This window comes from Plodia interpunctella, chromosome 13, assembly GCF_027563975.2.
Source record: "Plodia interpunctella isolate USDA-ARS_2022_Savannah chromosome 13, ilPloInte3.2, whole genome shotgun sequence".
NCBI classification, from domain to species: Eukaryota; Metazoa; Arthropoda; class Insecta; order Lepidoptera; family Pyralidae; genus Plodia; species Plodia interpunctella.
Window position 1 is genome coordinate 5,061,719 of NC_071306.1, and position 288,358 is coordinate 5,350,076.

Consider the following 288,358-nt stretch of genomic DNA (forward strand, 5'->3'; position numbering starts at 1 on the left):
CTGTCGAAGCGTACGAATGAAACATTATTTATTTAAATATCGCGCCAAACCAAAAAATTCCAAGTGGAATTCTCAAAAAGTATACAAGTGTGGCTACCATACAAATAATGTAGTAAGGCTTCACGCTAAACGGTTTGCATCACCTTGTCTGCATCACCTTGTCTAAGTATATCTGATAGTTATCTAACAGGCTAAGCTCATAAATCCGGTGACAACAATAACTTACAGATAAACTTGCTAACTACTAAGAAAATTTCTATTAAAGCTTTTACGATATTTTCAAAATAGCATCCTGAGAACATAAAAATTGAGGAAAATGATAAAGTAGGTATATATCAAAGTGGTATACAAACTCATGTGGCACGAGTAGGATTTGAATTGGGGGCTTTAGGTTCACAGGCTTTCATTAGACCACGACCGCTCCAAAATCGTAATACATAGGTATACGAATATGATTTTTTTAACTTTATGGCTGAGAAATAATGACAGTTAAAGAAAATCATGAGATTTGAATTCTGACTTACTTGGCTGAAAACGCAGAAACTTATTGAATAATTAAAACTTATTTATTCTATTTGTTCGCTATTTATTCCCAAAGACGGTAAAATGTCGTGTTATACTCTCGAAATCATGTCATCATTTAAACCAATTAATTCAAGAAATGAGCACAGAATGACTCAATGGTGTCGTTCACAGTTCGTGGAAAGATTTCCGCGCTCATAATGACACGGATATAGAATTACAGCAAATTGAACAAAACACTGGATGCTTACTGCGGAAATCTTAATAGGAATTTACGGATCATCAACGAGAATTTTCCAGAATCGGTATATATAGATAAATTGATGCCTAGATTATAACGAGTAAGCTTGGTAACAGATTATATAATACTTCGTATGGTAGAATGCAATTAATGTCATATAATCACTTACCTATAAATGTTAAAATATGAGAAACAATCCCATAAAGTTTATTATATATTGTTATATATTGTTTTAGATTTCCACCAAGGCTGGAAACAATGGTTCCGTATCTCATAGAAATAATATACCTGTTATATCTTCGTCGTGCTTTCAGTTCGCTACAAAAGCTTTATCTAAACTTGAGCTTTTTCTTTGTTCGCTCTCGGATAATGAGATAGAAGAGATGAGCTTTAATTTAATTAAAACCGTGTCAAACGGTTATTATAAAATTAATTAATTAATTTTTCGTCAAAGCAGGACGTAGCTAGTTGGTTTAAATTAGGTAATTAATCTGATGATAGAAATTTGTTATTCTAGGTTCTAAGTATTAATTGTGTGATGTTCATATCTACTTAGATTTGATGTAGATACTTTAAGTAGCTTGATTGTATTTTGTACGTTCTACTCATAAAACTTCATGACTAACTTAAGTTCGTAGGGACAAAAAATACACCAATGGAAAAGATGGAAGGAATAGTAGTACGGGATATGGCTTGATATGAACGAAAAAGATATATTATCATTCGAAGGTCATTTATTATGCTTAGGTACGTCTACTTTCACATCTTATTATATGTGTTTTGTTTTATATTACTTAAGTATATATTTACGAAAAAAATAAGAGACTTTAACTAAAAAGAAACCTAAATATACTATTTTTAATTTGAATTTTAAGGTTTTGAAGTTTTTTTCTATGATGGTCAGTCTGCTGATTTCAAACAACTAGATTTATGGGTGCAATGAATTGTCGCTAAAAGCTTTGAACATTATGCTCTCTGTTCGAGTCTTGGAGTCGGGAAGAAAGCGCGTGGGCGGCTGTGCTCCCTTATAAACGGCTGGATTATTGTCTATCTAGACATTACGCATAACGCCTGCCTCAGCTCAACATCTGAGAAATAGCTAAGGAAGAAAGGAGTCAGTGCTATCAGAAAATGAAACGATTCGTGTGCACGTTCGCGTTGTTCGCGATTTTCCTGTGTTTACTTTCAACTGCTGAAGCTAAACCTTTTCGAGCAGGAAACATAGATTATGTGAGTTGTGTTTTAGTTTTTTTTTGGCAGAAGCTGGACGTTAATGAATGTAGGTAGTACATACTAATAGGTTGATGAAATTATTCCTTCTTAGTTCATCAAAAACTATCCAGTATTTGATATGAAATATTTGTTAAGGTGGTATAAATATAGCAAATATTTTTTTTATTCTTGTACGAGACTACGAGTGAATTAAATGTTTTTTATTTCTTAGTCAAGGTATATGATTATCGGGATTGGGACCTTTGTCTCAGTCATCATTTAGATGAATCTTATTATGTATTTTAATCATTTTAAATTATACAAAAAAAAATATTCTCCCCAATTTTGGTCGAGTTATGGACTCGACGGTTAACTATAGACTATTTCAAACCAGATTTGAAATGCGTTCTTCCACAGCTGGAAGCATTGCGGCAGATGCAGCAGATCCCTCAATGGCACTGCATGCGCTACCGCCGGTTCCAGCTCCACGGGCCCTGCAACCGCTGGCTGATGAGGAGAACCTGATATGGGTGAACGTCATGATCGAAGCGGAAGAACAGTTCTTTAAAAAACGAATGACACTTCGTGCTAGTGAATTATGGAAGAACCTTTATGTTTTTTCAGTTTCGTGCAGATATATCGATACAATTAAGAAGGTGTATAATAACTATATATCGAAACATGCACAAGTGTTTGTTTGTTGAAATGTTGTATCACTTGTAACCACTCCATGATACATAAAAAATGTTCTTTTTTTCGAAATATGACAAAAGTTACATTATTTTCGAATAAAAAAAATGTTTCAATAATTATTTTAAAAAATATTAACCTGAGTGTTTAAAAATTACATTGGACTGAATAAAAATAGAACCTAAGATTGAAAATAAGAACTGTAGAGTACTTATAATAAGGTATTGTCAGTATTATCATGCATTTTATGTAGTGTCAGTATATATTTCCATGTAGTATATTATCCAGTAAGGATATAGGTAATTAAGTAGTCGTAGCAGTCGATAGCATGTGGTGAAAATGACGTATTATTATGATATTAATTAATAAATAAAGGTTTTGTTGACTTGACACAAAAACTTTTTCACTATGAAAATTTACGAGAACTTGTTCTACATACGTGTATTTAGAGCAAAGATCATATAAATTGTGAACATGTTTCCCTATAGATTTATTTAATTTTCATCATAGTAGAAAATGATTAAATATCCGCAGATTTAGCGAGGACAAATGATACAGAATGTGGTGAAATTAGTTGTTTTATGTCAAAGAGTGAGTTGTTTTGTGTCACATAGTACAAGAGTCCGTGTAATGGATCCTTGCTTGCATCATTTAAGTGCAGTCTTCCTGTAACCTAAAACTGGCCCACTTCCAGAACACACCGGGAAGGGTCCGGCCGGTGTCTGGCCTCTTGTGTCTTGTTCCTACTCGTGATGTAAACGACCCACGGTAATCGAATTATGTCATGAAAATGATGTACCAGTCCTAATGAGGTTACACGGTCAGATAATTTCCCTTTTCTTTCATAACTTTTTCAATGTATTAAAATTTGTAGACCTTCATTTATATAGTAATGGTGGCTATAAAGAGGGTCTACATTATGTATTCAATTTTTTTTAGGCTTAGATACCTCATAGTGTAAGTACTTAACTAATGTTCGATATAAAGAAAAGTCTGTGGGGACAGCTAAAAATTAAGAGTTTTGAAAATTTTAATATTCTTCTTGTTACAAATAAACAAAATTATTGGAGCAAGTATCCACGATTCTTAACGTTATCACAAGCAACCAGTTTTGTATGAAACACGCCGCTACTTGCATATGGACCTTGAATTTGAGGATCTTTTATGACTTTAAGTTTAACTGCGCTGGCATTGACACGTTTACGCTTGACTATAATTTTTACATTCTTCTTCTTTTCAAAACCTCTGCGGTACATCAAGATATTGTTAACAAAACGAACTGTGAAATAAAATAACAGTTCGACGAAGCTGAGTATGCTGGCACCGACAAAGAGACCCGTCGTTCCTCCCACGGACACTGAAAACATGAAAAAAATCCGTAAAGTGTTGTACACACATACACTATCAATTGAAGCAGTTATTGTCGTAAGTCTGTATGGAAACTAACAAACAATGAGCGATGTTCACTGCGCAACGTATAGTTAGGTAGGGTCTATAGTCTACTCTCTTTAGTAATAGACAAAACAACTGACTGTCGTCCAGCGTATCCGAACAATCGCATAGTTTCTAACTTCTATTGAAAATTGAAGTTTTTTTTCATAATTGTTTTTTGACAAAAATTACTGACTTTCGGAAAAGATAGGAGACAAATTATTGACATGTATTTTTTTATTACCTATATTTTTTGGAATCAAGTTGAAAGCTATAAATTAAGAAGATAAATCAAAATTTACCCACTAAATCCAAGTGACTTCTTACAACTCTACGTTTGAATCGTTCCGTGGGTAAATACTCCAGTACAATTTCCACTTCCGCTCTTTTCTTCAGAGTACGATTCCTGAAAGTATTTGCAAATGTTTATTTATTACCTATGTTTGTATTTTTATTAACTTACTTTTTTAACTATTTAGTTGTAGTCGGTGATGATATAATATGAAGTTACTAAATTATTATTTAGTTTTGTTTAAATAAATCTTTACATTAATAAAAAAAATTGATTCCTTCATTGAAAGCAAGAAGTGGTCTATGAAATATGCTAAAAATGAGTCAGATTGTGCCACCAACATGAATACCTATAAACTCATGTGGCACAAGTAGGATTAGACCTTTCGATCTCAGGCCATATTGTCCACTGAATTGCCACTTCAATAGATGATACGGAAAAATAATAATAGAACACAATTATACGGGAACTAAACGTTTAGTTCTGAAATAATGTTGAACCCACGTTCGAACAATATCGTTGATGACAGTAATTTCGGTTTCCCGACACGACGGCAGGCAGTTGCAGGCTAAGCCGGGGCGCGTGGCCCACTTGGGCTTCAGGGTGGTGAGCTGAGTTGCGTGCGAGTGCAGACACGCCATCCCTGTTAGGTTGCACAGCTGGTCTTCTGCTAAAATGGGGATAGATAAAACGAGTCAATAAAGTAAATTATTTATTTGTCGAAATAATATAGGTAATCTCATGCAAATTACAGTGATATCACATGACAGACTAGGTTATAGGGCTATACGAATATCGTAGGCGACAAACAAAATGCTATTTAGTAACAGTAAATTTATATATATATATATATATATATATATATATATATATATATATATATATATACGACTTATTGATTGATGATTTGAAATTGATGGGACCTTTGGAGATCTCAAATCGGTCCTAAAATAATGTCCATAAGAGTGTATTTGAGCTCAGTGGATCACGTTTCAAAGTTTTGATGCTTATCTATTAAATTATGTGTAATCATGTCTACTAACAGTACGACATGGTCATTACACCATCTGCATTTGCGTTAACTTGCGACAACTGCTGTCCTAGTAGTGAGGGTACAAGCCATCATTGTTCTCATCATTTTTGTAGCACGCTCGATGCTCTATGGACTTCTCTGACGTCACCAAATGGTCGTTTCCGATGTTGCGGATTGTTATTCTTATCTGCAAGCGATTTATTTAATATCTACTTACTAGTGCTGATCATAAAATGGTCATTACATCCGCAGGCCTTCATCTGCTCCAGCTTGCGACACCTGATTGTGCACGCGCTGTAAGAGTAGTGAGGGTACAGGCCATCATCATTCTCGTCATTGGTGCGGCACGCTCGCTGCTCTATGGACGTCTCTGACGTCACTAGACGGTCGTTTTCGATGTTGCGGACTGTTATTCTTCGACTAAAAGTGATTTTATAAATATATATTGTACTTAATATCTTTGATAGGCTTCAGGATAGTTCTTGGATAGTGGCTTAATTTTGAAGAAAAGATCCGATCAAATGATAGTTGAACTCTCGTTACGTACAATTTATAGAAATCTTATAGGATGTCTTGTCCAATAACATCTTTAGTAGGTCTGTAGGCACCTAATTGGTCGAAATTGTTTTGAAAATAATATAACGGTAATTGTACCTGTACGTATGCTTCATTTGTATTTTCAAAGTAGATGATTGCAATGTTGTAATTGTCGGCACTTCATCTTCGCTTATAGTGTAAACCTAAAACATGCAGGTATTTGTACTCAACATCCAAGTTAGTTACATTGTTTGTAATACAGTTATTTAAAATACCGATAATACCATCGCTGTGAGTAATATTTCAAACTTGATAATTCCACTTTTATGTGTTCTATTACAAACCATTTCATACGGCTTCGGATCCCTAAAACAATAAAAAATGTGAAAGTGTGTTTGTCATTCTTCACTCTAAAACTATGGAATGAAATAATATGATTGTTGTGTAGAAGCTTTATTGTAAACTTTGTTGCATTGAAACGTAGAATATGACATACTACTACCACTTTTCGCGCGGCAATAGGGGATGGGGTTACATTTGTACCTTTTGAGAACTCTAAAAACTATTTATTTAATATACAACTTTTTTTAATAATATTAATTAACTATTTATATAAACTTTTTGTTTGATATCTCCAACATCGTTAACTCACTTGGTTTGGATAGAGTTGAGTATAAAGCATTGTCCAAGATCAGTGTCTATGGCCTGAAAATATTCACAGCAGTCAAACTTGTTTCCATTGTAAGAGCAGTTCCTCATTATCTTCGGACAGTCGCTGCGGACCAAGTTGGCGTAATAACTATAGTTTGACTTGGGACACAAAACGTTTGGGTTCTTGGCGGTATGGCACGTTTCCACCAAGGTGTAGCTGACACCTCGGAAATAGGCGATCTCTTTGAGGGCGTCTTCTAATTCCAGCAAGTGATCTGGTGGCCAGATTCTAGGGAAAATTGTCATTGTTATGATATTTGTAATGATAAAATCTTATGTATTAATTTGAATACTTTATCTAAAATGTGCACCAATATTGTCAAGATTTAACAAAAAACTATCAGCCTTGTGTAGCGAGAAGTCCAACATTTATACTTTGATGAAATAAGTGGAATCATAAGCAACTAACTATATACGGTTTATTCCACTTTGTGCACCTTGATGATATCACTATCATATCGAGTATCATTATTTTCACCTCGAATTCACATCACCCATGTGATTCACTTAAGTTAATTCAATTTCAGGAATTAAAATTATTTTTATTGAAACAGAGTAACGAAGGTAGCCAAATGATTTAGTAAAAATCAGTATCACAAACGTGTCAGCGACTTCGTAGACTTTATCGATATTGGCTAGCTCGCACACAGCCACCGCAGGGAGCTTGGTCTCCCAGTCAAGGTACGTGGTCTCCACGCCGAAACTGATGGGGTTCTCCTGGAAGGAGTCCCAGGCGGCGATGATCAGCAGCGACACGCCATACCACGCCAGGAACACTAGGATTGCCCACACCACTCTGCCGGGAAATGTTATCAAACACTTTGTATGTTATGCATGAAAATTGTGACAGGAACATTATCGTCTAGAAATTCTGTCTGTACATTTTTGTTATCCAGAATTAGTTGCTACAGAACAGGCGCGTTGCCTAACTCCGAAAGGAGATTAAACATCGGTAATGTTTTGTGCCTTTGATAAAAACATCTACCTATAAAATTATATTCTTTTATGTACTACATTCATTAAGTACATAACATTAATTTTACAAATATAGTATATAGGTAGGTAGGAATACATATATGAATAAAAAATAGCGATAGCGGTCATCTTTTCAGTTTTTTTTAAATCGAAGGTTGACTGAGAGACAATGCTTAACTTTTACCAATTCAGTATTGTTAAAGAGAACAAATTTACATATTCCAAAAAACATACCTTTCCAACCAATGTTTGGTGTCATCAGCAATGTAATGTATGCCAGCGAAAGAGCAATGGGCGCAATAATCCTTTATCAAGGAACGACAAGTATGCGTCATTTTGACCTCTGCATTCAAAGTGGAGTAATGTAACCTCGCCGCAAAATTAAAACCGTTTTAATTTCCAATGTGCAAGGTTTAATGAATATTTAATATAATAATTATAAACAATTGTGCAATGTCGTGTAATGCGGTGCCGCGGACTCTTGACGATCAAGGTTACATAAACACAAATTGTTTGTTTTGTTATTAACTAGTTTATTAATTTTGTACTGTTCAAACAGTGAGGTTCTAGTTACAACAACGAGGAACATTACAAAATTTATTATCTTTCATGACTTACTAGTAAGTAATATTTTATTTTGCATGAAATGCAAAACAATTTGTTTATAATATAATTATAACAGTCATATCGATTGTTACATAATAAAGTATACAATATTTATTCACAAATATTCAGTAAATAGATTTAACTAGTCTATAGAATCCAATTCGATAGAGAAATAGAAAACGATATTGCACTTTATTTATGTACAGTCAGCGGAGGCCTATACTATGGCATGGGCCTCTGTGTTGATAATAGCGACTACTTTACAATGAATTTGCATAGGTTATATGCGATGGACTGTACAAGCCTTCTATTTATAACATATCAAATATTTCAAATTCAAAATATTTGTTATAATAAGAATTAAAATAAAATTTAATTACAAAACTGTCAGACTTCATATTCACGAAGAAAATACTTATACTAGATTTCACATTTAATTCTAAGTGTCCTTAGGGCCTGAGCTAAGTATTCCTATACCTAATGAGAGCTGGAAGCTCATCAACTAAGTACCTACTTAGAATTACTAAATATAATACGTAAATATTTACATAATTTCCATGGTAATCGCAAAGAAGCATGTAACATGTCAATGTATTTTTCACATCCTTTGAGACCAGTATTGAGAAGTAATTAGTTATCACAAACGATAATTAACCTACAAATGCTGTAATATCTCTGGACTGGTCAAGGCGGGTGGGTCGAAGAAATTCTGGTGTTGATAATTCGGAGCGTAATGCTGCAGCGAGGGCTGGTGGAACAGTCTCCGTGGAATCAACCCAGCGTGGGTCAGCAGGTTGTATATCTGACGGCGGCCCACGTCATCTGCTTCTCTGTGGTGGACCTGCAACCACAACAACATTAGACGTAGTCGTCCGTTGTTTTGATGGCCTTCGACGGACAACGCAGAAATTCTATAGAGATTCGACGTACGTCGATGCACGCCAATATCAAAACCTATGGAAAACAACAGAGCACAACGGAGTGGTAACGCGCTACTACTACGATACTAAACTACGTCGACACAACAACGGAGCAATGGAGCCGGGCACATAGTCATTCCAATTACCTACTCCGCACGTCCGTACTTAACTTATACCTATAAGAAAGGATCCACAAGCATTATAATTTCCAGAGCACGATTCCTAGCGAAGTCAAGACTTTTTCCAAGATCGATTTTCAATGAGTAAATTTGATCCTTGGTATGTGGGATTCGTCTATTCCCAATGGGTACACAATGGATTATTACCAATTTTATCTCCATTATAATAATATGAGTATGCTAACATAACATAAAGTTCATACATAAAAAGGTCATAATTATACCTTTAATAATTATAATTATTATGACTTTGGCTTTAAAGAAAGAACATCATACGTTAAAAAGGTCAAAACCGTTCACACCACGTGGGACGAACGAGTTTCGCTTACAACTTACAGCAGCATCAGTCTAATGAGTACTATTCGTCTTACAAAGATTAGTCTGATTTTAAAACGAGGTCTTGGTCACTTTTTAACAACACATTATTATCATCGTAAAATAAAAGCAGCCTTAAAACATTTTTTGAAAGGTTTTGTATAAACTGAATGTATGTATGAACCGTGTATCTAGAAAATATATTCAAGTTCTAATGTTAAATGGAATAAATATTCGTAAGTATTTAATTTTCCTTTTTTGTTATTTTGCTATACGTAAAATTTTGTTATATTACTAGCGACCGGTACCGGCTTCCCTCGGGTAAAAACATAATAAATTATGCACCTAAACGTGAAAATCGTATAAAAATCCGTGCAGTACCTTTTGAGTTTATCGCGAACACGCAGATTTCTTATCATAGAGATCTTTTTGCAGAGATCACAGATCTTTTTGCATTCAACGCGTGACAAAAAAAGCAATATCGGCTGGAGGATCTGATCGGATTATGTGATGACTGCTCGTTGGGAGCCGCTCCTTGATGTACCATTAGGTCATGCTTATTACAAAAATCATGTAAACTGAAACGACGTGGGAAATTTCAAGTGGATTTATGTGAAATTTAACTTGCAAAATTTGATGACAGTAAAAGCATCCGGTTAGGTGGAACTAAACAAAAGCCTGTGAAAACTCAAATTACCAATTTTTCCCCTTGATGCAGCAGACTGGCCAATGGCAGCACTTCCCGGAGATGCGGGTTATGTAGCGCGGGGCTCCTCAGATGGCTCGGGAGCTGGTTCTCCTCATGGCGCACTTGCAGCACTGCGGGGTGCGGGGGAGGCATGCAGCTGGCCACGTAGCAAGTCGACAGCAATAGCAATAGGCGCTTCATCTTCAATCTGAAAGTGAGTGGTTTTTTCACTTATGTACCCTTCTCGATATAGTATTTTAGACGTGTGGTTTCGGACCTAGAATAGGATCACACCATATCCTTCCGTGAATGTCGTACGAGGCGACTAAAGGATAAGTGCTTCAATAACTGATATTATTATGAAATAATCACATTCTTAAAGTGGGCCAGCTGCCTGACGTCAAACCTTGGTGTCAAGCAGGCGGCCGGTCGTTGAATCACAGGACACTTCGAAATTTGAAGATTCTATTTTTGCGCGGTCTCTAGGCCTCCGGTTATCACAGTCGGTAATGAAAGCAGAAACGTGAGGTGAAATATTTAAATGCCATCAAAAACATGCTGTAAAAAAAAATCAAGTCTCGCAGCTCAGTTTTTCTAAGACGTCAGTCGTGTTTGGAAATTGTATTTAACCGTATTTCATAATAAGCGTAATTCAAATCGTAATAAGCATATTATAGACCTGTAATTAGCTTTTTGTAATCTATTGTAATCTATAGTATTAAGGTTGTATGCTGTTGGTTGTCCTTGAAAACATATATATAAATAAATAATGTTTCCCTCAAATAAAAGTTGAACCAGAGATCAGAGACACCATCACGAATGTGAGATCTAAATTACGCAATTCAAGAGAAAGGCTTATATGCATATAACATGCATAATATGCATCCGTGCGAAGCCGTGGCGGATCGTTAGTTAATCATAAATGCAATAATTACGTTAAATATAGAGTTGTCATATTTTAAACAAAATTTTAATTTGAATAATTTGAATTCAATACAAATTTATAAAAATCTATTTCATGTAATATACAAAAATCTGTATGTAGGTATATCCAAAAATCTAAAATAATTATGTGGTACGTCAGAAGATATCACAATTTTCTAACGTACCAATTCTTTTAGGTTTTTGATGATTAACATAATAGTTATGAAAATCGAATGACGAAATTCCTAAGTTAAAACTTAGAAGACACGTTACGATAAAATGTCTGTCGTGACGACTAAAATTATCCACTTTACTTCAACTGGACGTTAATAAATAGTACTGCCTGTGCCTGTGACCCAGTTTTGACGCCATTATTAGAAAATGTCTCTATGTCGGACAATGTCCATATTGAAGTACAGCCACGCACCTCACCTACTTTGTAGAGACAGAAAAAAATATGATCAATTCATACAAAAAAGTTTTTTACAAAAATGATCTTTTGACACAGATTTTATTGTCGTCAGAGAGATCTTACTGCATTCAATGCGTGATAAAACAATCATGTCTAATCAGTTAACCGTTGACGAGTTCCCTCGTCGGGAGCCGTTCCTGTTCCATCAGGTCATGCTTATTATATAATGCATTGTCATCCAAACTAAAATATCTGCTTCAAAATCAAGTTACAAGATTCCACCCGAACATATATATAATAACATGTTACTGCAATGGCACTATACTTCTTCTATTTATTCTAAAACTATCGATAAATTTAAAACCTATGTTTGTATGTGACTCATAATGGAATTCGTGCAATAATGTCATGGCGTCAGACGAGCATTGCATAATTAATTATGTCAACTCATATTATCATGTTCTTTTTTACCTTGAATGCGACCATATTTATTTGCCGATCTATGTTATATGAACAATTTTGTATAGTTCGATTAAATCTATATACATAATTCTGTTTAAAATAAAAATACATATGTTTGTTGCTGCAGACCACACAGCACAGTTCTAATTTGTGGAAAAGTACTTCGTTTCCGAATAGATACGATCATATATGGATGTGATCCATTGTGACACAATGCGGAGGAGAGGCCGCCAGATGGAGGTTGCCGCTAGCTCGGACAATTGCCCCAAGACGCCAAGGTCGTGATGCGACCCAAACAAATTTCACTTTCAAATAAGTACTGACAATATTACGACGTAGATGGTTTATATTTAGGTGCGAAGGACGCTTTATTCTTAGACTATAGAAATAACTGTGTAGTAGCTGACTAGCTGTTCTCCGTGGCTTTGCTAATGAGGGAATTTCGTGAATTTGGATTTGATTGTGGCTGTAAATTGTTATTGAAATATTTTTTAAGTAGATACAGATATTACTGCGTTCATACAAACACATTTTCAGCCTTAATTTATTAGTCGATAAAATTGATTTAAGATTCTATAGTTCTTTTGTAGATTATAAGGTATTGTTACTAACACTTATATGGATCAATGGTCTAAAATATACGTCTAAAATATTTTATTATTGTTAACTAAGTACATATTTAGAGCCATGCCCCATTGGTCAGTCGCGCTCCGTCATTTTGACGTCCGTCGACTGACAACGCAGAACAAGTAGAAATTGTATGAAGTTTCGACGTACGTCAACGGACGTCAGTGTCAAACCTATAGAAAACAACGGAGCACGTCGAAGCTGTATACATACAAAGCGCTGCTTCGTCGTAATTGAGCACAAATGAGCAAGGGGACGTGGCTTTTATTAGGATCATTTCGTTATCACAAATGCTTATCAACAATATGTATTTATCAATACATTCTGTTTTTCATCCAATTGATTACACGACGATAGCATCAGTAACCACGATCAGACCTTTGGATATTAGAGAACTGACAGTGGCCGTGTGAATTGGGTCGACTCTGACTGCATGGAGTGTGATCGTGATTATCTAGATTTTGCCATTACGAAATTTGATTCGTGGTGGGATCACGTGGGACTCCCAACAGCATCCATTAATTAACATCCTAAGCACCGTAGCACTAACTGTGACCAATATCTATTTTTAAAATGAATGTTACGAAGTCTACATCGTATGACATGTTGTGTTGTAATTTGTTTAAGTTACAATCTCTCAAAATCGGTATTGCAGGTGTTATTACATTGAGAATCAGGACAGGTCATTGCACTCATTAGCTAATCTAATTAAAGTTAATGGTTGCAATAGCTATCATTTAATTAGCCTCAGGGTATTTTCAGCGGCGTAACACAACCATTATTGCTACCGCAGCAACAATGGCGCATCTCACATAGGTTCTTTTATTTTATAGTAGAAAAAAATGTTTCACTAGTTACAAAATTTATAAACATATTTTATTAGTCCAAAACTGTAGGCGCGGGCGCCGACGGAAGACAATGTTAGGGATTAACGCTGTTATTAATTAACTATATATATAATTATTATATTTATCAACAGCAAAAACCACAGGCATTTTCGGGATTAATAGGTTATATTGACAGAAAAACTTTAATGAGTGCAATATAGATATTTTGCCTATATTTTAAATCACAACGAAATTGTTAGAGTCCCTTTCTAAAACGCCACATTCTGAAACTCAGGCCTCATTCAAACGGTTTTCCCAGCTAATAAAATGTACATAAAAACTTACATAAAAAAATATTAGGTACCAGAGCAATCCAAAGTTTGTCACAAAATCACATTCGCTTCACATAACTACTACGAGAAACAAACAAATCAAAGATGCAGCGTGCACTGGCGTGTTTGTCGGTGATTGCCGATGGTGAGCGGCCACCAGCCACCACCACGCTGTTGAAATCGACCATCATCCGCACCTTTACTTATTTTCGACATTCCGTACATAGCCTTTCTCTTACCCCTCAATTAATTAAATGTTACTTACATTTACCTATTTAACACAAAATAAAATGTAAATAAATGTCAATTTTATATTTCAGGTTGTAATTTACTAGCAGCCCGTCCCGGCTTCGCTCGGATAAAACCGTAATAAATTACACACGCAAAACTTGAGGATAAATAAAGACGAAAGGGTAAGGTCTTCTGGTACATTGTAAAAAAAATACGTTATTATTTAGATCTTGGTAAATTCATACTCTTTATTAAGACTCCTTTTATCACATTTTATCTCTGTTATTGAAATTATTATTATATTGAATAATAGCCTACTACGCCCCGGCGCTTCGCTCCTGTGGAAATTTTGGGATAAAAAGTACCCTATGTGTATCATATTCTACCCGTGTATCATATTCTACCCGTGTACCAAATTTCATAACAATCGGTCCAGTAGATTTTGCGTGAAAGAGTAACAAACATTCACACACATCATCAGACACTTTTTGATTCCACAGATTGATGAAAGATTTTTTAAATCGGTGCAGCACATACAAACATATAAACACTTCCCCTTTATGATATTAGTATGGAAGTATAGATAATAAGACAGGTCATAATGTACCCGTTATGTGTATGTGTATAATCAATATATTTTACAAAAGTAATCACACACATCCAAACTTTTGAATTTACAATGCTAGTAGAACACATAGAAGCTAGACGAAGTTATGGAGAGCACAACTATTTGTAGGCAAGTATTGTCTGTATGTACGTGTTCATGTCGAGCTGGTGTAGTACATAATATTTTATCATTTAGATTTTATTAAATCACACAATTAAATTTCAACTTCAAGTTACATTCGTAACTCCAGCCATTTCACTGAATCGTGAACCTAATGGATGCATTGGCACGTGGAAAATATTACACAATTATTAATACTTACTAAGAACGTATTCGAATTTTTAATGTTATGTTTTAGTCAAGTCCGTTTAAAAACAATGAAACTGATATTAAATGCTGAAAAATTATATGTAAATACAAATTTGTAGTTATCTCGTAACAAATTATTGTTACCAAAACGTAGAAAAGTATCTACATACTTTTCTACTACTACTACTTGATAGTTGATGATTGACGAGATGCTGTATTTAAAAGGAAGGATTTCAAAATATTAAGTAGGATATAACTTGAATTAGAAATGTAGCAATTCAATATCGTAAATATTTACATAATCAGTTAATAAACAGCGCAGATGAGATTTTTAGTATTTTATTGTCTTAAATTGTAGATTAGTTGCAAAACCGCAGTCGGTCAGAGCACGTGACTTGGAGAAAGGAACATGATGTAGCTATTGACCGGTAAAGCTCAGGGTTCATGGACCCCAAAATTGTTAAATATTATTGACAACTGTCATTTAAGTTTGCAATTCTTACTAACTACTAAGGGTGAGTTTCGTTGTCAAATTTCAAATTTATTTTAACCGGTGCGCAGCTGACGTTTAGACAAAGGCGTACTTTGCTTTTTTCTGCGTACATTAAAGTTAACGTCAAAGTTCATGGTGCGTGCAACCAACACAGACGTTAGACCAGAAAAGTAAATTGTTAGACAAGGTTCGAAAGAATCAATTCCCTGAGGTATTTATTTAAAAGCCAACTAACCAATGAATCTATTTTTAAAATGTTCTTCCCGTCCTAGATTGGAAATAAATTAATTACTCTATGAGTTTTCCGTTCTCGTTCGCCGATTTCGCATCTCTCACCTGATATTTATATTAAACTAGGTACTTTTATATATATACCAGTAGATGTTGCCCGGGTCTTCACTCCCGTGGAAATTTTGAGATAAAATATACCCTATAGCAATCTTGGATAATGTAGCTTTCTAATGGTGAAATAATTTTTGAAATCGGTTCGGTAGTTTCGGAGATTACCCGCCTCAAATATACAATAACTCACAAACTCTTTATAATAATAGTATACAGATTGGATAACGTAATGTATTTTTTGAGATGGAGAAAAATTTCAAATCGTTTTTCCAAGATTCTTAAATTTATTTAAATGTAAAATTTAATTTAATATATATAAGTAGTTTGCTTGTTTGTAAACTCTTTATTACACATATAAACTTACAGAAAAAACAATTCACAAAAGAAATACGTACAAAGGCAGAACAGTCAAGTTTCGTTAAAAACTTTCTTTTTCTGGTCATCATGTTATATTTAAGTTAACCAGGTCGAGCTGTCCACAACATAATCCAGTTAGTGTTTTACCGATGACTTAACAACGTATAACTTGAAAGCTCAGATTACGAGAGTTGTAAGTTAAGCAATTTGCATCTGATTTTAACCTGGAGTAAAAGGATTGTGTATTCGCACTAAGCATATCTCATATCTTTAAGATTATGTAACAGAAAGGTAATGTAACGAGTTGGTATGAAGACATGTGGTCAAGCCGGTCGATCTGTCAAATGCCGTGAGCTATGGACTATGATATGAAAACGGGTGTCTTGTTATTGTTTATCTATATATTCGGACATAGCCCAATATTTAATCATACAGTCGTTGAATACAGTCGATTAAGGCACGTTTCAAACAAACAACAAAAACACTAGATCGAAATTGATTTAATGATTTGGGAGGTCCAATTTGTTTCATATTTTCCATTTTTAAATCTTTTATTTAATGGCATGCTAAAAAAGATGTGGTAAACAATAGTAATGATCAGCATTTAATAATAAATTCAGACTATCATTAGTACGCATATTTTATAGCAATCTTCGTGATCATGGATTGTGATGGATGGATGGATTTTGGATACGTTTGTGTTTATGATACTTACGATATCTAGAATCGGCAAATGTAGGTATGTCTGTCTGATCATATGACTATCTACTGTAGGCTAGTAGGTAATCCACTGACTTTCTTATTATCTAATAAAGATACAAAACATACTCCTAGATTTTATATAACGTACAATTTATTAGTCATATCGGGTTGATAATATTCTAATGTATCTGGGTTATGTTACTTAATAGGTAGATTCATAACAAGATATTCGCTTGTTATAGCACGTATTTTGGATACACTGCAAAATCCTTCAAATATTCGTTTACGTATATGCACGTTATCATCAATGTCATTACCAACTTCACAAACTATGAGTTATTAAGTCCAAATAGGGTTATGGCGAAATACCTTTGTTTTTTATAAACGTACTAACTAGATATCAGCTACAAAACGTTGTTGTAAGGAACTGTGGAAAATCGTGGTGCAAAACTAGTAAATTTACCAAGTTGAAGCGTCATGAATTATTCAAATAGAAAATAGAACAATACACGAGAAGAGACAATCAATCACTGGTGTTTGATCTTATCACACAAAATGGAATAGTTAAAAAGTAATTTACGCGCACATTTTGAGCATTCTTTAGCAGTAGCTTAGGACCTTTCCGCATTTTACTAAAATATGGATAGGAAATTTGTCAGGTCAATTTACAAAAGCCGGCGCTTACAAAGCAAATCTTCAAAGCCAGTTAAACCTAGAACATTGAAGGAGAGCCTTAAGTCTGTTACTAAGGAATATTGTAGGGAATCATCTATATGTGGTTTGAAACACCTCGTCGATGAAGAAACTCCAAGTTTGGAGAGGTACGTTGACTTCTCGGACGTTTCAATGGACTAATGCTTCAATTGCACTTTTGAGGAACTGTTTATCGCTTTAGATGGCTCGGAGCTATGTGTCGCAAGTAGTTATAGGTTCTAGTAATCTAGTTACATAACTATTCTTGTCGTAAGGTGTAAAAAGATTCTCGTTCACACAAATTATCAAGTAGGAAATGTTACGCTCAACTATAATTTTTTGCAGATTTGTGTGGAAGATAACATTGATTGGAGCCCTAGTATGTTCCGTATCCCTGGTTTGGATAACCTTTGATAAATATAACGAAGCACCTTTAGTGACCACACAAATGACTGAAGGAGTAGCCGTAAGCAAGATAATATTCCCAGCAGTGGGTATCTGTACCAACAACCGCATCAGCAAACGTGCTGCTACTGAACTTGCGAAGAAATTGTAAGTATAACATTCTACTTGTCTATTATGTATTTAGGTCAGCATTAGTATGCAAAGAAGCACAACTAAACATGTAGTCAAGATTTGTCAAGAAAAAACTTTATGATTTATACACTTTCTTGAAAATTAGTAATATAATGTTAAAAATGTTTAATTCCATAAAATTAGCTTCTATATTGATAATAATGCCCCTGGAAACTTTTAATTATATTCATATTATTCATAGAATATTACACATGTATTTAATGAAATAAAACCTACTATGTACCTAACACCCTTATTTTTCTTATCGTTTTGTTAAATGCAGACTTGAAGAAGAGCGTAACAAGAAATACAGTGAATCAGAGATGCTGGACCTGATCCGTGGATTAGGTCACTTGTACAACCTGGAGCCGTCCAGCCAGAACACAGTCTCCTTTGTGCGTCTCCACGAAGCGCTGGGAGTTTATGATGTCAATGTACTTATGAAAAGTGTATGTAACGAAAATATACCTAGTTATACTAGAGTTAAGAAATAGGAAATGTGTCTGAGAGCAATAAAGTGTGAAGTAAAATATTTCAAGATAAAAACTTATTTATATAGTGAAGTTACATCTACTTGTATCAAATTTGCTATGCCCTTGCAAAGTGCCAAAAAACCACTTGTAACTTAAATAAAATCTGAATTTTCTTATTTATTATCATGAAAGTACAACCCATATGTACCTACATACAATATAGTTATTCATAAATAAGATGTAGGTACTTACTATTATTTCTCTTGATTCTTTAGTAAAGCTTCAATAGAAATAAAAATGAATATTCTATAAATACTAAAATGAGGAAAACACTTCCAAAACTCCTTATATATGATCATCTTCCATCAGTTGACTCCTCGCTGCGACGAGCTGCTGCTGGCCTGCGCCTGGAACGAACAAGCGAAGAACTGTTCGCAGCTATTCGACTTCCGGCTCAGTCAGGACGGCTATTGTTGTACTTTCAATTATTTGAGACACTCAGACAGCAAGTTTGAAGAGTTTGTATCCAGTTTTAATTTTATACTTTTTTTATGTACATTACAATTTGTGAAAATTTTCGTGACTCTGGTTGGATGCGAACGAAACCCACCTCCAGCGCTTCTCTCACAGAGCTATCGAGGTCCGTACCGACTCTGCCTAATTAATTAATGTCTTTCGTTTTAGGCTGACGAACAGTTATTTTTTTTCAGACATTTATGTTTTCTCATGTTTTTCCAGCAACAGCGGTGGATCACGAAGTATAAACATGTACAATTACGGCAATAAATCATCATTTGATTTTGACCAAGGCCTAAAAGTGTTGCTTCGAATAAATACTGATGACGATTTCTATTACAACGTACCTTTGGAAGGAGCTAAAGTATGTACTATACCTATTAACTTATTTTTAAACAATGCGTGTGTATGCTTTTTGAGAACTACTTAAAGGCAAATTTTAAAATATTTGGTTGTACCTATTCCAGTTGCAATTTTCTGACGCCTACGATTTTCCTGATGCTCCGAGCGGTAGTTTTGCAATGCAGATGATTAGCCATGGAGTTCAGGTAACTATAGTTACTATTTTAATTCGGGATCAGTTTGAAAAAAATACTTTTTCAAAATAAGGGATCTGGAATGATTAAATACCTTTAGGAAAGATAATACCTGCCTTCATAAAAATATTTTTGACACATCTCGATGTCCTCACCCTAAAATCGTTTAATGAAACGTGAAAACGCATTAGGTAGGTACGCTTGAGTGGAATCCCTTTATAAGTATCCGGTTTTAGCGTAAATTCCTTTTTGTTATTTTAGGAAGTGTGGTGTGCTTGTGTATAGCTTACGAAGCTTAATCGATTCGCATATTGTGATAATTAAATTTATGTATGTACCCTACCTACCAAAATAAGACTGGATGGATGTTTCAACTGTTTCGTCTTTCCGTAGCATTCGCGGAAGTTAATGAAGTTATTAAGTATATTGTTCTGTGTAATGATAATAAGGTAGCCGAATAAACTACCATTTATTTCTTTAAATTGTTTGTCTCTACGGGGAAAGTTAAGCTCTGGAAGCTGGAATGATTCGTATCGAATATAACAGGAATTAATTTTTTGTCCTATTTAATTTAACGTAATATTTTTCCATTCAAATTCACACATAATCCGGTCCTGTTAGAAGCTTGCATGCTCATATAGATCAGAGCAGAACACGTGGAGGCCCTTAATATTATTAAGAGTGTTATTAATTTAATAGTCCGAAAGGACATTGTCTGTCTTCTCTGTGCAGATGACGGTGGATGTGGCAGCGACGTTCACAGAGGCGTCTCGTGACATCCAACACGTTGCGGTGAAGCTGCGCAGGTGTCTGTTCTATGACGAGTCTCCTTACTTGCAGTTCTACACCAGCAGCGACTGCATGCTCAAGTGTCGCATGCTTTTCCTGCTGGACCACTGTGGATGTACCCCGTTCAACATGCTGAAGATGGACCATGCCAGGACGTGTGATATGAGAGATGTCGAATGTTTGAGAAAGTATTATGGTACATTATTTGTATACTAGCTGTTGCCCGCAACTACTTCATTACGCTACTTCATTTAATATGTTATAACGAGGTTAAATTTTACTTATTACAAATTAACAGTGCTTAGTTATTCTAAATTATTTATGTATCAACTTAAACATTGTCAGGTGGTAATAGACTGAACAGAACTTTTAATGTTTTAGTTCAGTCGATTACAATTCGTCCGGACATCGAACCCATAGCACCTGAGCTGGAGATGGACTTGGCAGGCGGAGGTTTGCCATGCCCCATGTGTTTCCCCACATGCTCCAAGACGGCATATAGCTACGATTTCTATAATGTCAACTTTTATCCAGAACAATTGAACAAGGTCCCTGACTCCGAAAGAGGCGATTGGCTGTAAGTTAATTTATAGATAATTAATTTATATAGGTAATACTGATATGTATCAGATGTTAAACAATAATAATTCTTATCATCTCACGGCTGGCTAATCTTCACTGGAAAAGGTGTTAAATTTATAATTTTATCAACATTTAATAAGTCGTATAATTTAAAAATTTAATTAAATTATTGGTTAATATTAAAATTCATTTACGATTAATACAAATTTTGGTCCATTGAGCGAATCAATAATGGGGCATACAAAATGTGAGAATGAATTCATATTTATCGACGTATTTCAAAAGTTCTAAACGCTGGCGTGGTTATTGGTCCCTCGTTACGAAACGCCGCCTTTTCAATTATACACTTGGGGCTGCCAGTTTTTTGCAGCCATGTTTTCATAATATCTATTACGTTTTTTGGTCCTTGTAGTTGGCCAATAACAGTGCCTTGTGCTGTATTCATCACCCAACCTTTTAGTCCAAGTTCCACCGCTTTCTTTTGAGTATGTTTCCTGAAGTACACTCCTTGGACTTTTCCAAAAACCTCAAAGTCAGCTGTTGCTAGCCCCGTTGTTTTCTTATTTACATTCGCCATATCGTGATACCTTTATAAACAATGAAATATTTTTGAATAAACTTTTACAGAATAAAGTCAGTTTACATTTTGACACTCATTTGATTTCGTTGTTTAGGAAACATAAGAGTGTGCCGGGTCGCGAAGGTTGCTATCGAACTAACAGACTGGCTGAACCTTATCAGCTACAAAGGTGCAAAGAATACCTTTTTTAAACAAATACATTATAAGATATAAACGAAACACATGTAATTCTTACCTTTTAATGTGTAAAATTAACAAAATTAAAAGAGGAAAATAAATATGTTACTTCAAGCTTTATTTCCATGTAGAACAGCAAGTAGAGCAAGCTTTATACCTATTTCCGAGAATATTGTACAACAGAATTTCAAGTTACTCATTCTTCACTATTCACCTCTATACGTTTTAGCAATAAATGTTGATGAGCGCTTGTGTGTATTCACAGGCGCGGTGCAAATTTCACCGGAACATCGATACTGCACGTCAAGTACGCGAGGGAAGTCGCCGATTGCTACGGCCAAAATGTTATCATGAAATGGTTTGATTTGTTTAGTAAGTATACCATGCGGCAAATAAATACACATAAATCTAGATAAAAAAGCAAGTTAGGCTTCTCGTAGATATCTTGTTTCAGTATGGACTAAATTGGACTGTATTGTCCGAATCAAAATCCTAAATACATGTAAAGAATAAATAATGTATCCTGCATGAAGCCTGGTCCGCATTTTGATTAGTGTATATCTGCAAGTATTAAGTGCAGGTTATAAGTAGAAATTCTTTGGATTCTTACTAACAGGGCCTGTGCGGATTGTGTAGTACATGTGTATGTACTACAATCCGCACAGAGTGTTCTGGCTGTATGTATGTAATCAATGAACTTTTTTTTCCGTGGACCACGGACGACGATGAAAGTTAACTTTCGTTCATAACGGTTCCAGGTAATATTGGATCTACCTGCGGTTTCGTCACAGGTTTCAGCTTCGTGTCTGTTCTGGAGTTCGTCTACTTCTACACGGTAAAACTAATCCGAGACATCACCAGCCGGCGTCGACGGGACCCTATAATAGTCAGTATCGAGGAGACTTCCCAAGTTCAGACCGTGGGCCGCTACCGACCGATATATTGGAATGAACTGACCGGGGCCACTCGATATGGATTCCAAGTACCTCCGGCTAGTTAATTTTAAGTACCTTGTGAAACATAAATGCAGGTCATTTATACATTTCAAACTAATTATCGTCCATGACACGACAGATCGCGGATTCCCGAATTTTCAATTCTGTAAGCTACGAGCCCTGTGATGCTACGAGCTTGCTACGAACAACGGCTACGACACAGAAAGCTTAAATTGAGATCGAAACAATATCAGAAAACAACATTTGTGCATTACATTTCTATTTAGAAAAATTGTCTAGATGTTATAAGAGCATAACATCTATATACATATGTGTGGAAATCTTTTTTTTGTACTAATAAATGCTATACAATAAACACACAAATATTCAATACAGTGTATCATTTGTACACCTGTGTAATCCCACGCCGATTATGATCTTTATTAATGGTAAATTGGATGTTTATCTGTTGTCTAAATCTGAGTTCTGTTCGATTGCCTATTATCCAACTCGACTTGCTTATACAAGTTTAATAACCATTGCCTAACAAAAAGTGATGGTGCTTATCGCCATGCAATAGTTTTCGGCTGACTGTGTATAGGGAAAAGATGATGGGATCTAAAGAAGCTCCTAAAAAATACTTCGACATTTGGTGGGCAGGGATTAAAAGGTTGCCTGAAACGACTTCAATTCATGGATTTAGATTTATTGCAGATTCGAAACGTCACTGGACAGAACGGTTAGTATTATAAATACCGCGCGCGGGGCCCTCCTAAATCTACGATAAATACCTATCATTGACAGAGAGACTTTTAAAATAGACATATAAAAAATAAATCATCCATCCTGCATTTTCTTCGAATCACGAAATTGTTTACTTGTTGAACTTATATAAAGTCATCTTTTTTTTCACACAATAAATGGACGAGCTTTCAATTTGGCTAGTTCAAACGGTACTATTTTTTTATCTACATTTAATTTACTGCTGACTTCCGCTTTTTGCCCAATTCATCTATATCATTATCTACTACTATTTGATAGAAAAGACTTATATAAAGGCAACGGCAAACTTATCCCATTGTATTATTATTTAATCAAGAATCAGTTATTGATAAATTATTTCCAGAATATTCTGGCTAGCGTTCGTGGCGCTGTCTTGGTACGGGTCGTCGCTGCTGATCCAGGCTCAGTACAAGGCTTACCAGAACTACCCGATATCGTTCGTGGTGGAGACCACGTACAAGGACTGGAATACAGACTTCCCATCTGTGGCGGTTTGCGAGAACGATAACACGAAGCGTATTGAAGAAATTTCTGACAAGTGACTGATATAAATAAAAATAGATAGTATAAGTAAAAAATATTCCGCCCCGGCTTCGCACGGGTGCAATATTATGCATGTTATATACATATAAACCTTCCTCTCGAATAACTATTTAAAGCACTCGCATCAAAATCCATTGCGTAGTTAAAAAGATGTAAGCATACATAGGACAGATAGACAGGGGGACGCAAGTTTGTTTTCTTCTTATTATTTTTTTATGACTACTGACGTAACAGTTTACACTGTTATTAGATTTCCGATAAACTTTACACGCGGAGCACAATTTGAGAACCCTTTTATAGATTAATTCACATAATTAGTTTTTATATGATTACAGGTTGTGGGGAGAAGATCATGATTTCAATATGGAAGAAGTGCTAAAAGAAATAGCATTTTTTAAGGGTATTACATACTATACTTCCGAATTTTGTGGCTTGGAAAACCCTCTATCTGATTGTGTCAAGGGAAATCTCAGTCAATATGCAAATATGGTAGGAAAAATTACTTGATTTACTTTTTGTGACTAAAGACCCTGTGAAGTAGAGCGAATCAATAGGAAAGCGAACCCTGGGCGTAAATAAAAATATAAGAAAAATATGGAACAATGTCAAAGCATTTATGCATTTGTTGCAAAATGTGTGTTAGTCACATCGATCTGTGTTTGTCTTTTGTATGTAGCAAAGGATGGTAAATAATTATGAATTTCAACATATTGCCTTTTCAGGCATGCGATATTTTTCCAAAATTATAATATTTTAATAAAATACATTTACGAAAATAGTTACGTAAATGTGTTTAATTAAAATTAAGACTATGAATGAATGAAGTGATTTATGTTCAGGTTCGCAGCAGCTGTGAGGACACATTTGCCAATTGTTCGTGGAACGGGGAAAGTTTTCCGTGCTGCAAGTACTTTAGGCCCATGGAAACTGAACTGGGTACTTGTTTCGTTATCAATAGCATTCAAGGGAGGTACGTTCTGGTAATAATATATATAAATATTCCATTTCCTAGCTGTTTGAATATATATTTTTTTATATTTTGTAGTGTCTTGAGCAGTAATATACTAAAAACGTAATAATTATAACTCTACTAAATATCCAATAAATATATAATAACAGTTTACTAGTTGAATATTTCATTTTAGGGATAAACACGTACCAAAATTGCCTATGGTCAGCAACAAAACCACAGGTCCGGGCGCCATAAACTTTCTCGTTTTGGTCACTGCTAATGTCTATATCCTGAATGAGGAAGAAGTGCCTTCTTTGACTACTTTGGGATCCGATGTTTTGACTGTTGGTCCGGAAGTTACACATAAGTAAGTTCCCCTTTAAAATAAACTGCATGGTAAAGAAATAATATAGTTACCTACTAACAACTTTACAAGACAGATGTGTAATATTGATTTAGGTTTTAAATTCGACAACATTGTATAGAGACAGATCGACAGAACTTTGAAAAGCACTAGTAGATTGCTTGGCAGTAATTTTAAAACAATTTCAGGCGATACATAACTATAAGGAACATTGAAAACGACAGAGAAGCGCGGATGATCTCGCCAGCCAAAAGAAAGTGCCGGTACACGGATGAGAATTTTCTAGACGTGTATCGACATTATTCGTACACTGCATGCACCGTGCAATGCAGGAAGGATGCACAACTACGCCTATGCAACTGTACCAACTACTTCATGCCAAATGTACCTGATCATCTCAAGTGTGATGTCAGCGGCATCATATGTTTGAATGACCACGTCAATGTGCTTTCTGTGAGTAGGTATACGAAACTACCCTTCACTTAAATCCAATACATTCTTTTTATGTATATAAAATACATTAATAAACCCCAGGAATAATAGAAAGTCGACAGAATATTTTCTCAGGTTTTACGCGGTTTCTCAGCAGTTTATTTTCCCAGGTTTTACGCGCTGAATGGTCATCGAGGACTGGCTTATATTGTAATTGCTTGCCGTCTTGCACTGAAGCAGAAATATCTATCGTGAAGGATTTTAAGGCAACCACTTCGGAGCCCTATGCAAACGTCCAAATTGCGCTGGCCATGTTACCAAGCGAGAAGTACAGGAGGAATGTAGTGAGAGGGGTTTTAGACTTAGTAGGTAAGGGTAAAAGTAAACTTATAAGAAATTAGTTAATTCTTTGATTCGTGAAATATTTTTTTTGGTATCAAGTTTTGTACTTTACACAATTATTATTGAATAACTGCCTATCTTTTAGTATCTACTGGAGGTACTGGGGGTCTCTTCCTTGGAGCAAGTATACTGAGTTTCGTGGAGTTGCTGTATATTCTTCTCATCCGCCCCTTCTGTGACATATATAGCAAAAGAGATGACGATCCCTGGTACAGAAAATATGGGACGCGAAAGCTAGAAGACAACAAATTCATTCCTAACCCAGTTTGGAGCTACGAAACTGTAAAGAACGATAAAGATATAAAACGTCGTATTCAAGACATGCAGCAAACTGCTGAAAATCCTAATTGAATAAAATGGCAGTAGGTTTCTGTCAGTTGAATAAAATATACCTAACACATTTATTAGATCATGTTCTTTTTAAATTTTTAACAATGTTTTGTTCTGAGTAACGAAATTTGCAGTATTGTACATTTTACTCTTGACCGCACTGTAGGTGCGGTTAACTGATTGAACCATAGGAAAACTACACAAAGTCTGGTTATTGTGAACTTATCTCATTGTTAATACAATATCTCTCAATAATTTCGTCAAAGACTTCTATTACTTTATCTTTATAATTCGGATTCATTAGCATCATCGTCTTTATAAACTTTCCTTTATTTTTTGCCATTATATCATTGAACTGTTCGGTGTCAGAAAAGATTTTCGTTGTGAATTCATCGTCTATCCAAATCTGCGGTGTTAAACAAGCGCGAACAATAAGACCCCACTTCTTCAATTCTTCAGCTGAATTTAAGAAATCTTCTTTGCTTAAAACGTCATTTATAACAATGCCATGATTTTCGAGATTTGTTGATAATTCTTTGTAATAGTAATTTAAGAATAAGTTTGAATTTTCTTCACGAACTTTTGTATCTAAATTACAATACAATAGAATAATGACATCACCAGCAGGAGGCTGAAAATGCACAGCTTGGAAATCGACAAATATACAATCGTCTGGTTCCATACCGTCTTCAACTTTCTTATAACGAAACATAATGTTGTTGTTCCATAAATCTCGATGACATATAACATTTCTATATTTCGTTGAGTAGTTACATATGTCTAAGGCGGAGAACCAAATATTTTTCCAATCCTCACCTACTTTTATTAACAGTTTTTCATTATCCTTGTATTTAGAAAATTCTCGTACAGCTTCTAATGCTCCATTCATACACTGTATAAACCAAGTATTCGTTTTAGCGTATCCTCTTTCTTCAAGAAATTGATGACTGAATTCATCATATAAGCGATATGTTCGCCGTAGATGCTTGCTATTATTTTCTTCATATATAATAGAAGTAGCATGAAATCTAGCTAAAGTGTTCAATGCTTGTAGAGTGTGCGCCATGTCAAATCTTTCAAATTTATTACGCGACTTGTATTGCGATACCGCTAAATCTTCAAATACCATTGTATCTTCGTTTATGATTGTTATCATTTCTGGACTCCATGGTTTCAAATCTAGAAAATACCATTAAATACATAAATAGGTATATTATTATATAGAATTCAACGTACATATTGTTGAAATAAAAAATATTTTCGTTGTTTCTTTTTCTTTTTACTCACCATTTAATTCGAGCTTCTTTTTGATAACTGAATAAAATAATACTTCTTTTTGGAACAGGTTAAACTCTGTTGCCATAGAAGCCTTCGCTTCATTAGATCTAGAAATAGCTTTGACGAAAAAGGGCAGCACTTTTCTTGACTCCGATTGGTCATTTGTTATATGAATTTGAAGTCTCCAATAATCAGCTAAAAATCCTAACATTTTATCACTAGCATTTTCTATATAATATACAAACGTTACGTCTTTATGTGCATAACCACATTTCTTTACTATATCCTTTATATCTTCTTCCGTTATATATTTAACGATTTCTTGATCAAGTGATTCCATAGCTGATTCTTCGTGTGTCACAACTTCAAGTGAGCTAGAGAATGCAATATTATATATTTTGTATTCGTTTTAAATCATTAATTTTCATATCTTGGAGTAATAAACCTCTATTTATCAGAATAAATACGTTCATTATTTGGTTATGTACGATATCAAAGAGCTGCTTGTCTACTATAAATATTTTATTTTGAAATAGCTAACAACAAAAACACGTTACTAAAGAACATTAAGCAGATAACGATTTATTTGATTAGTGATATGACATTTGTATCTCTAGCGTTATCTAAAACAAACTTATGTCGTTTTCTTGTCTGTTTGTTTCAAACTATCGAGCAGAGACTGGAGCAACAGCTAATGTTATCATTAGAGCAAATGTATCTTTCCACTCTTTCATCAAATAGTTCAAGTACTCTATATATTTTCTTACGATAAAGTTTCAGGGTTGTTATACTCTAGTTTTTTCTCACGAGTCATGACCGTTATATACACTATTAAGGATGCCTGCGTAATACCAAACATAATACTATCTTCATACAAAATATGTAGTGATATTTTATCAAAGAAATTGCATATATCCAATACAGCAGATTTTAACCCTTCCGACATGGTTTCATAATAAATTTAATTAGTTCAGTTGTATATTCCTTCCTGAATGGTTTGGTAGTATTGAAGTATATAAACGAGGATGAGTCAAGCATTGGTGAACTGTACACCAACTGTCTGAAAATCTACTATTAGAGCACGGCAAACCTCTGTAACCTTTCAGAAATGTTGTTTGTCCATATATCTCTATGGACTATAACATTTCTATTTGCAAAGCTTGGTGTCATAAGGATAAACGCACAACAAAAATTTATATGAATTGCAAAATGTGAAAAACGTTTTGAACTCTCGCACCACTTCCCTCGAAACGGAACAAAAATGGTTGATATAAATAACTTTGATTGATATACTTACCCATTCTATTCGGGGACTCCTTGAAAAGCTCGCTCGACTTATAAACTCTTTTTGGAAAAAAAAATATTCCTCAAGATATTCTGCTTTCCACTTATCGAACCATTTGCTGCATTTCACAAATAAATTAAGGTCCAACTTTTCATTGCCATCATTTGACTGACTATACAATATTCAGTTTTAGATGATCTCCAAGATATCCACTCACTTCATCGGAAATATCTATAAGGACCAGCTGAGAAACCAATCATATTCACATCGTTTTGTTATTGACGCGATTTCATCCTTACTTAATAAATCCATGTCAGTGTGAAAAACGTTTACCTAGTTCGAAGATACAAAGTTCTATAACTACACTCTTATGAGTTCACAACTAGTTGGTAAACAATATACGAGTATAATAAATTTAATACTGACATAATAATACACGTGTTATGTAAATACAAACTTTATATTTACAAGCCACAGATTGTAGATGTCATGTGTAAGTCTAAGAACGGCTCTTTCAATATTTTGTTGAGTTTCTTTTCTTTTACTTGTTCGTAGCTGGGCGTCCAGAACTGGGCTATTGGAGGGGCGTCATCTTTGGGGGTGTGTTCGTCGTCGCTGGACTCAGCGTCCACCTCTAAGGGTTCTTCCTTATCTTCCTGTGGTTCATCTTCTTGTTTCTGGCCGCACATTTGTTGCAAAAGCGAGGTGCAGAGCAGGCTCACCGGAGGTACCATGTGTGGCGATGCTGATAGGAACTGGAATGAAAAATAGTGGTAGTAAACATGTTAATCTATTCCTAAGGTCAGAAAAAAACTGACATAAAAACCAGCCTTAAGATTATGAAAATAATATTCATTTTCAAGTGATACAATTCCGCGAGGAAATTGAAATAGAAATGGTAGATGTCCCACTAATTAACTCCACTTCTAATAAAGAAGAGTAGAGGAGGAGACATAAGGGCTCAGTCTAATAATCAATCGGGATATAACACGCTCTTGTTCGCATATAGCGTTAAGATTTTAATTTTAACGTGCTTGTTCTTTAAACTATTACTCATAAAATCATGTCAAAATTACACTATTTTTTTCCTCTTATTACCACTTAAGAAACTCTTTAGAGATTCTCTGTGAGGTGGTTTCACTATTTTATCTTTACTCACAGCGTGTCACGTGGGTAAGTTCCGCCGAGATATCGCTTCAAGACTACCCTCTTCAGTGTTACTATTTGAGCGTCACTCACTTGCAACACAGAAGCATTGTCCGCGTTATCCGTCTCAGTAACGGCCGCCGCCGGCCGCCGCACGCCCGACCGTTGCGTCTCAGCCAGCAACGCGCCGAAGTTAGACGTCGGTAGGTTGCGCCGAGATATCACTTCTAGACTACCCTCTTCTGTGTTTTCTGGCTCTAAACTGTATACCTCCTGGAAATATTCAATTGAAATTTAATTGTTTAATAACGGGCAATTTTTTGGAGGAAAGCACGCACTTAATTGGCCCTCTGCCTATAAAAAGTTGAAAGAAACGAACTACATATTTTTTCATAGCAACACCAACGGTTTGGATTATAAACATTCTTTGTTGTCAACCAAGAGGACACAGCTCCTATTTATTTTCTACTCTTCATAGACAGACTAAGTTAAAGAGAACTACCAGCCAAAATAGCTAAAAATAAAATAAACAAATATTGTAAATAGCAGATAGATTTATAAGGGTTTGAGAAAAAATCTTGCAATCTCGAAAACATAAAAAAGGATCTTATATAATGAATCCTTTAAATTGTAATTAATATTAGGTATTTTTATATTGCAGCAAGAAAAACTTCATCAGGGCTAAACTTACGGAGTCATTCCTAATAAGGTACAGCCTGATGTCATCGCCTGAAGATGCTCCAAAAGTACACAAAGTAAAGACACCAGATTTGGGATCCACCAAAGATTTTCGCGTTAAGATCGGATCGGAGTTATGAGGCGTGAATACGTAAACTGAAATAAATAACAAAATAAACAACAAGTAGATATTTATAAAAATAATCGATTATTAGACTATGTAGCCGTATATATCACAAGCATAATGAGTGTAACACAGTTAACGACAACAAGACTTCAAAATAGAGAAAAACATTTCCATAAATTTTACAAATCACTCAAAAAATATCAGTAAAAATTGGACCCAATATTATAAATGTGAAAGTGTACAGGGAGTAATGGAGGAGACTGACACGTTGTACCAACCGTACGATGAAGAATATTACTGATAAATAGAAATAAAGTTAAACTGCAGAAAATATATATTACCGTCATTAGATTTAGTAGTGATCGCCATTCTGTTTGAGAAACGATCTGCAGTTAGGCAGGTGGGATACGTCTGCACCAGCCACTTGATAGACAGAGACAGCAAACTCCACACGGCCAAGACAGAGTCTGTAGTGCACACCAACTGCAGGAGATAATTTTATTTTGTATAAATTATTTATGTATCACTGGGAAAACATTTTATAGCAGTCATTTTATAATATATATATATATATATATATTATATATTATTGTAACATGTATCAAAATCCAAACTAATATTATAAATTAATTTTCTTGAAATTTCCCTCGCATACAGTTAAGAGTATGGATAACTACCGTCCATATCCTTATCCATACTCTTAGCTATAGCCTATAACTATTAACAATACGGGAACATTACGGAATAAGTAATGATCCCGTAGGCCGCGGTGAAAAACTAGTAAACTATAAATTGTGAAGTGTTGTAAAATTCAATAAGTAACTCACATAATGGGCAGCGTCCATTCCCCCGAACTGGAGCTGGCGCCCCCGGGGGCGCAGCGCCGGGTGCGCCAGCACCGTGCGCAGTGCGCACAGCCGCGAGTCCCACAGCGTCAGCTTGCTGCCGAACCACGCCGCGATCAGCGACGCATCCTGCGATATCGCCACCCCGCCCATATCCATACTCCTGTCGTTACTCTTCGTCTCCACGTCGACACTCTTAACATTCAACCTATTCTTGTGAGCCTTGAATATCTTCACCACGATATCATTGTCGTTAGACAACATGTACGGATGTGTTTCGAGAGAATGTATCGAGCCGTCGTTTCCCACTTTGAATTTATTCAACGCGTCGCTCGACGTGAACTGCGCGATGCCGGACGAATAGTAACACGCCGTTAGACAACTCCAAGCGATTTTCTTCCCTTCTGTAGTTTTATGCGTCTCCCTTTGCCATATTCTAAATTTTTGATCTAAGCCGGCGGACACGCAAAATTCGCCTCTGTTGTCTAAAGCCAAAGATACGACATTGAAGCCGCCGTGGGAAAGATTGACGCATGTGTTGAGTTTGAAGGAGGGCCCGTGCTTGCCTCTGAAGGCCCAGAATTTCAGCTTCTCTTCGGGATACATCAATCCGTCATTTCTGTATTCGGAAGTGACCAGCCAACTGCCATCGCGGTTCACCGCTGCACATGTAACCTCAGTCTCTAAAGGCATAAGATTCGCTCTCTGGGCGGAAATTTTGTTCACTTCTGTTACATCAATCTGAAAATTCAAATAACAGTATTTGGGTGTTAGTGACACCGAACAAATAATTAATTAATTATTTACTAACTTTATTATTATTTATTAACTTTATTATTATTTATTAATTTGATCTATTATTATTCGTAATGACTCATCCATATTAATTTTATAAATGTGAAAATGTGTTTCTTACTTTGTCCATCTTTATGTGATTTTTGGGTGGACATAGTTGGAAGGGTGGAGTGACATACAATTAGACAAAAATAATAATAAAATTGATGTTAATTAATATATCCATTCACGTGAGTAGACAAGATTATAATATAAAAAAAATATTTGTCTATCATTAGTTTTTGTCAGAGGGTAAACAATGGCACGGGTAAATAATAATTCCCTACAATCGAATGAATATCCTATTATTATTATAAATGGGAAAGTATCTAAGTATCGGATGTATGCGTGTACGTTCGTTACTCTTTCACGCTTGTTACGAAATGTGAAACTGGAATAATAATAATAATTCCGACACGAGCGAGGGGCGCAGCTAGTAGAAAACATACATTATAAACGACTTTGTCGGTGGCGGGCGAGTAGAGCTGCAGATGGCCGGCGCGGCCGCCCATGAGCAGCGCGGCGCTGGGCGCGTGCAGCTGCAGCGCGGGGCCCGCCGTCCACAGCCCGCCGCACTCCGCTATTGTGGACAGCACTCGCATGCGGGTCGACGCTATCACTATAGCTGAAACCGTGACAACTTATAGCATGATGGCCAGTGGTTTGTAACTTTTTCAGAATTGAAATAATTCCCTTACAAATAGTCAATAAAAATGAACTTCCTGTGTATTTCTATTAGTTTCATGTCAGTCAACGAACATTGAATAAATTGGTATTAATCACAATTTGGTGGTAAGTACTCACAGTTATTTGATAATGTAATGGCCACATGAGTATTATTGACTGTGATATATCTGATAATCCCAGGAAGGCGTGGAATAAAATCTTTTTCGTTTGATTTGTTTGACAGATTGCCTAGTGTCCACTTTATTAAAACTTCTTCTATGCCTCCAGAATAGAGGTAACTTCCTGAAAAATGTCAAGATAAATAGATAAATATAATATATTCTTAAAGAGAAGTAGGAAAATGGTAAAACCACTCCATTACTACCTATTTTACCAAAGTCAGGCAATAATATATCCCATTATTGAAACTGATAAGAGCAAAGCTCTTAAATGACAAGAAGAATATAGAAACATAAAACAAAGAGGCATAAAAATAAGGTTATTTTTTGGTCTTTAGGTATGTAACCCCAAAGAGGAATGGTATGTATCTAAATGGTTTCAAGTATGTTCTTAATAATAAATTTGTACTAAATTAAGTCCTCCTCTAAAACACTTTACCTTGTTGCGAAAAACAAACTGCAAAAGTAGGCAGGAAATGCCAGTGAAGTTGTTCTTTTGCAACCTGAGTATAGTCAAACAAGTTGCCTCTCAAGATTGTCACTCTGCCCAATGCATCTGTGAATGCTATCATGTTATCTGTATGGTGAGCTGCAACTGCAATTATGCGAATCTGGTTGGAGTTTGTGAGACTGAAATCACCAAGAATAATCTTTTAAAAATTCTTTTGAGAAAACTGTTTGAGCAAAAACCTGGTCAACATTGTCTTCCTCACACAAAGACAACCCATAGCAAGTCCCACAGGATAGGAAAGATTTTTAGGGCAATGGTTTTAATTTTAGTTATTTTGTATATTCTTAAATATACAAACATGTACATTTTGAGAAGACTAGCAATAAATTAAAGAACATATAATAAGAGTCAATAAATAATTGTAACATATACCCTTTAGATAAAACTGATATTGAAAATATATTTCAAATATTACACTTACTAGGTCACAACATGTGGCTGTTCAAGGTTTTGGATGGTGAGAATTTTTGTGCCATTTGATATGGCCGCAAATCGGAAACCATAACACCATCCTAGGGCTACTCGCACCAACTCTGTGCAATTGACTTCTCTGTGAGTGTAATGTATTAAGAGATCTCCAGTTTTCAAACAGTATGTGGCTTGGTGAAGTTTTTTTGAATTATTGTATATTTTTGCTGTTACAAAGCATTTAGTGTTATCAATCAAGTCAAATGTAACTATTCTAGCTTGAGGAGGCAGCTTGAGATTCTGTAAGTCAAATTAACATATTGCATTTCTAAAAATCAAGTTTTATATTCTAGTACCAGAAAATAGAAATAACCTATTGTACAAAAATAAAATTATATGACTTGAGCAGTCTCTCTTTATAACTGTACATTCAAGTAAACTTACTTTCACAAAATTTATATATATACATGTATGGTTAAACATACAAGTCACCTTTCATTTTGAGTATTTTATTAACCTACTTGATTACATTGTGCAAAATATATTCTAGTAAAGAATATGTATCATTATTAAATGTTTTAACCCTTAGATGATGGAGATATTTCCTAGACATATAACTATTTTCAACTTACAATTTCTCTTAAGACAGCCCCATTTTCCCATGTCCAAATGGTAACACATCCCATATCTGAACATCCATACAAATTGTAATCTTCATTCTCCGGAAATTCAATGCTGACAATTTCATTGACTTTAGTTTCAGTTTCTAGTGTTCTAACACAGTCAGATGTTTGAATATTATACACTCTAACCACTTCCTCCACAATAACAAGCACTGATCTGAAATAGACAAGTCATGGTATTAAAATTCACATACAAATTGAATACAAAAATGACATGGTTATGTAGATGTTTCAAGTTGTAATAGAAGCAAGAGCAACCTATTTTTCATAAAAAGTCAAAATATCTTAGATAAGGACAAACCTCATCATCATCATCTTTAACTTTTTATTCTTCTTGACCTAGGTACCTATATATTATATCTAGATCCTAGACTGATATTTATTTTTTAATGTATTATGGTGTGTTAAGTTTTACTATAAGGGCATTATAAAGGGTTTATAATGTAGAAAGACAAAGATTAAGCTGTTGATGTCCTTAGATTTATGGAATGGATTAGTACTTGGGGGATTTATAATAAATAAATATATAAATTGTAGGATTCGTGAATATTTTACTTACTCTCCGTCTGGAGAAAATACAGGCCGCTTTTCTATAATACTTCTGCCTGATTTCCTTTGAAAACTATATTTTGTTTCCGTCATATTACTATTGTATGTTTTGATACCCATTTTTCAGAATAATAAAATAACACAACATAACCTAAATCCACGGTACATAGGTATGTTATAGGTACCTATTACGAGTATGACATAAACATAACCTCAAAATATAGAGGGCATATTAGCAAGCGCAAAGCTCAGCACAGATGGCGCTACTAGTACAACTAAGGTACACAAACATTGCCAATGGAGGCAAAACGCGCCAATTTTTAATATTGTTGCAGATTTGCGACCAAAAATACCTTCTACGCAAACGTGGTGCGAGTTTAAAGGAAAAAGGAAGGATTTAGTGGATTATCCTGAAAATAATATTACTATTTTAGGTTATGTTTTGCATTATTTGGTCAACTGTCATAAACTGACATAACTTGATTTTGAGTGAAGATCTTACCTGTATGAAGTCCATATTTTAATAAGTCTTCACGACGTGTGAAGTGTTCCGAGCTTCTTTCCGACCGTTTACTGTGTGAGGCGTTCGAAGTGCTTTTATGTTATGAAAAACTATTTTTCCCAATATTTCGTTACCCGAATATGCTACATTGTTGTATATTTTCACAAACGAATGCTTACTCTAAAATAAAACTTTTAATCGACATAGCAAAAGGCGGCAAAGCTTTTGTGTACCTAACATACAGTGCTGTACTCTGGCGGTATAAATGTGCAGTAGCACTCCCTATTAGTAGGTAGGAAGTACGTACTAAATCCATGCAAAAATGTATAATGTCATCACAGACCATTATTGTCATTTTCAGTTTTGACATTGAGTGACCACATTGACGACTTGACGTTAATTTTTATGCATGCGATGCGTGCGACACACGTACCTACGTAGGGACTTCGCTTCGCGTCGGGTCTAGTGAATTTATGTTATATCCTCATTGCGTAGGGTATGATAGCGTTCATTTGGAAATGTGAATTATTTTAAAACAGAAATTAATAAACACTAACACAATTTTGCGTGTGTAAAACTTAAATATGGCGCCAGATAATGCTGAAGCTCAGCTTCAAGTGCGATTTGTTACCAAACAAGAACAGTAAGTCATATCTTCACTGGTTTACCGGCGTGGTGGTTTACACCATGTTTATTATTTTAGGTTACTATTATATTTCTGATGCTTATTTCAGATATGCCGTTTCGGATATACCCTATGCAATCCAAAGCAATGTTCAATCGTCAGACCTCAACACGTTATTAAATGCTTTATTGAAAGAAACAAACAGTTCCCTCGAGAACACGATTGATTTTGATTTCTTAGTATGCGGCGAGTTGCTTTGTTCCTCGCTTGCAGAACATCTGCAGGAGAAGGAAGCCTCTACAGAGGAAACCATTGAGGTTGAATACCTTGAAAGGTTTCCTGCACCATCTCCTCAAGACTGTTTGATGCATGATGACTGGGTGTCAGCAGTACAAGCACATGGTAACTGGTAAGTATTTACCTTTCAAATTTATCAAACAAGTTCTTGGTTTCTAATGATGTTGACTGACGGTGTGATGAAGACTTTCTCATTGACTTTATTTCATTTTCAAATTTTACATCATTAAAATGCAATTTTTACAAGTATGCTAGTTTAAAAGAATGGCCTTTTAATTTATTTTTTCAAAAGCATTTAAACAGATATTTTTGGATATGTAAGTACTACATAATAATATCCTGTTAATATTTTGTAGTCACCTTAGTAAGAGAAACAAGACTAGTCTCCTTAACTAAATCATTTACAATACATTTTGATATGTTCACAGGATCCTGTCGGGTAGTTATGATAATAGCATCCACATTTGGAGTACTAAAGGACAACACAAGTTGGCCATACCTGGCCACACATCACCAGTCAAAGCTGTGTCATGGGTCTCCTTTGTAAACAATCAGGGTATATTTGTCAGGTAATTTAAAATTTTAACATAGTATGAAATAGTGCCAGCAAATTATTATCCTACCTAATGTAAAGAAGTAAGGATCTAGACAGCCTATTTTTTTGTTTCCAGTGGCTCACATGACCAGTCAGCAATGCTATGGGTTTGGAATGTTAACAATAACTCTGTGGACTGTGTGGTGACATGCCGCGGCCATGAGAAAGGCATAGAATGCATTGCAGTATCAGCAGATGGACACAAGTTTGCTACTGGCGGTTGGGATAATAATATATGTTTATGGAGTGCTAGTAAGTCTCAAAAAACTTTTTTTAATGGTTTGCCAGAATGTATGTAAACTTCCTTTATATATGTCAGACAGAGAGAGACCTAAATGAAGTAACACCAGTGTTCTCTCATAGGCTACACAGCCAGTTCACTTATAATAATAATAAAGAAATAAGAACAACAGATGTCACTTAAATACAATATGGTAGCTAGCTACATTACCAAAATACAATTCTTATCTTCATCACTAATCCCTAAATAATTTTAAATTTCCAGGTATATCTGAGGATGACAATGCACCTGCTAAAAAGAAGAGTAAACCAGAACATGTAAATACTAGAGTAAGTTCAAAAAGAATATTATTGTTACATTCCCAAAGATAGTTGACGTCAGTTTGTAAAAATATAGTCGAATTTTGATAATTTTACGAGTTTATTTTTTGCGTTGACTTCCCAGCCTGACGAAGGTGACACTTAGTCGTTTAATAAAGTACACATTGAGTTTTGGTAGTAGTCATAAGAATGTTTATTTAGGATATAAATAAAATCTTCAACCCATTATCAACCAATGCTGAATGTAGGTCTCTAGCAATGCATGCCATTTCGGTCTTTTGGCTCAATATGTAATAAAATATAGTCTACATTAGCTAAAATTGCAGGACGCATTAACAACACTGAAAGGTCATAGAGAAGCGGTGTCCGGAGTAAAATGGATGGATTTCAACACAGTGCTGTCTAGTGGCTGGGATCACCTGCTCAAGATATGGGACTGCGAACTTGGCGGCATCAAACAGGAGATTGCTGGTTTGTTTGATTGTAAACTTTTTATTGCACAAAGTAACAAAAAAGTGATACATACAGAAAAAGTGATATAATAATAGACGCATACATAGGCGGACTTATCTATCCCAAACTATCTATATTTATTAAATACTTTTAAAAAGTATATTAATTTAATTATCTAATTCAATTTGAATTTTCTTTGGTGTGTTCCAGCTTGCCCTGCGTGGCAGCGTTCGAAATTTTACTATAGAAAAAATCAAGTATATAGGTCGGTCGGTCGGCTGTGTTGCCCTTTGTATTGAATGTAGTCAGAAAACTGGTATAAATACTGGGCTAAATATTTTTTCAGGTAACAAGGCATTTTTTGATGTGGACTGGTCACCTCTCAACAACAGCATAATCACAGCATCCGCTGACAGACATCTACGATTGTTTGATCCTAGATCGACAGGTAAGCATGTTTGAAACATCTCTTCACATGCCCGGCCCAACCTGCCACTTTGTATGAGACTAACCAGATTGGGCCAGGAATTCCTCTATCTCATTTGGTTGCACTCGTCCCTCATCTAAATAGTCTTATTTGTGTTTATGTATAACATAATCCATAAATTTTAACATATATTTGGTTGACAGAGAGTATCGTAAAGACCACATTTACGTCTCACAACGGGTGGGTGCAGTCGGTGCGCTGGTCGAACACGCGCGACACGCTGTTCCTGTCCGCTGGCTACGACGGCCAGGTCAAGTTGTGGGAGACTAGAAGGTTTATTCATCTCTCTCTCTCTCTCTCTCTCTCTCTCTCTCTCTCTCTCTCTAACACACACATACACACATGTTCGCGTATTCTCGGTATATTAGGTCTATATTAGGAATCAATTCCAAAATAAGTCATTCATAAAATTGGCATTACCACAATACAGATTAATTCTTTTAAAGTCAGATAGTAAGACTAGATTCTTGTCTTTGTTAAAATTAGAAAAAATGTAATGACAGCGCAGCCGCAGCGTCCGAAACGCTCTGAGAAACACCCAATAAGAGCTGTGACGTTGCAAAGCGATTTCTCTCTTATCTAGCCTGCAACACCAGGGGTGTCACACGCGTTTTACCGTTTTACCGATTTTGTGACTTAAGGCCTTTTGCCACAGTACTCTGTAATTACACTGCCAATCTCACCCCTCAAACCGGAGCGCGACAATGCAAGCATTGATGTTTGGAGGCAGACTTTACTTTTAAAAAATCTAAAGTAATAAACCTATGCTACCATAATACTGGTTGTGTTAAATATTAATGATAAAGTTTGTAAGGAATGCATGGCATGCGAACCACAACCGCATGCACAATCTAAAATGCATCTCTGAAATTTTAAAATCCAGAATTCAAAATCGTGATGTAATATACAATTGTGATATAATGTAAATTTTGTAATTATTATTTTCTTGCTTTCAGCCCAAGAACTCCTTTATACGATTTGAGCGGTCACGAAGACAAAGTGCTGTGCTGCGATTGGTCGAACCCCTCCTTGCTCATAAGCGGCTCGTGTGACAACACCCTAAGAATATTTAAGGCAAAGACCGCGGTTGGTAGCGCGTAACGTAAGGGACAATGTTTTATTTTTATGGTTATTTAAATGTATGAAACAGTTCTTATACTTTATGTATTTATAACAAGTTTCATTGTACATAGTTTATCTGTGGTTTGGTTTGGTAAAAAAGAATAAGAACTGTTCCATATGAGTGAATATATGTATTAGTTGATAAATATAGGCTATTGTGTTATGTTTATGTTTCATTTCATGATTATAATATATTCAACTAGTGTTACTTCAATAATGGAGTGTATGGTATTTAGTTCTATACATATTGGTGCTACATGGATGTTCTCTGATTTGTGTAAAATATTTTGTATTTTTACTAAAGTAATTTTGCATACACTTATACCAAGCTTAACTAATGGAAAAACCTGCACTTTGGTTGACAGTTATAAGTTCACTAGTTGTAAAGACATGTCAGATCACTTTAGTTGTCTTGAATAAAATCTGACACCAATGTTAGAAAAAATAACACACTCGAACAGAATAGTAGAAAAATCGGAAAATTTATCCCATAACATGAAACCATGACTCGAGTAGATTTACATCCTTGACGAGATTATTTTAAATATAAAACAAAATATTTTCATAATATTCATCTGTGTAAATGAGTTATTTCTCATTATGAAGTACATTAAGGGTACAGCGGTGGTTGTTTGAAATATCATTAAAATAATGAACTAGATTTGGTTTCGCTTGTTTTATTCAATCATTTGCTCTTACAAAATATGTTCAATGCAAAGGAACATGACTCGTCACAATAAAACATGCTTCTTAGTACCATTTTTATTTATATATTATTTTAGTTTCCATTCAGCATAACTATTAATAATGCGGGTCACATAAAATGCTCATAGCACAATATAGAAACTTGCAAACACTTTGTAACAAAATAGATACATAACTTTCTTCTGTGTTTCTCTGCGAGAAATGCTTTACACTATTATCATAGTTATGCCAAACCTCACACCATAACACAACGAATCGAAGCAACATGTCCCTTAAAAATATTCTTTCTTACCAACAATTTCATTTCATTTTTTTTTTACATTTTATCAAGTTTTATTTTTGCATTTTATATTTCTAGACTACCTAACTAAATTTTTATCTAAACTATTCTACTACTAGACTAGTCTGATCGGTAGAACACCACACTATAATAATACACATTGGACAAGTACATTCGTATCAATACCTCCGACAGATTTTTTTCATTTAGTTTTCTTTCTTTACACTTAGTCACTACATAACAAAAGAAGTGAAAGCAAACTTGTTCAACTGAAACTTATCTCCTGAATGTGTTCACTAATTCCCTTAGCCTGGTCTTACGCTAGAGCGGAGGCGCGTGCGCACCGGTCGCCTTCAGTCCATTCAAATTAAATTATTTAATAAACTAATAAAGGAAACTACCCTAGAGGCGAGCGGAGCGCGCGCGCCACGCACATTGGAAATATATTAATCTAGGGTTCTATTCTATCTATCTTAGCGTCGAAACATTTTTTTCTATTCTATCCTATCTATAAGTTAAGCCTAGTCTACAAACTAGCCATCGTTCGTCGTCGTCCCTAGAGCTTCACTATTCACTTTTTCAAAACGAGTCGAGCGTTCTCTTATATTTAACGACTTAATTTTAAAACATTTACTTAACACTTCAATTCTATCGACATGATTTAGATGAATCATAGTTTTGGTTTTTAAGTATTGGTTCCCGACATGCAACGTTTGTGCAATCTGTCACAGGCGCCGGAGCCTAGGTGATGCTTCTCGTATCACATGCCAACAATGTCGAAGCGAGTAACTAGGAACATCTACTATTTTACTTTCCGAGTTAATTTTTACATCATGTGTGAAAAATGCAACGATTAGACAGCCACATTATTTGTTTTTTAGTTGTTACAAAATATTTTTTTAATCATAGTCTTTACATTATCGCTACGTTTATGAATACGGTAAGTTCTCTATTACCTGTAAAAATATTGTGTAAAGCACATGCAACTGCTACTGTATCATCTGATCCATTATTTTAAAGGAAGCTGAAGGCACTACCATCAAATTAATTTTATTGCTTAAATGGAAGGAAAGCATTAAGAAAAATAATTTCGTGCTAAATTATCACTCTCGACGGTGCTACTCTAACACGGTCCGTGCCACTCTATGATACAAGTCACTTACATTATCTTGTGTGATTACTCTAATTATTTGCATTACTTAGGGAACAACAATTTGCATTGTGGAATGAATTATATCGTAAACTTGAGAACGGGACTCGAAAAGGATTTACACGGTACGGGAAAACAAAAGAGGAATAGGGAGTACTGTACACATTACACAAGTAAAATGTTTTAATACATCGACATCAATTTAAATGCAAAGTTAGCGGAAACATCTATCGGAAGACTGCTTTCACAGGAAGCCACAGTGTACGTCGAACACTAAACGATCAAATTACTTAACTAAGTACCACGCAACACTCGGTACTACATTGCACTTCATGGTTATTATATTTCACAAGAAGTAAAGGCGGTTTCTTAGTCAGTTCAATAAATTTGGCTTGATCAGAAATTATGCGAGAATAATACTGATCTACGGAGTATTATGGGTCAGTACGTCTGATACGTTACACTAATAAAAATCTCACTTTAGATTAGCCTTTGTGACGTGAGTCGGGTTAGTGTCGGTTCAGGCAGTCAGCGGGGCTTAGAGCTCGTGCCGTCCGTATAGCGGTGCCTCTACGTTAATCATAGCGGTGTTATTATACATTCGCAAACAAGTGACAAATCACCAGCTAATTTATGTACATTCTAAAAAATAACTCATTACGGAACAACAGTACAATTCAGCCTTTTCCTGAATAAAAATAAACAGAAAACAAACACAGATCTACTTATTCCTTCAAAATCTACTTTATTCATTCAAAACCTGCCGTCATAGTCTCAGTTCCTGTAATGTTTATTGAATTCCAGTTTACAGGTTTTGAACAAAGTCGTGAGATTATCGCTTAATCGTCAGTTAAAATACAGTTAATATATCAAACATTTAACTAGTCTTCAGTCCCTGAGTTGTATAAATATTTTCCTACTTCTTACTCGACTTTAATGATTTGTATACTTTGGTTCTGATGAAACTCTTGACGTGCCAAAATAGAATTAAACAGTTGCGATATAGTAGGCTTTTACTCGTACCCATCAACAATGTATATACATGTATACATATCCATGTATAATTTATATATATTCAATATAAAAATATCAAATTTCATATAAAGTCATAAAGTGTACCCAAAACCTACGTGATGGTACAAAAAGTGCTTATTTACACCAAAAGGTGTCATACACTTTGGATTTCAAATCCATTTATAATGTGGAAATCAATCGTGGAATTTTTGTTTGAAGTTTTCTAGTGGAATGTGCCGACCGCCTACAAAATAACGACTACAGTTGACTCAGTACATGATTCTCAAAAAAGGATCACTTCGTTAATCACGTATTCAAACATGAGTTTTTAACGTACAAAAATTTGTATACACTCGTAAAATGTATAAATAGACTTTACATACAACTGCTTATTGCTAAATGTTACCGTGCCGTTTGAGTAGGGCACGCCCGAAGTGCCTAAAGCGATGCGTGACCACGTGACGTCACGTGACGTGACGCCGACCACTACTGTGGTCACCACTACGTTACAGGGACTAGGTAGGTGAGAAACACGGATCAACAAATGTGGGAAGTTACAGTATACATAAATTCAGTCTGTTCTTGGGTTTGGCAACGACGTTTTTAGTAGTGAAAACCTATTGCATCATATACAAAATATACAGCGAGAAGTTAGAACGCTAGCTGTGATGTTAAGTTTATTATTTCTACGGAACAAAATAACCGTAACGGCTTCTTTCTATTCAAATGGCGTCATATAGATGTTAATATTAAGTGACTCGAGCGGTCATGCTGTTCAGGCACAGGGTAAAATAAATTTCTAATATATGATTTGTGATCCATGGAAGACTGCGCCGGTAAAACTATGTATTATGTATTTTAGATAATACTGTATAGGTTGAAATCAAATGATTAAAGCACCACGCCCAACCGAACTCTTTAACTTTACACATATAAAACCACGCGAGCGCAAGCGTTGAGCAGGGCCCGCGCGCTTGCGCGAAGGCAGTCTATCAAATATTTGATACGTGTTCAATAAAGCAGTTTGCGTCTCCGGTTCCTACACATAACAAGCAATAAGAGTAACTCTTTCGAATGTATTTTAAAAATACTTTTTTTTTCAAGGAAGATTCTATCTTCACCATAATATCCATAGTAGGTACACAACAAAGTGTACAATTCACCTCTAGTCCTACACGCCTAAGTCATCTCATTTTATTTTAGTTAGTATAAATCTTTGATTCCACATGATATGACCATTTCCACTTATCCCTCTATCCAACTCCTTTCTTCATAGATATTGCTTTCTTCTAAAACCGATGTAGATAGGAAAATAAATTTAAAGAAAATAATATAAATATTTTTGATAAATATCTATACCTACAAGATTCTTTATGTCTGGATTGCACGCATTTTGTTGACTTCATTGTTCAATTTATCTGATGCACGTTTTTAGATTTCTTATCATATTAATTATGACACTGATTTAGGTTGATTAGAAAGTAAAAATTTCACGAATATCTCTCGTCCGAAGGACGAGTAACTTTGAAATTTCAATTATAAAATTATATACTATGCTAAAATAAATACCTAACTATCTTAAATAATCTTTTCAACGTTCGGAACCTGGGCCTAAAATCTTAAATTTATTCTTTCATAAAACAATAATAAAATTATAATGTAATAAAAACGCTTTAAAATTGCAGCTATATCTATACATCAAATCCTCTCCTCGAACCGTCACAAGACCTCATCAAAACATCACAGCGAATCAACGTCCAGGCAAGCCAGAGGACTCGAGGCGAGCCCTTACGATCACGAGGCGAACACGTAGGCTATAAACTAGAGGCGCCGCGCGAGCGGAATTTTCGATGAAGTCTATAACGGCCGCAAATTAAAACTAAAACAAATTAACATTGTAAAAAGTCACAGTGCTTTGATTTTTGGCTCGTGTACAGCTCGGATTGTCGTAGCGTGGCTTATGATCTACTTGGGAGGCGGGTACGTCTGGTAGGCCTCGTCCGGGGACGCCGCCGTCGACGCGTGTTCGCTCTCCATGGGCAGCTGGATGATGGGCTGAGTCGGACCCGGGAAGTACTGGTACGGATGCGACGCGAAGTACTGAAACGTTACACAGCACATCTCGTCAGCGGAACTACAACACAACACACACCCAATACACATGAAAGGAGTACCAGATGAACCACCTGATTCATAAAAAAGTTAAAGCTTAATTTAAGCTAAAATATGTTTTATCTCGTCTTTTCAACTTTTTTATGAATAAGAGGTGAAATATAGTTATGCTATGCATATCGGACTAAACATTTTTTTGTTATTGCTACACATTTAATTTAGTAGCTGAAATCCATCTGAATCTGATGAAATCTGCTATTCCTTTTTACACCTTTCAAGCAATGGGCCGATGGATACAAACTCACAGTATTTTGAATATTAGGATCGACAGTAGGTTTTAGCCATTAATATGTTTATTTTGCTTTACATGAGCAGAGGGTGAGACGAAAGCAAGGGACTAGTGAGTGGCGGACCGTAAGCAATGGGACTCAGAAGGTTAGAGCTGTTTTCTTCGAGTAGAAAATACTATCACTCACGTATAATTCACTTTCCGGCCTTATGCTGTCCCAGTTTACCTGGAAAACAGAACACACCAGTCATTTATACTTTGGTTTACTATTTGACTGAATGTATGTATGATGGATGTCTGTTAACTGTATATTTTTAAATATAGTGGTTGTAATTTTTCTACTTTTTATAATGCAGTAGCATGGCCGGTTTTCATTCATATATGTTTGTTTTATCTTGTAATTATACTGTGAGTATGGTGCGTAATGTTTCAACTATTGTCATATTTTAATTGGCACTTTGCCTCGGACAAATAAAGATGCGGGCGTGGGGAATACAAACAATAAATTATTAGCCTGTATAAAACATATTAATCTATTGCTCAAAAAGTTTTGACATGGTTTCTTGCTATTCATTCATTGACGCATATTACCTTGCTTATTAATACCATTCTACATTTGGGTTTTCCTCTGATCTGACTGTTGTATCGTGGTAAGTTGAATAGGAATAAGCTTATAATTATATCGGGTATGGCGGATATAGCTTGCACACTTGCATGCCAGCTGCAGGCGCCTATACACATCTCAAGTAAAAATAAGTAACATCTCCACCCATTTTGAGGCCCCTAGGCTTATTGGCTTTTTGTATCTATGTATTTATTAAAGACTTACGTATTGGCTAGGCACAGAGTCGATGGGTATGTGTGTGGGATGCGCAGGATGTGCCGCGTGGTGGGCGGGGTGGGTCGAGGGGATGAGCGCGGGGTAGGGGGCCAGCCAGGCGGTCGGGTGAGCGGCGTGGTGGTGGTGGTGGAGTTGCGCGTGAGGGTGGAACGCCGTCACGCTATACACGCTTGCACCGCCACGGTACACGCCTGCGCACTCGCCGCCTGCGCCCGCTGCGCCTACGCCGCCTGCGTAAACGCCGCCGGCGCTCATGGCCTGGAAAACACATTTTGTAATTTTCATTATTTTTTCATATCCTTGGATTAACATAGGCAAACTTTACGAAATTTCAGTCCTGGCTGGGATTACATATTATGTGATAAATAAATTATTAAATAAACCCTCAAATCAAAAGTCCGTGCTTCTTCTTGTGCAAAACTATTTTGAATTATGTTAGTGGCTGTATTTCCACTTTATTTATGTTATTGCTGTCTTTTAAAAGTTTTTTAACCCTTTACGTCAATGACAACATTGACGTACATTATATTATATAATTTCCTTCACGATTAACAATAATCGTGAAGGAAATCATATAATATAATGTATAATTTTAAGTTACCTGCGTAATGGAATCATTGGTGTCCCGCCACGCTCTTCCATTGTTGTCGTTTTGCTTGTTATAAAGCGCTTTCTTCTTGTTGCCTCCGTCGGCGAATTTTACTAATAGGGGCTCCTTTGCACCAGGGATTGCGTTCCCGTTAAACATCTGAAATAAGTACGTAATGATGAATAAATCCACTCCGGTCAAAGCTGATGAATAAAAATTATTTTACAGAAATGCAGCAAAAATATATGAAAAGATTACTCAACAACTTACTTGGATAATTTGCTCGCATTTCTCCCTAGACTCCATCCGCGCAAAGCCAACACCTTTGCTGTGGCCGTGGGTATCGCGCAGGATCCTTGTTGACACCACTTGTCCAAACTTGGCTAAGAGCTGGTCCACATCATTTTCCTTAAAGTGGGGCGGCAGGTTCGCCATGTACAGGTTGGTTGGGTCCTGCTCTTGTTGCTGCAAAAGCACCGAAGAAAAAGGTGAAGTGACAACTCTCAGGCTCACTATTTTAAATCCTAACTTGTGAATTTACTGATGGACCTCAAATAATACAAATGTTATGCGTCTCTTATGTTGTGAATTTTCGTTTCCTGTATGCTAATATTAATGCCGGCCAGATATAACAAAATACAATAAAAATAGCAGAAAACTGAACGCATGAGAGGTCCACCATTTCAAATGGAGAAAGATCTTTCATATTTACAGGAATCCACAATTACGTATCTATTACAGTCGACAGTAGATTATGTTTTGCGTGGATATATACAGTGCGTGACTGAATCATTACGATTTCAAACTGAAAACCATTTGAATTATGCAATATCTCACAACTTTCCCATTTTCATTGCTTTAGATTCAAATGTTAGTATTGTTTTGCCTCTAATTCATATTTCAAAGCGTTTATTAGGAACGTGAAGTTAAAGATTATTCTGAGAGGAGTAAAATTAGCTTGAAGCCCGCATAGATTATCTAGACACTGAAGCCAGCTTTGACGTAAATCAGCAGATCGATCTAATATACTAAATAATATTAGGTAGGTGTTATCAACGAGATGGGCATATACATCAGCATATAGAGGTTATGAAGCTATAAGTCGCATACACACTAATTGAATATCGAAAGCATAGAATACCCGAGCCCAGTAGCGGTAATACAATTATTGTTATAACGCTGAAGCAAACGGCAATATTACAGAATCAACAAGATGAAACAACGTTCGAAGTATTATGTAAGCGTTATAATTGCGTTAAATTTGCACCACTGAAGGGATCAAATACTTACAACACAAAAGTGTTAGAATGATCTGCTCGAAATATTGGTGACATACCGAATGACTTGTTGGTTTCCAAAAAATACTGAGAAATGAATGATTAGACTTCATGGAACGGTTTCCACCGTGGTTGATCAAACGCTATCCATTACGTCGACGATCTAAACACAGCCTACTTCATCTAAACATTGTCACACATCTATTGAAAACAAATGCATTATGGAAGAATGTTAGACACAGTTTTACTAAAGTTATCACCTAGAACAATATGGGACAGGATGTTGATGCTATGAATGTTTAAATATGTCAAAATCTAGCAAATTTTGATAAGATAGAGAACACTGATCTTGTTATAAAATGCTTTAAAGTTAGGTATTGCAGCATTTGTCAAGTATAATATTAATACAATAGGGTAAATGCTAAAGCTATAATTAAGGGTAGGAGGAACGTGGGATGGGAATAAAGGAAAGGATGTAACCCATGAATTAGATTAGTTCGAAGAAGTCACAAGTACTGCAAACTTATCATTTTGAAAGGTTTATTTACTCTAGTCATTAAAAGTAACCTAATTGACTGTACATAATATGGTTATTATACAAGCTGAGTTGTCAAAAATAGTTTTTTTTCTTCGTCATTAGGGTGCAATATACATCTAGGATGGACTTGTGCGTGATTGTCTAATAAATCCACCTGTGTATCAATTAACTATATTTCCAAACAACTATTTGATTTTTAGTGTTAAAACATTATTTTGTTTTTGTACGAATTACAAGATATAAATTAAATTATGGCATAACAGCCCATGGGATTTCAAGCCGTAAGATATACACGGGAGTGTATAGGTATTGTAGGAAATAGGATAAAACAGAGGCCATCGACGGTAAGTAGAAGATAGGTTTAGTGACAGCGGATCAGATTAGGAGCAGGCGGTTAGTCATAATAGTATTACTTGCATGCACAACGTACACGGTTCAGTCTACGCAGGAACCAGATACCCACTTTAGCCATCTGGGCCTGAACACCTTTGGCTTGTAATCCTTTAACAGCTGCCTCCGCCGACGCGATTGTTTCAAAATCTACAAAACCGTAACCTGCGGGAACAAAAGTGAGTTTCGTATAGTCATGGGTCACGCAACATACAGATGCGACTGAAGGAATACAATTGATGATTCATGCATCTCATTCAGGGCTACTATTATCTCAAACGTAACAAACAACTATTATAATATAATACATTTGAATAATCATGTAACTAATGAGATGACCACTTTGTCTACACGAAGTAGCGTGAAATGTGACGTCAATAAAATATTGTTGGTGATTGATCACGAGGATAGTGCACCATCCGATAAATAATATTTATTTAATATCGAAAATTATAATCATCTGTGCTTTAGTGCAAAATATAGTGAGGATGATCAATATCTACGTAAAAATAAATAATATATCGAAGATAATTAATAATAATAAGAAAAAACACTCGTAAATATGAATCAAATTATATATGTAGCTAATGTCGTGCATATATTGGAAAAAAGTCTCACCATAGATGGATTAGTTTAATGAAGGTATATGGTATTCTAGAAAATATTAATACTATATTAAATAATTCAGTTACAAATAGATTTACTGATGCAAATTCTATTTCATTATACATAGTTGTAATATTGAGGATAATAGTTTATATACATACGTGAATATCTATGCACAGATTAATAGAAGTAATATAATTTAGGTCGCTATGATAGGGTTTTAGTTAGAATGCAGCAGTGAATGTTGTTTACCTTTACATTTATTCGTATTTTTATCCAATATTGCTTTTGTTGAAATAATGTTGCCATACCTAGAAGATAAAACAAGTGATTAGCTGGAATAGGAACACATTATTTGAAATAGTGTGAATGATAAACGTGTAGATAACTTACATCTGGCACATTTGGACGAGGTCCTTATCGGTGGTGTTTTGGCTAAGGCCGCGTATGTATAGGTTGGTGCGGCTGAGCTGTTCGCCGACCTGTCCGCCGGCGGTGGAGGCCGTGGAGGCGGGGGGCGGGGGCGCAGTGCTCAGGCTAGTGGAGCGCGTGCCGCCCGCCGAGCCCGTGTTGGACGAGGACGATGACGCCGTGTTGGCCGGCGACGCCGCCGTCGGCACCCGCGCGCCTCCCGTTCCGCAGCCGCCTCCCATCGTCGCGCCGCTGTACTGTAACAAGCCCTGCATTATGCTCACGTCATATTATAGATCAAATGTATTCAACAAGTATTAAACGCGCGTGTGCCTTTTTATATCTCGGACGTTTTGGATCGAGTTACATACAACGTGGTCACCGAACGACTTCATGAGCGGGCTACGCATTATATTACATACATATACGTTATTTATTTTTATTAAGGTCTAAAATTAGTTCAGTCAGTCCTTGTCCAATGTCTAAATTTTGCAAACTTCCATGACTTTCATAGAGATACTTAATTCAACAATTATTTCTGAGGGTACTATATCACGTCATGAAGGATAGATGAGTGTCACCATCAAAAAGGATATAAAACTCCGCTAAGATTACGATGGCTTAGAACGATGTCACATAGGGACTTTATTGAAACGAACTGTTCTTCGTGAGACATGTTAAGACGCCGTCCATTAGTTATTTAGCTGGATAATGAATAGGGAGGAGTAATGAGCACATGGCGATTCCGAGCACGCAGCCCTAATCGAGCCGTGTGAAGCGTACGCAGTGACGTGCCCGTATCGCTTATATGTAGGTGGGAAATCCTTATCATTTTACGTCCTTATATTACAAAAAGATATTCGTGAGTGCGTTTTAGAACTTACGTAACACTTATACATACGTACATATTTTTTACATTGTATATAGATTCAAGTCAACGGATTTTAACTAAAGAAGCTTACAGTATATTATAAAACTATTTTTTTGTAAACTGACAGATTCTCTACTATAAATAGAAGAGACAAACAAGTTGATAGAAAATTCGTACCAATTGATAAAAAAAAACTACTATTTGAAAAGACTACTTAATAATTAACATTATTGTACCTATGAAAAAAAAAAATGTTCAAAATTCAAGATCATGAATTCTAAACATAATTTTATAGTGTTTAAGGATATAGTGTCGAATTTTAAATCAATAGTAAAATAAGGCAAGTTTCCATGTGTTGTGAAACAATGGCTGTTTCCAGGAACACGGGTGTGATCTTGCCATTATATTAGCTGTTGGATTAGTACCTACTAGATTAACGATGTGCCGGGATCTAGGGCAATTTGAATTGAATTTCCATTTACAGTGTAATGATTAGAAGCTAAATAAATAAGTATATACATTCTCAGTACAATCTCAAACGGTGATTGATGATGAGATTTAGAATTGATTACAGGAACATATTGTGCTTAGGATACTTTGTCCGTGCTTAAAATATGTTTATGAATGGATTAAGGTATCTTTAAACCACATCCGACTAGACGTACTAAGAAAAAATATCTATGTAGATACGTGGGCGATGCGACAATTGCAAAAATCATAGGTTCCAGAAATTGAGTGACGTCACCTCGTAGAGAAAAACCAAGGAAGAAAAGGCGCGATCGATGACCTCCAGCCATAGACAGGTTTTCGTCCAGAATTTTCCCACTTTATTCCCAAAAAGTCGGACTTAGTTGGACTTTTTGGGAAATAGAAAGGGATATCTGAAAGAAATTGGCGGAGACATTTACCCAATCGTTGGACAATACATAGATAAAAAAGATATGACAAATTCCATACTGTAGTGTGGAATTTGTTCAGTTTTAAAACACTCGTTTTGATTCGCGTCGCAATATTAGTTTTTAAAATTGCTAAGTTTTATTTATAAAATTTAAATATTCCGTTTTCGAACAAATGAATTAGTTTTAAACATTCCATTTGTCATTCTACTTGATCTACACGTGTAAAGCCTGCCTGTAATATGTTGGTATAGGCAGGTAAATTATGCCTTTATGTGAAGTTATTCGCGCTATCACTGTCGACTCCGTACAATATGGGTTTAACATGTGTTGTTATTTACATATTAAAGCCATAAACTGCGAGTGTCGTTGACACGGAAACTCATCACACTATTTGTTAGTATGTTGTTGATGTTATTTAGGGAGGCATATTATGAATATTTGAACATGTCGTTAAAATTAGAACAAGTAGAATATAAATAGATAGGTATTGTTAAGATGGAATTCGACATTTCTGCTCTCCTATACACATAGAAGATGTGCACATAGAAGGAAGCGGTGGTGGTGTAATTGTTAAGACATGACCGCCTGTGGATCGATAGGTCCCAGGTTCGAATCCTACTCGTGCCACATGAATTTGTATACCAATCTGACTCATGTATAGTCGTTTTCATATCGACCACCACTTGCTTCCGGTGAAGGAAAACATCGTGAAGAAACCTGCACACTGGTTGATTATTAACTTGTGTGTGAAATGAAGAAGGCAATGGCAAACCACTCCATTACTAATGCCAAGAAAGTTGTTGTGTGTGTTTAATTCCACTTAATCAGCCTCAGCCATGAGAAATAGGACTATGAAGAAGATACACATCGAATATGTGATAGAGCAAAAAAGTACGAAAAAACCTGTGTCCCGTGAAAATGGAGACAGAATTTTCCGTACTATATCTAAATGTTGTAGGAACACACAGATGCATGTATAAATCTACGCAATGCACATGTCTAAGAAGCTTCATAAAGTAAATATTTTAACTTGAAATTGGGAAATGTTTATCTTTGAAAAGCAAATAAGATGCATCAAAAACATTTTCACAAATTATGTCTGTATTAATAAAACGTGTCTAGACAAGGCTATCCAAAATGACTCAAAAGAAAAACGTTTGAAATTGAGAATCTTAATTTATTCAAGAAGTTACTTGAGAAGTTACCGACCGTCTTGGTCGGGAAGTATTCTTGACTTGAGGCGTTCGTAATATGCTATTTAATTTTTATGCGAACTTGATTTGAAAATAGCGTTTATTCCGAAAGGTTTTTCAGTATATGTATATTGTTTTAACAATATTATCCGATTTTTTAAATTCTGGTTACGTAGATTTTGTAAATTAAAAGTAATAAAAATATTAGCATGTGCATTTATTTTAAGTAATATGTCTTTATGACAATTTATATTATTTTAAGATTCTTATCCAAGGAATCTGATGTGCCTTCATAGTATCTAGTATCCACGCTTGCAAACTGGATGACAACAATTTGTGGGATTAGCTGCAGCGTTTTTGTGAATGGAATTCGATTCGTAATCCAATTGCAACACGGAACGGGCCAGACGTTGCCAATTGTACCAATTTGAGTTAATGCGACCACTGCCCGACGGTCTGGGAAGCCACAGAAAACTGAAGAGAATGAGGAAAATGTTAAACTAATTGCGGATTCATTGCACGGAAACATTTTTTGAAAGAGCCATCTTTGCAACTTAGCTAACTTTGCAATCTATGCGTTCATCGAAAGGTGTTTTGAAAAAAAGATTATGAAAAATGTGGTTACGAATGAACGACTTCAAATGAGAGCTGTTTTCTTAATCAATTTCCCACATATGAAAATAATATATACTCATGTAATTGACCATAAAACTTTATGGTTTTGATGACAACGTTAAGTAAGTGTTAAAACTCTTAAATGATGATCAGAGCCATTAAATTTGTGTGGCGGGTTCAGGTTATGGCGGCCACCTGTGCAATTTACTCAATTTAACTTTATTATCTGTCCGGAATTTGGACGTTAATGAAGTGACTCAGCCGCGTCCCGACGGGAGCGGACCCAAGTTTTGTTACACTTTCAATGTTAGTTCGCTGACCAACTCTGTGATTTATTGCCGTGTAATTTTGGCTTTATTGGAAACTTGCACTTAAGATTCTTGGCCTGTCCGCACTAATATAAGGGTACTGTCTAAGTCCGATTATTTGGTATTGTGCCTTAATAATTCTTTCATTGTTCTGAAGTATTAGAAAATTTCCTTAGTATGAAAATTATGGAATAAAGTATGTATGTTTTTACATTTAGTTTAATGCCTTTTCCGCAAGTTGTGTAATTCGCTGGAGGCTCCAATCAGTAAGGCTCAGCGCAGGTTCGACAGGTGTCAACCTCCACTGACGAGACGAATGAGGGGGGATGGAACGGGCGTTAAGGGACGAGGGGGGTAGACACTTGACATTTCTTGACGAGTAATCATTACGTCGCAAACACGCCCCAACTTTGCCTCAACTCTGGAAACTTTCGGTTTACGGATTTGCGGATAAGCGAGCTTTTTTGTACTTATTTCATCAGAGCCGAAGCGCTAAGCCCTAGAGAAATATTTGAGCTCAAGATTCGTTCAACTTGTTAAGACTTTTACTTAAATTTAATTAGACTCTTATTTAAGTACCAAAGTAGTTCTATTTGACTATTTAGTTTATGGTCTCGCAAGCTACGAGAAATCAGTAAAAGGATTTTTAACGTTCAATACCTAGTTACGTAGTGAAACCTGTTTGCAATATTTATTAATTACAATATTGATGAGCCGATTTTTACAAAGCAGACTGAAGTTGCGGGATTTGATCGTAAATTATAATATGCAACTTTATCTGCATATAACGATATAAAGCTTACGATTATACACGTATTGTTCAAATTGGCTAATTATATCGACCGATAAAAATTATTTGTATGGTAACATATATTTGATTCGCGGATATTGTCGTTTGTTCAATTGAATTTTATTTTTATCCTGCGAATTGGAAGCAATGTGCGGTAAAAATATTTTTATATGATATTTTTTGGGAGAAAAATTGCAATGTACTCAATTAAGAATGCATTGTATTATTATACAAGAGGCTAGATTATTTGAATCGTTGTGATTGATGTACGCATTTCCTATGTCAATACGCGTCTTGTATTTGGAATATGCATCCTTTATTTGAATAAACGGTTGGTCGTTTACCCAGTTTTCGCTTTAGTAATAAAAGTATAAGGAAGAAAAGGGTCAATACACTTTGTGTTATATGGTAATGTATAGATGGTTCTATATTGGAGCGAGTATCAGACCAGACAAGGGCTCTTAGACCGTGCCGAGGGCTTTCATCATCGTTTATTGTGCAGGGGTGGCTAGTAAATTAATAGGGCTTAAATTTTATTTATTCTCTCAGACATTTTGATTAATCCATACTTCCATATTATTATTATAAATGCGAAAGTCTGTCAAGGATAACACAGCTAAACTGTTGGGCCGATTTTGATGAAATATAAACTATAAAAATATTGTTGATATATGTGTATGATATATTGTTTGTATGATTCTATAATAGAATATATCGTGTGGCATTGCGTGCCACTAATCGGCTCTACGTTTTTTTCTAAAAACTATAAGTAATAATGAATAAATCTTGATTGTCATAAAAAATTACATGTAATAATACAAAGATGTTTATTACATATATACACCTAAATGAAATTAAATGAGAAGTAAAACATGTTAAAAAAAACAAAAAAATACGAGAATAAATAGTATTTAACTAGTCTATTCTCGTATTTTTTTAAATTTGGTTATAAGTACAATGAAAGCTAGCGCGGACTGAAAAATGAGCAGAATTTTGTTTAATAATGAGCATAGGTACCACCTGAATCCACCACAATGCTAAAAATATACCCACGTCTAAAAAGCAAGGGTTAATTTATTGTAGATAATTACTACAGTTCCACTTCCAATACCAAAAAATATCAGTGATGAATCGTGCTTATCAACTTTTCTATTTTTAATACAAATTTCAACTCACGATTACACACCGGAGTGTTCCGTAGAGAGATTCCGTATTAATTTGTGCCAACAAAAGTAAAGAGTTCGAGGCGCAAAATCAACACGGTTGTAGTATATTGACGTGTGCGAGAGATTATTTCAAAGCAATTTCGAAGTTCATCAACATTCGAATGATATGTAGGAGGTATAATGGCACGCACACATCGCAGTTGTGACGGTCGCAGATGACGTCACGCGTAGGAAGTAACTGGAGGGGAACCAGGAAAGCATGATGGGGTGGGAGAGGAGAGGATTCAACAGTTGGTCTTGGAGGCGGCTCGATAGAGCAGCGCGTGCGTGCAGCGCCCTACGTCACATGGGATGGCCGACCACATGCACCCGCCTGCGGACCAAATGCATCGTGAAACAAATTAAATTTTGTGTAAACTCCGAAATAATGACAGTGATAAATATGATCCCGCTTTCGCTATATCACGTTATCATCGACCCTACAGATCCATAGGATCGCTGACAGAGCTCACGAAATTAAACATAAATCCCATTCAATCTATTTAAATTGAACACTCCATTTGTTTTATCGCCGTTCCAATCAGAGTATCGACGAAATTCATTCAGTATTTACTTACGGAAGCGAGATAGTATTAAAATCTATTTATAGTCCAGATATTGTCACCATATTGATTAATTATACATTTGCGTTAGCAAATCGTTTGTGAAACTTTGTATACATTTTCATTTACTATTACCGTATCCTCTTCCAAATCACTTTTTCAAAAAAAAAGGTACATACCTATCTGTTTCTAAATATTTTATCAATATTACTTTACGGAGTTGATTAAATTGCTTAAATCTAACAATACTAATAATCTGCAACTGACAGTAACTGAATAACTGTCATAAAGTTAAGACACTAAAGAAAATGTCGAAAGATCGCAACAGCAGCAGTACAAGGGCATTAATTTGATTGATACGAGATAATTGGGAAAATTCCGGAGTGAGGGCGGCTCCAGATGGACGCCAAAATTAATTACCCATCGCATTCAGTTTTCTATTATTTCCACTGATTGCTAATTGTTACTATAAAAGGCTCTACAATTACGAGAACGTCGGCTATTCATTTAGCAATCCACTTTACAACCGAAATAATATTAGCTTTATATCGCTATTATATCGGCCGTATATACATCAAGTAAAATATTTTATAATGTTAGTAGGTATACATGAATGCATACGATAAAACAAGAATTACATAACATTACGGGATAAAATATTGTCCTCTTGATTTTCGTTTTCTTATAGCAGGGTCAAACGCGCCCGAAAAAATTCGTTCACCATTCCTTGAGCGAATTTAAATATCGGTAGCTGCCCTAGTCCGCGTCACTCCGACATTAACATAATTCACAAAAAAAATACCGCCCATACTACGAAAAAAGCTTCTTTTTTCTGCGCGATCTGACCCGACCCCAGTTCACAATATTGGACAAGTTTTGGGGACAAAATTGTGTTATACGAGTATGTTTGTTTTATATCATGGTGATGTTCGTTTTGATGTGATTCTCGAAATGAAAGGATTCAAGCACACATAAAGACAATACCGCACTGATGAGTCTGAGAGGAGTGAAATATCCTCTCAAACATTAGCCGTGGCATGTTTCCTCAGTTGCGGTTCACGAGGGGCTAGGGTCCTTCACCTTCCGCTAGAGCCGAAATAAATCTAATTCTTTGGATGACAGATATCAGCAAGCCTTGTTTATTTATACTTACTTTCACCCCGAGATAGGAGGGTCGCACATGTGGGACGTGCCCCGTTTCATTCTACAAAAATAAACTATTATGTTCACTAAAATCAACAACCGCGCTCAAGGTGATCGTATAATACGGCTCGATTTTCGATACGAGTGAGTCGTGTAAATGATGAACTGGACGGTCAGCAATGAAATGACGGCGGAGCCACGGGATAGGATCCCACATTACTCTCTCCGACATTGAAAAAGGATCTCCTAAATAATATGACCGAGGCGAAAGCTTCCAAAATAAATGTGGTAATTTCATTTACAAAAATTTTTCCTCGTAACGCATACATTTCAATATATCAGCATAATCTTTGAGTGTATACAGCGTGCGTGTGAAAATGAACTGGTAGGAGGTTTAAGTGGGTAGGTAGGTATGTCGCCGGAGCCTTGATGATTCTAATGGGCGAAGGGGTGGAAGGAGTGGAATGAAATGAACGTAACTACTGATTTATGCCTCATATCAGAGACTAAGCATGATTGCGTGTAAGGACGTTAAAAGCATTTTTTCTGGTCGCTAAAAGATCGGATTAGACGGTTACGGAATTTTGGACATAATGTACTTGAGAATTAGAGACGGCCACTTATGTCACCCGTAGCGATAAAAAGCATCGAGCCCTTCACCAAAAAAGTAACCTCTATTTAGGGCTGGCACATCCGGGAGAGGGCGCGATGAATGTAACAAGCTGCGGAGTTGTGACAGCCCTGACAGCTGACATATTTCGATCATTAATCAAGCGGTCATAGATATATGTTACTACTACAAACTGGGGATTGTGATGCCCAATCATACGGTGAAAAAGTGAGACAAACTTACCGAGCCCGCTCGACCTTAAAACGAGTTTTATTTATAAAATGCTAACCTATTTAATTTATTTGAAATTTAAATTTTATGACTATAATATATTTAAGTAGATACATAATCTACTTTATTTTATTTAGAACAAGAGTTTGACAACCATGCAGTTTCGAGAGGGTGTGAAAATCATGTTGACGTAGTAGCAACCATACTAGGATTCAATTCATAACACTACTGCACTGTGAAAATGAAGAATAAACTTTCGAAAGTGAATTACACTACTTATGCTTTTTTAGGGTTCCGTATATGTCCGGTTGTCTGTCGGTCCGTCCGTCCATCCACGGTCTAACTCAAAAACTATTAGTACTATAATAATGTAATTTGGTACGGGTATTGGTACACATTAATCACACCGACAAAGTGGTGAAATAAAATCTTTAATAAAACAATTTTTAGGGTGAAATTTCTACACGTGAAATGAGGATGATATTTTTTTAAATCTTTCCTATAGTGTGTGATAGATATTCTTTCAAAAATATGGGAGGTGAGGTAAGACCGTTTTTGGATTTAGTAAACCTTTCATAAATTATTAAGCTTAAAGTGCCAATTTTCGTATTTTCGTTATAGTCAAGTGCAAACGAAACGGTTGTTAGGACAAATACCCTACACATTGCGTGGCCCGTCACGCACTTGGCCGATTGACTCTACTAACCATAAACTTATCATAAACAACAAACGATATAAAATTTAATTATTTTGTTTATTTTTCAACAAATCTTAAAGAACGGATGACGGTAGGCGCCCGTCTACAACTAAATAAAATAAACATTTAATACTGTTAGCAGCCCTTCCGTGGCCTATTATTACGATAGCTAGGAATTATCCAACTGCTTTAATGACGTATAAACATATGAGTTATTTTATTAGAATTTTTTATCTATCCAACCAAAGTTATTTTTATGTTTATAGCAGACCTGTTAGCGTTTTTGTTCTGGTTTAATTTAATAGTTATGGAGTGGTTCGGCTATTTTCTATTTCACAAAAATTTTTCGCTTAAATTTCTTATTTATTATATTTTTCTATTATAACTAGCCATTGTTTCATACATGTATGTGTTAAAATGTCTTTAGATTTAGAATTATTATGTGTTTTAGAAAATGGCATAAACCATCCAACAACGTATCGATTGGAATATAGTATTAAAAATAACAAGGTACCTAACCCGTGCTGAATATTCAAAACACATCGTAAGAAAAATAAGCGGAAAATAACGAAACAAGAGAGCAAAGCAAATCGCATAAGCGAAATTCTTTCTCAAATGTTTCCCGATGTAAAAAAAAGTGTTCAGCATCGGCGAGGCAGCTCTGAGATAAATCCTGAAGGCGACGCGTTGTAATAAAACACGTACGACGCTGGCGCTACATTTTATTTCAAAAAGCGATAAGGGCGCGAGAAATTCCTTTTACGAGATTTCTGTGGAGGGTGGAGGTAGGTGCATGAACACGCTCTCTGTGCGACATCTGGTTTGTGTTGGGTGCGCGATGTGATGTCGTAAACGCAGCTTGTGTAGTGCGGCCCCGGTCGCACTTCACTTACCACAATAGCGATTGGGTACACAGATTCGCTTAAATATTTCGATAACATTGAACTCTCAATGCATTGCTTAAATTGAGTTCCACCACTTTATAAAAATATTTACGCTTTATAGAAAGAATAGGTAGATGTTGTTGTTACCTTGTTCATAAACATATCAATTCAATTTTTACATTTTATTTTATTGGTATACACATAGTGCCAGCTACTGGTATATGTACCACATTTATTGATATAAGCAATATGAACGTGGGGGATTAGGAAACGAACGTTATTGTATGAGACGGGGATCGCTAATGCAAGTTTTGGTCGCCAATACACAGGTGCCGTGCTACAGGCATACCTGTAGCTGGCAAGCGTGTTAGAAAGCTAATGGCATATGTGTACAAGATATTCCGACAAACGACAACGATTTTAAATGTTAAAATATATTTTACTTTGGTATATTCCTCGCACTCTGGGTGCTGGAGCGAGGCTTGAGCACTCTACAATCCTGCGTTCGGATTTCATTAAATAACATTCTCAATTTAAAAATGCTTTTGTGTAAAGCTTTGTTACTTAAAATTTTCGCAGATGATGATTTGAATAGCTAATATAGAACTATTCTAATCCTAACTATTATTATAAGAAAGATTATAAATACGAAAGTAAGTTTATTTGTTTGTTACAATTTTCTTGTTGAATTAGGTACATGTAAACGGAAAAAAGATCTGTTCCTGTGGCATCGTGGGCGGTATGTGGAGTCACTGGCAAAAGCTATTCGAGTATAAATTAAGGGAAACATGATATTTAATTTAAGACGTCTATTGTCAAGACTGTTAATAAAACTTTCATTTACGGAATAAACCAGAACAATGATCCTAAGTTAATTTCGTGAGAAACCCAGAATCAATTTATCATTATTTATGAAATGTTTTCAAAGTGATCGGATTACATTTATTAATTTATTCGTGACAAGCGTCTTCGGAGTAGCTACAGTACTATCCGGTTTCTAAAAGCATCGAGTGTTCGAGGTCCACATTACGGTTTATTGGCGATTGCCAGACGCTGCCAACAGCGCCCTAAAATAAAGGAGCCAGTGGGGCAATAACGTTTGTTGCCTGTTTGGCTTCACTCAACCCGGCTCTCCGTTACTTTCTTTCCCATATTTACTGAATGCTTTTCCTATAGCCGCACCGTTACTGAGTATGTTGTGTACTATGCTGATTTGTTTGTAGAGGAACTTGTGTATTTTAGTTATAATGCAAATCACGATCTAGGGGCAGTTAAGTGGGAAAGCATTAATCACATAATATTGTTTGTGTAATGCATAACGAAGTCGTGTCGCCTCGAGTTGCGCGGAAATTGATGGAGCGATGTCATCGCGCTGACTTCGCGGTTAATTACCAGTGCAGTGTTGCCAGCCTGACGGAATTATTGCCAGCTTCGACCACTAACTACTATAAAACAATGGTATAAATCTGACAGAGGTGTTAATGAAAAAAAAATAAACATGTTCTAGATACCGCAGTGTAATTTATCAGAAATCGATGATGATGTTCATGATGAATTTTGATAAATATGTTACGTTTATCAATATGTCACAAATTTCCAACAATTTTCCAAATAAGCAAAATTTAATTATATTCGATCCAATATTAAGGCATGACAGCGTATCAAACAATCACTTTCGCTTTTGCACTTATATAGTTAGTTACTAATACACTAGCATGCAGGCACACAATCAAGAATTACATGAAATGTCTGGAGAAAAATGATGATTTCATGAAAATCTAGATATGCTCAAGATGCAACTATATTTCTTTTAGGAAGCGACCATGGTCGACGAGACAGCGGGCGAGAGTTGATCGTAAATCAGGTCGTAAACTGATCTCATTACACCACAAAGATGGCGCCGTTCTTACATTCAACCTTTATTGTGTTACAAATCAGTGATATAGGGAAACGTAAACAAATGTTCGTAGTAATAATCTTCAGTATGTGCAAAACTTAACTCAATATGAAACAAAATCTTTTTTTTTGTCATAAAAAATAATCTTTTCGTACGCATTTGCCAAACTGTAGTGATGAACTATATTACAAATAGATAATTTACCCTTTTCATCTTGAATTGGTCAAATTCGACTTTGAAAAGCATGGCTAGTACGTACTAGCTAAGTCGCAGGCATCAGCTGCGACTTCGTTCGCGTGGACTCTGTGGTTCCAGTGAATTATAAATAGTTCCGTTCAGCGGTTCCGGAGATTAGAGTGTACAAACAGACATACATTTTTTAATTCTTACTAAATATCTTACTCATCGTCCTAAATATTTTTTCTTTAACTGTTTTATAACTTTTACTTTTTTATTAATGTATTGATAAGAAATGTTATATACGAATACATCATGATACAGACATATAATGGGACTTTTCCTTTACTAATGCTACACTAGATCCAAAATCATAAATTACGCGTCACAAGGGAGTTCGGATTTCATTCCTAAGTTGCTAAATTGCCGGTTTCGGATTAATTGCGGGATGAAGTATGGTTATTAGATGACGACGAATATCTGGGACATAAATTGGCATAAACTTCTCACTTTTGTGGGACAATAGTTGAATTATCAAGATGTTGTGTCTGCTAACTTTATAATTTAGTCTCTGTCTGTTGACTAAGCGAGAATTGTATCCTGAGTTCTCTCTAAAGCAGAATCTTCTATTTAGTTTGTTACCTTTGTCTTTTTATTGGCACGTTTCTACTTCTTATTTGTTAAGTTGCTATAAACAACGATTAAAATAAAAAAAAATATTTTTTATTTTGTTGGCAAATTTCATTGTGGCATCGAAAAATGTAGCCGGTAATTCAAAGGAGCTGAAAATGAAATCTTTGCTACATCCAGCCAGGCACTGAACCTCGTGAAAGTTATAGACCCTAAAGATACATTGAGGCATTGGTTAATTATTTACTACTAGCTATTGCCCGCGACTATCAATATCTCGGGTTAAGTAACGTATCGCGATTAAACCTATACCACATTTTAAGTTAGATCATCTGCAACACGGCTGTGAAAACCACGTTAAATTCCAAAAAGTAGTTTTTACGTTTTGCGCGAACAAATATAGCCGACTTACGGTTTTATTGTACGTATGGATATGGATTTGGTGTAAGTAATGTTCTTTTCAATATGCATTTTCTAAGTATTATGTTGAAGGTTTATTTAACCGGCAACTTCTTGAGTAATTAATATAACGATAAAGTCAGGATGCGTCACAAGCTGAATGTCCTCTGTCGGGTACGGGAAGCCTGGAACTTCGCCGTAGAGGATTGACCTAAATAGTATTTGCAGAACATATGCGTGAGAGTTTTAAGCTTAACAAATAAACGAACATTATAATTTTAAAATGGAGTACCTAAACCGAAACATGTTTAGAATAGGTACTAAAAGTCCCTTGTTAAAAGTTTTGTTTCTTTTTTTTGCATTGTTATTTTTTCTCTGCTTCACCTATTGAACTGACTTGGTTGATTGGTAGAAAAAGCGTCCGAATTTAATTCCGCCTTCTATATGTTTTTGTAAATAAAGTTAAATCAATGAATAAAAGTATTATGAATGTTTCGCCCAAAAATTATAATATAATAACAACAGCAAATAAAACTATGCTAACTTCACTTCAACATTTTTAATTTGTAAATGTTTAGTGTGTCAGCTTATCATCACCGCTTCCCCCACTCGTCGGCCTCTGCCCCGTCTATCGTCAAACAACTTGGTTTTATGTAACGAAAGTTGCGTTTCCTTTTTGTTTTTGCTTCTTGGGAAGATTATAAGAAAATTTGTTGGAAATTACTTGGTGCGGCGTGTAAGGGCTAGGCGCTGCTGCGTAGGGCTGCGGCGGCGGCGGGTAGCGGCAGGGCTGCGGCGTGTAGGCCGCCGGCCACTGCTGCGCGCCGCCGCGGTACTGCGCGCCTGCGCTCGCCATGCGCGCCGCGCACGCCCCCGCGCCGCCCGCGCCTGCGTTCGCGACCGTCACCGCGCCCGCGCCCGCTCCGCTTGCTGAACGACAACCGCCGCTGCTCTGGAAATAAAATAAAAAAAACGACATTGTCTCTGAAATTGTATGAAAAAAAAAACTAATGTTGTAATAACTTTGGTTTCAAGTAAATGAAAATGTTCGATGAAAATGTGTCTTATATGTAAGAGCATTTTTGACAAATTCATTAATCCTATAGTTGTTATAATTTTTACACTACAAAACTTTTTCTCTTTGCTCTACCTAGAGGTACATACTTATACGACACTATATAGTTTCATAACGTTATGACATAACTGATATAGTTGCTAAAAATAAATAATCAAAGTCCTTGGAACAACCTCGATAAGAATCTGAATATTTGGACTAAAGTAGCATGTTTAAGTAAAAGCGTAAATTCTAACACAACGCTGATTAGAAATCAGGCAATAGTGTTATGTATTACCATTAATTTACCCAAAGCCGTCCCTTCAAGTGTTTGACAAATTAAACTTTTGTGCCGCTCACACAGCGCGTGTAACTTTCACCAAACTCATTTATTTAAATAGGCAGATACGTGACAGGCTACTATTGGTTTAGGTATTTACATTGAAGATGAGCTATCAGGTTACACGCCATCAATTTTCTCTGCTTTTATTACCTTCTAGAGAGAAGTTAGGCACGTGACAAAGGAAAAATAAATATCTTTTATGTGCAATTACCTCGGTGATTTATAGTAGTAAGTTATTTTTCATTCATCGGTTTCTATGAAACGATGACTAAACTTAAGGTCATAATTATACTGATACTTAGTTATTATATAGAGACCTAGTTGTGATAAGTACTTTGTTCGTCATTCGTTTGGAAGCGCAGTGAGACAATTAAGTATTAGCGCTAAAGCATCTGAAGACTTTAGCTTTAGCTTTAGCATCATATTTTTAAAGGATTATGCAAAAATAAGCCAAAAAAGTTATTTAAAAAAAAACTGCAAACAACAATTTACTGTTGATTATGGGCCACAATTTACGAGATTTGTCCAAACAAACACGTCTTTAGACTTTGTTTGTATATTATATGTTTGTCGTAGTGATGGCGTCGCCATCGTACATGACTGCGAAGTTCGTTTCATCACGACACGACTGACGTAGACATATGACTACAACAGATTGGCATCTTGCGCCGAGAGCCGTGACGAAGCGTGTCTGCTGACTTTCGCAAACGTCTAGTCTAGTCTAGAGTCTAGCTAAGCAAAGCTAATTATCACAGGTTTTCGTATATGTAGGATAAGTGCATCACATCGCAACCTATCATACACATGAGAAGGAAAAGTGAGTCGAAAATAATGTGTCATATTGCGTAATAACTCTAAAATTGCGTACAATAATACTATGTACGATATAAGCATCAATTGACAGAATAAAATTTTCAGTAGACTCCTTTGATATATATAAAGAAATTATATTTAATATAATATCTTTATAGTTCTTATAGTTGTTAATTTAGGTCACTTTATACCTAGGTGGTACCGTAGCACTAGGTTAGTAAAAATTTGGTAGATGGAATTTGTATTGTTATAGTTATATAATATTTATAAATGTTATGTGAATTTATTTTATATATTATTTTGCGTTCCGTTTTGTAATTCGTGTTTGGATGCTTTATCAATACGCCTCTATTACATAACTTAGCTAACCAAGCGTAGGACGCATGCAAAGTAGTTTTTTTTTTATAATACCTATATCGTAGACATGACTAAAGCATTATGAGGACGTCCGGCTGTAGTTGGGTTATGAAATTGTTTAGTGTTACATATTTGTTATTCTAGGCGGGTGCGTTCACAGAAAATGAGATTTATAGTGGCAATAACAATGTATAATTTCGCCCGACGACCCCCATCTTGGGACTTAATTATTTGAGTCACGGAATTCGAAAAACCGTCCAGATAAGCCTGAGGGATCAAGTCTTTGTTGTCGTTTTTTCTCGGTAAGCAATATTTTTTTCTTTTATAACTAAGTGTATGTATTTTTTCGCTATTGTAAAAAATAGGTGAGTATGGTTGTAAGGCGATAAGCGAGCAATCCGCTTATAGCGGTGCGTGGGAGTGTGGGGCACGGAATTAGGGTAAAATATAGATTCCTAATGATGACGGTGTCTTGTTGGGTATCAAGTGCGGCGGACCGCTAATAACTGGTTATTATGATTTCGACGTTTTAACACTGGAATTCGAGAACCGCTACTTACACACACGGATTATGAATTAAGCCAATAAAAAATTTTACGTACGTTTACAGTTTTATTTATTTTTATCTTGCTGTTGATGAAGTACCTATAAGTACGAGGTAAAAAGAAAAAATGAATCGAAGGAGAGAAAAAAGATTTACCGAGACAGTCTATCTGTGGGTTCGACGAACTCGCCCATAAGTTCAAGTAATGCTACGTAGGGTTACAAGTAACATTTGCACGAGCAGCCTAGGCATTTTGTGTAGGTAGTTATTTATTGCAAGTCATTTTAAGGTTTATACAGGCAATACATATCAAGCCATCCAAGTCTTCCAATTTAGCCGCTTTTGCCCTGGCATAGAGCTCTCGAGTTATTTGATGAGAAAATGTGAACGAAGCGAATGTTCATTATACAAATACCTAGGCTCAATTAAAGCAAATTGTAAAGGCTTTATTATTGGACTTGAGCATTGCATTATCCATTCTATAATTGTATAATTTAGACATTTTACTCCACTGTATGTGAATTAACATACCTAATCGTAAAAATACCAATGTTAATTTAGCGGAGGTTGATTTATCATGCTATTTTAAAGATAAAAACAATCAGTTTTGATAAAAACTAAAATGAACGGAAAACAGAATTGGCACAGCTTTCTAACTCGTTTTCGCTATTGTTAAGAGCCATCGTCTTGTTGGAGATTTAGTTTTATGTTAAGTGGGATCACTGGCGTCGGTGGGACGCCGGTTCCGTCTCGACGGGCGCTTGTTGCTGTCCCCACACTGCCCCCTCCAGTGCCTCTCCCACTCCCACCGAGGAGTCCGAGGCCCTAAACCAGAGGCCCAATCAAATTAATCTAGCTAGAAGAGATTACCTACCGAAAGACAAAGCACTTAGTTTTTATTTGAAATTCAAATACTCCAATGTAAATAGCGGAATATAATACATGGATGATAACTGTCGCATTATACTGTTTGTAGATATTATTACTCCTTCTATATTTTATCCACAACCGTATGGATATCAGACTGAAAAGTGTAGTGTGAGAAGTGTATGTTTTCAGAGTGAGAAGAGAAGCTTGTTAGAATATGATAAATGTATTGAAAATTACTTGATATCAACCTAGATATCAAACCAGAATACCAGAAATTAAGTAGAACCTGAGTTCGACGGACGTAAATTCGACACCAATACGATTCGAACTCGATTTGTGGAACGACAAAGTGTCTTATTACGTTCGATGTCATATCGAGTTTTATTCCAGTTTGACTATAGTGCAGACATTTCTATGCAAAAAGAGTTAATGTTGACACTAAACGTTGTCCAATAAGATGCATAAAAATAGGTCTCGATGGACCATTTTGCGAATCATAGTAATAGCAAAATATGGAGAGTGTGGATTAAATAAACTGTACAGTTCATTCAAAGTAACCTATGGCAAGGAAATATTCAATGATAATATTTATAAATATATGCATGTAAATGCTGCTGGTTAGGTAATGTACAGAGATCAAAATATATTTTTTTAATAACTAAAAATATGTATTTGAGGCTATTTTATTTTAATAATTATATAAGGGTTCCTTTTGAGATACGGAACAGACATTAAAACTAAAACCGTTTAACATAAAAAAGTTTCATATAATACTTCATGAAGCGTTGCTTCTTCATTCTCCTTTATATGATCTTGAGGAACGAACAAACTTGTACAGAATGAGGATTTACAGAGAAATCCAGCGGCTACGTTTTACACTCGTGTGCTTCAGCTTTATCGCATGCTGTGTCCGATGTTTATTATTGCTATTGAGAATGATGGCACAACATAAATTTAGTTAAGTTACGTTCTATTCGAGGCATAATCTGATTTAGCGGTTTAAGCTTTCTAATTTAAAGTTTTCCGTTATTCATATTGTGTTTATTTCTTATTTATATTGTAGAAAAGACAGATATAAAAGGAAACATTGCAAACGCTGCTTATAAAAAGGCAAATGGAAACAGTAAGTAGGTGGACGATCCAGACGGGGTCAATCCTTTGTAGCGACAGCTCCGCAAATTAGAAGCCGACTCAGGCATTTCAACTACTCGCAGACATTCCCCCCGAACACTCCCCCTCGTCTGATTGCCACCAGCTATTGCAAACAAAGCCAGATGACGAGCGTAGTTGTCAATCCGGAATTCGAAATGTTAGCCCCAAATTGTTACTCCATCAACGATTTAAGTAATTTGTACTGTGTAATGTCTATCAATATTTGGATAGATACAGGAAAGGATTTTCACGAAATTCTGAGGCTATTGAACTTCTTAACCAAATCTAAGGGGCTCTCCAAGAGCTGTCTTTGAAGTTACATCCTGATTATTTGAATAAACATTGTCTAGACGGCTATTACCGTGTACTCGTGACAGTACAACTAATGTAACAATATCTCAGTCAATTTTTCTATAGTATCTTGTAATCAGTAATAATGTTTTAATTTGGTAACGACATTGTCTCAGCTAAATTCGATGTTATATTTTCCATGGATAATCTTTTCTTCATTATAGTAGCTAAAATGGTAAAACAAAACAATACCTACTACAACTACACGACGTGGTCGTGTGTATCTCTATTAAGCGTATCGTAATCAGAAATTACTAAGGCTGCGATCTGTTCTGCAAGATGTAATAGTGCGATCTCACTACGATATTAAATTATCCGTCCAATGTAATCGTTATAGTCCTAAATAGCTGCTATACATATTAAATATCCAGTCTCCAATGGTGACTAGTTTTGAAGCACGTTTCATTTAGCCGTGTAATAACACGACATAATATGTCACCTGATCCGTAGAGGTGTCGCAGTTGGCATATGCCAGATATGAACCGAAATATATATATATGGATATATGGATGGCCATACTATGTTTGTACGACATATGGCGGCAATTTAAGATTCGATCATGCCTTTATAAATGGAGCTTTTCGAAAGTCATGCACTGAGATTGTAAAATACAGCAGTGTGAAGTGCGTCATTATGGATACAATGTATGAAGCTTACCTACTGCGAGTGCTAGACTAGCGAGGGATATTATTCAGCAGTTTTTGCTTCGGCCGCCAGCACATTTGTATTCGATTCGCTTCGGTGGATGCTGCCCGCAAGATTAGTGTTTGCCACAATTCGCTGCGTATCAAACTGTTTCAATTTCAGTAGGTAGTGTGTTTATCCAACTCTTGTTTCCCATCTGCGACATATGTAAAACTTTTACTATGATGTACCATCTGGGTGTCAAAGCCTTCTTATTTAACGGCACAAGACCACAAGCATCGAACTAAATTGGCGTTTTCTCAGCAATTCAGTGATAGCGACTCGTTGCATCGTAATAAGGAATTCCACAATGGCTATAGAGAATAACGGGCTAGCGTTAGCATAGTGCAAAAGTGCCTTATGTACTTGGACATTAATGTATTTCCCACTCACACTTGGGCAGCGCGCGCCGGTATGTGTGTCATCTCGGGTGTAGTGGTGCGGTGCGGAATGCGGCCGCGTCCTTCGGCGTACGCCGCGCCGCGCCGGTTCATTTGCACACAGGCGCGCCGCGCACTTCTATCCAGACAGACATTTTATTGCTTCCCAATTACAATTCCGATATCAACATCATTGGTTTTATTACTGCTGTCAGATCAGTCGGAAGTCAATTTGGAACCAACTGTGCCGTTTTCTGTTCGCAAAGGATAGAAACGTTTCAATGATTTTTGGTCATGCAGATTTTTTAGCATGTCCTTTGATTTTAGCTCCTGCAAATTAGGATATCATAGAAAAACATCATACAGACAATGAAAATGTAAATATAGTAAAGTATAATAAGGCAACACAATAACAGAAGCAATAACAGAATCAGTTTAGCCAATAGAATCTCGCTATTCGGTGGACAACGCAGATCCTAAGCAAACTTTGCACTCATGTCTTTGAGCGTCTACATAGTTACTAGCGAGTTATAATTGGCGCTGGTCCTAGAAGCGCAACCCGCAGTACATTGCGGGGCTAGAAAGAGATTTATTGTGCGTTCGTGTGCAGAATGCCGTAATGGCCAACTGGCAAGAACGTCGCCCCTGCGGCCCATATGAATGTTACGCCTTTGCATAAAGCTATAAAAATTCTTTGTCTGCGCTCTATGTTTCATATTCGAAGTAATAAATTTTATGTATGCACCTAGAAATTAAGTATGCAATTCCGAATTATTCTAAAATTAATTATGTTAAAATACTTATTCGATTTGATAATATTTTGTAATATTATATGAATTTGTCTGCGTGAATTTTCTGACTCCCTTATGTTCTTCTATACCTATGTACTTACGCTAAATTTGAAGAAGATTGGATGTTTACAAAAAGCGTGAAGAGATGACAAACGTTTTGAAACCTTACTTTCGCATTTATAATACACTTGAGTATTATATATACATAGGCTGCTATTTATGTATCCGGAACTGGCCAATAATTCTAGAATATTTAAAAAGTAATTACAACATTTGAAAATAGAACTCTTCGGCTAGAGAATAAATATTTTTCATGTCCCTGTCATTTGTTTTTTTCAATTGGCGCCAATTTTGAAAATAGCTTGTCTTCATTGCCATGGATTTAACTCGTGAACATTTTCGCGCGATGACTTATTATGATTTTCGGCGTGGATTAACTCAAAAACAGTGCATCGAACAACTGATTTTAACTTTTGGAGATGAAGCACCATCGAAAACCACTGTGTATTATTGGTTTAAGGAATTTCAACGTGGACGGTCTATGCTCACGGATGAAATTAAGGAGGGTCGTCCTAAATCGGTAGTGGTACAACAAAATATTGATGCTGTGCGACAATTAGTAATGCAAGATCGTCATGTTACATACCGCGAGATAGAGGCGTCTCTGGGCATTAGTATGACGAGTATACACGCGATATTACACGAACATTTAATTGTTAAAAAAATTTGTTCGCGTTGGATTCCGCACAACTTGAGCGTAGATCAAAAACAGGCTCGTGTCGACTGGTGTAAGAAAATGATAAAAAAATACAACCGTGGCACGTCAAAAGCTGTTTATAATATCTACACAGGTGACGAAACCTGGATCTATGCTTATGACCCTGAAACTAAACAGCAGTCAACGGTGTGGGTCTTTCAAGATGAACCGAATCCAACAAAAGTTGTTCGTGCGAGAAGCACTTTAAAGCAAATGGTCGCTTGTTTTTTTGGTATCAACGGACATGTAGCTACAGTGCCACTAGAGAATAGTAGGACGGTTAATTCTGAATGGTACACCACCATTTGTTTGCCAGAAGTCTTTGAAAAAATACGAAAGAACAACCCACAACGCAGAATCATACTTCATCACGACAATGCTAGCTGCCACAAGTCGGCTGAAACAAATAATTTTTTGGAGGGTCAAAAGATTGAATTGACGGGTCATCCGCCGTACAGCCCCGACCTGGCACCTAATGATTTTTATTTATTTCCAAACATTAAAAATAAATTACGTGGTCAACGTTTTTCGAGCCGCGAAGAGGCCGTTGATGCGTTCAAAACACACGTTTTGGACATACCTCAATCAGAATGGAAAAAGTGCTTTGAAAATTGGTTTCATCGTATGCAGAAGTGCATAGATCATCGCGGAGAATACTTCGAGAAACAATAAAACCATATGTAATAATATATGTTTGTTTAATTTTGTTATTCCGGATACATAAATAGCAGCCCTCGTATACGATACAAGATAGAAAACTATTTAGTATGTTGACATATTCGTATTTTTTGTTTTAATTAAATGTATATAAGTAAAAAATAAAGCTCAGTAATAATTTTTAGAAGATGTTAATTTCTAAAATCTTCAAATGATTTGTTCTATGAGCTTGCGTGCTACGATAATAACCTTGTGTTGATATAGTTTCAAATACAATCAACATTTCTTCCCCAAGCATGCGAAGGAAACTCCGATTGAAATCAGTTATCACTAATGGAATCATGCATAAGCAGTCAAATAACCAAATTATTTTTATAATAATGCAATTTAAAACATTGTCAAAAGTTTTTTACAAAAAGTTTTCAAAAGTTTTTGTCGTTAAAGAGATCTTGTTTCATTCCACGCGTGAAAAAATAATAATTTCCGTGCAGAAATTCCCTCATTGGGAGCCGATCCTGGGTATATCAGGTCATGTTTTACATAATAATGCATTGTCATAAAAACTAAAGCGACGTGGAAAATTTCAAGTCTGTACGACAAGCGAAAGTAGTTGAAATTTAACTTGCAAGATTTGATTACAGACAAACATCGGGAAAGGTGAAACGAAATAAAAGCTTGTAAAATACTTAATCGTTACTCATATTTTGTTTTGAAATTCTAGATTTTCGGTAGCACGTAAAATAAACATAGCGTTCATTACATCCATTGTTTACAAATACACATGCGTCTGCCATACAAAGAAAACCCAGTGCATCGCACATTTATTTGTCTGGTGCATTAAATAAGGCGTTACGAAAATGATTGACTCTTTGTTTAGTTGGAAGATGTAGTATTTTATGATTCAAACACTATTAACAATATGTAAGGAATTGCACGACTCAGTTGTGACTTATGGTTATGGGTTATACTATTAGGGAGAGTTTCAACGTCAACTTTGACGTTGATTTTAACATTTTAACCTGCGCGCCGTTGACGTTTAGTCAAATTTGCGTACTTTGCGTTTTTCTGGCGCATGTTAAAGTTAATGCCACACTTGACAGGGCAATCCAACCATAAGACACGAGGAATTGGACATGGGTTTTTCATATTTATGTCAACCGAAGATTTTCAAGCACGTTTCATGGACTCCAGTTAATATAAAAACTAACTTTAACCACTAACTATCGGTAGTTGACTGGAAGAGATGCCTTTATGGGATAAGTCCGCTACTGTCGATTCACTTTCTTGTATGTACTTTTAATGTGTTATTAGTACAATATAGATATTATAAACTTTATTATGTCGTGTCATGTTAGTGAATAACCCATATTTTTTTATGTATTTCATACAAGCGTGGCAAGTTCCGCATACGCTTCCGTCGTGATTCATTCCGACGTAAACTGTTAGTCAGTTTGTTTACTAAAACTTTTAATGGGCGATTAAGTTCTTTGTAAACATTTGAAATATTGACTATTGAACTGCAGTCTGCAGCGTAATGACGATTTAGCGATAATTTTAATGATCATTTTAAAAGGCTTCAAATATTCTATCATTATATTCATGGAAATTTAAATTTTGTATGACTAAGATAAGCCGCTGATGTACAGAGACAACGATAACAGATAGCCAAGGCACGTGGTATATTTTCATTGAAATTTTACATTTTCAATGACAAAAGCCGTATTAATTACTTAAAATCACATTCCAAACTTTGTCGTAATTTGCCAGCCTCTGTTTCAACAAAGGAACTATTTCAAAAGTCCAACACAAAATGGTTATTTATTAAAAGCCATTGTTGTTGGGAGCAAAAAATGTCCCTTTGAGACTGTGGGCAGAAAGGAACCGGTAATCCTCGCCAATTGGGATTATGGCAAACTAAAAGCGATACAATACTTACAATAGATAACACATGGCCGCATGACAATGGTCGAACAATGATATAAGAGCTGGGCGAAACGTGACGCATTTGTTATCGATTTCTAATCACACGCCCGCGCCGAGCCGTCATGTGTTGTGCTCATATTAATTGATAGTTTGAGTTTTATCTCTAACTTTGCGAGGGTTAAAACTACATTTATGATCACAATTTCAAATATTTTTACGAATATAATTTAAACTATTTTGACATAGTAGAATGCTCTAGATTCAGAGGTCGTTTATGGGTCGCTGAGCCATAAACAAAAAGAAGCACAAGGATACTTAAGCATTGTCATAAACATATGAATAATATCCATAAGATACACATTATAAATAAATAATAAATAAATCATTTTTATTATGATATATTATTCCTTTTTACAGTTCCTGGTTACAACCTCATTTATTTGGGACTTGACATAAATCAACAAAAAAGAAAAATTATGTTTTGCCAATATTTGAATTATGATTATGCTGTGCTACAATTCTATTTTATATTTGTGCATGCTACGCGCATATCCTCTACGAGACTACGACCTACGGAACATTTTTTACTACGCTACGAAGCTACGACGCGACTTACGAATGAAATACCAATAAAATTGCTTTCTGTGTCACTTTTGTCCTATTTTTTGTAACAAATATAATAAAAAATGTAATTAATATTTTTATCTTTTAAATTGCAACGCTCAACAGGATTTACAATGTATTACTTAGATTATAGTAATGACAGGTTTACCTATAATACTGTCCAAAATGAATTTAATTAATTATTAGATAAAAAATCCCAGTTACTCGCAAAAAGTTCAATCTACTTCATTATCCCAAATATCGATACCTCACTGATGAATGTTAAATCGTTCAAACATTGTAGATTGCTAGCTATTGTGGGGTGGGGGCATTTGCAGTTTTACCACATTTGGGTAGCAAACGATGGAAATCGATTATGTCGAGTCGTTTTGCCCCGGGCGCGATCATTCGTCGCCGCTGTCAACCGCCGATTAGTTGTCCATTGTACTGATTCCATCATATCGATATAAGAAGTATCGATAACATCGGATTATGCGAATAAAACAATATTTCTGAACAGTGCTTCGATATCGTTAATTAAATTGTATGACTATATGTTCTATATCCGGATTGTAAAATATGTTGCTATGAAATATATCCTTTGCTTTTCGAGTTTATTCTAATCGCATAAAGGTATATAATATGACTTTTACGACTACCTACCTAGACTACCGACATCTTGTGGCAATTTGCATATACACATGTGAATTTACACTGAATTCAAAGGATGCAGATTTCCTCACAATGTTTTCCTTCACCAAGCAAGTGGTGGTCAATGAAAACTACTACACATCGAATCAGATTGGTATACACTCATATGGCACGAGTAGGATTCGAACCTAATTGCCAATGTGGCGACGTTTACATATTTTGAAGTAACCTAAGTTTTAATGCCATACAAGTTAAAAAACGTAATGACAAATATATAGCCCCTAATGTAAAAACATAATATACTACTATACTATTACAAAACAGTATTCGGTTAAACATTAAACAAATTATCCTCTACAACAACACATAAACAAATTTTAAGTTGTCAACATGTATGTAATGGCATTTTGTAGCCAGTAACTTCTTCTGGGTCGTTAATGTGTTAGCAAATGTCTTAACTGTAGTAGTCTTAATACGAAACAATATCTTATGATTTTCCAAACATGAACTTGGTGCTTGGTGAACATTAAAAAGGCCAATGAAAATAAATATCAATTTGAATTTAATCTTGGAGTTTTATTATGGTAGGGAGGGAGTCACGCGATCAACCCCAGTTGTTTGGACATCAGCTAGTAATGGAAAAGAACCTTTGATATAATGTACAGATAGTATCGCTTAGTGCCGTAACACTCCTAATTGCGCCTTTTAATCAAGTGGTGGAAACGATTCATGTTTCGTTCCATTTCAGTTAGACTTTGATATAAAATTTTAGAGTATCCTTGTACATATATAGATACATAGATTAGATATAATTAAATCGTTTTTCGCTAGGAGATGGTAGTGGTGGTCATTTCGTATCTATCGTATTGATTTGCAATTAATATACTTATAATCTAATCTGATCACAAAATCGTTCTGCATAACGTATGCAAAAGAGCACTCGCTTCAAGCGCTCTGGGCTATAACGAATTCTAACTTTGGTAACTTTGGAACACCTGGGAAGTGAACTTAAAGGTTTCAGTCCATATGTTCAATATTCCATGTTAGTCTGACTGATTTCCTAAAGTAACCAATCATATAGTGATATTTTTTTGTAAAGTTAGATATATAGACGGAGTATTTATGACGAGGCCAACTACAGAGACATTAGTGTGGTTACATACTGCTCGAATACCATTTAATAGGCATTCTGACTCGATGAGAAAAGTATAACGATCTCATTTCAATCGCAATACCAAGCGTCGTGTGGAATAAAGGAAATGAGCAGCGCAGTCGGCCCACGATATTAAATGTGTATTTGTGTGTACACTAGCAACCAGCTACCTATTGTCGCTGACAGTAACCTCGCGGGACGCCGGCTGTCAGAGTTTCAATCATTTGGCAGCGCATTGTCTCCGATGTTACATTGTTGCGGTCTATCTGGAATTGTAAATTTCACTGTTCCTCACTTAATTCTAATTTAGTCCCCTATTTGAATAACAGGCCCGACATCTGAGAGTATGGCATTTGCCGCAATATAATTTCGCCCGAGCGACCTCTTAGCAAATAACAAAATAAATGCAACTTCAACGTTGCTAATATTGTCTCAATCAAAATTATTTTTGCCAACGGATATGATGGGGTTAAGTTGTATTTGTGTAGACGTTACCTGTAATGTAAGGGTAAATCAGCTTGCTGAGGGTGCGAGGGTGGAGGGTGCCAGTGGAAGGGAGGGGGCTTTGATTGATGACTGTAGGGCCGCATTGTGCGTACGCTTGCCCATTGTCCGAGCAACGTGAATCGAAACAACTGGACGAGCAACGTAAATGAGGTCTTTTATTACTGACGATTATCCCACGCGGGATTCGTACGCTTTCATTCCGAGGAATCGAGCTTGATTAAATTTGCTTAAAATGTATTTGTCTTGCTCATTAAATTGATGGTCGAGTTCAACTGCGGCAAAAATGCCATAAAATATGATGTATCCGTCAAACAAAAAGTCCCTCACTCGAAAACAGTAGCAGAACACTGATTAGTCTAAATATTTTCACAGTTCATAAAAAATAAATGTATGTCAAACATGAGTGTTAGGGAGGGAAACAACGGTCTCCAAACAAATAAATGAACTGGAAGAAATTTCTCGAGGGTACAAACAACACGGGCGGCAGTGCACGGCTGTGGGCTGACGATCGTTGCGACGGCTTCAAATAGCTCGGAAAATAACTCCATTCCCGCGGGCACGACTGCGATTCAATCAAGTCTGATTCAGAATTTTGGAGTTCGTTTACCGAGAGACGGGCACCGATGCGAAGATTGAGAGAGAAAGGATTCCGCGTAATCGTTTTACCGGTGTACGTCGTCAGCCAAAACGTCGAGCCGGAAAACTCACGTTTATTTAACCGGCTGGCGGCTTGACAGCGGGGGGCTTATTACAATCATGATATCAGTTAATCTTATTCATATATACAATTAGCGTAGATAGAGCTTAAAACGTCTGGGATACTAATTGACAGCAGCCCTATTTCCATAACTGTATTGTGTTTGTAATAACTTCATTGTAAGAAAATTAAGTACATAAATTGAAATTAATATAGGAAAGATACATATCACACATTCGTGGCATTATTATTTGTGCTATTACAATTTTCACTATTTATATTTTATTGAAATTATCATGCTAGGTTAGGCTGATACCTTCTATAGCTATAGGTTTATAATTTTGAAAATAGGTCTTTAAATAACTTACCAAAGAAAAGATAAATGAAAGAAATCTGATGAAGTGAGAGTAACTCAATAACTATATAGTGCAAGTTTTATTCTTTGAAATCTTCTTACATCCCGCAAATAATCTTAACCTAAATATTTATTAATCATTTGTATCTTATGCAAGGTTTACGAAATTTATACTGCTTATAGCGAATCGAATTGCAAATAGCGATTATCCGAAATGGAAAGCCGCTCCAATCACACGACCGTTTAGACCGCAATACGGCTCCTCCAAACCGTTGACATCGTCCCAATTAAGTCTCTTAATAACGATTATTGAATCTGTAAACCAATTTCACAGACCAGGTTAATCTTAAGACCTTGTGGTAGTTATTTTGTGTAATTCCCTATCTATTAATTTTAATTAATTTTATCCGTTAAGACCGCATAATCCTACTTTCCTTTGCTTTCAGACATTCTACACAGCTGTATTACTAGCTTACAAAATCTTTTGCATAGACATATTTGTAAATGAATCTATTGATATGATTACGATAAAAGATAAGACACAGCTTAACAAAATCACCATCCGTTTTCAAAGAAAAAAAAAGAAAGTTGAGGTACGTAATAGAATAGTTATTACTTTTATCCTACGCATTTTTGATTGTAGGTTGTAACTTTGTACACCAAAATAACGTCTACCCTGGTGACGTCATGCGGGTACATAACAATCCATTTACTTTCCTGGATTGCCGTGAGGTGTGTGTACACTAATCTCGCGGTTTAATCGGAACAGATGTTATCTGACTCCTCGGAGATGGGGCTTGCTGATTTATTTGCCGGAACATTCTAGAAATTTATGCGAGAAGAGAATTTGCACTGAAATTATCCACAACAACTTAGCGATATTTATAGGGCTTCGACTTCGTCACTAATTAGATAAAGTTAAGGCTTGCCTCGACGTGGTTTGATAAAACAATAATACCGTGACAAAAAGGGACCGAATTCTTCCTCTCCTTGGCCTAACTTTTTGTACAGATGTACAAAAAGTTTCAGTCGAGAATAAATTAATGTTTCATTTATTTATATGATCCAGAACGATGTTGATTATAATCTAATGGTTCTAAATATGTGATAGATCTAACTTTTTGTTAACTTACTCGTATTCCTCATGGGTGAGCGTGGTCATTATGTGGAATGTAACCCATATATACAGTGACTTCTTGAGTAATAGGTATTATTGAAGTGATTTTAAATTGCATAAGCAGGATTTTTCACGATGTTTCCATCATCGGATCTAATATTTTTCTTCTGTTAATATTTCAGAAACATTCATTACAAAAACATATTATTTATCTTCTTGTATAAGTAATAAGCAGTTCATGAAATGTCCGGGACAATGGCGCGGGCAGTTTAAATACTCGAATGTCTCAGCCCGAATTGCTAATTCCCTGTTATAACAGCTAATCGTACAATAAAACCCTCTCTTAAAGGACATGTTACTACTAATGACATCCAATTTGCAGATTTCATGGCGCTTTCAGAAACTAAGAGGCATTTTGTTGTATTTTCTTTTCATCTAATTGGAATTCATAAAGATATAAATTGATGCCATGTAAGCCTGTTTGTTTGCTCAGTATTCAAAATGAAAAAAAAATTGATTGTTCTCATAACAAGGAAAATCTTCATTATCTTCTCTGTTTCAGGAGATGAGTAACTGAATGAAAGCCTCATATTTCGCCTCACCACTTTTACATTTTTAAAGAACAGAACGACAATAAAGGTATCCATTATTCAAAATGTCTATAAGAGTCTTTAACAAAATGTCCATTTATCCTTTTATCCGAGTATCTTCAGAAATCGTGATCCAAATTAAATTTTTAAATTGCGTATCTTGTATATTTTTATTCAACGATTTATTATTATTCAATACAAAACGAACTTGATAGCTAATGAATTTTAATATTCCCTTTGAATATTTTTTTCAGTCTACAAAGTCAAATTTGGATTGAACTTTCATTGACCTTTCGGTTACGTCGGCCATTCAATGAATCACTGCATAATTTTTGTATTTACTTAGCTATTTTGTTGCTGAAAATATTATTCCTAACATTTTCTTTGTTGTTGCCTTATTTTGACTTTCATGTTATTTTCATAGTCACTAATGAATTTTCAACCACATAAAGGCAATAAGGAAGGCGAAGAGAACTTTCATCTTAAGGAGCGGGTGAATCACATAGTACGGAGAATTTCACACCTCCGCGTCATTATGAGACTAAAAAGCATAAAACTGCGTTTCAGACAAAGTGCAAGCATTGTCTGAGATTTATTTATAGGGGCGAGGGCGGGGGCGTCGACCGACGCAAGGCCACAAAATAAAAAACATACTGAAGGATAACTCATATTCTTTAAATGTAGTCACTTTATGTGGATTGTAAATTAAGCAAGACAGTGGATCTATATGATAGGACCACGTGTGTTTGTTTTGATCGCATAGAGATGTACAAATACCCGAAACAAGTTAAAGGGTTTGCAAGGGACAACAACAAATTAAAAACTTAGGTAAATTCTCTGATGTGTGATTGCTCACATATACATATATATATTTGAAATAACTACTAGTTTAATATATCAGGTATGTTGAGTTAGTTATTTTAAGGCTGTTGTTCCATTGTTCCATCCAAAGTAATGAGCGAGTTAATCGAAGAACATTACGTGTTCAACATAGGGTGACTCTGTCTATTGGCCATGTTTAATTGCACTCTGTTTTATGGTTGACTTGCAGATAATGTCATAAATGTACATATTTTTTGTAATTTTGTGCAATAAAGTTTGAAATAAGTAAATTTCTAAAAAAGTTGTATTCTTTCCATGCATTGTATCGCAAGGCCGAGACAAGTCGCCCGCCGAGTTGGCCGCGCTGCCCATAGCGCCATATTGAACGAATTTATTGCCGCGCGCATATGTTGCGAACAAGTGGACGTCGGAACGTAATAGCAGCATTACGTTCCGACGTCCAATTATTTCTATTTCATCATAGAAAAACAAATAATGTGAATAACCATTTTGTAGATTTTACATACAATTTCAGAGAGTTATGTCTGAAAACTAATAACTAAAATATTTAAAAAGACCAATCAAGTGAGTCGGACACCCGAGAGTTCCGTAAATTTTACAAACTTTATTTGAAGTGCGGAACCCAAAAATAAGAGTAATGATAAGAAATGTTAGATTGGGGAAAAAATATTTACAATAATAGTTAATGGCTTGTAAATTTGGAATAAGACTTTATAGACCAATTGTTTTAATTAAGGAAAAAAAATATTAAGGTATGTGTTTTTTAAATAAATTCATGCCATCGTTGGAAAATAACTTAAAGTTATTTTCCAACGATGGCATGTCAATAAAAATCTGTGCTAGTGTTAAATGAGTTCATTAGATCATACATCCGGAAAAGTATCTAAGATAAAAGGAAAACAATTAATTAACTCATTTCCCGCTATTAACAAGGGACGGACACGAATTACTTAAGTATCTGGGGTAATCAGCGCGCTTTGAGCGGAAACCAAGCTTTCCCCGCGCTCACTGGGCCGCCTGTTGTCGTCAAACAATAAAATGATTTGGAATAAACGTCCGAATCCTAACAAAAGGATCACCTTTTAACTGTTTTTGTTTCTCGTTTATGTCTATCCTGCTACATTCTAGCATCACCCAATGTTTTTCTTCGATATTGCTGTTATTTTGGACGAATTTTGTTTTGTTGCCAAATGATAGCGCTAAATTGCAGTCGTCAACGCTCGTTAACACTGATTTAAATGAAATGCCTTTAATGAAATGACATTAATCCTTTTCCAATTTGCATTTTCACACCACATTTTCACGCTCAAACAAAACGGATTTATGAAAGTAGCCAAAGGAAACCTCATATTTTAAAGGCAAGGGGTCGATATCACGGGCTTGACACCGTACCTGTGCGTTCAAAGGAGTCGTTCGATTTCAAAGAACGCAGGCGACATAGGCAGGGCACGAAGGGGGAGGAGGGAAGGCGCGTTTCGTGAAAATTATCGCGTTACTGTTCTTGGTGTCAGTCGTGTTTACAAACAAGCATTTAATTGACGCTGGAATTCAAAACAACGGTGTTAAAGGAAACGACCGTCTCCCTCGCACGTTCGGGGTAAAATGTAGCACAGTTTTAGCGCCGTTTTAGAGATTAATTAAAGCTACGAGATATGATATGTGAATCTCACATGACGCGTGCAGATGATGCAGGCATACTATGGAGTAAACATCGCTAATGAACATGCCGCGAAGATGAATGTTGCACGCTATTGCAAATGAATCGCCAACTGAATTTCAAGTTTAAAATAATTAATATATTTCACTGTAAAAACAGACCCCTTTTGAGAATGTTACCAGTTACCTCCCACAGCGGATAAATAGGTGGCCCCTTTATTGTTAATGAAACGTGCATTGTTCGATTAATTGTGAAAACTTTTATGTTTGTAATAAATAATATGAAATACCGAGAAAAGTCTAAGACGTCAGTACCTCATTAAGAAAGATTATCATGTTTATTCAAAAATCACTGTTTGACTTTACTTTGACATTTAAAAAAAACAAGTGGCACATTCGTCTTGTAACCTTTTTATACAACTGGTAAAATAGCTGTACAATTAACTATGTATATAGTTCAATTCATAAATTTTCACATAAAACAATAGAAAGTGACGGTGCAAACGGCCAAAAGGAAGGGATTTGTGTGGTAACAATGAGCTCGCTTTAGTATACCGTCTGCTATGTACATAAGGAATACCGAACTGTTAATCTCATTAGTTTGTTTGCCCGCGCGCTCTCCATGGTTTTTTTATTACTACATGTTGCGCTCAATTCTTAACACAGTTGGAGTTATTATAGTGTATGCAACTTATTTTTATCTGTAAAATTTATCTAGGAATACGAATATGTACCACTGATTACTGATAATGATAATACTTGAATATGCAATAAATAATAAGAGTTTTCTTAAGACAATATTATATTATATTCTTAAATAAATTTTTCAGGCATATTCAGACATGCAACATGATATAGCATTTTATTGAATATTAAATCCGATTATATAAATATCCTTTTTATTTTTGTACGTAAATAGGTATTTTGCCTTAGAATTACGAGTATCATTTTGATACTGAAAGATTTATGGTTGTCAGATGTTGGGGATTATTTCTTGCGAATCCAAGACAACCGGTGTCATTTCCCGTGAATATTCATCAGGCGGCGAGTTAGGGAGTTAATACCGCATCCGATTAATGTTGATGTTTTCCCGCATTTAGCTTCCAGGGCGAAATGAGGGGCCCCAGTCTATTTGGAATAAAAGTATGAGGTACAAAATGTATTAGGTTTGCGGAAGTTAGGTACGATACAGATGAAAAAAAAAAACTTTGATTTTTTCTTTCTTATTATACGCCTACACACAGATTCGCTGTAATAAGAATACCCAATTATTATTATCGTACGGCTAGAAATGGTTTTGAGCATTATCTTGATTGAACATTTTACTTCATTTGAAATAGCAGAAGCCACTGGGACTTGACTTGAAGGCAGGCATGACTTACCAATTTGTTTTTCTCTCTATTTTCCTTTGTATTGTACATGGCAGAAATACGTGAGGCCGCTAAAATTAATTTGAGCACAAATTTACGCGGCAATAAAACTGAGATATTTCCCTGCGTTTCGTGCGTAAGAATGCTTATAATTAACGCTCGAGCCGTTAAGCATACTAACATGAACTAAAATTTAGCTTAAACAGTTAATAAAAGGCATAACATCAAGTATTAACAGGGGGATGATCTCGCAGGAGCTAGCCTCAGCACTAAACAAAACTTGAATCGAAGCAAAGCCGCAAGAAAACTCTGCCGGCGGAAACCGCAGACCGTTTTAAGTAAAATATTAAATGCGCTGTAGGATTTGTTCGTGTGCCGAGTGCCTGCTGCAGGCTCGGTTGAATATTTGATGAAACGCTCTGCCACTCGACGACATTGTGTCTGGCTCTTAATCGCGGAGTGATCTCGCGGACTGTTGGGACTTGCAACTCAAATGGTCGTCAAGAGAAAATATCATGAAATGTCCCATGGCCCTCCCGCCGCTTGCTCAGCGGAATAACTGTTTATTGCGGCCTACAGACGTTAACGCCTATAAATTTTATGTATGTTCACAATGCCGCCGTAAAATGTTGCAATACCGCTAAATCCCATTGTTTTTCTTTTGGATCTAAAAGTAATATTTTATTTCAGCCGCAAACTGTCTTAGGGTAGTCTCAAATTGCGTTTTCTGTGTTCCGTGGCAAAAAAGTAACGACATCATGTACTCGTAAGCCGTTGATACTAATTTCCGCTCGGCTACGTGAACGATAAATGACGAAATAAATTATATCCGGATACGACTAATTCTATTATACACAGTTGTGAATCAGAGAATATTAATTAATGAGTTAACTGCTACAGAAATAGATATTACTTATTCACAATATTCGCGTCACGATAATTGATAATAAACTGAGCTATAAAGTTGTCCTCAAAAAAGCATTATAGAATAATCGGAGATGACATAGGTGCTGAAGAATTTACGAGCAAATTTTATTTTTAATTTACTTCTCGATTTGTGATAGCAAACAACGTAATAGCTACTATATTCTAAATTGGCTTGTTACTCATCTCGGTTTCAGCAAGCCATCAAAAGGTAATGTAAATGATATCGGCGCAACGGCGTGGCACAGCTTTACGGTAATCTAAGTTAACATAACAGCTAGTTTGATGAGAAAAGAAACAAACAGGACACGCGCCGGTGGCTTCAATTACGCGCGTGCGATATACGGCCTCATAAAGACTTCGTTACAGAATGGTGACAGAACAGATGGGTAACTTTTCAATCTGACGATGTAGTAAATTAATGAATTTATTTATTTCAAACAAAAGAGAATCCAGTAAAGAAAACTACTGTTTATAGTCTATGCCTGAAGACGAAATCGAAAACTCCCATATGGTTTTTAGAAGGGTAACTTTTAAAATAAATCAGACGTGTCGCCTTGCACGGATTTTTGGGTGATGGCTACTTAGCAATTTAAGAATGTTGCAGATATAAACACCCAGGTCAAGACAACACATTTTTGCTAAGAACGACTCTTTGTCCGTTATAAAATGACAAGTGTAAACAAAATAATTACAGATTAAATTTTGACACAGCTGACAGGTGAAAAATAAAGAGAGATCAGAACTGAAAATAGTTTTGGGAGTGGACCGTTTTAATGGAACCAAGTTAGATTAGACCTTCTAGTTCTAGAGTATAGTGACATCCTTTTGTTTGATGTGGACGACGTCGCGGGGGACTGTTAGTTTATATGCACGTGCAAAGTCTGTGCCGTGTGACGTTACGCCACTCACGCCCGCCGCTGCACTCAGGTGCAGGTAAATTCTCAGCTTAGCATTTTAATGCAACGAGATCCGACCAGCCGCATTCCGGCTCATTTGCTTTCTGTGACTAATTAATGCAACTTGTTGATGAGTAAGACGTTCATTGACTCCTGCGTACGTGCGGTTCGTAACGTGATATCGAAAACACCGCTGTATGAAAATGACTAAGGTATTAAAAAATATCAGAAAATTCAAGCGTGTCACGGTTATTAATTACAACTATATATATAATAGTATAAAATTAAGTCGCATCCTGCTGTCTGTCTGTCCCTATGCATGCTTAGATCTAAAACTACGCAACGGATTTTGATGTAGGTTTTTTAAAAGATATAGAGTGATTTAAGAAGAACAATCCTTATACCTACGGGCACGTATACAGCAAAAACAAAATCAATTATTCTTCATATGTATACTATTATATATAGTCCGCCACAGGTGTCAAGCATGAAATATAAAGTTAGTTATTTAAATAAAGAACACCAAAAATTCTGTTTAAAATTTGACAAATTATGTCGTAGAGCGTCAATATTTTGTGTTTGTTATCCTGCTGTCCGCTGGGAAATTCATCTGATGGAACTTTCGTCAATAACATTAAAATTTATATGTTTTTGACTCACCAATACGGATTTATCTGATTGCTTGCTTTGGTCTTGAAAGGCTCTAATTTTATATGTTGTACTCGTACATACCTGGAAACAAAATAATTTATTAATTTAAATATTCTATGTTAACGACCATAGCTTGTTAATTAATTTTCTAACTTCCATTCTGGTCTATCTACTAAAAATTGCAAATTGTAAAATTCAGTCAAGGGAAAGAGCTATCTATGAACTAGAGATTCTTACCAATAAGCTAATGCACCAAACGCAGCCTTTGGCTCTGTCTACCCCGTAAGGCATAAAATCTGACATACTGTAATTTTCTTTTTTACAACAATACTAGTTTCGGCCCCGAGCTCGGTAAAGGTACTTAAGGTAAATAAGGTGTTATTCCAGGTTAAATTCTACACGTGTATTAAATTTCATAACAATCCGTCCAGTAGATTTTGGGTGAAAGATTAACAAACAAACATACATATGTGTGTATCCTCACAAACTTTCACATTTATGATATTAGTAGGATATCCACGAAATATATTACATTGTTACTTGCAGAACCTGATTAATGTATGCAAACAACAAATTGTTTACTTGTAACGATACAAAGACGGCAATCTTGTAAATTACATGGATTACGGATATGGCCTGAACCGTTATCGCAATAAAACGCTTCTGTAGACTAACTAATGTGAAATAACTACAATTAATCTTTTACATTTAAATATTTGGGTAAAACAAAATGTGAGAAAGATACGCACTGCATGCATTGCGTGCATTGTATGGTCATAACATTATACGAAAATATAAGTTATGTGCCTATTTATTTTTATTGTATTACACGAAGATAACATGCGGACTAGGTTTATACAATACATACTACCATTGTAATTACAAAGAAGCATAGTAAATTCCCAAAACGAGAAGTTTAATTGATTCGTCGAATTTGTTTTAAAGTGACATTTGCTATGTCTCATCATATAAAGGTAAAAAATAATACCTAAATAGTTTTATATTATTTCGTTTTTAGTGACCAGTTTCCAGCGTTAAAAGTAAACAAACTATAGCAGAGTCAAAACTGCTGAGCGTAAAAATCATTATTGAAAATTCCACCCCTATTTCTTAAATGGCATGCAATTTGTATGAAAAACACGTAATTTTTTTCCACGGATAATCCGTGTGTAACAGCTACTTCATATAACATCTGGTATACATAGAACTCGGGACAATATTGTAATTATGTCTCCGAAGAAGCCATGTCTAACTGTGAAATACAATAGACGTAAAGCAGCATAAATATTATACTAACCGTAGATAAAATAAATTGAAACAGTTAGTCGTGCCAACATTAAATAAAATTTTAATTAAGTAGTTACAATTTTTAATTTTAATTAAGCCCGCATAGGTTCCGTGTAATACACAAATTACATCCCCTTGAGGATTTCCTGAGCATATCTAGTCCAAATGAGGCGTTTTAAGGGTTAAAAACATGCCGTAAGTACGAGTAGAGTGGTGACCAATCTGATGAATAAATAAAATAGGAAAATCGTGCAAAAACAAAAAAGGTATTTAAATGACCGTGACCAAGAGGTATTTGAAAACTAAGTAAAATTCCCATAGAAAAATCATCAAAGGTTGAAATCAAAAATAAATCTGAATTTAGTATTTTTTTTTTACCTGGACTCATAAAACGTGTTCAGAAATTGGGTGCAAACCAATTACATTTCACACACAGTTACTAATTATAATTTCCTCCACTCTGCCATTCGGAAAACTATGTTTATGTGTTCCATTTATTAATTAGCTGCTAAATACGCTGCAGTGAGCACAATTATACCACTTTACGGTGGTAGTTACATCTACACGTTTGAATTATGGTCAATTGAGTCCGATTTCGACGGTCACGTGAGTACATATTTTTTTGTGTTTTTGTATAATATTATCTAATAAAGGTTTTATTTATCACGGTTCCCTTCACAAAATCGGAGTTGAATCATTTCAACTTTTCGTCTCCCTTTCTCACGATTCGGCTTTTTTTATTTGTCAGACTTGACTTATAAAGCCAGTTAAGTATTTTAGCTACGTACATACTTTAGAATATAGCAAAAATATTTTACAACGTCTTCGTGTACTGGTATGGTTGCAATAACGTTCATTGCTGTTAATGGTATTAATTACAATATGTTGTCTACAGTTTTATGTCCTTATGTTTTTTCCATGATTTAATGAACAATGAGCTAGGTCACAACAAATGTACAACTATTGTTGTATTTATTGTTGTATTTTTTACCCGACCGCTGGGTGTAGTTTGCACTGTCTGGAAATGAATATAATAACAAGGTTTCTATGAGTGAAAATATGATCGGTAGGCTAGCTGAATTAATTCTTGACCAAAAGTGATATATATCTTGACCAAAAGTGGAGCCTGTGACTAAGTGCCTGTCCTAACATGTAATATATATTTTAGGCTTTACAAAGGTTAATTTCGTGCTTAGGATAGCTTGGAACATAACATATTGTTATTCTCTATGTCTCTCAAGTGAGCGTTTTCCGATTTCTTCCTCAGGCGTAGTGTCGTTTTCGTACTTTATTTAGTCCACTTCGCATCGTCTGTGTAACCCGTAATTACTCAAGATCATGATTCAGTATATCAAGGATAACAATTTGAAACATTTGCTAACAACGATGACAGTCATGTCATCAGTTTATATACTGGAAGGCTGTAAGCAGCCTTGTACCGTTCGAGAACTCACAAAGCGCATATGCTAATAGGAAATTTGCAATTAAGATCGTGTCATAAAATATTGAGGATATGCAAAGGTACATGTTATTTTCTAAGAACGGATTTAAATACGTTAATGCATTAAATAGACGTCTATCCAAATTTTAACACTATATTGTAAAGAAAATAAAATATTTTCCGAATTTTCACCAAGCTCCTATACGCCACTTGGATACTTAGTTCAAAGGAATATAACTGTGGTATATACTAACCTAAGATACTAACTTAACTCTGATATATCTATAGCCATTCTGTATTCTAGTTGTTTTGTGATCGCACCCACCAGGGGACTCTATTGTTTCATATAAGTACCGCTGAGAATAGCCTCTGATCAGTTTTATATTAATGAAACAAATTGTCATACATACTTCATGAGTATGTTACAACAAATATTTTATATTATTACACATAATACACAGCATTCCTTCAACGTATTTTAATGTGAAGTACTTAATACATTTTGTGGTAAGCGATTAAAGTTTATATTTTCTTTATCCTTACATATTATAAAAAGAAGGCCGTGTCGCGTTTTTCTATTTGTAATGAACTCAAAAACTACCAGACGGATTTTAGGATAGATAGTGTGATTCCTGAGGAAGCCTTAGATGTGTAATTTTTTGGGGTTTTGTGGCACGGGCCGCTTAGTATTTTCTATAAAAGATCAACATCAATTAACAAACAACGAACCACAATATAAAAACATAATGTCTGGATTATAGAAACATTCAACAAAACCATCCATTCCACGGCTGATACTAATTGATCGAATTTTCTAAGTAAAAGTTGAACAACAAGCAATCCTGGCATGGAAAGTTGGCAAATTTCAGAGAGAGGCGAGCGGAGCGCATCACCAAAAGAATGTAATAAGGCACAGGTGGTGAAGTTCTTTATTGGATTTCGCACGTTCCCCACCGACGTGTTTGATGGCTGGAAGATTCTTGCCAAACTCTTTGCTGGATATTAATTCTCGCTAGAACTTGTTACTTGCGTTTTATTGTAGACCTTAGTTTAAAAATGGACGAAGCAACGTAGCGGATATTATATATATATAACGCATGGATTCATTCTATGTATTCTATTCATGTTTTTATACGACTGAAATTGTTGTTTAGAAACATAATAGCATATGTATGTTACGTAATATGTATAATAAATCAAAAAGTCAAAATTTAAAATAGTATCTAATATTCAAACAACGAAATGTCAAACAACAACACCAGATTCATCCTAAAGCGAGAGATCATCGCAGTAAAAGCGGAAGGTCACTGATTTCACTTGCAGTGTAAAATATGGAGTAACGAGCCGGCTGTGTCACGAGGTCGCTCGAACTGTTCTGCGCGAGCCACGACGGCACTGAAAGGAAAAGTATAGGCTGAGGCGCGGCATGCTGCAGACCGTGTCATTGACACATGCAAATTTGTACCACGTTTCGGTGTCGGGTCATCGAACCTTCCATTCAATGACTGTCGAAAGTTGTCCGTGAATACACCACACCGTGTAGCCTACAAAGAGCCCAACACGCCAATGTAGTTTTTAAACACATCTATAAATAAAGCGAATTCACCTTGTGATCATTCAACTACCTAAAGAACACAGAATTACATGTCAGTCTAGCTCCTCGTTTCAGTATTGAAATCGGAGCTCGAGGTAAATACAAACATAAGGTATAGGAATAAGGTCGTTTGTTTGAAGTTTAGCACGCTGCATCCGACAGATGCGATTCTCCGCGAGGTGCGTCTGGCTATTGTATTATTAGCATTGCGGATTTCGACAAGCGCTCAGAGCTAGACGTCATTCGCAAATACAAACGGATGATATGCAAATCTTTCCAGTCTGGGTGATTGCGATGCCGTTTATATGGTTAGGTGTGGCATTTTGAGTAGCCCAGACCTGTTATGTTTCGAAAATATATATTTTTGACGGCAAAAATACTGTTGTTTTACTGTATGTTTTTGAGGCAGTGAGCGAAGTAAGCAGTGCTGGTTATATATTCTAAGAAAGACAAAAAGCTATCGACGGTCGACCTAGATTGCAGGATGGAAATACTACCAAGTGCCGTCTATCATCGCTGCTGGTCATGTTGACATTATCTATCAGCTGTGATGTCACGCCTGCAGCCGCCGAGGCCAGACTAAATGCAAACTCTAGAATTAGGTTATTGCCAAACATGTATTATTAACATTGGTCTTCAAGGAAGGAAAACTTGTATCTTGAAATTACGCATTGTACGATTTGATATGAATCAAAATGTTCAAGTAATAGTTTACTTGAACATTTTGATTATAATTTACGTTAAAACAATATGTGGGACTCCTAACCCGAGTAATAATAAATATCCGCCTGTCAGATGTCTTTCACAAAATAAATACATGATTTATCGGCCGATAGACAAATGTTTACAAACCGAGCCCTGAGGCGTCGTATATGTCTATGTCATTTATTCTTTATACATATAAAATATTCGTGTACTATTTGATTTTACGTTCTTACGGCAAATTTAGACTATATATGGTATTTGATTTATGAATATTGATTTATGATCTTCTAAAATCCGTCCTCTACCAACAAAGTTTAGGGTTGGATTAGGCGCCCTTTTCTTAGTTTAAAGAAAAATCCATTCATGTTTTTGTAACAAATATTGAATGGAAAAACTGAATAGGAAATGATAAGAGTGCTTGTGTAGATAGTTGCGCAGACGCAAGAGAGCTTGTAGTAAGTGGCCGCATTCTTCGTAGTTGAAAGTAACACAGTATCCGGCAAAAATTACGTTTCGCTCGACCGGTCAGGCAATTCTCATACTTGTTGTACTGAGAATTCATCTACATACTAAACAAATAAGTAGCAAAGCAAAGAAAAGGTGAACCATTTAGTTCATCAAGGTATTTTAAAGATATGTGCTGGCTTCAATCTACTGTTTTGAATGAGGAGTCCCGATACTTATTTATATCTTTATTAAAAGGTACGAGTACTTTACCAAAACCCAGATAAAGTTATGGATATCGAATTAAAATAAAAACGTTCATAATAAACACTGCAATAATAAATGAACAAGTCCTCAGAAGTAAGTAATTTATTTTATAAGTACTTAATTGAAAATAATGAAACCTAAAAAACAATAAGTATGGTTTGTGGTGTCAAAATAATTTGTCATAATTTTATGTTATAGCTGGGTTTAACTAGTGATTCAATTCCTGTTTGCAATCTTGGATAAAACCACTGAATACGCGCGAACGGGATATTAATGGCTTTCAAATCATGATCTTTGTATGGCGCGGAACAACGGAGCAGGTGTGTTCCATTCATTGTGCATAATATTCAACAAAAGCGATCAAACAATAATAGCACAGCATAATGTCACGCTTAAATATCGCTTTTGATTCATTGTTTATTTATAATTATAAAATAAGCTGGACCAAACAAAATACGAAAGTTATTGATATATCTTCTGGTGTTATCACCTCTTGTATTTGGTTATAATCACATTTCATTAAAGGTAGAAAACGTGCACCAAACTCTCTCTCATCTGAGTGTGTTCCAGGTTTCTTCTTCAGCCGTTGAGCGTCGGAGACCTCGGAATATGCACTTAGAACAATAAAGTAGATAACGTACTAACAATGTTAAAGATAGTGTTGTAGCTTTCTGAAATTAAAATCTTTTCCTGTTCAAATTCTTGCCTCCGCTGACGCTGTTTCGCGAGAAACCCATGCCGCATGATTATTTTGCGCGAATTTTTTGCCCGTCTGGCTGCGCAGGTGTGTTGTCATAAAGGCGATCTCATTTTATTTTTTTATATTTTACAATGAAGCTTCAATCTGTTATTTACTATGTTTGTATCTATTCCTTCCCGATTGAAAATCCTATATTCCTTGCTCGAACAAGAACCTAAAATTGACATATACTTATTTTTGCGAAATCAATTTGAATTTCAAAGGTTTTGTGTTATAGTATAAATTCGGAGCTGGGATTTGCCTTATCTGTCGGCGTATGTATCACGTATTCTCAAGAGGTTTGCGTGATAAAACATTAATATTTCAAGTGGGTTCATAATGAGCTCTAAGATGGCATTTATTTAACGGTGCTTGTTTACGTAACACGTGGTATTATTGCTAAAAGAAATGACCGGCAAGGTTCCCAAGGCGGCGGTGTGCGCAGTGCAGGACGGGCCTCTCTAGTGGAATAGCGTTCCGTTATCTTGCGGTCATCAGTCTCTCGGAACGGGTTGCGGGCCCCGGGGCCCAGCGGCCACCGGAACTGTCGCCGTGAATGCGGCGCACGCGTCAGCCACACGTCTCGATCGCTCGCACGTCACATCACACTCCACGTACTGCTAAGCACCATACACGAGATCCTATACTGCATTTGAGTGCACTTGCGAAGGATTACGCGTCAAGCGCGCATGGAATGTCGTTCGAGTACTACGATTCCGTAAAATCTGATTTCAAATGCTGATAAATCTCTCACATATCTACTTCTGTAATTGCACATAATTTGTGAAATATTCAACAAACGCAATTGTAATTAAACACAAATTAATATTGATAAATTTCTTGACCTTTATAGCTCCGTGACGTAAGCCGCAAGATTTGAGAAGTCATCGGCCTTTTAAAAGTATAATGTGTGTATCATCAATTGTCAACTATCTACTTAAACATATTCGGCTTTAAGCGAGTCTATATAATCAATCAATATAAAACTGATTGGCCGTATTCACAGCCGAGAATGTTATAAATCTCTTTGTGGCATCGTGATCACGTATACATAAGTCGAGTATTATTACAATGTAGTCATAAAAACGTAGGCGATAAAGATAGAAATGTTGACAATAGATCAATTAGATTAGTCGATTAAATCAGTGTTATTAATTGTTACATTTCTTATATTGTCGTGCCCGTATGCGCGGCATACGGGTGGGGTAGGATCTATAAATAATTGATGAGAAAGATACTGTGCTGGTAGCGCGTGCGCATGGCAAATATGTGTTAGCGCCGGGGAGGGGAATCAATACACAGCAATAAATATTCATTTTCAAACTTTTTGTGCAGTTGCGTAAATAGATGAAGTCAAGTCAAGAGTCATAAATGCAGTCATAGTGCAACGAAGTTTGCAGCGACATCATAAAACACAGTAATGACACATTGAAAAATACTAAACTTTCAAATGTAAGTTTGATATAAAGTTCTTATCATATTTGTACTGTTATGAAGATAAAAATCTCTAGGCAAGCAAAAAAACGTATTTATCTATTGAACTGTGTTATTCGCAGCCTCATCCTGACACCGTTATAAAAAACGAAAGTCATTAAGTATATTTTTTTCTTTTCAAAACTCTTCCCCTTTTCAAGTTAAATTCAAAGAACCGATGGTGTCTAGCTCAAATTGATTTCATTAATTTAAGGAGTTTGTTTTTCGAGTTCGAGATTACTCCCTTCTAAATTACAAGTCATTATTTTTAGTATTTTATCGACATGACAAAGAATTTGAACTTTGTACGCTTTCATTATGATATCTTCATTTTCCAAGGCAAAAAGTAGATGTTGTTTATCTTTGTGAGGTTTCGTTTAATAAATAGTTGAAAATATTTTTTAAGTAAAAAGGCCAAAATAGTAAAAATGATAATTGTGATAAAGATCAATATCAAATGTTCAAATTATAATCTCACTAGATGTTGCCCGGGGCAATTTTGAAATAAAATATAGCCTATAGCAATCTTGGATAATGTACCTTTCTAATGGGGAAAGAATTTTTGAAATCAGTTCGGTAGTTTCGGATATTACCCGCCGCAAACATACAAAGTCATAAACGCTCTACCTCTTTATAATATTAGATTATATTTTATGATTAGAAATTATCATTTAAAAAATATTATTAATATTTTTTAAATAATAATCTCTTTATTCAGATAACTAAGATCCGTGTTTAATTTTTTTTTTCCATTACTACAGAAGTTGTATTCAGCAATATTTGTACCAAGAATGGCGTAGACATTTGATAGCGCGCCGAGGCCGTATCAGATAACACAATGCCAACAGAACCCCGTAATTGGCCTGCTTTGTGGTGGTCTAACATCTTCTTAGAACTCCCTTTGATCGTCTGCGGCTGTATCGATGATCTAATTCCCATTTTGTGATTACCTATCAGCCGTGGTGTAGCTAGGTAGCGTGCGTGTATGTACTCAAATTTCAATGATTTATATGAAATGGATAGATAAGTGTTTATATAACAAATTCTGTTTATAGTACTTATATAATTTTGGAAGCCTTGAAGCTACGAGTAATAAATACATTGTTACACGTAGCTTCTGTTTTGTGAGTGTCGAAAAAAAAGCATTGTGGTATAAATGGAAATAACTATTGAATACTATTGAATAGTGCTGCTAAAACCGGTAAGTTTCCAGTAGATATGTAAACAAGCAGTAATTTCCCTAATGAAGTACGCGAGGCGTGTGTTTCGGTCGATTGTTTGCAGCGCGACGATGCGACGCGATGCGATGCGAATACGAGTAGCGATTGCGATGCGGTGTAAAATACAAGTTGCGTCGGCTAATGAGCAACCTCTCGGCTCCTCTGGCGCGAAGCTAGGTGCAACACTATTTCACGCTATTACAACAGTGCTACAGTGCTTTTGGATGCACTTACATGCACTGGTAAGAGACAATAATTGCTTTCTCATGAACTAAAATTATTTAACTCTCATAATATAAATATGAAATAATATTAATAATAATTTCTAAGGTTATATTTTATTCATAACATGAATAAAAGAAATATTACCGTTATAATGAAGTAAATACCTGCATGTGTGCATTTTTTAGCCATAACGTCATCTTCCGTCACAATTTCGTCATTCCATGCATTAGGTATGCAAACTTTATCAATTTCTATGAATAATAATCACAATCACGATGGATTCATGCATATTCTGCATCAGTAAATAAATTAAACATGATGTCTTGAGACAAAGACATAATATATCAAAATTAATGACCAAGAAATAATTATAAGTGAAGAAGTTGATTGCTTCCACAAATGTCTTTAATTGTGACAAAGGAGAAGTTAATATTAATTATGTAAATATTAAAATACGGCCATGATTAAAAAAAATGTTAATACCAAAGATCATGGGATTTGTAGCTATACGTAGTACAGCAAATTTGTTACAGAAATATATATAATAGGTATAATCCCTTTTGGTATATATGAGCTAATATTACATGTGTTGGCAGATTTTAAAAGTCAATGAGGTTAATTTGTCTAGTGACGTAAACAATTTTTTTTGTTGTCTTGATAGATTTATGACCTCAATGACTGTACTGGCTGTACCAATACTAATTTCCAATAGTGAGCATTACTCATGAGTTAGGGCTGTCAAAATTCTGAGTGTTCAAGATTATCTTATACTCATTTATCTATTTCTCAACTTCGTGCGAGGGAAGGGCAAACAAAAAATATAAAATGATAAAAATATAATAAAATATTGATAAGTACCCATCCTTTAAAAAAAATTAGGCATATCGAGTACATACTACACAAGTTTTGCAGAAAAGTTTAAATGTAAGTTTAATATATTTTTACTAACTACAATAACAATAAAAATTCTAAAGCTAGTGAAAATAAAAAAATGGTAATGACCGAAGAATAAATGTTTATTCAATGCGACATGCGATTTAATAACTTGGTTGTGTGCACGAGTGCATTAAAATAGCAACATAGAAGTGCAATGTTGTGTTGCAGAGAAGCGTGGACGCACGCGCGCGCGGCCCTGACGCAAGGTCAATGGCACGCGCCTCTCCCACTCGCACACCGGAATTCCATATTTAAATCTCGTCCGCAGAAAAATGGCGGTCGGCTCCATTCCACAGCCGCGTCGTGTGTACGGAGAATTAATAAAACAAGCCTCCCGCTTTTTCTTATCGTTTTTTCCGAGTATCGTTAACAAGTTAGTAACAGTGCGATGCCAGTTTGCAGTTACGTACCAGTCTCCACCGCTCCATGTATGAGAAAATTAATCGTAACATTTTATCGAGAGATGCCGTTGAAAATTCAGGCGGCACTAATTTCACCCTTGTTTATGTATAACTGTAAATTTTAAGAAGCCAAATTATATTAAGTGCATATTCAAGCTGATACACCGACTCTTGGGTATAAAAATGTAACGGTGTTATTTGAAGTCAAAGCAAAGCGTAGCTTGTAGCGAGACTTCCATTAGCAGTTTTCGGCAAGTTTAAAGTTCGTAGACATAGTGCTACGAAGGAGCGGCTTCGTAGAGGGGCGGCGGCGGACACAATTAACTTGCTACGACAAACTGCAAGTCATCGGCAATCGGCAGACGATCGGATTTCAGCACAAAAGCGTGGGGCGAAGCGACGGGGATACGAGACTAGGAACTAATAGGTAACACAATAGAGGGTTATTAGTAAACATTCCTGAGGTACATGCTATGTAGTAAGTTCTTTATATTATAATATTATGATTAATTGCATGTGGAGTCAATTTTATTTATAATGGTTATGGTTATGATATTAATAAACAATCACGCTCATCATACTCAAATATCTACTATATTTATATAAATGACTACGGCAACGAATGTCTATTAGATTAAAAAAAAATTACATAATTTAGGCGGGAGGCACAAAAAGTGTAAACCTATTAAAACATAATTCTGTAAATGCTGCATTAAAGATTTCAATTATAAATCTATTTACCCACATGTAACTACAAAAGTCAAGAGGTAATTTCAGGTAACAACTTTCAGCAATGAATTGAGGATTTGGCCGGAAAGTCCGCGCGAATATTTCGCACTTAACAAAAAGCAGAGTGAACTCGGCTTCGCGCCTCACAAAAAATCCTAAAGAACAGTCACACTCAAATTGAACACGAGCAATGCGGCGAAATTAATTAGAAGCCCCTTCAGAGGCGGGAGGGAATTTAAAAGCGGTCCTTCGAGGGCCCGGAGTGCAAGTCATCGTGTGACCGAGACTGCGGATTGAGCGCAGTAAATATAGCTTGGATATTCACGACCTATTTCATATCAGCTCTAATTAACTGCGTCTATTTAGTAGATATGAAATATAAAATACGAAAAAATAAAATATTCACTTGAACAAAGTTTGTGTCTGTGATTCCAAAGTTTGCACTGTTACAAATCTGAATACAAGCCAACGTTTTCATTTAGATATATTTTACCAAAATTCCCGTTATAATATCGATACAGTACCAATATGAAGCAGGAACAAGATAAAATGAACAGAAATCGATCGAAACATTTGGCGAATGCAGCACTTAGCTACCGTAGCCTTTGACGGCACTAAGAGACTCGTCGAAGATTTAGTAGTAGTGTAAATTTAACGGGCGAGACTGCAGTTACAGAGTTATAAACGGGATTGGAGGCAATGGAAGCGACGACGCTAAATATTTATGTCTTTTCTGTGTTACTTCGACTGTAATTAGCAGATAGAATCGATTATAATATTCTCATTCTTATAGTCACGTCAATATTATGAGATGAACAGCCAGAACAGATTCCATTAGGGTCTATCGATTGCTTTTCAATTGCATGGGAAGTAATATACAAGATAAAATATTCATGTCGGTTCTAGTCACGTCCGCCAGTTTACGCATTTTATAATTCCGTTTTGTCCTACATTTTATTCCTTATTCCTAATAGAATTTACATTATGAATATCTTTCAAGGAAACCACTTGTATAACTCTCGAACTGCTAGAATTATTTATATACATTATACATAATGCAATATACAAACTTGAAAGAACCGCAGTTATAATATTTTGTATTTACAGATAAATTTAATATAAGTACTTATACCATGTATACCACGCGGTCATTACTTTTTTCAGGATTAACCTAACTAAGTAGCTATATTTATATGAAATTTAAAGAAAATTTATTCAGTAAATTACGCATTTATAATATTAAGTAGTTGCGATTTTTTATTTATTATCTCGATGAGTCGCTGACCGTACTTAAGCAAGTTTAGTGAAGTATATTAGTAATTAACTTCTTTCTCATAAGAACAATAAAATGCATTGCGCACTCTATTTACGCTTGTAATAAGGTTTGGGAACTCGTTAATATGAGAAGCTAATGATGCATAATGATGGTTGAGAGGCGTCACCTCCATGTGGGGTATTCAGGCTTGTCCGGGAGCTGGTTAAATATTATGACTATTAAGTATTACGAAAAAATTATTAAATTGTAATAATAAGTAAGACGCATGTGACGTTCTTTGGAATCGTCAAATTCAAGGGGCGCCATTTTGACTGCCCCAATGGGCAGATTTGTCGGTACTAGAACTGCAAAATCATAATATTTCAACAAGATCGGCTTTTATCTGATTATACCCATATGTATTACATATTTCCCTAAAAACTAATTCAGTATATTTTTTACACCTTAAGTTTTTGACTTGATAATAAATTATTTTGACACATGTGGGGTACATGTGTCAAAATAATTTATATCCAGGATCTGGACAGAGTGGAGTTTTGAAAGTGGCGGTGTATGGATGACATCATTTCCGTAAGCCGCTTCCTGTAAGGTATTGAAGCTCGTCCGCTTTCTAGAGGCGCCGGCAGCCTGCAACGTCATTCGCGTTAAGAGCACACCGGAGATGAGACGACGCCATCACATTGGCACCCACCACTCATCTCATCCGCTTGCGTCGACGGAATCCAGTCGAATTATTTGTAAATAGGTGTCTGCTTGGCTGGCAATTGGTAATTTCCCTTGCTGTATAGCATAAAAAGTGACCGACTTTTATCACGTGATCCGAATAATATTTTTATAGAGTTCATTCATATTCTGCTTATATTTAGGCTGTGTTATTTTTATAAATTCGTTATGCAGTAATAAAAATCTTTTAAATAAATGTTCACATATAATATTCTAGCTCGATATATCGTAAATTTATTTTGGTTAGTTTCCATTTTAGCGTTGAGAATAAATGTAGAAGTTACTTCAAATAAATGAAGTTTAGGGTCTCATTTATTTGAACTGAGATAAGACGAGAGTTTTTGGTTGTCGGTGACGGGATGTTATCTGTTCGGGGTTTCAGGCCCCGAAGGCTTTCGTATTCAACCCTCGACGAAGCAACAGAGTAACGTACTGGCTACAACGATCACAGCGATAACATTTGAAATCGATCTTTAGTTACTTGTGTGTATAAGTAAAATAATCTTAGAATAAATAAAGGTACTTGTCCTACTAAAATATATAAACTGTATTTATTTTACTGACGATGTACATACTTCATTTTGATTTACGATATATATGAAAAATCGAACAATGTGCTTTATTTTATTGGTAATCAATTTTGTAATACATTTTTTCTTGAATCGATACTCGTGTTTTTAAATAAAATATATATGGACAAATCACACAGATTGAGCCAGCCCCAAAATAAGTTCGAGACTTGTGTTATGGGATACTAACTCAACGATACTATATTTTATAACAAATACATATAGATAAACATCCAAGATTCGGGCCAATCAGAAAAAGATCATTTTCCAACATGACCCGACCGGGGATCGAACCCGGGACCTTTCGGTTCTTAGGCAAACACTTTACCGCTGCGCCACCGAGGTCGTTAAAACGAATTTTCGTGTGTAACGAATTAGTTTGAAATCTTTAATGCACTCAACAATAAAGTAGCGGTTCAGTCTTAATGAGTCGACCGCCTAACTAACCCATATATTTCTCTAGTGAATACTCCGATTGCTGTAGTTCCGAACACGGACTGGCGCTTCTAGTTGGGGAATTTAGATTCTAATTGTAATTTACTATGCAATAACTACAACCACTAGTCTCATATGTGAGTATTTCAGTCCCAGTCCCAGTTGAACATCTCGACATGGGAAAGTGTTTCATGTATAAAAAGTTTTACAATCAAATGTTAGTAGACAGTCTGCACAAACTTTCATATATAATAGTTTAGTTATATCAGATTGTTAGTAACGTGGACGCAAGTCATAAAGCTGACAATTATAGCCATGTCACAAATAGGCAATCATTTCAACAATAAGATCTATACGATTTCACTCGACTCTGTGTACTATAATATCAAAGTTTGCCGAGTTCATTATTGCCATTCTTACCGAGGTATTACTATGATTACAATGCCAACGTAACGTTTCAACAGTACGGTACGCGGCATAAAATAAACATTAGGGGGTTGACAACCATTTGTTTAGTTTCCTGTCAGCGAAGTCGTAAAACGGAATTATTGAATTACTTAGAGATTCAGCTAAATGAGAGCAGAAACTGCACGCTGAGGAAGTATTTATTGTATTCGAAAATTAAAAGGAAGATAGGAAATCCCTGGGGGTGGGAGAAGGGGCGCAATCAGAGGCGCCGCCGGTGGATGGCAACCTTAAATACCAGACTTAATTGAACTGCTTCCGGCTGCTCGCTGGGGTACATAAATATACTTTGCGGAAGTATTCCCGCCGAGGAATTCCTTTAACACCATCTAAACACCTACGTGTGCAATGCAACACTAACTGAAGTATACATTGGTGACTTAGCCTTATATTCTTGCATTGAATGTCGTTCTAGGAATTTAGACGATTGTGAAATAAATTAAAAGTTTGAAAGTAATGCATTATTTTACTTATAATGGTTAATTAAAACCGAAACTTCCAGGTAAAGAACGTTGAAAGAGAAATGAATACTTGAGTTCAAACCAAACAACAGAGGGATCGTCGAAGAATTCATCTTACTTTGCATCACTGACGGAGCTTTAACGGAAACGCAGTCTGGAGTGCACATCGTATTTTTAAAACGAGAATTGCATTTTAAAGAAGCCGCGACACAAAAGAAGGTGATCAAACTAAATCGTACTTTCATGTTTTTGGCTCAAGATATTCCGAGGCACGCATACGGAAGCCGAAACCGGGCTATAATTCTTCAGTTCGTTTTGATGTTAAATGTATGTGGCGGCTCGCTTTACTAGTTTCCACAAGTAAGTTATGGGCCTTAAAGTAAATGCGCCTGATTTTCTTTATAGCAAACGTTCAGGGATACAGAGGCCCCAAATGCTCTTAAAACGTCCTAACACAAACGAGCGGCGTAAAGTTGAAACATAATTTTCAGCGTGAAAATAAAATCTCCACGTTCCATTTCGCAGTATTTTGTGGAATGAAAATTTGAGTGAAGATAAAGCTCGAGCGGGTGTCATGCGTTGAGAGATGTTCGCGGAAGCTCGAAATAATATTTAGGAGTCGAGAATGTACGTCGTCGGCGAGCTTTTGGGGGCTTTTGGCTCGTGAACACTCAGGAAATGAGGCACCGTCCCGCCGGGAAATTGTACGTACACCCAATCATAACGCTGACTATAATCTTCCTACTTTGAAGACTTTAAAAACTTGATCCGAATCCTTATTATCATATAGGAAAATCATCTTGTGCCAGCATGGTATGTGATGTCTGGAAACGAACTTGCCTCAAAATATTGAGCAGTTAGAGCACTCAATATGTTTTATATCATTAGTACACATAACTAATAAATTATGGTAAATTATGATAAATGGAGCCGTCAATAATTATACTACTTACTTATTTTTTTATGAAATTGAATAAATGTTAATTAATGTACTTAATAAGTGGACTACAAAACTAACATAAAAAGCTTGTCCGATTTCGATTCGCTTAAATATCCGACTACAAACTCAACTCTATTCGAAATACAACTAGCCACTACAACCGTAAAACAAAATCAAAATCGAAAACTCGATTACAAAGTCGCCATAAATTATGGCAGAAGGGAAAACCACTTGGCATATTCACAGTTAAGCTTTGGCGAATCAAAGCAGCTGATCAGAGTATTTTCTGATCCCGGTGTATCCGCAGAGTATCCGATTGAATTAATCACGGAAAGCGGTGCGGTGCGGTGCGATAAACATTTACATGTGTTCGGTTATCGATTCCCAGCTGGCGGCTTTACACTACACGATATTAACAGTGAAACAGATTATTGTGGACTTAATAATATAATCGAGTGACGATGGCCATGGTATTGTGACAGAAGAGTAGGTGTTGTAGCAGATTGGAATTGATAAAGAAAGTACAGTCTTAAACTGAAGTGCAAATAAATCTCAATGTTAATGAGTATTTAAATTAATTTAGTTATAACTTAAAAAATAAACCATAAAACATATTACACAGGCATTATAGAAGCAATTGAAGCTTGATCGATCAATTTGAACGAGTGACAGCTATTTATAGTCCTTCAATGATTGTAGGAAGACATGAGGCGAGTCGGGTTGGTCCCGGCGGAGGTCCTTTACAAAGGACCAATTGACTTAATCCAATAGCAAGCAGCGAACAAACCGCGCGGGCATCGCACCGTGCATGATATTAACGTATTGTTTTGCTTTAGATCAAATTTCAAAATCAGTCATCAGATTCAAAATAGTAGAACTTATCTAAAGTAGTAATACTTCAGATAAGCTGTAGCTTATTAAAGTGTACTTTATTATCAAATATTTAGACCTTTATTTTCTTCGCTATATTCAAACAGGACAACGAAAAATAAAAAATATTGTTGGAGCTAATTTTAATTCTGATCTAATTGTTGTTATTAGATTGTAATAGTCATTGCACCAGTATATTTTGTATTCGATTTAAAGATGCTCTTCTTGATGTTTGATACTCTTACAGTTGACCTTTTACATAAATTGTATGAGAAAGGCATCAAATGCGATTGATATCATAACCAGATGGCCAACGAGGAGTGAGCCGTTAACGAGCTGTTTCTGTACTGACTCAGCATGTATAGCGGTCCGTTTGTATCATTTGATTTTTATAGTCGTACAAAATATGACCTTAAAAGCATTTTTAAGGTTTTCTACATTATTCCCATTTCACCTGATGAATCGTAGCAAAACATGTATGTATTAAGACATCGAAAAGGACTTATCAGTGTTAAAAAATAGGTGAACCCAACTAAGTGCTAGGACAAATAATTGAATCACAAAATAGTACACATAAAAGCAGTGCGGGCGGAAATACCATATTGATTTACGTTGCACCAAATCTGGTTTGCCCAAACGAAGTCCCATCAGATATGCGGCGCGTAGGACGGATAGCGATTTCGTCGAACAACCGGGATGCGCCCAATTCTCGCCAATAAACCCCCCCGAGAAGTATCAGCCTCAACATAGGGCTGTATATTCACGCTATCAACACCTCTATGTTTATAACCGTAAAGAACAAATTTGAAACAAATATTTTGATAGTTGTTGCTTTAAGAGATGTATAGGTTTTGAATTGACCGGCGTATTCTGTGTCAGTACATTCCACTCATACTCTTACGCAGTCGATTAGCTGATGGTAGAACCATTAAATATGGATGTTCGATTCAGATGCTCAAGTCGATCGACCTCTAAAAATTCACGGTTTACCCGTGATGGCGTATGTTTATTTATTCATTGGCAATTCCGTTAAGGATAGTGTCATGACCTGCACTTTTAATCAAGCTGTTTTAGTCCATTTGGTAGTAATATCATACTCACAGTAAAAAACAGGTACTTTAAAATAAGAATAAGATGCAATTTGAGAGCTGTAAAGTTGGTAGTGAGTACAACATCATTGTTGTACTTGCTCGCCTTGCGGCCACGTGACCTCAGAAGCACGCCGCAGCATGATTCACCAGGCGCCCGCCTCGCATTCCTTCCCCGCCGCATAGGTAATAGGAAATGCCACATCGCAATAAATTCACTAAGGCTATGCTAATAATTCACAGCATTTCCTTTTCTCCGATTTTAAGCTATAAGATAACCTACATTTCAACCATCGTCTGAGCGGATTGATGTCCATGTTCACGGCGAAGTATACTGTACCATGAATAAAATGCTAATTTCGGAGTCTGTTCTTTGTGACTCACGCGAGACAGACTTTGTGTGATAAATGTGTAAGAATCAAAGGGATAATGCGTAAAAGGACCTCACAGGCCTCCTTTCATGATACGTTTCAATAAAGAATGTTTGCCAAATCAAGTTAGGCTTTCTTATTGTTGGTACATAAAACAAAGTCATGAGCTGGAACGATGAAACTGATGTATTTTCGCAAACGTCTCTTTTCAATGCTATATTGCTGCAATTTAAAGTAGTGGGATTCCGTCGTTAACAGTCAGCATGCGCAGGCGAGGCCCGGCTTTCGCGGTGCATACCTACCCAGAGATAGCTTTACGGCCGGGCGTATATCGGACGTTATCGTTTTTGCCCGACGTAAATCCGTCTATGAACCTACCTCATTGGAATCGATCATGGACCATTTAGCTACAACAGTAAACCTTGTGTGATTCATACTTAGCGGAGTTTACGCTTCAAAGACGATGGAGAAAAAACGTGCACGGCACGGGTATATAATGATTATGAAACCATAATTTCTTGGAAATTTTATTCTTTCTATTAGTGGACGATATGCTTATTTTTTCACACATCTATTTATACATGCTTATATATAAATAGATATGTGAAAAAATAAGCTAAAAAAAATAAAAATAAGTTAAAAAGTGTTCTCCGCCACATTTTATTAATTCTTGATTTTGCTAGAAAAAGTTTTCTATCATACACATTTAAACTAAAATTGCAACGGTCTTTAAAGCACAAAAATATTATGTTTTATGATGATAAATGAACTTTAAATTCTAGTTCAAATCATATATCTTTGGGTCCTAGAAATTTAAAGTAAATAGACCTACTTTTTATTCAGTCGGTCATTCTAATTAAGGCGCATCAAGCAAGTTGTTAATTAGCGGGAAGCGGGGAGGCCACCGCATGCGACGCTGTTTTTGTACCATTTTCCGGGCTGATATTGTCTGCTCGTGTATTCATTTATTTTTCTTCGAATTGTAATAGGTAAATCATGCGGAAACTTCATCATCGGTGATATTCTGTGAATTCACCCTACTTTTACTAGCTTAATACCAAATGTATAAACAGTTTTTGCACTCTGAATAAAATACAAAATGTTAAGACATATAATATTACCTATAAATTAAATACGAATATATAAAATCTTATCAACTATAAGCATTTCAGAAAATTAATTGCCCTTATCTTCGATATTTGCGATAACATTGTTAATTACAAAAGAAATAATATTGGATCGTATGTAAGCCTGCTGAATAAATTTATTATTTGGAAGCTAATCTGTAAAATAAATTGGTATTTACCGTATGATTATATTGGTTTTGCGAACATTTAAATTCAAAAAACTTTTAAATTCATCTTATTACAAAAACCACTATAGTGAGTATATGATTAATTTGAATTTAAATGATTAAAATTTGAAATTTAATAGAAAAAGAAGTAGAGGATAAAGAAGAGATGGATAGAGTACGTTAGGCAAGACATAGCTATAAAGAAAGTAACAGATTAGTTAACAAAGAGAAAAGTGCAGGAGACTGACATGTTGCACTGACCCTACATAAAGTAGGATGGCCGTTATTAGTGGTAACATAATGTAACAATACCATGTGACATGTTGATCTAGGAAGAAATTAGGCATAACATTAATGTGACAGTGAAGAAAAAAAATATTCTGTTTCACACTAGTGTGAAATAATAGTGAAACACAGAGTCCCTGTACCCTATAAAATCTATTGCGTTTAGTGAAGCGAAGCTATTGAGCATCAACAACAATGACGTACGCGACACCAACATAATATAATTAAAAACAGACTATGCACAAGGACTATGAGTGCACATTTATTTATAAGGAGCAATAATAAAAGCATAACGTGACAGATATAAGCCGGCGCCAATGGCGTCGTCGGCCGGCGATATCGTGTTTGCGTTGACCGCAACATGCTCGCCACTCCATCTTGTGGCGTAAATATTTGCCAAGTAACCGATCGCCAACCTTATTGAGTGCCATACGATAGCCTTTGCAAAACATCCACACTTCCCGGAGAGCATAGGCCCGAGTGTACTACAAGTATTTTTATCATTTGATGACTGGTGCCAATGAAACTTTTCTTAAGATGATGGACCACTTTTTGAGTAAGAGGGCTAGTATTACCTACTTCATTAACCAACCACCGTTTAAGTTATATTCGTTTTCGATTTCAGAACTTACACTTTCATATCAATAAACCTCGTTAGTGCTACCAATCATAAAATATGTATGCTAGTATGTAGCGCTTAATAAATTGTATAGGTTAATTTAAAAAATATATAAGTAGAAATAACAGACACCCGTGTTATATCTACAAAAGATTTGACTTCGTATATAATATACATAGGTACTCATAATCTGAACGAGTGTCCCAAAGATGGCTTCATCAGGCAATCTCGACGTACATGTGTGAGGCCGAAATTCGTTTATGCTGTACGTCGGCCGCCCTAAGCCACTCGTGATTGGCTCCACTGTCAAATAATGCGGGCTCTGACTCTGACAGAGGTTATGAACCCTCCGATTTAATTGAAGATTCCTCGTCCAGACTCCTGATACAAAGCATTCTGAGTACAGAAGATTAACTTAATTTGTTTTCACTGATCAAAGTATTATTTTTATTTACAAACTCCATCGACACGCAAAGAAAAAGTCTAGACAGGGTTGCGGACAATTTTGATGTTTGACTAAACGATGGGGCAGCGCGCAGTTAACTGACTGGTTGACTGATGCAATATAAGCGTAACGATACATCCTTGGGTTTCTGTATATTTCATGAGCAATGTTGGACGTTTTTAATGAAGCACGGAGGTTAGTAGTAATGAGGACGTAATGCTCACACGGTAAAGACAACCTATTCTGTGCTGTTTTTATTTTGTTGTTTTGACACTAACAGATCATTGCATTGTGTTTCGGTGGGAATTTACGATGACGATTTAAATCAATAAAATATATTCATTTTTGGGCCGCCAATGAATCAACCTTTATAAATTTATAAATTTAACGCGTCGGAGCATACAGTTACATTAATGTTATCGATTTTTGATATATATTCGACGTCTAGGCAACAGTATTTTAATGATTTATTTTGTATGATATCATAGGTACTTACTAAAAACTGATGGTAAATTTGTGAAATGTACAGACATACCTGTAACGATAAAGAATATAATTAACTCATGTATATAACATAATTCCAACTTGCATGGATTAAGTTTAGATTTGCTAAGTAGTGTTCTTTAAAACCAGGGAATAACAAAGGTAACAATGTCCGAGCTACCTTATCAGGATGCAAATTCATGTAACTAATTCAAAGGAAAGATTTTAATATTCATAACGGTAATAAGCAGAATTCCTCTCGGTGCATTACGCGAAAGGTGGCAGTGGCGAACTTTGATAGTCGCCATGGAAAATATCGTCAGAGAATTCTATCAGGCTGTCTCACAGCTTCTAAATAATTTGACGGTTCAAAAATAATGATGCTGCAGAAGTAAACTATTGAAAAGTAAGACACAGCAAAAGTTTTACTGAAAAATAAGTTTTGTGTCAATTAAAATCTGTATAAATATCTTAAACCGATTGAAACTTAAGTTTTCATCCATCTCACCTGTTAATAACTTTTTAATATAATAATTTATTTTGGAATTTTTCCTAAAAGAAGTGTAGAGATTAATTTGATTGTAGGTTTAAACCCAATATTACCACTAAATTAAGATTATCAATGAACCATTTAAAAATTCGCATTGATCAAACAATATGTCTATTTGCCTGCTGAGTATAAAAAAAACATTAATCGAGTAACGAGTAGAGTATCGTTTTGTTGTATTTTAGGTTGTAGGTGAAAGCCATTGACATTATATGTATTATTTATTCTGCATTCTCCTTATTTTGGCCTGAAGGCACCTGCAGGCGCCAGCTAATGGTCCCAATTATCGGAGACTTGGCCGCACACCGAGGGCCCATTACCCCTCCTCTTCGCCACTTCATGAAAAGAGTCCAAGAGCTCGCGCCGCGAAAGGATGTCGAGACGGCGCGCTAGGTCGCAAACTATAGGGCTTGCCCATTTTTAATGCGACAGGGAATATTTCGCTGCAAGGCCTGCAAGCCATTTGTCAAACATTAACAACTCCAAGGATGCGGTCGTAGCCCCCAATTTAAGTATATTCCCTACACTCTTACGCAATCATTAAAAACTAAACGCTTTTGATCAAAATTTAAAAAAATACACATATAGTATATAAAAACGAATGTGAGAGACTCGCATTTCCATAAATATAGATACGAACTAGATATTTGCATTCAAATTTCGTAGCTACAACGAGACACAAAATATAAAATGGAGTTTATGTTGTGTGTCTATGAAGAAAAGTTAGACTGTAGCACGAACTACCTAAAATAAATTGCAGTTCTGCTCGATGTGAATTTTTTGTTACGTGACTTAATTTACAGTTGAACAGAGTTATAAATAAAAATAATCTCTCTCATTTTAACATAATTTTATAAATTCATTTGGCTTTCTTGTTTTAGACAATGATATTAAGATATGATTATACCTTTAGGCATAAATACATTTTAATTTTTTATTATTCGAGAGCAATTTTACTAGTTATTTTTAACTGTAATTATATTTTTCGTGTGGAATCTTGCAACTCAATTTTGTAACGGATACCTTTAACGATCGAGCTGATATTTTTATACACGTTTAGTTTGGATGACAATATCCAGCTGTATGGTCCTCATTTATCTATCGTCATGACCTCATACAAGTAATGCAAAGAAATAATGAACACTTCAACAGTTTACTGCAATGATATCTTTTGTCACGTAATGCAAGAAAATCTCTCTGAAGACAATAAAAGCATTGTAAAAAATTTATTTGAATCGAAGGTTGTCTCTCAGCCAACGAAATGAATTACGAATCTGAATTTTTTGTTCATTAAAAAGGTAGAAATGTAGAGACAATTTAAAATTTTGCCAAGGAAATAGCTTTTACCAATCTTTGGCTTCCCCGACGAATTCCCGAGTTTAATATAAAATACCACGGTGTCAATTCCTTCGACACAAATCACCAAACTTTCTTCGAATGCCAAATTGTAGAGAACTTTAAGATTACTTCCTAAAACCATTGATTTACGAGTGTTACCATATTGCAATAAAAAAAAATTACAACGCTAATCCATTGATCTTTTTGCCATACATTGAATTTCATTAATCTAATTTTCCGATTACTACACCCCAAAAAGTTTTAAATGATTAATAATTAAGAATTTATATATATTTATTGATGTACAATATGTACATACTCAATACTCAATATTTTTATTGCATACCATAAAATTGTCATGGTGTTATAAATTATATAAAAAAGCACATATTTATGGACCCTGGCACAGGGCACAGCAACATGAATAGATAAAGGAAGCTTATGGTATGCAACAAAATAAATGTTTATAAGTAAATATTAAAAATTACGGACTCAATTCAATTTAAATTCGGAAAATAGATCAATGAGTTTAAAAATTACTATATCAATTATTTTTCTTTAAAATATCTGTTTAATGTATATACTTACATAATTATAATTTATCAATAATAATTTAACTTTCATACAATGATGATATTGTTACAGTACGAATAAATTTTTGATTATATTTAAATAGGAAATTTAACCGATCACTTTTTCTGAATTATCTATTATATAGGTTTATTCATTCCAGACCTAAATTTTATTTAAAATTAAAACTTAACAACAACCAACAACTTAAGAATTTCAAACAAGATTCTATCTGTGGAACGATCGAGTTGGCTAATGCACTTGAACTAATGAAAATCATTTTAATGCATAATTTTACGATAGAATTGACGTGAGTCATTGTAAATTTGAGTATTGAGTATAATCTGAAAAGACATTGTACAATTTAACTTAATAGGTACTTAATTTCCGTCAAAAGCTATAAGTGAAATCTTAGTTCATTAGTGAAATTTACTTCATTTCTAAATAAGGTTGTTAGGCTTCTTACTCACTCACTTCTTAATAAAGTGATTTTACAGGCCTTAAAATTAAAAAGAACACTAACCTATACATATAATAAAACTGAAATAGAGCTTTGTCTGTACATTGGAAATGTTAAAGAAAAATAATTATGGTGGGTCTATATAGGACTAATGGATGGCAAAAATTTTTGGAAGTGAAAACTTCTTTGCGTTGTTGTGCACTTTTTGTGATGGGTAAAAAATGTTAAACTCGCGTCAGGACACGTGACCCTGATCGAAAATTCGTAAGATGTGAAAAATGCACAACGTTAATATTCAAGTTTTCACATCTGCCGGCACTCCCGTAGTGCAACCCGGACTTTTTTAAGAATTAGTGTCAGTTCGCACATTACGCAAAAACTATATATACGAAATTTGATGCGTTTTTCACAATAGTATAGCGGATAGTCTAACTTAAAATGTGGTATAGGCTTCATCGCGTTACGTCGTTTAGATCCCGCGATATTAAAAAAAAGAATAAGCGGTTGAAGCCACAAAGTTACGCGGGCAAAAGCTAGTAATATATAAAGTATTTTCGTGGAATGAAGATAAATAATAAAGTCCAGTTAGAACTTTCAAGAAGCCTTATAAAGCTCTGTAAGCTTGATAGGAACATTAATTACAGTTTTCATGACTAGATACATTCTGCCATAAAGTATTGTAAAATTTAACAAGTATGCCACTAGATGTGGGGAATGAACAGAACTTTTCCGGATTCCATATTTGCTCGGAAAATCAATCACATAACTAAAATACCTGTTATGTAGATAAATATTAAATATCATAATGTACCTACTAATATTTCGATGATTAATTTAAATTATTTTCAAAACACGTGATGCTTTCATCAGAACGAGGCTAAATGATGGTTGTAAATGTTTATGTAGCTTTCCAAATAGGAAATTTTGATCTAATAGTGTAACTGTAGTTACTTTCAATTTATCCTCATTTTCTGATATTTGCAATTCCTTTGTAAATATAATCATAACTAATAGTAAATAAAATCATAAATATCCGAATAAATGTCCTGTCAGTAGAACTTATCATCTTTACGGCAAGGGCGCTTAGATACACACACACACGTCTGTCGCCATGATTGTTTATCAAATAGTACTTGAGTTAGGTAACAGGGGCATGCATTGTCACATGTAGCAGCCCTGTTATCAGATTGGCGACATCCGCAGGCTGCGTGATGAGGGCGAAATGGTTACTTTTACGTGATAACGGCCAACCTTCACTAAAATAACAATTTATGGTTATGTGTTTATATTAAGTTATATTTTGCAAAAAAAATGTAAATAAATATCTTTTGGAAAGTTTATGTGATTGATCACCAAGATTCACTCTCACTGGCTGATGATGAAAAAAACCCAACTGTGCTCGGTCTAGTAGATTGTTAAGAAAATTTCTCGAAATATAAAATGGTTTAGATGTTTTGTGTTTTAATATTATGACTACGACACCTGCGTTAAAAGAATTTTAAATACAAAGATAATTTTAAATCTTTACAAATCGCTGCCTTTTGTCGCCACGCATGATTATGATTAACGACGTCATTGCAATTATCATTAGATAATTTATATTGGCAAAGCCTTGTCAGACAAGCCATTGAGACAAAAATTAACAACTCATCATTAAAATCGATGAAATGAAATAGAAATCTTACACCAATATCAATAGTTTACGTAACTAGAACGTAGGACTTCCATCCAATATCTTGATGCAATTTGCAGTGGGCGGCTCTTCTTCCATGAACCCTCCAACTTTAAATTGCGTTAGTAATTCCAACTAAAAATAAAAATAGTAACAGATGCAGAGACTACACGTTTTGTAAGGAATCTCCGACAACATTTATTGCTTGTTATAAAAAACTTTTGAACTTAATATGAGTTTAAGAATATTTTGCCAGCCATCGGAGACATACTTGGCAATTTTAGATCATATTCTGAAGAAAAATAATTCTGACACGAGCTGCCCGCTATTATCAGTCAAATACAAAGTTTGTTCAGATAGTTAGACTTTCACTTCACAGGCAAAATCCGTAATTTAAGTAAACAGATTGTATGATCCGAATACAACTTCAATAATAAAATATTGAATGTAATATTATATTGTAAAAATATAGGAGAATATGTTTTTGTTCGACATATTTATAGTAGATTTATAGTGAATTTAGGTACTTCACAAATATAAGTATTTGTGCAGTACCTAAATTCAAGCTCGTAAATTATCCATTGTTTTACGGCACATTATTTTAACGTAAGTAAAAATTCAAAATTTTAACATAATCCCAATAATAATAGAACGGATGTGGATTTAGATGGATTTCATTAAAAAATACCGGCCAATAAAACATGACCGTTATGGGATTCCATAAAAACTTTTCTAACGCCACTGCGGTAGTGCAGCAAGTTCACAGACTGAATAATAATAGAAATCGATATTCCCACATCATAATATTATTATTCGAAATTGCAAGTGTATTTATGGAAAAAAACGTTTAAGAAAAATATTACAATTATATATTTAAAATATTATCGCAAATAAATACATAAATGCATTGATAAAATAAACTATATATTGTATATAAATATACGTTCAGTCCAGTTTAAAAATATTGAATGCTTGTTTATTTTCTGTTTAACTTTAGTTTTAGAAATACCGTTTCTATTTTAGTAAAATAGAACCACAGAAACAAATAGCAACGCTAATTGTTACAATATACATAATTTTGTTATATGTTTGAGTTCCTGTATACAATTTATTAGGATTATAATTTAATATAGGTATAAATTAATAAGTAAACTTGTTGAAAATAAACAAAAAATAGAAAGATGTGGTTATAGTCATGTCTCTATACAAGTGAAGGTATTATCTTATCAGTTTTCAATTTAATTCCATCTAAAACGACCTCACGAACCGGTGCAAATGCGCCGGTCAAAAAATTGTTTATCTATTGTGGCTCGATTCTCCGCGATCAACGGGTAAAATATTCTAAATTGTTTCTGAATGTATTCGTTAAAAATATCCAAAAATATTTATTCTTTATAATATTAATACAGTTCAGGTAAAGATTTCAATATAGTTGAGCAATGTTCCAAGTTCCGATAACCCCAGGGCACCTCTCACTTTATCAATGATTGTAGCGAATATCAGCGATAAGAGTTAATAAAAGCCTGTTCAATTTGTGGCGTCACTGCCTCGGCGTACATTTCGTGTTTGTTCTTTGTTTATTTAAAAATAATCCAAATATCACTTTATTTCTATGTATGTATGTATAGTCAAGATTTTCTCAAAGTTCATTTGAAACAGAATTTACTATTGCTATATGGAAATTGTATGTAAAATAAGGAATAATATCTGCTGTATGTAAACGTTTTTTGTCTTCAAGACGACAGCAATGACGCATTCGAGGACTCTTCACTTGTAACACTGTCACAGAACAAATGCGAAATTCAAGTAGTACGATGCGATTTTACTGCAAAAGAGGTGATCTCAAAGAACCGACCTAGACTCTTTCGTACTCAGGAAATAAAATAAGACGCAGTATTATGGAGCCCGATCAATCTGCGGCTGGATGGCGGTGTCTGACCCAGCCGGCGCCGCCGTCCTGACGCGCACCCCGCACTCCACACAAACTACCTAACACTCAGCACTTATGTATCCGACATATATTTTATTATATGTCGAATACATAAGTATTAGTATAGCCTAACACATAAAGCAATCCATTATGCTAATATTTCTCCAGAATCCCAGACAGTCATGTTGAATAATTGGAGAAAGCGCTATATCCTAAATAAAGGGTCTCACATCTCTTTTATTTAAGCATACCAACTTATAACTCATCATTACATTGTATTAAATTTTTGATATCATATTCCGTATATATGATTTTCTTGACTATTACCGATTTTTCCTGAATCTCTATCACTATAATAACTCAAAATATTTTGTGAAACTGTAAAAAGTTTGCCGAGTTCAGTTCCAAATATTTTAACAAAAGAATATTTATAATCAACGCTGCGATTCCTTCGCGAAATGTAGAGCATCATTTTATTTCATGGCAAGCTCATCGTAAATCCTTTACAGGCTGCTTCTCGATAGGGACTAATTCTGCTGCAGCCGAGCTTCATAAGGGCTTCATAGGTATCAATGTCAATAAAACTTCTCGAGTGCATAACGGATCCGAGACGGAAGCGGCACTATACGTGCCGGCACGTGTCCTCGTCGCGTGCTGTACCTTGCCGGTGGCACAGTCAAATGCACGTCAAGTTACCCTATACGGACCTCTATGCTGTCGTAATAGCGACGAATTTTTGGACTACTAATAGGTTAAGTACCTAGTGGGCAATTGTTTTTGGATTTATTGTTTTTTCACCACATACAACTTGAAGACTACTTTTATTGTTTTGCAAGCATTCTTACAACCTTTGTTGTAGCATAAAAAATTTAAGAAACATAGCAAGCTATATTTCTTCTTTCTTTTTACCATCAAGCCCTCAAGAATTACCAAGGTAATTCTTGAAAGGCTTGATGGTAAAATATCTGCAAGATCGAGAATAAAATGCAGCATGCACTTTCAATCCAAAGACGTGACAGCGGAAATGTATCCATAAACCACTTCTTAGTAACTTGCAGTTACTTTGCAAAGATAAAGATCTTTCTGCAAAGTAACTGCGAGTCTGAGGATATTACCCCGTAATTCCCCCAAATTTACGATTATACTCCACTAAAATGTAAGAAGGCACCACACCTTAAAGAGGCTACTCTTATCCAAAACTGCACCATGTTGGTAAAAGCTTGGTGTTTAGGAAGAAATTTTAACGAAAGACTTCCAATCTGCCATTACCTCCCGATAAAACGTGAGAACAGCCTAAAGGCCTGGACCTGTTAGAGGCTGTGCGTGTCCGAAACTGTGACAGCGGTGTTGCGGTAGGTCAGCGACGGGACTGCATTCCGCACCGCACTCTCTGACACTAAATATAGCCAAGTGAACGAACGCGAACCGCCTGCGAGCCCCAGCAGCTAAGCAACATTTTATGCCCATTCGATTATTGCGATTATATGAATAAGGTTCGGTTGCATCAGTCAATTTTGATCTGCTCAGAAAAACGCAAAGTACGCCATCTTATCTGTACTACTGCGGCGCTCAGGTTAAAGTTGACTCGTATAAGGATGAATTTCACAAGCGTTTGAACGCGGCGTGTAGCGTTTCATTAGTGTCCGAATCTTTTTTTCATTACACATTTTTTTTGGTTACTTTCAGATTTTTCGCATTCATTAGTAGGTCATATTTATGTCCATTTTAAATATGATAGTAGTCCTTATGTGAGTCTAGTAATATGCAGTACAAAAATATCACACGTTTTGTACGAAGATTGACGTTAGTAATTTAAAAAATAAATGGTTTATTTAAGTATCAGTTAAACAGAAATACAATGGAAAAATACCTAGTTTATTTTAAATAAATAAAGAATATAAGGTCTCACTCACTCATTATTGGTATTATCAAAAGAACATAAAACCGTAATAACAATAGTGCATAAAAAGTAATAATATTTTATTGTTTAATTTGGCGAAATAAAATGTTTAAAACATGGCATTTCATGAAAACTTGAATGGCACATAATGACCAGTAAACTCCGCGAGCTTAACATGAACACAATCAACCAACATTGTTACCACAGTACTGCAGTCTTATGAATTACAATGTAGCGTATAAGGCCAAGCGCATAACCTCCGCGGAGCGCGTCATACATAAAAGATCTTTTTATGAGATCCGAAAAAGTCTTTGGACGTCGTGGAGGACGCAGTGACGACCGCATAACAGCATTTATTTGCTTATCGGACACATAATGCAGCAACCGCACGTGATAACGGAACAATGAGTGTAAACCCGTCGCAGATACCTACATTAGTACTGATACGCTTATCTCCCTGTGTCAATACTCTTTTGTACCGAAGATACGGCAGTCTATTTGCTTTTAATGCGACCAGCGCATTCCTACGTGTTGAATAACCTCTGACAATGGTCCGAGCCATTAGTGAACGATTTGGCTAGTTATGTACAAGTTATCTTTGTGTAGGGATGCGCTGGACATTATCTGGACTCTGGACAGACATGTGTCACAAAATAATCAGGGCGTAGAAGTGGGTATTGCCTACGCTGCTGTTGAGTGTACAGACGTCAAAAACCAATTAAATTTAGGTACAGTTGAGCACATAAATGCAATAGAGTTATTCTGGTAATGTATTTCTTCGCCATGTCTAACCGTGATGATAATATTGGATAATATATTTACAGTAAATCAACATCGTCCGTGGCCGGTGTCATTGACCAAAGCTATCAATTGCAATGTCATGCAAATAGAACCATATTTTTCCATTTATATATACGTATGTTTATTTTGCTTCGCTGCCGTGGAAATTCCAGGATTTCCAGGAAATTCGTTTCAGTGGATGTTTATTTTGCAAAATAAACCAATGTTCATTTTAGCATTGTACCGATATTTAAACTAGTACTTGTAAATCGTTTCTAAAAATAATTGGAATAATCTAGATCTTCCGAGAATCCATATACAGCCCCTCCTGACTACGTGAGTGATGTTATATCTGCAACTACAAAGGGTCACATTTCTATTTCTTTATTTTGTAAACGCGCGGTTTGCTATCGCACATTACATAAATTACCATGCCTTCATTATCGCTTCGCCACAGGAAAAGTTGTTTTAGAAACGTTTATAAACATATCACAATCAGACGTGACGGCGGTGTTCGGTATTACAAAAATATTTAGTGAGATAATGGCATATTATTAGACTACTCTGCTGAATTAACAGTAGATAGTTATAGAAATCATAAAATTATTGTTTTGCTCTACATAGTTGGCTTGTTTGAGTTAAATTTTGGATTAATTGTTAAATTTATTAATAAAATGTACATGTATAAGTTACGTATAGCTTCTATATTTTTTCCAAGCAACAGCAAACACATATTTTCTATACATATTAATATTTATCAGAAAATATGTGACGTATCTACCTAAGTACAAGATAAAAGCTATCTTTTTTTCTTTATTTTATTTGAGAAATGAAATTCTATTAAACTGTTACAAATCTACATGTTTGTGTCGTAAATAAATAAGTTATTTACCTATCTAAATATTACAAAAATATGTGTCAATATATATATATATATATACAAGCGTAAGTTTTCCTGTTTGTCACATTCACAGTACATCATTTTATTGTCAAAAAGTTTTTTTATGTATAGATAAAATTTATGTAATAGCATGACATTAATGTTGGTAATTCCATTAATAAAATAATACTGTGCTATTTTATCCGTTGCTGACGAATTGAGCTCTATGTAGAAACATAAGAATACCTTATTGGAGGAAATGCTATGGTTAATTTAACTGTGACTTATAAAATTACATATTCCAGGTCTTAGAATTAGGAAATGCAACGAACTCGGGGTAGAAAGTAATGTGACGCATGGCAACCGCCGGAGTTATCGCGCGACCTTCGCAAGAGTAGATTGATAAGAGATAACTAGTTTCGTGGCGATACACTTATGCTTAGTGCACGAATGTTTTATTTTGTTCTGCATACATTGACGATGGTCCGGGGAAAAATAAATGCATATCACTAGCAAAGTTGATAATTACTTTCAATGGACAAATAATTTATATTTTTTTAATATACAATCATTTCACGATAATTTTCTGATATGTAAACTAGGTAGAGTCGGGGGCAGATAAACAAACAAAACATTGGAAGAGATAATTGACGACCAAATTGTCGATACTCGCTATGCTATATTAAGAAATAATGTTGAGAATAAGAAAGTAATTTAAGTTATGTCAAAAAACAGGATTTATACTTTGCAATAAAGTAACGCGTTGGGGCCGGCGGGGCGGCAACGGCGGGCGGCGCGCGCGGGGCGGGGGCGGCCAGACGTGCATTTTGCGCAAGAGTGCGGCCCGACGGAAGTCAGCTGGCACTGCTGCACTCACTTTTGCACAACTTATACCTCTATTTTAACACATGATGCTTACACCGACTTATGTTTTCATTACTCGAAGCCATTTACATTCATTCTCGAATGCGGTCTTACAAATCATAACATTAATTTTCCATGGACGTTCAATGCGCGGCTCTGTAACCCATCTTCGCAGTAAACCGACACTGTTTATCAACACGTTCCATGCCGTCGCGACGACACATGAAAAGTCGACGCCATTCCATCGCGAAATCGTCAACCTTTGGCAGCCGGAGGGGTGCTACGCAGCGCGCTACGATCCATCGGGAGCTGTTTCGCGCGACTCGAAATAGACTTTTAGTGATGTGTAGCGCGTGCATGCAGACATCGATCGCACTCACCGTGCGGACGTAGGCAGTGGTCGCGCCGGTCAGCTGAGCCGTCGGCCCCGGTGACAGGAGGCTGAAGGCGCTGCTGCAGGGTCCGTCCCTGGCGGCTGGTCGCGCACTAGCTGCTGATGCACTGCTGCGGCTCGCACGAACTCCGATCTCGGATCACGGAGGGCACACACACATGGACCGCGACTGAATGCGTCAAGCGTAGGCGACGTGCATCGCGGCTCTCGCGTACTAGCGGCGAGAGTGTCGGCGAGCGACTGAGACCGCGCGGGGGGCACCGCCGGCACCCGCGCCGCCCCTCGCCGCCCACTTCCTCCGATGAATGACAATAATGGAAGACGTTCAACTCGGCCGCAAACTGAATAATATGAATCATTGCATTAGGGTGCAGCCCCGCCCGAGTCCGGCCCGCGAAACCCCGGTTCGCAGCACCTCGCCGCAATAAATATTCATGAAGAGCTAAGGTACGTTCCTGTAATATCTAAGCTGAACGCTGACGGACTCGTGGAACGCTCCTTGCATTTTTACGAGGCCATCATAGCTATTTTAATAAGGGTTATAGGTGTAATGTAGAGCCGGTAGTGCTGAGAGTGTCAGCTGTCGCCCAGGGTCCCAGCCGCCAGTCGCCCGCGGCTGTGACGCCACTAATCTTATCCACGCTAATCTAATCCATCGCGACGCCCTCTCTTGTGTTTTCTTCCAATTGTGTCCACTCGAGGTAAATTAGAGGTTTTCTCGTGGGGTTCACAATGGACCCTGACGGAGTTCATTGCGCTTTTAGAAAAATCTCTTCGAGTTCTATTAAGCTCTACATATCCTCTACGAACTTAAGATTAATTAATTAATCACACTTGCATCAGTGTATCAGTGGCTACTCATATTCTAGAGCTTAAAAAGTTATAGAGCGTATAACTACGCACATCTACAGGAACAAATGCACACATAGAGTTTGCTACGAGCTACGAGTTTTAGTACGTACTTATCTCAGCTGAAACTAATTTTGCCACTACATTTAAGTCAAACTAAATAGGCATCTGTTTGAGTAAATAAATTTCTAGCTTTTGTAGCAATACATAAAATATTAAAATATGTCATCAATTAAATATATATTTACAGCATTCGAGCAAGTGTGTAGCGTTTTAAGCATACTTAAGATTTATTTACTTAAGACTAAGTAAAAAAAATGACAGCAAGTTATGTTAGATAACTAAATAGAACTTATGTATCCGAGATCCTTATCTATGCATATTTGAACAAATGGGAACGCGATAAACTCAAGAACTACCGGACGGATTTATATACGGTTTTCATCAATAGATAGTGTGATTCCTGAGGAAGGTGACGATGTATTTTATTATGGTTTTACCCGAGCAAAGCCGAGATGGGCTTATAATAATATATATATGTATATTAAAAATTATCATTAATTAGCTAAGTAAATAAGATATTTCACATATTGTTCTTGAAATGGTAAGTCGATTATTTTATTTATTTCACTATATATTTTTTCCAAGTTTTATTTTATAAAAGAAACACCATCTCAGGCCATTTATCTATAAGCGGTATAGTAAAATCAAATATACGTAAGTGGAGTCGCGGGTCAGTGTCGCGATACGGCTGTGTTTTATTTCTTTTTGTCGGTTTTAAAGTTCATCTCGTCTAGACCGGTTCACCCACCCGCACAGATTTCTGCATCGTGCAACCGGCCCGCCATACAACTTGCTTTATTTCCTTTTTTATCCTTTTGCAATACCGTACGAATAAAAATAAAATTGAATAGAAGACAATCTTCATAGACTAGCATACAATATTAAATATACAATAAGATATCTTGTTTTATTTTTCTTCGGGAAAATGTTAAATAAATATCTTTTAATAGGTAAAATAATGTGTATGATTTGAAATAAAATAATAGACTATAGTTATATTAAAGTTTAACAAAAAACAGATCTCTTAGATTGTTTGTTGTCATCCCGCGGTAGCGTAGCAAGAAGGCTGGCAGCACGAACAAAATGTTTTATTTATATATCCACGTGCTTTTTCTTTTCAGTTAATAAGCAGTAACTTTAATAATGCGGTGTGCAGGTAAAAATTCCTAGAAAAGGTTAAACAACCCGAAATCCCCGTGACCAATAGTTTCAAGAATTAGTTTGTACCAAACAGGCGGTCCTACCTGTGTGACATCATCCTTATAGTATGTGTCTATATTTTATTACTACTTTGTATCTTCCAATAATTTCGTGTAACATACAAAAGTAATAATACCTACAGTGATAATTTTAGGGCCGAAATATTACTTCATCCAATACAATCTCGCTTTATAGCTTCACTTTACAACTGCGAAGACATTTAATGGAATTGCGTTTAAGCGCAATAAAAGTTTACACACAATTTGATGTAATTGCATAATATAGGACTGCTGTATTCTCACTTCACAATACTTGGATTGAACGAAGAAACTATAAAATAACTGGTCAAAAGCGAGTCGGTATGTACAATAACGCATAAATGTAATTACTTCCAGATTTATATAACTGCTTACTATGATTAAGTACTATAGTTACCATCATATCGAATGGAATTCGATCCTGATTATAATATTGATTACGTAAGATTATTTCCCATTGCTCGTTTACGTGTGAAGCCTACAAGATACAGGTAGTTATTTTAAGGAATCATATACATTTTAGGAAAGTGTACACACAGTACTTTAGTATCGTATTAATTATACGTGGCCTTAGGCCTACAGAGTGGCAAGCCAGTGGCGTGACAATAGGGTTGCTCCCAGCTTGGTCCCTGTTAATAATGCGAAGTGATGTGATAATATGGGGGAAAGAACTTTATAAACGGGCCCTAGGATAGGAAATGAATATTTTTTTTTGGTTTTGAAGGATATAATTAATTACGCCACTGACATACTCGATATATAACCACAATGAGTAACTAAATATAACATACCACTGTTGCAATAATACCTAACTTACATACTTTACCTTACTTACATACGAAGCTTAAACTTCAAAGATCAGCCGATCTCCAATATCTGCTACATTTTAAAACAGCATATTTTTCCTCGGAACGAGATTAGTGAGGCATAATACTACAACAATTCCCCGGGGGATAGCAACCCAGTCAACAGAGAAAGCAGCCTTTGGCAGAGCATGTAGTTCAGCGACAAAGTAACTCATTTTAATCCGCATAAGAATGGCTGCTTTGTAAGCCTAAAACGAATGAGGCTGAGTTAAATAATTCTTTTATATTTACTAGTTCACGTGCATTATATTCGACAGGGGTATATTTATTGTTGGGATTCGTAATCCGTGTGTCGTGTAATAATAAATTTGTTAATTTAAACAATTTAAAATATTTCAGTTTATCATCTGATCCTAGTAAAATTGATTTGATGGTGTGTAAGTAAATTTGATGTGTATTACTCGATTATAGTGTCACAAATCAAAACGTACCTTGAAGAATTGTGTATAAAGTGAAATTTTCATCTCGGCTACAAAAAGCTGGAAAAGTATCCAAACATGAAAAAAATATTTTGGGCTAATATGTCTGAATAGAAATATTGGTTGCGATCGATTTTCTTTGGAATAACGAGGGACGACCCATTTTTCTACAAAATCATCCTCTTAATTCCGACAGTAAAGAGAGGTTTCCTCTATCGGCACGCGGACGTCGATTTGTTTTGTTCATTCCTTCATTATTTTACCAAGTTTTTTTATTTTACCAAATTTATGATTCGTTGCATTACGTTGGCTCATTTATCTTGCCCTAAAGCCGGGTAGCATGTCGTTGACATACCGTTCATTTCTCAAATCTTATTACAAACTCGTAGAAATTTAGCCTGTAATAAATCCGGATATTCTTTATAAGGATCGCAATGAACAAAATAACATTACTCAGGATAGAAATCAAAGAAGCGCAAGACTTAAAAATGATAACTAAGTTTTTGTTCAACTAACCTTCTTCAAGTATCTAATTAACAACTAATGTAATAACATTATGTCACAATGTATGGGGATCTCTTTGTTTCGGATGAAAATGACACAATTAGGCACATTATGAGATTTTATTTGAAACTTAAGTATCATCCAGCACGAGACGTCCACAGATTACGAAGAATAATCTTCTAAATTTGGCGAGCGATAACAAAACTACGAAATTGGTTTTCGCGATACAATCTGAACTGTTAGTGACAGCAACATGGTGGCCGTGGACGTCTGCGACGAGGCTTTTCTGCTAGCCGGAGCTCCAACGGGCCAGTCACTGGCTGGGGACTATTTATTTAAGATTCTATTTAAATATTTATTTAACGTTGCATTAAAAATACATAGCGTTGTCTGCCAGTTTACCTTTAGTAGCACTTGAAGAAGGTGATACACCTACTAGATTCTACTAGTTTAATATGTTAAAAATAGATACATTTGTACGAGCTGTTTGCACTTCATCTAGAATCATTATAGCACTACAAAAAGCTGAGAACTGTGTGAAGTGGAGAAGAAAAGGTGGGAAAGTAGATCCTGGTTTCCGATGCTTTATATTTTTTAGATTATATTGATTAGATGCGCTCAGATGAGAAAAAAGAGTTGTGCATTCATGAATAATCGTATTTTCATTAAGAATAATTAATGTGCATTAAGTAAGGCAAACGTTATTTTAGTTAAAGTTTTATCTCGTTCCTTCCATGTGAAACACCTGGAATAGATATGTAGCCAATATGAAAAAATGCATTATTATATTTTCTTATCTGTTGTTGTCTGCTGAGTCAAGCGATTTGTTAATAGAATATGTATATTTTAAATCAAAAAACCAAGTAACTAGTTATAATTTTATATTAATTAAGAAAAGAAAGCCATATTGTTTTATTTCTACTTGTGACTTTGCATAACTGTGTTTATTTTGCGAAGAACATAACATTTATCACAGATATGATTAAAAATAACTATAAGTAGTTTTTAATTTACTACCAAACCATTAAAACTGTATACAAAACCGGTCAGTAACTTTCAGAGAAAAAATCCTGTCATAAACAAAATGTGCTTTACCTACAGGCTTCACTTCACCGACACGACGCACCACTTCTCGGAAAATGTCGGTTGCCCCAGTCATTAAGATGATAAAATGAGATAATAATAATGACTTCAGTTTATCATTATCAAGTTCGTCGACTTCTTCGATTTCACATTATCTTGATTACCGACGGGAATGTTACAATCAACGATTTATACTGATATCATTCCATTTTCCGAAAGCAGAAGGCTGATTGATAATCAAATGTTTTGTAAAATTACTTTGATTAAATGTAATGAACAATGCTCTTATTTTTAGGTGATTCCCCACAACTAATGAAAAACGTTATAATATCGTATACGATTGAATAAATTTACTCTTACATATATGGCACTTAAAAATATTAGTAGATTTTTCATGAGAAAACATGCAATGGCGTAATTTTCTATTTCGCTATAATTTTCCAGCCTTTTTTCAACCAATAAGATGGCAGTAATGTTTGTTTTCTTTAATTTAGTAACCAGTTGCTTTTCTTCAAATATGTTTAATAATCTTGACGAGAAAGTGTCGAAATAGTACTTATTTGTTAACGACTGTTTAAGAAACTGGGAATTCGTTCAGAAGAGAGAGAAAAGAGAGAGAGATCCTAAAATTACGTTAACGTTTATAATATTAGAAGATCAAACTAGAAGAAAGTATCCTAGGATGTGACAAGCGCATATCACATGTTTGAAGAAACCCCGGTACTAGTAGTCAAACACTGAAATTCTTAAGTACGGCACATACCTATAATAACTCCAGCGTTCCGTCTCTTCATCCCAGGGAAATAGTTTGCAGTCTTCAAAGTTTGCAACTAGGATGATATTAAATTTAACGTTATAGTAGAGTGTATACTCCTTCAATAAACAAGTAAGTACATGTATATTTTATGTTTTAGCAGATTTTATTATTCCGTTAGAGAACCTCGGCTATGAAATAGACTATATATTATTTCTATAATGAAAATTACCTGAAAAATCTATTTAGATTGAATTTATAATACATACACATATAAATATACTTACTGTATCTATTATTAAACGAGCCGTACTTGCATATGTATATTTCTACTCGCGTTTTTTAAAACAACTTTAACGATTTCGTTCTAATTGGAAATATAGGTGCTTACGGGGGCAAAAAATAGATCTAGACAGGTCCCATGTCGGTGATTCTTTTTCCTTTTTTTACAAAAATACCGAGCGGTGATCGGTCGCCCAGCTACTTTTTTCTTATTGTTCGGTTTTCACTAACATCACAAAGATGATTTTAAAGTTTGTATGTCCTCTAATAGCATATTTAATATTGCAAAAATATGTTGTAATAAATACAATCATCTAACTAATTAGTCAGCTGATCATACACCACATCATAAACCGTACTTATTTAATATTGATTACACATTTGTATCAATTCATGCGTAAACGAACTAAATGATCAAGCAAATGCACTGATCGTTCTGGAGTGTAGAATAATTAAACAATGCTAATATCTGGCCGGCTATATGCATATACGATTATAGAATACAAACGAGCTTGCGTTTATGGCGAGTGGATGCAGCGGCCAAGTCCGCAAGTAAGTACCGCTAACGCAGCCTTCAGGCGAGTCGAGTTCATATTGAGACAGTTCAGTCTTTATTCTCAGCCATTTTAACGTCCCCACTGCTGGGCACTGGCCTTCCTTATGTATGGATAAAGAGTACTGAAACTGAAACTGTCTTGTATCGATTTATATGAATGTATTTTAAAGTTGTTGTAGCCAGCAATAATTATTTACATTCAATAGACACTGAATCATTTTATAGTTTTCACAAAATTATATTATATGCGAAAGTTTGGGTATAAGTGAATAGGGAGAAATATACCCTATACAGAAGCGTAGCCACAGGGCGCAGCGCTGTCGGTTAATTTATAAAATTATTATGACACCCCCGACAGACTCGCCGAATCAATGGACGAATGTGAAAGATACAATATGTTGACCGGCTTCTAGGAAAAATGCGGGTATTCGCTCATTTAGGCCGTCACTACCTCGGCTCGGATGAACTTAGGAATGCCACTTAGAACTGTAATCAAGATCGGGATAAACGGTCGGTCTCGAATGACGGGCAAATTTTATCAGCAGTAACTATTTTCTTTGTTTGCGTTATTCTTAAGGTTGATCTTTTTTCTTTTCATTTATTTTGGCACATAACAATCATTATAACCATTATTATTCATTATTTTTTAAAGAAATTAACATATTTAAGATCAAGAATCTTAATTAAGTAGGTATGTTAATGGAACAATTTTGAACGTTTCTCTGGTAATGATAAAATAAATAATTTAATAGAGTATTATGTAAATAGTGTAATTAACAATTTAATTGTATAATAGTGTAAATAAATATACATGATCAAAAATTAATGGACATATTCTTATTTATTTACTATCGACTTATAACATAAATGAATGTAAAATTATTCTTATTTGCTTGATATCAATGTTTATGATGATATTATTAGAATGATTTTTGTCATTTCCTTTGTCTCATGGCGATAATGGTTTGACTAAAAGATTGGCCGTATGGTAAGCATATGGTAAGCCGACTTTAGTGCATTTTTATGTGTACAAGAAGTTAACAATAGCATACCATAGCCATTTAAGTCGAAAATAAGTAAGTCCATTATTTATTTTCAACAATATTATTAACATGACACAAAGTTCCATAAATTGTTTTGTCGATATCAGAAATTACGTTAAATATTTTTTTCAAAAACAATTAATTAAATACTACAAAGACACGGATGTGGTATTTCGCATTATTTATGTCATTTTTACAAAAACCCTATTTTATTTCTGAATAATCATGCGGTTATTCATTTTGGTCGGTTGTGTTGCCTTTTATTGAGCGTTAAGTGCGCTGATAGTTGCATTAGTGTCCTGTAACCTCATTAGCATTAGCTCCCGGCTCTACCCGCATTGGCGACAGCAAGCGACCGCAAAATCGAATCAGGAAATATCTAGATTACACCGGCTAAATGTTTTACTGGCTGAGACTTCTAGTCAGTTCAACATCATTATAATTTTTTCAATTTTTTTCCCTGCTGAGTAAGTCTCTTTTTTATAATATGCCATCTTTCCTCGCTATGCTATGCTCCTATACTTCTATCATCCACGTGCATGCCCTGCGACTTTGGTTATGTCGTCCGACCTTCTCATTATATGTCGTCCGGACCATTCAGTGCAGTCAATTGCTTATTATCATTTTTTGAACCACCATTTATGATGTGTCTTAAATTTAGTTTATTTTTGAATATAGAATATTGGAGTGCCTATTACCTCTTAAGATAGCGACACAGTATTCGAATTTTATCCCATTATCTACAGTAAACTTACATACGTCCTACGTTCCTATCCAAACAGTGTACAACATCAGTAATTATTTACAAACTAATTAAGTAATTGCAATGTCAACGATGGTTAATCTAATTAACTTTAATAAGGAAGACAAGATACCAGTACGGTTGATAAAAGTATTCAGATCAATGAAGTAATTTTCTTGTATTCATATTGACTTAGATGTGTTTTCATAGCAAAAGCACGCAACATTTACATTTTAAATGATGTGCCGATATTTATTCACGATTCTTTGAAATTGCGCCGAGCCTCGCCGATGCATTCTGTGCATTACGTGCAATCTATGTGTGGAGTGTGGAGAGAACTGCAATATTACCAGCTAACGACTGGCTAGGTACGCTTGAATAGATATTACTTACCGTGTCCTTCAATAAAAAATGCAAACGTTGACTGCATTTTATTGATATGATTCATCACCATTTTTAAACTTTGGTTTAGTTTTAGTATATTCCCGTACATTTAAATGACATTTTATACTATCATTAGGAAGCATGAACCGGTAATTGATGTTGATTGATAGTTTGTGGTTATAAGTATATGACTACGTCTAGATAATAAAATAATTTCTTAGACGAAACACTAAATTACTAATAGACAAGCGAACCCAATTGCAAGGTCGTACTAATCAAATTGTACGCCCAATTCGGACGCATGTCAAGGTTAATTTAGATGTAATGTAGCATCTATTTGAAACTTCGCATTCTATTTCTGTGCCTCGTAGTGGTCAAGTAATCCGGTGTTACGTTGCAAAATTAAGAGGGTTGCCTTGACGGATCACCGGTAATAGAAATGGGAGCGATTTAGTTCGTCCGGGATGCCGTTTGCGATGAAGTATGTGAAGCGGTCAGTCAACCGCTCGAGCCCGTTACGTCAGCGGCCACAGGCCACAATTAGATCACATACGAGACTGCAATGCCTAGACCAGCACCGGTCGTCGATATTTATCATAACCACTAACATCAATTTACTCGATCTTGAATACCAAAGGCCGGTAGAGGAATGTTTTGAATCTCTTCTCTTATAACGTGGGCTGCGAAGTCTATGAAACTGTCATTTATCTTGGTAAATATCAAAGATTCAAAATAGTATAACTGCGTATGACAATTTATGGTTTATGTATAAATTTGCAGGAGGTTATAAAGTGGAAGGGTTTTGTAATACTGGACGAATAAATATTCCTAAGGTCAGATCAAATGATACAGATTGAAACCAAAGTTAAATACTTCTCAAATTATGTCTTACTCATTCTTAAAGTATGTACCACACCACACCTGTCGGATTAGATCCTATAACATATGAATAGACATGACTGCATTGCGTAGGTCATTCTGTTTTAATAATTTTTGCGTACCTATATCGATATAAAAAATGTTTCCTTCATTAAACTTTATCATTCACCTTAAAAATCTAGTTTCAGGGTATATTTGTGTGTTATTGTTCGTAAAGTTTTTATAATCATGTGAAACCGTAAGAGTGATGATACTGGCCGCAAGATCAATTTTTTACCTAACTTTAAATTAGAAAACTTCTCCAGCAATCTTTTATTGTTAAAAAGACTTTTTACAATAATTCCTTAGGAAATCTAAGAGCTAACTGGTCGTTAATAAATTTATATAAAGAACTTATTTGAATGAGTGTGACATTAACGAGCAAAATTTAAAATGCAATTTAAAGTTCTTCTGCAAACAAGTTGCTTTACATTCCCTTTGCCAAGTTAGAATCTTCGTAAGTATAGTTCTGTGGTCCATTTTAAGTAGGGTTGGTACACGTCCGGAAATGCTCGCGACACGTCCTAGTGTAAGATGTGCTATAAATTCTAATGCGGTTAAATTTATTGCAAAGACGCCATTTTTATTATTTTTAATTTAATCCAGTTCCGTTATATAAGAAATAGACATAACAAAGTTGTCACTCTAGATGCTGTTATGCGTACCTAATAAGTAATATCAATGCTTAATTAAACGGAATACATTTTTTGACTTAGTAGTAGTCTTTGTCATGGAAACATCCTAATATATTTACTTCTTCTTTATTCCATTTATAGAAAAATAATGTTAAATTGGTAACCCTTATTCTAACTTGTTCCGTCTTTGTATTACTGATTAGCTAATTGGGTGGCCATTCGGAATGTTAACAAATAATAGTATATGGGTGCATTCAACATCATCTATTATGATATTCACAGCTCATGTAAGTTCTGATTGTGCTCTTGTCCTCAAATAATCATAATGATATATTTAAGCAAATGTTTTGTTAACCAATAAATGAATTTAATGAGTAAATTGTCCTGTTACATTTATGGTAACTCCGAAATGTTGCGTTCGCATTAAAATATCCTGAAAATATTTTAAACTTGACGTGATGATATCCTGTCATCATATTCATTAGTTGTTTGCGATGTTCAAATTTATCATGGGGCGAATATTTTCATTATAGAAATAATTAAATTTGAAATATTTTACGTCAATGTTTTAATTTTATTACTTTATCATTATATTATCTCATTTCGTAAAACTGTTACTGCGTAACCTAGTGCTACCATCAGACAATAATAATTACTGTGACATGGAATATATATTTTGCAATCATGTTATCCTGCACGAATCCTGCTGTATGCGGCGAGATTTCAATAAATTTGGTTTGGGTGAGGCGTGTTGAAGATACTTATAGAGGTGTGTACCATGCGAGTGGAGTTTGAAGAGGAATTCCCTCTCATCATCTAGAGAGGAATTATTTTGGTGTAATAGTTTGAAAAAATATTTTATGAAAACATAGGCCTCCACAATAAGTGAAATATCAAAAAATTCGACAGCATCGAGTATCCTTAGGGATCATTATAATATCGAGCGTTTTATTATTTATTAACAATAGGGAATCTTCAAAGGTGGGTAAGGCGGGAATGATTATTACAAAGCGCTAGCTGTATTGGGCGCTGCTTCAGAGTGCTTGTCTGGAGGGCTAATACTCGATCGACCCTTAGGACCGACCTATGTATGCTGCCCACGCCATAAACCTGTGTATACGGATTTGTATAACTGTCATTTACCGATGAACTTTGTTAATGAAAGCGGTGGACAGTTAACTGCAATAGTTTATGAAAAGAAAATCTAATGTAAAATCATATGACAAATTTCTACATATTTATGTCAATTTTTACAATTTCAGGTATAGCTGCTAGCTATTCATGCCAGCTGTGTTATTGCTTTATACATTTCGGTTTTGAAAAATTATGTGATTAATTACAAAATCCTGATAGTAACTTTTTGCCTAAAGGCTTCATCTGTAGGATATCCAGACATCTTATATAAGCAGGGAAAATTTTAAGAGACATTTTACTATTGGTTGTAACATAACATTTTAAGTATGAATATATCATGTGAATAGTAACCGTAGTTATTTTCAGATGAGTCACACTGATGATAGTGGAATCATGGCCCATTACCTAACTAAATGATGTCATAATTTGTTCAATTTAATTTCAGCAGAAATCAGTCATGTAGGTAATCTAATACTATTTCTATTTTCCGTTAGTAGAACTCTGTGTACTTTGCGTTTGACCCTATTAAAATGTTGTTGTAAAAATAAACTCTATCTGTTGTTTGTTCGAGATTAAAGGTCTTTATGCTCATTATCGTACATATTTAGCATGCCTCCACGCACTGGCCTATCGCACGGCTAAGTTGTGAGGAATATATCAGGAAAATATATCTAAACGAGAGAAATATAATTCACAAGACAGTAGCAAGATTCGATTAACTGTTTTTTGAAGACATTAGTAAATTTATTCACGACTTTCTGCTTCACTGGGGTAAAGAAACCTCGGCCTGTTAAATTGAGATATATTTTTTTAGCTAGTGTGTCCAATATACCAAATTCGAAATTTGTCGAACCTCACCAATTCACCATCATTGAGCCAGCATATGTCTTTCATTTACTTTCAGCTTTTATGATTTATTTGTAACATATTATGTAACTAGCTTTTACTCGTGGGTATTTTCCACGGGATCATCACTTTTTGGGATGAGAGGTACCCCTAACTATAACGAACGAAACGAAAGAACAAAATCACTTTCGCATTTATAACGTTCGAGTTAATAAAAATATTATAGTAAGTATCCTAAAAATATACACATACCATAAACATAGCAAATTGCGCAGATTTATATTTGAGCCACAATAAGAAAGAAGAGACGTGAATGTGAAATGCATTCGCCGACTCGTGCGAAAGAAAGATGGGCTACTAGACTAGGCACTCATGACAAATATCCTTGACGCCAGTAGCGGCGTATGGGGTGGGCGAGTGTAGGCAACCGCCCAGGGCACTGAATACCAAAGGGCACCTCAGATTTGCGAAAAGGGCTCGCAATGGTCGGCACCTGTGTTAGGTTGTGTAACGAGATTTTTTTAGGTTACGCCCTGGAATTTCAGATAGACTAGATACTGTCGGGTAAGTTTCTGTGAAATTTCGCCCAGGGCGCTTGTTGTTAAATCCAGCACTGCTTGATGCTATGAGCTGGCCATTCTACCCTGCACATGCAGGCCATTGTCTGCGAACAATGCGACCCGTGCTGCTATGTGGACTCGAGAAACTTCGAGAAACTTAAAAAACTTGAATGGCGTCCGCATTTTCTTCGTGGGTACTGATGTAAGAACACGTATATTGCAACCCAAGTTTCACGCTTTTGTACCTAAGATACGTGTTTAGTGCATATGAACTGTGACTGATGAAACATATACGCTGTGTCTATTGTGCAAAAAAATAATAATAGAGCATTAATTTTATTCTAGTACGAAAAGTTGCATGTGCAAAAATATAAACTGAAATCCACGACACAGTTTTTGCAATAGTCCAACAGAAGCCTATTTCCCGAAGTGATTTTCTTGTGGCTAAGATTATGATGATATCCATATCCGTTATTATGATTAAAATACTTGATAGTTACCATAATGGAACAGCTTGCTTTGGTAGTAAGAATAAATCATTTATTTGTGCTTTAGATGCTTTTTACTAATATGGTAAGGTACGTGTATCTCCTTATTAAAGTTACGTTGACTTAAGCCATGTTTGAATCGGAAACAACAGTCTATATCCGGTAAAGCGAGTGTCGGGATTACTAACGGACCTTGCGGTCATTACAGAATAGTAATTAGAAGAACCTTGTCTATAAATAAAATGAATTCAAAGTTCAAAGTTTATCAATGTATTGTTGACGTCAGGTGTCCAGGTTTTATATTAGATACACTGGCCACCGATAAAAGATTAAATAATGATGTGTTCTAATTTTAAATATTCTTCACATGACAGATATCTATCACAATACTTTTACTTAGTAGTTTTACTATGAACTACACGATTTCGATGGATATGAAGATATACTTCACACAAAAAATACTAAGAAATTACTTCGACAGTATATGTAACAATACATCATATGAGTTAGTGTATTGAAGCAAGATCACTGTATGCACACATATCATAGAAATGAGTACGTCATGTATATTGAATATCGGGAAATACGTCAAAGTAATTTATTTTAGTCACGAATCGTTCTCAGCATATAAAATATAGATACGAATCACTACTATGTTTTCATTTATAGCAGATTTCCTTCGGCCACTGGCATTAAATGTAAGCACTTTCGCTTATGAAATAACTTGAATAGATAGTGGCTTTTTTGTACATGATGAGAATGTGACTGCTAATTTTCTAAAATATTCCTATATTTAAAAGTCTATATTTTTTCTTTTATTTGCGTGTCGATGGCAAAACCAGACGTTAGAGAAATTTATAATTTTTTTTCTTGCCCGAAATGGTATGGTCATGGGTACATCAGCTACATCATCAGCCTTGCTACACTCATGTAGCAAAGCCCTCAGGCTTTGCCACGAAAAAGTAATAGAAATAGTTAAATACACTAAAAACATAACTACGAGCGCATGTCATTGACCGAATATTAAATGTCATACCAGTATTGCCGCGCCAGATCACTTTACTTGTGGGAAAACTAGGAGGGGAGTCGTGTCTCAAGGCGCCACCACTTACGCCTTCGCCTCGAATATTACTTCATCAAACAAACAAGAGATGTTTCGATTTATCTGGCAATTGAGCTTTCGATGTTTTAGTTCGTATTTCATTGGATTTTTTTACACTACCAAGTAGGCAAACGGATATGCGGCGCACCTAAAGGCAAGTGGCCACCGCAGCCTATGGATGTCTGCAACACCAGGGATGTCACACGCATGTAGCTGACTTTATGGTCTAGTGTCCTTTGGCACACAGTAACCTGTAATCACACTGCCTCACTTCAAACCGGAATAACAATGCAATCACTCCTGTCTGGCTACATGAGAGTGAGGTTGATCCTCTAATTCTATGATTTAATTAACGCTTCGCTTTTCGTTAGCACAAGAATTCTGTTGCACATTTTAGCGCTGTAGTATTCCGTTCGACCGCATACATCTTCAAGCTATTGCGTGCTACTGTCGGCTATTAATCTAGCCTGTACAAAACAGTTCAGGCGTGAAGCAAATAATTATCTCAACGCAACTGAAACACGCCGAAACGTTCACAATTTCCCTCTGTTTGGGCGTATCGTACTATAACGGAATTGATGGACTAGACGATGCCAAGGAACGGGGCCTCACAATTCCGGGGACCCTCTGATCTGGTCCAAGGACTTTTTTAAGAGTTCTGTAATTCAAACGAAAAAATGGAACCGTTATAAAATCATTCGTGTTTCTTTCAGTCCGATCCGACCTTCACAGATACTTTGCTTCGAAACTATACTGAACCTAATTAATGTGAATTAAGTTTAAAAAACACTACTGGACCAATTGAATTGAAAAGTAAACATAATATAAAAATCTATAACCCAAAAGTGGATAAGTGACTTAAAAAAATGAATTTTTATTAGACAATACAAAGTCAAATATAAAGTTTCGCAAACACATCATGTAGGGAAATATATATTTAACTCGCACTTGACCGATTATTTTCTGTTAAAACAGGCCTCAGATCTTTTTTGCACCAAAGACCATTGTATGGGCGTAATTTCGTTGTTAAGAGCTCCGTTTTCGTCAGGATCGATTATCTAATGAGTCAGTGTCGACATGGGACTGCACTTGGCGTCCCTACTCCCTGTTGATGGATGACGAATCGCTTTTACATCCGCGCTACCGCAGTTCCGTACGACTGAATAGCGCGATTAAATGTTCTTTTCTTTTTATTCGATCTTGTCTTTCCTATTGGAGCCTGGCAAAGGTCGGGATAAGATTAGTTTTATATATCTTCCGAGTTTGAAATAAATGTCGATTTTGTGTCGAATCAATATATATATACTTATTGAATAAGTAACCATATTCATTTTAGCAACAATGTGCTCAGTTAATTTATTGACATCTAAATTACAGTTATGCACTCGATGCCCTACAAACGACTTCTCTGCACCTAACGTAATATTACAAAAATAATATTAGTATTGGATAGATTATATTAATCTTTATTAGAAGCTCACACTCCCATTAAAATCCCAAAAATAGAACTGTATAAAGACGTCCTTTCATTAAAGCTGATTAAAATAAAACGTTGAATGTGAAAAGAAAGTTCCTTTCCTTATTTATAAATAAAAATCTTTATAGATAAAGAATTGAAAAAATATGAGGGATGAAAAAATATTGTATATATTCGAGTATGATTCGAGTAACTAGTGATACCTAGTCGTATCATTATGAGTTCATTAAATTACCACATTTCTCAGATTAAGGTATATATTTTACCAAATTTATATAAAATATTACTCGAAATCAGAGCATAGAATAAATCACCGATGACACAATTATGCAAAAACAACTATCAATAAATAAATACATTTTATAATATTATTATTGTAAATATATTTGAGTAGTTTCGTTTTTAGTGTCATCCGCGTTTCAAAGCATAATCGTAAAATGGTTTTGAATTTAAACCATTATATTTATAAAATCCATCTTCATCGTTATGATATGTAGGTAGATACAAATTATTCGTTATTATGTTTTTATTGCAATAATTTGGATTTGAACCGAAGACAAGGGTTTTTCGGTATAAAAACTCATTAATTTTGTTTTTGGGTGATTATATGTTTTCCAGGTAGACACTGATCATGACGTCACAGTGATATAAAATATGCAGTTTTATATCACTAGTCTAATGTAGTTATATCTTCAAGATTCATGTCATCCACAATAGTCAATTTAAAATAACATAAGGTTTATGCATTAAAGTCTAGAAGAATTTCCACTTAACTTTTTTTACTTTTTTTTGTTTACCTAATTCAATTTTAATTATTCTATTGTACTCGTACGTACATAAATAACATAATATTTATATTATATTTATGTATTCAGATTGTTTCATGTGAAGATTTCGGCTGGAACAATGCATTTAAGAAGATCCTTGAAGTCTGCTTTGTTTTAATTGTTTTGTATTTGCCGTTGGAGGAGACTGCAATAGGGACGTGTTAGCCAGATACCGTTTCGAACAGTCTAAGTTAAGAGGTTAAGTACACATTTATCATTATAATTTATTATATGTTATATCAATATAGCCAGAATACAGATCAGGCTAAATTACAAAAGTAAGTATGGCTACTTAAAGTAGTATTTCTCATGGCTGTCAGTCACTCGTGGCCATTACGTGGAATGAAACACTCACAACTTTCTTGGCAATTTTAAAGGTATAGTTTTCTGGCCTTCTCCACTCCACACTTTAGCTGTAAAATCATCAACTGGAGGTTTGCTCACGATTTTATATATTGCTCACGATTTTAATTATATATTTAAAGTCATTACTATAACAAACTGTAATCTTCTTTTTGGTGTGTTGTACTTAGTACGTACAACCTTGTATTTACAAGGTAAAAATATATTTTTTTATAAACAGATTAAAATGCTATTGTTAATTAACGAAATTACATTCCATATTTTGGAGAGGAATTATAGGAATAGCGAAATATCTCTCGACAAAAAGAAATTTAGAAAAATAGACTAGACATCATGTCATTCGTCGATTTCAAAAGAGCCCTTTTATGCCTTGCACCACACGCATGTACGTCAGTGCGCTCGTGCTGAGCTAACAATGCACCCACGTTGCAATGCCACTAGCAAGGACTTTCTTTCCTAGGTTAACACGGATATAACAAAGAAAACGTCATTTGCAACACACAGTTTCACTCGTACTGCATGACTCTAAATGAGAATGAAGCCGCATGAGACAAATTTATTTCAATAGAAATGTAATGTGAATTTTGATCACGTATTTTGATGTCGTTTTATATCATATGGTTATTTCTGTACAGTTTGATGGATCAAGAGCAACGTTTTGTTAATTCGAAATTTGTATTTTTCTATAATAAAATAATATATTTTATTATAGAAAAACACAAATTTCGAATTACCAGCACATCGAAAATGATACATTTTGTAACGGTGAACGTAGGAAAAAGCATGTTTTCCGTTTCATATCAACAGGCTAGGAATTTAAAGAATTTAGTTAGGGCACTACAAACTTCCTTCAGGCACTGAGGAATTCAATAAAAGGGTCGGATCGGCGCGGGTTTTCTATCCGGTAAAGTGAGAATGATACGTTCCGAAAAATAAAGAAAAAACTAAAGCGTTGTGTAAAGTAGGGATCCCTCTGCAGTAACTTTTCTTCGTCGGAGGGAATTACTTACGACCGACAAGGGGCAAACAAACTACAAAAACAACATACCGTGTTGTGTTAGATGCTAGACCTTTTTGATATGTACGCTCAGCGGGATCAATCCTCATCATAACTTTATGCCGCAATGGTTATGCTATGCAAACTGTTGTCTGACAGATTGGAACACTATGGGATTGGAAGATGTTTCATAAAAATAATGGAATACGTTTGATTTGTATTTTATATTTAAAATTTAAAATATTATACTCGAGTAAACATCAAATTATTGGTCGAGAAAAATATTTTTTCCCAGAGGTGAACTGCGAATCGCTTAAATTTATTATAAAAACCGGGATTGCGCCTGAAACACCGGATTAAAGAAAGAAAAACCTAGCAAAAACGGGACGCAAATTCGAATTAAATAGTCGTATCTCTGGTGACAGTGGGAATTCATCAGCGGTCTCGATCAGAACGATAACTGCGTCCCCCGCGCCCCACACTCTGAAAAATAAATCGTAATTTGATAGCGCCCTCTAGTGGCGCGTACTCCACAGTCGGCCAAAGATAAAATGTTTATGGATGTGATATTTTTTACGTGGCTCCCAAAAGTACCTGAAAAGTACACAATCGTCTCTCTCTCTGTAATACGAATTGAATTATCTTCATGGACGCAAAACATATAAGTAGATTTTTACAAGGAAATACACGGAAAATAGTACATTAGTTAATAAAGAACAACTGCGAAGGCTTCTTTTGTTTACTGCGACGTATTGACAGTTCTCATTATGAAGTTGGAAATGAAAATGTAGGCTTCTTTTGTACTCTAAAAATAGCTGTAATGGTAATGAAACCGTGTATTTTCACTTTGTTACTCTTAGATTACAGAATTTATTAATTCTGTGGTTTATATTTTAAACTTTTAGAAAACTAACGCACTCGCTGCTTTGAATGTATGTTGTGAATTAAATGGAAGGGTTCAAATGGATTGAACTGGATGCGCAAAGGGAATAGGCGATGAGAGTTTACATAACAGATAAAAAAGCGGAGTGCCAACGCTTGAAAAAGAAAACCGATGTGCTCATGTCAGATAAAATTGAAGAAATATATTGTACTTTTCGAGTATAAACCAGTATCTACCGAACGTTGTTAGTTTGTATCGATTTTGCTTACCATGAAGTTCCCATACTTATGATATTATTTCCAGGTAACAATCCTACGCAAACATTGCGACCAAGTTATAATAAGATCTTGGCATTCCACGACTTTGATAATTTCAAGGCGAAAAATTGTTTCACTAATGGACAACATGAAAACACTGCATATATGGCTATGTTCACACACAAGAAAAAAGTTTTAATAAAAGCAAAATAAAAATATATATAATGCCTGATAGATGACGACACAGATAATGTTGTGAACTGACGACACGCTAAGAAGAAGAAGGATATATAAAATAGAGATCGAGCTACTCCGAGATCGTAATCATCACTCATTTTTAGCTCACAAATTATGTATAGCAGATGAAAATAAATAAATTGAGAAGCGTGGGTGTCCTGGAGCTAGCGTGGGCGAAGGGCGGCGCTCAATCCACTGAACTGAAAATAAAGAGTGTGCAGAGAGGAAACCTTCATAATTTCTAAACTATACAGCGCAATTTTGCATTCAAACTGCTAACATGCGAGAACATAACATAAAATGTCGACTTTCCATCCTACGATCTATTCTACGATAGTTGGTCAGTCAATTTGTATAGAAAAATATTAAAAAAAAAATTTTTTTGACATAGCTTTTTTGGAAACTAAGTAGGTTTCATTATTTAAATATGCTCATTAAAATTTGTGCGTTTAAAAATATATACTGTGTCATGTATGAGTCCTAACCATGTAAGAACTTGGCTCAAACTCAGTTAATATACACAACAATCTAAAGAGCCATTTAGGCGGCATTGAGTAATTTCGCATAAATTTATAAGTAGGATTGCAGTATTGACCTCTTTACAGACATTTGTAGAATTTGAATTAAATACTTATTTCGATTTTATCATCGAAAATCTCACGCAATTTTGACGATCCCTTACGTGTGTTATCCTTATGTGTTCTAGTTGTTTGCAGCTATGTCCGCGATAATATTTATTTGAACTATAGTCATAAGTAATTTATTTATGCAAATCTAAATACGATGCGCTGAATACAGAAAAAAGTCGTACTAGTTAGTTTTTACGTAGATCAATTAACACTAGATCGTTCCAAAAATAGAGTTGCCAGCTCTATTTTTAATGAAGTTTATAAGAAGTTACAATGCTCATAACGATTACCACTATCAATAAATGCAAGGTCATTTCGTAAGTGATATACTTAAGTTAGCAACAAACTCGTATGATGTCACCTAGCTGAAGACAATATGTATGATAAATCCGTAAAAACACGTGCACATGAGCAAACATGTGAATCTAGACAGTAGATAAAAATGGTATGAAGGGAGTAAACGGCATAGTAGCGCACAAGAAACTTCTTAGTAACTTTACTATTCTAATATAATCTCTATTATATAATATAATCCTAAAATATACAATAGTAGATATTGTGTATAAATCATCACGCTAGTTCCCAAAACATAGAACAATTATTGTCCTATTCTGAATGCCCTACTACTGAAAGACCTGTATAGTGCCACGAATAAATGCTATATCAGTGACGTCGTTTTGGTCCTAACAAATTTAGTCTCGATTTAACACGGAAAGTGGCTTGGAATCTACAAGTGGACCGAAGAAGGAAAACTATTTGATATAAAAATACATTACACATATATATTTACACTGTATATGTTGTGTGCATAAATAAATTATTGGGAATCACGTATGGATCAAGACGTTGAATCATAATAGAAGAAGACCGCCTAGAAGAAATATTCTAGCGGGTTACTATATTGTTTAATCATGTAAACCAAGCTTAACAGACATGTACACGAGGCGGCGGGATCCTTGACCTAGCTCTAGGGTATGATCAGAAGCTGCCAGTCGCCGGCGCCCTTATAAATTTGTCAGCATACAGAATACGAACACTGTATGTAGGCTAGTCTTGGTCGATAAAACTCAAAGCTGTTAGGTACTCTGTTATCTTATCCTCTTATTCATAAAAAGTTAAAGCATACTTTATGCCTAAGTATGTATCTATTTGTCACTTTACAATAAATATGCTTTATCTTTTCTAAGAATGACAGAATAAGATTTTAACTACCATGTTAAAGATGTGGTAACATCTTTAAGGAAATCTGCTCACTCAGAAACTAGAAAAACGGCTGTTATGCTTTATAATTTGTTGGAATATAATTTATAGGTATATTGTATTTATAATTTTAATTATATCTTATCAAATAGCATTAGCATTCAAATAATGCAAAATTCAATTAAAAACAAATATTCCAAGCTTAAAAAATTGATTTTATAAAAACCTGATCTAGACACGAGACTTTATATCTAAAAGGCGGTGTATACTAAGCTTACAGCTCTCATAATATTTCACTATACGAACCGGCTATTCTTTTCATCGTGCTGGCATTTTACCAAGCGACTTTTTATTCAACCACAAAGCTATGGGCGGGCGCAATCAATGCTCCACAGAAGAGGATCGGGTCCTAAGCGCAATTTTTATTTTATTTTCCCGACCACTATTATAACCACCAAGATTTCATTTGTGATATTAAAATTTGATTGAAATTTCTGTGCCCTTTTGCCGATCCTTTTGGTTTATTTTTTCCCTGTTGACCATTTTGTGATCCTCTAATGAATTTTTGATTATGTAGCGACCAGCGTAAAATTAGTTATTTTTGCCATCTTATTCTCTTGATGTTTAAATCCTGTTTAAAAATATTTAATTGTGATTGAATTACCTATATTTTTATATTTATGAAAGAAAATCTAATGAATAAGTAACTGTTTTGTTTACATTTAGTTTTCCCGCCTTGAAACAAGGACATTCAGGATAAAAATCTCACGACGAATAGTCGTCAAAACCATAATGAATAATACTTGACGGGTCCAAGGTGACTTAAAGTACGTAAACATTTGTTTGTATGTGCACAAAGTCCTGTTTGCTTATAAGTCTGTGTGTTTGCTAGTAAATGAAAAATATTTAACGTGAGCGGAAAGTACATTTTCTTTATTGTTGATCCCACTAAATGTCAACGTGGTAAACACATTTATCAAAATATAAACGTTGTCAACTTGTTGTGTAGCCGGGCCTAAATATTGCCCTTTTATAGCTCTTACAAGTTTTTACCAAATACTAGAGAATACTTATTCGAGACTCCCTATAATATATGTTTCGCGGATTGTTTTGTTAAGAATATGATAGTTATCGGTAAATATGATGTAGGAGTAGGTACTGAAGTGTATATTTTTCTATTAAAAAAGAGCCGCCAAAATATATATTTACTCCAGAGTCAGTTTTCTAAATAATTCAATAGATTTTGATAATGTTCAAATACTAAATACGTAACACACGAGAAACTTTATAAATGAAATCATTATCCTCTACGGGAATTACGCTGATCTGCAAATATGGTTTGTTTAATTCCAATTATTGTTACCCGAGTAATGACCGTGGCAGCATTGCGGTTGGCCCGCTCAGTTATGCGGGATGCATCTGTAATTGTCAGTATTACCACTCAAATATATAATGTTATTAATGATATAAATCTGATTTCGTCTGTGATAATATGTCTAATATATGATATGATAGGACATATTATGTCCATCTGATATAATAGTGTACATTGTGGAAACAGCGGTAACACAAGCAATTGCAGTAGGCGAGTGATTTGGGAAGTCATCCTTCACACGGAGTGAGAGCTCCTTCTGTTGTTGGGCAATTGGACTGCAATCACGTTGGACCCATTCAGATACAGTGCTCGGGTACCACGGTCCAACTTTATTATGGTCCATTCGCCCATGGACTCCCTTATAAGTCAAGTGTCTAACTGTTAATATATTTCCTTGTAAGTACCGAAGCCATGTTGATCTATGTTATCTAGTAACTAGTAGGAAATATTCAACTTCCCACTAATATTATAAATGCTTATGTTTGTACGTCTTTCTTTGAGTATGTTTGTTAACGGATACAGACTTACTTTTTTGTTTAGAAATTCCTATAGAAACGAAATCTGCATTCGTGAAAATTGTTAATAAATATTGGAGAACAACAATAAATAATTTATATCCATCGTGGGACGAATGAAGATTATTAATGAATGGAAAAAATAAATCCGTAGTTTGTTATCACAGAACTTACTAGCCTGCCTTTATAAGTTGAGCAAATATAACCAAGTACAAGCTTCTAGGGTTAGCAACAATGTCTCTGGATTAGCCTTATAAACTAGCATAGGATTTATCTGCAGAATTTGCGCAGTATCAGATAAATGAAGGTAGAACCGGTTTGAGTTGGGCATGACGCCAGGGTGCTGGATACAAAGGGGTGTCTCAGGTTTGCAAATAATTTTATGGAATCGTCTACACGGCTGTCTTATATTATACATAGGTTAAACTAAAAGACACACAAGCCAATTTTTTTTATTACAAACTTTATTTAGTTTATGGGATAGATAATCCCGTCTGTCTGTAATAAAATCGCGTGTTAAATTCCATTTTGCTTCAATTCCCATGAATGGCGGAGGAAAATGACGGAACATGCAGGATAGGCTCCTCGACGATGTAAAAAATCATATTTGTCATGCACATGATTTTTGTCACGTGTTGACAAGACCAAGATAGCGACAATAAAAGCTTGTGTCAAAAAATATTTTTTTGTAAAAAAAACTAATTTACTAATGAGCTTGTTGTAGTATCGCATAACATACGACAGCACAAGATATACATTTAGGGGGAGCCGTAAATATTTTACCCGGGATTTTTGTAGTAACTGAAACCGACACTGAATGAAGGTAAGAGAAGATTCCATTCAAGATGCACAGCCGCATACACTGTAATCTTGGCTAGTAAATGGAAAAAAACTGATCCAGATTAAATTTCTTTTATTTATTTCTGCAAGCCATGATTAATATTTCATCAGCAGTAAATTATTTTATCCCTTAATTGTCTCGTAAACAAACACTGAATGATATGTTAAGGTCCTATTTACGCTGCCGTACGAAAATATGTTAGAATACATTATTTATTCTTTGTACGTAATTGAAATTGCTCTGAATTTCATATATTAAACGGCCATGTTCATACAATGCTATGCCATAATTTATTGGCCTATAGTATGCGATAAACTTGAGCAATTTACTATTATGCACTTTCAGTCGACATTATAGCATATGCAATATGCTTTACCGACATCTATACATAGAGCATAGTACGTATGAAAGTATTGTATCAATGGACATAGAAAATGTACGGATCAAATTCTAATGGTCACGTAATTACAGAGTTCAGACCGACTTACAAAGGAAATTATATGTTTTGTCTACCTTCTGACGGCTTTCCGCTTAACTAACTAAGCCATAGTTAAGGGGATTTTTAGTGTAAAAAAAAGAGCATGAAATATATGATGCCGTACGGCGGCATCGCTAGGTTATGAAAAAAATAGTTCTTATATAAAACATATTATGAACTAGCAGCCTGTCGCTCCGGTAAAACAATAATAAACTATATACCTTAAAAATATAAATATTCCTCTGGAATATTGAAGAAAACCGTACAAAAATCCGTCTGATAGTTTTTGTATCTCGTTATACAGACAGACGCTACATGTGGACTTTTTTTATAATATCTAAGGATGACATAAAAACTGAGAGCTAGACCTGGCAATAAATAATCAGAGTGGATATAAGATACAATGGCGTATTTACTGTGATCTCGTTAGTAAAGCATTGCCGTGGGCAGGTGGCTGCGCCGCGCCCGCCCAGCCGGCGGCTAACCACAGTCTCGTGAATACAGTCTACCCTATACCCGACCATAGCTTGCGTACATACTATTGTTAAAAAAAACAAATAACTAATCTGTTTTAGTGGGAACCTATAATTGACTTTCAGATTTATGTTTAAATTACCATTTTGTAAACACAGCTGTTGGTTCTCCTAAAGAAATAAATAAATAAACATTAATGTACTCTATCATTGTTTAACTCTATGCTTAGATTTTTTAATTATGTCATTTACATGAGTAACTCCAAGCTTTCGGCCGCAAGAAATTGACGCACTCTATAGAAATGTATTTTTATAGTGCAAACCCGAATTGAATACTGAATGGTAATGTGATAATTAAAACGGAGCACACACCTTGATATGTATTAATGCATACCTTTGTGTTCTACTTTGGCCACAGTACACGTATATGCTTGCTGCTATTTATAGACCGTTTAGCTGTGTGTTGTATTGTAACACTGTAAATTGTTGCACTGTGTAGCCTCATCTCCAGTTTCGCCCACGCATTGCAAAGGTTAAGGGCGTGCTATTGTCGATGCGGTCACATTCTATTGCATTCACAGCGAATCTCTTTCTTCACTGAATACCTTTCCATACAAAACTTGCCCGAGAAATTAAAAACGCTTTTATATTGATGAAAATAAATAAGGAAAAACAAACCTCTAGGGTAGAATATTTTCTTTGCCTCTAGCTACATTCAAAAGTAGGGTAATTTTCATCGGCAAATATTGACTCTTTATAATGTACTCATTTTGTGTAAATAAAAAATAATTTACGAATGCTCGTTAAAAAACAAAAATAAGCGGTTTCGATGTTTTCGATGTTTGGTTGGTAATCACTTTTATCTCTTTGTACCCCTCTTTAATTACATTACAATAATGTACTGTCCTAATTTATAACTTATACTACAACAAACTTTAGCTATGATGGACATAATTATAATAAATTCGTCATGTTTGTCTGACTGTCCGTATGTCACAGCTACTTTGTTCGGTATATTATAAATATATTAATAAATTATATCGATCGTTATTCGTAGCGAGGAAAGGATATATATAGTAGTTGAGGTATATATTCTGTGAACCGCTCACCAATTTTTATACATATCTAAATAAAATGCGATAAAACTGCGACTGAAATAATCTATTTGATCTAAATTACTTATCTGCACGGTTTCTAGACAGGTCATCAAAAATGACTATGAGGTTCATTTTCTCAAAATCCTTAAAATATAAACACGTCCAATCCAGAGTGACCAAATGTGTATCTTCATGGCTAACTTCATCACTATCACTACAAAGTATAAAACAAAGTTGCTTCCAGCGGTTTAGGCATACATCGTCCCTATGTATGCTTAATCTTTAAAACTACTCTACGGATTTTGATGTGGGATTGTTAATAGATAGAGACATTTATGTGAAAAGATTAGGTGTAAGTATAATTTATTATGATTTAAACGAAAATAGTAGATGCAGTAGATATCAATGTAAACAAGGATTCCGTTTGGTTAGGATAATTTACCTGATAAGTAACGTTTTGATGAACTCGATCTAATACGAGAAATATTCTTTCTTTCTTTTCGAGTGTGTTAATTGCTAACACTGGTGTCAGATTTTATTCAAGTCACCTGAAGCTATCTGACATGACTACCGCTTCTAGCGGCGAGTAATCGCATACACCCGAGAAACATTTAGAAGCTGCTTTATTTAAATCCTATATAAAACCGTCAATCGACTTACAGAGTTTTATTATATTTACCAAAGTTTATTCTTTGTATTCCAGCTACTTTATGATAGAAAATACACGACAGAGGGCGCTCGCGCAAACAAACGTGTTTGCTCTTTCCGCGTTAAAATGGAAGCGAAAATCATGTTTGCTTTATAGCTTTACAGTCATGGCGTCGCCCCAAATATACACAGAGAATTGTCAAACTGCTCCCATAATTGTGAAGGTACTATTTCACTTTGGAGTTGAGTGTTTTACAGGTCGTTGAGTGTGTCGTCTCGCACTTTAAAGGAAGGAATACGTAATGTTACTTTTAACCCAGAACTTTATATCATAAGATACACCTCTCCAAATTTTTAACTATACCTACACAATACAAACATGAAGTTAATGCTTTTATTGCTTTTTTGATCCTGAAAAGATAATTTTCCTATATTATTTATGGAACGGAAAGATAATCAGATATATGGATGAGAATAGATGTAAAACCTGGTGAATTTTCTTTGAATCGTGATAAAAATAAACCATGTATTTTAAGCATCGCAGACCTTACGAATTATTATGTAATCGATGTAGTAGGTGTACATAGGGTGGTTTTTCAAACATTAGCCAAATCACACTCGGTTTTGGATGACGAAATAGAGCACGTATCCAAAGAAATCTATAATAAAGAAGTTTTAAAAAAAATTTTTTTACACAATCTCAAAGAGGAGATCCCTCGTCGGAAGCCGTACCTGGGTACCATCGGACCACGTTTATCATAACAAGGCATTATCATGCAAAAAGACTAAAACGAAATTTCAGCTCAATTGGTTGAAGATATCTGCTTCAAAATTTAATTCTAAGGATTCCACGAAAACATACATATTAATATTATACATATACTTAGGTACCAACATACATTGCAAGTTAAATAAAAGCTTGTGAAAATGTTTCTTTTTTGCTCTCCAGTACAAATTAGCCGATCAGCTGATTGAAACTTATGGAAAGACTTTTTTCACAATATTTCTTTTGGAAATTGTTATATTATGTACTGAACATATGTGATTTAGCAAATTAATAAGGAAGTTAAATTAAGAATAGGCCAGAAGCTTATTTGGAAAACAGTGTACAGATATTCATTTAACCAGATTAACCGAAGCATTAATATTCATGCAGGGTCACTCGACGTGCGGTGGGCTGTACTAGATGAGTACATTTTTTGTGTTTAGTTTATATGTAGACAAGATGTAGAATTATGAACGGTATGTACCGTTACGGGTGTGGCGGCTATTCGCACGTGGAAAGGGGGCAAAGACCTCATATAGAATGGACCACGCAACTCAACTTGCAACCGATTCTTGGTTCAAATGAGTTTAATTGAGCGAGCGATGCGGCGGACGAGTATAATCGATTAACAAAACTCGATGAACAAAACTCGATGCTGATTTTAATGTAAATATTGAGTTATGAATTGTGACAAACAAATTATAAGTTTAATGCATACATAATACTTTTATTTTTATTCGTACTAATGATATAGCACGAATTCCTGTATGTTGATAAATTTGCTAATGCATGCCCGAGAAAAGACTGAGAAAAGTGTTGATTTTCTCTATATCTACTATTATTATATTTCATTGAAAAACTCATTATATCAGGGATAAACGGCTCTTAAGACCAATGATGATTAAAATGAATAATAAGTACCATTTTTATTTATAAGAAGTTATTTGATGAAGATATACTTTTTGGACGGTAAGATCCCTTGGATGATGTCTTGCTGGTTTTCCGCCCATTTAGTAGGACTGAAAAACGTCTGGATGGCCGGATAACCCGTAAGGTTATTGGTGAATATTTCATATTAGTATAAAAGTAGTCCTTTGCTATAACGTGGTTATTTCAGATTCTTTAGCTGTGTTAGAAATTTGTCGAAACCAATATTTTTCTTCTAAGAATCTCTATGAGAATATTCGTGATTTTCGGAACGAGGTGGAACGTGAAGTCCAATTCGTAAGATATAATATTTTTTAATTTGAAAACTGACTGGATGTGTTACGTGATTGTCAAATCATTTCTCATTAGTAAAGTTAACGTTCTTCTTCTTCTTCATAGTCGTATTCCTCATGGCTGAGGGTCGTGGTTATTACGTGGAATGAAACACACACAACAACTTTCTTGGCATTATTAATGGAGTGGTTTGCCACTGCCTTCTCCATTTCACACACAAGTTAATAAGAATCAACCAGCGTGCAGGTTTCCTCACGATGTTTTCCTTCACCGGAGAAAGTAAACGTTAAATGAAAGTTATAGGTCGACAGACGGACAGATAGACAGATACTCGAGTGATTTTCCTGTTTCCTTTCTTCCTTATATCGGAACCCTAAAAAGCAAATAATATTTATTATTATTTACGCAATGAATTCCATACTCTATCAATCTAAACAAGTTAATGTTATATGATGTAGTATCATTCATCACAAATTGGTGGAGTCGGGAGTCTGGGAATGGAGGCCTGTATCCCAGAACTCTTTCTATGATTACATAGTACTGACTTAGTACTTTTTTGATTACATAGTACTGATGCTTCATTGAAAATAAGCACCTGTTCGATATCGATTTGTAAATAGCGACACGTGCAGCAGCAATCCGGATCCGGACCGAGGTATAAAAAGAGAAAGTGCCGACGAGACGGATGAGCAATAAATAACTCGTCTGGGAAACCGTCGAGTTCGTTAAATCCTAAACGAAAGCTAGACGAAATAAATACTCGCGCGAGAAATTTTCAGAAATGAGCGTTAAAATATTCGAAATTAATAAGTAAGAGGTTCAGAAGGACAGAAAATAACTTTGTCTTATTAAGAAGAAATGTTTTATATATTTTTGCTAGCTGCTGGGTCTACGTTTTAAAATAATTATTAAAAGTGCATTGGTGAAGATGCACCAAAAGTTATTTAAACATTAGTCTATAAAACATCAAGTTGGCTTGCCTAACTTTACATTTCGTTTTTACAACACACACAGACGTCAAAAGAAGCAAGCCTTTGCGACGAGTCGCAGTCATGTTTAGTCTTAATTGAGGCGAAAACGGTCCAAAGTTGCTGGCAGTGCTCATTATGAACAACAAACAAGGCGCTAAGTACTGCTGAGAGGCAGTCGAGGAACTAATCGGCTTGTGCCGAAGGCTGCCGAAACTCGCCTCTTAAATAAAACATTGAAGTTACGTCGATTTCCATGCAGGCTTTCATTAAACAAACATCTTCTTGACGCCTACCGCAATAACTTCGCGCAAAGTTACATACATGTGTATTGTGTGGTGTGAGAATAGCTAACAAATAAACTTAAAATTAATAACTTAATATAGTTGAAATAATACAAATTATATGGGTACTTATTAATACTACTAAACAAAATCAAGAACGTCTCGGAAAAAAAGTTTCTTTAATGTAAAATTTCTTTAATGTATAAATTAAATGTAATACTTCATGATAATATTATTTTATTTGCACCAAAAGTACATATTGTCAATCAAAAAAGTTTTAAATGAGAACATATATTAAATGTATCTTCAAAGTTATTGATATGACAAGAATACTTAGGGAAATTACAAGCTGTGACATAATTTAATATACAACTTTTAATTAACTTTATGGTGTTCATCAAATTTTGAGTTAATGCTTCAGAAGATGTATGTTTGGGATTTGAAACGATAAACTTTATAGTTTAAAAATACGTTTTTCATTTCTAGATCAACAACACATATAAAATAAAAAAATGCGTCAATTATTTACATATCCCAATTGCCACTAATATTATAAATGCGAAAGTTCGAATATGAGTGTGTAAGGATATTTGTTACTCAATTACTCAAAATGTACTCAACAGATTTCCATGAAAATTCATACACGGGCAGAATATATCCCAGAATGGATAGGACATTTTAACCTGGATTTCTCACAGGAGCGAAATGCATATTTTAATAAAATGATGAAATTTGTAGTATGTCTTGTAAATTTGTGAAATTCGCGTGGGCCAGTAAACTGTTATCTATAGAATGAAATGTTTTCAACCCCAAGCAGCATTTCATAAGGAAAAGGCACGTGATTTATGTGTGTAACGATCTCTTGTTATATTACGGCATGCGATTGAAAAAAATGCTTTGAATTTTCGCAGAGCACATCTATTTAATCGGTCTTTATTCCTACAAACTTCCCCTAATTTATTTCGTTCCTTCTTGAATACATTCCTGAAATTTCATTTCATTTAAATATTTTATCGTTTTCTTTTTTTCACGAGTTTTCAGAAAATAGTGTAAAACGAGGTCTGCAACAAATATTGAACCATCTATCTATAACGAATTATTAAATATAAGTATATTTAGGTACATACTTCAAAATTCGACGACAAATAGACTACAAGCCTGTCAGCTCTTTAAGTCCATTTAGTACTGTATATTATATATGTAGTACATATAAAATACACATGATTAATTATTTCTATAAATATCTTCAATGCTTCATAAAAAATAATTCGTTAGTTTTACTTATGTAAAACTAACGAATTATTTTTTTTTTGATCTTATGATCAACTTGTGTTTGGAACAGTAACGGGTATTTCTGTTCCGGAAAGGTCATATAAATGTCAGGCAATGAAAGATCAATACCTAGTATTTGTGGGAAAATTTAAGGAAAGCCCGAACTTTTTAGGATATTTTTCAAATAATTCATGATGCTATCGACGTTAAAGTGAAAAAAAACAGAAGCTAAACGCACACTGAAGCTCCGCTTCTCCGCTCCGCTTTTCCGGCTAAGTATCCGAGAAAACACTGAGTTGACAGAAAGATAATATAGTTGTAAGATATGGGTGCCATGACAACTCTATACCGTAGATAGCGGAGAAGAAACATTATCAAAGCGGATAAAAGCTGCAGCTACGCTTTGGGGCTGAAAAAGAAGAAGCCAAGAAAACGCTCAGTCCTAAAATATACGTGTTAAAATTTGCGTTACGCATATAGTGTCACGAAAACAAGTTAGGACAAGCATCATTTGTTGGGAGGACTGCGCGACCCTTCCGCCTGGGTTCACTCGACTGCGCACCTTTACATGTGCGTCTCACAGGATTTGCAGATAAGCAATAAGACGTAATGCGCTTAGACGCAGCCTCGCTCAGAACTGAAACGTTTTATTACGAGAGATTAATGGTTTTACTCAGCTACGTCCTCACCCTTTCTCTGTTTGTATTACAATGTAAGATGTAAATATACGATAATTATATCACGATATCTATCTGATTCGAGTACTTCTCTTCATAAGAAAGATTAAATTTATTCATTTGCTAAAAAAAAATAATGAATAGTTACAAATTTATGTTAATTTTAGAAGCTATGCGTATAAAAAAAGGAAATGGATAAAAGTGCATCCTATCTACCAAAAGATTAAAAAAAAATAAGACATTTATACTGGTAAAATTACGAAAAATTCAACTTTGGAAATATTCCTGTTATTTACATAATTTATTTTAAAAAAACACGTACATATTAAAAACTCATAAAGTGTGGGGAAAATAGGAATAAAAGTTCGAAACAGGCAAAAAGTTTTGCTATTAAATGTCCGAGACAAGTTTGTATTATTTTTTCACGAAAGCAGATTTAACACATTTCATACATAGTCCACTGGTTTTCCTTTGAGCATTACAGTGTGCCAGACATAAACAACGCGTTCTCATATATTTGGGCCCTTCTTTGAAGCATTATTCCGCACGAGGTTCTGTTACCGGCCCATCATAAATGTCAAATTCTATACTACATCGCGACCTGTCGTTTGACCTCAATAACATAATGGGGACTGGACATGGCCTTTAGTTCATTTTCTTTCGGGTACTCTTCTGTGTAATATCTATTCGTGTATGTATTACAAATAAATACTACAAAACTACTATTTCGTAGTAAAGTTTTGGTTCTCTAACTAGTAGTAGACGTAATTATTTTCTCTCTTATACATGCTTGTTTAACTCGTCTATATCTGGAACTGTAATAATCTTATTAATATTGTCTTGTATGTTTTTTTTTGTATTTATGACATCCTTCTCTCAGTTTATGATTGGAACTATTAACATGTGATAATACGTCACCGAGATAATCTCCGTTTCATTGGAAATTTCTCGGGAATTTCCGGGAATATTTCAACCGATTCCGTGCATTCATGAAAATTTAGAGAACAGCATTTCGCTGGTAATATACCACATCTGTGTCACAAATCACAAACTTTATCTGTATGACAGCTGCTGATCCAGAGACAAAAATTACTAAACTTTTCTCATGAACGTGTTTCACTGTGTGTTTAGGAATATATCTTTTAAATATTTATTATTCATTTATAGTTATAAATAAATATAAATAAATATATTGGGACAAATCACACAGATTGAGCTAGCCCCAAAGTAAATTCGAGACATGTATTATGGGATAAAACTCAACGATACTATATTTTATAATAAATACATATATAGATAAACATCCAAGACCCGGGCCAATCAGAAAAAGATCATTGTCCATCATGACCCGACCGGGGATCGAATGGATACCTGTTAATTAATGATACCTCTCGGTTCAGTGGCAAGAACCTTACCACTGCGCCACCGAGGTTGTCAAAGTTAACGATTAAATATAAATATAAAGTTAGTAAGTAGATTTTTCAGTGTGGTGTGGATTTAATTAGCTTTTGAGTACCTACTTATTTTTCACAAACATAATAAATGGGTGCAGATTTTTTTAGACCTGAAATATTTTTTTTTAATGTAAAAAATAATTCTAAGAATTATGAAAAATATTTGATAAAAATATAATCATCTTTTATACTGTTCACAAGACAAATTTTCTATTGAATAGTTGAGTGTTCAATTACAGAGAATGGCTTATGGTGATGAAGTCCACCTATTGTAACAATATAGAGTAAATAAATAAAACACTTCGTATGTTCGTGATTAAAAGTAAGTCAAAGGCTAAAAGCTTTGCAATTACAGCTATAGCAACCTAAAGATATCATTTAAGTGAACATCAACTGTTAGTTAGATAATGATTAAAGTAATTCTCATCTAATCTGATTGTAATGGCAGTGTTATTTCCGTTGCCATTTTATGTCCTCACTGTAAGGATGCTGGCTTTTCTTAGGGCTGATGGAAAAGGGTGGATATTGATATGACCACCACGTGAATTGGTAGGTTTAAATGACTGCAAATACAGATGGGACCTACGAGTATATAACGTGCCTTCCAGCACGAAGGAACTTGAGATAACACATTTTTGGTCACCCATCCCATGTTCGACCACTAAGAAAGTTGCTGAACCGCCCCTATCGTAAATCGAAGGCCTTAACTACTGCGCCACCGAGTACTTTACTCGAAGCCACAAGTAATAGTTAATTACTTTTATCTTTGCTGGCATTTGCACAGTAATAGACAAATTAAACATAACATTGTACCTAGCTGACCTTTTCGTTACGGATACTAAGGTAGGCGGATATTTTAAATTGTCAATTATATTTTACATTTATAGTACAACCCGACCTCGTTATTAAATAAGTAATAACTATATAGATAAAGCATAAACCGAAAATTATCATTCGTAGTTGACATTAATCATAATCATGAAATATTATAATCTAAAATATGATGTAGTTAAAGATTATAATTTTAAATGTTCCTATTTTCTCGCATTTTCTATGACAAATCTGTATAACTTTAGTTTTCAAACACAATGTTACTCTACACAACTCCAACTCGTGACTTCTACAAGTGTTTATTTATCTGTTTACATTACGCATATAAACAATCTGTAAATAAATTTGAAATAAAGACGCTTCGTGTTCTTTATATTAGTTCGGAAAATCAGGTGATACTTTTTGTGATTTCGTAGAAATAGCCGGCGGTCGTAGGTTATATGTTACGCTGTCGTAGCGGCGACCATATGTTTCAGACCATGCGGCACACGATCGATACGCAAGGCGGGCGGCATGCACTTACCGTGGTCATTTTGAAGTTTAACTTGCGCTGCAATGCAGTCTCGAGATGGAGAGCCATTTCAAACACGGTGACAAACTTCTTATATAGTCCGAAGAAGCACTATAACATAGTTCGGTGCACCGGCGTTAAGTAATAACTTTGCGTGACGTGCGTAGCGGTTTCAGCGTGCAGATCGCGTAGTCACGCGGCCATTTTAGCCGCTTGTCAAAAGTTACGGATTTCCACCGTGCGGCGCCACTGCGCAATCGTTACGTCTGCGCAAAAATAACTCGAGAACGAGCGTGGAACCGCGGGAGGGTGCTCCCTCAAGATTTTCCGCCACCAATTGATTTATAGTTAAACTTGTAATTGAGTTAAAAGTTACACTTTCGTGACATATTGCCGATTTATTTCGATCCTATTAAATTTTAGTCTCGTTCGTTTGTTCTTTTTCAAGTTTTCATTTAAAACTTTTAAAATTAATATTGTCTATATTGCAAATTAAACTCGAAATTTAAAATGTATATTCACACTTTTATTGCACACTTTTTTAAATACTGCCTGAAAATAAAATAACTAATTTACTGTTACTACACATTTTATGTCAGGTTTATTACGTATTATAAAATCAAATCCCCCTCGTTCTGTCTCGAGTTCTTCAAAAAAGGCGTGATCACCTAAGCCACATGGCTGTTTGCCTGCTTAGTAGTATAAAAATACAGTTAAACAATAGGAATGATAACTCATATGGACGCCTTTTATTCAAGTGTCCTACTCGTAATTCAGAATTAATGAATCATAGAGTTTATGCACAAGACACAGACTCATGAGCACAGCACAGAGCAACACACAATCGTGACGTCACAGACGCCACACCACAATAGGAGTACTCACACGGCATAAAGGACGGGGCAATATATTTTGATTAGCGCGCCATATATTACGCGACAGACATCAAAAACGAATTACTCTGCCATTATTCGTCGTGTCGAGTTACTAACTCTTCACAATAAAGAGCATTCGTGAAAATTGTCTGATAAATGAGATTTTTTTATCTGACACACCATAAAACTATTTTCCTCAATGTCTATGACCATCCAAACGTAAAAAGGAAGTACATAAATATATTGAGCTGAGAGAGATAAATTAAACTTGACTTCTGTTATTTGAAAGGTGAACAGTGATTATAAGTTTAAAGGGAGTTAAGATTTGCGAATGTGATTTTTTTGGCAAACGGTTGTCATATAATGTAGGGGGCGGGAGAAGGAGGAAGTTTTTTCCCAGAGTGCTTGTAATATTTAAAATCAGTATCGTATGTCTGAAGAACTATTTCTTCAATTCTAAAGCGGAAAGATATGAAAATGTTTAGTCTCTAACTATGTATTTTCCTATCAGTAAACTGTACAGTTCACAACACATCAATCTCCTAAAATCATTGCAAATGCACCCGTGTTACCGCTGCATAGAGTTCTATGTAGGTTAACATGACAAGCGGTTGACTGTAATCGTGGAAAATATCAGAGGCCTGTGACCTTTCTTTACGATCAAAGCTATCACGATATTCGTCTAGATAAAGCTTCACAAAGTGTTGTACACTACCCGCACCCTACTCTATTGAATATAGGAGATCTTATTGATACAAAAGTTTCAATATATCTGAAACTTTCATGAATAGAGTCGCAAATTTCAACAGGATTATTCAACATTATATTGAATTTATTACTTATTTCACTCTAATTAGGCGCGGGAATGTTGCCTGTTTTATGGAAACCTTGTCTTTAGATATATTTAATTTATAAGTTATTTTTAAATATTGTGTTTTCATTTTGTGTTTTTAATGTTAATTATATTTTGTGATTAAAGTTTAATGTATTTGGTTGTTAGCATTTATTTTGGCAACGGAGCTACAAATATTGTCATAGGACACAGAATGACAAAAATGGTGGCGCCCATAATAGAAAAAGAAAAAAAAAACTTCTACATGAACATATTTTTGATATAAAATTAAAAATGACGCCCTTCGGTCATTGCATTTGAATTTTTACAATATAACAAAATATTTGATATAAACACAATGTTTTCTAAGCATTGACTGTCAATTTATTTTGTTCAAATTCAGGCTGAATGAGGTATCATTGTCATACTGTATCAATATATTAAGCAGTTCTCCGAAAGCGCAGAGACACCTATAATTAATCTACATCTACACAAAGTTACATAATTAAGTTTCTGTAAATAAATTGTTACATAGTCTGTGAAGTTAGCGCAGCGTTCGATACTCCGACATTGTTTCCGTGTGAGCAACGCGTATGCGACGGAAACTTGAGTCTGACTCAGGGTGGGAGCTTGAGGAAGTTATATGCATTACTGTAATATGTATTCTAGCTTTTGCCCGCAACTTCGCCCGTGTATTATTCTCATAGAAATAAGATTATTCAGGCATTAAAGGTGATCCCCTTCTTGCACTCGTACGAGTATGTATGTGAAATTTCAATAATAACTAACTAGGATACATCATGAACAAATAAAAAAACTGTCGTATTTATTATTACGAGCTGCTTACTGAAGCTTATTATCGTAATACTTTAATAGTGACATAAATGGATTGTATATATTGTCTGACATAACAGAAATAAATCCTACTAATATAATAAATGCGAAAGTTTGTGAGGATGTATTATGGATATATTATATGTGTATGTTTGTTACTCTTTCACGCAAAATCTACTAAACCGATTGTTATAAAATTTGCTACACGGGTAGAATATAATATGGAATAACACATAAGATACTTTTTATTTCAAAATTCCCACGGGAGCGTAGCACCGGGGCACAGCTAGTCATTCATACATACATTATGATCTATGCAAATATTTTTTTTTAATCTTAAAACCCTTTACCGGTCTAATCATGGAATGTTATTGGGGTGAAAACCTAACAACGCAAAACAAATGTCTGTCTGAATGGTTCTCGGGAACATCAATCAAAAAGCAATAAGACCAATTATTCGATGCTATCCTAATGTATTTATCTAAAGCTTTACTAATGAAAGTTTTTATTATTTCGTGTCAGAATCAGATCTTGTAAATTGTAAAGTTATCTTCCTATCGTCCATCCTATAATCTATCCATATAATTTACTTAATACATAATTTTTTTAATCAGAAATTGTAAAGTTATCTTCTTATCGTCCATCCTATAATCTATCCATATAATTTACTTAATACATATATTTTTTAATAAGTACATGAAAACCAAATTCATAAATATAACCTAGAGAGATATACATAATTTGAAGAAATTTGACATACTAGTAAAAAATATCCTGGGACAGCACATTAGATACTGATTATCCCGAAATTCCCACGGGAGCGAAGCCGGGACGCAACTATGTCAATGAAAATAAATGTGAAGTATCTATGTACTTATTTATATACTGAGCGCAGTAAACTGCTGCGCCCAGCCGAGGGGAATAATAATGTGTTGCTAAGTCGCCGACTTGTTCAATTGCATGCGAGTTTAACTTAGGAGATTTATATTTGTTCGAAATTGCTTTACCTAGAACGGCTTAAGCAAATAAATCATTACGTAAGCAGGCTGTTTTACTGCACCGTAGTTATACGAGCAGGAAGTATGAAATTTTAAAAATGACCATATTATTTTTACCAGGTTCATTATTTTTACTTTTATTTCATTTTTTTTATTCATAATCGTTCCACCATACTAGTTCTTAATAGGTACATCTTGTGAAAGGAGAAAATTGCGCTGAAATCGTGAAATGTTAACTGTTAAGATGAATAAAATAAATTATTATTAATAATAAAAAATAATCATCATTAATATCACTCTAAAAACACTATTTTCTCTTCATCTTCCTTACTTACCTGAGTATTTTCCCAAATGACTATAAAACTCATATTTTAATGGAAGGTAAAAACTTAAATCGTTGTTGTCCGCGACACTATTAGGTTAATGTTTGTTCAATACTTAGATATAGTCTCAAATTCGCGGCTCAGGTCTAATTTATACGCCACAATGAGGTGGTAGCAATTAGTAGAATGGCTACTGGGAACAAACGCGTTCCAACAAAAGCGGCTCCCTCTTTCATTTCTTCCAAATGAGCAAACTACAGTCACGAGGCAAGATTTGTTGTTGAAGAATGAAGCTTCGAGTATTAAACTAACCGGAGAGAGCACATATCTAAGCATTCACAATAACGTCTAAATAAGCGTATGTTTAGGTTTTTTTAAAACTTGAATTCGATTGCGAAAATTAAAAAAAAATGTGAGGCCTGTATTCGACATGGGCAGAAAAGGGATGAGGTAAATCATCAGATTTATATAAATGTTGTTGACAATGGATATATTGCGTTAGTGAGTAGTTACCTCACCCCGCCATTTTTGCACAGAAAATCGACCTCTCCGGTTGGTTTAACACTCAAAGGGCTGAAGGGCCGTCGAGTGTGTGTGCATTGTTCCTTCCGCAGTCGTTTGGGAAACACTTGAGTTGCGTTGTTCTAATCAAGATGACGCGAGGGCGCGAATTCGGTTTGCCTCTTTATTACTGCACTAGGCTGGGGTGGACATTAAACAAGAGGCCTCAGTGTTACCGCATAGTAGTATGTTACTACTATTAGGTCTATTTATTTACTATGAGGCCCCTTGAATAGACTTTTCACTGATATAAATCGAGAAAATAAATTATTTATGCGCATAGATCCGCGTCACATTAATCAACATGCTGCCCATGATTATTCGGGGATATTAAAATACTATTCCTCTAGATTTAGTTCAAATGTTGGAGAATGAATTAGCAAAGTCAACTTTTTGCTACTACAATCATACATAAATCAATCTCGTTATTATTATTGTTTTTCATTTATTTAGATAACATTTGTGTCACAAAGTAATATATAAATATTACTTACATAGGGTAATATTAAATATATTATAGTATATTTAGGTATACACCTAAATATACTATAATATATTTAATATTACCCTAATATCTAATATTACCCTACAATGAATTTTGGATATAAAAAGCAGCGACTGTGACAAATGATCAGTGATAGTGATATTTTTTCTATGGATTCCCTAGTATCCTTTCTTCTGGGATTACACGTCTAAAAATAGTTCAATCTTGAGTTACTCCATCATCAAGTGTTACAAATTGTATCTGAATTGAATGAGAAGCTCGACAACTCTTTACGTCATTGTACGTCATATACTGAGCAGACTGGGTAGTGCGAATTAAATAATGGAAAATATTTATAACTTTATTTAAAGGATATAAGGTTCTTAAATACAAGAAAATTTCAGTAGTAAACATGTACATACAGCCAACAGTAAATGAAGTTATAAAAAATATTGTAAATTCGCGCGTGGCACAGTGCTGATGCCTTGCCCATGCAGGACTTGAATTGCGGTTGACTGTACGTGCAATGAAAAAAGTCGTTATTCTTTAACTCATCTCAACTCATAAAGATCTTGGTAACTAGCATACATTGTTATTTCCTATACATATAAACTACACTAAAATAATAAACAAGTTAGTATAAAAGTTCCGTTTTTGGAAAATAAAGCTAAACTTTTATATTGTAAAAGTAAATAGGTGTGTTAAGTAAACACCTGCCATTTTTGTAATATTTTAAGTAATTCTAAAACAAAGTTGATAAATCAATAATAACAAATTAATAAAAACGCAAGATATAAGTATATTGCGTTTTTTCTCAAAATAAATTTAACATTTCTTCATTTAATTGAAATAATCTGTCTTCTTACCCTCCATGCATATGCAAACCTATCATCTATCACAATACTATTAACACTGGTGAATTTCTAACAAAGCAAGTTATAAATTTGTGTAATTTCTCCGATACATTTTTGATCTTCAATGCATCGCATTCTGTAACTACTTCTCTTACGGCTTCTTTATCATCCTTCGGGAACAACTCCTCAAATTTGTCAATGTTCACATTACCTCTGTCATCAGAATATCCAGTCCTTTTGAAGCTGCAACTTAAGAAACTACCGACAGTTTTGTCCCCGCGATGTTCTTTTTCTGATCCCAAATATTTTAAATCGTCAAAATTAACTTGCGTTTCATCGGCACACTTCATTATCTGTGGTACTATTTGGTATAATTTGTCTGCCGGCAGACGTATTAATTTCTGAAATGAAATTATTGATAATAATATCATTTTTTTAGAATACGTAAATGAATATGATAGGTATCACCCCAACATTTTAGTAATAAATACAATTTGTAATTTTCAAAGAAACTTTTGCTTTACAACATTTGTGATAATATTTAAAAGTTACTTCGTTATCTACTTAGCAATTTTCAACGAATCTACCAAAAACAAACTATATATACCTTTGTTGCATTTGTGCATCCAACAGCCGAAATTACAATAAATGTAAAAATATACATTTTTTTACACAAATTAATTAATACAGAAAAAGCTATCACTTTCCTCGCTGACTTCTCAAAAAATATTTACTACGAGACTGGATGAGGCTTTATATACCACCACACAATGTTGTTAAGAGAATAATTACATAGTATTTAGCAGTTGTACGACTATAACAGTTCGATTATATAATTATTACAGGAGACTGTTTATCGAAGAATGAAATTATCAGTAATGAAAATGTGTACATATTACAAGTAATTATGTAATTTTACACCAATGTTTTACACCTATACAATGCACAGTACGTTCTTAAGTCATATACCTTCGATAAAAAAATCGTATTTCTTACTAATGAGGACACTCATGCAATCGTAATTTCTAAGTCAACAATAACTTGAACCAATCACGGGCATATTAAATCCCCTTTAAGAAGCTTGTTTGTGAAAGTAGGTACTACAGGTAAAATCACTAAACTAATACATTCATACATCAACAATAATTGCTTTATGCTACTTCTACTCTATACAAGTAGCTAAATATTTTTTACATTTTAGAAAAAATATATTTTAGCCTTATTCGTTGTAAAGAAGCTTCATTTTAGTAACCGCTATGGCAGTGCGTCCGAGAATTAGAAATAGAAAACGTATCTTTATCAGGTCCTGTAAACGATGAAGCGTTGTTAAGTTTCCATAATAAAACAAGAACTGATAACGTACGTTATGTCAATCAAAGGTGGTCTGCGTCGACCCTTGGGGACAAACAAAGACTCCCTTGTGATATTAGCATGATTATGCATCGGTAACAACAGTACACACTCACCTACGTATACTCACAGTGGGTGGTCAATTTCCATAAAGGCATGTTCGCAAGGCGAGGTGCCAACATATTGTATTTTGTATTCAACAAATTCACGGGGTCCTATAAAAATTCAAATGCACACACATCGCATAAAGCTGAAGTCTACAAACTTTATATATCTATTCATGGCTCCTAAAATATAAAATTGTAAATCGGATGTTTACTTCGCCTCTTTCAGTGGCAAAACTATTAGATCCCAGGACTGCATCATTTTTTGGTTGTTTTAAAATTCTATTAGGTATTTCAATAAACGTTTTAAGCAAAATTTCGCTGATATTTTACATTTTATATTATATAAGTACATTTCGAGCACAAAAATGGTTTTAATTTCCATATTGTCTATCTAGGTAATTAATCTATCACGAGGCATCGACAATATTGGAAATTATATAATCCTACGCTTCAATTAAAAAATTGATCTATCTTATATTTAAATGCCTAACAATTAAAAGAGAGATGTAGTGAAATAATACATACATTGATAGAGGTGTGTAAAATTGAGCAAAGTCCAGTTACAGAATTCATGCTCTTCATTCAACGTAGGAGCAAACCACCTGGCAATTGTAACTTTTACTTAAGGTTAGACGCAATGCAATTAATTATACAATTAAATCAACAACATTTACGATAAAATATTCACAATAAACAAGCCATAAAAGTTCACGTTTTGTTGTGATATGTGACTCGAGCTCGTACGCATAAAATATTAACGACAAGGAAATAAATTGACTGGAATTTCCATTATTTATTTTTGTTAGACTAAACAAATTATTTATAAATCACTATAAATAATGCTTACATACATTTACATTTCTAATCAAGCTAATTTCTAAGTTTTAGATCAATAAGAATTTTTTTTTTGTATAATTTCATGATTAGCAAATATTTTCCGTTGATCTAGGATCTTTGAAAGGAGTTACAAGTTTGTATGTAATTTCTAGTTCAAGTTTGTATGTAATTTAAACTTGCTAAAAAATACACGTTGTATACACACCCTTATGTTAATAATTAAAAGGCAAGATAAAATATTTTCAAAGATTGCGGCTAAAATAATACCAAGCGTTTTATTAATTACTTAGCAATAATTACCTCTCTAGAGCAAGTGGGAGCAATTTACCGATTTAAATCCGCCTGAATGAATCTTTTGTTAAGTGGAAATGATCTATTACGGCCGATTCGATTATTCTTGTGTCTGCTCTAGTCGGTATAGCCGGAGCATTTTATATGTGTTCTAAGTAGTTTGATATATCTTCTTAGCAATAGGTAATCTTCTTTATAGTGCTTCGGCATAAAAGCTATATTTCCTTCAATACCATGATCTGAATAATGTATGTCATTTCAACATAGGTCATGTTCAGAATATTTAACTTCCTAAGGAAATCTTCCCAAATAAGTCTTCCTTTAATAGTCAATCGCCTGTCTCCTTCATCGATTGCCCGAACTTTTATTTCAAACAATACGATTTACAAGCAATTCCTTCCATATTCATAAAAATATCGGATACTTACTTCGTGAAAAAACGACAAAATGAAAATTTTTACAAGCGCGAACTCGCGTTGGACGTGAAGTAGCGCCTCCCGGGCGCCCCTCTTCACACCAATATTTGTGAAAATACCTCACAAACTTTTAAAGAGGACCTCGCTTGCCGCGTAGAAAATTCCTCTCACGAATCCATTTAAGTAGCTATTGTAGTTTATATCGAACTTTATATTTTACAGATTTTTTATTGTAGTCCTAATATTTTTCAATTTCAAATAGGCTTATAAATGAATTATGATATCTTAACCCACCAAAAACATTTTCATGTAAAAATGTTGCCAAGACGAGTCTAGTTTGCTACACAAACTCTATACTTTAGTCAAAATGTATGAAAAAGTTTCTTTAGTCCCAGTATTTTTGTTTTGTTTTCTTTTAATAAATATTATTTTTTTATTTCTTTATTGATGTAGCGGCTGTCGTCACTATTACCGTATAAACTTTCGCCTCCTTTTTTAAGGAGTTAGAGGATGATTTTTGAAAAATTACCACACACGTATTTTTTTATATGTTACAAGAAGTATTGTTACTAATTTTAAGATATCTAGCACAAGAAATAGTGCTAGTCTCATATAAACTTCCGCCCCTTATACCAAGGGGATGGGTTAGGTTAGGTTGGATTTTTTAAAAATTTTTTATTGTCTCTGTACTAATATTAGCTTACATACCAAATTTTAGCTTTTTAAGACTTCAGGAAGCACCCTAACAACTTTGATGATGAGGGAATCAGTGACGAAATTATGGGTTTTTAAACATCTATAAAATCTAAAGTATACTAGCTACGATATTTAAACTTTGTATGTTTAATTAATGTACTCATGGTATTATATCTTGTAGGTTCAAGTAATTTAATTAAATTTTAGAAAATAATTTAATCGAAGTAAATTTTAATGACGTTTATTTTTAGTATCAATTTTTGTTGGCATTATCAGTTTAGTAAAATTAAATAGATCAACTTGCATTAAAACATTAGTCATCATAATTAGATAAGGCTGGTTTATCATCAAGCGACTTGCACGAACCCCCGAGACCACTCAACAAAACACAGTGTCGTTCGGGCGAATGTTTACTGCTGAGTATCCGCTTTCATTTTGCACCGTGATTTTATGGCCCCAACGTGACTCTTAGGTGGCGTTCATCAATTTCTACGGCGGAATCTTCTTTCCGCACAACTTCTAGTAAAACTGAAAAAACAACTATCCTCTCATATTTTAAAAAGACAGGACAGACACGACAGGGGGACTTGTCGTGTCTGTATGTCTGCATGAACGCGATAAACTCAACTTTTGTTTGGTTTTCACTAATAGATAGTGTAATTCCTGAGGAAGGTTTAAGTGTATCATGGTTTCCCGAACGAAGCCGGGACGGACCGCTAGTTGAATTCAAATTCAAACTATTTTCCTTTAATTCTGTAAGCTATATAAAGCGAATACACATCAATACTACTGACACCTCCAAAGCGTCAATTTACGATAATTATGTCAAGGCGTAACGCTGGCCCAAAGGGGCTAAAAGTGGCTGTTCCTGTGCTACGACTGCTACGACACACTGCTACAATAGTGCTACGAAATCTTGTACGAAATCACTCGTATTTGAGTGCGAAATATGGGTTTATGAGATCATTTTTCAGTATATCGAGTCGGTTCGTAACAATCACATTGCGTTGTGGTTGTCGTCGCGTCACAATTGCACATTGTGTGATTGGTTAATTGCGTCTCAGTACGGATCGACTCGATAGTGAGAAGTGAAATGCGAACCGCGATTTCAGATATTTATATAACGTAAATAGATAGGGAAATATTTTTTTGTATATTAATCTATATGTAATCAATGCCAGCAACTTCGCAGAATATTCTGTATTCGGCATATTGCCGAATGTACTATTCGTTGCAAGTATTATTTATTTTTCTGAGGTGATGATAATATTAAGATTTTATTCATAGATACTTTTCATTTAATTTATAATCCAGCTATTTTCATTTTATTTAAACACCTCAAGTCTCGCAAAAAACAGAATAGTGCGTTTTAAAAGCGCCGGGAGCAGTTTTGTTTAAAACTGAGTGCACGAAGTTGTTGAGCGGATTTACCGGAAGCGAGCGCCGACAGCGGCCGTCGCTACAGCATCGCGCTCGCACCACGTTTTCATTCATCCTTCAGTTAAGGCCTTTCGCATTTGCACCCAGTTTTACGCAAAATCTGTATTCCAACAGCCGACCGCCTGCCGCTAGCCCTCCCCCTCACACGCTCGTCACTGATAGCCGCTAGAGAGGAACGAGCAAACAATCAATACTGTCTGGAACACGCCTCCCGGTTCAACTCGGCAACTGCGCTTCCTCACTGGAAATACGATAAAATAAAACTAATTTCTATCACTAATTTCGTGTTAGGAAAATATATGAATTTGTTCATTTTATGGGTCGATCTAAATTTGTCTTAAGTCGTGAGGTTATAGAGTGGAGGCTGCGCGTCACATGACTCGCACGTGGCTCCCACGTTACAATGTTTACCTGGCACCGCCTGGCGGTCAGGTGAGAGCGACGCTACTCCCGGCTGATACTATCTATAGACCCCCTCGCTCCCCACAATGCTGACCTCCCCCGAAATACTCACGGCGAAAGGTCACTGAGAAACTGAGAAATTCAGAAAGCAAGCATTATTTTGCGTTTAATTTTGTCGTATTTCCGCATGGAAAAATATTTAAACACATTTTGCAATAAACAAAACGCAATTTTATTTTAAGGCGTACAAGAAAATAAATTTACGACCAGCAATAAGCCTCGACAGGGAAATCCTATACTCCCCTGTGCACATAATAAAATACAACATACATTTTAGTGTGTACATTATATGTTTATAGAATGGTCGTAAAATGCATATTACCTGTAATAAAATGAAATGTTACTTGAAATGTTATTTTTTATACAAATAAGCATTTTGTATAAATCACAAACAACTTTGAATTAAAATAATTTATACAAAAATATTATATTACAGCTGGCAGCCAATCCTATATTTTATCTCGTTGCAAGCAAAGGTCAAGAAAAATTGGAATGTCTTTACAGAAATGCAAAATTGCGGTCTGAGCTAGATGAAAATAAATTTACCGTATTCCCAAAGCTGATATCGTAGATAGGGAGCTGTAAACAGCTTTGTGAGTATGTTTGCGTATTTCTAATACCCCGTCCTTAAAATGTAATCTTGTGTTTCTCATGATACCCATATTCAGTGGGCGTCGGAAGCGGCGAGCCTGCGGCGACGGTTTGCATTTTTATCAAGCTTCGACGACAAGGTGTTGTCTCATTGACACTGCTGATTACAACCCTTTTATGTCAGTCAATCAATCAATCAATCATCAAAATATAGCTAAAAGACAATAAACAGTAAAACTACTGGATACAGAAAGCTAAAATTTAGTATGTAGATTTATTGGAGTGTGTAGGGAAGCACTAATGGGTGATTTTCCAAAATTCCCGAGGGATCGTTCGAAGAAACGGTATTTTTATCTGCAAAAGCTAGTAACTACATAGTATAAAACAAAGTCGCTTTCCGCTGTCTGTCTGTCCCTATGTATACTAACATTTTTAAAACTACGCAACTGATGCGGGTTTTAATAGGTATTTATGATTCCTGAGGGAGATTTAGATCTATATTTTATTATATGTAGTTTTACGCGATGTTGGCAAGACTCTAGTTAGGAAATAAAAGGAAAAATAACTGCATACTTCAGTAATTTATGTTAAATCCCTTTTATTTTTTAATTTTAAACTTTTTGTATATATTTCTAATTTAGTTTTTTACTGTTGAACTTTTATAAACAGAATTAAATTAAATTCGCCTGTTTTATTTTGTACAAAAAAAAACCTACTTAATAGGCAAAATAAGTGTAGAACTTTTGTCTACCTATCAGTTTTATTAAATAAATAAACTTTGAAGAACTAACTCGTAATGTAAACTTTACTTAATTAAGAAACTATCTGCAATCTAAATCCCGGGTTCATCAAACTTCGTATTCAAAAAAGTTTGTAAGCCAAAAGTTAGTAAACAAATTTCGATCTACTGGACGGTGTTCGTCATTCGGTTCCAGAGTTCACATTTTGAGGTAGAGCTTTTGAAGTTCAGTTCGTTAATAATAAGTCCAAGTGCTCTATTAAAATACGATTATAAAATAAATTAAATAGTATACGTCTGATATTTACTTGTTAAAAGAACTTAATAAATATGATAAACGAAGTTAGCATTATTTTTAACCCCCGACGACAGAATGAGGGTGGTTCTCAGTACTCAGTCCGTGGCATCATAGAACTGCTGAACCGATTTTAATTTAGTTTTTTTTTATTTGAAAGAGTGTTTAATCGAAAGTCTTCTTAGCTAAGTTTGGAAAAGCTGTTTGGAAATCGAAGATTTCTTACATTTATACATTTAAAAACTAATACAAAGTTTAAAATTAATTTTTATTGAAATATATGTATTGGGAATTAAATTAAGATAAGATGAGCGATAGGCAAAATTAAAAAAAAGAGGTAAAAATAAAAAATGCTTACTCCTATGAAGGTTTTTATCAATCGAAGTTTATTCGGTTGGGCATCAATAAAAAACCCATAAGCTAAAGCAATAAAATGTACTACTTAACTGTGACTTTTATATGAGTTAGCTAATTGAGCAACTAGTATAATGTAACATTATGCATAGTTTGGGTAATATTCTTTATAAGTAAAAAGTAGAATTTAAAATATATTTATATCTTTCTTGTTCTTATTATTTTTTAGTTTTCAGTACAATTGCTTTGCTGTGTTTGCTGCACAACAAGTATAAATCGGTGCAGCCAATAAGAATAATATGGTACAACAAAAATAGTCCAAGATTGAATGAGTCGTGGATGACAACCACGAGCAGACGCCGGCATCAGCACGACCATATTCTAGTGGAACTCACCGCCCGGATGCCTTGTCGTATATGCCCTAACGTCTACTTCCCCATTTGCACTACACTAAACCGCACTTTTATGAACGTATGCCTTTTTAGATGCTTAAATGCAACGAACGAAAAAGTCGCTAGGAGAGGATACTGTATGTATTTTTAAGGTCTCATCATTTTTGGTTAAATATTTGACTGAGTAATTGTTTGCCTAAGTAATTGACAATCAAAACTTACTTCGTAGAAAATGAAGCTAATAAAGCTGAATACATAAAGCTATTGCATTTAAGTTACATAACTAAAAAAATTGTCGAACTATTTTCGGTAAGGATTCCTTATTCTAGAAGGATCTAATGGATTCCTTATCTTAAAATAAACATAAAGTCCGGGCGCAAATCTCTGTCACAAAAAGAAATGCACCACCAACAGCAGCAACATTTTATTTTGCGTGCCATAAATATGGAACTAGTGAAGACGAACACACGCCGGAATACACGACATTTTCATGCAAACTTATCAGAAACTATGCTTAAGTAAATAGCGATGGAATACCGTTCACGTTGTGTTTACTTCCTATTCAGGAATAATGTAAATTGTGACTGGAGTAATAAAATAGTATATTTTTATTGAATGTTTAGAATATTTCAATGTAATAAGTGGTTAATCAAAATAAGGCGTAGCGGCATAAATGATGGCCAGTCTCTCAGACGCCTTATCATCATCAACCTTTTCTAATGTCTTTCTTATGGATGGAGTTGGCCCTATGATGGGCCATTAACGGATCTGTCGGTAAGGCTGTAAATTCCCTTGTGATCAATGTTTTAATGTACCTTCAGAATACGGAGGGTAACCCAAATAGACTTTGGGTCATCCCGAGACCGACTATTACAAAAAGCGCGCCGAGCACCGTACCAAATACCTCACCTAACCATCCTTTTAAATAAATGCGAAATCTGTCTGTCACGCTTTCACTGATAAACCGCTAAACCCATTTTGGTGAGATTCGGAATAGATTTAGTTGATGACCTAAGGTTAAATATAGGCTACTCCTGGCACTGCAGGTAAAATGTACAAAATAAAGTGAGTGGCTGATTCGTAAAGTGGACGCTGTACGTCTCTATGCGATATGAAAGATGACATAGACAGCTAAGTATGATTTAGTTGCATTGCTCAGTTAGGACGCCGGGTGAGAAGTGAGCCGGTTACGTACAGGTTCTCCCCAGCTCATTTTCGGAGTGCCGCATATGCCCCCTGAATACCCAATGAGAACTCACTTATCATATGTATTAAGTAAAGCGATAACTCTCTGTCGATTTATTACATCCCATTACTTCTTAATTTCGGGAAACAGAAAAAGCAGGCTTCGATATCTAGTTTCTTATTCATGAATGTCTTACTCATGATACAAAGAGTTGATAACAATTTCAGCGTTCTAACACAGGTCACGAAAAAGCGGAATATATTCTTCTTCTTCATATTCGTATTTCTCATGACTGAGGGTCGTGGTCAAAATCAAATCAAAATCAAAATGAAATCACTTATTCAGAAACTAGGCCTTCACAAGCACTTTTTCACGTCATATTCTAAATTAAATGATATTTACCAAAGCTACAAACGGATTAGCATTTCGGAACGACTGCTGAGAAGAAGTGCCGAAAAAACTCATTCAAACAGTGTTGGTCCCTATTATACCAGAAGGACATATAACAATATGATTAAAGGAAAAAATGAAATATATAAAATATGTAGAAATAACCAAACAAAAAACTTTTAATAAAAAATCGAGCTGACCAGTTCCGCCCGGCAGCACCCGTTCACGAGTTGACGCGTGAGTCAGCCATCGCGAAGCTAACCACAATAGAGGGAACCTCCAGACGGTCATTACGTGGTGTGAAACACACACAACAACTTTCTTGGCATTATTAATGTATTGTTTACCATTGCCTTCTCCATTTCACACACAAGTTAATATAATCAACCAGTGTGCAGGTTTCTTAACGATGTTTTCCTTCACCCGAAGTAAATGGAGGTCGATGAAAACTATACACGAGTCGGATTGGTATAGGTATACTTATGTGGCTCGAGTATATGATTCGAACTCGAGATCTTTTGATTCATGCTGGCGTCTTAACCATTACACCACTCCGGTAGTGGTGGTTCACAAGCGAAATATACCTGTTGCCAATGGCAAAAAGTACTGTGTGCCCTTAAAGATACGGTCAAATAGGATGCGTGCCAATGTTCCGTACATTGCTTACAAGCTTCTAAGCATAGATAAAAGAAATATATATAATTCTAAGCATGGCGAAGATCATCACGAAGTAAAAAAGAGTATTCTCGACTTAAGCGCTGTATATGAAGACGGGGAAACTCTCAGATGACATAGAAACCTTTCATACATAAAATCACTGACAATGACATAAAATCCTTTGGAAATTCGAAATGAAAAAAAAAAATATTTTTTATTTCCAATTTAAAATCGCATTAAATCCATTTTTATTTACCTATTAGTGATTTGATTACTTTTAGCCGTGGAATGTAACTGGACGTGGGTACTTAACTAGATTATGTATAGGTATAATTTAGGTAAGATTTTTTGAATTAAAATAATTTGAGAATTTCGTACACTTCAAATGTATATAACATGTAACAAATACATTTATAAGTAAGGGTTTTCAACAGTTTAAGTAGCATTTTGTTAGACTTCAATTATTAAGTACTTACAAACTTTTTTGTTTTCAGTTTTCGTTATAATTGCATTAGTATATATCAAGAACGACACAGTTCAAACTATAAAAATAATATGGTATAATAAAAATGATCCAGCACTTAGTTGGCTAGTTCAACAACAAACATTACCTCCAGACAAGAGAAATCCTTTTGACAGACCTTATAATCACGTGCTTTATCCCCTGTTGGAACGACGGCCCTGTGAGCAATGCCCAAACGTATACCTCCCTGTATGCACTAGTAATAACATGACATATATGAACGCATGCCTATTTAGATGTACCTACCAACTTAATGTTACAATAGCAAGAAGAGGTATATGTATACATTATTGATTAAAAAAAAGTATGTGATCCGTTGTTTTTTGACTTAGCTGCTAAAGTTTTACATTTGACCAGTAAGAAAAGTAATTTGCAAATTTGACAGGTAATTTTATCTTTTATTTTGTAAATTTACAACACAGAAATTGGATTTGTTATTTAATTAAAAAAAGATCGTTGAAATTACAGTTTCTACACGGCATACAACCGTAGCCCAAGAATCAAATTGTTCAAGATTTTTTTATTAAATAATAAAATAAATAAAAAATCCAATGACATAAAAGGTTATTTTTAGAATTTTAATGTTGTTAAAAATACCAATTATAATGACAATGTATTATTTTATGAAGAAAGTGATTACGAAATGTAGGTGTATAAATTAAAATTTTCCTAGGAAGCAATCAATAATTAGTACGAACATCTTTAGCGGAGCGCCCCGACGTGCAATAAATGGCCATGATGCCTTATATTACTTATATTCAGGGGACGGAGTGCGAGCGTGCCCTGAATACTGCTGGCGAGAGAGCAACAGATTACAGAAATTGAAAAATGTTAAACCACTCTAGAGTTTATCCCATTTTTAAATTTTTAATAATTAACACAGAACCTATAAGTCATAATTATTGATAGGTAGTATACTGTTGCTAATTCGCAATAGCTGCAAAAGTTGTAAGCACTATTTGCAATTACTTTCATTGTAACACTTTGTTGGTGAATAAATAATCATATTATATATATGAATAAATAAATAAATATATTGGGACAAATCACACAGATTGAGCTAGTCCCAAAGTAAATTCGAGACTTGTGTTATGGGATACTAACTCAACGATACTATATTTTATAATAAATACATATATAAATAAACATCCAAGACCCGGGCCAATCAGAAAAAGACCATTTTCCATCATGACCCGACCGGGGATCGAACCCGGGACCTCTCGGTTCAGTGGCAAGAATCTTACCACTGCGCCACCGAGGTTGTCAAAATAAAAACACAAAATGTAAATAAAAATAAAAACATTTCATCTCATATCGAATTCTTGTAATTATTTACTTATAGAAGTTACACATATATCTGACCGCCGGAAAAACAACAGATAGATAGGATTACATTATGAAATGTAAAAAGCTATTGTAATGTACTTACTTTGCAATACATAGTTACAGCAAAGTAGGTACACAGTAATGCATGAAAAGAAAGATGCGAAGATGATTTTTCATAAAACTATTGCCATATCTAATTGTTTCCCTAATCAGAGGTCAAGAACCACCGATCCCGTCTACGTAAAGATTTATTCCTATCTGTAACTGAGAAGACGACGCGACAGTTTTTCCCAATTATAAGGTGTAAGCGCCCCATTTATTACCATCTCGTCAGAAATCACGATTCACCCCCAGTTTACCTTTTAAGAAACTTTTAAGGTTGTTACAATCTCTTTTGGGGTGAAATTAAGGTTCATCTTGTTACTATTTATTTAATCTTATTGACAATACATAAATAAACCTCTTATTACTTTTGCAAGTTTTCCTGTTATAGTGGGTTATAGGTAAAATAAGAAAATCACATATATATAAATAACAACATACAAATTATTTTATGTAAATATCTTGAATCCATAACTTTATGGACTTAAATACTTATTTATTATACTCATTTATTATGAACAAAGACGAATTTGATACAATTACTTTTTGGATATTTTTGAAATATACAATTTAATACATACAGATACAATATCACTTCTTTTTTCATTTCGGAGTAGATAGAACCAAGAGTTGCGAAATTCGAAAGCCACGTTTAGCTGTATGGCGTGCTTCTGGTTGGAATAGAGATTTTTCTTCTTTCTTCGTTATTGCTAACACTGGAGTCAGATTTTATTCAAGTCGCCTAAGGCATATTACATAATTTTTTATGACTACCTACCATCTAGTGCAAGAAGACTCATACCAGGTAAACCACTGTGTGTACACTGCACTATGATTGACAGTTCCGTAAACTACTGTATTCCTTGGAACTGACTTTAATAATGTCATTTTGTGATATAATACCAACTTAATAAGGATATAAGCGTTATAAATAGAACTTATTTTTTACCTTTTTACATACCACAAGTTCGGCTTAATACACTCATACATAAACAACAGCTGGCCCAAATCTATAACAAGTTTCCAAAACGGGGAGAGTTTTTAACTCTGAAATAAAAAATTAAATAAATAAAAATGAACATTGTACATGTTGTTTCGTAGACAATAATAGCGCTGGGACCACTGTAAAACGTTTTTAAAAGCGGCATTATGTGTAGTGAGCTCGCTTAATTGCACCCACCCACCCATCTGCTTGCCACAAATATTGTACCTCTGACTTTTCAGGAAACGTGTAATTAAAATACACTTTCAACCTTGGCTTCTTATTAAAAATAGGATCATTTTGAGTAATTCGGAAGTAAAATAAAACTATTGTGACATTCTGGTATTACTTACATTCTGCTTTACGGATGGAATGTTCTTTATGGACGTGGAATTGTATATACCTATTACGACGTTGTATAAAAAATATTTGATAAGATTATTCAAAACAGAGCACAGCCACTATCACAGTTACCTTACAATGTCCTAAATAAAAATCTAATTTTTAAATGAAAGTGATAAAAAAATATATTAAATAACTTACAAAATTGCTTTCGTTTTATTTTGAAAATAAGCAAAACAACATAGCAATGAATGGAAACTTGTAACTCGAACGCGTTTCCAATTTCTCCAGAGAATTGTTCGTACAAAAGCATTATGGATAGAAGTATGTGCTTCAGACTGCTAGTCGACATGGCATTTGAATATTCCTTCTGAGCTATTCACATATAGTTAAACGTATATAGGAATACGAACACGATGTTAAACAAAAGTTAGTTCTGGAATAAAGTATGTAATTCGTTTGTAATCGTATACTTGCATGTAACGGTTGTTTCAGGCAAATAAATATTTCTTATAGAATCGACAAAGTCGCAGAATTAGCTTACTATTGCCAATCTTACAATATTTTTAAAGTGTTCTAATGTATATACGTCCCTACCTAAATATATAATGTCAGTTAGCAATTTAAAATTATTATGCAATGTTTTGTCAAGTATGTCAAGTATTCTGTCTTATTCAGAAAAAAGTTAAAGAACACGCTAAAGCTAAAGTATGGTTTGTCACAATCGCACTTTACAATATTTCTCATTGACAGGAGACAAAACGTAATTTAGCTTAGAAAATGTTTTAAGTTTTTTTTTTATGAATAAGTTAAGACAGGTACTTAGAACAGTTTTCCGTTTGTCTGAAGTAGAAAATGCAAACATTAAAAAAACGGAAGCGATATATACTTACTTGGTAGGTTCTTGCATCACAACAAAATAAAAACTCGCCTAATCTGTTAAAAATGTCACATCTGGGCTGGAATCGCAAGTTGTATGTGCGGCGTAGTTGCAAACTTGCTCATACTACAACAGTACTGATTTCTCTATTGTGTATATTCCCTGGATAGAAATATGAAAATATTGTGAAGTAGATATTTCATATTTTATGTATCTGAAAGAAGTGTAACGATTTCTTAACAGCTTGTAATTTTTATGGTTATAAAAGTAAAGCCACGCCATCACGCGACAAAATCAAGATTTCAATTTAATTATCAGTCAATTTAGTATAATTTAATTACCTGTTATTACTTATATGTTATAAATATTTGATTTGACCCTTAAATAATTTCGATCGACAAAATCGACAAGAGACAATTTCTAAATTAAAAATGGCCACCCTATACTTTAATACAGATTTTATTATTCCCTTACATTAAATAACGAAAATGTTGATATTTCGCGAAAGAGTAACAAACATACATACACACATACATCCTAACCAACTTTCGCATTAATATTAGTAGGATTTGGATAATGATAATATCTTGACAATGATCTGTCTAGTGAGTTTGGAAACATTGGAGTCAGTGTGCAACGGCAACTTGGACAACTTGGTGCACCAAAACGACAACATTTTCTTCTTTCGATGCTTTATTGGCGCAATATACGGAGTTGGGGGAAATATGCGCGAAAATTTGTACGAAACTACTTTGCTATTTCATCGTAATTACATTGAAATATGGTATTGCTGAAGAAAACTTGGAATTTTGTAAGATGACGTTAACGACTGCCTCCACTATAAGACCTATCTCTGTAAGAGTTTACAGTTTAATAACTTACTAGTTGTGTCCCGTTGCTTTGCTCCTATGAGAGCTGATCGAGTTTGTAGCATTCCGTTTTCTGAATAGGCAGGCTTCTAAACGCTGTGATTCTACATTCATGGGATAATTCACTGACGTATCTCAAAAATTTTAAGGTTAATTTTTTACGCTGACCTCTGGCTATATACTCAAAGTCCCGAACCAAATCGGAAAAACACTAGAATTAGAGAGAGAGAAAAAGAAGTTATAAATATTACCGCAATGAAACAAACAAGCTCATCAGGTTTAATACGTAGGTGGGTTGCACCAGTCATGTTTGACGTTTAAAACTTTAACCTGCGCAAAAAAACGAAAAGTAGTAAGTTGTCTTTTCATCTAAACGATGACGCGCAGGTTAAAGCTAATAGTCAAAATTGACTGATGCAACTTTAGTACCTAATTGATCTTAAGGTGCAACCCATTTTCTCGTATAAATTTACTATTGTAAGTCAAGAGTTCGGACTGAGTACTGCCTATTAGTCTGGATCAAATCTATTATAAGAAAATAAATTAGTCTGTTGCTCATTGTAGTGGAAATATATTTTCTCGCCTCGCTTCCCGCCTCCGACGGTCGCGCAGTGGAAGTTGCACTACAGATTAACTTTAGGTTTTCATGGTTTTCCTACCGTTCAGTAAGTAGCTTAGAGCCGCACTGCTTATTTATTTTGAAGGTGAGTAGTTCTGAGGTATTTAAGGAATTATAAATATACTTATATCTTCAGTTTAAAGTCACCAGAAACTTTATTTATCCATAAACTTTTTTGTGAAGTGAAAATGTTTTGGGTGAATCCTGAGTATTGTCTTGAAATTTCAAAAGTTCTTCTTCTTGTAACCCTTCTTCAACATGTATGAATATATCTTTACAATAAATAAATAAAGAAATGAACTAGATGTTCATTAGTTCCTAATTACTCAATAGTTTAGTTGTGTATTATAAATACATAATTACAAGTATGAGTCGAGTAGTTTAAGTTTCTCCTTTTATATAGCTCTAATCCACCGTTATTACCCTTAGCAATATGTTAATAGCAGTGCCAACAAGAGTACGAATTAATACAATGCAGAGTAACTCCGTATTCATTTCAAACTCGGGCACAATGTAAAAACGGGACGACGGAGTCTAGCCTTAATATCCGCTGTTTCAACTCGTAACCGGCTAACAATATTGCATTGCGTACGGCACGCGCTAGTTCCGTACTTATCGCGAAAGTTTCAGCCAGGGTGGTGGGTGTTTGGAGAGTGGGCTGGGCGGTGCAGTATCGATCGCGTCTGCTGCACGCTGCACCGCTGTCTTCCACAGATCAGGCCTTATCGTCGGCCGGAACGAGCCTCCGCGGCTAAAAAGGCTTTGCGAGACATCCTGTACGGGAACACGCACGCCTGATACGGCCATTGGAGCGTGAGCGCACGCTTGCACGCTCTCGGCTAAGCTGTTTGTAGAAATCTGTTTCGATTCCTTCGTATAATGTAAAACCTACCCTATTTTCTATCTTTAAAATTTTAATTTTAGAAGCTTTTATTGTGACAGATTTTGTCTGATTGTCTGACTGATTGATTGGATCCTGATAGGAAGCAGGATTATACAGAATGCTAGATACTAGAATAATCAATTTGTGTATCCTCAACCGTAATAAAATACACAAATAATACCTAAAAGTGTGAAAATATGCAAAATATTATTATTACATTGGAAAGTTTATACGTCGACCGCTCTGACGATATTCGACGCTGGGTTTTTAAGTGGTTTACTGTTAAGATGAGGTTACACAGCCCGCGGCTAACTACGAAATCTATAGCGAGGGTCACAGTCGAAAGTTACGACCGTCGGAAATATTGCAAGCTGCACTCGTTTCGGACAAATTAAATGAAAAACGAAGTTGCACGTGGCCGGCAAAGTTGTCCACCAAAGTTTCGAGAAGAGCGGCGCATAGACTACGACAGACGACGCTTCTCTGTGTCTGTGCTGCTGTGTGCTCTGGGATTATATACCTAATTATCCGATTATCCACATATTATTTACTTAGACACTTTTCGATCCATTTAACATTGCTATAATATGTGAACTAACTGAGCAACTATAAGTTTATCAAGCGTGCTACTTATAGGTAGGATGTATGATAATACACTACATACTACATTTTATCAAAGCATAACAGTAAGGTTTTCTTATTCTATGGTAAATCCATACACAACAAAAACAGTCTCAAGAAACTGAAAATAAGTAATTTAAGTTTAATAAGTTGTTTATACCAATATATTCTATATAACTTCAAACTTCTGGCCTCAACTCTCCGGCGTGCTCAAAAAATCACGCGTGGAAAATCATAGAGCGCATACAGAGGCGGCAAAATTCACACGAAGTCTTACGTCAACCGTCGAAGTGAAGTGGGTAAGCAGAGGTCGAGTTCCCTGGCGTATTTCCAAACTATTCAGTCGTCTTGCTTATCGATTTGACTCAGTGAAACTGTAATTTCTGGTTACGCGTCGACGCTTCTCAATGCTCGGTTGTGAATTTTATTCGCTGTTTTACAAGCATTTTTATTCGACAGAATTGAAGCTACTAGGTAAACTCGGAGGCGAGCACTTCAATTTATGTATTGTTTTTTACTTAATATTATTGTATTGAAATATGTGTAACTATATTATGGTACAATGTAATCAAAGGTAGATTTTATAAATTAATGGTATCTATACTAACCTGCTAACTGTAGTACTTGTTTTAAATCCGCAAATAAGTCAATTTGTTTGTTTGATTCTTCTTCACCTTTTACCTACACATCCAATCATCTTGAATCTTTGCAAACATGCAGTGGGAAACACATGCGGGCGAATCTGCGGGCAAACACGATGACATAATTAATTACTTAGTTGTAGTTGTAACCGAATGATTCTAAAAATATATTAATATGGCTTTACGAAAGTTGAAAATGTTGTTCAAAGTAATCTAATAAAGAAATAAAAAATTCCTAGGTAATCATTTCAAAGAAGGTAAGTAGTACTTTCTCATCTATTTAAAAAATATCAACTCGTACACTTGAATAAGATAGATTACGTACTTACTTTATCGTAGGTACATCGAACAAATCCGTACAATTCTTGTAACCAAGTGCAAGTTGAGTAAATGAAATCATGACAGAACTTGGTTGAAGCGATCCACTGAGAATCAAACTCCCGTCCTCGCCGGTTAAATTATATTACGACTATCAAAGAGGTTTAAATTTTTACTGAAGGCGCTACCTACGAAGAGTCTTGTTTTTCATCTTGAAAAAACTAGACACTTTTACCATTTTATCTCATTTTAGCAGCTGCTTCGCCAACACGGAGAAAAAAGGTTAATTACGTGATTTTTACTTGCAAAGACTGAAATAAGACTCTAGTGGGTAGTCTTAAGATGTAAGTAGACACATCGAAAGAGACACCTGAATTAATACATAATAACTCGTGCATAATTATATAAATGAATGATAACTGACTGAAAATGTATCGGGTGCGTTATACAAATGTTCGGTGTATTCCCATTGTCCCCGTCGTCGGGGTCCTAATGAATGGGAATAACGGGAATTCAATAAAATAATTAAAATTACTTCCCGTCATCTCTCCCTTCCTATCACATCTTTATTACGATTTTATCGCAATGGGGACATTGCGATAAAATGATAATAAAGATGTGAGAATCAAGAGTTATACGGCAATGCAGCTGTGGAAAAAAAGCACATATGACATTGTATTTTTATTTTATGAACAGGGAACTTCAGATACACAAAATGTTCACCCTCCATTTACATTCTCTGAGGGTAAAAGTATGAAAAAAGTAGACCACGTTTGAACTCGAGTCTTTACCTATATGCATACAAAATTTCTTCAAAATCACCGATTCTTATATCAGCACTTTAGTTGTGAAACCGGGACGTGTGAAAGTAAGGGTATGGAAAATAAAATGATAGTAGGTACAAAACAACAAAAAACCTAAAAACCAAATTTTGTTCCATTCCCGTTAGTCCTACCCTCTATTACCTTCGTCTTACTCCCATAGTAGTACTTTTTACTTCTTTTTCCCAATAGTATTTTTCGTTACTTACTGACATTCTCATATTTATGAAACATATTTAAATAGTAATTAGAGGTATAAAACGGCGTGCAATCGAAGCATTTTGGCAATATGTATTTGCTTTTGCCATGACTGGCCAAGCTGGAGCCGCGCCAGAATATCCTTCATTAAAATAGTATATATCTACAACTACATATATTATATGAGCGTCATACATTAGTACTTCTAGAAAAAGATAAACTTTGAAATGCACAACTCTCTATTACACAACGAAAACACACAAAGAAAGGCAGTAAAAAATAAGTAAATATATACGCGTACAAAGGCGGTCTAAAGTACTTCTTCCAATCAACCAACTATTTGAATGGAAACAATAAAGCAAAAAAGTAAATGTGTAAATGCAATCTGTGAAATATATATTTTTTTTGTGTGCCTGATGGCCTGTGCCTACCTCGGGCCAGCATTTAGGAGGCACTGTAACAGTTACGGCCGAGAGTCTCTAGTTGGAGCAGCATTGGAGCCCCGCCAGCCGCTCTCGTGCGGAGTGCAGCCTCCGTTCCGTCCCACGCTAATTGCTCTTCCATAATTATCCCAATTAGACGAATTACTAATGACGTTAGCGACACAATGGTCGATTGTGTTTCAACTTTTCACAGCTCAGAAAAATAACCTACAATCAACTACGGCTTAACAAGTAAGGAAAAAAAACTATTTTTATTGTAACTCCAATGGATTTATTTAACGGAATCTTTTTTATTTATTTGTCATATTGTGTATAAGACATGCAAATATTTAAGATTATATATTTATAATCCATAAACATATATTAACAAATAATGTTTAATGATTCTATATTAGTTATTTTTATTCTTATATGTACGAAACACAGAACAAAAAATAATATTCTGAGACAGATTTACATGAATAATGATTTTATGATTTTAGGTCACGTATTTAATCTGCACGATTTATTCCCTAAAGAAAGTAGCTGGAATCTTCTTTGCTTTGAAAAGTCCTTTGTCCTCTGACCAAGATAGAAAAATATCTCAAACTAAGTCGATACTAAAGAAAGACTTTAAAAAATTTGTTAAGAAAAAATAGGCTCATAAATTCTAGATATAAATGTTTAATGGTAATCAGTATAGAAATATAAAAAATCGGAGGACGTCTGCAGAAAAAGAAAATTATTAATTTTAATGTTGTACAGAACAATTTTACGACTTGGTCATAACGTCTGGGGCAGTACGTAATGCTGTAACGTTGGCGATTGAACTGCCAAACTGGAAATCTCAGTCTTGGCCTATTTAGGGGGTTTCAAATAACATTATCTCCAACTGGTATGGAGTATAAAGCTATATAGCTACAGAATAGCGTTGGAGCCAAGCCAAAATACAGTGTCTGCACGCAGTTACATTTGCACTAGGAATCCAGTTATCTTAGGAGTCACTCGCAGTTTTTCTGATTTAAAACGTTTTGTTGATATTGTAAATTTTTTTTATTCAATGATATGGTAATAATTAAATCTCAACTGAGAATCTAATTTAAAGTAAAGTGCGAACTTTTTATACGTAATGCACGCATATAAGTACTTCTCATTTTTGTTTCATAACTACTTATTTTACTTCTAATTTTGAAATTCAGATTTATTTCAACCATTCATAACTGTGTATGAAGGTAACTAATGGAATGCATGGAGACGTCCATAAATACAGGTTGTACATATATTTAAGTTGTAAATTATAATAAAATAAGCAAATAAATCTTGTAACTAATATTTAAATTCTAATAATAAATAATACATCGGGAGAACACTTAAAACTTTATAAAGAAGTCTTATAGAGCTGACTTCACATTCCCAACCCATAAAGTTTAGAATCACAATAAAAAAACTCCAATATTTACATAGTCTGAAGTCAAGTGTTCCGTAAGTTTTGCAGCGTTTTATTTGGACGATGGATTATACAATAATAATAGTACAAAATAAAAGATTGACATTTTTATTTTTATTAATAATGAAGTCAAAGTGGGAAATTACTTTAAGATCACCAATTAACACTTGGTTTGCGAATCTTTACATATTATAAAACAAAGTCCTCTACCGCATCTGGCTGTCTCTTCGCGATACACTCAAAATCTATACTGCTTTCATGCGGTATTCACCAATAAATAATGTGATTGTTAAGGAAATTTTAAGTGTATAATTTATTATGTTTTTACCCGAGCGAAACCCGGACGGGCTGTTAGTATTTTATAAAATATAGTGTTGTAGCCTTAGGCCGTACTACGAGTGTTTTGAGGCTAAGTATACAATATACATTGTGTTAAAAAGTTATACACCATTAACAACATATCAAGCAAGCAATCATTGCAAATCCACCGCCATTGCCGTTGCATAGAGTTCACTTCAAGGTAACTTATGGTATGTACGATTGAAGATAAACCACAGAAAGCTCACATTCACAGCGAATCTTCCATATTTTAAGATTATTTCTACAGCTGAACCCGGGTTTCGCGGCGTCACAGCCCCTAACGTAATTGGGGGCATGTGGAGATGCGATAATACAAATGATTCAGGATATCTCTAGACATGAGTCTCCTGCAGCAGCATCCTCTGTCACACTACTCCAGTTGACGCAAAAAGACATGAAGTGATAGTGCTTAACCTTTGCACTTTCCATATTCATTCGCTGAGCGATGGAGGCTCATCCCACTTCAGAAGGGGCGCACTTGACCGCAACAGATGGCCGCTCCTACCTACCTAGGGCAACTAATAGTGTGCATAGCTCAATTTATACTTACATTTTCTAACCCATAGCCCCTCGAATGTACGGTGTTTTACATTGTTTTACTGCATCGGTTAGCCGTACTTTATAAAACTGCTCACATGTGGGACATTATTTTACAAATTTTCTATAACAAAATTCAGCAAATATATTTTAATGGAAACATTTACTATACTAATAATCTAAATATGCCTTACATATGTATATATACATATACGAGTAGGTACATATAATACATCTAAATAGGTAATTATATCGTGTGGTTCCGCCCTAGAATAGAAACATATATTTTATCTTTTTATTTATTAGAAAGACCAACAGCCATGTGCATTATGTTAGGCACTTATAAAGTTATAGTTTTTCTTCTTATCTGTACACATATCCAGCAAATAAACCATTTTATTCATTCAGTCTTCACCCATTTCACTTAGGATCGGGTCTCCTCGTTCACCTGCGCCAGAGAACTCTGATCGACGACTGCAATGATCTAATCGATCATTGCAGTCGTTATTCAGAAACTAAAATCAATTGCCTACGCCATTTTGTAAAGAAAATATACTCTTATAAGTCCACTTTCCTTCATAACATTAGACTTCTGAATAACTTCCTAGAAAACTATAGAATAAGTTAAATATAGTGATATCTTTTTCCAATAATTCTCCTTAAAGTTCGCAAAAGAAAATCTAGCTATAGGAAAGTCTATTTCTAAACTAGACACCCCTACAAGCTCCATTAGAGGCGGTGGTATCGGCTGAGTTATGCATTAATGAAAGTAGGGATGTATCACTTACTTCCTAGGTGAGAACTAACCAACGGTGCAGAATTAGTCTGCGTCGTCGGACGTCAAAAGGACTACTATTATGAAATAATATATTTTTAAATTTGATATTTTCATAATCTCATATTATGCGAATAAAGGATATATGTTTATTATGAATACGAATAATTATATACTAATAACATTTCAACTTATACTTTGTCAACATTCATCTACGTGAATTGGAAGCTATCCACTGGCCAACTATCGTTCGTAATAGAAGACTGACGTTTCTTTATAAGCCCGATCTACTTTAGGCTCACGAGCTAGCATTACACTAAATTAATATTATAAATAAAAAAGTTTCGCGGACGCCCGACGGCTATACCAGTTACAAAATTTATTTTATGTCTCGTCTAACGTCTGTAAAAGTGTTATGTAACTGTAAATTACGTGTAAATTAATTACCCATCTATGTTCTGGTTATTTTGTGGCAGGGTGCTGAGGGGTGGTGGACAGCGGGGGGTGGTTCAACAAACAATCCTCGCGGATATTGAACGATGCGTTCGGAAATGCAGCGCCGCCGGCTGCGTGCCACGGAACGGTGCACGCTCACGACGCGACCGGTGCGGAGATATCAATGAGAGCATTCCCGTCTGGTTTGTATTCAGATTACTATTTCAATATCGGCTCCAGTTTTGCATTCGTTATTTATTAGGTAGCTAAACTACTATATGTATACCGATATTATGTCACCTTGCTATATGATAGAGAATGTAGGTACATATTTTTTTGTAATTTTGTGCAATAAAGTCCTCTAGGAAGATCTTTGCCGTAGCATTAGATCCTAAAATGGCTGACAACATGCAACTTACGGAGTTGTATATAATTATACAATTCTGTAAGTTGCAAATGGAAAAATATTGTTTTTGCCTAATAGTATTGCGCCACGTAATGGATTTAATCTTATCTGATAGTATAGTCTACCTACGTCACTTTGATCCCCCGTGACGTAAAATTCTGCTGCAAAGTCGTAGGTAGATAAGACGTCAGCAATTTAAATAAAGACCAGGAGTGTAGAAAAAATAATATCTTATTACAAGCCCAGATAACCAACACTGAATAAAAACAAAATAAAATATTTAATTAAAACTCTAGATGTGAATCTAGATCGTAGTACTCCCCTACGTACTCGTAGACATTAGCTACGAGTGCTACGACGGAGATAGGCGTGTATTTTGGTGATGAATGAAAATGGTAGTTAGAGTAACTAATGAGAGTGAGTTATTAAATGATATATTAAAGAAAACTATTTATGTAAGTACAAACTTTTGTTTTCGTTTTGTGTTTTCGTTTGTTAAAGTTAAAATAAAATAAATCGCGCCAGATAAACCATTGACAGACTAAATGTGATGGTTTTATGCACTAACGTTAAATTTAAACCAGATTTTGTCATTTGTACATTGGTACAAAAATATTCACTTCGGAACTGTACGGCATGTTACATTTAACTTTGAATTGATATTTAAGTTAAACTAAACTGCCTAACATTTCCATCGATATAGGTACTACTGCTGTCTATTCCCCAATAAGTACATAGTAACCGTCAGGAACTGCGCAACTTCGCGAAACTTGTGCAGTCGATCGAAAACTGTCACTATACAGCATACCTCGGGCTGCGAATTCATAGCGGTTACAGTAAATGCACAACTTACAACTTATGCCGATTTCCTTCACTCCAAAACGGAGACTAGATTGATTCCAAGTTAAATTTACCACAACTTACGTTCAGTAGGTTTCGTTCAGTTCGATTTTAATCGAAATTACTTTCTATTTCCACCAATTCGTACCCCTCTCGCAAAGAAATAAAAAAGTTACAGTGAAAGAATAAGTTACAGTTATTATTTTCTGATTTTCCAATTAACCAACCATAAAATACACAAAATTTTCGAGAAAAATATCGTTATTGATGATTAACTTGCCAATGATCTGACAACTAATCCTGGATCCTGGGCTCCGACTTTAATGATTAAGAAAGAAACCGGGAAACGCTGAGATAATAAAATCCGAATATCAAATCAAACTCTAAACATCTTTATATACTTAGAGAACATTTGAACGTGCAGCTATTTCCTTTGCGGGAGTCATTAATGACCCGTGGAATCGTTTTTATGATGTTTACTCTGATCAGAGAACAGCATAACGTCTTTTATGGCGCAATAACACCAAATTCGACAGTCAATTGGATGTTCTGCGTTTCTTATTTTAGTTTAAATTGTTCAAACAGGTACGTATGTAATAAATAGGTGCATTATAAAAACGGCCTACGTATTGAATTAATTTAATATAATACTTATAGGTACTTCCCGATTTTACTAATAACTGCCGAATCTAGGTACCGTTCTATAGCTGAGGAAGAAACCCGGAATAAGATGATGCGATGTGATGATATTAAATTGTGGTAAATAATCTTATCTTAAAATTATAATTGCAAAAATTTTGACGAAATGTAAGATCATCACATCTTCTGATTATGTTGTCTTGTTAATCGTTAAATAGGTACTCAAAATCTACTAAACAGATTTCAATGAAATTTGGTACACGGCGGCGGAGCACGGCAAAAAAGATTAATCAGCGCTCATCTTTCGTGGCTCGTGTTGTAGGTACTTACTTAAGTTTGATCGCTACAAACAATCTTATATTAGTAGCTTTTAAAAATAAGTCACGACATACGAAGAAACTATAACAGTATACAAACATCACAGAACAACAAAATAACATGACACTCTTTTTTCAACATTAGTGTAACAAATAATAAATGCGGTATAGATAGATTACCTACGTTCCTTATGGATATGTATGACATTAAAAACATTTGTTTGACATAAATTGACAGCTGACATATTGACATTGTTTTACCGAAAGTAGATTTATTTTTAGGTTATAAAATTGTTTTTATTTTTGCGCTTTGGAGTTCAGTAAAGCTATTAGTAAAATTTTATAAGAATAGTTTTTAATAAACAAATGGAAGAATCAGACACAGAAAAAAGACCACAGTTTGGTAACAGATTTCTGGAAAATGTTGATGAAGTCTTCAAACATAATGCGTGGTATTGTATTCACTACTTATAACAGAAAATTCTTCAAGAAATCAAATTTTTGTCGAGAATACTGTGAATATTTAGAGAAAACTAGATATAGAAAAAAACCTGCAGGTGGCTCAAGATACCTAGCTGATAAGAAAAATGTTTATCTATTTAATGCCTGGTATATACATAAAATGATTTAATTTTTGTATAATTTGATGTAAGTACTGATTTAATTTAGGTATATTATTATCAATAATTATACTGTTACTATAGGGACAATGTACAATGGGATGCCGAACAGGAAAATGCTGCCAAAGCAAAAGTGGAACAGAACTCACAAGTCACATTTTCTGAGGATCATGTGAAATCTCTAGAAGAGAATGCAGACAAACACTGGGATGCTTTCTATGACATACATCAGAACAGGTAATTTTTACTCACTGTTTTTCCACCATCATATTAAGGCGAAATTGCTATACACCAATTAAGAAGTGATCATTTTGGCTTTACTTTTACAGGTTTTTTAAAGACAGACACTGGCTATTCACCGAGTTCCCTGAATTGGCTCCAGACAACACAACATCACCAGTGAGAGTATTCCCTGAAGCTGAAAGCAAAAACACTTCAACTCTATCCACATTGCAAGATGACAAATCCAAACGGTACATCTTTGAAATTGGATGTGGGGTTGGCAACACTATCTTTCCAATATTACAATACAGCCAAGATCCAAATCTTTTTATATATGGCTGTGATTTCTCATCAAAAGCGATTGATATCATGAAACAGAATGAGTTGTATGACACTAAAAGGTGTAAAGTTTTTGTACTAGATGCTACCACGTCAAACTGGGATGTTCCCTTTAAAGAAAACTCTATTGATATAATTGTCCTCATATTTGTTTTATCTGCAATTGATCCTAACAAGTAAGTATAATATCCATGTAATTTTTTTATCTTTAAAATTTCATACTAAGAACATTGCCACTAGAACTTGGTAGGCACTTGGGGCATATCAGATGCTTCGTATAGGGGCGAATTTCATGAGTGTGTTCAACTCTGCCACGGACTCTCATTAGTGTTTATTAAATTGTACCATACCCAGTAGTCAATTTAATTATTCTATTTTATAAATCGCCTACATAATGAGTAAAGTACTGGTATAATGTTAATTTTATAAATATTTAATTTTAAAAAATTATTATTACAAAAAATGTCGGACACTAATGAAACTCTACACGCTGCGTTCAAACGCTCATGAAATTCACCCATAGATAATAAGAACTTATACCAGTGTTTGAGCAAGCAATGTATTTATTGTTCTAACCATGAATATGGAATATTTTTTTTTAATTTTCACCAATAATTTTCAGAATGCCTACAGTCATCAACAACATCCACAAATATTTGAAGCCAGGAGGCCTCATGGTATTCCGAGACTATGGCAAGTATGATTTAGCCCAACTCCGGTTCAAGAAAGGTCGCTGCATCTCAGACAACTTCTACGCTAGAGGAGATAACACTAGAGTATACTTCTTCACCCAGCAAGAAATAACTGAATTGTTCAATAATGCTGGTTTTATAGAGGAACAAAACTTAATAGATAGGAGACTTCAAGTGAACAGGGGTAAAATGTTGACTATGTACAGAGTATGGATACAAGGGAAATATAGAAAACCATTGTAAAGTCATATTTTATTTTAATCATTTTTGTTGTTGTTGCAGTTTAAATTCTGATAACTTAGAATCAGGTAGGTAATAAAAAAAATCGTTCTTAAATGCCCAGAGTTTGAAAATTTTAAATATATTCTTTTTTCTTGTTTTTATTTGAGAGCTTCAAATTTAAAACCATAAGGTTTGGCATGTGTATTCATAACTGTTGACTTGATATTTAAAGGTGGCCCTACCCAGCTCACTTTGACCCTACTCAACAACTTCTTCAACAAAATCTCGATCTCCAACTCTGCTATCCGGCGCCCTATGCAGGATCTCACCCCCATTCCGAAGGGAGAGGTTACCATAGGATGCGTATTTCCATAATATAAAGGATCACTTTTATCTACAATCCATCTTTCTGGGAGAAATTCCTTCGCCTGTTGATAATGTTGGTCTAAATTCGATAAGTATTGGTTGGGCGCTATAACGTCGATCTGAAAAAATAATGATGAAAACGTTTGTCTTGATAACTACTCATCATATGATCACTCACATAGCGTGTAGTAAAGCAATTAACCCACACACTATTTTATCATTTTTATCATTTTTATTTATTATAGAAAACTAAAAAGTAATCTAGACAGCAATTTTCATCTACAATAGCATAATTTGTATACATTATTTTTTCACTTTTCGCTAATAAACAAAATTGATGAAAATAGTTATGGTGACGCGGAGCCTTATGCATGAGGTCGTGGTTTGCACTTCCACCTTCAAAATCGTTTTGCCCGGCACTAGTCAGCTAATGATCATGACCCTCAGCCATGAGGATACGACTATGATGATGATGATAGTATGGGTAAAAAAATCCTAACCCCTTTAGGCACGTGGTATCCACCAACCACGTGCTCCTTCGAAGTTCGCCTCAGATTGGCCGACACGACTGGTAGCAGTCGCAATGACTCCTTCAGGCACGCTCGCAGGTAATGCTTGTTGGGTTCATCTGATAATACGTCCGCCCGGGTTTTGTCCTGCTTCTCGGGGTTTATGGCGAGTTGGTAGAGCAGCGTTGTGATTGTGAATGATACCTTCAATATAAAATGTATATTCAGATTTATTTCAAGTAGCAAGTTTAAAATGATATAGGTAAAATGTAAGTACAAGCGATGCCCTGCCAAGGCACAGCATACATGAGGGCAGGTAGTTGCCATTGTTACAAATTGAATTTTATGATCACTGTTTTTCATATGATTCACTTAGAGATAACAGACAAATAAAAGTATGGAGCACTATATTTGGTATGCCAAGTTCACCAACGTACTATAGTTTGTGTAATTTTTACATTATATACAAAACCTACAATGCAATTCAGTTTTTTGTGTCACAAATAGCCTTTAGATTTCGCCGCAAAAAATACCCTATAAAATAAACAGCTTAAACTTTCGTAAATTATTCGTATTTTTTCGTGAACTTCCCACGGGAACTTATTTTCTGGGAAATTTCATGTACCAACCAACGGGAAATTACACAAAATCTGGGCAAACGAAAATCTCGTAAAGATATAATAAACTTAAACTCACTTTCGCAATGTTAGTTCAAGTTTCAAATAACAGTGGACGCAAACAAGCTGAGAAGAAAGATCTATCCTTCTTCTTAGATTCTGGCGTCCTCGTTTCGCAGATTCACACACTACACTAGGTATCCCCGAGCCAACCGTAAGTAAGTAAACAAGTAACTCTGCAATTAACATGATCTGTCCAGATTTAGCATGTCCACAGTAATGTCAGTAATACTACTAGACTGTACGTGTACCATGTTAAAGAAAATAAATATATTCTATCCTATTCCTGTTCACCACTGACAGTGTCTATGCCAGCCAGCAGCATTTCGTTGCCCATCATGATGGCGACAGTCGGGTCCACCGCCAGCAGCTTCTCAATGATACTCTTGTCTTCTTCTGGGACGGCAGAGCCTCGCTCGTTTATCCGCTTTTGAGCCTCGGTGATGTAGTCACTGCTTATCCTGAAATCGCAATGAAGGTACTCTTAGATCTACGTAGTATAGGTACTTTGTACTGCTTAATAGGTTTCTCGGTACTTTAGCGAATACTTTTTTTCTAGATACCTACCTCTATTAAAGTTAGATATTACAAAACGTACCGTTGCTGGGCTACTAATATGAACACCTTAAAATACTCACTGCCATTGCAAATCCAAGGTTTCTATAAGCTTCTTATAAGTTCGAGATGGTAATAATTTCCACATACTCGGAAAAAATTCCAATTTGAACGACAGAGATGGTATGTCTTTGCCGCATTTAATGAGTTGTCTGCTAGGATGGTCTTCGCCCAAGCCATCCTTTAAACAGCCCAATCTTGTACCCAGACCGACGAAAGCCACTGACTCCAAAGACCATTTGGTTATTTCATTGTCCCAATTTTCTTTGAAATACCCGTCCTCTTTGTCAAGCCTGATGAGCCTGGAAATTTAGAGAATTCATTTGCTAAAAGATTGGAAACACCAGTTCGTTATCACGTAAAATCCCTATCGTTACCGTTCTCGTTGGTATTCTCTACACAAGTAAACTATAGACCAAATGTCAGCTTTTACACTTTTATACCACTTTTTTTAGTTGGATCCCTAGGTTACTTTTTGCCACCAGGGCCTTTGGATACCTAACTAGAGCTCTACCCAATAGTTAAGGCAGCAGCACTACAACATTGAATGGCCTGAAGACAGTGCACTGCACATTGTGCACTGTCCATAGGCCATTCGTCATATTTTATGTGTACTTTTATGTTGATTTCTCATTTTTATATTGATTTTAAAAAATAATAATATTTACCTGTCTACCATATCATCAGCTATTTGTTCCAGACCTGGCGCATATAATTTCACAAGTTTGATTTTTAACAACACTGGGTTCACTTTCGTCCGGAAGTTTCTCCAGTCTGCTCCTTGCCTTATAAAATATATTTGTAAACATTATTTCAAGCAAAAAACAATTATATATTGACTAAAATAACACGTATTTAAATAGTTGGGTTAGGTAGACGAAGTATATGTTACACATTATGATTTCTTTAATTTGATATACTATGGAAAGAGAGTGGGCAGGCTTTTACCCAACAGTAGCCATGTTGTAGCTATCGAGAATCTAAACACAATAGATAAACAATTGTTATCTGGTAGCCGATTAGTAGGTGAGGGAGGCCTATTTAGTTAACTTACGCTGTTGTTAGTCCATAAACACCATTAAAAGTAGATTTCCTCATTACTTCCCGGTAATAAGTTAAAGTTTCAAACCCAGGCCGCAAAGGATTCGTTTCTTCTGCTCTGTAGACCTTAAATATTCATGTCATATATAATTTGACTTTAATACCAAGCAATCAGTAAAATTCTTAATGAAATACCGATATCCTGAAACTAAAACAATTATACTTAAGTACTTAAGTAAGTAAGGTTCAGTAAACAGTACATACACCATCCTACCCAAATTCATTTCAAAATTCATGTGGGACACCTTAACAAACAGTCGACTGTATTTTCTTATAAATGTTGTAATGTTACAACATAAATTTTGCATATTTTGAACTCGTAAAGTCATGCAATTCCTATTATTTACCTAGGCTATTTCAAGCAAAATCATTGCTTGTCTTTGCTCCGGTGCATTGGGCACGTGGGCTTGCTAGGCCATAATCCCCAGCGGTGAGGTCAATGAAAGTGATGATAATTGATGATGCTTATTATATTGATTGCTTATTATACCTGCTCATAAAGTTCCGGGTCAAACAAGAGCAGCATACTAGCTCTCGCAAAAACGCCGTCCAGTTTCACCATTGGGCCATATTTAACGCTCAACCCTCCAAAAGTCTCCACAAAATTCGATTTCAGCCCTATTGAACCTACAAATAGGGTTATCAATAATGAAAAAAAGAAACAAAGGTATGTAACACTACATTACCATAGTATAAAACAAAATCGCTTCCCACTGTCTGTCTCTCCCTCGCTCCCTATCTTAGATAGCTTTGATCTTTAAAACTAGGTACGCAACGGATTTTAATGCGGGATTTTGAAAGAGATAGAGTGACTCAAGTGGAAGGTTTATATTTGCATTATATTGCACCCGTGCGAAGCCGGGGCGAGCCGCTAGTATTTTATAAAAACCTTCAAGTGCTTAAAAAGAAATTGCTTGACGTTGCAATTTTTTTTTACACACAATAAGTAACTACGAGTACTATTTGCGTGCTTATTACCGACTAAAGTACTTAAGTAGGTAATTATTTAAGTACCTGCTTAGTAGCAAAATCTTCAAAATTATCAGGTGACTCAGCATTAAGTGAAATCGTATACAACGTTACATACCTACAATATCGTTCGGATGATAAACTGAATCCAACTGAAAATATTTATCAAATCTACCCACAAACCCTATAGGGTTTGGGTTTAGAAAAAAATGTGAAGCCATTTTTATGTCGTTTTCATAATAACCATTTGGAAAATAGCCTGCGTCCGACTTTATTCTTTGATAACATTCCAATTTCGACAATATATAAGTTTCTTATGAAGCTTTTTGTGCAAAAAACATTTCTTTTCAATTTACGTACCTATCACAGGTAGGAAGTGGTGCAGAGGCCCTATGATTGGCAAAGAGGAGAGCCCTGGTATAGATTCAAATGGTTTGGGCTGCTCTGTCGAATACGTGCGTAAAATGCCATGTCTGAAACAATTTAGCTCATTAATCAAACTCATCTAAGTACTATAACAAAAAATGAAATAAAATCGAACTCACCTGATATTTGTAGATCTTCTCACTAAGTCTACAGAGTTAATAACTGCTTTATTATATTTCATTGTACTGTAGTAATATTGACTAAATTCAAACAAAATAATCTATGAACTTAGCAGAGAAAACGTGTAGCTTCACTTGCGTTCTATCTCCGACTGCTTGTTTTATTGTTTTGGATGTTGCGGTGGATAACAAAAATAGATCCGCTAGTGGTTTGACCTTGAAGATAATACTTTTGATATAATTTGTTACCTATGTATTTAATGTGATATGTGTATAGTACATAAATTGAAAAATCTGTTTTTTGCGGGCTGGACCCACAAATATTTGATTTTTAAATCTAGAGTAAGTTTACCTAATTTAATTTAGAGTGGAATATCATAAATGCATTGAAACTAGAAAAATATTACAAAAATTAATGGATTTAAAAAAACATACATACTTAATCGAATAATGAGCTTTATTATAACCTACACATCTCATTGCTTCAATAAAAATAGTTTTTCAAAATTTAATTTAAAGCTTCAAATTTAAAACCAAATGGTTTTTCATGAACTTTCATGATTCTTGTGGTGACTTTTAATGGTGGTCCTTCCCAGCTCACTCGAACTCTTCTCAGTATCGTCTCTACTAAAGTCTCTATCTTTAACTCGGCTATCCGACGTCCTATACACGACCTTATCCCAAACCCGAAGGGGGAACTAGCCATGGGGTGCGCATTCCCGTAGTATAAAGGATCTCTTTTGTCCGCTAACCATCTTTCAGGGATAAATTCTTTCGCTTTTGGAAAGAATTTGTCCGAATTAGTCAATATTTCATTTGGCGCTATTACATCTATCTGTAAGAAGAAAATAATTTTGTTCATGTAAATATCTCCTCTATTGGAATTTTCTTATTTTTGTAAATAAGTAGGATATGCTAGTACATATGTACTTAGTACTACTTATGACTTAAGTATTACATTATTACCATTTTTCCGTTGTTGATAATTCACTAGCATAATTCGGATAAATTTTACGAAGAAAACCTTATTATGTCATGACAGTCTTACCCCTATGGGAACGTGGTAACCAGCAACGATGTGCTCCTTCCCCGTCCGTCTCACATTTACTGAAACAATCGGCGAAAGACGCAACGATTCCTTGATGCACGCCCGTAAGTACTGTTTACTTGATCTTTTTTCTAATAAGTTCAGGCGAGCCTTCTCCTGTTTGTCAGGATTTGTGGCCAAATGGTAGAGGAGCTTAGTCACAGTAAACGATACCTGTAAACATAAATACAGAATGCCATGGTCCTATACTTTTGTAGGCATGACGTTAATGACTTCCGAACATTAAAATAATGTTTTTAACAGTTTCAGTACAATATGATGCCTAATTAAATACAGTTAAATACTTAACTATCAAAATATCAACATAATCAAAGTGACGTTAAAACTGTGTAGGTAACCTTGTCAACCAATTGTACCGATTGATTTCAACTTTGTATTATTTTTTTTAGTGTTTGCTTGTCTGTAAATATAGTGGAATCAAGATTGAGTCCAACGGAGACCCACACCACAAACCACAATCTAATTAAGTAGCGAGCTTTACCCACCGTGTCTATGCCGGCTAGTAGTATTTCATTAGCCATCATGATAGCGACACTCTCATCAACTGTTAGCAGCTTTTCCACTATTGTCTTATCTTCTTCGGGAATGTCGTGACCTCGATTATTTATTCTTTTTTTTGCTTCCACGATATAATTGCTACTTAACCTGGAATTATTTTTAAATTGCAATCCGAATCATATTTAACAATATTTTTGTCAACGCCAATATTTTTACTTACTGCCACTGCAAATCGAATGTCTTTACAAGTTTCTTAAGAGTCTTCGTTGGGTACTTTCTCCAAATGCTAATAGGCAGTATCTCCAACCTGAATGACAAATCTAGTATATCCTTTGCACATTGAATCAACTGTTTACTAGGATGATCTTTTCCAAGGTTATCTTTCAAACAGCCCAGACGTACATCCATGGCCATGAGAGCGACAGATTCTAAAGCCCAATTTATCATTTCCTTATCCCAATTTTCTTTCAAGTAATCCCCTTGGTCTTGGAGTCTAATGAGCCTAGAAAAGGAAATATTCTTTTAAAATCTGAAAAATAACAGTGCTTAAAAGGAGTAAATTTGACTCACTATAATCGAAATGTTATCTATAAGTACCTACTATATGTATATTTATCTTAGTTTTCCAAAACACGCACTATACCCTACTTGACTAGTTCTTTCACAGATATTCCACCTAGAGTACCTATGTAATTACTAACTATACACTAATACATTTATTTTTATCGAAAAGTGATCTAATTGATATCAGAACATCTTTCAATATTTAGGTACCTGTCTACCATTTCATCAGCTATTTCTTCCAGCGCTGGCGCATACAATTTCAAAAGCTTGATCTTCAACAACGCAGGGTTTACTGTAGTACGGAATTTTCTCCAGCTTTCACCTTGTCTATGAGCAAAGTAAATATTTTTATTATTGGATCAGTATGTAAGAGAAAATTTAAAATTGATATTTATTTATTTTTTTAATCAAATCATATGTAGATTACATAACTCACGCTGTTATCAATCCAGCAGCATCTTTTAAAGCGGACTTCCTCAGCTCCTCTCGATAATATCTGAGCGCTTCGAAACCTGGTCGAAATGGATTGGTTTCTTCCGACCTGAATATCTTTAGTAGTTTATTAGTAATTAGGAAGAGCAAGCTAGTATACCTATCTATATAATAAAATATGGATTTATACGAAGCAATAAATAGCCAAGATTCAGTTATAAACCTTAACGGTAAATGGAATTTAGATTTTTTATTTCGACGACAATAGCAATAGGTACTTACTTTACTACCTACATTTTTTATAAACATTTGACAGTAATTAATACAACAAACTTAAGCTAAAGGTTTTAATATTAAAAATAGACCAAAAATATATTTCAGTCTTAAACTTTTAACTCACATGACAACATTAATAAAGTGTTTTCGCTATTCTTCGAATGTTAGTTCCGACATTGGGCCCATTTTACGTTGCCATGGTACTTTATTGTTGATTTTGTTGTGTAGAGTTGACGTTGGTATGTTATTATATTATACATTATATTATATTATATTATACATTATGCTGGCCTTATTTATACTAAATTCACCTCTGATTATAGAATTATGTGCTTTTTCCAGTGTCTCTTGGGTGTACCGAAATCTAGTATAAGACTTTTTGATGGGATCCATTGTGTGTATCTAAAAAGATAGAAAACTTTTTTATAAAAACAGCAATAACTATGTTGACTCAGCATAACGGGCCATCAGTCCATTATTGATAGTTAATATCTAGGTACTTAATTACTTGGATTTCAAAGTAAAATTTGATACCGTTCATTTATTGGTTCAATAAAAGTTGAAACACCGGTAATCGAACACCTCAGTTTTCCTTAGTCCATTCTCTGGATTTTAAAAACTAATGAAAAAACACCTATGTTCCAACACTAGCCAAAAGATTAGAAATCGTTTTTGGAACGTAATTTATAAAATTGAACTTTATACCATAAGCATAAGTTGGGTTATCAATATATCTTTGAATAGTCAACGTTCCGGTGAATGAACCGTATGTTCATTCATTGGGGTTTTGGAAATTTATTGAACTAGTGCATGAACATGTGTTTTATTCAAATAATACTCAGAAAAATGATTAAAATTGTCTGGAAATATAAGCATTAAGACACATATTACCTTTATCTGAACAAAAAATATGTAAACTCTTAAAATATGATGGCAAAACTACGATAAGAAAGGCAGTGTCTTACCTGACGCCTAAATTCTTGCCCATAGAAAATATTTTTAGTAGCACACCTTAACTTTACCTCGACACCATTTTGCAACTGAGCTGTATTTGTCATCGGAATATGTATTGTCATGTTCGAAGTAATGTTCCCAACGAAATTAAAATTCTTCTTTACGGTAGAAATTGATTGTCTTTTTATTTTGGATAAAAAATTGTGTTTTGTTCATTCACTGGGGTGTGTTCATTCACTAGTACACTTACCCTAGGAAATTTATATTTCAGTCGTATGAGGAACTTCTGTATCGTTACGCTTTGTCTGTACAGTTAAATTTCTCTAATAATTTTGACTCCTTACCAAAAATTGTTCGGCCACGCGAACGAAGTCGCAGGCATCAGCTAGTACTTTAATAAATCGGAATCGTGGCGGCTATAATCTTAGCTGCAGGTATAAAGCTATAGATAATACTGAAGACCGCGTGTGCTATTAATTTTATGATTCAAGCGACGTGCATTCGACTCCATATCAAGTTACCCTACATGGATCATTATGCTGCGGTAATAAAATTGTAAATTTAGGTTATGCTGGATGACTTTACATACTTATAAGTTATCTCATTTTATCAAATTAATTTCAGGTACCTACTCTGACCCTCCTCTGACCAGACAGTTTGACGCTAACTGTAAATAAAATAGTTTACTCCACAAATTTATTTATTTATATAAATTTGTGCACTCATTTCAAATTTACGAAAAGTTACGGATAGTTTAAAATTTGTATGAAATTGTTATTTATCATTTTAGAAGAATCGCCTAGTTAGATTTCATCAGTACCTACTCATTCTACATATCCGTAGTAAGTGTAAGGAAATCTATTTTGACAACACTAGTTATCTTGAAAGCCGTAGTGTAGTCGGAATATTCTCTCTAGTACTATGCAGTGCAGTACTTTGTATCTAGTATTGTGAATGTGACTATTATATATACGAAGTTAATACATAATTTAATTAAATAGTGGATTGGATGAATCTGGATTTAAAAATAAGCGTTTTAAAAGTTATGAAACGAATGGTGAAGAAATTTTCGATTTAAAGATTAGTCGATTATGCACATCGATAAGTTTTAGTATGTACTTCACTCATTGCTTCACTAGCTGCCGCCCCCGCCGAACGCCGAATGAAAATGACAGATGTATGTTGACAGTTCGATGTTATGGTGGTAAGGTTAATGGACGACGAAAATAGTTTTGGTTTTATAAATATTAGACGGAAGCCATCATGTCTAATTCGTAAAAACAAAATTTAAGTAATTTGATATTAATCAAAGTGCAGTGTTATGTTATTATTTTCAAAAGTAATGTCATACCACCGTAGAAAATATTTTAATGAAGTTCCTTTGTCATGAGAATAGTTTTCCTATTACATATCGATCGATTACGAAAGCGCGTTTTTACATTGTTTTGTGAATCGCAGCAATTTATTTAATGCTTTAGCAAATTGTATAGTAGTACTTAAATGTGCTTGCGTCAAGATTTTATATAATTTCCCGTGAGTGTTGATTTTGTTATCGTGTTTTCGGTGCACTAGTTTCTCCAAATTAAAATATTTAAATCACCATAGAATTTTATTAAATCACAAGTTTTTATTCACTCCTAAAATGAGATTTACAGACTGAGCTGTGTCTGTGATTGATTTTAGATACCACGTCCATGTATTGTTGTTCTTTCCTGTAAGTATTTTGGGTCTTCTTTATTATATTTTTATTCAATAATTTTTCACTGCATAAGTGCTTTCATTTCACGTATAGTAGTCACGTTTTAGTTAAAGTTGAACCTAATAAATAGCTTTTTCCACCCTATACTATCTGGGAGCAACTAATTGTTTATATTTACCAGAAGACAATATTTTTTATTGTGTGAGGTCAATGAGCTTTATATAAGTGAGCTCAGCCCTATCTTATCTAGAGTCTTAAATTGGTTACACCAATGTCTCAATTCAAGGTGTTTGAATAGATAATCTGGCATAATGATTACTGAACTAATGATTCCAACTATATATATTAAAATAATAATAACTTGACTTTGCATAGGTGAAATTTGTGTGAATAAATCATAGGTCTATTGCTTTACACATAAAAAAATAGACTTGCTTTAAGTTATTACATTTATGTTAGTTAAATTATAAAATTATGATGTTAAAAAATATTAACAATAAAATTCATATCCTTAACATGGTTTTACAGGAGTTAAAAACCTTAAGAACTTAGTTTCAATAGTATTATACTTGTAGCAAATGTGAAAAAGGAAATTTTGCTTTATTGAGGATTCAAACCATTAATGTTTATTATCATAATATGACATAAAAGGAGTTTAATTACCCAAATAAGTAAATTGTTTTAATTAGAATGATGAATGTTAAATTAATTATGCTCATTATCCAATTGTGGTACTGTAGAATCCAGAGCAACAGTTATTGGTGAATCATGAAATTTAGTCTGGGATCTCATTACCTTTGCATTGCATGAAATAATTAAATTTAATAGTGGCTTTGTGCTCAAAGTTTGTGATCCAATAGTAGTCATTTCAATGTAAGTCTTTAGTTATTTTTTTATTTTACCTTACATTTTTATACATAATAAGTAACACACCAAATTGAACGGAATATCTAGCTTAAGCTCAATACCTTGTTTTTATTTATACAGGTCAAATTATATTAGTCACTCTTGTTTTAAATACAATTTAAGACCCTTGCGCTGCATACAAATTTGGTATACATGGGCATAATTCCTGATTTATTTGCCAGTGCATAAGATGAATGAACTGGTGGGGCCCTGGGGCTTCACTTTGGTGGCAAGTTTTGGGATACCATTTGTGCTATTCTAAGTTACATTTAAACCTTGTGCCAAATTTCATTCAAATACTTTCAAGATTTTGAATGAATGAGTTCAAACATACATGTATTTTATGCAGTTCTCGGCTGGGCGTCGGGATGGCGAGCATGAGTTCCACGCTCGTCGAAACCGTCTCCATCAACTATGAGGACTTCAACGAGAGCTTCCTCACTTGTGGCACATGTTTATGTAAGTATTGTACATCTTACTACTAACACTCCGCTTCTATCCTTAACATTTTATCTACATAATTAAATGGGGACTCTATCCGCACATGATTGTCTGTTTGATGGACATGCCATTCTTGCTAATGCATAGGGTAGGTCATGTCATGATGAAGAATTTGTGTAATAATTTAAGCATGCGAGGTCGCGGACAAAAGCTAGTGTGAAATATTTTAAATATGTGAAAGTAAATTTGTATATTCACAATTTCACATTACTTAAGGGAAAATGCATAAACTTGGACTTTTTATATGTATATTGAGAAAAGTAACATCTTATATTAGCAATAGCTGCAGGAATGATATTAGAGATATTAAGAAATAAGTACTTATTGTTCAATTACCAATATATAATATTCTATTTACCAAAGTAATTACTTTTAATCACATTAACCTCTAGGAAATAAGCTATACCTAACAGGAAAAATGTACATATATTGATGTTCACTTCTATCCTTACATAATACTGTTTTCTGTTATAATATCTCAACCTGTGTGTAAAAAAGGTATATATTTAACTTTATAGTATTTTCGAGGTTTCTGTCGAGCAAAAATTGTACTTTATCTAGCTACATTGTTACACCTTGCATGTTGTTTGACATTTCAATCTAGTATATATGTGTTAATGAGTAGTAATGAGTTTGCTGTGCCCTAAATATTTTGTGGGTTTAGCTTCACGCTCGTCGTCGTCAATTTATGAGTTCGCTGTACAATAGACACGAAATATAAATCTTGTTCTAAATAATTAAAATTCTGTTCTTATGTCTAACATCGATAATGCGGTAGATAAGTGATGGGCTATGTATAAATTGTATAAAAATAAGTAATGACTGAATAGAAATTACTCTATACTTTTGCAGGCACATACGACGGAGGAGAACATACGCCCAAACTTCTGCCATGTTCCCACACAGTCTGCCTGCACTGTCTCACTCGTATAGCCGCCTCGCAAACCCGGGACGCGGGCAGCTTCAGATGCCCCATATGCCGCGAACTCATCACCATACCCCGCGGGGGAGTGCCCGCTCTGCCCCCTTCGTTCCTCGTCAACCAACTACTCGATCTAATGGCAAGACAACGTCGCGAAGTCATACCTCAATGTAGCTCGCACCCCGGAAGAGAACTGCTTTTCTGTGAAACTTGTGACTGTGTGTTCTGCAGGCATTGTGCAGACGGCCCACATAGCGACACTCCCTGTGACCACACCGTCGTACCATTTTCTATAGCGTTAAAACGAATGTCAGAGATATTATTGTATAGAGCGAATGAGTGCCTCAGTAAACTGGGTTCCGCCAGAGATGCTGTGGCGAATGAACTGAGAAGGCTGGAAGCGGCCGCCACGGCTGCCGATGAAGCGATCGACAGACATTTTTCAGAGTTGAGATCGGCGCTTGATAAGCGACACAGTGAGCTAAAGTCTGCCGCAGCGGCTGCCGCTACGCATAAACGGAAACTGTTAGAGGAGCAATTGAAGCTTATTGATGCTGAAAAGTCAAAGGTAATATCACCAGCATATAAACTTAAACCACCAATCATTTAATTCACTATCAAACTAAAGACAAATCAAAGCATTTATTGAGAAATCGGACCTTCACAGGCACTTTTTCTCATCAAATTTAAATCACATAGTATTTCTCTAAAAGCTATAAACAACTAGTATTACGGAACGACCACTGCCAAGAAGATGCATGAACTGGTAACATTGCTGAAAAAGTAAACAAAACCACGTTTTCTTCCTGATGAATGTTCCAGGTGGAAGCAGAATGCTCAGGGCTCCAGCAGCAGGTGGAGGTCCGTGAAGTGAGCAGCCGCGCGGCGGCCTTAGGCGCTAGACTCGGCGACGCGGCTGCGCTCGCCGAGCCCAGGGAGAACGCCTTCCTAGCCGTCGACTTCGCTCACAACGACGCGCAGCAGAGATTCGCCGAGTCTTTGGCCGACCTGGGCAGAGTCCGCACCAGCACCACCTTCCCTGGACTCTGCACTTTACAGCTAGGTAACCGTTTATCTCTGTGTTTTAAGTCGCACATTTGTTAATTGACATCTTTATAGAAAAAGCTACGGTCAAGTTTGTCGCCACTTCTACACCTGTGCTTTGGAGGTGGCAGTAAACTTAGTTTAAGTAAATATTTGATGTCAATAAGTGCTTTATATCATTCGAAGTTGAATGAAGGATTTTGATTTCTTATTATTACAAAAGTAAATAAATTATTTAATTTTTTTATAATTGAACTAGCGGCTCGTCCCGGCTTCGCTCGGATAAAAACACAATAAATTATACATCTGAACCGTCCGCTTGAGTCACTCGAATCTATTAAAAAAACCCGCATCGTTGCGTAGTTTTAATAGTTTTCTATAGATAGGGACAGACAGACGGCGGGAAGCGACTTCGTTGTATAGTGTGTATTGACATGGATATGGATGTTAGAATCGTCGTGCGTGTGCGGGCTGGAGGTGGTGGTGGTGCTGCGCACGGTGGACTACCACGGTGAGCCGCGCAGCACGGGCGGCGACCCCGTCACAGCCGCCGCCACGCTGGACGGCGCGCCGCTGCCCGTCGCCGTCACCGACCAGGACACGGGACTCTACCGGTCAGACGAACACAACTATTTGTTTTTATTGCACGTAACATAATGCAAAGAAAAAAGGTTTCAAAATTATAATTAGAAAACCTATAGCGACGGCGAACTTATCCCCTGAAGTAATCTATCTTTCAGTCAACCGGTACGCGAAAAAAGAAATACATAAAACTGAGGTTGGTTGTTGGCTTCAATCTAGGACATTTTGAAATTTGAGAAACTAAAGATAATATTCATTATTTATTTATTTTCTGACATGTACAGCATACAGATACAAATAACAAAAAGTATACAGTTTCCCATACTTAATGACGACTTACTCCAAGCATAATCAAGATCGATCGGAACACAAATTCCAGCATCACCCTCCGGCCGTGGGCAGCGGGCGCGCTGTGCGTGCGCGTGCTGGTGTTCGCGCGCGGCGTGCGCGACTCGCCGCTGCGCGCGACTGTACTCGCCAGTGCTGCGCCGCTGGCGGTGTGGGGCTCCCGCGGCACCGGCAAACACCAGCTCAGCCAACCCGTGGCACTGGCCAGGTATCATTTTTTTAAATAATTGGCCGTAAAACGTAATTCTTTTTTTAATGCTAAGATAAGTAAATATACTGGCAGTTAATTCATACTTACATTGCGGAAGTTTAAAAATTTGGAAAAAGATTTATATAATAAGATAAGTTTAAGTACAGGTATTTTTTTATGCCGATAGTCGGAGCTTGATTTAAATTACATTATTCAATTTTCAATATTTAGATTGTTTAGTAACTATGAATACCGTTCAAAACATAATGCACAGTAAAAATAAAGGATATTGTAATGCTGAATGTTTACAAACTTGCTCTGATTTTAATATACACAAATCTATTTAAACGATGACCGTGAAAGCGAATGTTAAATTTGTTTAATAATTTCGTTCACAGATGCCCCAAGCGCAGAGAAATTTACGTTTTAGACGCCGGGAACTCCAGGGTCAAAGTGCTCGATGATGAAACGTTTGCATTTAAAACAGATATCATCAATGAAGGTAAGTTTAATTAAGCTTGTACCCGCTCAAAAATCCGGCTATTCCTTTTCTCGTAAAATACTTTATATTAACTTGGATTATCGCACAAAGGATCTACCCAAGGTACCGTATCTTACCACTACCAATTTATGTGTATAAGTATTTTGTAACAACCTATATCAAATATAACATTTTTACGAAATTAAACTTCAGTTTCAGTCAACTACGAAAGAATTTTAAATAATATTGATGTTGTATGAATTATTATTAAATTTCGGCGTAAAAAGAAGGTTTTTAAAATTAATTATTTGCTAAAAATCCACACCTAGGTGGATGAAGAATATTATATAAATTTCAGGTTTGGCTGGTCGGAGTTGTACCGGCATCGCGGTCACGGCAGACGGGATTGTAGTGGTCAACTGGAGGACGCGAACTATAACCGAGGTAGGGACTCACATACTATAAAAGGTGTCGACAATAGAAGCTTGTGCCAAAAATGTAATTTTTATAACCGTGTTTGAAATGGCAGGTGAACACAGAAGGCACGACGTTGCGCAGCATCCGCTCGGAGCGGCTGGTGGAGCCGGTGAGCGTGGCGGCGGACGTCAGCTGCCGGCGCATAGCGGTGGCCGACAACGGCGCCCGCGCCGTCTTCTTGTTCGACGACAGGGGCCACATTCTGCGGGAGGTCAGTGCAGTGCGCTACTAACTGCCTAGCATTATTCTACCCATATCAGATACTTTTGTCTAAAGTCAAAAAGTTTTTTATGGATTGCTTGTATGACAGTAATTTATCGTGACGTCACGGATTTTTAGTCATAAAACAGTCCTAATATATTATGAGTCTAAAAAAAGTAAATCTCATAATTAATAAGCAATTGATAATTTAAAGTGACATTAATAAACCAAATACAATAATTAAATATCTATATGTATTTTATTTTATAACCTGTGAAGTAGATAATTGCTCAGTGGCGCTCTGTTGCGAAAATGCAGTACGTTGCATCTCCGTCGTGCTCCGTTGTTTTATATAGGTTTCTATATGCGGACGTGTGTTGTCGCACATCAAAACTTCATACAATTCTGCGTTGTCTATCGACGATTTATAAAATTTCAATGGTGGCGTCAGTGTGCATGAATTTAATATAAATTAATACCGGCTCACACTATCGCCGCAATCAGGACACGAATGCATGAATATTGTGTAGTTCCTGTGAAAGTTTTTACCGCAATGAAATACCAGTAATGTATACCGAATCCGCAAAGTTCGTCGAAATGTGTAGCCGATGAAAAGAATAAATATAAAATGTATACAACAATAAATAAATAGCTAACAAAGTGATACGTGCAATGTCAAATAAAATTAATTGAATTTCAGATTGGCAGCGGCGAACTGGGTCTTGTGGGCGGTCTGGCGCTGACAAAGGACTTGCTCGTTGTGGCAGATGTTGCTGTCAAGATATACGACTTGGAGGGGAATCTCAAAAACACATTTGCACCAGTGCCTAAAGGTCAGTTTCAAATTCAAATTTCTTTATTATACATATTGACGTCTAACATTAACATTTGCGAAACACATTGTTTCAAACTGTTCGATTATATACCTAAACTTTCATTAGGAAACATACTATCCATTTGTGAAGTGTGAAAACTGGACCTAACTACCTGTAGAAAGTTTATAGCGAACATGTTATCAAATACTTATCAGCGAGCGGCGAAACATTATTTGTATATGTTTGAGTATGTTTAATATATCCGTTAGGTCGCGGCGGCTACGGCGGCATAGCGCTGGAGGAGTCGCCGCACGGACTGCGCATAGTGTGCGCGCGGTCGGTGCGCGGGCGCGCGGCGCTGTGTGTGCTCGCGGCGGAGGGCGGGCGCGCGCTCGCCGCCTGCGAGCTGGCCGAGCGCCGCCCGCGCCGCGTGGCGGGGCTCGCGGTGCTGCGCGGCCGCCGCGCGCTGCTGGCCGACCTCGCCGCCGACTGTCTGCGGCTGCACAGCTACTGGTGATTGGTGATGCTGCACGGTCACTACTACTTTTTATTTCAATTGTCCTTTTAGATTCCTCTTTTTATATTCCTCTCATTCGTCACATTCGACTTTTCTATTTCAGAGTGGAGTGCGTCAACCGAGGAGGAAAGCCTGACGCCGTATGGCGAATCGTTATCGAATTTCATGCTAGTCCAATATTATAATGGAAACGAACTGTTGGCCATACATCGCACGCAGCGAGCAAAAGCATTTGCACCAAAGTTAGCGGCGTACGCTGTGTTATCCTACGATAACCATAGTACTTACAGTATTTATTTCGTATTAAGTCGGCTAAGCTATGTGTTTGTTTCTATTTTTTTTTATGTCGAGTTTACTCGGTGTTAATTATGTATATTTTTGACTTACGACTGATTTTTATATGATTTTGTGACTAGTTCACTTAACGTCAGAAAAGCAGGCTACTGCTTATAGTCATAAGACTAAGTCAACGTTATTGCATTGTTTTGACGACTGTACCTTTATTACCTTTAAGTACAGGTCACATTTCGGTTTTTCTATATTTTTTGTTTTGTTTTTAATAAGATGAAGTCACTCATCTCATTTTATATATGTTAAAATGTAATGACTCGAAATTTTTTATTGGCGAATTACTTGTATCTAACTAGTCGTACAACAGTGGCATTTATTTGTATTGAAAATTAATCACTAATAAATAATATATATTTAAGGGGAAATCGGAGGAATCTCATTTGGTAAGACTTCACGACAATATTTGTTGGCCATGTTGTTTGAACGTAATCATCAATCACACCATTTTTCAATCAAGAAATTCTCAAAAAGTAGTTAGCTCAGTTTGTTTCTTGTAAGACGAAAGAAATAATATTTAAATCATGGCGCCACATTATTTAATATTTAATTGTAATTTTCGAATATCACTTACTGCCCAGTACATATCGCGTAATGGGCTTTTTTATCTGTGATTTTAACTGCTTAATTGCAGTATCTCGAATTCAAGAACAAATTAGTATCATTTATCATAGTTTTTCTCATATAAATTACGTATATCATATGTAACAAAAAGTGCATTATTAAATTGCTCAATGGGACTATATAACACCATATCATGAGAAATTGCTTCCATTTTGCTAGAAACTAGACTTGAAAATGCGTTAGAAAGAGATATAAAATGATTTAATTAGTCAAAAATGAAGGTCAATTCAAAATAAGGCGATGTAATAAAGGAATGATTACGGCTTAAATATGTTTTGTTTGTATAATGTTAGTAATTGATATGTCCGTGATATGTAATACATTTGTGCGATATTTAAAACAAATATGTACTTGAACAGCAATATTTTATAGATACATCGACTAAAGTAATCCCATCGAAATATAAATACTCCGCCATCAGTCCTAATAAGCTACAATCGGTGAAGTTATTTTCACCATGGCTTCATATCTGTAGACACTGTGTAATAATAATCTCAAGTGAGCATTTTTTTTTATTATAACATCGTGTTTTTCACCGTCAATCGAGACAACTGTTATACTACTTAATCATATTTAAAATATTAATATTAATTGTAATATAACAGTAGATGCAGAATACGTTTAACATCAAAGTGTTACAATTAACTGTTATAATAGTTATCACTACGAACGAGGCTACGTTATTTAGTTGTAAAGTTCATAATATAATGTTCAATAGTCGTTATTTAAAAATGAAATGTGTAGTTTATCCGTTAACACCATATTATTTTTAGTCACTGTCATAGACCCAATATAGTATAGTGCGAAATAAAAGTTAGCGTAAAATACTAGTTATTTTCTGAGAAAACTGAAATACAGTGCGAATATTCAAAAAAATTAAGTCGTCGAGTCTCACTTGTGACGTTTAAATCTGCACCATCTATCAACAGACAAAGTTGATAATGCAGTGCTCTCAGAAATTATTTGCTCTTAGTGGGCTGACGCTAAGGTAATTTTTATGTAGCCTGTTTAATACTGGGCAAAGGCCTCCCCTTTATCATCTTGTATTCGTTTGGAACATTCCGCCGGCGAATAATGTTTTTTTGTTTCCAAATCTACCTTGTTAATGGCAACGCGCAATCCTAATTCCAATAGATTGGTTAATCTATACCACATTTGAATATTGTCTTTTTATGTAGATATTTTTTATATTATCTCAAAATTGGTTATTCACAAAATACTACATGTAAATATAAAAGTACTAAAATGTCTATCCTACCAGATATTGTAAATAAGCACATTAAACGAATTTAGAGTATTTATAGTCTGTGCTCTACTTCAAATTAAAGCAGGACTCAAGAAATTAATCAACGCATTTTTCGAAATAGTTATTGCAGTGGATCATAAAAGTAAAGCATAATAAAGGGGTTCACAAGAACGACAGATTGTGTAAATAAACTATTCATACTAATATTTTTACCAGTGCATAACTTGGGCCTATACACCTACCCTACGTACGTGTCGACTTATTCATATTACGTTACGAAATTACGTTCTATTTAGTAGTTTGAGAGTATGTCAAAACAAAATACATAATGGCTTAATCAAACAGTATGTCTGTATAGTTACCGATATTGTGTTTAGTGCTTGTAGACGAATGAGAATCAACTGTGTGGTTTTGCGTTTACTTCGGTCCCTTTGATCACTCGAGCCAGATGTTTGAACCATTCTATCGATCCATTGTTTGATTGTTGTATAACGTGTGAATGTGGTGATAAAGTATGTAAACTAAACTCTTTACAAAATATCGTTTGCCATTGTAATTGCTAGAGTAATCGAAATAATCTGGGTGTCTATTCTGCTAAAGTTAATAGCGTCTCAATAGTCGTTCTTATTGCGTATAAATTAGAACTATTATTGAGACGCGATTTAAATGAAACAGCAGAATTTACACCCTGCACGAAGTTCTATAGACAATCGATCAATATCTATTGAATTAATTGCTTTATTTCAGTATTAAGACAGTTTCGAAATTGCGATAACTTCTGTAAACTAATCACTTAACGCACAGAACACGTTAAGATAAATTAGTTTTGTCACAAACTATTCTTCACTGCCTTTCTCATACGTGTGCATTTATACGTTCACACGAATTACTTTAAGTTAGGTCGATGATTGTTACGAGGTAAAAGTTCCAGTTAATGTCAGTGAAAACAGCATATTGGTACAAAAGTAGAAAATTATTTATTATAAGAGAGATATGATTTTATAAATTCAATAGTATCATCTAAAACTAAGCATTTCTGATTTAATTTGTGTTACTTTTAAAATGTATTTTGCCAAAAGAAAGTATTTTTGAAAAATAATGGGAATTGATTCTAAAGCTTATTATTAAAGCAAACTCAAAAAGCAAATTCTATTTTATCAAAAGCTGTGAAACTGTACTTAAAAAAATCACAGAGTATCTCAGTGTATTGTCTATAATGTTACGTTGTGCAGAACACAATAAAATGTGAAAAGCTATTTTATTTGTTTCATTGAACTAAATACCACTCAGAGACGGGCAAAATGTAATTTGATTAACGATTGGCGTGACGCACTATCACATGAACACATACAATTTTGTAACTATAACGCCACACATGCAGAAAAAAACAATTTCATTGATAAATCTTGACAGATCTAGCTTCTGATTACAAATGCATATAGCTCTGATACCATCAATATATTTAATTTATTAATTATTCTAAATAAAACACATGAAAAGTTTAAATGCAAGTCTTTATTTTCTGTTATTACAATAATTGACGAAATCGATAAAGTTGTGATCATCGATTACTAAATTAAATTCTGTATGACAGCATCAAATTAACACTAGGTAATTTAAAATGCAAAATATCTAGAATATGAAGCTCAATCAATCGGCATTGGACTCTACTTATGTCGCAGACATCACTTTCGCGAAATGAATATAAACATATTTTTTTCATCCTGAGTCATTAACACCAGTCTTGTTAATTTAATTTGGTTACGAGAGTAGATAAAGGAAATTAATCTTCTTTTTTAATAAAAAAGATAATGAATATACCTTTTCTGTTAAAAAATAAATCACATTTCGCAAAAATGGCATCAGCCGGTTCCTTTAAATACTGATTAATTAATGATAATACTTCCAATATTACAAGTAATATAACATGCAATGTATTTATATTTACAAATACTCTCAGGTAAATAAATCCAAACAAATCAATAGATATCTAAATAAACCTAAAGAAAAGAATAATAATGGTCGGACATTTTCAGAAAAAAAAAGTCATAGGCTTTGTATACCTATTCAACTAATATTAAAATTTAATTGGACAGAGATCAGTTTATCCTTAATATATTTGTGACCTAAGAATATTTTAAAATCCTAACTAAACGTATAAAAATAGTTGTTTAATAAACGATTCAATACATACAAAAATAAATGCTCATGACGAGAAATGTTTTTACGTCGGACGTGCGAACCCAACAACATGCATAAAACAAATCATTTAAACACAGGTATAAAACATATAAACATTGTCAATCGACAAGTTTTTCCTGCAGTCGAGTTTGGTAGGTATAGTGATATCAAAAATAAGTTTTAAAATAATTTTAATTTGTGGAGCGTTATAATCAATCCAACATCAAGTTCGCGCGTGCAACGGAAATGTACCGATAATACGTAACTCACTTCCCGAACGTAGCCAAGGTTTCCTTGCAGTCTTGTATGGTCTTCTTGAGGCGCTCGACGGTGGCCGACGTCTGCTTGGAGCCCAGCAGCCGGGTGCAGCTGCTGATCGTGGTGTGGTACCCGCACACGTTGTGGAACACCCTCACGGCTCGGTCGCCGCACACGAACAAATATTTTCCGCTAGCATCAAACTTCATGTAATTTATTAACCCTGTAAATATAAAAAATAATGTTAATCTTGTGAGCAAAAATAAGGAAGTTATTATATGTGAGATTATGATTATGAGTTTCACTGCAAATTTCCACACATTATCATTAACATAAATATATATGTAAAAATTAATCAAGGAAAATAGCAGTGAAACTCATTAATATTCTCTTGTGGTTCAAATATGTCCTTCCGAATCTTATTTACAAATACCTCAACATTACGCCCACTATAAAAAACTCGATAAGCAATGTCGATTGTTCGATTTTTGTATATTCGTAGGTGCACATATTGCTGCCACATGTTCATAGTACAAGTACTAAGGGTCGGTCGATAACGATGCCTTGAAACGAGCTTCAATAATTCAGTGACAGAGCGACATAGCCTCGATCCAATTAACTTTCATTGTAAATCTAAATGTCTGAGTCAAAGGGACTCTCCGCTTTTGCTTTTTATCTTCAAAGAAAGCAATTCCTAGGATCATTGGGTGTCAAAATCTTTTGAGAAAACTACAATCAAAATTTGGTTGAACAAAAAATTATGTTCCACGAACTACAACTTATGACCAAAAAGTTTTTTTTATTTACAGTATTTCTCTACCCCAAAACCCCGCGGGTAGTTAGTCTAGTCTAGTAATATAGTCTTATATCTTGATGCATATTAGTCTGTGATTATTAATGACGTTAATTTATTATGAGATATTAATATCCTCATCAAATTAATTTAATGATTCATAAGCACTATGTATACGGCAACCATTCACGTCATGAGCTGTGTTGTTAGACAAGGCAAATAACATCATTTTCCTTCTGTGACACGTTTTGCTTAGAAAAACCAGCTGCTCAAATATTCCAGTAGGTAAAAATGTTGCATAATTATGAATTTAGAAAATAAATATTTATAAACGGGTGACTATTGATGTACTGTTATTTATATATTGAATCAAATTATATTGATACTAGACGTTACCCGGGGCTTCGCTCCCAAGGGAATTTTGAGATATTACTCACCTCGGTAGTCGCCTAGTTTCGGATATTACTCGCCTCAAACATACAAACGCTTACCTCTTTATAATAATAGTATAGATTGGACAATTTAACCATATTTACGTACAAGCTTTTATCTTTACTTGCAATGTAACTATGTATGTCCCTATGTCTCGAGTGGAATCTTACAACTCACGTTTGAAGCAGATATCTTCAACCGATTAAACTGTACTTTATTTGGATGACATGTTTAGTTTGGATGACAATGCATTATTGTGACGGTTTATCCAGGCTCCAGACGTGCGAAGTCCTCAACGGACGGACATGATTTGTCCCACGTTGAATGCAATAATCTCCCTGACAACATCAAAAGCTAAAAAACTTATTTTAATTAGAAATGAGTAGAAAGTAATTAGGAACAGCGAACTAAATCATTTTAATTGTTACGATCAAGTGATAACACCCATTGCTATCTGAAAGGCGGTCAAAATAGTCATGCGTTATCAACATCGCAATTTAGTCTTCATCAAGTATGGGTCAGTAAAAACGTTTGATTTCGAAATCAGGTCGACAGCACTTCACTATTCCGGGACATGCACGCTCATTATACATATTTCAATGGTGCACATGAGCCACTATAATGTTTAAATCAAATTCCGAACTTATTTTATTTTAATATAACGTTTAAAATAAAATAAAAATTATTTATTTCAGGCACATAATGACCCATAAAAAAATTACAATTTTCATTTTTTATTAATTACAATAAAATTAAAATTTTGGTACTTACAAATAACAAATTTTTAAGTAACATATTTATTATAAAGTAATTGAATTAATTAATTTTATTTTGTTTATTTTATTTGTTTTATTTTTTATTTTGGTTAATATAGACTAAATATTGTACGTTTAGGCGCTTCTCTCTCTCTCTCATCTAAGTTTTCTGTGTTTCCAGCTGAAGTAGAAACCGGTAACGCTTACGTAGGAGCCGCCCAGGTTCCGCTTTCCTACTTTTTCCTCTCCACATCACACGAACTTCGGCATCCTTAGTAGTCAGACTGACTATTAAACACGCATATGCTCCTTGATATCATAAAGCCAGCACTTTAGGTTCTGTACGCTTAGGCGCCTACCTGACGTAGAAAATTGTATGTACATATTTTCACAAAGAAAAATGGTAGACTAATTGAAAATTTCAATTAAGTGTATTGAAGTTGTGATACCTGTGTAGACATTCTCCACGGTGTCGTACAGTTTCCCAGTGTAAGTGTCGTAGAACTCGACACTGGAGTCTACTGACACGGCCAGCACTTCGGAGTTGGGAGACAGTGCGATGTGCGGCGGGTTGGCCGTCTGTGTGTAGGTGCCAGTTTCTAGCACGTGGGGCGACTCACCGCGTGAATACTCGACTGAAAAATTGTTTAAAATACAAGTGTTAAATTTTTTTGTAAACAATAAATTACAGTGGCGTGGTTCCCGCCCTAGAATAGGACATAGACTAAATACTTAGGCAGCACCATATCCTCTTGTGGATGTCGTACAAGGCAAATATGGGATGAAAATGAAATAGGCGACGACACCATTATCAAAGCATAACTGATCTTCGAAACATATAAGCGGCCCCGTGCCTCGAGGCCTCACAGTCATGATATTAATCAGGAAGACGTTCAGATAGGAGAGAGAGAGGAAGTAAATGTACAACACTCAACAGTCACATTGATTCATTTTACAATATCTTCAACATCACAGATGTCATAAATGAAAATCTTTTTTTGAAAAATTATATGGGGTTTGTATGACCCACTAGATTGTTTTGTCAACTCAAAACAATACAAAGGGTTTTCTTTGAAAATAAAATTATATTTATGTCACAAAACATTTCCGACGTCGTCCTAAAAATACACCGAAGGTTACTAATTCAAATGCCATACACGATACGCCCACCTGTTGCGCGCCCACCTGTACATTATGTTAGAACCTTATTAACTGTAATCTTCTATTTTCTATTTATATCAAGTGATGCTCGTGTAAAGGATAACATTCCTTTTTATAAAATCTTTAAAATCCATCCAGTCAAATCAGACACTTTACATGTGTCGAAAACAAAAATTATATGGGGCTTGTATGACAGTGGCACAAAAGTGACGTCACAAATGTGGGGAGTCGAAAAGCGTATTAATAAAAAAATTTAAGAAATAGTGTCGTGTTTCATTATGTGTATTCATTTATACATGTCATTTTATACACGAGCAATAAGCTTATTATTGAACGCAAACGGAAACAAAGAATAATAATTTAAATATATAAAAAAGTTATTTTAAAGTCGTCTACCTATCGGAAAGACGTAAACACCATTTCGCACATTTTTTACGATAATTACAATATGGGCAATTAAACATACAAAAATCCTCCTAAACATACTTGGCATTCACTATTTTAGGAACAAAACATTATTGGGTTACTGACACTGATGTTGTGACGTGATTTTTTATTCGACATCGCAAAAAAGGTGACATGGTTTTCTGCATTTACGTAGGTTATGTACCTGATGAAGAAAATCTATGTGACGTCACTGACGTCGCCATCACCAATATATTTTCATAGTGAACTAGAAAAACTAAGGTTTAGTGCGTTTTACACAAATTTACACAAAAAGCAAAGACCTAGAAAACTTTATAGACGACGCACCACGGAGTGTAATCAAATGAGATAAAATATTTTCATATAGGTAATTTCCCCGTCCAATCCGGCTAATCATACAAATGTATATTGGGCAGGGCGGCACGTGATGAGAGAGGGACAAAACGTTCTCTCGTTCTTATACGTTTTTTCTTATGTATTTCATAACGCATATATCTTGTATAAGCGAAATGGAAGATATGACGGGGTCTATAGCTTTCTAAGTCTACATTCAAAGTCTAACATAACATCAAACAGCTTAAAGTCGGATGTTTTGTTTTTTCAACCAGCCTAATATAAAAAATTCCAAAACAGTTTGTTTTACAATGTTTTATCCCGAAACTACTGGACCGATTTGGTAGATATTTGATATACTTACGTATACATAATCATCATCAATATATTATTTGTTCATGATCATGTATTTATTGAATATTTTTAATTCCAATTATAGTCTTCCCACGAGAAAGCATTTTCCAAAGCCGTAACGAAGTAGTCAGCGGGTCAAGTATTTATTAAAACATTTAGATAACTCTTCATAACACGTGTATTTGTTTACAAACACGAATGTCATGCTAAGGGTTTCTTGACACTTTAGATACATGCTCGGATAAAATTCATTTTCGCAGACTTAAATACGATAATATAAGGGAAAAAAGCGATTATGCGTGATGTGATGAACATGAAGTGGATGAGTACTTTCAGGTGTCATCAAATTTATTAAATGATTCGTCCAATATACTTACGTAACAAACAGATCAGTTTTTTCTTTCGGATTCGCGCCCTTATATTGAATGTAATTGCTTAGTTCTCATACACACATAGCTTAGGGTTAATTACTCATAAAAGCAACTCTGGAAATATTACGAGATCATTGACTTTGCGAAGGTGAACTAACTTTCTACCATTTTGGTTCGCAGTCTACCATATATTGGAATCTTTCAATTTCATTGTCTGAAGTGCGCTTTAGGTACCTACTCAGTATATTCTCTGCTATTGGACAAAATTTAACTGACGGGTAACACGCCACTGCTAAGGTCGAATGAGTGGCGCAGTTGAATAAATTTAGTTCGAAATCTTATTGCTAAATTTCAATAACATTCATTGTTATGTATGTATGTTATAAATATTGAAAAAGTTATTTATTCTGCCGGAATAACATTTTCAACTATAGAAAAACATGTTCATGTCATTTCCAACGAACGCGAAATAAGATAAAATTAAAGACAAACTTTTCCTACTCGAATATCACGTTATATTTTTAAACAAACTGGTTATGACGATGAAGAGCTATCTAGGTAGGTAACTATGAATATACAAACCTGTCATAATTTAAATATTTATTAAAACAAGTCACTTAAATTAACTATAGACAAGTGTGCTACATTGGCCAATATTTGTAAATTATTATGAAAATTTATGTTTGACTGCGGTAAACATATGTGTTCAAATACAAATACGCAGTACACAGTAAAATATGAGTATAAACTCTGCAAGATAAGTGAAACATATGCGCATAATTCAATAGGTAGGTACTCACTCTTTGTGTGGTAGAGCTTCCACGTGCCGTCCTTCGATATGGTGGCGATGTGCGACGTGTCCACGTCGAACGCTACGTCATACACGCCCGACGTGTGCCCTGTCAGTTCGAAAGCCTTTGCCACTTGTTTGAACTCCCCCGTCCTCGTGAAACACACCTCCATCACTTTGACATCGGGCGCAAACCCTGTCGCCACGACGAATCGCCCGCACGGCGATATCTTCGCCGAATATGTGCTCATCAAATACGTATCCAGCCTATCCAATTGTTGTCCCTTCAGGTCCCAGATAACCATATCAGTCTTACAAGAACAGGACATCATGAACTTCCCGTTGCTCGATATTCCGAAGCCCACGACGTCATCCGCGTGCACCTGAAACATAATAACGACTGCGATTAAAATCTCTTTAGCTAGTTTCATAAATGCTTTGTGTTATTGACCTTAATCTCTCAGTCATTGTTTTAGCTTTTATTTCATTAGATGGGTTTGACGACCCGAAAAGATAACGTATATTCAAAGTATCTTTGGAATAACGCGATTGGTTGAACGCGCAGACAGCAATTCCTTGAAATCTTGTGATAAGTAATATCTGGGAGCTGGTATTGTATGCAGCGATGCAGCCGGCAGCCGGCGCATCATGTTTTATGTAGGTGTATGTGAGTGAGGAAAACGACCGACGAACCTTCCGCAGCTAAAAATATTTTCGAGGCTGCGCGTGCGGCGGTCCGCACACTTAGGTGCGTCAGCAGCGCAGTATAGTATCATCTTATTACACCTATCATAAAACATGCCACTGCAAGTTAAATATAAGGCGGAACAGAACAACAGTCTCGTCGAAGATTTTTTGCAGTGCACACAAAGCTATTGTACTGCAGGAAGGTCTTTTTAATCTTCTACCCGCATCGAGTGCCTTGTCAGCTTCGTGTATTGTTTCGTGATTTTCCATAAAATGTTTATTTTTTACATTAGTTCATCTACTTGAGATGCATGTTCGTCATAATGCATAAACGTGACCCGGATGACGCAACACCTCAAAATTAACTCAACTCTCAAAGGATTGTTTAACATTGTCTAATTATTTTTGTGGTACAGTGAAAATGTATTAAAATAGTATTTTTAGTACCATTATCCGGCTAAATAAACCTAGTTCCTAAAATCAAGCCAGCCGATATTGTCATTTGCAATATCGATATGGGAACTAGTTCTTGCTTGTTTGATATATAGAAACAATGAGTATTCGCTGTTGAAAATATAGAAAACAAGTTGATATCGAGTTTTCTATGGTGGGAATAATTTTTCACACGAACAAACGTTACAATAAGCGAAATCTTGTGATCGGGCTACCGTTGCAACAATGACATGGCATTTACACGCAAAAACATACACACAATACAAGAATAACGCAAAACTAACGGATTCGCGACTGTCTGCATTACATTCAGAGTAACAATAGTTTTATCACTTTAAAAAATATATGAATAATTGTTCATTGTCAAAAACACAAGGTCAGTACTATAATATTATACTTAATCACTGTAATACATTTTATAACTGCATAAAATGACATTGGGTACTATGTCTACTTCAGTCACACTAAAACAATTCTAAGTACAGGTGCTGACAAAATGTAGCTTAAAATACATAAATTAATTAATAGTGATGTTAAACCAAAATTTCTAATTCTATGGTATTCCAAGTTAATAAATATTCTTCAATTCGGTTTTAGTGTCAATTCTATTGAAATAGGGCGGATGTCGCAAATATCATAAGAGTTAAATAAACACTACTATAAAATTGGCGTAATTGATCAAACATCTGAAGCCAGTACACCTCTATTGCTAAATAGGCGTGTAACAGTTTCCTATGTGTGTTTTTTACCGAAACGTTTTATGTGATTATCTGCAACTTTATTGAGAAACAGATCGTATTAGAACCTGTTAGATTCTTCTATGAAGCTCAGACCTTATGTGAAACGCGGGATGATGACAGATATATCAGCTGACAACGAATTATTTCAAAATTAAACTTTTAATTTTCAAAACGTATTGTTGAAATAAAGGTGAAGTGAAGGCCGAGGAAGAGTTATATATAACGCATTTGAAAGCAGGCATATATCGGAACCTAAATGTTATCCATGCCGCACTAAGTACAAGTAGGTATTTATACTTCACATAATATATAACTCTTACGATCTAACTATTCAAATATCCTTACTAGCACCACTGAAATACCTATAAATAATATGTTATTCAGAAATTATATATACGAAGACAACTTTCACGTCACATTTTAAATTATATAATAAGTCAAACAACAACAACAAACTGCCTACATTTCGGAACGACCACCAATTGTAATGAAATGCAAAACGGTAAACAATATCGTAGCAGGAATACATTGTACACGATTGCTATACGTAAATATAAAATGAATTGCACATAACGTTATTTAACGTTGTAAAGTGTATAATTATGTAATTCAAAATTATGTATGAATGTGTACATAAGGAATACTTAGTAGCTACTACAATCATCGACCATGAGCATTGCGCTGCAGATAGATTAGTGATTTGCTTATGTAAGGATCATGCACGTAAAGAGCATTGTATTGTAGTCTCAACTTAGCTTACTTATACACAGTATACTTGGAGGTACTTTGTGCTGCTCCATGATTCTGAACAACTATTAGTATCCGGGTAACTCCTAAATCGCAAAAAAGAAATCATATAAAATTAAATAACCAAACTTGTGGAAAATAGGAAAAGTTGTTCAGTACCATGGACTGAGCATGTAGATAAAATAATGCCAATGTATAAGAAATCACCTTGTATACACACCTTCACTTCAAAGTACCTTATACTTTGTATGTACCGTAACTTAGTCGCATATATGTGTATCATTGATACACATGAATGATATGAAATGCCTCCGTAAAGCTGAAACACTAACTTTTTTAACGAACGAACACAAAAATAGTTTCATTCAATTCTGATTGATTGTGCCAGAATAATTTAGCCATACATAATTACTCAACCAACAGTCGAACGAAAAACCTTGCTTTTGAGTTTTGTGTTTGAAATTACAAGGCTTCATATTCACAGTAACTTTGCAATTTCAAAACATTGAAACCTTAAAAAGTACATGAAAGTTATATTATTTCTCTCTTTTTTGCATCTAGAGTTGCCAAGGTAGGGTATGTTACAAAACATCCTTACATATATAAAACAAAGACCCCTGCCAGTCAGATTCAAATGATATTTTTTTTTTGCTTTATTTGTTTGCAACGTAACAATCCGTCTGTCTGTACGCGATAAACTCAAAAACTACTGCACGAAATTTCATGCGGATTTCACCAATAGATACTGTGATTCCTAAAGATTATACACCTAAACCTTTAGGTGTATAATTTATTTGTTTACCCGAGCGAAACTGGGACAGGCCGCGAGTCGGTATATAAAACATACAAGATATATCAATATTGTTTCTCTTTTTTTAAGTACATAAGCAAACGAGATAACTATAGGGAGTTATTGTATTCAGAAATTTTACAACTATTTAGGTCTATAATTTTACTGAATGACGGAAGCTGCAAGTTTAACGCAGTTATTAAGTTTTGTAAAGCATTTGGATGAAACTGAATGAATGCAGCTCCGTAAAAAAAGATAGATTTTATGTTGAGTGTGATCAAATACTATAATATTTCTATATTCCGTGCCTATCTTAGATATTACATATCATTATTATAGTTTCCATCAAAAATATGGATTTACGCCCTCTATTTCCTCAATTTAATTCTAAAACTTTTTGGGACAGCACTGGTTCTACAACCGGTAGTATTTGTATTTGTCTACGCGCATGCGCTGTGACGACAAGCTCGCGCCTGCGCGATGTTTCTTTTCTTTAAAAACAAATGCTGTCATCCACCATTTTTTAGCTGTTGGTATTTTAAATGTATTGCTCGTGATTTACCAGTCCTAAATAAACAATTTTTGTCAAATACCGAGTATAATTATAATTGTCTGAGTATATATTTATAATATATACTCAGACAAGATCCTACAGTATTTAAACTTTGCATGACATTGCAGTAAGAGTCAGCTTCCAATGACGGAACACATCCATGGCACACGACACACTTTCACAGCATTTACTTGTTTGATCACGTTAATTCCGCTTTAACCAAATCATCTCCATATATTTTAAGAGCGAGGCTCTTATCTGTGGGGTTTACTCCATTGCTCTATCTCCTCTCCTCTCCATAATTAATTCTTGATAACACGACGCCCACTTTTTCTATTATATATCTGATGTAACTATATCTTGGTCTTCCTGGATTCATTATTATTTTTGCCTTTCCTTCTATGATATAAATAAAGAAGGCATCGTGCCATATCAAGTATCCTAACATTTCCCATATTCTCTTATTAAATATGTTGAAGTTTTTTTTTTCTCCTATTCTGTTTAGAACCTCTTCCATTTTTATTCTTTGTCCTGCTTTCTAATTTCCGTCAACACCAAATCTCGAACGCTTCCAACCGTTTCCTTTCTTCTTTCGTCAGAGTCCACGTCTCGCATCCGTATACATACAGTTATGATCCATACGAATATTTTGACCAGACCAAAAGGTTACAAAAGTTACATCAACATCGTGATTAAAAATATGGGTCATAATTTAGTGGACACATTTGTTGACTTGACCAGAAATTACGTGATAGCCACGCTGTGGTACGTGCTCACGGCCATTTTACAGCAGTTTTGTGTGACGACTGTCATCTTACGATCATTTAAGTAATTTACGTCATATTGTGCATCACAGAGCACATAAACATGATAATCTTGTTTTCGACACGGAACATACATCTCAGTGATAAAGACGTGATGATATAAATGAAAACAAAACAAAGAACATTTTGTCAGAAATGTCCTTTATGTAATAATTACTAATTATTATAATGTTGATACATTGTGCATAAATTCTGAGATTACTTTGTACTGCATTTGGTAATGATGTCTTTTTTCACACACTACTAAATGCAATTTTTTAAAATATTTATATAAATTTTGTTAATGGATTCAGTAATCGAAAATACACGTTTATTGCAATAAAAGTACAATATTGCAAAATTAGTTTACCCAGCACTTTCATTAAACAACAAAACATTTTCAGTAGTAAACATCGACGTGCAAATGGGTGGTTCGCAGAGCGTTTCGATCGCTGCGGCTGTGCGGTCATTACAATCCGTCAATTTTCTTGAAGAAGGAATCATTTCCAAAATCAATCATTCATAAAACTGACATTACTACAGTACAGAGTAATTGATGTACAGTCATATAGTAACACTCATTGTTGTCGTTGTTAAAATTTGAAACATTGTTATGACAGCGCGACCGCAGCGGTCGAAACGCTCTGCGAACCACCCAAATCCAGTTAGAAGCTCATTATTTCATGAATTTATAAGTGCATTTTCTACAACACTATTAACTATTTTTGTAATTGTAAATATATAAACATAAAAAAAAAATTTCAAGTTAACCTGTAATTTTGCCCGTTCTTGGTACACAACCAAAAAAGCACAGGTTAAACAAAGAAACTGGGTGATTGGTCGTGGACATTATGAGCAGTATGCAAATTATCAAACGAGGAACACAATGGACGTTATCAGGCGTGAGTCACCGTGTCTGCCACCTGGGAATTGCCTTGTGCTTACGAATTGTGTCAGCAACACTTTGTTATGATTTGATTTTCAGATTGTGGCTAATAGCGCCTTCGGCCGGCATTTAGATAGCAGTAAAAAGTCTTATTTCTACTGAATCCCATTTCAAACCACGCATATTCCATAACGAAACAACAAAATTTAAACAGTGATATAAAAAATCTCTAGAGTCGAGCATAAAAAGCATGATCAACATAAAAAGAGAGACTCTTTTCTCCTATTTTGTGAAGATATAACGATTGAATCAAGCAGGCGAAGCCGCGGGCAAAAGCTAGTTATAAATAAATTCAGCACATGGGCATTGCTAAATTGCTAAGCTGCCGATTATAGTTGAGACGCAAAGAAAATGATACGAAAGTCACTTTCCTTAGGAAGCTGAATTAAATTTATAAGTTTCTTTATGAAAGTGGAAGATTTCCTCTCCGTCGGATAAGCGCACAATAGGGTTACGTTGCGTGCTCCGTATTATTGCACTCATTATAGCTATACTCTGATTTTGTTCACACGTGCTTTGGAAGACGGCAGTAGACTTAATTAGAAGTAAATTTTTAAACCCAAGAAGAGATTTATTATATAAAAAAATAGTTAGATTGAAACTAGATTCGATTAAATTGAAATTGATTTAACCACAAATTACTCCACTTCTTAAGAGTTCATCACGACAATCGAAAAGTTGTGTTTTTTGATACGATGCAAATTGACAGTTACGAAACCGCGCTGTTGGGTAATTAGAATCGGTTTAATAGCTCAGGCAAAATGTCATCATTGCATAACTTAATTAATTGTAAATCGAAGGAAATTAGCTTTATTTGGCAGACCGCGAGTATTGTAGTAGGTCATGGTATTTATCGAATGACAAGGTAATCAATTTGAAATGATGATAACGACAGGGTTGAATGAAACAAATTATACTATGTTTTAAATGACGTATATTGAATGACGTTTACTGTGCCTAATCAGAACACATCGTTGATTCAGAAATTTAATTTGCACAAAATAAGACAGAATTTACTGTGGGAAACGGAGTTGCACTAAAATTCTTGCAATTCCATTTTTATTTCGTGTCCAAAAATTTGGAACGAAGCGATATTCACACGGTCAAATATAATCTTCTATTTTGTTTAGCCACCCACAGCGACCGACGCCCTTTTGGCTTTTATCTCTGTGGCTGCAAATAACAGCAAAGGTGACTCATGGTCACACAGACCCTAGGTTAGTTTTCTCTATGTTCTACTAAAATATGTATAGGTTAGACCACTCGAACGAGGTAATGTGTTGTAACTTCAATGTCATCTTATAATTCATAAATTATAAGATGATAATGAAGAAGAATTATCCAAATCAGTGCTTAGCTTTTTGTTCAGCGTAACACTGAGCTTTCTCACCAATTGCATGCATTGTTAGTGTGTATATGCAATAATGAACATTATTATTTTATTCAAAAAATTTATAAACCAATTAAAAAGTTATGGAGTATTTCATTTTAGAAATATATTTATCCATCCCCAAATCCGATTATAATAATTATATATCAGCTGGCCCGGATATGTAGAGCGAATCGAATATAAAATAATTATCGTAAATTAAGGAATTGCGCAACGTATTATACAAACAGAAAGTGTTACGATCAAAATCAGAGCAGAACAATATCGTTTAGTGCACTGTGAGATATCGATTACTTTTTGTGGCGAATTTAGTCCAATTCAAATACCTAAGACATTCTTCAAATTACTCTTTTACTCTCGTAGATTTAGTTACTGGGCCAGTATTTTAAATAAAAAAAGAATAACTGTTGCGATTTGTTCATTTGTATTGTCTTTCCTATGTCATTTTAAAGAAAATTACACCTTATTTCTTTTTCAACCACAGCATTTTTACTTTTACCAGCATACTAAGGAAATAGTGCAAATATTAATATTATATTATTAGCAATAACAATGTTTTCACCAATCCAATGTCCAATTCAATTCTTTATCTGTAATTAACTAATCTAAAAAACTACAATTAACAAAGTCCATAATTTTATCATTCTTGTTGAACGAAAATATGAAATAAATTATTGTAATAGAATTTTCCACTTTTGATTTACTTAATAATTTATCGTGATTCATTTTCCTCGTTAATTTTTTGTCCGAAATTAGAGACTTACCATGAAAATTAAGAGCATATTAGATTAGGAGCTAGACCTTGTAGGCAGTTTCCTTCCTCATACATCACATTGAAAAACGTACAGCGTCTGTTCATCTACCACTGCTCAATTACTAGCATAAAGCAATTTACAATTAATATGAATATGTCTATAGATACTTATAAACCTAAATGTGCAATTAGTCAGCGATAATAACAATCAGTTTTAAGAAAAATAATTTCGAGATCTTTTGTTCTGTGAATAGTCTTTCTCAGCTTTCTTCGAGTAAGTTGGCCTAAAAATGTGTTCTCGTGACTAATGATTGTTAAAACGGTAATGAAAATGTTTGTTACCGCATCATATTACAATTACACAGTACTCGCCCCCGTTTTGCTATGACTAATTAGTCCAAGTACGACAAATTGATTGCAATTCGACGACGGCGTGACGCATCACACTTTGTCTATGACGCATAATGCATCACTATAATTCATTAACTCTGCTCTACAAAGAAAAATGCGTGTAATTTAATGAAGACCAACAAGGCCCGGTGAAGGCGTCGTTGCTTTTGAAAAGAGACAAAATATTTGGTGCTGGTTTCTCTCTCTCTCATGTCGGAACAAAGGGTCCGCTTTCCTATTTTTTCGTTTCCACTTCGTGCGCTCATATCATCCTTGATGACATCAAACCAGCATTTCTTCGGTTTGCCCCTTCTCCTAGGTTTATGCAAGACCATATCTACCATTCTATCGTGGAAGTCTAATGCCTTCAAAGAAAATATATATATATTTGAAAATTCTAATGGCTTTTAAATTTAGTAATAATGCAGTTGTTAAACCAAACGAAGTACTCCATTATCCTTGACTCTGCTTTAGTTGACCTCAACCCGACCACAAATGGATTTTGTCAATCTCGTTGTGGTTTCGGAAAAGCTGAAGCATACTATGAATAATTATGCCACAGAAATGAACTGAATACCGATATATTTATTTATACTTAAAAAATCTAAGAAGCTTTGTTTATCCTGCACAGTTTACAGTCTTTTGTTTACGATATTTCTTGTCTCTACATCATGTCAGTAAAAATTGGTTCAAAAAGATGTTACATCCCCTTATTCTTCGGCCGAACTATCCGATCAGGAATAGTCAAACTTAAGACATAAGGTCACAAGCAACGAGATTTTTTAACTGGGGATTATATAAATGTAAACAAATGCAAAACCGTCTTATTCCATACGTTTTATCTAAATGGTAGGCTATTATAAAATCATAACGTTTGGCCGGGTTACCGCTTTTGGCGTCCGCGTCATCAAGTGTCCGTCTCCGTCCCAGGCAGACAGTCCACAGATGTAAATTAGCCTAGAAGAAACCGCGTACTTTGCGAACCCTAGTGGCGCACTTGCAAATTGCTCTTCATTTCAATTTCGATATCGCACCGGCAAAGAAATGAGCGTAAAAACACTACACTTGGCAGTAATCGATCGATACAAAATGAAAATACAAATAAAGTCGAGAAAAGACGTGATGATCCGAGCTCCGGTTCTATATTAATTTGTAAAGAATCTATATCTATCCTAACATAAATCTGTGAGCAAAATCGCTGCAATAGTGGAAGTTTCGAAGAATTGCATCGTGATTGTGGTGCTCATTATCTTGTTGACTAATTACCGTTTTAATTGAATACCGAGATGCAAGCAGTGTCAAAGGCGATTGCAATGAAGCATAACATTGAGGTTGTCATTGCTTGTTTAAAATTTTAAAAAATATCACTCAGTAGATAAAATTATTCGACTACTAGAATGAAAATTTATCGGTGGCGGGTGAAAGATATCGACGTTACATAGAAAACAACAATGTAAATAATTAACATGTTTGTAATTAGTAAGTGCAACGCATTTTACTCAAGAGTCGATGTAATAAAACTGATAACGAGTTATTATCGTACAACTGAGTAAGCATTTATGAATAAACATGATTACGATTAAAGTATTAATAGTTACACTGAAAGTATTTCCCGATTATTGTACGCTTGCGACATTCAGTATATATATAACATTGCTCTTATTGGATCCATAAATATACTAGGAAATAATTTAATTTTCTTATGGAAAATTAATATACTTAATTAATTCAATTTTCTATTAATCACCGACAGGTAAAACAATCATCATAATTTTATTTTCCGTTCCATTCCATATAGACGACTGTCATATTTATTTTTCTCGCTGAGTTTAATCGAAGTCTTTTTCAAATAAAAAACTTATTAAAGTCAGACTATTATTCGAATGGGAAGGAACTCGAAATAACTGTGCAAAATGATATAAAAACAACAACAATATCGGTCAATTGCTAAATGCGTTTCACCTGATGGTTTTATAATCACTTTTGAGGCTACAAATAAACGAGAAGACAGTACGAGTAAGTGAAAAAAAATCACGAGTTGTTACGAGAAGCAAACAATGCTAATTGCCTCCATATTGTGGAGGATGGCTTTCATAATCCCCGGCGATAAGCTATTGAGTAGGCGTCGTCGCTTCGACAAAGGCTGCAGTCAAGGTTTCTGCAAAACGTATCTTTACAACTTAACGACGAGTGAATGGGCTAGCACCTACTTTATCACCTTCGAGGAAGAGCTCATCATGTCTTTTCCCTTTGTATATGGCACTAGATAACATTGTATATTAATAAGTCTCTTTTTGTCACCCTCGCGAGATCCCGGTTGTAATCGTTGAAGGGATCAGTGTAAAAACTAACCTCTAATTTATAACCTGCCGGCTGCCTAACGTCAACCCTCTTTGAATCGACGGCGGTAACTCCAAACACAATACATGAAAGTAGTCTAAGTCCATCCGTAAAACAGTAATATTCATTTTTAATTTTGAAAAAATAGATTAATTACATTTTTTTATATTTCCATTAAGGAATACTTTCAAAAACGAAAAATCATAATAATGCACTACATATTTTACCGTTCCGAATTCACAAGAAAGTATTGTCTTGTGAATTATAAACTCAAAATTCGTTTTGAATTTGAGAGTCGCCATCGAACAGCCGTTTTTGACTGGATAAACGAAAAGCAAATATGGGGTTCACATTAATTTACTGAATAAGGAAGGAGACATAAAAGCAGAATACGGAGAAATAGCCTTATAAAGGTCATCTTTAGATATCACCGGATAGAGGAACAAATAAAATTATTGGCAGTGACCACGAAAACTAGAAAGTCGATTTCCTTAGGCCTACAATTTCTCTTTCATAAGGTCAACCAGATTTCATTTTTGAGCTTAGACAAAGCAAGAGGCAATTTTGGATTGGTTTTGCAATTAAAAATTGTGCAAAAATAAATTGTTAGCAATCAACAATCATTGAATAGTGATTGGCGTGATATATTCTCATACACACGGGTCATGTTATATTCACAATGTAAATCACAATCACGACAGAGTACATTCTGACCATGAAACTTTGTGTAGGAATACTAGTATTAAAAAGACGGTTCAAATACAATATAAATATATATTTAAAATTTTAACTATAGGGTAAAAAGCAAGATCCTTTTAATTACAATAATTGTGAATTTATTAATATCAAACAAAAACCTTCTTATCTTTCAAACATTATTTTATTCATGTTTTAACAAATTGACGCCATTTTAAAAATAACCATTGGTCCACGGCCACACTGATAGGCCTGCATCGTTTGGTTTCGCCACAATAAATAAACCACAGAAAGACTTCTACGAAACAACATTATTTATGACATGCCTTGGACCTTGTAGCAAAAATTTGGGCAAACCTAAAGCAATATTTCTTACGTATTATAATCACAAAAACTTCGTGACGTAGACGTTATAAGAAAAACCATTATCTAAATTAGATTTTATAAGACACGCATGACTCATGCATACATCATTGGTCAATGTATATTATGGACATCCAACGTGCATGAAACAACGTGCATAAAGCAACGTGCTCAGCTTAGTCTTAGTACCTTCACTATATGAGAGCATAATGGAAAACCAATTTCCAGAAAATGTTTCGATTCAGGATATTTACTTCGATGTCCAATAAAATCGAAAACATTTTAGATACAGTATCACGTCACTTTTGGTTTTGTCTAACATGTAAGGTGTAAACCTTACAACCTTACCTTAAAGCCAAAAGTTACAAACCTATAACCATACAGCGTGGTGGCTTTACGTGGGTAAAGCCACCACGCTGTATGGCACGTTTATTGCAGAAATAATTTAAATATTGATAGGTTGCTAGACTAACCCCTACAAAAATAATTTCCAATCATACCCTTGATTGATTTTTACAATTCGCGCGAGAGGATGAGCAACTGGCTCATTTTAATTTTCTTTCGTACTCAGACCAGTATGGAAGATAACTATTACACTTGTGTCGTACAAACAACAAAAATCGCTGTGTAGCTTGATACTCAAATGCTATCAGGATTAATATTTGGGTCACTCGGTTATAGATGCTGCGTACACTTTTTTATTATTAATAGACATTTCGATATGCGATTTATATAAAGCACCGCAACGGCCATTGCTTTATATGACGCCCACCTATTTCAGGCCCCGCTAAATATAATTCAGCCTAAAACACGAATGTGAAATAGAGGCCAAGTTCTCATTTCAACATTAAAAGCGGTGATAATAGAACAAGTTCAAGTTAAGCTCCGTATTAGAGACTTAATAATTAATAAGTAGGTTTAAATCGGATACAAACTTGGCAGAAAAAATCTTTAGGTTTTGGCGAAGAGCATAATACCTACAAATATTCTCCAAAATACCTACAAATATACTCCTTTGTGATTTGGATGGACGCACCTTCTTACCAATTCTAGAGCGTATATAAAACACACCTTCACATACACCTTCTTATAAAATCTACCTTTATGGTGAGATCAGAGCAGTCTGTCCATCAGTTAACATTAAGTAAGCCTTATAGTAGGTATAACAATTTAATCTGGAAATGAACATTTAACATTAAAGATGTAGTCCTCATTAAATAGATTAAAAATTTTACGAGGTATAAAACGCCCGACGAAGCCTTTATTATTTCATCGCTGTTTAAGCTCTTGAATGGAGCCTAAATTATTTTATCACTCAGCAACATCGATCGCTTGGCTTCTATGAACTTGGGCACACTACAGACACTTTCAATAAGAGAAACCAATTCCTGAAAAGTTGAGTTTCAATTCAATACAATGTTCGACCCATCAATCCACATTGGGCTCGCGTAGGAATATATCCTAATATCCATATGGAAGGCCCCAGCAGGAACATTAAATTTGCCATTAATGACGAGGAAACCAATGTGTAAATAAATAAATAAATCATTTTATTTAAGTTCTATTCATTAAAGAAAATAAATACTAGCATATTTTCACCCAAATAATACGACATTGGAGTTTCACAAACAGCACGTTCCCGTCATACTCTAGAGGACATTTTCGTTTAAACAACATACATTCTTCACAGCGAATACATTTAGTGGGGAATCAATGATTGGCGTTAATTACCACAATACATTACTAATTACGAAAATCATTAATAGTATGATAATGACAACAATATTTTAGACTTTAGAAAAGGCTGCTAATACGAATTACCTGCATAATTTTTTTACGTAATAGCAGTTCAACTATTACATAATTTTTAAAAGTGTATACACAGACTGGGCGGCTGAAACTTCACTTGTTTCACAAGATAACATTTATTTAGGCTTCGTGGCTGGGTTAAATGATCGCTCATATTTTATGTAGATAAATTTAATAAATGTGGTTAAAAATATATTTCAATAGTTTAAAACATACAACCTTTTTGTTGTAGTCTCTAAATGGCGCCACTTTTGTGATTAAATGACTACTGGCCTATTACTCAAATTAACACTACATTTTTACCATAAAGTGAATCCCATAGTAACAAATTATGTTTACGTATAATTCCAAACGGTAGCAAGGAGCAAACCAGAAATATTATTAAAAGTCATGGTCAAGTGACGTTTTTCTAGAAGGCTTATAAATTATACCCGTGTTTTCGCAAACACGTGTGTACCGACAAAGTGATCTAAACCTGTTTTGACCCAATTTTAAATGTAGCTTAATTATGTCATTCATCAAATATCTGTGATGAGTGAATTATCAAGCTGTCGTTTTTTTATTTAAATCTATCGATCGTTTTGACAATTAGCAGCCAACGTCACCAGGTGACGTTGCCAAAAGTTTGTAAATAAATTCGGAATTAATTTGGTTTTTCCATCGTATTGCGTCTCTAGCTAGAGGATCATACACGACACGCGTCATAGTTTTCCCTAATAATCTGCATATACTGTACTACGTTCCACTTTAAACGTATGAAGACAATGCTGGCGTCTCGTAAGTTTCACTTCGTAGTCGTAACGGGTAATAATGTCGCCGCAACTTCTTGTGCTCAATATGAAACTGTTTTTATGATATCTCATTAGGAAATTAGATCGACACATTGACCTACAAACGCAAAATTGGAGTTGAACTGAAGTGCAAGTCGATATGTAGCAGAGACTAATCAGATGCAGCTGTGATGTTAACAACATATATGATAAACACTATTATGAAATAGAGCGAGTATGTATCTATAAGTATCATACGATTGTATGTTCCAACAACAAAACATAGTGCAGTTATAGCATGTAAATATTCATTATATTTATAAAATAACAATACCAACAAAATATTTAATGTAAACTACTTGTCAAGAATCATAAGCTCATACCGCTTTCACTTTTGAGGGCTTGGCTCCATTCTATGATATCATTAAGAAATACAAAGCAACAAATAAAATCTAATACGCGTCATTTGTTTATTAATTGCAATATTACATCACCATTTTAAAACTTAATGTTTGCAAAACCATATTGTTTACTATCAAGAAATAATAAAATTAATTATAAAAATGAACTAACCTTATCGAACGTGATGACCGGAGTTGCAGCTCCTATGACGCCGTCCTTTTTCCTCTCAATTTTGTAGACAATAATGTGGTTCTCCCTAACTGTATGAACGATAAAGGCCTTGGAGTCTGGGCTCCAAGCCACGAAAGTGGCGAAGTCGAATTCTAAGTTCACTCGTAACGTCTTGTGCTCCTTTTGGTTCAAGTCCCGGATGTCCCAGAGGATCACTGACCCATCTGTGTACAACCAAAATATATTTTTTATTTTATATTCTTTCTTAAAAATCTACGCGTTATACTTACTATGTTTCATGTCAAAATATTAGATATTATCTACTATGCGACTATAGTCAAATAATAAAGCAAATTTCTAAGCATTATACAATAAGCATTAATAAAAAAGACTACTACTTTTTAAGAAAACACCATTTCGAAGAAGCCTTAGTCAATTGTTGGCACAAATTACTTAATAGCTCTGCAGTCAGTTCCATGAAATTTGTCCTGAAATTGAATTTTATTGCCTCATAATTTATGCCAAAAATACAGTAATAATCTAATTCGAGGTTTATTTATTAAAATTATCCTTGTTATTTGTGGATATATTCAGTATATTACACAAATGGTTTTTCTATAAACCCAGGCAAATCAGTGACGTAGGATACACACCCGCAAGTTGATTTCCGACAAGGAAAACATCACGGAATCTTTGAATCTATAAATATAATTTCATTGAAAGTGTTTATTAAATACGATCGCTATTTTTACTTTAGCGTTTATTATACTTCAGTGTTTCAGTCTTCCTATAAAAACAAATGTTTTTAATTTTATAACCAACAAGCAGCCAATAATACTTTTAATCTTTTAGATACATATTTATAAATATTTAATGTACCTATCGAAACAAAAAGATTAACAGCGTGTCTATAAATGTACTTCACTTATCATTATACTATTTAATAACCTAAAATATACACTTGAGCGCAAAATATGACTTTCAAAATAAACTTGTGCACTAGCTAATTGTCTATCTATATAATCTAAAGCCTATTAATCTCGATGAATTTAAGTCATATTATCTCATTTGTTTTTATCATGTTCCTAACGTCATCCTATACAAAGAGTGACTCAGATATTTGGCCATGTAAATAAGTTTTTTTATAGTGCCCGATGTTGAAAATTAATTATATGTTCTGGTATTTCCAGACTAACTGTTTAGAATTATATAGACCTGTAACAGAAAAAAATAGATGCTATATATAAAGAAAGTTTAACTCATAGTGGAGACGATTTTGTAGCACGATGCCTAAGGTTGTGTCATACATCTTGTTTTCATTATTTTTGAACAGATAATGTAGGGGAAATGAAAGCAGTGAACATAAGTGGATCTTGCACGTTACGCTTTGCGATTTGAAAAAAACTTTTAAAAAATTGTTCTAAAAAAGTTCAGATAAGTCAAAACACTGCTGCAAAAGGTCAACGGACCACCCCAGTTATTGATAATATCGATATCGAAACTGAGTTACTGTACCAAGGTCGTGATTTCAGACTGTTACCAGCCACGTTACACAGTAACTGGCCGATTTCACGGTTTACGTTGCGATTGGAAATCGGTGATTGTTTACACACCTTTCAAACATTAGAATCAATTAGAACTGTGACGCCTATAAATATATTTATAAATTAGATATTCGTCTTGGAGGCTTTGCTTTGACTATGACAGCTATCCATATAATTTCCCAAATCTGTATCAGTCTCCGACGCTCAAAGTCGGGGAAGAAAACGGGAAAACGCTCAGATGAGAGAGAAAGTGAGTAGAAACCATTATTCAGCGGCGGATCTGTAGTGACTATCGATTGAACCCCAGCTATATACATGCAGACACGTCAGTCGATCGTTAGCTGTATAATGTATATTATGTCACTAGCTGTGCCCGCGGCTTGGAAATTTCAGGATTATGGATAGAGCTATCATAAACAGAAATCATATTTCAAATCGAACAGTAGTTTCTGAGATTATCGTGTTCAAACAAGAACTTCATCTTTACTATATCAACATAAATGTACATATAAACGGTATTCTTGTGACAGATGTTTTATCACAGGTAATTGATTCACATGAGCCGGCAAGGCGAGCCCGAGTTCGTTGAAAACTTCTCGTTCAATGGCCGCCTCAAGGGAACTAGGAAGTCTGTAATGCGCTCACAAAAACTTGAATCCACAATAGTCATCATCAGAGTTGGTTACATACATAATTTGCGTTTATTTAAATAATCACGATTGTCAGTCCATATATACATAATGAGCGCGGCGATTCTTATCCGAGCTGTATTAAGACAAAAACTCGTCTCTACGGAATTCAAGGTTCTGTGGCATTGTACGTTGAGGTCAGGCTTTAGGCATGGTTTTAACTTGTGGGCAGTGTGTAAGCAGCAGCTCACACTTTGTAATAAAACATAGTACTTTGTTAATTTTAAGGTGAAGTCAATATCACGAGGAATGATTCATTGAAGGAGGTTAATGACACAAAATTAACAGGTGATCTTACTCAGCTTATAGTTGATTAATTTGAAACACAAACCATTGAAAATAAACAGATACATCTTTTATGAATGATTAAATATTCTATGAATAAACAGATTCATCTCGTCAAATGATTCTTCATCATATTGTATGGATTGTAGACAACCGAGAGTCGCTTCAAATATGATAAAATATTCTAAGCCAGTTCGATGATTCCATCATTATAAAATCAAAATTGTGAAAAACAGAGTGGTCAATTAATAGGTATCTGAATCCGTTCAAGTTTCCGATAAGATGTAGCTGGTTTACAAATTTTACAACTAACATTTCGCATTACAATGCGGGGTTACCGTGGGTGTGTCGGCGTAGGTACGATGACGAAACGCAACCTCACTTTGTGCAAGTATTATTGTGAAAGACGTATTGACAGCGCAACTGGTCGGCCAGCGACTGTGGCGCCTCCGACGATTATCTTATGTTTTGTTTACAAACATTGCTTCTTCAACAGGCATGCTCAGGTCTTGAATTTTGTGACCTACATAACAAGTCTAAGAAGTTACCTAAATGACAGATTCTCTGTAAGAAATGGAACAAAAAAATTGACCTACGGCAATCACAATGATCTATGTTGCAATAATGCTCGCGTGTCTTCCGATTCTTGAGTTTCATCATAATTTAAAAAGTCAATATATAAAGTTACATTCTGAACAATTATTTGCATTATTAATCGTTGAATTGATATTAGCTGTTGTCCACTGGTTCTCTTGATGTGCGGTCAAATACATGTCTGTAGAGATATGTGAGGTAGAAGTGTGTACTAGATTGTAGTGGAGCCTCTATGATCTAAAAACATTAATTTTCAAGCAGTGGTGGTGAAAAATATGGTGTTAATGGACATTATGTGATTTAAACTAATCGTAGCTATTAGCTACGATTTCTCAGTGAAATTACGAAATTTATCTGTTAAGACAATCATGATCGAGTGGGGCCGCGTCATATACTTACATAGGCGGGGACATATCGTCTTTGATATCACAACTTACTTCACCAATGGCAATATAGGCTACGTGACAACTTAGACATCAAGCTAAATTGATATTTATGATTCATCAGTGATAGTTAATATGTTAAGCAATGATCTGATAAGGATGCTATAGACTTTAGAAAGCGGTCCTTGGGTGCCGACGCTCTGGGAGCAACCAGGAAGACACTGAGATGAGAGAAAGAGTAATGTCATAAGCTGGCACGTTATTAGGCACGACGTAGTTGTAGTAAGATACCGTACTTACTATATGTATAAAATTCTATTTTCTTCGATGACGAACACGGATCTCTGCTCTCACATCCGTTTCGTAGAAATTCGGCATAATGTCAACTTTAGCCAACAACTGTTCCGGACGCGTTGTTTGTTATTATCAGATGAAGTCATAGATTCCAAACATAAGATAAGCGCTTGTTGATGATTCCATACTGATACGTCTGATTAATATAAGCATTTCGTAACAATAACATTGCTAATTTTAGCGACTAGTGTAATATTTTGCGAGTAAATCATACGATGTATTAAATTATCTATTTGGGAAGTTGAGACTAAATGCCCTCAATTATCACGTAGAGTAGAGATAACGCGTTCTTATTTGATTAGCGTAAATATTATGCTAATCTCTGTCTACGTAAATACTATGTTAAGTGTCTTTTTCTAGCACATTATTCATTACTCTTATCTCTTTCGATAACGTCAATGATTTGAATTAATATGAACCTTATTTTGGATACATTTTGCGTTAACATATTCACAGATGAGACGACCGGGCATAAGGGCGTTGCTCGGAGATATACGACGTGTTTTCGATGAATTTCTATTTTCAACGATGCTTAATTGTAAATATCGAACTACACTCCGTGTTTTCTTACAAGTCTCATTAAGTAAATAATCTCACCACGTATTTTTATGATTTTACAGCAATATAAATAAAATATAGCTTTTAAGGAAATTACATTGGTGGTTAACAAATGATTTACTTTAGAATAAGTTTGATAGCTCCAGCTATATATTAGATTTATTAAAAAAAATATTTATGACTCGTGAGAAAAAACGGAATTTAATCGGTATATTTGTGGAGTTTTTAAATATGTGTACTGTACTATATTTACATGCAAAATTTACATTAAAATACAATAAACTATTAGCCTAATATTTATCATATTGTATAAAACATTATAATGTTAAGTTCCTAAAAATATGTATAGCACTATTTGCCAATTCCAAGTTGTTCTCTTATGATTTCTCAAACAGTTCCAAGGTGGAAGTCGCTCGGTTTGCTCATCCACAAACCATGTCGTCATCAACACCGCTTTATGTAAGCCGATTATGTAAACTTCAAACACACGGTCGTCTGATAAGTATTAGGTACCTCTAATAATACTAATAGAGACATAGATTATAATGTGATAATATTGTATTTATTTGGTCATGTCTGTTAGTTTTATATGTATTTCATTTCAATAGATCGATGAAAAGTTAAACTTAGTACAGGCTGTAGACTGAATGGACACCGTAATACAATATTAAACATATATAGAATTCGCATTATGCAATTTAAACACACAAGCGTTAATCACTGCTACTGATTGCAAGCTGTGACCTTAGCTCCAGGTCGATATAAAGCCATAAGATGACGTGTCTTCGAGTCGTTATACACAAGTCTCAGAGAATTTCCTCTGACTCAGTTCATGGGAAAATATGAGGTGACATGCTTACTCACCCAACGGCACAGAGGATAAGTATGCTCTAAATATTATACATACTGATAAAATCGATATTGCGTTTGAGTATACACCGCTTAGATTAATTTTCCTGCTTTTTATTAACATAATTGACTCAAACACTATACATTTCCAATATTATATCATTAAATTACTTAGGTATTCCCCTTGCATGAATGAGCAAAGTTATTATTATTACAATATGAATAATGACAGTTAAGACATTTACCTTGTATGAACTGTTAATAACAATAAGTTTGCTTTGTATGGCTAATGAATTTGTTAGCTTTATTATGATCTTGTAATAATTGATTGATAAACACAAATAGGTAGTTCCTGAAAGTAGGCCATGAGTTCGCAGCTTGCAACATTTCCATCCTAACGTGATAGAAATCTAGTATCCGATTAAATCTCTAGAGTTTCATACCCCTCCATAGCCAGCATACGTGCTACAAGTTGACAACAGCCTGTTACGTAGCAGAGAAACTTAGCGTAGTGAAAGTCTTTAATAGTTCCTTATATACAATAAAAATATGCATTCGCTCTAGGACCAACTTTTATGCAAATATACGATACTCTATTAAGAAAATGCCTCCGTGAGTGTTTTACTCATAATTAGAAATAATAATTACTTATTTTACAAATTATTCCACAAGAAGAAAACAATGAAGAAAGCATTTCCTTTGGGGAATAGGGTTAAAATCACAGACAAAATTTAGAAAAAATATCACGTTTATTGCCATAACGCAATTCGAAGGCACATACCAAATTAAGTACGCGCACTCCGTCAACGTAAAACATTGTCACATTTTAGTCCAGTTCACACAATTCATTAATTAACATATTATTAGAAAAATCAGTTCATGTCCATAGAACAATCGTCTTGAACAAATCACAATAAAATTAGGCGGCACTGACTAAAGGGTCATAAGGTTGCAACATTTGCAACTGATTCGAGATCGCGGCGCGCTGTCTGCTCGCTCGCTCTTCGTGCACTTTCAGAAGAACCAAGTCCATGGCGGCTCGTGCATCTTCCAAAGGCGAATGACCTCCACTACCTCGCTGGACGCTTCGTCCCAGTAGTTCTTCGGAAAGAGCTCGTAGAGAGCGTCGCATCGGAAATCCTCTAGCGTGTGGGTACAATGCACATGTATCAACGACTGCGCTGTGCAATAACTTTAAAGCTCTGAGATCGTTTTCAAGGGCATGCCCGACCAATATGGTGTCAGTGCCTACGAATCCGAGGATGTCATTCTGTACATCTCGCAGCGTCTTAGTCGCGCGCGCCAAGTCGCGCGGCCTGATGCCTGAGAACCTGGTGTTGTGATCGAGGAGAGGCGAACTAGGTTTCACCAGCGATTTGTATACAAGTCGGCCATCGGCTGCTATGACCGCGATACTCGCTAACTCGAGTCCTGCGGTTGTGTAACACATCTCTGCGTCGATCGCATACACTCCTCCACGAGGCGAACGTGCACGCACATATCCTTCGAGTGGTCCATTCATACCAGGCCGTGTTCCATTCCATACGTGAAATCGGGCTATACTGCAGCCTCTTGCTCCAACGGGCGCCTTGCAACATGAATAGCAACTGTCTCCACTCACACGGCCCCAATGATAGTTACACATGTCCTCTGTCAGATATTCACCATCACGAGTCATACGAAACATATGATCACAACGCACACATAAATGTTCCACTATATCCGTTTCTTCGTCACTGTCGGAGCGTGGAGTCGAGCCCCAGGAGCCCCTCCCACTGTCACTTTGTGATCCACCAGGCACAAACTCTGGAGCGTTCACATCCCAAGTCGTATAAGGGTTTAGTCTGGGACGCGGTGGTGGATTGATATACACCACAGCTTTCGACGAATTGGGCTCGATTTCGAGCGGGTAGCCCAGCGCCCACATCCGCTTGGGTGAGAGCAGATACGGGCGGAGAGCTTCTGCTAGTTCCTCGGTGGAGATCCTCTGCGGCGTCGACGGCGCCGTCGGCGCGGGCGGGGGGCGGCGTCGATCTCGCGGCTTGCGCCGGTGTGCTGCAGCGCTGGCAGAGTCCACCGTCGCGACGGTCTCTTGATAAAACCAATCGTGCAATTGAATACAAAAATGCATGTTTCTTGACTGGCTTTTATACACATAGAGTCGAGAGAGCGCGGAGCTGGCGTGAGACACGTGCAATCACGCGCGCGGGCGCTGTACTAATGGCGCGCTGGTGGGGCGCCCACGCTTTATACGTCACGTACCTAGGTAGCGCGTTCGTTAACGGGACATGCCGATCGACCGGCCTATTCTCATTTTTCTAAACAATAATAAAACGTCTTTGTTAAACTACATAAAGTTACCTGTAGTAACTTTAGGGCTATAAACTTTTATGAAAACATTATTTCAAAAAAGTTGGAATTTCGAAGGAATTTGCGGCTCTATTGACAATGAATCGTGGTGTTTGTTTACGCGATCAGCTGATGTGGTGGCCGCGTCGCGTAGCGATAGGTAGCACGTTCAATGCGCCTTACACCGCTAGTAAATAAAGACTGATTATACAAACTTAACTGCATTTATTTATAGTATGAGTTGACATTACTTAGTTAATTGTTACTAATAATTTATATTAATACTGTAATTAGCTAAGTACTGCTCGTTTGTAAAAAGAGAATAATTTAGTGGTCCTTTACTTTTATTATACTTAATATATTGTATTTCAAAAAAGATAATGACCTTTAATATGACCATTCATCAGAAAAATCCTACATGGAAATTCTTATAAAGCATATTCGCATCGTAAATAACGAATAATAAAATTAACAAGACGCAAAATACAGATGATGGGAGGAAGGAAGGACGGTCGTTGACCTGATACCGAACTCGGATACAAAAATAACCCGTAGATACACAACTTGTAATTTCATTATCGTGACTACAATATTTTTATACTCACATGTCAATATATTTTCAATTTATGACTAGTCTAGGAACAATAACATACCTATCTAAATAATAGACCTCAATAAGAAATAACGCAATCAGTGCGCAGTTATTGAAATACAGTACAAAGAGTATCGGAGTTCAAGTTAGATACACTTTATACCTACGTCACTCACGTTACGTGAGGGACATGTCTATATGTATGACTATTTTAGGAAATCAACACGTGGCTTTCGGTTCAAATTACAAAGGTTTACAAGGACCTACAATAGCTTTTAAAGGTATATATTCAAAGGAGATATCCTTATCTCACTGATATTATCTGGGAAGGTCTATTCGTCATAAAAATCTGTTGTTTTATTGTTATAGTAAAACAGGTAGAGCTGAACTAAATCTTATAATCCAAAATGATCTAGGTACCTACCTAAGTTTTGTTCAGATTGAAATGAGAAACCATAGAAAAGCAAATTCTGAGAAAAAATGTTTTACAGTAAAAAAGTACTGATTTTATCTAGAAAGAGTAAAACTGCGATATAAATAAAAATGTGTATTTAAAACAAAATAATTTAAAAGTTTGCCAAATACAAATTGTTAAAAATATATGATTCGATAGCCAATTTTATTGGAATGAAAATAAAGTCAAACTACTACAAAAAGCATTTTCCAAAATTTCCTAGTAGTAGTCTACTAGGAAATAATATAGAAATTTTGGAAAATGCTTTTTATTGATACAAGAATAGATTTGTCAAGGATATTAAATATAGGAAATAATTCTGAAATTATTGAGAATAAACACATCAAAAATTATTTATCAAGATGTACTCAGAGTGTTTACATTTGCATATGATGCTGTTAATGAACCGTAAAAACCTATCGATGTTCACGGTCCATACATTATACTGTTTTATATAACGTCACGTCCACGTTTCATTGATAAAATTAGAGCCAGACACAATTTACGTGTGGATGTAGTACATTCGGATCAATAATCTGAAATGAACTTCACTATCGAGCGCATGTACGCATGAAGGGTACGGTGTATGATCGCGAGCTTCCACCACCGGCCGTGCGTGGAGCGTGCGAGCGATACGTAGGGTTGCCACAACATGACTTCTGACGAAGCCGGGAATTTGTTAGTGTTCTTCTAAAAAGATTCAAATATGTATTTATCCTCTTTCACTCACTCGCTCTATTCGGTCGACAGATATTTAAATGAGAACATTACATGTTCTTATGTCTGTGATTCTATTCACTCACTCACTTCTATTTTGCCAAAAGTGCTATATTGAAAAATATGAGTCACGTCACGATACTGGGTGAGTTGATTATTGAGTATTTGAGCAAGGTGCCAAAAACATACCACAGAGGTGACGGAAAATCCAATCTAATTCTGATAGCCAAGAATTTCGATATGAAATAAAATATCCGTCAAAAGTAGTTATTCGTTTTGTTCTCGTGAATTAAGATGAGGCGACATCCTTACAGCATGTCGTGGCATATGTGTGCTGCGCCCGGCGCTTGTTTGTATACACGAGCGCCTGTGGGCGCGGCTGGTCGCTGAACCGGCGGCGATAACCTTCGAATCGGTGTCAAATACGCATCTAGCAAACGGTATCGACCAAGATGGTGCCGTGGTAGACCCGCAGATCTGATGTGGCGCCATATACGATCATATAAAAACAATGAATTATTCCTTCAACGCGAAGCGACCGATATATCTTAGAAGAAACGCAGTACTATGAGGTTTTTTTTAAATCAACGCAGCTTTAAGACGTTGAACTGTTGATGTTGAACTGTGTTGTTTAAGTATTCAACAACAAAAGGGCTCGCATTCTAAAATAAAGTATTAAAATAAGAAGTTCAATGCTTCCGAATCTCAGGTAAATTAAATATTTTAACGACACGTTAAAAACACTAAGAACAATGTACTAATTTATCAGTAACATCAAACAACGAAGTCGTAACAAGCATTCATACGGAGAAAGTTTTAAGAGATATATGAGTTTTCAGTACGCATTATCATAATTTATTAACGTATTAGAGTTCGTTTTCGTCATCGATTTACATATTAATATTATTTGCAAAAAATATTTTACATAATGTTCTAATTAATTCCTGATTTTCAAGATAATTTTGCAGTTCCATATTCCGATTGTATTATAACATGTTCTAACCTTATTCTAATGTTAATATTGCAATTTATCAATAATTGTTATTGTTTTAAGATTATTATAATAAGATATGAGAATGCCGCTCGCAAACAAGAAAAACAAAACGTGATTGAACCTTCAAACCCAAACAGGACCAGTGGAAAAATGGTCGAAATATTTTAAATATTGGCCCTAAGTTTACGGTATGCTTCAACGATCCACAATCATCGAGCAATATAATTGCATCAAGACCAGTTTTGCCTATATACGCGCACGCCCACATGTGATGTGCCACAAACACCACGCGAGAATCGCGGTCAGTGGGCCACGGCAAGCGAAGAGGCAACAGCATTACCGGAACTCAAATTCAATTTCAGCTACGTGGAACCGGTAGGGGACCTTGACTGTGGACAATGTGCACGGCTAGTAATAGAATCAGATATACATTTCTGCAAATATTGCCTAGACCTTGAACGTTTACATCGAAGTAAAATTAAACGCCCACATAATATCCTTTTTTTAAAACAAGGCAAGTCAGCATTATAATATGATGGTAGATCTTGAATTAGCTTAATGCGTAGTTCCACAGCGATAATACTTTTTGCCTGAAATGAGCCATCAATGCAAATAGTAAAAATACTGAAAATAGCAACAAATGGGATGTATCGTAAAAGACTATAACGGATTATAGATAAACTTTTACGGGAATATTATAATATTCCCATAAAATCATACTCACTCATTCATACTTTATTTAACACCAAAGCAAATACAATAGAGCTTTTGCAACAATAAACTTCTTCTGGAAAGAGATATGGCTTTGGACCTGAGTACTTGAGTAGTAAAAACATTAAAAGGGATTATATTTGCCCCTATCTGCAAAACCTTGACTTTTTTAAATCCCACCCGTATCTACACGTCTACAACAATACTTTAGCTATATTGAGATATTGCTTTACAACAAGGGCAAAAACATAAAATTAACTTACAATGAATGGACCAACAATTAGCCGGCATCTATTGTTATATTTACCTTTAAATCCATACTTATGGCTTCCAAGATAGCCAAAATACAATTTCTAGTAAGGCGTACCTGGAGTTCGCAAGGGTTAACGTGACCAACATAATCCCACGTTGTATTTTTATAATCTTTAACTTTTATGTTATCGAATTTGTTGTTCATCCATTCAAGTCATCGTGGTATTTTTGGGAATGACCTGACCTTAAAGTCCAAATCAAGTATTGAGCATAGAAAAAACAACACTGTATGCAGCAGATTTGTTCAGCTTTTTTCAGAAATCAAAAGGGAAACTTTTGGAGCATGGCGTCAGTGTGTTTTGGTGAAAGTTGCACATCATCGGCCAAACTGCAGTGACCACCGTCACGACCACGACTACCCCAAGTGGGTCAAGGAGCTCACGTTGATTGTGACTAAGTCTCCCGCATGAATCGCTTGGGTTATAGATAAATATTAATATTGCAACTTTTTCGCAGCAAAGTTTCAACACGAGTCTTCATGAAGGAGTGGTGCTACGAGTCCTTGTACATGATCACGATGAACCAACCAACACAATTTATGATATCAACTGTGTTCGTATGATGAACATAATGAAATGATTTTGAGATGCATTCCTTCAATTAGACATTAATATTGCAATCTGCAATTGATAATAAAGAGATCCCTGTTTACAGAAGGGATACAAAAAGCCTGTAGGTTGGAGTGCACATTGTAAATGTCAAATTTAATGAAAATCACTATAGTGAAATCCCATGCTCTACCAATTTACCCTTTTTTAATTCCTAGTAAAATCAAAGATAACAAACGATTGCTATTCAGTATGAACGATTGCTATTCAGTATGAATGTATTCGTAAAGATAAGCAAATTAACTAATAGACTTTTGCAAATTACTCGTAAAATGGACATAATGATATGCATCATTGTCCGTCACAATCAACTAATTATTTTTGATTTACAAATGAGTTCAACGAAATTGGCAATTCAAATGTGTCATTATCATTACTGAATCCTATGTTCTAAGTAAAACTAAATTACACAGTCGTGGAATTGGCCACACGACACCGAAGTATGTTGACAAAAATTACTACCTACTAAAAGTGGAAGACCATTGCCGTAACGGTGACTAAAACTAGTATGTTATACGACCCAAACCGGAAAATAACGTTTTCGGGGCACGTCCACCGAAGCTGTGGACTATAGCCTCTTACGAGACAAGAATGTAACATTGAAAAGGAGTATGATCTTTGTCCAACCATCAGGAAGACATTTGCTCATATAAATCGCTAATTTAACCCATAATTAACATACACAACACAGTGAATTCTTCGACATATATATAGACTTCGGTTAATAAAAATAATGATGTAAATAAATGACATGACATATATTGCTGATATAATGAAAACAGAGCTCTACCTTTCTCTTAAGTAATTATCAAAAAATCACTTAGGATAGGTGAACGCGTCTGATAAGTTTTAATCATTCGGTGACAACTTCCAGGATAAGTTTCTAACGACAGACAGTTAAAATTCAATTTGTCTTCAGCCAAATGACAATTTGTTTATATGTTTATACCAAACGAAACTGAACAGTAACAGACAAGCGCTGTCAATAACATTATAACAAAAAACATTGAATCACTACGCTTTTTTTGTGTGTTGATCAACAAAAAGGTATAGTCATTACTAAGGGATCAAGTTAAACGAAAACTGTCGCTGTCGATTAAACTATCAGTGGAAAAACTAATTTGTGTTGTGACAGGGAATATAATTACTGTGGATATCCAATGGAATTGTGATATACTTCATAAAATCGACGATAATGATCAATAGATAATTTTATCGTATATTTTCAATATCCCTTGTAAACGATGTTACAAGACAATATTGAGAAACTCAATTACACCTACTACTTTTCACAATACCATGAAATTTGATTGTCTGATTAATTTTACATTGAAAATACATTGATTAATGTTTATTTAATGGCCAAAAACAAGTTCAGTATTTTGGTGATTTCAATTTTATCAAAAAAACATTGGGATATGCAACATTTGACCTAATTACATCAGCAAATATGACCAGAATCAGAGGTGACATTGCCGGTTTGTGTTTACTGTTTTGGAAAAATATTTTTTTACGAGACTAGATTTTACGTTTACGTGACGTTTACATAATAATGCATAATTATTGGAAACTGAATCATAAAAGAAACAATGGTTTTGACGAGACAGACTAGCGTAAGAAGCCTCACTTAGATAAAGAGAAAATAATTAAGTCTCATCCCAAACAAAAACTGATTCGGCGAAACTTACCTATGTTAAAACAGCAAAAGTGAGCATTTCAAATTAAGCAAAAATGCGTAGTTTCATAAATGGCGCGATGGCTCTAGTTGCTACTGTAAAAATCATAAATAGTACTAGTAATTTGGTTCTAGCTGTTGCCCGCTGCTCCACCCGCGGTAGCCTATATTTAATCTTGGGTAATTGAAAGAAAGAAAGAAAACATTTATTTGCCAAAAACATGAGTACAAATATACAAATTGACGTCAAAATGAATTAAACCTACATGTTTTACCGAATATAGGTATATAAATAAATAAAGAGGAGCATGCTATCCACTACAAATCCAAAACAAAAAAAGAATTATAATGTATACTAGCACTAAATTCTATCCGAGTCTATCATTAAAGAAATCATTTAAAGTATAATAACATTTATCAGTTAATAAAGACTTGAGGTGCTTTTTAAATAGATTTAAATTGAAGCTTTTATATTGATTTGGAATTTTGTTGTAAGTTTTCGGTACCATACATACTATGCTGTTACCGAGTAAAGCAGTGTTTGATGGGTGCATGCATAATCGATAGATATCTCGATGATTCCTCAATACAACATCAGCTAGACGAGGGAATAAATGAGCATTGGTTTTCACAAATATTGCTACCTCAAGTATGTAAAGTGACGGAAGTGTGAGAATTTTGTGTTCTTTAAAAAACGGCTGACAACTATCAGTGCTTTGGAGTCTAAACATTGCGCGAATACAGCGTTTTTGCATTTTAAAAGCTATATCCTTATCCGTCGAATTGCCCCAAAAAATTATTCCATACCATATGACTATATGTATATTCCAAATTTCGTCAAAATCGGCCCAGAGGTTTAGCCGTGAAAACCTGAGAGACAGAGTTTCGTATTAAATTTTTTATATAATATGGGCGTACTCATTGCTATGAAGAAAAACAATAAAATAGTATGTATTAGTAGGTAGAAGAAAAATTTACCCACTTAATTAATTTTTCAAATTAATTCTTTTCAAGGCATTAAGTTTCTGCGCAGTTAATATTTTATCATTTGTTATAAAAACTGTTCCTAAATCATTAATGTCCTAATTTCGATTTTATTTAAATTTGGTAAATATTTTCTATTAGGCGCTTAACTTTCTAAAGGATCAAAATAATTCCAATTAAAACCTATGATGATAAAAAAAAATTATGTTTACAGTTCAGAGGTTCTAGTATACAATACATGATAACTGAGCGGTTTTCAAATACTCTACGGTTCTAAGAGAACCCGTTTCCGAAAGCTGATGCAACAAAAGGTGCAAAAGTGATATTAATATAAAAAGGATGGAAATGAATCATTATTACTTGTTCCATCGGATTGTCCAAACGGACACGGGATCCCCGGAGACAACATGCAAGCGCATGCGCCACATAACATACGTCATTTCTCAGACACTCATCGACCAACATGTCTGTCTACAGTTACATTGAATATGAATCAGATTCATACATGGGCTTCCAAGAAACAGTGGATCCGATTTATTTGTTTACCCAAATGGTTACGCAAGTTCCATGAATCTTATGCGACTTTGTTTTTCATATTGGATTCGATGAATATTATGCGTATAATCGATCATAGGAAAAAAAGGAACAATCAACAAGTGGTTAAAACATACTTAATGATACAATTAGATGAGCACGAATAGTATTGGTTATTGATAGATCATTCAAGATGCTAAATCTAGTTACTCTAGATGGGGGTCAGTGATTTCATATATGTGGTCGACAAAATGACCGTTTAGCGCAGCGGTCAACGTCCTTGTTACTACATGAGTGACGATGTTACCCATGTATGTAAATTGCTGCGCGCTAATTCTACATATTAAATGGTACAATCCCATCTGCTTTGTCGTTATCGGAATGCTACAATCTTCTTTATTATACAGTGCCGTAAGCTTGAAGTATTGTATACAAAAAATAGAATAATAAAAAATAGAATAGATGTATAATTCATTTCATAGAAAGTTGAATGAAGATATATATAGCATATTTCTATAATGTACCAATACATGATCGATGGAAGACAAGCAATCACATTGTCCAATAGTTTCTCGTCGAGCTAACCTCATAACCGTAACAACGGCAACAGGTTTGTCTCTGTCAACGTAGCATAATTCTCTGACATAGCGACATCTTTTTCTGCTTGGGTTCCACTATTATGCTAAAGAAAGTCCCATTTTTTAGGCTAATAGTTGTTGCATAACTAGCACGCTTAGTTTAATATAGTAATTTGATCTCACAGTTATTTTCTAGGTTATTACGGTTTATACAATTACACAAAGCATTTTTCTACTTCCAGAGCTGAGAGTTTTTATATTATCCATATATCATGCAGCAGTCGATAATGTTAATCATAATCATCTTCGAAATGGTGTGAACCATATCGGACGACCCAAGTCACATCCATTGCTTTCTCGTCAATATTTTTAATTTGGATAAATGTACAACAGCCTATTCTTAAATGATAGATCAAATTTTGTTAACAAACGAATATAGATTATTTTGTTGAGATAAAGATTTACCAAGAGAGAGAAGTAGGTAGGTGCTACTTAAGAGTGTAACTGCCAATAATATTAGTTAAGGATAAGACCACGCACGTAATTTCCGGTATCGGCTATAAATGCATGCAATAGTAATAAACAACACAGATCATATTATAATTTATTAGAATGGAAAACCACTGAAGATATCCTTTTATTGGTCTTATTTAAAACAGTGTTACTAAGATTACAATAGATGAAGATGTCAATAAATCAATATACCTAATTAAAATCATGATTATACGAGGTTAATAAAATCGTATTTTTTTAATCATTGTGAAACAAATAAATATGAAGGCGGTAAAGACGTCACGATTGCTCAACTGGGCGATTCAGTGGTTTCTAACGGAAACAGCAGCGAGCGGTACGTTTGTATTAATGCTAGTGTTGGCAAACCCGTCATCCATGTAATGGCCTGAAGGTCTTGATGGAAACCTTCAGAGCGCGGAGTATTTGTTTCTATGAACACTTATACTTTTATATGCAAAAACACGGTAACCTAATAGAAACAATTTATCGGTATTGGAAACTTATTATTTATAAGTAGCGCTCTTGGTTGTGTCGTTAAGTAGAATGGGACACAGACGATATATATTTATTGGCATTTTAACTAAAATAGTCTGATCTGAGAGGGGCATATAGTTTTCTCTTCGTGCCTATTTAATGCCCGACATTTGAAGGTCTCCTAGGGGGTTTTCGTCGGGGTCTTTAATTACTCGTATAAAACCATTAGGCAAGAGTCACGTTAATACAAAAGAAAGGATTATTACATCGAATTACTTAATTACACAGAAAATTAAATGTAATAACAACATAATTAGTTTAACATCATCTATTAATGCCTAATAGGAATGTATTAATAGCTGTGTTCTAGGATTAAATGTTTAGCTACAATTCTGTAAATTAAATGTATCCTTTAATGTAGCCCTGACCTCACCGTGACGTTAGTTATGTAAATTGAATTTCCAAACAAAGGAAAAGTATATTATTTAATAAAAAAATGCATTTGCAATAGAGAAACTAGACATGAATAACTATTTATTATAATTAGTGAAATCTTTAAATGAAATACACAGTTACAGATGAGAATATTATCATAGGTCATGTGAAAATAAATATATTTAAACATTCACATTCGTTATATTCGACTGACAGTTAGATAACAAACACTTATGTATTACAAATACTACAGTAAGTAAGCAGTAAGTAATATTAAGAAGGACTATAAAAATAAGGAGGATATATAAATAAGATAGAAGAAGTACTTAAAAAATTGATATAATGTCAAGCTGGATACGACTCATCCAGAAATCATCAATCTCAAGACCTCAAATATCTTGTTACAATATGATTACTATGCACTAAATCGTGGTTTTCGATGTACTCCAGAACGCTGGCAAAGTACTGAACACTAGCAGCAGGCGTGCCAAGTATTTATTTAGGTCATTCGGAAGCCTGTTTACTCACATGCGGCATCCAGCATCCGCACGTGACGTGGACGGATATAACGGAACGGCTAATAACAGCTTTTGTTTTGCCGGCTAATACGTTTGTTGACAGGCGGACGTCAAAAACATTAACGTTACGTCGCGTGTCACTTATTTCTCACAATTGTTTATTGAAATTTAATTTGGTTAGAGTTTTGCATACTTTTTTTGGCCTATGTGGTGTGTTGTTATATGAATACTGTTAACTGTTTAGAATTCCTGTTTGGCTCCGAGATTAGGCATAAGTTTGGTTGAAATAAACATGGGACATATTAAAATACAAGTTGAAAACGTGAGATAGAAATATGTATTGTTGTTTTAGTTTTATCATTATTTAATAATCTATAAAACGTATGTTTTAAATTAATTATTATTAGGAATAAATCTGCACAAAACTGCTTTTTATTTGTAGAGGTTTGAAAGTATATTTTATCTTATATAATGTTTCAAAAACATCGCGATAATTAAGTCTTTCAAAACTATTCGTTGTATTGACGGGTTACGAAATTCTGAAGGATTTGATCCTCTATTGACGCCAACTATATGTATATAACAAGTATTTTCTGAGGCCATGATCTTATGCAAACATTCAGTCACGGACTCTACAATATTGATAATAAAAAACTTCAGAAAAAATCTAACGTCTTATTGCAAGAATTGCTTGTTTGTTTCATATTTTTTCATCCATTAAATTTATGTTATATTACATAAAAGTAGTCAAATGCAGTAATATTAAATATACCTTCATGTGACTAAAATATTTTTTAACCTTAATACCGGAAGTCAGAATTAATAATCTTTTTTTATATTAGAACTAATATTTTTTAAATTCCAATTCAAATCTTATAAGTATAAATTTCAATTTCAATCTTATAAGATAGAAATCCTAAATTGTCTAAATATAAGGTAGCTATTTTGAATAAAATTTTGAAACGACATTGTCTGTAAAATATATGTATAACGGAAAATGAAAACATAACATTCGCTAAGTAAATAGAGAATTTACACAAAATTAGTAGTGAACGTGTACGAAGGTCAAGCAGACACTGCAAAAACCTAGTGTTTTTTTACATTTAAATGACAATCACTGTTACTAACAGTTAAAACGTATATTTTCGAATACTGATATCAATAAGTACAGCGCCAGCTCTATGTCTCCAGCTTTTTAATAATAAATTAAAAAAAAATTACTCTCGTCTCTATAAATACAACGCCAGGGTAAAACCTTAACAAAAATCTTATCTAACCACCACCACAGTGTTAGTAAAGCAGAGGATGACATTTAGTTACAATATTTTTTAATTAGGTATTTAAAGTCTGTCATGTGCATTTTCGATGGTCCATATGGTCATAATAAAATATATACTGAAAAATAAAAATATATATAAGTTAAATAAATAATATTCTACGCCGGATACACATAGAATAGAGAGGTATTTAAGGATTTCTAAAAAAAAAAACAAAAACAGGTAAAGATGGAAGTAACGATTAAATATGAAGGTAGTATGCATTTTAAAAGATACTTAACTGAAAAAAAAACTGACATTGGGTACTAATTGATTCGATTGATATTATAATCAAAATTGTACTTATACGCACGAAGATATGCATATTTACGATTATATAAATATACTTAAACGCGTATTTGACTATATGAAAATCGGTTATCATAGTTTTAATAAATATAAAAAATATACCGTCATGAACTATAAGAAAAATAAATATTAAAGATCAATTTGTAAATTATCAAGATTATTGAAAATATTAAAAAGAGACGTGATTCTGTACGTGTAGTTTAAACGTATGATTTACATTTCTGTGGTTTGCGGATTAACTGCAATTAATTGTATTGTAGTAATTTTCGTGTACAAGGTTACACCAAGCTAGGGCCTTCCGTGCTCGGGGTGACACGAAGCCAATGTTTGGCGATAAAAGACCTCGGTTGATCTTTTCCTGGTTCTTGTGAATTCTAACGCCCTTGAATACAACAACAATCAACCATTCGACTTTTCCACACTTAAGATAATTGCAATGTCTGAGATTCTAGCTAGCAAGAAATTTAATTTGATTTTAATGTAATCAATTCCTACTTTATTACAAAAATACACCGTGTTCAGCTGCTTCAACCTATATCAAAAATTACCGAATGGATTTTCACCAACAATACACCGGATTGATTAAATTTGAAGAGAGATAAGGCATAATAAAATTAAAGCAATTATTAAATATGTATGTATGTTTAAATTAAAGTGAGAAAAACCATGGGCTGACGCTACTAATTTCAAAACAAGCAGCCGAGATCCCACTTATCCAGTCAGTTCCAAGAGCAATAAATTTTCCCGCCTTATTTTCTGAGCATCGATAAGGTGGCGCCATCTTAGGCTTCAAGTTAGAATTAACATTAGTCACTCTGGCGTATTTGTGTTTACGGAACAGCTTACTAAATGGCAGGTGCCGCGTATCTATTCCACTAAGAACAAAATAATAACAATTTTAATTTTAGAAAATTGAACGTCTTGTTAGAAAATAAAGAAAATTATGTTAATTATGCCCCTTAATTATATAAAACTAACATCTAATCGAAATATACTCGTACAATAATAAAATAGTAATTACAAGTATACAGTTATATGGAGCAGTAGAGTTTGATGACAAAATAATCAATAGCATACGTTTACATGTATGACAAAACAATTAAAAATTAATAATAATAAAAATCCAGTATTAATCATGTTCATTAACTACAAAATGGTTCAATTATTGTAGTAGTTAATTGTAAATAGGTACCCACGTGGTACGTTGATCAACGCTAACCGGCCACACATTGCCAACCATGCAATACTATTATGACATTGCAAAAGTGCTCAGATATTGTTCAATTATTATATCAAGTGCATAATTATTGAATTTAGTCGATATTTTGTTACTAGTTAGATAAATTTGATGAAAAGCTCTAATCTCTTAATAGAATAATATTGAGTATTGACTGTAGTTCTATTTACTCATGTAGGTAATTCTAGTTTCAATAAAGCATGTCGTTGTATAATTTACCGCTTGAACTTTACTTATTGTTTATACTTACATCAATTTTATAATGACATGATACATGACAATATTATAATGTATCATTTTTGTCAAACATTTAAATTGGGTAAGAAAAATTATATCATTAAGTATATCATTTTGTTATAGTTGTAATAGTAATTGACAAATGAAAGAGAAAATCTAATTTACGCACACCTTTTCCGAAAATTTATACGTTATCAGTAAAATGAATGCTTATAATAGAAGGTCATTTAAAATCTACGTATTAGGAAAATGGTACTACGTAAAAAGGAAGGGTTCCTTGTATAAATAAGTAATTTAGCATATAAAGGGTGAAAGTGAATCTAGCATAGTCTAACTTGTGCTCAGAAATTCACTTGGCTTTCCGATGTATATAAACGCAGAGTTTAATAAAGGAAACCAGTGAAATGTAAGACGTCAACGTCTTACGTTTCACTGGCTTCATTTATCATCTCGTCCTTGATGGAGGCCAATTATCGAATAGAGAGCTGGATAGATAAATAGGTCTGGATGGACGACTATGGAAACATGACGACTGAGGATGCTGAAGTCCTTAAAGAGTGAGGAAGAAATTATAAGGAAGCGGACCCTGAGCTCCTACGTTTATTGGCTGAGGATTATACTGGACAAGCTCTTAGATTAGAGGAGACAAAAACAGGACGGAACCTTTATTCGACTTAGGATGATATACATCACTTAAAGACGTCAACCATTTACTAAATCTAAGACTTCCAAAGCGCAGGTGAAGAAAAACGACGCATCAAACTTCAAAAGGAGATCACAAATGTGGGCCTTAAATTACTACTGAGTTTTTAGATGCCGACAGTATATTATATTTTTCACTAGGCGTGCGTTTTTCCACTTTGATAAGGCGTGCCATATTTCAACATATCAATTATAATATTAAGTACATTATATCATCGATAACTGTTTTATCAATAGTAAAAGATTCCTTTACATAATACACCCTTTTATCAATTACGCCTAATTTAGCTGAATTTAAGTAATATCTTGATTACCATTTAGTCATCATTTTTTAGGCGCGGAAGATTATTTGCGTATTGTAAATGACTATTATTAGAATATTTCAGAAAGTCCATATGAAAAAGGGAAGGGACTTATAGTAACAACTAACAAAACCTAACAAATGCACTGAATTATAGAAAGTTTTGCAGAGAGCGAGACAACTTTCGCGACCGAATTCAAGAGAAAGTAGTCCGGAGCGCCGCCGCGCGCATACATTATATCATATAACCTTATAAGAAGCCTCTTCGATTATATCACACAGTTTTGGTAAATATGTAATCAATCGTGCCAGCTTATACACCTGAACAAATCCATTTCTTGTATTTTTAGAATATTCTAGCATTCAAATGCTTTCGTTAAATGTAATTGTTGACAACCGGAACTCGTCAGAAGTTCCCATTCGCTTCGCTAAAGAAAACCTTTTGTTCCAAAGATATCTCCTTTCGCTTTCGGTCTGCGCCGGCGCAGCATCCGCGGAAACCGTGCCCGTGCGAGCCAAATTATCATGTCCGTGTGCTAAACACTATCTATTTGTGGACACAAACAATGGAAGGTCACAATCGAGCAATACATACAAATGAAGAAGCTATCTGTTACTATACACACCATGAATAACATTTGAACTATTTAATTTTCCTGTTACGTCACTTATTCAATCACTAAAGTTTACTTCCTTCTGCTTTATGATGAATGATAATGTAATTTTTAACATGAAGCTTGTATCTTGCCATTTATGATATATGATAAGATGGCGGAATATTCAAGGTGATATTTGATTATGCACTCCAACATCTCAACTAGATCATAATCAACGAATTATGTATTATTCAAAATTTTCTTGATATATAGTTCTTCCCAAATACTTATAGTCGTATCTGTCGAATGTATATTTAAATAGTGATCATTGAAATATACATATTATGAACTTTCTCTTGAGCTGGTATTATTTAAAAATCTAAGAAGCGTAGGTTCTGTGTTTGAAGAATCAAGAATCAAATTGCTCCGAAAGCACATTTTATTTGGGGCAATGACGACATGGGCCTAAAAATAACAAGACTGGTCAAGTAAACGGGCACAATGGTGTAAAATGCAATCGAACGTACTTAGCATATTTGGCTAATTATAGCAGCAATTTGCAGGTACGTCGGAGGCCTCTGTGTAGCGTTGACCTTACAGCGTCTCCGTCATCGTCAGTGATCTCACAACACAAAGCTTTATACACACACACACCACTGGATACTTCAATTGTAAAATTGAAATAATGAATAAAAGTTTTTTTTTGTCAGATTAATTATATAATTGGTTTGTTGATTTTATTTTCATGTGAAAAAAAGAAAAATATTTACTTCGGTTGGTAATTTAGCCACTTCGATCAATGTCGAAGTTTAGACACAGCATTTTGGGGCCGCTAGCCGCCAACGACAGTAAACTTGAATGACTGTCCAGCGCATTGGATTCTTATATGTCAATGTCTCACAATAACAATGCTTATATCCTACCCACATGGGTACACTCCATTTATGTACTCCTATTAGCTTCTGAAGCATCTAATGTGACTTTTCGCGATGCGAATATTGAAGATGGTATTTGACCTTTTTCCTCCACATTTTTGCATATACGAGTAGGTGCCTACGAAAACGTCAGAAGACATTGGATAGCGAGAAAACGATGATTCAGACAGTGGGAAGTGCCGCGAAAATAGGGATGCCCCGGATGCCTAATACCCAGCAATGAATATGGAATAAAAAATCATGGTTAATTATATAATGCAAGCATTCAAATCAACAGGGCTGTTGACAGTTGTAACTTTAATCGTGACGAAACTTTATTCTCCATAGATACTTTTACACAATTTAAATAATGAATCGATTAATGTCGAAAAAATCAGTCGACAAGGAACATTTATTATTATGATCTCTTCAAAGATAATAACTAAACAATCTGTGGCGTTGATTTTTTAAAATGTCGTGCAAAACATTTTAAAACATGTCGTAACAACTACGAAATCTATTTTTGTTTGGTTATAACGACCAGAAAATGAGTCTTAAATATCTAGTTTGTTACGTGAACTTGGTGGTTTATTTAGCAAACCTCTACAAAAAACAGCCAATCGCCGCAAAACAGCAATGAGCCAACTTCAGGCGTTGACGACTCCATTTCATATTCCCATCCTTTCACGTCCCAACATTATTGATCCACATATCGATCCAGGGATATTTTTTTCGTCTGCGATTTATCTAAGAGGGGATATAAAATTATTATCTACAACTGAGAGAAACCATTATTTCCGTGTATTATAAATAATATGGTAAGCTAAACTGCAAATGCAATTCAATAAGAAATAACAATTTCTATAAACAGATCATTTATGATATAAGTTTTAAGTAACTATTACATGTAAGTACATAACACGAATATTGCGTAATGGTGAAGTAATATAATTTATTTCAAATAACTAGGAAACAAAATATGAGACTGGGCAATATATGTCGTGAGCTGCGAGACGAGTTTATTTGGAGATGCTATATCTCATTTATGTTATATCTCAAAAGGTATCCCATATCATTCCAATTATTAAGAAAAACCGGTCCAGTGCGAGTCAGATTTGCGTGCGTACCGCACAAATTTGTAGATTATGTTATTACGTGTGTCACACTTTGAGTCATTTTATAAGAATTGACCTTTCTTTAATTGAATATTTTTCTATATTTTATTCCTATGTTTCTAGTGTAACTTCTGACTTCTTGCCAAATTTAATGATCCTAGGTCACCGGGAAGAACCATTTTAGGTTTTGATTTGCTTGTGAAATCGCAAAATATGCCTTAAACAGTCATATATTTTGATTGCGTTGACTTGAAAGGTAGTAACGTAAACTCACAGTTTCAAGAGACCGTAGACCCGAGATTTTGAAATAAATTTCAAGATTCCGCGGTCCTGAGAAAAGTGGCCTAAAGTAGTCTTGACAGACGAACAACGAAGTGATCTTATAAGTGTTCCTTTTCTTCTTTTTGAAGTAAGGAACCCTAAAAATATAATAGCAAAAAGTAAAAGTGTTAAGATTTTAAAAAATGCGCATACCTTTTAATAATAATTATGTACAAAAGTTAATTATGAGTAAAATAAAAAAAAGAAGCAGACAGAGGACTTTAAACTTTACAGATTAAAAACCATGTCACTATTAAAAAAGATTGTATCTGATCTGATATTATATTATTATCTGTAGAGTAATAATACAGTCATGACAACGTAATTTGAATGAAATTGATTCTGAAGTATTCGTTACAATAGACTTCGAGATGACACGCTGTAAGGATGTCAAGGAGATCGCCCAGCTCTGATGAGATGTAAAGACTTCACATTAAATGATTACAACCTCTCGTTCAAAGGGCATTTAATTAGACGAATTAGCGTTTATAGTTAGGTTTTTAATTTACAGGCTTTAATACTACTAATGTTCTGTCCTCACAGTCTAAGAAACTACTATATTGTTTTATTGATGTAGTTCGATGGAAAGTTTTTAATAAAATAATTTTATAAATCTAATATAGCAATGATTGAATATAGTAATGGCAAATTTAATCAAAATAGGTCCAGCAATTAAGCCGTGAAAGCGGAACAGGCAGGCAGACTTTCGCATTTATAATATTATAATAATATGGATTAACTATTTATACCTATCCTGGTAATAAGAAAAGTTCGGAAAATTATGAATTTAAAGATAAGAAGTCGTACCTAGATCAAAATTAAATCAGAACAATCAAAGTTTTTTTTAATTAGGTTTTTAATAGTCTGCGAAATCGAGATATTTTCGCATTAATGATCTATTGTTCTGAATTAAAATAACCATATACAGATAACCATATATAGATTAGATTATTGTGTACTTCACTCTTCAGTCAGTTGTAAGGTTAGCGATGCTTAATAAGTTAAACTAGTAAGGACAAATTCATACAATACTTAAATGACAGAAACAATTTTAACACTACAGATTTTAGAGTTAATTTTAATTTTCACAATTGTATTTTCTTACAATATTATTTTGATCTATAGCTTTTTATATTTTTATAAGCGATGCACTTGTAGGATGGTGATCGCTGGGATCATTAAATGTTGTTACATACTTTTTGGTTAATTTATAGTGAGATAAAAAAGTTCTGTATTTTTTTTTATATCAAAATTATTTTTAAAAATGGTGATGATGTTCATAGGAAATAAAATATTAGGCATAGAAAAATATTATTCGATTCATATAATATATGTTATTCCAGTTGTACTTTAAGCATTGCAGGACGGGCACAGACTCACTTAAAGCAAATATTTAAAAGTCGTGCCAAAATCTACAAACAATGTAAAATAGGAAGTCGCCGTCAAGGTTTCGGCGGTGATGCGGCGCCAGATAACCCATATCACTGGGACAACTCGAACTACTCGACAATAACATCATTTACAATTATGCGTGCGACGTATTAAGATTTTTCTTTTGTCTGCCTACGTATAAGTGTTTATTAACGAAGTTTAAATATACATAAGTATGCATATTTAAACTTCAAACTTAAGAAATAAGTATTTCTTTATAATATAATCTATTGTATGTATAATGTATTTCCGTTTAAGTTTTTACATATCATGATACAGATCGTGAGGACATTGCACGAGAAATCAATTTTCACTGAAAAATTGTCGCAAAATTTAATATGGTATTTAAAATTAAATCCTAGCTGTAAAGCTGCTGTAAGTAAGTATTTCTAGATGGTTCCATAAAAGTCGATCAAGATCGTCAAAGCATCTAGCGACATTCTAAAATCTAGCAATCGCATCGTGATTTTGTTTAACGCTCAGCGTTACGTAACAAGGAGCGGTTGCAAACGCTGATTTCTCCAACATGGTTGCACCGCCTTACGAGTGTATTTATTACAGCTTACAATAGCGCGTAATGTCAGATCGGAACCAAAGCAATCTTATATTATTTCTTCTTTATTTTCGAGTGTTAGTGGCTCCAATTAAATCTTGCAGAAAATCGGTCAGAATTGGGGAAAATATGTTATTTTCCCCAATCACAAAAGTCTTGACTATTTTTGTTTTATTCAAAAACTGGCTCTAGTCCGCAGTTCCATCTACTGCAAAAAGTACCCTACGTCACTCTCCACCTATCTTCACACCAATAATCATGCTCACCTCATTTTTAAGTTTCATCGTTTTTAAGAGCAAGAAGATTTAACATGGTGCTAGACCATAAGTCCATACTAGCACCCTAATAATCCTTGTAAATCGAAAGTCTGGATTTAAATATCAGTGACAGACACTTATATTAATAGATTTACTTCCGCTTTCGATATTGACGGAACTAAACTTTTTGTTCTTATTTTAACCGAAGGTTTTATTTTATTGTACTTTATGCAGAAATGAGTATCGTTATGGTCGGCCAGTGGTCAGCAAGGACGAGTGGCCTAGGTCGCGCCATGGCCATGCTTCACGCGTCATCACACTTACTTTATTACAGTGACAATATTATTTCAGATAACAGCTACTGTTATAGCGACATTGATAGTGATCATTGCCTTACACGTAGTGGCGTAAACGAATAAATCTGAGCAAATAATAATAGGGGATATTGTTAACTTGAACACGAACTAAACTTTAGCGGCACCTTCAAATTTTGATTCAAGATAGAGAAGGATTCTGCTGTAGATCCTGCTGCATATTTTTTTTAATTAAAAATAATAAATATTTTCATGCGAAAATGACGATGGATGACACAAATTTATCAATTTCAATTCACACGCGTTGTATCGTAACCTTGCCCTATCAAAACAGTGCGCAAATCTTTAATATAGACTATTGCGACTTAAATTTAATTTACACAATTTATTATTATCACATGATAATCGAATGGAATTGCAAAATTAAAACGGATTCACACGCGTTTGTGCTACATGGGCCGAATTATTAGCGTACTCGTAAATTCCAATTATATGTTTACATTGCATTGCATAAATGCAAACAAGAAGTGCATTTCGTATTTCAAGTAATAAACTGATATTAACACTAATACAGGAGAGAGCCTTCCTAAACTTAAATTACCTGTTTTATAAAAGCCTGACTGATTATCGATGGACATACGTAGTTGCACTTGCATGTCTTCAGTTCATGAATACACGGACTATTGCATAATTAGTACATTATTTGTTACGGACTACGCTCGAACGTAATGGAACAGTTAAAAAGAGCTGCTAGCGGTCGGGGTAGGCTTTACATACGGTAAATCGCATTCGACATTTAGCGCAGAATTAATAAATGGATTCGACCTAGTTGCCATTCGCTATCTGTGTGAATGTAAACAAACCAGTGAAACAGGGTCGCAGACGTTTCGGTGAGGTGAGCGACCCCGCTATCACGGCAATCATTCCGGTTTGGTGGACGGTGGCTTATCGCCAACGTCACGCCGAATCCTCGCTACTACACTCACTCGCGCTACTACAACTAGAGCGAGGAAAATCGTTTTTCACGCGGCGGAAATCAAATATTCATAACATTAGTATAATTGTAACGATGTCTGCGTTTTTCGGAGACTAATTCGGAATTATCGTTTGTGGAAGTGATTTTTATATAATGTTTATAGAAACTTTAAGGCTTCGAGAAGTCTTCAAGTTGCTTGTAGTAGTATGGTAGGGTTCCCTAATACAAATGAAGTTAAAGTTTAATTGTATTCTTATCAGTTTATTTTTCATGTAAATGACACGTGGGACACTTGGCTATTTCCATTCTCATATAAAACGTCAAAAGGTTAAACTATAAATTTTTATCAATAGTTTTACAGCTGCGCGGAAATTGACAGATTTTTGAGGTCAAGTATAATTTAATTTGTTATCTCACATCACTTACTGTAACAATCATTCGATACACACCATCATGTTATTATCTACTTCTAAATTGATATGTATTTGCACTTGAAATGTCCGCCAATGTCCTCAATGTAAATAAAGAACTGCAAACGTGTCGCCTTTGTTTGGTCGTTGATTCATTGTAAAATGTACTTTTCTAGGCTAACTAAGACTTATATAATTTCCTAAATTTATTCTTATATGTAATTATCGTGTAAATCGGTTAAAAGACGTTGCCTTGCCAATTTATTTATTCATCAATACACACACAAGAGTTCCGTTTCATTTACATCATTCTCAATTCAAGTGCTCAAATGCAATGTTACTTTGTTATAACAGTGCATTTGAGTCAATAATTTGACCGAGACTAAAGTTTTTCCAGCTTATATTGTTTTCAGCTTCAAGACATACATGAAGTATTAGTTAAATTATTTGGAGTAATCAATTTAAAATGGTGTTTTCTATAAATCCTGGTAATTAAATTAGCCTTTTGGGCTTGGACCGGCGGACCTCCAAAATTACACACAACAGCGTATCGGATAGGACAAAAAGGGCAAAGTCTCAAGGGAAGTCAGCGCTTCCGAGTGCAGCTATTAGTCAACAACTTGACCGACTGTAAACACTGAAATTGTTTAACAATAACTGGTCAGAGTAAATACTTTCAGTTTAAATAATGACAACCTAGTTTTCATTGCCTTGACTAGTCGTTAATTCAATTTTGTGAGTGTGACTAATGACTGCAACTTCTGGTCACATTATTTTGGATGCATTAACTACACTTCGAATACAGATACGTTATGGCAAAGGTCATAGGGAGCGTAGAATATGCATTCAAAATCATTTACGCAAAGCCATAAACACCAACACAATACATCATTATTTTTACGGAAAGATATATATTGCAGATGCTGATGGCTCAGCGCCGTACAAATTTGAGTAAGATAAATAAATCGTTAAACATTTTTGAATTGTTTTTAAATTTAAACTTTAATCTTACTGTTTTGGAAGTGTAGTTAAGAAAAATTTTTACAAAGTTGTATTCAACTTTAATGAATTGTGAATGAAAACAAGAATTTCATGTCATCAAAAATAATGGTCCCCAAATACATGATGTAATAAACAAGTAATTTTAAAGAACGTGACGTGTGCGTGGAAATAATGAGGTAACACGAACCATAAACCAATGTAGACTACATCACAAGGACCATTATCTTTTAGCACGTGTATATCGCTTCAAACTTATACAGTTAATTTTCCTGTCACGGGAAATTTTCTAGACTGGTTATCCTGTTGCTAACGAGTTATGGGAAATATTCATATTCACTGCGCTTGAAGTGACAAACACGTTGGAGGAAGCCAAGAGGAAACGAAAGGATAGCTGCGACGACAGACATCTCGATCGTCAGTCAACTTGGCTTGGAGCCATCAGTGAAAAGCACATCAGCATCGTGCGCGTATGCCATAAAATAGTATAAATAAATGTTTATACGAGGGCTGCTATTTATGTATCCGGAATAACAAAATTAAACAAACATATATTATTACATATGGTTTTATTGTTTCTCGAAGTATTCTCCGCGATGATCTATGCACTTCTGCATACGATGAAACCAATTTTCAAAGCACTTTTTCCATTCTGATTGAGGTATGTCCAAAACGTGTGTTTTGAACGCATCAACGGCCTCTTCGCGGCTCGAAAAACGTTGACCACGTAATTTATTTTTAATGTTTGGAAATAAATAAAAATCATTGGGTGCCAGGTCGGGGCTGTACGGCGGATGACCCGTCAATTCAATCTTTTGACCCTCCAAAAAATTATTTGTTTCAGCCGACTTGTGGCAGCTAGCATTGTCGTGATGAAGTATGATTCTGCGTTGTGGGTTGTTCTTTCGTATTTTTTCAAAGACTTCTGGCAAACAAATGGTGGTGTACCATTCAGAATTAACCGTCCTACTATTCTCTAGTGGCACTGTAGCTACATGTCCGTTGATACCAAAAAAACAAGCGACCATTTGCTTTAAAGTGCTTCTCGCACGAACAACTTTTGTTGGATTCGGTTCATCTTGAAAGACCCACACCGTTGACTGCTGTTTAGTTTCAGGGTCATAAGCATAGATCCAGGTTTCGTCACCTGTGTAGATATTATAAACAGCTTTTGACGTGCCACGGTTGTATTTTTTTATCATTTTCTTACACCAGTCGACACGAGCCTGTTTTTGATCTACGCTCAAGTTGTGCGGAATCCAACGCGAACAAATTTTTTTAACAATTAAATGTTCGTGTAATATCGCGTGTATACTCGTCATACTAATGCCCAGAGACGCCTCTATCTCGCGGTATGTAACATGACGATCTTGCATTACTAATTGTCGCACAGCATCAATATTTTGTTGTACCACTACCGATTTAGGACGACCCTCCTTAATTTCATCCGTGAGCATAGACCGTCCACGTTGAAATTCCTTAAACCAATAATACACAGTGGTTTTCGATGGTGCTTCATCTCCAAAAGTTAAAATCAGTTGTTCGATGCACTGTTTTTGAGTTAATCCACGCCGAAAATCATAATAAATCATCGCGCGAAAATGTTCACGAGTTAAATCCATGGCAATGAAGACAAGCTATTTTCAAAATTGGCGCCAATTGAAAAAAACAAATGACAGGGACATGAAAAATATTTATTCTCTAGCCGAAGAGTTCTATTTTCAAATGTTGTAATTACTTTTGAAATATTCTAGAATTATTGGCCAGTTCCGGATACATAAATAGCAGCCCTCGTAATTGTCACACGAACGACATCGCGTCTAAAGCCAACAGTTTATTCATCATAAATTAACTGGCGAAATATCGTGAGACCTACGACAACGTCGCAAGGTGCGTCAGCGTCACAGACATCGCTTTCGTCCACTCCATTGTTATACCTACATTAGTATAAACTACAATGTAAACTTACCATTACAAGTGGCCGCCATAAACTTGCCGTTGCCAGAAAAGTCTACCAATAGGACAGTGCCAGGGTGTCCTTTGAGATTCTTCAGCAGCCAGGGATGGCTAAAATCAGTCTTGCCCTTCCACGGAGCGCGTTTCTTGCTTTTCCCACTGGTCCTGTTTTCAGGAACAGCAGTCTCTGAGATTGCCTCTTCATTCGGAGAATCTGGAATTTGAAAAACAGCCGTTTTCATTATACTGATTTAAGAACGTTACTAATAGTTAAGTGTTTTACAAGGTACTGAAGTGATTCATCTGATTCTTGTTGAAATTGCTATCACAAAAGAAAAAGACTATAACTTGAAGTGTTTGTATCAGAGACAGGACAAGTTTGGATACTGGAACAGAAAAACCAAAACGGTATTACCCATTGGATAACAGTAACACCGAAATTTCCCAATTATGATACTGTAAATAATAACATTGATTATAAAGTTAGAGTTACATACATTATTATTATATCATCATATACAATTTAGGTAACTTCCTATAAAATTCAAGAATGAAAGAATTTCACACGAAAGCAGCAGTCGGAAGAGCTGCGACTAGCACGACGTAATTTTTATTCGCCTCTATTACATTGATTCATGTTACGTGGTTACGGTTATGACTATGCAATTGTATCGTTAGATTACGTGTTTTATCTATTCTTACAGTCTGAGTAATGCACTTCCAATTTTATTGTCGCAAATATTTTATTCATTCATTCATTTATTGATAGCTCGATTTTTGTTTTGTTTGGTCACGTTAAAATTATTGCATGTTTTTTAAGGAATTTACAACTGTGTGTTTATGTACTAAACGGTGTGTATCACCTGTGTAAAATATATGCAATCATTACAATGTGACATTCTTTGCATAATTGTCGAAGAACGGGAAAGATAAACAAAACTCTAATAGATGTTATATCATAAAGAAGTATCGTGTAGAGCAAATACACGTATCCAAAGATTTTGTTGTGAAATATCGAGGGATACTGGAACTGACATAAATGGAGTCTATATTGCCAACCAGAGTAACCAGCAATGCTTCGCTATACTCATAATCGAGTTTAATGGATCGAAATAAAAACAACATACGCTACATGCAACATCGTAGGCTTTTTCATCAGCAAACTTGATTTTCAATATCGTCAGCTTTTAGGCATTTATATTTATCAACATTACAACAACAACTTATGGATGTTGTGTAATATTTAATTTAACATCACGCAAATAGTCAACTATCTTTTTTTTCTAGCTTTTTCTAACACGTATAAGGTCTTGTTCACACTTGTTCTACTGAGCAGAGTAGCTTACTTAACATGTCTCTTCTCTTCAAAGCTGACTTATTTTATCGCATTTATCGCTCTTATCAAATAAAATGACACTTGATTCATAATCATTATCGCATAAATTACCAGGTTTAAATTATATTTATGATGTAAGAAAATAAGGCGAAGTCGTTCGTTTTGTCGGACTTTTTGATAAGTTGGGTATTATTGAAACAAATATAGTAAAATTATTAAACTTTGTTGGCTAATGTTTTTATTAATAAAAGAAATAAAGCATACTTTAATCTTAACTATATTTCTCAACATTTTATCCAGTCAGACATGTGCTAATATGGACTTTAGTTCACCAAACTTTGTTACGTATATTTGTAAGGTAAATATTTTCAATTCTAAAGTTCTTTTGATTCTAATAAAGCATGAATCACCCGAATCATCGTCATTTCAATGTGATGCCGACGCCGACGATGCGATCACATTGTATTGAGTCGAATAACAAAAAGCGTGGATGACTCAACGGGAAAAAGGAAGTAGAAGGATATCAATACTATAAAGAAAACCTAACAATATATAGTTTTTTTTAAACCCATTTTGTATGCCATTGATTTGGGCAAAAGCCTCATTTCTGCTTCCATAAATCTCGATCCAATACTCTTGCCCGCAATATACACAGAAAGTAAGTAAATATATAAATATTGTTAAATGTCATTTTATCAGTAACTAGCATAACTATTCTGCTGTGCTAATCTGTAATCGTATTAAAATAGTCATCTACTTTAATACGATTAAAGGATGCCTCATGGACATACTTTTTTTGAATCGGTTTGTAATAGAAAATGTGTGAACGAATTCGCACTTTCTAACGAAATTAACACTGTCTTCGTTTTCAGTCCCGTCACTTTTACTTTTTGACCGATTAGGTCTTTTGCGCTTGGATTGACTATTTGTCAACAATGACAAGAATTCTAACGATGGACCAAGTGCTTTCAAGAAAATACACTAATTAATCGGTTTATTCCCATTGTTCTACCACAGTATTTATTTAATAATTCATAGTCATAATTCTACTGAACAGTATAAGCTTAAAGTAGGGAAGTAGGACAACCCCCCGACGGGTTCCCATCTTGTCGCGATGGTGGGGCTTAGTAACCGGGGGGGCTGGTCTGACACAACCGGCCACCCCGGTGAACCAAGAGGAACCCAAGGCCCAGAGACTTTGGTGGGTGCTCTGGGCCTGGTGGACGGTCCCCTCGGTAGTACTGCCATTGGCTGGTGACCCGCCATCAGCCTTTGGATGTGGAAACTAGAGGGGACCAGAGGTGGGGTCGCGGGGGTTTGTCCTCCACGACTACAGCGCGGCCGTGGCGCTGAATACGATGTGGTGGGGCCGCAGGGGAAGAGGAGAGTCGGTATGTCTCTCGACGATCCCCCCCTGTCCTCTGCGGCCGAAGGGTGGCTGCCTCTGTATCGGGCGCCAAGCGCGTAAGGGGCGGGTGGTTAGCACTTGTGCTTGCTGCCCGCCCAGGTCGGGGCCGAAAGGCCGGCCGGGGGGGCGTCGCGGTGAAATGCCTAGCGACCCCGTGACGTCCCCCATAACGGCAGCGTGATTATGTTATGATATTTAGTGTGGTTTCTTTGCATTAAAACTTATCCTAAAAACGTAACTCATTGCTGTACAAAGCAATGACCCAGAGTTCAACCTGAACAATTTATTCTATAGTTTTAGTAACTTATCTACAAAAAACATGATAAATGACTTACTTTTATATTTTTACTAACTTTTGACGACGGCTTCACCCGCGTGAATGTCCTACAGTAACAGTACTATTTTCCGAGATAAACGGTAGCCTTCTTCTATACTGGAATATGTAGTTTACTGACTACATACTCCTAACAAGACCCTCAGGTGAGACAGAAAGAGAACTTATTAACAAAATTTTATGACTTGTTTTTTACTAGTTTGATGTCTAATTTAGATGCAATATTAGGGATTCTACTTCCATTAGTTCCTATCCATTCCACAAGTTCTACTGAGCAGTTGTACCTTAACTTAGGGAAGTAGTACAAGTAGGAATAGACCAGTTCCAGTGAAATTTTCATATATACTAGCTTTGAATGTTAATAATCTAGGCATAAAATTCAAAAGCTCAAAGCTTTTGTGAGTAGTACATATTTATAAAACTAACCACTAGAGATAAATTATTGGATATTTTAAATCCAAAACAGATGAAGATTTATTCAAGAAATGGTCATGTAAACAGTGGCCAATAGATAATGTGTTTATAAGTACTAAATAAAAGAAAAAATGAGTCATCACTGCAGTGACAATCTTCCATTGTTTTCTTGTCAAAACCGGGTTTTCTGTCTTTGTTACATGTTTGAACAAGTGCAAACTCCATGGGCTGGTAAATTAAAATATAACTGTGTGTCAAATGAGTAGACATAAAGTAATGTGCAATAAATAATAAAGGAAAATATTGTATTGAAAATAGTGATAATTTTCTATTGTTTACAATTCAAAGAAAAAAAACTGTTACATATCCTAGTAGTACAGTACAGTCAACAGCATGTATCAAGATCTCCAACTCCTTGCAAATTTGCTGCTATTTGACTCTGCACATGTTGGCAAGTGATGTAAAACATCAAGTACATACATAAATAGTCTATTTATAAAGAAAATTTTTTATGAACTACAATTTTTTTTGCAATTGCAATACCAAATACCAAGTAAGATGGTTGTGATAGGTTGATATATGCACCCAGTGTTGCCAGCCAAGGCACCACATCCTTTTTGTATTTTCTTCTATATATGTATAGATAGACTGTATTGTGTTCTAACTAAGTAACCAAAATCTAAAATTGAAAATATTAGACTACTAGATACTTATAGACCTCACAACAAGAGAAAAATTTAGATGCCTTACTAAAACCCACAACATTATCAATAATAAGGAAATAAAAATGGTTTGCACTGTAAAAATTATGTTGAATTATAGAGATTTTATTTAAAGCCTTGCATACCTCTGAAGGTTAACATTTTTTAAAATATTTTTTTTTCTTTTTAACCTAAAATAAATGGAGGTTTATTTAGCCTATTGTTTCAATATTATTGTAGGTACTCAGAAGTTTAAGAAAATTTTCAAGCCAAAAAATCATGTACCAAAAGTGATAAATTTATGAATGCACCTTGAGTAAATTAAACTGAGGGTATCAACAAAACCTAGGGCAGTTTTGAGTAATATTACACTGACATGATTAAGTCACAAAGTAATTTCTACAAAGCTATAGGTTACCTTATATATTGTTATGTATTTTGATGCCAATTTGGGCACATTGTACCTATTCTCATAAAATCAGTTACAATTTCTCAATTTTTCAAAAAAAAAAATATAACCCCAAAAGAAGTTACAAGCACTTTTTATTATTTTCAGACAGCTTTCAAATAATCCTTATGTTTAGGAATTTAAAAAAGTGACTTAACATAAATTAGGTAATTAAAATGTATGATCCAAATGAACAGTTAATAGTAGATACCTAACAAATTCTACAAGCAAGAAACATGCTGTTAAAAACTGGTTTAATACAATAAAATATGTTTATTGACTTATGTAAATTTCATTACAGGACCTACCTATGTGACATATAATTTTGTAAACAATGTGTTTGTATCAAAACAATATGTAGACATTAGATATAGGAATGTGTAGTTATTTACGAATACTTAATGAAATTTCTATTCAATTTGAAAAATATTTCAATTACTATTTTAAATATTTTTCAAATTTTTATTTTATGAATATTTTTATTTCATTTAAAATTTAACATAGTTACACTTTATTTTAATAATAATAAAGTGAGCAGACCTATTATTTATTTCTAAAATATTAGTAGATACGACATGAAGTCCAAGTAGGTATACTAGCAATATTTTTTATCAATCTATATATATATATATATATATTACAAAGAAGATTATTATAATAAAAATAAATAATATAAATATTACAAAGAAGGATGTCAAATGTATTCGCAGTTATGTTATAGATTAACAGTAAAATATCCGTTACTTAACTCTAAACCAAAACTGCAGGAATGCACACATGGGGCACACATTAGCGGGAAATTCACTCCCAACACCCCATCAATTCCACCTTTGACTGTCTAACTAAGTAGGGTATTAACGTCCCGATTTTAATTTCGTAAGTTAGAAATACAAAACTCTGGCACCAAGCAATAACTACATACCCAAATTACTCTCCGTTTCATGTTCGATTGCCTCCTTTTGCTTGCTTCCAAAGGTCTTGTAAATAAAGTGTATTATTACACATACAGCTAAAGTAATTCCTGCCAATACGAACACATCCATGGTTTGACCGGCGTTATTATCGCCCATTTTCACTTATAATTTTCCACGAAATCGCCTTAGATGAACACAAATTAGAAACACGGCGGCTACAATCACGCGGTCTACTACTCACTTTGACACTCAGTGCATGCATTGACTTGACATTTGGCGAGTTGACGACTGGCTGATTCGATTGAATGATTGAAATGAATGAAAGAAAAAGTTTATAGTGCCCTCCCCGGCCGCCGGTTGCAATAAAATGGCAGCTAGTGGGAACTATAATATTTAAAAAATTTAGACGGAGAAAACTATAGATCAGTGGCAGCGCTTCACGGCCTACACCACATGTGATGATGTGAACAACATGAAGTTTGCGAGGCCTCTTTTACTTCGCAGTCAAAAACACGTATATATACGGTATAAATGCACGTATAATTTAAGATCTGAGTGTATGAAATTGTTGAGTATAAGTAAGTTAGTGGACAGCCACCACATTTTAGGTTATATTCTATTATTATATATTGTTTATGGTTATCATATAGAGGGATTTTGTTGTTGTGAAAAATGGTTTTAATTTGTAAGACGTTAAAATGTAGCAGATAGAAATAGTACGACGACACCTAGCGCCGCCACTGATATAGACTTCGTCATATCTTTCATTTCGGTTATACAAGACATGCTTGTTCAAACTTAATTTGACTTTGCAAACAATTACTGATATCAGGCAGCACAAGGAGATACTTTTGTATAAATTTGTTTTTTAAATTCAAAAATATATAATTAGTAAATAACACTGGGACTGGGTCCACCAGCAGTGGGACCTAACCTAATAGCTACATTACAATAATACTAGATCAAACGCGAGTTGAAGTCGCATAATTTGACTACTGATTGATTTTTACTTACAACTAGTTTGCTCCGACTCCGAACTTACTAAAGCGATTGAGATAAAATTAGGTCTTTGGATATTTAAGTCCGTGAACCAAAGACGGACCAGTAACTTAAATAAATGACTTAATATTCAGGGCTACTTTTGTGGGATACATCAGTAAATTTAAAAAAAATCTTTCTTAAAGATAGGTGACGGGTGGAATGTGGAATAACAACACTTATTTCCGGCAGCAGCGCTGGCGAAGGGTTACAACCGACCGTTTTAGACAGCAAAATAAATTTGAAAAATTTAAAAATAAATCTGTCCAAAATACATTGTCACATTATTATTGTGTCCCTTGGTGCAGGATTACGTTTATATACAACCCCTCGTAGATATTTCATTTATTACAAAATTATTATGTGTTAAATTAGAATATATATATACTTGGACACACCTCCAAGGACAATGCCTGGTCGAAGCAGGTAAAGTGGATAAAATAAATGAATTCGCTCAATCAAGGTAGATTGAGAACCTCCGTATCTAGACGAGCAGGTACTCAACGATGTGCCGCTGTTTAGCCGTACCCATCCAGCCTAGCGATCTTGCAGGCCCAGCACGATACATAGTAATTTTTTATTCTTATTTATTGTCTCTATTGTCATCCTATTTTGCTGTTTAGCAAACCACGGGTTGACACTCTGATACGGTAAACAGAGAAAACTATAGAATAGACATCGTTATCTTTTATTAGAGAAATACACTAAGATTATACGGGACAAAGCACTAATATCATTTGTTCCTCGTCTTATGCCCGCTAGAAAGCGAATGTAAAATGGGCTAAAAATGCCTGTGGTATTAGTACGCGGAGTAGCATCGAGTATCTTTGGTACCAAATCTTCTTCATAGTCGTATGCCTTACGGCTGAGGGTCGTGGTCATTACGTGGAATGAAACACACAACAACTTTCTTGGCATTATTAATAGAGTGGTTTGCCATTACATTCTCCATTTCATATACAAGTTAATAATAATCAACCAGTGTGCAGGTTTCCCCACGATGTTTTCCTTCACCGGAAGCAAGTGGTGGTCGATGAAAACTACTATATATGAGTCAGATTTGTATACAAACTCATGTGACACGAGTAGGATTCGAACCTGGGACCTTTCGATCCACATTTACACCACCACCGCTTCTATACTATTCTTATAAAGAGGTAAGCGTTTGTGAGTTTGTATGTTTGAGGCGGGTAATCTCCGAAACTATCGAACCGATTTATAATTATTTTATCATTAGAAAGGTACATTATCCAAGATTGCTAAAGACTATATTTTATCTCAAAATTCCCACGGGAGCGAAGTCCCGGACAACATTTAGTTTTTAATAAATATAGAACGTACAATTTTTAAATTTTTACAGTCTGTCAAGAAAGTGAAAACTATTAAAAGAACTACATTTTTTGTTGTGCTATATTAAAAAGAATTGGCAAAATTGGTTGATAACCCAGTTATTCTTAAAAAAAGTTAAGACATAGGTACTCTAAGCTAAAATATGTTTTGTCTCTTTTGTAATGTTATTGTTATAAGTATTATAAAAATGGGATAGTGAAACAGGAGACAGCGCCTTCATGTTTACAAAATGTTTTAAATTTCTTGATAGACTGTTATTTACATAGCTTTAGAAAGGGGGCCCCGGGTGCGGTGACACCTTTTTAATATATATAAATGACTATATAGATTTATCCCAAAAACTGGTATTTTATATCAGTTCTCAAAATTCGCAAATCTCATTCAAATGAAACGTCACAAACCTATCTTACAAAAAAAATATTTTCTGACAATCGCACTCAGCGCGCGCGCAGGTCCTTTCTAAATCTATGATCGCACCATGGATTTAGTAAGTGCTGTTGTACGAAGTACCCACATGGATTTAATAAGTACGTTGTACGGAGTACCTACTATAATTCCTTGGATCGCACTTTACAATCTGTAACATTGACTTCGCCTTGAGATCAGTGGTTTATTTATTTCGAATATATACGGACAAAATGAGATAAGAAGGCTAATTTGTTAAAAAAATATCCCTATCGCACTATACAATATTTGCCAAAGTAGGTTTTAATTTCAAGAGGTAAGGTTTCATTCATTAGTTCATTCTATGGTGAAATTAAGCAGTCTCGTTTTGTCTGATTGTCGTTGGTTTGTGAAACAAATCAATTGACGAATATATAACTTACCTTATTTAAACAGTATGTTTTATGCCGAAACAAAACGAGACAGAAACCGCATTCCATAATCAAACTTTCTAGAAAATGTAAATGTCACGATGACAGATGTCACGTCATTGCACGGCCATTCGTATATCAGTAACAAATTGTAAGGCGTTGTGAATACATTGAATAATCTAAATAAAAGTTAAATCAGTGAAAAAATGCCTCGACGTGGACGTTCAGCAAGTCCGCCACCAGCGCCCCAGCGCAGGTAAGCGTTCAATTTAATTGTGAGACAAGAATGTGATTCGTGGATATGTCACTGAGATAACCTTACAAATTATTTTTAGGGCTTCACCACCACCGAGCAGGAATGTTCCAGCACATGCTCCTCCATCGAGCCCTGCTCCCGCCGCGGCCGCACAGCCCCAGCAACCATCTCTCTTCGGACAGATGGCGGCTACGGCTGGAGGAGTAGCGGTCGGATCAGCTGTGGTGCGTATTTTATTACGTAACATAATATTTTCTATAAACTCTATTTTGAAATGTCAGATTTTTACCATATCGGTGAAATTACAATGCAACAAAAATCTTTCTAGATGTAACTAGCCTTGGCAATGAGCCCATTGACCTGAAGGTAGTCACATGTTGTGACGTCGTACATATTATTGTTCATTGTTGTTGTCTCATCTCAAGGAGTTAAATATTGTGAAGATTTGTGAACTATTATTTATATAGTAAAAAAGTTTACACAATATTTCATCATATAATATAAATAGGAAATATTTTAGTTTTATGTAACAAAAAATATATAAAAATAAGACTATGTGGACTTTGTCTAGTAATTTACAAAAGCTTTTAATTTTCTTTTTAAAAGGTAATGAAAATTTAAATTTGAAGTTATTTTGGGAGCCAGTTGTTTGAAGATGAAGATAAATTTGGTTTTTCTTGTCAAATAATTAAAATTTTTATGTGTTAAAAGCCTTTAATTTGATTTGATCTTTTGTATGTTTACAATAATATATTTTTTTATTTATAAAACTTATCTATACAACAGATAACCTTACCCTTTGTTATGTTACAATACCCCACACTTTTTGCATGAATAATGTCATCATATCAATAAAATGTTTATTTTTTTAATATTTTGACATGCTGTACATCTTTACTTTTTAACTTTATCTGGGGTAATCTCTGGGACAAATTACTGAATATGTGAGCTTTTTCTGGTTCTTCGTGAGTGTTCCAATATTATGGTTATTGTTACAGGGTCACATGGCTGGTAGTGCTATAACTGGTATGTTCAGTGGAGGCGGAAGTAGCGAGCCTGCACCACAGCAACAGCCTGCCGCTCAGACTTACAACCAGTATCAAAACCAGACACCGCAAGGTCCCTGCGCCTGGGAGATCAAACAGTTCATTGAGTGCGCCCAACAGCAGCACGATCTCTCCCTTTGCGAGGGTTTCAATGAGGCTCTGAGACAATGCAAAGTTAACAACCATATTTAAACAGGCATTTGGAAGGTGTTGCTTATTTTGCAAATTAATCATGAAATTTTCATTTCGTAGTTTGTTTCTATCTAAATTGTGCCAGAAAATTTCAAAGTCCATTTATTTTTGGAAGATTTATTTTAAGATAAAGACATTCAATCTTAATTGTCAAATACAACACCTTCCTAGTACATTTAACCACCTAATGTGATAGATAGATTTCTTTGGGCGGGAGGGCGGTCAAATATTTTAGTTATCATAGTCCTTTTATTTTATTATTTAAGACATTGTTATTGTGATGTAGAATTACATAATTCTATTGCTGCAATTTATCCAATTGTTTTACGTAATTTTTAGTCAGGTTTACAGACAATAAACATAAAAACCTTATATTGTTGTTTCAATCATTGATATTCCCAATACATCTGTCATACATTAAGCAGTTTCTAGGACTTTTATTAGGGTGCAGAGAAGAGCAAATGTGCTGCCAGTTGTTACCAGAAAATAACCAAGAATAGCGAAATGGATACATACTTTCAGTCAGCAAGATAGTTCTAGACTAGACTCTGGCATTCATAACAAAATTATTCAGGCATCATTGGTTTTCACTTTACGATTTGATGTGTGTAACATCAATTACGAAGTTAATTTATCTTGCTATAGTAAATGACCATATACCATGCCATGCCAGCAATGCCGAGCCTCAAGATCATCCTCACCAGGATATACACAGTGAGTGCACTTTTTGAAATTGAAGTGCACTATAGTAGTTATTATAGTTGAGTATTGCTGGCAAGATAACGAGTAAGAACTGGATCTCAAACTTTGGCGAAGATGTTTTCAGAAACCGATATAGGTGACGTCATCATGGTTCTTAAACTGGAAGCTTGCGGAAATGGCCTTAGCTTGTCATGCTAACCTGCCAAATATCACACGATACCTAGCACACGGCTATTGAGCATCTTTCGCAGTGCAATGGTGGTGATCCTTCGGGAGCACTCTTAGAATGGCCAGTGTCAGTCTAGGCACTCTCTGTTAGCATTCGTGATAGTGAAAAATAAACCTTAATTTTTTAGACTTGGCTGTGATCTTAAACCGGCCGCCTGCCTGACGTCTATCTTCTTTGGGAATGCTTTTTTAAGGCCATGTATTCCCTAGTCGCTTCGTACGAATACCATGGAAGGGTATGGAGTGGTTTCAGTTCTGTCTCATCAGTTCAAAGCCGATGGACAACTGAATGTATCTATCGAAATTCTTGTAGATCACGATCGAGCTACTCTCGCAATGAGTCACGAATGCCGGCGCGTGCTCCAGTTCCAGTTATAATAGCTCCGCAGCGGCGATCCATGTTTAGGGATGCGGCTGCGGTTGCTGGAGGTGTCACTGTCGGTACAGCAGCGGTATGCCCATATTGTTTCATATATCGTACAGTCAACAGCACATCGAGTGCATGAACCTCTATGGCGCAGTAATAGTGGTGAGTTTGCAATGAATTTGGGTAGGTCGATGTGCTGTTGACTGCACATACTTATGTAGGTATATTGGTACCTATTGTTGTTATATATTATATTATTGTATGCTTGCTGATACTGGGTTACCTACCAAATAGATCCATGGATAAATGTATAGCTGTGATACAGTTTTGACATTGAGGCTTTCAAGGAAAGAGTACATGTTGCTTTTTAAAAGTCGTACCCGTATTGGGTTGGCGGTACAAAGGTACTTTAATCGTTATAAAGTTGTTTCATAAGTTTTTTTTTAATAAAAAAGGGTCACGTAGCGGGGGAAGCAATAACAAGCTTGTTCTCCGGCCGAAGGCGGGAGGAGGTTGTGCAGCATCTTCCTCAGAACTACAACTTGGGTGCGGAGCCCACCGGCCCTTGTGCCTATGAAATATCAATGTTCTTGCAATGCGCCGCCAACCGCGAAAACCTGCAGGAATGCGAAGCCTTTAATGAAGCACTAAGGGATTGCAAACGAAGAAATCGTACGTATTATCCTATCCTTTGGTACTACCGTGATAAAGTTGAAAAGTACTGGTCTCAAAAAATCTGTTGGGACTTCAATACATGTAAATTATCATTAGTGTAAAACGAGGTCGCTTCCCTGTCTGTCGCTATCTATGCTTAGATCTTAACTACGCAACGAATTTTGATGCGGGTTTTCTTAATAGACAGTGATTGAAGAGAAAGGTTTATTATGCTTAATGCACTCGTATGAAGCCGGGGCGGGCTGCTAGTAATATTGTATAATGATTCCAGTTATCATATTTTACAGTACCTAGATATCCTACAATTATAAATGCGGAAGTTTGTGAGGATGTATGTGTATATGCACCTGTTTTTTATTTTTTCACGCGAAATGTACTGGACGAATTGTTATGAAATTTGGCATACGGGTAGAAATATAACCCGGAATAACACATAGGGTACTTTTCATCCCGAAATTCCCACGGGAGCGAAGCCCGGACGCAGCTATTATGGCTACAATTATAAAACTGTATCCATATAAATTATAAAAATATAAGTCATATATTCTTCATCCTTTTGTTTCAGGTCTACCATAAAAATATATTCTCACTAAAACTATAGTAATTTAGCAATAAAGAAAATAATTGCCATAATGAGTTTCATTCAAAAAATGTTTCAGCCAACCCATGAAAATGATGTTTGAAGGTCGACGCAGATACGAGCGCCTTTTTTTGGTAAATAAAAGTCAAAGATATACAGGTGTATACATATAAACTTAAAATTTATTTACACCTTAGTACATAAAATTGTGACGTTTCAATATATAATAATTTAGGATCACTTAACAAAATAAGAAATAGGTTTCAAATTCGAGAAAATAAATTTCGGGACACTTCAGCATTACAAAAAACAACCGGATATTTTAATATCATACAAGAAAATGTACATACGAATCTGAAAAACTAATTCTACATTAATCATGTACAATATTAACCACATAAGCTGTTATTTTACAGTTTGGCACGTTAAATATCTATTTGTGGGGGCGAAACTGTCTTTATTTTAGTTTTATTTATAATACCAAAACTAAATCGTAAGGTCTTTGGAATTGATGAAAATAAATAACTGACCAAAAATCGTAAAAACTAATAAAAATATACACTATGTACCAGAAAAGGCGTCATACCAGCCAGTGATAATTTTCTCAATATAATACCTAAATCAGTAGAAAATGAATCAGATTGGAATAACAAAAAATGCTCGCCTTTGCTCAACTAAACGCAACATAGGATTTATGCATGGAATTAGTAGGTACTCCGCAATGTACTTATTAAATCCATGGATTTATGTCAATGTACGCTCATGACGCTATATGTGATAGTTGGTATAGCAACATACAACCGTTATAACTGTAAACTGTAGAAAACAATGAATATATTTGTGACAAAACAGACAACCTTTAAATAAGACAGAAAGCGGTAAACCTACAATAACATTTATGGTAATTTTTGACATAATATTATTATCAATTTTATGGTACGAAGTTAGCGATTGAGATTCATAGTTTGGATTTAAAACTCATGTTACACAGATTCTATACTGATAATGCAAGACCCGTTTTGATTACTGTGAAGTTCGTTCGTCGTGTCGTTTTATTCGTCTTAAATCACTAAAATTCAACTAATAATACATTTTAACGCTTAAGCTAAATCAGTCTATTCTTAAAGCGACATTACATGTTATGTCTAACAATAAAGCTTAAACGAATGATTTAACATCACACTGGAAATTTCTGCAAATTAAGGCCACTAGGTATCGTGTTAATTCTGTAGTTTTCATAATTCGTTTTAAAAGAAATTTAAAATTAAATATATTTAAAATACATTTTAGCGGATGTTACATTTAATTTTTACAATCGAAAATTTACATTCTATATTAATATGGCAGGTATTTCTTTCAATTTACTAGAATATATTTATAACCAAACAATAATATATTTTGTAATGAAATAGATGTTGTAATTTTTATAATTTTGAAAATAATGAAGAACAAAACTGTCGGTTAATGAACGACAATATACTAAGTGAAACAAATATTCTTAAAATTAGTTACATTTTATCTCATGATAACTATAACATTTCAATATATGTAAATCACAAATATAATGCACCAGCACTTACATATTATACAATAAATCAATGTTAACCTCGAGTCAACAGAGTCGAAGTCAATCCCAAACTTCCAAAAATAATTTAAAGCTTATCACATTATATTTACACTCTGTGTAAATTTAGATTCTCATGTAAATAAATCGCGAATAATCTATGACGATCGCAAAACATAAGGCGTTAGATTCATATAGCACAATAAACTAATTACATTCTATAATAGCCCTTTAACATGGAATTTACATAGTCACAATCGAGTCAGAGTCAGACACAAAATGTACTGTCCACAAATAATAGTAATGAATGAATAGAATCGATATAAAACGAATCGCAGGTCACAAGCGCATCTCCCAGAGGATGAGGTGTGCGTCTTTAGGGTTGGGTTCAGCGGCGACGGCGGGGCGCTCGGCCGCGTCCGCCGTCTGCCGCCAGTCCACGTACCCGCGGCCGCCCACCACCGTCACCACGGACCGCCGCGCCGCACTCTCCCCCACCACGTAGTCCGCGCCTCGCAGGCTCCGCGCTGCGCTCTTCGCCACCGGCTTGCTATCATTGTGCTGCACAGATTCGCTCCTCGATGAGCGGTCAGAAGACGTCGACTTCCCTGAACTGGAGTCCGGGGTGGAGATTGCGATGGGGGCCAAACACGCGGCTCCTGAGGCCCCGGAACTGTTCCTGGAGACGCCTCTGAGAGCCATCGACTCCTCGCTTCCGGAGGACGTGCAGAGACTGGACGCCCGCGAGTCTACGGACCAGCTGGACAGGTCGAGGCTCCTAGGCCGTCCGGCGCGCATTCTGATTCTCCTGTCCAGAGTGCTGACTCTGAACGGAATAGCCGCCAGTTCCGGGTCGCTTCGCCTCAGAGCGTCCCCTCCGGACCCGCTAACATCGCCCTCCCCCACGCAGTCTTTTACAAACATCAGATCTCCAAACAAGCCGTACACGTCGCACGCGTTCAGATTAGCACACTTCGGCAGAGTTTTACTCAAGCGAACGTCGCCCGGTTTCTTTCGCCGAACGCACGCCGATTGCACGCGTTGTGGGCGGTACGGTGACTCTTCAGATATTCTCCTTTCAAGTTTAGGTTTTTCATTATCCTCCTTCATCTCTCCTTCTTTGAATTCATGTAAGGTGTTAGTATCGGCGAGGGCGCGAGCGTTTGACAGGTTTCTTCTGACGACGTTAACGTCGACGTCTCTGGATTCCGGTATCAAAGACAACAGGAACGTCACAGGGCCCGCATGCGCATGATAAGACACTGCAATATGTCCCCCGATCAAGGGAAGTCCTTCTAATTTTGGTAGTGGCACGGTGACCGTGACGCCGGCCGTGGTTCCGACCCACAATAATCCTTGGCCGGCCAACAATGTCGAAACGTGGGCCGGTTTACTACCTTCCCTAGCACCAATAGTCTTCGCTACGTCAGCGGCGATGTCAATATTCTGTAAGTGCTCAAACGTCTCAGCGTGGTAGAGGCTGACATATGTGGAATCTGAGAACGCGGTCCACAGACCCACCCCGGAGTGAGCGAGATATCTGACGGAGCGGTCGTCGTCTCCTTTCAGTTCCAAGATGCGTAGAATCTCAGCTGTCAAGGCGTTGATGGCGAACACTCGTCGCGCGCACGTGGCGTATATGATACCGTCGACAGGTAACACGCAGTGGACGGGTTTGTCTCCTAATTCTATAGCTAGAGGTTCCTGGAGAGCCCAGGAGTCGTCATGGTTCCTCCTGAAAACTGAGACCCTTCCGTTGGCGAGTCCCACGAACATGGAGTCGCAGTGGTACTTCATTTGCGTGACAGCCGCGATAGTGGGTACTTCTGTCAGTTTCTCTTGCTTCTCGGGCTCGACGCCGGAGAATATAATGATCTTCTTGTCCTCAGTGCCGAGCCACACTGTGTCGCCGCACAGCGTGGTCACTTGTCGAACGCCCTTTGCGTATTCCATTGAGGTCACCTGAAAATGAGTGATACTAATTTGAGAAATAGACAACGTAATAAGATTTTAGACATTGATGAGACTACAGAATATCCCAACTCATATATAAGTTTGTCACCTCTTCATGCATTATCTACTGGACGGATTGTTATGAAATTTGGTACACGTTTAGAATATAACCTAGAATAACACATAGGGTACTTTTTATTCCGAAATTCCCAAGAGAGCGAAGCCCCGGGGCGCAGCTAGTTATTAAATATTTTTTTTGAGTAATGAGTTATTTCCAAAATGAAACATTCATTCATTATATTGACTACCACAGTACAGATTAATTATTTCAAAGTAATGTAATTCTTTTTTCAAAATTTTTTCTTTGTATACCTTGGTGTCGGGCAGGTCGAGCGTGAGCAGCGTCTTGAGGCTGGCGGCGCGGTGCGCGAGCACGCACAGCTGGCTGTGCGCGCCGCCGTGCGCCGCCACCCACAGCAGCGCGCGCGCGCGTCGCGACCGCGTGCCGCGCGCTCCCGCGTGCCCGCTCGTCGTGTAGAAACACCCGCACCGCACCTGTATAACCAATATTACATCCTTATATGCTAATATTTTTGTGCGAATATGAGTCATGCGACCTGAAATAAATGTATTTTTTTATTTTATTAATTTTAGCTATTCCCTAATACCCTGTCTCATTCCAAATTCAAAATATGCCGTATTCAGAGAGCTCCAGCACAACAACAAATTTTACAAATAACTTATTCTGACTACTTACTTATCCTTAATGTGTCAAAGCGAAACGTTACGACTCAACACTAACATGCTAATGGGACGAAATGTCTAATAAAATCTAGTATAGGACTATGAATGTCAGTGAACAAACCTCAGTGAGATATTTGGAGCTGTAGACCGGCGTAGCGGCAACGAAGAGCGGCATCTTGTGCGGCGGCGCGTGCTGCGTGGCGGGCAGCCGCCACGCGGGCGAGTTGGCGGTGGCGGTGGCGAGCTGCGCCAGCCGCAGCTCCGTGGCCCAGGCCAGGCGGGCGCCGGGCTCGCTCGCGCGGAACGTCAGAGGCTCCTCTCGCCCGCGGATCGTGAGCTGAAGGCAGCAGGAGTCCACCCACGCCATCTCGTCGTCCTTTTTCTGTTGAATTTAATTTTTTGAAATAAATAAATGAAATGAGTTTGAGGGTTTCGTCAGGTTTTTTGCACATCTTACAACATACATACACATATACATACGCACACACATGTATGTATGTATGTGTGGGTATATGTTTGTTACTCTTTCACTTATTTGGATGTGTTGTGTCATAGATACATTAGATTTTTTTGTGTGCACGCCATAGTGCGCATGTATTTAACCCTTCCCCCTAAAAATGCCCGTGCAAAAGATGAAAACAATTTTGGATTCGAGCGGCAATTTTTACATCTCATTATATTTAGTTTAAAAAGCATGTGACATGCGTAAACCAATATAAAATTCTAGAAGTCATTATATAAATGATCGTACCTGAATACTTTGCTGTATATTCTGCAGCAGCGTTTTGAACATTTCCGGCGCGAGTTCAGGATAAGGCGCGCGGAGGGAAGCGGCCAAGTCCGCCATTCTTGACACTGTTTCGTAGTCGTGCATGAGCGCGGACATTTCGTTGCAAAGGGAGTCCGCGGTTGAAGTGTTGAGATGGCCGTTGCTGCTGGAGTTCGAGCGGAGACTGCCGCTGCGGTTCATGCCTGTACGAAATAGTTAAGTAAAATTATATAGCCCCAATTATAAACCCTTATGAAATCATATTATTATTGGCATGCGGGGCGGGTAAAGGACACTAGCCAGTCAATAGGAAACAACAGCATTCCCAAGGACAGTTAACGGGAGGCAGTCGACTGTAAAATCATAGCCGAAACTTCCAACATTTTTAGGTTTATTCATTTCTCACAGCCCCGTATGCAACCGGGAATTCGTGAGAATGAAAGAGAGAGAGAGATAGTTACCTTGAGCCAGCACCCTGCTGAGTGTGGGCGAGGTGCCCGTGTCCAGCACGTCCACGTCCTGCACGGGATGGGCCCACTTCAGCCCCAGTCTCTCGTCTTCACCGTTTCCACTGCCGCCGCTCACTGACACGCAAACCACCAAGTCGTTTAGGAGCAGAAGGCGACGCGGCTTGCATTTCGTCACGCTTCCCATTTGATTGAACTCCTGGTTAAAAGGAAATGATTAAAAATGATGACCAATCATTTCTGTTTCGTACATAAGCGTTTTCACCAATATGAAACCGGCGGCCGGTCCCGGATTCTCTCGGGTAAAACCATAATAAATTATACACCAAAACTCATCTATTGGAATCACACTATCTATTGAAGAAAACCATACAAAAATCCGTCCGACAGTTATTAGTACGACAGGACTTTTTATAATAATATGTAAGGATAATTGTGATATAGATAATACTTTTAACATTAAGTGTCCTCTTGTACGAAACTTTATTATTTGCAATAAGGTTAAGGTAAGTAATTAATGGTTTTTATGAAAATTAAGGGCACTGAACATTAGTAGACCATAAGCACCTAAAAGGAAATCGTACATCATGCCATTTCGAGGTATATTTCTGAGTGTTTCAAAAAGTATCTGTAGAATTACAAAAGCACGCTAAGTTTTTTCAACAAAACAAGCAAATTTTGAACTAAGTGTTATAAGTATTCTGTATTCAACCATATAGGACTCTGGTCACTTGCACTTACTAATTGCAATAGATCGTCTTGCCGTAACAGATGCCTCTTGTCAGCCCTTGAGGCGAGCAGTCGAGCGGCGCCAAACCTTGCCGTTCCCCCCGCGCCCCCTGCCCCGGCCACACCCCCGCGAGTTAGCCGCCGCAACGCGGCTCGGAACGCCTGCAATATCGACATATTATTTGTATAATCCACGCCAACATTAATGCATTACTACTAGTGATGTGAGGCAAGAAATCTTCTGTTCTTGGAGATTTCATCTCCTGAAAATTCAAGGGAAATTCATTATGAAGATAATCTGAACACATTTCCGATGTTTCATGGCCGTTTCGTTACATTCTCGATAGTTTCTTTTTTCGAGAATAGCTCGTTGCTGTCAATCTCCTTCTTCTTCTCTTATGAGCGCGGTGGGTTAAATTTTATGATGATTGAAGTTCGACAGAAACCTAGTTAGTGAGTGAAAAAAAGGCTGCTCAGGTTTGGTTTTGTAGCTTGAATGTAGTGTAATTAATTACAGTATCGGTAGAATGTGGATTTTCAGTTTATTGAATATACTTTTGATAGATATTTCATAGAAAAAAATAAAATATTTGCGTAAACTCAGTCAGCTTAGTTATCTGATGTAAATCATGGTCATGTCATCATGGTCTCCGAAACAACGAAAACAATTTTATTGCGGGTTCAAGTCCAAATGTCACGGTCAAATATTACACGTGTATGTAATAAAACAAGTATTTAACACTAGTTGTTGTCGGCGACAAAATATATTTTGTTTTTATTTTTGAGTGTTTCGTACAAACTTTCATCCCCTATTGGAACCTTTGAGCATTGTTTTCTTAAAGTAAATAGTAGCCTATTTTTAACCTCCAGTTATTTACTGTATCCATAACAAATTTCATCACAATTAGGTCAGCGATATTGCCATGACAACATACCATTGACAAATATTTTGTCATAATATAATAGTATGGAATTGGTACGCAAATTCCTTTCATTAGTTAAATGTGTGAATTTATATTAAATAGTTAAAACTGTATCTCGCTAAGTGATTCATATGCAATCGCGACATGAGAAAACTAAACAATGCTCTGATTACGCAATAGCAATCACGCGAAGGACATCTGCTCACATAATAGTCTTGTACTATTGTGATTAAAATGTCAGCTAAAACAGAGCAGGGAATAAATAATTCATATTTCATACTACATTGTAATAAATGTTAAGTTTATTCGTTTTTTTTTTCAAAGCAAAAATATAGCATTTTGCCCGTTGATTCTTCAGCCACAAACGGTGCCAAGAGCCGGTTTCCTACTTTTCCTTTATTTCACACGGTCTCCGGCAGTTATGCATATGTTACAACAACAATTAACTTTTACGTTTTCTATTGGCGGCATATTTGAAGACTATGCTAATAAGTGAGAAAGCATATTAAACTGTATATACAAAAGGAAGGCTCATAAAATGCCTGGAATAATTTAATAAATTAATGTTTATAATATTTGTAAGATTAAGGCTTCTAACAAAAGTATGCTGCATTTTGAGTTTATGTTGGGGAAACCGTGTTTTATTGTATCTTATGTCAAATTCAGCTTTCTATGCCCAGTAGTTCAGTAAAAAAATCATGAGTCGAAGAAGTTGAGAATCAAGCACTGTAAATTTCAATTTAGACTAATCACCTACCGCTGTTTAATCACAATCTCTCTAATAAATACAGCATAATGTGGACTCCAAGTTTCACATTCCCTGATAAAGCCTTATAATTTAATCTTCAAGTACAACTGTATGTTTATACAAATGTATGTTTATTCAAGTACAACTATATGTAAATTCTTGAATGTTGTGCAGCCAGTTAGCAAATCAAATTATATTTAAAATAATCATTTTGGCATTGTCCTTTACCTGCGTCCTCTCGGCGTCTCGTTTCCTCTCGTTCAGCGCCTCAGCCAACGCTTCCAGCCTGGTGAGGGCCCGCTGCAGCGCCACGCGGTCCGCGTGCCCAGGCGGAGTGTGCTTCAGGAGATCCTGGAAACAATCCATTTAATTTATATCCGATAAATGAAAGTAAGAATTGCTCCACTATAAATAAATAAATAAATATATAAGGACAAATCACACAGATTGAGCTAGCCCCAAAGTAAGTACTAGACTTGTGTTATGGGATACTAACTCAACGATACTATATTTTATAACAAATACACATATAGATAAACATCCAAGACCCGGGCCAATCAGAAAAAGATCATTTTCCATCATGACCCGACCTGGGATCGAACCCGGGACCTCTCAGTTCAGAGGCAAGCACTTTATCACTGTGCTACCAAGGTCGTCATCTATGGGGTCTCTGTTCTGTCTTTTGGTCTATTTTTTTATTTAAATAAACAAAATTTTCATCCTTTAAATTTCAGTATTAGGAAATTGACAGTCCAAGATTTAAATAGGTTTATGGTCATACAGAAATTTATTTAATACTAGCTGCGTCACGGGGACTTTCTCCTACGGGAATATCGGCATAAAAGTTCCCTATATGTCACTAAAGAATAATTTAGCTTACTACCGGTGAAGGAATTTTTGAAACACGCTTGAGTAGTTTCAAATTATTATAAAAACTTACAAAAACCCTTTTAATCTTAGTGTAGAAGTATAGATGTAGATACAAATATACAATAAGTAAAAAAAAAAGCTATTTTGCAAAGATTTCTTTTCCATAAACAGATGTTACATGTTAGTAACAATATACGAGAAAGTTAATTGTGAAAACACACAACAAGTAAAAGGTTAAAAGTGGCCGCTTCATTAAATATTTATGCGCGGAATTATGAAGCAATTAATTTTAAAAAGCCAATATTTGTTTAAACTAGAAGTAAATTATACTACAAAGATGCCGATTTATCGTTATTCGTGCGAATGATTTGTTAATAGGGTAATTTGATTTGATAATATTGACATTTGAACTCTCAAACACCTAATCAGACAATGATTTCTCACCAACAGGAAGTCTGAGTGAGTCAACGAGAAAATAAATAAACTTCGAATAACGTGAAAGTTATTTGTATAAATTTCACGCATCCATTGATAAAGTGACATTTGGCTCATCATGTACACAATGTAGCTTGAATGTAAATGATTTTCGGAATTTGTTGAGTCAGCAATAAATGTTTTTTTAGGTTTACAACGTATTACGATCTTGATATATTTGATACTCTTAAGATTATTCTTATAGTGTAAATTTAAAGAGATTGAAATACCGCTTTAGGATTAGTTTAATTTTACAAATCTTTGGATCATACCTATATTTGAAATTTCTATAGTAGAATATGAAATTTCACTAAGGGGTTGAGCTGAGGTTGTAACATAAGTGTTATGTGGTTCTCTGATGACATAGTTTCTACTTTACATTATATTTTTTCTTCCGTTCATTGTAGTCCATACAATGGGCACATAATGGTTGCGCCGTGTCACGATAAGTCGTATTACTCACATGATAAAAACCTTACATAACGGGGTACAAGGTTATGTGGAATTCTTTAATAACCATGTAAATTCTCCTTCGAGCATGTAATTCTGCAAATAAAGTACCTATGTGTGAAAGAATTTGAAGTAAGGAAACAGTATTCAATGTGCTAATTATAAAAGATAGTGTTGTTTTGTCTTCTTTCAGGGTTAAAATTGAAAACTTGTTTAAATTGCGTAATAATACGTGAAAGTATTGTATATTAGTATGTATGTATATGGATATTGTCATTTTTCCGATTCACATAAAAACTATACCAAAATGCAAACAATAACAAGAAGGTGGTCAATATTTACCTGTAGGAACATGATGAACTGAGGAAACCTCTGCACAGGCTTCACCATGAGCCCGAAGAAGGAAAGCCGGTCGTTCGCACTGATCTGCTTCACTTTGAAGAAGTCAGCGAGCGCGGACTTGCGTTTCGACTCCATCTTAGCCAGCTCCATGGCCACGGAGAAGTTGTTTATGAAATCCGAGTACACATCCAGCACCACCGCTTTCGAGAATGCGTTGAGAAAGACCTCGCCTGAAAACAAAGGATAAAAACATTATTAAAATTTATACAGGTCTCAAACTGTTTTATTATAAGGGAATTGTAATTTATTTAAACGAAATTTGTTCCTATTTTTCCTTCCTTCCCCAGGAGTAGGCGAGGAGCAGAGGTGACAATCCAGGTTCCTACTTTTCTATTCCACTTCGCATGGTCTTCCACATCCTTTATTGTCAGACAGACAGCACGCATACTCGTATAATCCTTGACAAATCGTCAATCGGTTTGCTACTTCTGTGGCGAAAGCATCTATGCTGCTTGCATAGACAGACATTTGTTCATTGGTGGCTATATTTCATACACAAATTTTTGTTGGTTCACAAGATTCTAAACTCATGGGATTTACGTAGCTTGGGCCGCTGCCTTGTTGAAGGCGCAGTTACATAAGCTATAGTTAGTATTACTCAAAATATTTACTTTATCCATTTTTTCTTTGCACTTTAGTAACAGTATTCTCTGAATGTTGCAAAATCATAAAACTTCCATTTACAAATTATCGAGAAGTATTCACAATTTATTTGGTAAAGGTTATTAAAATACGGAGCCCAAAATAAATCGATGTCTGTTGAATGTTGAAGCAATTCTGTGTGTGCTTATGTTGTTTCAATATCTACGCTCGAGGTTATGATATGATAAACACGGCTATGGGTTAATCAAACAAAATTTACGAAACAGAATAAATACAAACATTTAGAATGTGTTGGGTGAGAATTTATTTGCATGCATGTCCGCGAATACTGTTTGTTTTCCTGTTTGCGTTAAGCAAGATAAATTAAATAACGAATTTATAGATGGTTTCTAACATATTCACAGTTCTGCATTTGTTTCTGTATTTGAACTTTTGTTTTTGAATTAATTTTATTGCAGTGTAGAAAATACAAAGGAAGATTAAGGGCAACGTCAAACATCCCATGAAGCTATCTCTACTAGTCCCGATACAGTCAAACTTTGCTTATACTTGACACAGTACACACTATCGGCAAACAGTTTGACGAACTTTGGCGGTTACAAAATACATTACCGGGTTTTTATACGATAAAACAAAACTCACAAAAACTAAACGCAATATACGATCTTTCTTCTCAGCATTGGTCGTTCCGAAATACTTGTTCTTTGTAGCTTTGGTAAATATGAATTAATTTAGAATATGACGTGAAAAAATGCAGGTCTAATTTTCGAATAAATGATTTGATTTAGCTTCAAAAACGTTGTTACCAATTTTTTCATCGCGGTCCCACGTGCGCGCGCAGTCGGCTAGCGCGGTGCGGAAGTGTAGATGGCATTGTAGGATGTCGGGCAGCCGATGGAACAGGATTTGAATCTTGCTGGCGTTCAGAATCGCAGGGCTGCTTTCCTCCAGCGGCTTCTTGTAGTCCTGATCACAGATACAAGTTTCATTGATTTTTTTGTTACATATCGGGGCACGGCAGTGCATCCGCAAGTCGAAGGCGAGCAAACACCTTCATTTTCGTTTATTTGATTAAAGCAACAAAGGATACAAATACAATTTAAAATCTAGGTTTCAGATTCTCTCTAACAAAGCTATGTAGATGTGGGGCAACGTGTGAATATGACTTTAAAACCTAATTAAACATTCACAAGCGCTTTGTAATCAGACCTACAGCAATATATATAAAAAAAAAATTTGGTTCGTAGAGTCATAGTATGGTTATGACAGGAAAATCGACAAAGGAATTAATACCAAGGCTTCTATTTATTGCTCAGTTTGAAATGACAAATTATACCGAACTAAGTAAATGTTGAGATAATTATTAACATAACTTCAAAACCTACATATGAAACTAGTAAAACGAGGACGTTTTAAGTTAATCAAATCAATTTATTATAAACTTTGCACCTGAGTGAGGTACAGTGTAAAAAATCATACACCCAGTCTTCTAATTCTGAAGTCATGTCTTAAAATAGGTGGCTGGTATTGACCGTAAACACTTGAATAGGAATCGAGGTTAGATTCGTAGTAATAAACGTTCACATACACTGCTCAAATATACGGTAGAGGTATTCCGTTGGGCGCACCATTTACAAATTTGGAATAGCACTGATTTGAATTTGGAATAACACTGATTTGAATTGCACCTTTAAGTTTTGTTTAGCGCATCCGTCAATATTTTTCAGGTGCGAGTGCGGATAAGAATACTCGTAAGAGAAATTGGGAGTTTGAAAGATTGTGAATGGTTATAAGACTATGTATTTTATTTAAAACAAACATATTCCATCATTAGAATTCATTTGGATTTCTAAACGGAATACCTCATACAGTTGACACGTGCGCATAAATAATATTGAAGGAGTCAGCAATAAGTATGTGAACTGAATAACTGTGGGGGGTCTCATATGGATTACGATTTCAGCTAGGTAAGTCAACTTGTATTTGCAGAGGCGAACTATTTCCTGTGCATTGAAGCAATTCTATCGTTCGAATATAACGCAATAATTTTAAAATATAGAATTCTATTAGTTACCTATATCATAAACGAATAATGCTATTTAAATGGTGATTTTCTAAAAGTCTTTATCTTGAAATAAAAACGGAGAATGAAAAAATCTATTACTGTAGCGCATTTTTTGCATGCGCAGCGCACTCACACAAACAACACCGTGGTCGGAATATTAGCACAAAAAATAAAATATTGAACCTTTCACGGTTTGTTAACACTCACTGTGCGTGGAGAGCTTACGCGCGTATTGTGAATTAAGAGTTATATGACGTTTTGACCTTAGTCCGCAACGCCATACGAAATGCACTTAAACGCGCTTGGAACAAAAACGGGCATTCCCACGGTCACAACTTTTGATTATATATTGCTTACTTATTTTCCGATTTAACATACACGCTAACAGCACTTTTGGGTTTTGGTGACAAGCTAGCACTAGTATGAAACCTATTCGTATTTACTTATTGCATGTTTCGGTAGGACCGATCTTGTATCTAATTTTTTCACACATATTTCGTGGCATTAATTTGTGTTCTGCCAAATGTCAAGACACACAGCACGGTGCACACAGACAGTCATGGGTGATTTGTGTAATTTGATGCGTAGTTGAGTGTACAGTATATAGGTTTACTATTCAATCATGTGATCGGAACAGGTGACAATCTATTCTTAGTATCGAATCGAAGTCTATCGAATCGTCACGACAAAAAGAATCAATGCTTCACGACAGCACGCTTACTTGCCCCGTCACGCAGCTTAAAGTACAATGGACACACGTCTTCATTAGAATAAGTAGGTAGTTTCTAACGGAAATAATTATTATGGTCCAATTCGGGTCTGTAAATAAAACAAAAGAATTATTCAGTTGGGATAAAAATGACAATGATAACGTAATATAAACTAATGTAAGAATGTAAGGGTAAAGTACGTTTTAGAAGATAAATGCCTTTTTTGTTGAAAACTTACCTATTTTGAATATTGTTCTTAACCGTTAATACATTGGGTACTTGCTTTTCAATCAAATATGTAGTAATAACTGCTTAGGATCGTCCACCGCTGGCTAGATATCTAGGTGAAGGATAACAATAGGCAATACTATTAGCACTTGACAGTAAAGTTACTGCGGATTGTTTATATTGCCCGACTGGCTTAGAAGACGGGCTATAATTTCACCAATTTATGAGTGGAATGTAGGTCTATGTTCATAAAACTTAGTGTGTGTGCTATAATATTTACGAGTCATACATTTAACATTGATACGGTGAATTATTATTATAATTTTAT

At 35.2% G+C, this 288,358-nt stretch overlaps 17 protein-coding genes, 2 long non-coding RNA genes and 1 pseudogene across 50 annotated transcripts in view; 8 read left to right on the forward strand and 12 right to left on the reverse strand.

The window, feature by feature from the left end:
- Window positions 1–3,395: 3,395 nt before the first annotated feature.
- Window positions 3,396–8,015, reverse strand: LOC128674707 (sodium channel protein Nach-like). Its single transcript, XM_053753535.2, has 9 exons — window positions 7,879–8,015; window positions 7,271–7,465; window positions 6,611–6,898; window positions 6,243–6,324; window positions 6,076–6,161; window positions 5,639–5,841; window positions 4,893–5,058; window positions 4,399–4,502; window positions 3,396–4,022 (listed from the first exon to the last, which is right to left on the reverse strand). The coding sequence occupies exons 1-9, from the start codon at window positions 7,977–7,979 to the stop codon at window positions 3,727–3,729; spliced, it is 1,521 nt and encodes a 506-aa protein (XP_053609510.1). The 5' UTR covers window positions 7,980–8,015; the 3' UTR covers window positions 3,396–3,726.
- A 163-nt stretch (window positions 8,016–8,178) lies between these two features.
- LOC128674710 (uncharacterized) lies at window positions 8,179–14,092 on the reverse strand. 2 transcript variants are annotated; one of them, XM_053753540.1, is made up of 3 exons: window positions 13,969–14,092; window positions 10,362–10,560; window positions 8,179–9,091 (listed from the first exon to the last, which is right to left on the reverse strand). In XM_053753540.1, the coding sequence occupies exons 2-3, from the start codon at window positions 10,551–10,553 to the stop codon at window positions 8,906–8,908; spliced, it is 378 nt and encodes a 125-aa protein (XP_053609515.1). In that variant the 5' UTR covers window positions 10,554–10,560; window positions 13,969–14,092; the 3' UTR covers window positions 8,179–8,905. The 2 variants fall into 2 exon arrangements, with proteins under 2 accessions (XP_053609515.1, XP_053609514.1); XM_053753539.1 differs by having other exon boundaries at window positions 8,186–9,091; window positions 13,950–14,092.
- On the forward strand, window positions 11,728–23,225 carry LOC128674708 (sodium channel protein Nach-like). 2 transcript variants are annotated; one of them, XM_053753536.2, is made up of 11 exons: window positions 11,728–12,504; window positions 14,257–14,349; window positions 18,016–18,222; window positions 18,530–18,695; window positions 19,089–19,237; window positions 19,458–19,599; window positions 19,703–19,783; window positions 20,504–20,756; window positions 20,942–21,137; window positions 22,165–22,271; window positions 22,658–23,225. In XM_053753536.2, exons 3-11 carry the CDS (start codon window positions 18,119–18,121, stop codon window positions 22,897–22,899), a joined length of 1,440 nt encoding a protein of 479 aa, XP_053609511.1. In that variant the 5' UTR covers window positions 11,728–12,504; window positions 14,257–14,349; window positions 18,016–18,118; the 3' UTR covers window positions 22,900–23,225. The 2 variants fall into 2 exon arrangements, with proteins under 2 accessions (XP_053609511.1, XP_053609512.1); XM_053753537.1 differs by lacking the exons at window positions 11,728–12,504; window positions 14,257–14,349 and adding an exon at window positions 16,953–17,798.
- LOC128674711 (acylphosphatase-1-like) lies at window positions 21,239–21,935 on the reverse strand. The gene has a single exon (XM_053753542.1). The coding sequence runs from the start codon at window positions 21,717–21,719 to the stop codon at window positions 21,408–21,410; it is 312 nt and encodes a 103-aa protein (XP_053609517.1). The 5' UTR covers window positions 21,720–21,935; the 3' UTR covers window positions 21,239–21,407.
- Window positions 23,226–23,327: 102 nt separating the features above from the next.
- Window positions 23,328–26,661, forward strand: LOC128674890 (pickpocket protein 19-like). Its single transcript, XM_053753873.1, has 8 exons — window positions 23,328–23,573; window positions 23,961–24,155; window positions 24,496–24,655; window positions 24,979–25,232; window positions 25,294–25,479; window positions 25,665–25,936; window positions 26,011–26,277; window positions 26,396–26,661. The coding sequence occupies exons 1-8, from the start codon at window positions 23,443–23,445 to the stop codon at window positions 26,659–26,661; spliced, it is 1,731 nt and encodes a 576-aa protein (XP_053609848.1). The 5' UTR covers window positions 23,328–23,442.
- Window positions 26,662–26,676: 15 nt separating this feature from the next.
- On the reverse strand, window positions 26,677–29,351 carry LOC128674709 (uncharacterized). Its single transcript, XM_053753538.1, has 3 exons — window positions 29,216–29,351; window positions 27,928–28,292; window positions 26,677–27,819 (listed from the first exon to the last, which is right to left on the reverse strand). Exons 2-3 carry the CDS (start codon window positions 28,256–28,258, stop codon window positions 26,852–26,854), a joined length of 1,299 nt encoding a protein of 432 aa, XP_053609513.1. The 5' UTR covers window positions 28,259–28,292; window positions 29,216–29,351; the 3' UTR covers window positions 26,677–26,851.
- On the reverse strand, window positions 28,304–29,631 carry LOC128674891 (uncharacterized; annotated as a pseudogene).
- A 13-nt stretch (window positions 29,632–29,644) lies between these two features.
- Window positions 29,645–36,033, reverse strand: l(2)05287 (lethal (2) 05287). Its single transcript, XM_053753534.1, has 11 exons — window positions 35,840–36,033; window positions 35,230–35,437; window positions 34,611–34,897; window positions 34,118–34,308; window positions 33,638–33,802; window positions 33,283–33,458; window positions 31,982–32,740; window positions 31,496–31,637; window positions 31,041–31,183; window positions 30,443–30,622; window positions 29,645–29,958 (listed from the first exon to the last, which is right to left on the reverse strand). Exons 1-11 carry the CDS (start codon window positions 35,947–35,949, stop codon window positions 29,668–29,670), a joined length of 2,652 nt encoding a protein of 883 aa, XP_053609509.1. The 5' UTR covers window positions 35,950–36,033; the 3' UTR covers window positions 29,645–29,667.
- Window positions 36,034–36,701: 668 nt separating this feature from the next.
- LOC128674560 (uncharacterized protein) lies at window positions 36,702–41,132 on the forward strand. The gene is made up of 9 exons (XM_053753197.1): window positions 36,702–36,974; window positions 37,066–37,365; window positions 37,682–37,822; window positions 37,925–38,100; window positions 38,354–38,418; window positions 38,736–38,880; window positions 39,209–39,310; window positions 39,493–39,622; window positions 40,306–41,132. Exons 1-9 carry the CDS (start codon window positions 36,916–36,918, stop codon window positions 40,448–40,450), a joined length of 1,263 nt encoding a protein of 420 aa, XP_053609172.1. The 5' UTR covers window positions 36,702–36,915; the 3' UTR covers window positions 40,451–41,132.
- A 352-nt stretch (window positions 41,133–41,484) lies between these two features.
- shep (alan shepard) lies at window positions 41,485–154,517 on the reverse strand. 6 transcript variants are annotated; one of them, XM_053753179.2, is made up of 10 exons: window positions 154,357–154,515; window positions 64,510–64,737; window positions 50,656–50,930; window positions 50,515–50,573; window positions 49,697–49,821; window positions 47,722–47,916; window positions 47,464–47,610; window positions 46,851–47,120; window positions 46,209–46,247; window positions 41,485–45,720 (listed from the first exon to the last, which is right to left on the reverse strand). In XM_053753179.2, the coding sequence occupies exons 1-10, from the start codon at window positions 154,411–154,413 to the stop codon at window positions 45,586–45,588; spliced, it is 1,530 nt and encodes a 509-aa protein (XP_053609154.1). In that variant the 5' UTR covers window positions 154,414–154,515; the 3' UTR covers window positions 41,485–45,585. The 6 variants fall into 6 exon arrangements, with proteins under 6 accessions (XP_053609154.1, XP_053609155.1, XP_053609157.1 ...); XM_053753180.2 differs by having other exon boundaries at window positions 49,730–49,821; window positions 154,357–154,514; XM_053753182.2 differs by lacking the exon at window positions 154,357–154,515 and adding an exon at window positions 119,584–119,838.
- A 13,233-nt stretch (window positions 154,518–167,750) lies between these two features.
- LOC135309835 (uncharacterized) lies at window positions 167,751–168,686 on the forward strand. 2 transcript variants are annotated; one of them, XR_010370054.1, is made up of 2 exons: window positions 167,751–167,840; window positions 167,913–168,686. It is a non-coding gene; the product is annotated as an uncharacterized LOC135309835 (long non-coding RNA). The 2 variants fall into 2 exon arrangements; XR_010370053.1 differs by having other exon boundaries at window positions 167,920–168,686.
- Window positions 168,687–172,128: 3,442 nt separating this feature from the next.
- LOC128674562 (uncharacterized) lies at window positions 172,129–179,946 on the reverse strand. Of its 3 annotated transcripts, none has more exons than XR_010370062.1 (4): window positions 179,865–179,946; window positions 178,064–178,197; window positions 175,346–175,543; window positions 172,129–174,625 (listed from the first exon to the last, which is right to left on the reverse strand). It is a non-coding gene; the product is annotated as an uncharacterized LOC128674562 (long non-coding RNA). The 3 variants fall into 3 exon arrangements; XR_008405173.2 differs by lacking the exon at window positions 179,865–179,946 and adding an exon at window positions 178,426–179,176; XR_008405174.2 differs by lacking the exon at window positions 179,865–179,946 and adding an exon at window positions 178,426–179,176 and having other exon boundaries at window positions 172,129–174,677.
- Window positions 179,947–184,163: 4,217 nt separating this feature from the next.
- Mettl2 (Methyltransferase like 2) lies at window positions 184,164–187,867 on the forward strand. 4 transcript variants are annotated; one of them, XM_053753200.1, is made up of 4 exons: window positions 184,164–184,270; window positions 186,316–186,468; window positions 186,561–186,968; window positions 187,415–187,867. In XM_053753200.1, coding segments are annotated over exons 1-4 (876 nt in total). In that variant the 5' UTR covers window positions 184,164–184,268; the 3' UTR covers window positions 187,728–187,867. The 4 variants fall into 4 exon arrangements, with proteins under 4 accessions (XP_053609175.1, XP_053609174.1, XP_053609176.1 ...); XM_053753199.2 differs by lacking the exon at window positions 184,164–184,270 and adding an exon at window positions 185,857–186,063; XM_053753201.2 differs by lacking the exon at window positions 184,164–184,270 and adding an exon at window positions 185,872–186,220 and having other exon boundaries at window positions 186,561–186,704.
- LOC128674557 (cytochrome P450 CYP12A2-like) lies at window positions 187,722–192,630 on the reverse strand. Its single transcript, XM_053753186.1, has 9 exons — window positions 192,489–192,630; window positions 192,304–192,416; window positions 191,465–191,601; window positions 190,928–191,040; window positions 190,542–190,658; window positions 189,897–190,175; window positions 189,560–189,719; window positions 188,573–188,785; window positions 187,722–188,191 (listed from the first exon to the last, which is right to left on the reverse strand). Exons 1-9 carry the CDS (start codon window positions 192,548–192,550, stop codon window positions 187,865–187,867), a joined length of 1,521 nt encoding a protein of 506 aa, XP_053609161.1. The 5' UTR covers window positions 192,551–192,630; the 3' UTR covers window positions 187,722–187,864.
- On the reverse strand, window positions 192,616–196,436 carry LOC128674559 (cytochrome P450 CYP12A2-like). Of its 6 annotated transcripts, none has more exons than XM_053753192.2 (8): window positions 196,332–196,436; window positions 195,095–195,768; window positions 194,869–194,985; window positions 194,315–194,596; window positions 194,082–194,241; window positions 193,537–193,749; window positions 192,960–193,323; window positions 192,616–192,704 (listed from the first exon to the last, which is right to left on the reverse strand). In XM_053753192.2, the coding sequence occupies exons 2-7, from the start codon at window positions 195,397–195,399 to the stop codon at window positions 192,997–192,999; spliced, it is 1,404 nt and encodes a 467-aa protein (XP_053609167.1). In that variant the 5' UTR covers window positions 195,400–195,768; window positions 196,332–196,436; the 3' UTR covers window positions 192,616–192,704; window positions 192,960–192,996. The 6 variants fall into 6 exon arrangements, with proteins under 6 accessions (XP_053609167.1, XP_064292415.1, XP_064292416.1 ...); XM_064436345.1 differs by lacking the exon at window positions 192,616–192,704 and having other exon boundaries at window positions 192,932–193,323; window positions 195,095–195,199; window positions 195,491–195,768; XM_064436346.1 differs by lacking the exon at window positions 192,616–192,704 and having other exon boundaries at window positions 192,932–193,323; window positions 195,095–195,207; window positions 195,491–195,768.
- Window positions 196,437–197,472: 1,036 nt separating this feature from the next.
- Window positions 197,473–208,477, forward strand: LOC128674555 (tripartite motif-containing protein 3-like). 4 transcript variants are annotated; one of them, XM_053753178.1, is made up of 12 exons: window positions 197,473–197,497; window positions 199,275–199,384; window positions 200,279–200,916; window positions 201,171–201,411; window positions 201,844–202,006; window positions 202,354–202,530; window positions 202,911–203,014; window positions 203,352–203,437; window positions 203,523–203,681; window positions 204,372–204,504; window positions 204,756–205,019; window positions 205,107–208,477. In XM_053753178.1, the coding sequence occupies exons 2-11, from the start codon at window positions 199,294–199,296 to the stop codon at window positions 205,001–205,003; spliced, it is 2,040 nt and encodes a 679-aa protein (XP_053609153.1). In that variant the 5' UTR covers window positions 197,473–197,497; window positions 199,275–199,293; the 3' UTR covers window positions 205,004–205,019; window positions 205,107–208,477. The 4 variants fall into 4 exon arrangements, with proteins under 4 accessions (XP_053609153.1, XP_053609150.1, XP_053609151.1 ...); XM_053753175.1 differs by lacking the exon at window positions 197,473–197,497 and adding an exon at window positions 197,508–198,034; XM_053753176.1 differs by lacking the exon at window positions 197,473–197,497 and adding an exon at window positions 197,508–198,034 and having other exon boundaries at window positions 204,756–204,999.
- A 240-nt stretch (window positions 208,478–208,717) lies between these two features.
- Window positions 208,718–267,412, reverse strand: prage. 2 transcript variants are annotated; one of them, XM_053753188.1, is made up of 6 exons: window positions 267,091–267,412; window positions 261,541–261,741; window positions 229,880–230,103; window positions 215,086–215,458; window positions 212,090–212,275; window positions 208,718–209,883 (listed from the first exon to the last, which is right to left on the reverse strand). In XM_053753188.1, exons 1-6 carry the CDS (start codon window positions 267,236–267,238, stop codon window positions 209,669–209,671), a joined length of 1,347 nt encoding a protein of 448 aa, XP_053609163.1. In that variant the 5' UTR covers window positions 267,239–267,412; the 3' UTR covers window positions 208,718–209,668. The 2 variants fall into 2 exon arrangements, with proteins under 2 accessions (XP_053609163.1, XP_053609162.1); XM_053753187.2 differs by lacking the exons at window positions 208,718–209,883; window positions 212,090–212,275; window positions 215,086–215,458; window positions 229,880–230,103 and adding an exon at window positions 235,866–237,226 and having other exon boundaries at window positions 267,091–267,373.
- A 978-nt stretch (window positions 267,413–268,390) lies between these two features.
- On the forward strand, window positions 268,391–274,867 carry LOC128674544 (coiled-coil-helix-coiled-coil-helix domain-containing protein 10, mitochondrial-like). 6 transcript variants are annotated; one of them, XM_064436304.1, is made up of 6 exons: window positions 268,399–268,546; window positions 272,224–272,493; window positions 272,838–272,945; window positions 273,023–273,161; window positions 273,532–273,748; window positions 274,317–274,867. In XM_064436304.1, exons 3-6 carry the CDS (start codon window positions 272,938–272,940, stop codon window positions 274,325–274,327), a joined length of 375 nt encoding a protein of 124 aa, XP_064292374.1. In that variant the 5' UTR covers window positions 268,399–268,546; window positions 272,224–272,493; window positions 272,838–272,937; the 3' UTR covers window positions 274,328–274,867. The 6 variants fall into 6 exon arrangements, with proteins under 6 accessions (XP_053609123.1, XP_064292374.1, XP_053609122.1 ...); XM_053753147.2 differs by lacking the exon at window positions 272,838–272,945 and having other exon boundaries at window positions 272,205–272,493; XM_053753145.2 differs by lacking the exon at window positions 272,838–272,945 and having other exon boundaries at window positions 272,212–272,493.
- On the forward strand, window positions 270,381–272,151 carry Chchd2 (Coiled-coil-helix-coiled-coil-helix domain containing 2). Its single transcript, XM_053753143.1, has 3 exons — window positions 270,381–270,541; window positions 270,621–270,765; window positions 271,540–272,151. Exons 1-3 carry the CDS (start codon window positions 270,492–270,494, stop codon window positions 271,777–271,779), a joined length of 435 nt encoding a protein of 144 aa, XP_053609118.1. The 5' UTR covers window positions 270,381–270,491; the 3' UTR covers window positions 271,780–272,151.
- Window positions 274,486–288,358, reverse strand: part of LOC128674542 (uncharacterized protein) — a 35,176-nt gene continuing 21,303 nt past the window's right edge. For all 5 annotated transcript variants that reach the window (XM_053753139.2, XM_053753138.2, XM_053753137.2 and 2 more), the window contains 9 exons: window positions 285,834–285,993; window positions 284,365–284,594; window positions 282,457–282,579; window positions 280,570–280,719; window positions 279,823–280,027; window positions 279,344–279,564; window positions 278,714–278,974; window positions 278,221–278,403; window positions 274,486–277,857 (listed from right to left, as the gene is read on the reverse strand). In XM_053753139.2, the coding sequence (XP_053609114.1) occupies window positions 276,235–277,857; window positions 278,221–278,403; window positions 278,714–278,974; window positions 279,344–279,564; window positions 279,823–280,027; window positions 280,570–280,719; window positions 282,457–282,579; window positions 284,365–284,594; window positions 285,834–285,993 (3,156 nt within the window). In that variant the 3' untranslated portion in view covers window positions 274,486–276,234. The remainder of the gene's footprint in view (window positions 277,858–278,220; window positions 278,404–278,713; window positions 278,975–279,343; window positions 279,565–279,822; window positions 280,028–280,569; window positions 280,720–282,456; window positions 282,580–284,364; window positions 284,595–285,833; window positions 285,994–288,358) is intronic.

Coding starts and splice junctions, on each gene's coding strand:
- LOC128674890 (XM_053753873.1), top strand. CDS start 23,443: ATGATGGGATCTAAAGAAGCTCCTAAAAAATACTTCGACATTTGGTGG. Junction 24,656..24,978: donor AATATGCAAATATGGTAGGA/AAAATTACTTGA, acceptor AGACTATGAATG/AATGAAGTGATTTATGTTCA. Junction 26,278..26,395: donor AGGGGTTTTAGACTTAGTAG/GTAAGGGTAAAA, acceptor CCTATCTTTTAG/TATCTACTGGAGGTACTGGG.
- Mettl2 (XM_053753198.2), top strand. CDS start 186,033: ATGTTGATGAAGTCTTCAAACATAATGCGTGGTATTGTATTCACTACT. Junction 186,221..186,315: donor GTTTATCTATTTAATGCCTG/GTATATACATAA, acceptor CTGTTACTATAG/GGACAATGTACAATGGGATG. Junction 186,469..186,560: donor TATGACATACATCAGAACAG/GTAATTTTTACT, acceptor TTACTTTTACAG/GTTTTTTAAAGACAGACACT.
- LOC128674709 (XM_053753538.1), bottom strand. CDS start 28,258: ATGGAATCACTTGATCAAGAAATCGTTAAATATATAACGGAAGAAGAT. Junction 27,820..27,927: donor AAAGAAGCTCGAATTAAATG/GTGAGTAAAAAG, acceptor GGTATTTTCTAG/ATTTGAAACCATGGAGTCCA.
- LOC128674555 (XM_053753175.1), top strand. CDS start 198,015: ATGTATTGTTGTTCTTTCCT. Junction 203,438..203,522: donor GGACGCGAACTATAACCGAG/GTAGGGACTCAC, acceptor TTGAAATGGCAG/GTGAACACAGAAGGCACGAC. Junction 203,682..204,371: donor GGGGCCACATTCTGCGGGAG/GTCAGTGCAGTG, acceptor ATTGAATTTCAG/ATTGGCAGCGGCGAACTGGG.
- LOC128674711 (XM_053753542.1), bottom strand. CDS start 21,719: ATGGCGAATGTAAATAAGAAAACAACGGGGCTAGCAACAGCTGACTTT.
- LOC128674559 (XM_053753192.2), bottom strand. CDS start 195,399: ATGTTTATAAAAAATGTAGGTAGTAAAGTAAGTACCTATTGCTATTGT. Junction 194,242..194,314: donor ACATTCGATTTGCAGTGGCA/GTAAGTAAAAAT, acceptor AAATAATTCCAG/GTTAAGTAGCAATTATATCG. Junction 193,750..194,081: donor TACTAGCCGGCATAGACACG/GTGGGTAAAGCT, acceptor TTATGTTTACAG/GTATCGTTTACTGTGACTAA.
- LOC128674544 (XM_053753147.2), top strand. CDS start 272,441: ATGCCATGCCAGCAATGCCGAGCCTCAAGATCATCCTCACCAGGATAT. Junction 272,494..273,022: donor TCCTCACCAGGATATACACA/GTGAGTGCACTT, acceptor AAATTCTTGTAG/ATCACGATCGAGCTACTCTC. Junction 273,162..273,531: donor TCACTGTCGGTACAGCAGCG/GTATGCCCATAT, acceptor TTAATAAAAAAG/GGTCACGTAGCGGGGGAAGC.
- Chchd2 (XM_053753143.1), top strand. CDS start 270,492: ATGCCTCGACGTGGACGTTCAGCAAGTCCGCCACCAGCGCCCCAGCGC. Junction 270,542..270,620: donor CCACCAGCGCCCCAGCGCAG/GTAAGCGTTCAA, acceptor AATTATTTTTAG/GGCTTCACCACCACCGAGCA. Junction 270,766..271,539: donor TAGCGGTCGGATCAGCTGTG/GTGCGTATTTTA, acceptor TTATTGTTACAG/GGTCACATGGCTGGTAGTGC.
- LOC128674557 (XM_053753186.1), bottom strand. CDS start 192,550: ATGAAATATAATAAAGCAGTTATTAACTCTGTAGACTTAGTGAGAAGA. Junction 192,417..192,488: donor AGAAGATCTACAAATATCAG/GTGAGTTCGATT, acceptor AAATTGTTTCAG/ACATGGCATTTTACGCACGT. Junction 188,786..189,559: donor TGCTGGCTGGCATAGACACT/GTCAGTGGTGAA, acceptor TTTATATTGAAG/GTATCATTCACAATCACAAC.
- prage (XM_053753187.2), bottom strand. CDS start 267,238: ATGGGCGATAATAACGCCGGTCAAACCATGGATGTGTTCGTATTGGCA. Junction 261,742..267,090: donor TGAAACGGAGAGTAATTTGG/GTATGTAGTTAT, acceptor TTCAAATTCCAG/ATTCTCCGAATGAAGAGGCA. Junction 237,227..261,540: donor TATGGCGGCCACTTGTAATG/GTAAGTTTACAT, acceptor GGTTTTATCAAG/AGACCGTCGCGACGGTGGAC.
- LOC128674560 (XM_053753197.1), top strand. CDS start 36,916: ATGGCGCCAGATAATGCTGAAGCTCAGCTTCAAGTGCGATTTGTTACC. Junction 37,366..37,681: donor GTACAAGCACATGGTAACTG/GTAAGTATTTAC, acceptor ATATGTTCACAG/GATCCTGTCGGGTAGTTATG. Junction 39,623..40,305: donor AAGTTGTGGGAGACTAGAAG/GTTTATTCATCT, acceptor TCTTGCTTTCAG/CCCAAGAACTCCTTTATACG.
- shep (XM_053753179.2), bottom strand. CDS start 154,413: ATGGCTCTCCATCTCGAGACTGCATTGCAGCGCAAGTTAAACTTCAAA. Junction 50,931..64,509: donor GCCCTTACACGCCGCACCAA/GTAATTTCCAAC, acceptor GGCTTGTTACAG/TACAGCGGCGCGACGATGGG. Junction 50,574..50,655: donor CTCGTCCAAATGTGCCAGAT/GTAAGTTATCTA, acceptor TTTATCTTCTAG/GTATGGCAACATTATTTCAA.
- LOC128674707 (XM_053753535.2), bottom strand. CDS start 7,979: ATGACGCATACTTGTCGTTCCTTGATAAAGGATTATTGCGCCCATTGC. Junction 6,325..6,610: donor CTCAACTCTATCCAAACCAA/GTGAGTTAACGA, acceptor TTATTGTTTTAG/GGATCCGAAGCCGTATGAAA. Junction 6,162..6,242: donor AAATATTACTCACAGCGATG/GTATTATCGGTA, acceptor TGCATGTTTTAG/GTTTACACTATAAGCGAAGA.
- LOC128674708 (XM_053753537.1), top strand. CDS start 17,617: ATGGATAGGAAATTTGTCAGGTCAATTTACAAAAGCCGGCGCTTACAA. Junction 18,223..18,529: donor ACTGAACTTGCGAAGAAATT/GTAAGTATAACA, acceptor TGTTAAATGCAG/ACTTGAAGAAGAGCGTAACA. Junction 19,784..20,503: donor TGATTAGCCATGGAGTTCAG/GTAACTATAGTT, acceptor TTCTCTGTGCAG/ATGACGGTGGATGTGGCAGC.
- LOC128674710 (XM_053753540.1), bottom strand. CDS start 10,553: ATGAAGCGCCTATTGCTATTGCTGTCGACTTGCTACGTGGCCAGCTGC. Junction 9,092..10,361: donor TGCATCAAGGGGAAAAATTG/GTAATTTGAGTT, acceptor TTGTGGTTGCAG/GTCCACCACAGAGAAGCAGA.